Here is a 288,358-nt window from a genome sequence, read left to right as displayed (position 1 = left end):
TGGATAAGTAGGAGTGGTGAAATATTTTGTAGGAAGGAAGGAGACTGAGTGGCATGTGGATGATCAGAGACTGACAAAACACCTCTATGTAAAAATCCCCGCACCTGAGCTGAGGATGGTGCCGAAAGGGTGTCTCATCCTAATCAGACGCAGCCGTCACTGCACAGCTAGGCATTTCTCAGTACTTCAGGGTCTACCCTAAACCAAGTCTTGTAGCCTGTCAAGGGTCAGAAACATTGGGTAGGTGAAAAATTAGCTCTTGGGAAATCTATTCAACCAACTGTAAGTTTGAAAAGAGGGAAAGAAAAAAATCTTATATAGAAACTCTTTACAGGAGATGGAGGGCACAAGCTGTAGAGGTGAGATATTTTATTTTGCTGTACACTGTCTGTAAGGCAATCTCTTCTCTTAGAAAATGATGTTTCTATTGGACTCTGAGCTATTTGTCATTCTGGGCCCCAAACAAAACATTTTTTATAAGAACATCAGAAATGCCATGCTGGATCAAACCAATGGTCCCTCTAGTCCCATGTTTTGTCTTTGAAAGTGGTGCCAAGAGAGGGTTCATGAGAGGACACAGATGCTCTATTTTAGTGGCTTTAAAAAATTTTTGATTATGGCTCACAGTTAGAAATAGTTTGCATTATAATCCAATTCTCACACTCACATGCATGCACAGAAACACACCTATACATACTTATGTATATAAAACTAACACTTTGTATCCTATTGTATTCTTTTTTTTTTTCTAACTACTGGTCCCAACCCACTAAACTGATTTTATGATGCACTAATAGGATCTCAACTCACAGATTGAAAAACCTTGCTCTATTTGCTGTCGGCCTCAAAGGCTAGGGACATATCTCTAATACTCCTATTTATCTTTAACCCAGTGAGGATCTATTACCTATGAATTTACCTACAGCCACCTTGTGGGGAAGTAAGCTCTGCAACGGTAAATACTCGAAATGTGAAGCAAAACTGACTCTTGTGATTCTGTAGTATTTTAGATAAGATAAATGCAGTCAATGCCTAGGTGAAGGGCAGTAGGCTTGGGTGCTTTTCCTCAGATTCCATCTCTAGGGCAGAAAGGCTACAAAAATAAACTTGTGCTAGATTATACATTTTCACAGTGAGAGACATTGAACTTTTCTAGAGGATTAATTGACTTTTATGACTAGGACCTTTAGGCACTGATTTATTAAATATTATATCAAGCGTATCACAATTATGTTTCTCAAAAATGGCTATGGCATCATACATGCTTTTCTTCAAAGGATCTCACCACATCTCATTAAGAGGTGATGTCTACTTCTCCACCCCATAAAAGCTGGGTAGGCTTTGTTACTGCTCTGACCAATAATGTATGGAGGAATTTACTAGTGCCAGTCTCAGGGATAGCTCTTAACTGACCTTACAGCACTCGCCTTCTGCCTCTGCGAGGCCAGTCACCAGGTAAGAAGTGTAACTACTCAGAAACCATCACACGAGAAGTCCAAGCTATGTCAGGAGGCCCTGGAGGATAAGATGTCACATAGAGAGGTAGAGAGACCAAGAAGCCACAAAGCACCAAAATGCCCATGTGTAAAGCAACTGTCTTAAAGGAGATCCTACAGCCTTAACTATAGAGACCAACCATCTAGTCAAATTCTTCCGGAATTCTTGACCCACAGTATTTTGAAGAAAATAATAAATTTTATTTTAAGTTTCTAGGCTCTAGGGTGGCTTGTTATGAAGAAACAGATAATCAAAACCATTACCCATAGCATGTAAATCTAAAGTTCTATGGACTAACAAAAAAGAGTGGAGTTAGTGATTTACTTTTGAATTTCAATGGTTTATTTTCCAGTAACAAAACAAATATGACTAATGAAATTGTATAAGTTAAAATATGAATTGCATGTTTAAAATATTATGTAATTGTTAAAGTAGTTCCTTTTTCACCTATATTTGTGTTTCACTAATATCTATCCATTATTTTATCAATTTTTTTTTTCTTACTGGGTACTTAGTATGTGTTAAGTGCTCTGCTGGGTCCTGGGGAATAGGAGTTAATAGAACCATCTTTGACCATGAATGAGCCAGTTTATTAGAGAAGAGACAAGTAAGTGGATCATTTTATTACATCAGGATCAAGTGCTTAAGAGCACTTCACAGAGGTGGCTTTTAAGCTGGATCTTTGAGGATGAGTGGGTAAGGAAGAGAAGTTGGAGAGGAGATATGCTACGGAATTAAGCAGATTAGGCAGACTAGTCAAAGGCAAGAAGAAATGAAGGTGTGCTGGGCTGGATGCAGTTCTAGGGTTGAGTGATCAGTGAACAGAGAGAAACAGTAAGGCCTAGCATTATGAAGGACTTTGGATGCCATGCTGAGAAATCTAAACTTGAGCCAGCAAAGGATAAGAAACCAAGGTAATATTTTTCTAGTAGAGATGTGTCCTGAGCGCTCTCATGTTTAGGAATAACACCAACGGAGAGATGCACAAGAATGTGCAATGCAAGCATGAGCCCAAGGGTCCAAGTTCCCCTCCCCCACAAGCTCTGGACTAATCCACAGTAGATGAAAGCATGTCAATGGGAATCACTTCCTCTATTTGTTTCCCTTACCAAGATGGAGGGAGAGCAGCCTATAGAATCACAATTGACCTACTGGTATCATATAACAGGAAACACAGATTTTTTCAAAAATAAAAGAAAGAAAACAGTTAACCAAAATTACAGCAACTCAGAGTGGGAAAAGTTTGCACTGGGGATATATATTTCGAACACTAGGATATTACACTTTATCCTCATATCTAAGACCATATTTCTATCACAGCTTACAAAGCAGAAAACATAAATCACTAGCAGAGATAAAAGTTTCTGAGGTATGCTTAGGGATTTTTCCCCCTATAACACAGGATTTAGCTTCAGAATTTACACTTCCTTAACATTAGAGAACAAGTTTCAGCAAAGACAGGGGTTCAAGATTTGGGGTTTTTTGGAGTTAATCTTCTTATTACTTCAGTGGAGCATCTCAGCAAAGAAAAAGCAACTAGATTAGATTGCCTGTGGCTAACTATTTTAACACAAATGGACACCGTAGCCCAATAAATCCTGCTGCCAGAAACAAAGAGGCAGGAAAGAATTTTAACCTCTTACCATGCAAACCTCATGGGAGTGACACAGGAAAATAAAATTCTCCTTGGTGGTAGATAATGCTCTATTATCATGGCCCAATCTCCAGGGGTATTTAAAATTCTGAACCCAAGTTCCCTGAGTTCTGATTCCCTTCTCATCAAAATCACTATCCTAATTTTAACTGCACTTCCCTGGAGGCAGAAAACATCAACTCACCATATTTATAGCTGGTGCATAATTACTATATGCAATATTTATCTGGCTATTCATCTGTTTTTGTGTCTTCTGTCTCGCTGTTGGGATTGTCAATAGACAAGTTTCTCAGTGTCTTGTATGGGAATGTATCATTCAGTGGATATTTTATCCACTTTGTCCCCTTGGCTCCAACAGAGGAATGCTCATTACTTGAGTTTCTTAAAGTGGTAGTCCATATTTACAAGCCCTTCCTAAGGATTTTCTCTTGCTTCCTAGTGAGGTTTAGGCCCCGATTAGACCTTTAATTATATCTTAGTATTCGTATCACTGATGTAGACCAAGGTCCTAAGTTATATGTTCAGTCACTCTGGTACTTACTCAAAGCTCTTTACCGTATATAATTACAGTGCAATTTCAGGCTACTGGAATTGATAAATAGAAAGAATATTTTGCTATCCTTTAAAACACTCCACCAAATTCTATGCATTTCAGCACTTTTAACTACGAAAGTACCATCTCCACACTACTTGGAGATTCTGATCTTGGTGTGTATGAGGGTGCAGGAAGGAGGCAGACAAAATGTCCCTAGATTCCACCCTCTTCTACACTAAGCCAATTGGAATATCCAGCTTGTGAGCAAAACTCTAAGTTGTCCAGCATGATACAATCTCCTAACTCCCCAATTTTGCCACCTCTTGGGTATTGATAGGTAAAATCCACACTACACCTTAGAGCAAGTATTTGGCTCAAGACGGGAGAAGAAGGGTGATTGCTGAAGTTAACCTGGTTTACTCATTACCCTGTCAGAAATGTAAAACCTTTTCTTCAACTCCTTTATTCTCCAAAGTGTTTGGGCAGGGGACATTTTTACATCCAAGATTGGTACTGATTCAGCAGTAATCTACAATAACAAGAGTGGCTGCATTCTCAAGGACTGTTAGGCTTCACTTGAATTCTGACTTTCTATCAATTTCTGATTCAGCTGTAACTCTTTCTTCCCCAACATAAAAGACTTGTTGTGGTATTGGATGAATAAACTTTGACATTCAAGCTTTCTTTCACCCTTTGTAAATTTTTGAGGGAAGAAATTTTGACCTTTTTTTTCTCCCCACTGTGCCTAGCAGAATGCTGGAAAAATGGTAGGTAGGCAATCATTAATTTTTCATTAGTCAGTCTTACAAGATATTCCTTTGGTACTTACTGTTTATTTATTTTTTTCCTTGAACATAGTTTTGAATTTCTACCTATGTTTATGTCTATCATCTCCATTTCTATCTTTTCTCCCATCCTTCTTTCCTTTCCTTTTTAAATTTCTTATGAGTCTCATCCTTCCTTTACATTCTCCCTATTAATATAAATGTGAGCAACAGGGAATGGTATCTAAACACCTGGGCTATTCAGGAGCAGGGGATGGCAATGGAGTAAAAGATTCACCTATCTGAATGGAGGAAACCCTCTTCCTTTGAGCCATACTTCGTCCCTGGTGGTCCAGTTCCCCTGTTCTCTCTGCCTCACTCTATTTGTTGTAGGTGCTACTGGGGATGGTCCCCCTGCAGTGCCAGAGATTGCCCTTATGGGTTTCAGCCTCCTACTCTTGGCATTTGTCTGCTGTAGCTCTCAGCAACCATCTCTTTTCTGTTCTATCCACCCCCCCCTTACTGTCAGTGAAAATGACACAATCCCCAGCTCTTTCTCCCCTGCTGTTTGCAATCATTTTAGGAGTCAGTTTCCCTAGCTACCCAGAGACAGAGTAAGTACTAACAGCTGTGCGTGGGCCAGACACCAACTAATAGTCCATAGATTTCTTTGAGAATGTCCCCTTCTCCTTAGATTGGACACAACTTCCATTATAATATCTGAAGAGATAAGGACTGGAATATCTTCATCATCTCTTTTTTTATCACTGGCATCCAGGTCAAAAAAAAAAACAACAGTCTAGTATTCTTTGGTATTATCGTAAAACCTGATTTACAAAGTGGTAAGTAAATAGGTGGAAGATGGGACTCCCAAGCCCTCTTGCTATTTATAGTCCATCTCAGGGCTTTATTTTTTACTATTGCCTCTTCTCAGATCAGTATTTTTTACTATTTTTACAGTATTTTTTTATCTGATCAGTATCAGGACTTTATTTTTTACTACTGCCTCTTGCTCTCTTGAGCAACCTGTAAATTGTCAATGGTGTCCATGGAAACAAATTGGCAAAATGGACAGTGACAGCACACTTAAAAACAAAAAGAGAGAATGCAAAAGACAAAAAGGACCTTGTGAAAAATGTGGATTAATAAAATGTGGTATATGTATACCATGGAGTACTATTCAGCTATAAGAAACAATGGTGATCTAGCACCTCTTTTATTATCCTGGATAGAGCTGGAAGCCATTCTACTAAGTAAAGTATCCCAAGAATGGAAAAATAAGCACCACATGTACTCACCATCAAATTGGTTTTAACTGATCAACACCTAAGAGTACATATAGGAATAACATTCATCGGATGTCGGGCAGTTGGGAGGGAGGAGGAGGGGATGGGTGTATACATACATAATGAGTGCGATGCGCAGTGTCTGGGGGATGGACACACTTGAAGCTCTGACTTGGGGAGGGGAATGTGGGGGGGGCAAGGGTAATATATGTAACCTAAATATTTGTACCCCCATAATATGCTGAAATAAAAAAAAATAAAACCAGGTTTCTTTCTAAAATCACACAGATGTCACTGTCATTATACTAATGATTTCAAAAGGTGGAAATCAGGACCACTTTTTACCCCAGTGCGTACATTCTTCCTTCTCCAGGGAAGCTGGGCAGGCTGGCCAAGAGGAAGCGGGCAGGACATGTGGCCAAACCCACAAGATCTAGAATTTTTGTCCTGCGTGTTCCTTCTTTCTCTCCCCTCTGCCCCTTCCCCTTCTTTTTCTTTCTCTCTTACTCCGTCTCTGGTATCCATTGTTCACATTCTCCCCAGAGAGAAGTTTCCTAATAACCTACTTTTAGGCAAAGATTAAATGACTGACCATACATCATGGATGTTGAGGAGAGATGCTCTCACAAAAAAGGAAATTCAACTTGTTGAGCTTTAAGTTTTATTCTGGCAACATTTGATTTGTTATCAGTCACAATAAAGTATTAAAGATGTAAGGTACTACTCCTCGTGTTATTCTCGCAATTTTAGAAATATTTGGAGGACAGTATTTGTAGAAATCATTCAAATGGCTCTCTGTGCTTTATGTCCAAACCTATGCTAAGTTCAAAGGAGACACCAAGAAAACAGTCTTGGCATAAAACCAGCCGGGTAGGAGTAGGGAAACTCACTCATTTGTTCCTTCCGTACATCTTGATTGAGCTCCTTCATGTCATGTAAGAACAAGTTGGGTGGGTGTTGGGAAAGTGGCAGGATACAAAGAATAAATAAAAGTAAATAAGAGATATTTTTATCATCCTAGTGGAAAAACATGTAAATATCATAATAATAGCCAAGATTTTAGCAAGCATATTTTCACATGCCGGACACCACTCTAAGTGCTTTGCAATGTAAACTCATTTAATACCCACAGCAACCTGTGCCACTTCTCAGATCCACTTAAACAAGCTGTAAATTTTCAGCGGTTTCTATGGGAACACATTGGCAAAATGGACAGTGCATGTAAAAAAAAAAATAGAATGCAGAAGACAAAAAAGACCTGGTCAAAAATAAAATCAGTTTCATTTCTGGAATTACACATAATTCATAGGCAATGCAGTTATGTTTTCAAAGATAGAAACCAGGACCAATTTTTCCTCCAGCACATATATTCATCTCCCCTTTAGGAAAATGGTGCCAGCATGGTTAAGGGGAGCAGGACAGGTCTGCAAGCAAACCCACAAGGTCTGGAACTTTCACCTCAGGTGTTCCTTGTTTCTACATCCTCTGTGCCTTTCCCCCTTTTTTGTATCTTTCTCACTTCCACTCCAGTGAGTTAGTTTGCCCACATTTTAGAAAAAAGGAAACTAGGACATAGAGAGAGATTGAGGAACTTTCCCAAGGTGACACAACTGGTAAATGGCAGGACTATAATTTGAACCCAGGGAACCTGGCACCAGAGTCCACAAGTTTAATCATTGTAACTCCCTCCCTAAAAAGTCACAAATCAGCTCATGTCATCAAAAGCACTCATAAAGTACCACAGGAGCCCAGAGGCAAAAGCAATTTTTTTCTGCCTTGTAAAGTTAGAAAGAAAATTAGAGAATAAATGTCTTTTAAGATAAATTTTTAGAGAGATGTAGAAGTTCACCAGAAAGGAAAGAGAGTTTCAGAGAAAACCAACAGCACCTGCGTAATAAAATAGCATGACATGTTAGACAAATGACAGGCATTTTAATGCAGATGAAGCTTCACCTGTGCATGTTTGGAAGCAAGGATTTTGTGACAAGTGGTAAAGCTGGAAAGTTTAGCAGTAGTGAAGTTGTGATAGAACTTTTACTATTCCTCTCATACCCAGTTAGATTAGATGATGCATCCTTTGAATTCTTTGAGAAAATCTTCCCTCATTCCATTTCCAAGGCTGAGCTCTGTACTCCTGGGGTAATTCATGCATTGCTGTATTTTAACAGCACACTATGTTACAATTGTTAGTTTACTAATCTTTCTCCCCACTGCTCTGTGTTGTCTTTAAGGGCAGAAAATCAGTTTTTATCATATATACATTTAGTTCTTTGAATGATGTCTACCGCATAACAAATGCTCACTACACTCTGTATTCTCTTTTCCATGCAAGGGCCTTATCCCTGGAAGTATTTCAACTATCTTCTGCCATCATCATTTTCCTTCCATTGGATTATTCTCATAAACTAGAAATAGGTCCTGTTTCTTCTGTATTTAAAAAAAAATGTTTTTGACCTTATATCCCTCTGTAGCTACTAACTATTTATCTTTTCAGTTTTAGCAGCAAAATGTCTTAAAACTTTTAAATTCTTGATTTCTTGACTTCCTCACTTCCATTGTCTCTATGACCCAGTTAGGGCAGGCTTGTATTCTTACCTACTTTTTCACCAGAACTACTTTTGGTATAATTACTAATAACCTTCATCTTGTCAAAGCGAAAAGTTTGTCTTCCTCTTGCTCAACTAACCCTTCCTTCTTGAGACACTCTTTTCCGTTTGCTTCCATGACACCACATTCACCTGCATGCCCTAGGATTTGGTCCTGATCCCATTGTCTTCTCCCTACACACTCCAAAAATGAACTGATGATTCCTCCCTTGAAAGTTGTTCCTCCCTTGTTCTTCTTCTTAGTCAACAGCCCCATCATCTACATAGTTAATCCAAAAACCAAGATGCTACTCTTTATACCATTTTCTGGAGGGAATGGGGCTCAGTCTGCACGTACATTCTATTAACAAGTCTCGTTGATTCTGTCGCCAAACTGTGTCTGGAGTCCACCCACTTCTCTCTGTTTCCCTGCTACCCCTTGGGTCCATACCACCACCATCTGGTGCACAGACCATGGCAAATTTCTCCTGTCCCCCTGTTTCCATTATCTCTTCAAGTCTATTTTCCATATAGCAATCAGAGGAATCATTTTTTTCTTATTTTAAACTTTTCTTTTGTCCTAAAATAAACACATATATAGAAAGTACATAAAAAATAAATGTTCAGTTCAGTAAATTAATATAAAGCAAAAATCTATGTAACAACCCCCAGTTCAAGGTTTAGACTTTTACCAACACATATATTTTCTCCCCACTGCCCAACCATCTCCCTCTCTCCTACCAATAGCTACTATCTTGACAAATGAGGTAATAAATTACTAGTTTTTACTTATACTTTTAGCACTTAATTATGCATCTGTTAACTGAGTAAAAATATACAGCAAAATAAAATTATACAGTATGCATTCTTTTAACTCTGGCTTCTTTTATTCAATATTGTATTTAGAAGAATCATGAAAATTGTTGTCTGTAGTTGTAGGTAATTTATTTCCATTGCTTTATAATATTCTATATATTGCATTGTGTATTTATGTCACAATTTATCCACTGCATTGTTGATGGCAATTTGAGTGTTTCCAGTTTGGGATCATTGCAAATAATATTACTTCAAACATTCTTGTATGTATCTCTTAGTAGATGTGTACAAATATTTTTCTTGAATACATATCTAGCAGTGGAATTGTTGATTGTATGTGTCTTCATCTCTAATGAAAATGTTTACAAAACTATGTTCCAAAGTGATTTTTCCAAATTGCAAGAATAGTACACTGAACACTTGTCTCCTCACCTAGATTTACCAATTATAAACACTCTGCCACAGCCGCACATTCTCATTATAATATGTGATTCCTTATAATTTTCACTATATATGTTTGCTTATTGTCATTCTTCATTTTGATGAACCATTTCAGATTAAGTTGCAAACATTGTGATCCTTCAACTCTAAATATTAATATATCTCAGCATGCATCTCAAGAGAGCAAAGACATTTTCCAACATATCACATTTTATTTTCAAATTCAGGAAATTTAACATAAATAAAACATAACTAACTAAACAGTGCTACCCAAACTTTAATGTACATACAATCATTTGGGGATCTTGTTAAAATATGAACCTGATCTACTAGGTCTGGAATAGTGCCTGTGATTATGCTCATAGTTTAATAAACTTACAGGTGAGGCTGATGCAACTGATCCATAGATAGCACTATGAATGACAAGTATGTAATGTACATATTCACATATTTCCAGTAGTATCAATAATATCCTTCATAGTATTATTTTTTCCTTATCCAGAATTAGTCTAGGACCAAATGTTGCATTTAGTTGTCATGTTCATCTTTAATATTGAAGGATATTCACTGGGCTAAAATTTTAGGTTGCCAGTTATTTTCTTTCAGCATTCTAAACATATTCATTATTTTCTTCCAATTTTCAAAAGCTATTATGCTTTGTAGAGGTCAGCTTTCAGTCAAACTATTGCTTCTTTAAAGGGAATCTTTTCTCCCCTTCTGGTTATTTTTAAGATGACATCTCCTTTTGTTTTCTGTGATTTCATTGTGATTTGTCTAGGTATTGATTTTATTTTATTGTGCTATCAACTTCTTGAATCTATTGAGGTCTTTCATCAGTTTTCAAATATTTTTAGCCATTAACACTTCAGATATAGTATATGTTCCTTCCATCTTAAGCATATATTAGATCCAACTGAGTTATGTTTCTCTTACTCACTTTCCTAAAGTTTTCATTCTTTTGTCTCTTTGTGCTTTTTTGTAGATATTTCCTTTCAACCTATATCCCAGTTCACTAATCTTCTCTTTACCTATGTAAAATATACTGTTAAACAAATCCACTGAATTTTTAATTTTGCTTAGTGCATTTTCAGTTTGAGAATTTATATTGGTTCCTTTTCAAATATGCCGTGTCAGTTTTCAGAGTTCTGAGTTTTCTGCCAACATTTTGAACCTTATATTTTGTTTCTGTGTAGGTGATAAGAAAAATTGTTTTAAATACTAATATCTGGACTCCTTGTTGGTCTGTTTTCTGTTTTCTGTGTTTCTACTGTTTCTGATTTATATATTTTTTTATTCTGCATACATTTTATTCTTTGATTCTATACGAGACATTGTATTTCAAAAAATACTTATGGAAATGTTCGTATAATAATGTTAATTTTTTCGACATAGGACTTTATTAGTTTCATCCAGGTGCCTATGGGGACTACGATCAGGGATCACCTTAGTACAATTTTAGGGCCTAAAAGTTCCTGAGTCACTGAGAGGACTCTGAACTGATCTGCAGTTCATGCAACAGCTGATTTACCTCAAGGCTGCCCTTTCTCCTAGGGCAAAGTTCTCCAGGAGTTTTACAGAGAAACTCTCAGGCTTAAAATCTGTTCCATTAGCCCTTCTAAGCTATCAAAAGGCCTTCTCATCTTCCTAGATGTCTCTTTCAATCCTCACCTTGCTCTCCAAGGTGGTGTTGTGGTAATTTCTCACGAACTTGTTACTCCAAGGCCTTCCAGCATATTAAAAGGCACAAGTTGCTCTATGTTTTGTCCTCAGTGGAATGGCTAGTCTGGATTGCCTAGCCTACCAGTTCCAACAGTTGGAATCTAAATAATCTTTTAAAAATAATGTAATGAAATTGACATTCGAGGGCCAAACAATAGGTATCAAACACAAAAGTGAGGTGACAAACAAATTTTTCAAAGTTGGTTTTAGAAAGCCGGTTTGACAACTGACCCACCAGGAAGACAAAAACATGTTGAGAAAATGCAACCAAGCAGTGAATTTTTGAGGAGGGAGGCTTCATTTCAAGACTAGAGAAATGATTTATGAGACTAGTCTAAGAATTTGAGAAACATCCTCTGCAGTTAGAGAACACATAGGAACAGTGCTGACTCAATCTGAAAGAATCTAAAGATGAGAGGCCAGCTAAAGCATCCCGTGGTAGCAGAGTAAAATGCCTTGTCTAGCAGGTAACCATTCTGCCTCCAGTGATGGTCAAAGATGCATGAGTCCCGGGGACCAGACAGGGAACCTATCATAAGAATGTGGGCCTAGAATCATGTTTAAAATGATTCTGGGTTAAATGCTTTTCTTCCAGGGAAATGAAATTCCAACAGAGGGTATATATGAAGTGGACTGTCAAAAACCAAAAACTGAGCAGTATCTGGAGCAGCAAGTTAAAAAAGAGACATTTTCCAAATGAAGGTATCTGCAATCTCCCAGCCATGGAGTCTCTAAAGAACCCACAAATGCCATTAGAGAGTTGACTTTATACACCTTTCAGGCCTAGGGAAAACAAAGCTGTCATTGTCATCGCCGCCACCTCCTCCTCTTCCACCTCCTCCTCCTCCTCCTTCTCTTCCTCCTCCTCTTCTTCCTCCTCTTTCTCCTCCTCCTCCTCCTCCACTTCCACCACCACCACAACCACCACCACCAATACCAATTCATGGGAGTCACTAAGATGTTTATTCAGAGGGGGAGAAAGAACTTTTCAGTAAATTAATTTTAAAGAGTCAATGAAAGGTAAAAATACAGTTGAGTGTTTTGTGATATCCCACTTTTCTGAGTAAGAAAAAAATCACAGCAGAGTTTCAGTAAAATGATTCCAGAAGGGTGAAGTAGGGTGGACCAGATGGAGAGGAGGCTGGATGAGGAAGCGAGCAAAGCCCCTGCTACAATAATCCCTCATGAGACAGTGAGAGAAGGGAGGCCTTTCGGGCTCTGGGGTACCTGGAGGCAAGAGGTGCTCATGTCCTTCCCACAACAACTATGGGGATGTAAGAAGAGAAAAAGAAAATTAGTCAAAAGTCTTGCATGTTTATTTCACCTCTATAGCTTACTCTGAGTGTGGCTTTCAACTAATTGTTCACTTTGTTAACTAATTTTTAACTCACTTTCTTCTTCTATAAAATGGAAAAAGTAATGCTTGGGAAATTAATGTGATAAAATATATAATGACATATGAGCTCACCATAAGTGAAATGAATGATAATTAGGTTACGTAAAAGAATGAAAGAATGAATGAATGAAATGAAATGCCCAGCTCTGGAGTAGAGGAGATAAGTTCTACACCATCCAGCACCATCCAGCACCATCCAGATGCTTCATTGGAGCTGAACTTTCCCATGTAAACATTTCACTGTGTGTGTGTGTGTGTGTGTGTGTTAGTCTTTTAATAATCTAAGTGGTGTTTAAATATTGAATAGACGATTTTACTGCCTCAAGGACTAGTCTGGAGAATCCACCTTGACGGGCAGAAACCTGTTAGGGTGAGTGATCCTACTTGTTATTCAGTTTAGTGTTTACCAGCAAGCATTCAGATAGAGCCCTGCTAAAGGCTGTGCTGGCAAATCTTCCCATGATGGCTGAGTTGAAATGAATACCAAGGCAGTGTCAGCTTCTGGCTTTCATTAGATTCTCTTTGACTGAGTTGAATATTAAAACAAGGCCACCTGATAGAGTCATCTTGGATTCCTGCAGGAAGGAACCGAAGGTGCTGGAAGCAAAATGAGGTGCAGGTGGGACAGCATAATAAGTTCTGCAATTTACAAGTGTTAATATGAAAAATCAGAATGTGAGCCTCACTGGAAAGAATCTATAGGCTATTTATCTATTCAAAGTGACCTTGTAATCTATCAGTCATTAAAATGATAGCAAAGAACATGAATGCCACCCTGTGGCTACCAGCAGAAATTATGTTTAATATAACATAATTTTATATAAGATAATGGCAATGTGATTAAGAGAAAGCATGCAGATGCCAGGACAAAAACGGACAGCCCAGATAAACATCTATCACTGCTGACACGTGATTCAGGGAGGCATTACCCAAAATGTTAAGGAAAAATAGTCCCTAATCTGTCCTGTAAAAAGTAAGCAAAAAGAAATAAATTCTGGTTATAGACACACAAAGCATTAGACAGAGACATAAGTAGCTTATTGGTAATAACACCAGATTCAAGAACAGAGAAGAAAAGTTATATTTTACGGTAGTCTTGTCAGTAAGCACACCATGATTATGTGAGACCCTCACATGTACACAGAGATGTTTACTCTGCACCCACATGTACCTTCTTATGCACAAGTATGCACATTCCAATATACATACACATAAATATACCCATTTAATATTCACGTGAGATTTTTCTGCATCTGACTACTGGAAAACAATGTTAATTTCATTCATCTATTCAACAAAATTTTCCTGGAGTACAACTTTGAGCCATTTACTGTCCTAAGTTTTGGGGCTGCAACAGAAATGTGCAGAAAGTCTCTGCCCTCGTGGAGCTTACATTCTACGGGGTCAACAGGCTGTAAACAAGTCTGCAAATATGTGTTAGGTGGTAAACAGTGCTATGGAGAAAAAAATTATATAACTGGACTAGTGAGAGTTGGGTGTGGGAGATGGGAAGGCTTCCTCAATAAGACAACATTTGAAAAGCTAAAGGACATAGTGAGAGAGCAAGTCATGCACATATGGAGGAAAGAAACTTCTAGACAAAGAAGAGTGCAGTGCAGAGACTCTGAGGCAAAATATACTTAGTGTGTTTAAGGAACAATGAGCAGCCGAGCAGAGCACAGAGCAAGTGAATAGGGGAGTGATTGAGGATCCCCTTGGCCCTCTGAAGTTTTGCTGAAAGAAAAATCAACTTGCAAAAGGCAGATTAATTAGAGAAAAGGCATAAAAATTTATTTAGTGTGTATGCATAGGAGCCTTCAGAATGAAGACCTAAAGATACAGGGGAAATTGTCCATTTTTATGCTTAGGTTCAACAACAAATATGATTGTATGAAAGGGTATGATCTAATACTAACAGACTGAGTGAGGAAACCCAGCAAGTCCTGTCTGTCAAGATTCTTCCTGGCCTCTGAGCAAGCACTCTTTTCTTCTGAGTATGGGGCAGGCCCTCTCTAGAATGGGTGTCTTATGACCTACAGTTAAACAGCTTAGGTCAGATAATTTCTTTATGGCTAGTTTTTACACAGAATATTTTTAGGTTTTATGGCTGGCTTTGGGGAAAATGAGTTCTCATTTCTATGACCCACCTTGGGCAAGGGGAATTCTAGTTTCTTCAGGTAGCCTTGGGAAATAATGGGGCTGGGAGACAGAAGGGCAGGAAAAGATCAGAGCAAAACCTTTGCTTCTGAGGCTGCTTCTGAAGGCTTCATTTTGGGGCATTGTTTTCTGAGCCCCAACAAAGACAATCTCGAGGACTTCTGTTTTTCCTCAAAATCATCGCTTTCTGACATACTCTGACATATTTTTAAAGAATCAGTCTGACTTTAGCATGGAAAAAGGACAACAGCGGCAAAAGTAGGTAGGCTACTTCAACAGTCCAGCAGATGATGGTGGTGACTTGGCTCAAGGGGGGTAGCAACGAATGTGCTCAAATTAACCAGATTTTAGACAGATAATAAAGGTAGAGTCAAAACATTTACATGTGGATTCAACATAGTATGCAAAAAAGAGAAGAGTCAAGGGTTTTGGCCTGAGTAATCTGAAGAATGGAGTTGTCATTTACAGATTTGAGAAAGACCATGAGAGAAGCATGTTTAGGTAAGGAAATTTGGAAGTTCCACTTTGGACATGATAAGCTGGAGCATTTGTTACTTATCCAAATAGAGGTGTTGAGTCGAGGAGTAGGGTTACCAGATTTAGCAAATAAAATAAAGGATGCCCACTTAAATCTGAATTTCAGGGAAACAATGAATTGTCTTTTAGCATAAGTAAATACAACAGCTGGGACATACTTAAATAAAAAATAATTCATTGTTTATCTGAAATTCAAATTTAACTGGGCATCTTGTATTTTATCTGGCAACACTAGTCCAGGAGGCATCTGGGTTAAAAGTCTGAAGCTCAGGGGAGATTTCGGGATGGGGATATAAATTTAGAAGCCATCATTATATAGATGTATTTAAAAACTGATCACCTACGGATGAGTATGGATAGAAAAGAGGCAAGACCTGTGGATATGCTTTGGTCATCCAAAAATGAATAGCTCAGCACAGTTGTCAGGCTTCAAACCAGACTTCATTAGTCTTTGAACATGAGCTACAGAATATCTGTACCTGGACCTTTCAGAAGCAGATAGAGGCTAGTTCCAAAGCTGCCTTTCTCCCAGTGTGTCTGTAATAACACTTCTTCCCACATGTTGTCCCTTCTGTCACACCATGAGCTCCTGTAAAAGACGGGGACAAATGGGCAGACTTCTCAATATCAGGATCTGAAGGGAAGAAATCTCATACACTCCATCCTGGGTCACCATAGTAATATAGATTCTAAAATTATTTAATCTACTTTCAAATTCCATCTCTAAGGTGAGCAAAATCAATGTAACAGAAGAAATATTAGGCCCGTGAAGGCCAGTGGAAGATTTAAGTCTTAATGCCAATGTTTCATACTTTAAGAGAAAGAGCGTGAAGGTTTGTGTGGATCCCTATTTTATTTCATTTAGAAATAGTTCAAATTTGTAAAGAAAGAACAGAGGGTCACCTGGAGATTAACAGGCAGTTAATTTGGGATAAATGAAGCAGACTACCTGAGAATACGGCCATAGTGATGTACAGCTTTATTCCGATGTAGGAAAATATATGTAGATGTCAAGAGTGTGCTTGGCTGTTTCATCAGTCCTGCCTGTCCTATCTGCATTTATCTCTCATCCCTCTCTCCAAAGTCATTGAAATGTCCTGCTGAATTCTTCCTTTTGTCCTTTTATAAGCTCATCAGAGTGGTATAACCTATAGGTCATAGAGGGTCACTTTGAAGATCTGCCTTTGCTGTCAGACAGATCATGATATGAGTCAGTTCTGCCCTTTCCTAAGTGTGTGGTCTGGAGCTTGGTAATTAACCTCTCTAAATTTAGATTTTTTTCATCTGCAAAATGGGGATACTAACTAATGGTACCTCTCATGCAACAATTTTGCAGGATTAAAGGAGATATGTATGTTAATCTATTAGTAGAGAACCTGCCACATAAAATGTGCTCAGTAAATGTTTGATATCATTTTTATAATCATCAGTGCTATTCAGGCAGTGTTATGAGTGAAAAACAGTCCAATAGTATTCAAAGTGAAATCAATTGGGAGGGAAAAAAAAATGGATCACCAATCCCTTCCATCATCTAATTTCCTCCCAAGCTCCCTGCTTTGTAATATGTGGTGAATTCACCTCTCCGGAAATGACTGTGGCAAACCACTGCCACTTTTACAGAAGTTACAGCTGCCACTCTGGACCTCTGCCACAATTTCAGAGGCACTCCACTCTTCTTGGCATGGTTTCACTGACATAGCTAGAAATATCTACCCCACTGGGCATTCTATAATCTAACATGAATTTTGAGAACTAAATTATAGAAAGAAATACAATCCATGAAGAAAGCATATAATGTATAAACTTCAAATCTGGAGATTACAAATCAGTTAAAGAAATCACAAACTTCTGTTTTCATCATGAGAATATATGTAATACTTGCAGTACGTGGTAAAGTGGGGTTTAGGGGCAAATATTCTGTAATTTCTAGATTGGGCTTCCCTACTCTCAGTGGATATCTTCTCAACAGTCAGACCTTCATTTCTAAAACAAAGGGATTCCCTAGAGAAAAGGCTTTGGGATCCTTCCAGGACCCCTTCTCTCATTCCTACCTGGCAGAAGTCTCTTTCTCCTTCTTTCCCCATCCTTGTCTCTTTATTTGTAGGTGTGGCCTGCATAAATTCCCCTTTCCCAGAGCACTGAAATGCCACAAACATGTCCACCTGCAAACTGTGGTTACAGTGTTTACTTGGGACTATATGATCTATACCAAGCTTCCCAGTTGTGTCATCTGATGAATAATCACTCTGGATTGCAGAAGAAAAGGAAAACTTTATTACTCCACAATATCTATTAACAGAAAAACATAGTGATAATATTTCCCATTAGGGAAGCAGAACAGACATATCATTTGAGATACTAGGCTGAACTATATGAAATTGCTGATATTTGATCATTTTTGTGCTACAAACACATCGATAGCATGTGGTTCAACCTAATAGAAACATTACATTATTTGACTAAGTGAATATTGCTTCTGGAGGGAAAATAATGTTCCAAGTGCTGGAACATTGAACCAGTATTTGTCATCACAAAAAGACACTATAGGAAACCAGTGGCATTGAGAGGAACCCAAAGTTTTTTAAAATGCCTTTTTGATATTCAAAATGAAGAGACCTGAGCAAATGCCATATCCCCATTTTGCAGATAGGTAGTTTAAAGGATCATTCAAAATAAATGGACCAACCATAATACAAATCAATGACCAAAATGTTCCTCACCATTTAATGTCCAATTCTTTGCTCGAAAGTTGATATTTTAGAATCCACTCTTAGAAAATGAGAACATAGGAGGGAAATTGTTGCAGAGATGTAAGAGTTGTGGAAGAAAAGGGATAGTACCTAACAGTGCAGACTAGAGCAGGGGTCCCCAACCTATGGGGAGGATAATTATTTCATTACATATTACAACATAATAATAATAGAAATAAAGTGTACAATAAATGTAATGTGCTTGAATCATCTCAAAATCCTCCCCCATCCCCCGCCCCAACCCCCATCCATGGAAAAATTGTTTTCCATGAAAACAGTCCCTGGTACCAAAAAGGTTGGGGACGGCTGGACTAGAGGATAGTAGAAGGGATGTTAACTCACCAAACGTGCAGGCAGACATCAGTAATTGCAGTCACCTACTAAAAGAAATTTCTCATTCTAAGTTTAGAAATCATCCCATTCATCTCAGTTCTTTTCTCACCAGATAGACTCAAAATAATGTGTTTCTAAGGCACCAGTTCTATATGGCTGTCACTTCTCTTCCTTTCGAAACCTGTTCTTGATAAGTAGATCTCAGCCCTGTTACAATAATTTTTTAAAAAAAATCCCAAAGACTGCTTTGAATCAGGAAGAAAAGAGAATCCATGAGTCACCATGAAAAGGAGGAACAAGGGGCGTAGTTCAAAGGGACACTCTGAAGAGCCCTACTCTTAATCATAGGAATGGTCAAGATGCTTATAGACCATATGTGGATCTATATTATATTATTTAAATTCATTCAGAACCTGAGCCTTAAGGCAATATATTTCTATAAGATGTTTTAGTTTTTAAAACACACTCCCAACCACTATTATATCAACCCCATGAAATAGGTAGGAAAGATGATGTTATCCTTATGAATAGGAGAGAAAGTTGTTTTATCCCTAAATTGCTGATAAAGAAATTGAGTTCCATGTATTTGCTCAGAACTTCACAGAGATTGTAAGTACCATGACTAGAATCTCGGCCCTCTGATTGTTCGGGTCCAGAGAGGTCTGAGTGTCAGCTCTATAGCCAGTTTCCTCCTTAATGACCCAAATCTCAGTTTTGCTAGCTGTAAAATGTGATAATAGTGTCTATTTCAGGGGACTACCGGCTGTGCTTAATTAATTTTGGTCTTCTTTCCTCTTGACTCTTTCTTCCTACTCCTGGGCTTGCCCCCCAAAGAGAAGAGGATGACAATGTGGGGAAAGTGAAGTGAAATGAGCAGGCATTCAAAATGATTAACCATAACAAGCAGTGAATGAAGAGTTTTCTGGGCCGGGCGCGGTGGCTCACGCCTGTAATCCTAGCACTCTGGGAGGCCGAGGCAGGTGGATCGCTCAAGGTCAGGAGTTCGAGACCAGCCTGAGCGAGACAAAATAGAAATAAACTATCTGGACAACTAAAAATATATATAGAAAAAATTAGCCGGGCATGGTGGCACATGCCTGTAGTCCCAGCTACTCGGGAGGCTGAGGCAGTAGGATCGCTTAAGCCCAGGAGTTTGAGGTTGCTGTGAGCGAGGCTGACGCCACGGCACTCACTCTAGCCCGGGCAACAAAGTGACACTCTGTCTCAAAAAAAAAAAAAAAAAAAAAAAAAGAGTTTTCTGGGTCAAGGTATGATGCTTTTCCATTGGTGTGTTTTAACAACACTTAACATAAAAATTTTAAAAGTTAAATATTGTCTTGGTAGGTGTGTTATACTCCAGTATTCTAATACTTTTTAGAGCAATTTCATGATATGTATTAAAATGTAAAATGTTAAAAAAAATAATGTCTTTTGAAGTTTTGATACCTCCTAGATAGTGTTATCCAAATAGCTTTAAAACTGTGGCTTCAGTCTGAAGCTGACACCCTTAAGGTTGTTCATTTTCTCTATTAAATATGAGTAATATGCTTTAACCTAGGGATTAAATATGCTTTAAAACCTAATTTAAAGTAAAGATTACAATGTACTTCCTCTTATCAAAAAAAAAAAAAAAAGAGAGAGAGAAATACAAAAGAAGTTGCCCTAAAGGTTAATGGAAAAAAGAAATTGTTATCTTGATTCTTTTACCTTTTTAAGATATTTCAATTCAAACCTAAATTGAATATTGGATTAACTTTAATGGTGGATGGTAATTTATTGAAAAACACAACATGGCCATCTCTGAATTAGACTTATTTGCAGAGTGAACAAAAGAAACAAAAATCCTAAAATGGTAGATTGCCTCAAAGTATTTTCTTATCATAAATATCAGAATATGGGTAAATATAGTATGATTTGAGGAAACACAAACTATTTCTTCATGAATATACACATCTTTTGGTATAGTAAACAGAGTGGACCATCAATTTAGTACAAATTTATTCATCAGGTTAGCTAGTTATCATCTCCTCTAAGCAGGACATTCAGAGAATGGGACATGGGAATAAAAGGTTTTGGTGAATTCAACAACACTGGATTTGATGGAAATACTCATTTCTTAGTGTTTCTGGACAGAATGAAAATACAAGGTAGAGAAAGAAACTCTACCAATATCAAGCTGTCCCCATAACTTTTTGCCTCAATATGATACTGTATTAAAATGTGCAGGCCATTATTAAATGTTATTTTCCTAACTTGTTTCTAAAGCCTATTTATTCATTTTTTCATTCAATAAGTATTTTGAGCACTATTTGCCATGCACAGTTCAAGAGCTTAAGGGGGGAAGAAAGCTTATTTATTCATGGCTACTGTTCTCAAAGAGCTTAGACTGTAATGATCTATAAACTTATTTTAAAATAAGTTTACATTCCCTGAACCACACATAGTGGAAATGGCATTAGGGAGTCACCAATTGAACATTAAAAATTAATTTTATGCATGTCAAATAGTGAGACATTAGTCAAACGGTTTATGCCACATGTAGTAGAATATTATGAAATTATTTAAAAAATTAGGTCCCTGAATTATGTTTAAGAACACAAAAAATTATTCATAGTACACTAAATGAAAACTCAGGTTTAAAACACTGCATCAGTTACACTCTAACATTTAGTGTCTTAAAATAACAATATATCATATCTCATAATTTTTTTGTTGGCTAATGAGTCCTTCTATGAAGATTCTCCTGGGATCACTCATGTTTCGGTGCTATACCTTGCACCTAGAGGGTCACTCAGTGCCTGGCTCATCTGGGAAAACTGGGATGATTAGACTTCTTTATAAATCTGGTCTTTTATTCTCAATGAAGCTAGAACAGGAGCTTATCAAGTCTTCTGTTTGCATCATGTTTCCTGATGTCCCATTGGCTGAAGCAAGTCACATGGCTAATCAGAGTCAGTGTGGGAAGGGACCATACCAGGGCATCAGCATACATAGGGGAATGACTCACTGCAGCAATAGTATGTATAATCTGCCACAAATTCAAACACACAGTTTCATACCTACAGTCCAAACGAGATATACCAAAACATTAATTTATCTTTGGGAGAGGGGGTGATGAGGTTACAAATATTTTTTTCTTTATTTTTTCAATTTGAATTTTTTTTTAATTCTACAATGAGCATATATAGGATGCATTATTTCTATTAAAAATTTAAAATTAGTTCAAAATAAATTATGACTATATCCCATTCAAAATATAGAATTTGTTCAATTGTTAAAATGTTTAAACAATGCAGTTTCATAGCAAGAGTAACAAAAATTTGGAGATATTGGTCACTCCCTCCATTGTTCTGCAAGGAAATTTACAACACTGCCAATGCTATTTTTTCACAATTTTTGTAAAATTTTACCCATCCATTTAATATTGAAAGGTTGAAAATTAGATATGAGTCATATATTATTCATCAAACATTACAGTAATATCAGCATACTTTGAGACAGTAATTTAAATACACACACTTGTAGCCAAATCAAGTTATATTCATGAAGATCACCTCATTCTTCATTCTAATTTCTAATGCTTTGCTAACACAGTTTCTGTCTTCTGGATTGTCCTCATGTCTTTTGTGGTTGATCATTTCCTCAAGGCCCACTTGGTTCCAAAGCCTTAACTAGTTCAGCCCACACTGATATCTCCTCTTTGCACAGTTTGATCACCTGATTATGTTGTGTTTTGCATTGTCATTTACTGGCTCATCTTAAGCATGTGCAGGCCCTAAATGAACACAATGTTTACTCGAATATTTGAAATCTTTCAGTAGCTCCGAGCTTTGTGTGCTGCACTTGAGCAGAAAATTTTGATTATTCAATTCTTCCAATTTTAATTAATTGAGCATTTGAATTTTCAGAGGTAAAGAGAAATCTCAGCTTCCATCCTTTCCCTTGCAGCAGGAGAGAAAGGGGAATGTATTTCCTGATTATGAGCACTCATCATTCTGCCAAGCTGTAACACCACTTTTTTGGTAAGGGAAGCTCCTTCCAAGTGAAAGCTGCTGTTGTTTGAGGGAGTGTGCCCTCATTTCAAAGATTGTGAACAGCATGTGGCAAAAAGGCATTTCAGTAAATGAAGAAAGATCTCTGCAGTGGTAGCTTTTACTTGTTACAAATTGAATAAACTCATTTTGAAGACCCCCCTTTCCTTCCTCTCTACCTCCTTCCTGAGTGTCCTATCATCCGGAGATGAGAGAGGATGGTTTGGCAGGAAGAAGACTTTTGCATTAGTATTTCCTGGAGCCAGAAAGGACGCAGACTGCTCTTGTTGCATTATGGAGATATAAGGAAATGGGGTTGTTTCAAAAGCACTAAAAGTTTCCTTTATGGCCTTCTCTTTTTTATACTAGTTGTTTAAATCTGAATATTTCCTAGCATTTTGCAGATGATAAAATAGGTAGAAAGAAATATCTATCTAATAAACTGCATGCTATTAAACAAGCTGCATCATCACTTTCTTCCACCAGCATCTAAAATAGGATTTAGGAGCCTTTTCTTTTTTTTCTTTTGTTAAAGTCTCTGCTACTCCTTCAGGGTTCAGTGTTTTTCTCCTGATCCTACCACGGGAACATTATGGTGATATCAGCATCATGGTGATAATTCTGAACAGTTCTTCTTTTGCTGACATGATCCTTTTTCCCTGGGATTTGTATAGAGAAAAGACTCTTTACCCAGGCCAAAAGGACTTTGGCAGATTGAAGAGTAGAGCCTGCCCCAATACAGTTGTGAAGTAGGCAAAGTTTCAGGCACCAATGTCTGGAATACCTTTCATGATTTCCAGGCCAGCCTATCTCCACATTTTCCCTTTTCCCTCAGCACCAAACAGGGTATGATTTATGCATACACTGGATAACATTCTGAGAAAAGAAGTTGCCTGCACATCTGAATAGTCACTTCCAATTAAGGAGCAATGGGAGTCATTTTGTCACCCCTCTTATTGAGGCTCAGAAAAGGCTTCATACCCCACCTTCCTGCTGATTGAGGTCTGGGAGGAGTACATCTAGTCTGAGAGTCATTCTCCCCCTAGCTGTTTACTCCATGCATTAATCATACCCATGTAGTATAAAGCAGGGGTCAATAGCCCAGTCCCTGGAATCAAATGCCTGGGTTCAAGGCCTGGTTTTACCACACTCTAGCTGGGTGATCTTGGGCAAGTTGTTTTACTTCTTTATGTTTAAGATTTTTTTTTTTTTTTAACCTACAAAGTAGTAATGATAACCAAACCTACCTCATAAGTGTGTTGTGGGGATTAAATGAATTCATATATGAAAAGCACTTTAAATAGTGATTATCACATTGCTAGCACTGAATAAATGTTACTCTTTATAATGTTTGTATTCATTTCTTAAACTACTTGAGAGTAGACTCCTTATCTAATATCTCTCCTAGAGTACCTTAGAGCGTCTTACTCCCTCCACGACCAGGCATGGTTGGACCAGGCAAAGAAATAAAAATAGATCTATGCAAGGAAACTAAATATAAGAATTTAATTCATGTAGCAAAATCTTATGGAATCATAGGACTGAAGGTAAATCAGAGATGGTTTAATCTATGGTTACCACAAATCAAAATATCAATGAGAATAACATAGAGTTTAAATGTACATGCCATCACCCCTAATACACCCCCCCCTGCACCTCACCTCCCCACCTCCATCCCATCCAACATCTACCAAACTCCAACCAGAGATTCTGATAAGATTTGTTGAGGGCACAACTCTGTGTATTTTGAAAAGGGCTATAGGACAATTCTGATGTATCTTTACCTACCCCTTGCCCACAGGTGTCTATACATCCTGACTAATACAGTTTATGGAGGAGAGAGGTCATGAGAGGAGAAATGTCTCTGCCAAGGATATGTTGCTAATGATTGTGGACAAGTGCTCCTCTGCAATTTATCTCCACCCTGCTAGTTTAGGGCCTCTTGTGACATATGCTTGCCCCCAAATTAAATAATTTCTGGGACTTCTTAGAAGATATCATATTTATGCTCAACATCAAACTGTCCTATCAGTCATTGCGTGGCTTTTCTGTTCCTCTTCTCCCTCTCTTGATCAGCTCTTCGGATTTCTGGCTCATATTCCAGGTTCTGCTGGGCCCATGGCACCTCCAGGTCCTCTGGCAGCTTTTGGCTCCCATTGCAGCTTCTGCTAAGCATGCTGCTCATGTTGGGTCCTGCTACCCCTCCTCCCACTGGGCACCACTGTCTCCCACTAGGCACTGTACCCCCTCCAACGCCCTGGGATATTTAAGGTACCAAAGGTGTGTGCTATGTAGTACTTTCTTCTGTTACACAGGAAACCAAGGTAGTGCAACTTATATTGCAGCCTGCTACCAGGTTTTAACAAAATAGCTTTCTTTCGGTTTCTTATTTATGGCTCCTGTTTTCGTCTCCAAGTCTCTTCCTGGTGTTGTATCTGAAAATGAGTAGAAAAACAAGAGTAAAGCACAGTAATGAATTCATACAACTAAGGCTTTAGGCTTTTGATTCTCTCTTCCATAAGGACAGGTGCTCTGCTCTGAAACTAAATTCACAAGTGAAAAACCACAGCAGTAATAAAAACCAACACTTTTTGAGCACTTACTCTGTGCAGGCATGGCGGTAAGCACTTTACCTACATTAATTCATTTAATGTTCACCAGTACCCCACAACAAAGGTAACATTATTATCTTCATTTATGGATGAAACTGAAAGGTGTTTAGTCACTTGCCCACGGGCTCACAACTGGTAACGAGCACAGCAGATATTCCAGCCAAGTGTGCTGCCTCCAGAATCCGAGATCCTAATAACTTTATCTTACTGCCTATGGCTAGACTTCAGAGAGTTTGCAAATTCACTCTATGTAAAATGTTTCCTGTATACAAAGTTTTCTTTCTGGGGAGAAACGTCAGATGTTCACAGGGGGAAAAAAATATTATGTTGAGCTTTCCTATAGAAAGCTCTATAGTCTCCTATGAAAATAGATTCCTGCCATGTCTGTCCCACTGGGTCACCCAACCTGCCCAAATATGTCTGTACTTCATAAGTGGATCCACTCAGTTTCCCACTGTGATGAGTAGCGAGCCAGAACTGTGTGTTCAGCTGCGTTAAGCTGCTTTAAGCAATAAGATCATGTGCCTTTCATTTTCACACCTTCATAGACTTTGCACCCAAAGCTTTTGTAGGTTACTGAAGACCCCATGGAATCAGAGGATTGAGGAGATGGAAAAAGAAAGGATCCAGTCCAAGGGATGATGAAAGGACTAGAAGCCCAGTTTGTGGAACCCACCTCTCTGGGGGATGGGGCAAGGGCATCCCTCCACACCTGTGTCTGCTCAGGCAGCGCTCTGGGGTGACTTAGCACTCGGCAGCTGTGCAGATTTCCATCTCTGATAAAACTTCACCTGAGAGGTATTTGCTGATGATTGTCAACAATCAAATGAATTATAGATGATGTTGGTAAACAAAATGCTGCCTTGATGAATGATGAGTTGGCTCTACTCTGACATGACTGCTAAGTCATTCAAAGTGCTGATTAAACCCATTACTGTAAAATAATCACCATCCATTACCTTTAATGTCGTGAACTGACAACCTAGTTAAGGCAGCTGATGGTGTCAGCAAAGTGATTTGTTGTACTGCATGTCCATTGACAATAAATCACTTCGATAAATCAATGAACAGTAGCAATAAAACAATATATTTTCATATTTCTTGACATTCAATTATAGAGTATGTATACTGACTTATTCTTAAACACAAACACCGATATGGAAGGATTCAGCATTCACCAGCAACGAACACAGGATTAATTCTATTTTGGCCCAGACTGGAGGAGGTTTATATAATTATGTTTGTGTGAGTACGTGTGTGTGTGCACGCGCATGTATGCCTTCTTCAGCTACGGTACTTACCTAGCTGCTGCTGCCAGGGTAACACATTACACAAACACAACAATGATACTGAAGTTGTTTCTTGTCCAGAAGTTAGATAAGGAAAGGCAATAACATACAGAATAAAGAGCAGTGGACCAGGAATTAGGAGACCTGAGAACTCACTTTTTAACCAGCTGTTTGACCTTGCACAAATCACTGAACCTTTCTAGGATTTATTTTCATCTCTAATGTGGAGATAATACCTGTCTACTGAGGAGTATGATTATAACAATCAATTGAGAGAATATATATAAGAATGCTTTACAAAATTTAATAACTTCAAGATTTAGTTTTCATTTCTCTTATTCTGAAGCCACTATTACCTCTAAAACTCTCTAATTTTTTATGTTGAGGGCTCTTTCTAGCCCTAGAGGTCTTGTAAGCCAGGGGTCCCCAACTTATCATGAGTTATACAATTATTTCATTATATATTACAATGTAATAATAATACCATGTAATAATAATAGAAATAAAGTGCACAATAAATGTAATGCACTTGAATCAGCCCAAAACCATCCTAAATTGTCTTCCATGAAAAGGTCCCTGGTGCCAAAAATGTTGGGGACCACTATAAATGTAAGCAATTAAATCCTAGGTAACTCAGTTTTTAATAAAGTAGTGTTTTATGTTCTGAATCATTCCTATTCACTGACATGTTATCTAGCACTTAATTTTGTGCCAAGAAATGTGCTAGGTCCTGAGAAAACAATAGTGAAAAAAAAGTACACCATTTTGTGATAGAAATAGAAAAGAAACAAACAGTAAACTAACAGAATCTGTGTAAACAATCATCACATAAATAAATGTTAATCCCCCAAATACCCAAAACATGTTTTCTATTAGCTATTATGGTAGACATTTTGAAAGTTACATTGCATACTCTGTCTTCAACTTAGTTTCACAAATATTTTTCAGAATACTATTAAATACAAAGGCTTATCCAGGTTAGACATATAAATTTAATTCAGACCCTCTGAAGGGCCTGCTTTCTACTGGAAAGGAAAAATATCTATACCAATAACTATGAGATGAAACAATTTGTCAAGAACAATAAAGAGGGTAACTACCAAACTTCTTTATGTTTAGAAGAAAGAGAAATTACATCTGATGGGGCAAATAAGGTGAAGCACCTAGACAGGGTTAACATTAGAGATGGTTCTGGAAGGATAAGAAAAATGTCAGTAAGTACAGTGATGTGATGAGGGATGGAGGAATTGATTATTCAGAGAAGGATGTTCTTATGGAGAGATACACAAAGACAAAGGTAAGAATATGAGAAGGCACAATGTAGTATAGGAATTGGTGAATTCACCCTCTTTGGTTGATGTGTTAGTCTGGAGAGGCTAGGTTATGTGTGGTAACAGCAAACGAACTTCAAAATCTCAGTGGCTCAACATACCAACACATCAAAGGTTTATTTCTTGCACACACTGCAAATACAGCATAGACCAGAGAGATCTCAGATTCTACTGCTTTTGCAGCTACATGATCTGAAATGTGAGACTTTCCTTGTTGCTTCAGGAAGAGAGTCAAGAAGCATGGAGAACTCACACTTATTCTATTCTCTGCCATAGAAGTAACACATGTCTTTTCTGTTAACATCCAATTAACCAGAACTAGCTATATGTCCTGCCCAACAGCAAGGAGCTGGGTAAGGTAGGAAAAGTAGGTTAGTTGGTAAGCATTACCACCTCTTCATGGCTAGGTTATAAAATGTATACGATAGTGAATAAAAAATAAATGTCAGCCACTTCTAGCCACAAATGCTGGGATAATGAACAGGAACTGGGATGATACTGTGTGAATAAGATCAGGAGAATGACCTGATTAGGTTTGGATAGAATCCAGCTGTTAATCAGAAGTTCTGAAGGTGGTTTCCTGGATAAACTGTGAAAGCATAGAGAGATTGGTGTGGTGTCCATCAGAGAGAGAGAGAGAGAGAGAGAGAGAGAGAGAATTAAAGCTAAAATTGATCCCATGGCCATGACAATGGAAAGAAGAGGACACATGGGAGTAAATTATGAAGGTGAAAATCTATTAGATTTGGCCATTAATTGAACATGGGGCATGAGGAGTAGAGAACATAAAAAGGAGACATCCAGTAGCTTGAATAATAGTCGTGTCATTGTACAGGCAGCCCAGAGGAAAAGCCACTTTGGAGACTCCATACCTAGGAGATAAAGGTTACCATCATAAGAATCAGAACGTTGAACTGCACAGCAACTATAGCCGGAGCCAAAGAAGTGAGTCAGATCTTGTGTGTTTTAAAATTCATTCAAAAATTTTCTAACATTTCTAATAGGCCAACTCTTCTATTTCTTCACCAATATGATGGTCACACAAATGATTGCTAAAAAGACACTGTGTATCAGCAAACATGGTGGTTTTCCAAAACTAAGTGTCTCACCATCCATAAATAATTAATTATTAAGTAATATCCTTCTAAAGTTTTTATTTATAGCATAGTAGAGTCAGAGTTCCTGTGTTCTACCTTTTGTACTAACAAGGTGTCAGACCTCAGGAAAATTATTTCATGACTCTGAAATTTCAATTTCTTCTTGTGATCTGTGTTGTTTGCTAAAAAGTTGTCCTTTCTATGAGCTCTTTCCTGGCCATTCTCCATAAATTTTAATTGCCCCTACCAATGTTTATTTTTTTTCCTTTAGTCCGTTTTATCCTCTAATATGCATTTTCATTTTTATTCTTGTTTATAGTCTGTCTCTCCCACTAGAATGTAAGGTCCCCAGCAATGGAGATATTTGTTTTGTTCATAAATGCTCAGTACATTGAGGGCTCTATAAATGTTAGTAATAACAAGAGGAATATAATTACCATAAAAAGGGCTTGTAATTGGACTTGGCAACAAATTGAATATAGGAACTGTTTGTACCACGCTTATTGCACTTAAATAATATCTCCCTGACCATAAATATATTTCTATACTGCCATTTTTAATATCTGCATGGTATTCCTATAAAGTTCTTTAAATTTACGTCACCATTTCCTATTTCTTTGATATTTGGATTAAACATTTTTAAATGCATGTAAACATTTTTAACAACTTTTACAATTAAATCTTTATTTTACCAAATTGCCTCTCAGAAAGGCATTATCAATTTGTATTCCCCTTAAATGGAGATAGCCTCAGAGCTATGGCTAAGACTGTGGCCTCTTAGGTAGACTCTGGGTCCAAATCTTAGCTCAAGTTTGTCTGGGTGAAGGTCCTGGGCAAGTTATTGAACCCCTCTGGGTCTCTTTTTCCATATCTGAAAAATAGGTAAAATAACAGAAATTATTGTTCTGAAGATTAATTCGGAACATATACATAAAATGTAAAATAAGCTCTGACACATAGCATGTAGTAAATAAAATTCAACCATTGCTATTTCAGTATATGAGATTACATTTTCACCATACCTTTATCAACACTGGATATTTTTCTTTTATAATTTCAAAGCCAAAATATAATTTTTATTAAAATAACACTTATTTGATTACTAGTGAAAGTGAATATTATTCTAATGATTAATATTTCATTTTTTCCACTAGGGTTGTCATCTTTTATTGGCCTATAAGATTTCTTTAAATATTAAGGAAATAAATTCCTTATCTATCCCTTATATATATTAAGAAATACATTAACATTAAGGAAATCAATTCTTTATATGCATTATAAATGCTTTTGCAGACTATAACTTGCCTTTTAATTATATCTGTGAATTTATTTGCCTTACCAAATTTAAAATTTTTGTGTTAACAAATCTATTGGTATTTTCTCTTATAAGCTTTGTCTTTGGAGATATGCCTAGGCAATTCTCCTCTACCAAGTATAATTATTTACTTATTTCTTCTATTGCACTCAAGCTTCTGTTATTTATATTTAAAACTTTAGTCCATCTGGAATTTATTTTGGTTTAAGGCACGCAAAAAGGATCCAGATTTTTTTTTTCACATGCTAATTCAATCAATTGTGTTGTCTGCTCAAAACTTCTGTTCTTTGGTTTTTTTTTATTTCACTGGTAAGCTAAGACCAAACCAAAAGTCTCAAGAATAAAAGGATAACCAGATTAATTAAATCCAGATCATTATTTTATGCAACAGACTAATTTGTAGGCTCTGACCTGTCTTCTTTAAACTTGTTAAGAAAGTAAATGGGCTTTGTGACAGCTATTTTCCTAAACTGTGTTCTTTTATTCACTTCTGCCAAACCTGGTCTTCAGGTTGAAGTTGCTACAAGAATACTGTAGGCACTATAAAATCCTTGCAAAGGCATTGATAGACTCCACATTGCAATGCTGGTGTCTCTGGAGAAAGCTGCAGAGAGAATTTGTAAATCTGTATAAAACTACCCTACAGACATTTGTTTCAGGGGACTCTGCCTTGAAACTTCTGTTTTCCTCCCTGTTTCCCATTATCTCAAATGATAAGGGGTGAACATTATCCTCTAACTATTGGAAGTAAATATTTCAAAACATATTTTAATTATTTTTTCTTCCAGTCTATAGAGTTAATTTCCAGAGATTCCTCCAGACTTATTTGTATTTGAAATTTATCCGAAATAAAATAAGGCCAACTTGACCCTTTTTTCATGCTGTATAGCTCTTTGGACTTAGGGAGCATAAAAACTTTCTTTCTATGTCTAGGATCTTAAAGGAATAGCACTGCAATGGGAAATTTGATTACTGAGACCTATTATAGATCTAGTGATCTCCCTCCAGTCCCACCCTTAGGTCTTTGAGTCAGACCCTGGAATGTTTTCTTTTGGCTTAGAAATGTAAGTCCGAATGACTAGCTGGCCTTGGAGGCAGAGACTCAGGATCCCCTCTCTCTGAAGATTCTGCTCTTGTTTGATCTCATCTCAACTTTGGAACTCTCAATTCTCGATTCTCTAACTTGACTTTGGCAGCTGATATTTGCCCTTACTGAATTTGGTCCTTTTATTGTCATGTGTTCTTTTGCATTTAAAATAATTTCACCATTTTCAGGTTAGCCTTGTTCATCCAGGGTACCCGTTGTCTCTCAGGAAGAGTCAGACATTTATCAATTACATGAGTTACTTTTTGTTATAGGTATTAAATGGCTGTTGCCTTTTTGGTGGGAAACTTTGCCATATCTGCTTACATAGGAGCTATAAACAAGGTTATAAGTCACATTTTATTTGACATAGCTACCTCTGTTTTTATCTTCTTTATTCCCTTATCTATAGTTTTACTCATTATGTTTCCCTCTCCTGAAACATCTAACCTTGTACATATTTTCTATTTTCAAATCATAACTATCTTTTGATGTCCTATTCAAGTGCTATCTCTTCCATGAAGCCTTTTTAAACTGTTCTTTTCTTTTTTTTCTTCTCTTCAGGACTTCAACTTCTACTGCTCTTAAAATGTGTACTTGGTACATATTTTCTTGTCCAGTGACATGATATCTGGGTCTTATTTCTTCAACAAGATTATAATCTCCTTAAGAAAAGAGACTAGAATGTTCTATAATTCCCACAATGGCTAGCACAGTGTTAAGTGTACCATAAGTGCCCAATAGCTATCGTCAACTGGTGCATTAGCAGCTTTATTATACTCCACTGTAGCCTAATGGAAAAATAGGATTTGTCTATTCTACTTAGAATTAGCACAAAGAGGTAAAATTCCCAATGTGCTCTTTTTTTCACTTAAAGATTTTTTATTTTCCTTTTAATGGACAAATAATAATTGTATATATTTATGGGGTACAATGTGATGTTATGATACATGCATGCATTGTACAATAATTAAATCAGGCCAATGAACATATTCATCACCTCACATACTTTGTGATGATCACATTTAAAATCTATTCTTTTAGCAATTTTGAAACATGCAAATACATTATTATTGACTATAGTTGCCACACTGTGCAATAGATTGCTAAAAAATATTTCTCCTGCCTAACTGAAACTTTGTACCCTTTAACCAACCATCCCCTTATCCCCTAGTTTGAGGACCCTGGTAAACACCATTCTATTGTCTACTTCTATGAATCTGACTTTTGTAGATTCCACACATAAGTGAGATCATATAGTGTTTGTCTGTGTCTGGCTTACTTCAGTTAGCATAATGTCCTCCAGGTTTATATCTGTTGTAGCATATGTCAGAATTTCATTCCTTTTAAAGGCTGAACAGTATTCTATTATGCATATATACCACATTTTATTTTTTTAGACTGTATCAAACTTATTTGTATGATTTTTATTTTTAATTATGGGTACATAATAGCTTTATATCTTTACAGGTACATGTGACATTTTGATACAGGCTACAATGTGAATTGATCAAATCAGGGTAATTGGGGTATCCAACACCTCAGGCATTCATCATTTCTTTGTGCAGAAACATTCCAATCCCACTCTTTTAGTTATTTTAAAATATACCCTAAATTATTGTTCATTATCCTCACTTTGTCATGCTATCAAATATTGTTCATTCTATCTAACTAACTATATTTTGTACCCATTAACCATCCCCACTTTATCCCCCCTTCACAGCTTTAGGATTCATTATTCTACTCTCTGTCTTCATAAGATAGATTGTTTTTAATATTTAGCTCCTACATATGAGTGATAACATGTGCAATTTGTCTTTCTATGTTTGGGTTATTTCACTTAACATAATGTTTTCCAGTTCCATCCATGGTGTTATAAATGGCAGGATTTCACACTTTTTATGGCAATATAATATTCTGTTGTATATATGGGGCACAATTTTTTTAGCCATTTATCCACTAATGGACACTTAGGTTAATTCCAAATCTTGGCTATTGTGAATGGTGCTGCAATAAACGTGGAAATGCAGATCTTTTTGATATATTTATTTCCCATCCTTTGGATATATACCCAGCAGCAGGATTGCTGGGTCATATGGTAATTCTATTTTTAGTTTTTTGAGGAACCTCCATACTGTTCTCCATAGTGGATGCACTAATTTACATTTCCACCAGCAGTGTACAAGGGTTCCCTTTTCTCCACATCCTTGACAGCATTTGTTGCTGCCTGTCTTTTTGATAAAAGCTATTTAACTGGGATGTGATGATATTTCATTGTAGTTTTGATTTGCACTTCTCTAATGACTAATAATGTTGAGCGTTTTTCATATACCTGTTGGCCATTTGTATGTCTTCTTTTAAGAAATATCTATTCAGATCTTTTGCCCATTTTTAAATCATATTATTTTATTTTTTCCTATTGAGTTATTTGAGCTCCTTATATCTTCTAGTTATTAATTTCTTGTTAGATGGATAGTTTAGAAATATATTCTCCCAATATGTGGGTTGTCTCTTTGCTGATTGCATCCTTTGCTGTGCAGGAGCATTTTAGCTAGATGTGACCCCGTTGGTCCAATTTTACTTTGGTTGCCTGTGCTTTGAGGGTGTTACTCGAGAAGTCCTTGCCCAGACCAATGCCCTGAGGTATTTCTCCAATGTTTTCTGTTAGTAGTCTCATAGTTTCAGGTCTTAGATTTAAGTCTTTAATCCATTTTGATTTGATTTTTTATATGGCAAAAGGTAGGATCTAGTTTCATTCTTCTGCATACAGCTACCCAATTTTCCCAGCATCATTTATTGAAGAGACTATCTATTCCCCACTATATGTTCTTGGCACCTTTGTCAAAGATAAGTTCACTATAGATGTGTGGATTTATTTCTTCGTTTTCTTTTCTGTTCCACTGGTCTACGTGTCTCTTTTTATGCTATTAGCATGCTGTTGCGGTTACTACAGCTCTGTAGTGTAAAATGAAGTGAAGTAATGGTATTCCTCCAGTTTTGTTCTTTTTCCTCAGGATGGCTTTGGCTATTCTGGGTCTTTGTGGCTTCCTATAAATTTTAGGATTATTTCTTTTATTTATGTGAAGAATGTTACTGGTATTTTAATGAGGATTGCATTGAATCTGTAGATTGTTTAGGGTAGTATGGACATTTTAACATTATTGATTCTTCCAATCCATGGACATAGAATATATTTCCATTTTTTGTGTCTTATTCAATTTCTTTAATCAATGTTTTATAGTTTTCATTATAGAGATCTTTCATTTCTTTGGTTAAGTTTATTCCTAACTATTTTATTTTATTTATAGATATTACAAATGGGATTACTTTCTTGCTTTATTTTAGATTGTTTACCCTTGACATATAGAACTGCTACAGATTTTTGTATGTTGATTTTGTATCCTGCAAAATTACTAAAGTTGTTTATAAGTTCCAACAGGTTTTTTGTGGAATTGTTAGGTTTCTCTAGATACAAGATTATATCATCTGCAAACAAAGATAATTTGACTTCTTCCTTTCCAATTTGGATACACTTTATTTCTTTCTCTTGTCTGATTCCTCTGGCTAGAACTTCCAGTACTATGTTGAATAATAATGGGGAAAATTGGCATTCTTGTCTTGTCCCAGATCTTAAAGGAAAGGCTTTCAGTTTTTCCCCATTCAGTATGACACTAGCTGTGGTTCTGTCATATATGGCTTTTATCATGTTGAGGCAAGTTCCTGAGAGTTTTTATCATGAAGGAATGTTGAATTTTATCAAATGCTTTTTCAGCATGAATTGAAAGGATCATATGGTTTTTATTCTTTATTCTGTTGATATGATCTATCCCATTGATTAATTTTGTATACATTAAATCATCCTTGCATCTCTGGGAGGAATCCCACTTGATCATCATGAATAATCTTTTTAATGTGCTGTTGAATTCGGTTTGCTAGTATTTTGTTGAGAATTTTTGCATCTATGTTCATCAGAGATACCGGCCTATAGTTTTCTTTTTTTGTTGATTTGTCTAATATTTGCATCAGGGTGATACAGACCTCATAGAATGAAGTTTGGGAATATTTCCTCACCCGTGATTTTTTGGAATAATTTAAGTAGGATTGGTATTCTTCTTTGAATGCTTGGTAGAATTCAGCAGTGAAGCCATTAGGACCTGAGCTTTTCTTTGATGAGAGACGTTTTATTACTGTTTCTATCTCATTACTTGTTATTGGTTTACTGAGGTTTTGGATTTCTTCCTGGTTCAATCTTGGCAGGTTGTATGTGTCTAGGAATTTATCCATTTCTTCTAAGTTTTCCAATTTATTGGTATACAGTTACTCAGAGTAGTCACTAGCAATCCTTTGGATTCCTGCAGTATCAGTTTTAGTGTCTCCTTTTTCATCTCTGATTTTATTTATTTAGGTCTTCTCTCTTTTTTTCTTAGTCTGGCTAAAGGTGTGTCAGTTTTGTTTACTTTTCAAAAAGCAAACTTTTTGTTTTGTTGATCTTTTGTAATTTTTGTTTCAATTTCATTTATTTATGCTCTGATCTCCATCTTTTCTTCTACTAATTTTGGGTTTGGTTTGTTCTTGTTTTTCTAGTTCTTTGAAATGCATCATTAGGTTGTTTATATGAAGCTTTTCTACTTTTTTGATGTAGACACTTATTGCTATAATCTCTCCTCTTATAACTCAAGTAGTTAGTAAGTAGCACAGGTGAGACTAAAACACAGTTTATCAGGCTTAGACCCAGGGATCTCCAGAATGAAACCAGTGCACTTTCCACTATGTCCCACTGCCACTCAATTACCCTATGATCAAATCACATTTAAAATCCATTCTACCTAAAAATGCACATAAACTTTAAATAATAGAGAAGTCTCAAACCTTATAAACAATTCCTCTTTAGTGCTTTACTAAACATTTTAGAATTCAAGGCTATGATTTTTGTATTTTACCTCCTTATTCTTTTCCCCTCAGAACCAGCTATTTCCTTAATTAGACCAATCTTTAAACTAGACAACATTTTCATTTTTCTATCAGAGGTATTTTAGTTCCTTTTTACTGAATTGGATATGAGGATTATGTTTGAAATTAGTCGGGAAGATATAGTGGCAAGTGTACCACGGCTACTTGCAAAATGCAATTAAGCCCTGGGATGCTGGCCAAGAGTCCTGGCAGTCAGAAACTTGAAACCAGGGGAGAGATTATATTGGAGCCATATTAGTGCCATCTAATTGCTGTTTTAACTTTCTCCTTTCAGCCATACTGGTTGTCCTGGCAGGAACATGATGCTTCCAACACAAGAGCAAGAGCCAAAGAGAATTTATCATCAGTTTGAATGTGTGTTTGAATTAGTCTGAGCCTTGGCCATGAGAAATTGTTTCTTTTATACTTCTGATGTTCTTCCAGATGTTCCAGCTGCTAGTAAGTTGTTAGGCTGCTGATTCAGTCCTGGCTCTAGCACTGAGAAATGATAGCTGATCAATCTTTGTTACTGCATTCTCAAGTCAACTGTTAATAGATTTCTATGTATTCCAGAGATTGAGGCATTAGAAAAAACTGGTTAGATATTACACTGAGAGAAAGGACCATTTAAATTCCTTTTGATGATAAAGGGCAGTGGAAAACCAGGATATAAAATGTAGTTATTTGCAGGAGAAAATCCTCTTTCTCCAAAATGCCTTCTCCACTGTTACCTGCAATTCTGCATTAGTTATAGTAGAAAGTATAATTTCCTTCAGACTCCTTTTAAAAGCAAATTCCCTTGGAATGGGGAGCACATCAGCCCTAACATGTCAGTGTGGATAAATAAGAGACCTTGTGTTGGTGTGGATGAGGTAAACATCCAAAGGAGAGTCTCTATTGGCTGAGGCAGATCTTATGATGTATGTAGCTATAACTTTCTTCCAGAATGGAAAGTGTTAACGCATAGCATCTTGAGACTTAAACACATCTTGTTAAACCAACATACCTCAAGAAGTATTGTCTTGCCCAGTTCACCAAATGTGGATACCAAGATCTTAAATGCAATTATCAGATACCCAACACAAAGAATACCTCCTGTAGTTAAAATCAACTATTTTAAAATTCTCTAAGTAAAGACATTTATTTCCTTCAGGTTACTCTGCAAACGCTTGCCATTTATTTCTCTTACTATTTGCATCTCTATTTGCAGGATGCTAGAATTACATCTATCTCTGTTCTGAAAGCTTGATATAGTAGCCTCAAAAAAAATTCAGCATTCTGCATTTTGCTTGCACTTCAGAAATAGGAGGAAAAAAGTAACTTCAAGTTTAGAATCCAACTTTCAAAGGTATTAATCACATGGAAATTAGATACCATGATACATCCTGTATAACAACCTGAAACATTTTCTTTGGCTGGAACAGTTCTTTGATTCCTCCTCTGGCCATTTCACTGCTAAGTCACATGAACAATTCAAATAGGACTTGAGAGAAAAAACATTTGCTGTGTTCCTCCAATGACTCTGGCCTTTCCTGTCACAAGCACTCATACCACGGGCCACCTCCACAGACTCTGACATTTCTTTAAAGAGGAAAAAGGAACCAAGAGGAAATCATGGAAAATGGGGCTCTATTTAGAAGTGATGTACAGAAAGGAATCTGGTGTTCCACTAACACCCAATACAAGCCCCAGGCTTTTCTGCAGTTTGTGGAGTCTCTCTCTTAGCTGATACCTTTTTTCCCTCCATTGCCTTTCAAACATTTCTCAATTTCAGTGAGTCAGAATGGAAAGGAGCACTGGGAGGAAAGTCCAGCAACCGCAGATTTAGTTCCAACCTTTCAACCCCAGTGCAGTGAAAATTTTAATAAGTAGGTCAGTCACTTAGTTGCCATCTCTCCACCACTTAAAAAAATGGGAGTGCTCCTTTCAGCTGGAGAGACTGGAGGCAGACCCAGCCCTGCTATTTGGCCATGTCTCCATTCACAGTGCTCCAATGGGATTGAAGGGATTCACAAAGAGGATGTTTGATCACCACACTTTTATCCCTGGTAAGGAATTACTGAGAAATTTCTCCGGGTATTTTTCCTAGGTTGGTGTACTGTGTTAGCACAATGGGAAATTATTTACCGATTAAATTTTGAAAAATGCTGCAGGTAGCAGTGCCTAATATCTAACCATTAGAGCTTTTTTTCCTTTGGATTTATTCCCATTATTCACATTATTCTCTGTGTTTCCTTACAATAAAAATACCTGTAATATGTATCCAAACAATCAGTCCTCAACTCTGTCTCCCCAGCCCTTGGTAGCTGAATGTCCTGTACACCACTACCACTGTGGTGGGCTAAATAATGGCTCCCTCCACCCAGCACAAAGATATCCACATCCTAATCCCCAGACTATAAATGTGTTACATTATCTGGCAAAAGGAACTTTGCAAATGTGATTAGGAGATAGGGATATTATCCTAGACCATCCAGTCAGGCCTGAAGTAATAACAAAGTTCCTTTTAATAGAAAGGGATAAGGGTCGGAGACGGATAGAGATTAGAAGATGCTACACCACTGACTTTGAAGATGGAGGATGCAACCATAAGCCTAGGAATGCAGGAAGCCTCTAGAACCCAGGAAAGGCACATAAACAGATTCTCTCCCATTGTCTCCAGAAGGAATGCAGCCCTGCCAACACCTTGATTTTGGGACTTCTAACCTCCAGAACTGTAAGATAATAAATTTCTGTTGTCTTGAGCTACTAAGATTGTGGGAGTTACAACAGCAATAGGAAATTAATATAGCCACCCAATTTATCCTCCTTAATATTCATCTGTGGTGTTTCTGTTGGTCATTCTTTGTCATTATTTATAATCAGGATGACTTCATTTACATTATTCCAAACATTAATTAGTTAAATGGTAAACGTTATCCCTTAACCACCAGGCCTGGTGGAGCAGGTGGTATTCCTCTAGTGGGACATTATCACAAGTAGGTAAAAGCTCTAGGACAGATCTGGGTTTGAGCCCTTTCTCTGAACTATTATAGGTCTAGAACCTCAAACAGAATTATTTTATCACTCTGAAACTAGCTTCTTATCTGTTAAAATATTATACTAATCTCATAAGGTCAATGAGAATATTAAATAAGATGATTTATATATAAGAACTTAACAAAAGTCCTGGTACATGGTAGACACCTAGGGTAGCTTTTATTGTTTTTAAAAATGGATGATTCACTGAACTGGAGTGGGTAGCAATGACTTGATAGATGAAGTGTGACCCAAAGTGGGCCTCAGAGATTTAGGTAGACTTGGGTAGAGATTTTCAAAAGGGAAGACATTGTGTTGGGGAATACAGGCTTTGGGGTAGAGATTTGAGTTTGCCTCTTTCTAGCCATGTCATCATCTTGGGTGAGTTACTTCACTTCTCTGACCCACAATTTCTTGAGATAAAATTTGTATAATGTCCCCCTCATAGGATCATTATGAGCATTAAATAGAATTAATTATGTGAAGGCTGGGAAAAGCTCAGCACACAATGCAATCCCTGGGGTTAGAAAGGCAGCAGGGACAAAGTCGTAAGGTATGTTTTTGAAACAGATAAATGGCAGGCAGTCTTCAGTGTAGCCAGCAGACTGAAGGAGAACAGGTGAAAAAGCTAGAGGGTAGGTTGGAACCAGATTGTAGGGAGACCTGCATTCCTGGTTAGAATTTCCTAGCCCAAAGGACCCCAAAAACAATTTTTATAATACAAGCTATCAAATATAAGCCATGGAAGGTCTAATGTAACACTAGACATTCCTGTCAGTTTGCCCATAATACAAAGGATAGAGGACTTTATAGAGAGACACTCTTGTGTAATTCTATAGGCCAGTGTTTTCCAAGTTTCTTAGTAATGGAATGTATGTATTACAATACATGTAACAAGTGAAATATTAATGAAGAATCACAATATATAAATCACAAAATTTAATATAACTATATTCTTTGTCTAATATAAATTTATATTAAATTTAAAATTTAAACATATTCATTAGGCAGGTATGTATTGAGTACCTACCTGTAAATAGGTAGAGATAAAATAATAAGCAAAAGATGCAGTCACTGTGTTTATGGAGCCTAGTTTCATGGAAGAGACACCCTGTGTGAATCAGATAGCAATTTTAAGAGAATGGGTTAGATTTTTTAAGTTAAAGTTTAGACCCTTCAGGAAATTAAAATCTGTCTCTACTGGACCAAGTGAAGAGTTCTCCAAATACTGTGGCTGTCCCTGGTTTCCCTTCTCCTTGCAATCCTACCATACTAGGAGTCTGTGCACTACATCTAGCCTGTTTATTTTTTGTCTTTTTTTCTTCTTGTCCCACATGATTTTGTTCACTGCTTTATCTCTAGCTGCTAGACCTCTGCCCAGCAATCACTAGGTAGGTGCTAGACAAATATTTATTAAATGGACAAAAGTAGAAATCCTTGAGGACAAGAACCATGCCAAACACCTCTTAGACATTTTTTACAATTAAGCAACATGTCAAAGCATGAGTTGACATTAATGGATTTAAGCATCAATGCTTAGAAAAATAAACATATTAAAAATCTTTCTGAAATATAAGATGAATATTTTTGCCTTCTTATATATAGGCCAGTGAACACAATTTGACATTTTCTTGATGTCTCAGGGTTATTAATATGGACATCAATTATTGTTTGCTTCTGCCTCCAAGGATGTAGTTAGGTTTGACATTTGCAAGAAGGAAGGAAGGCACATAAGCAAATGTGGTCCCTCACAGTTCCCTCAGCCATCTATGCCAAATGGCCTAGAGCATGTGAGACAGAAATTCTAAGATAACCAAACAAACAGTTTTCCTGGGGAAAGAGAAATGGATCCAAATGCAAGTAGCTTTTCTTTTCTCTCTAAAGACAGTAACACAGACATCTCACTTCTAATGTGGGATGGCTCTCTCACTCTCACTTAAACTTACATACACTTAAGAAAATAAATTGCCAATTCTATCTTTGGGGCTTCCCACCTTCACTTGCAGAATTATTCTGAGAAAGTGTGATGAAAAGAACACTGCCTTTAGAGTCAGACGGAGCAGAACCTGAACCCCAGCTCTGACACCTGGTAGCCATGCCAGGGAGATGTGGGAACTGAATTAAACAATGTATTAATATATGTCATACTGCACACAGCATCTGACGCACAAATAAATGCCTGAATCATAAGGTTTTGCCATCCCCCTCTAGTGTGCCATCTTTCCGGCCCCCCCCCCCCCCCCGCCATGACCTAATTGCCCCGTGATCCTCACTCTCCATTGCCTGGGGAAGGTAACCAGCTTCCTTCCTTTCACCTTCTGCCATCTGTTGAGAACAGTCCTATGGCAAGAACTCGATTAATTTCCACAAAGGTACTGGGTCCTGAAAATTATTTACTTCCATGTTTGTCTTTCCAGAGGCATTTGCATTTGGAAAGGGGACAACGAACTCAACCAAAGGAGTGCCTCTTAAGTGATAGAATATCAGGCATCATAGTAAAACTGGAAGTACAGCAGTCCCCCTGTATCCACAGTTTTGTTTCCCACAGTTTCAGCTACCCATAGTCAACCATGGTCTGGAAATATTAAATGGAAATAAACGATTCATAAGTTTTATATTGTGTACCATGCTGAGGAGCATGATGAAATGTCACACAGTCCCACTCCATCCCTACTCCCCAATGTGAGTCATCCCTTTTGTCCAGCGTATCCACACTGTATAAGCCCCCTGTTGGTCACATAGTAGCTGTGTTAGTGATCAGATTGAAAATACTTACTATATACAAGGGTTGGTACTATCTGTGGTTGCAGGCATCCACTGGGGTCTTGGAACATATCCTATACAGTTCCTATACTTGGAACATACTATACAGTTTGCTTTGCATGTTTTTTTGCCCCTTGCTCTTTAAATTAAACTGCTTAGGTAATGTCTCTGCCTTCATGCAAGGCGAAGACTTACACCAAAATTTTTAATTTGTATAATTAAAATTTGTGTGCTGACATCTCTGATATCTCAAATTTATATAAAAACTTTCTTCTTCAATTGTAACATGGTAAGGCATAGCCAACATATTTCCTACCTGAAAAATCATGTAGCCGCTGTGTCTTTATATAGCTGCACATCTCATTCTGACTTATTGAAGGATTTTGGCTTTTCATAGAGAGGGTTAAAATGAAGCCAGTTTAAGCCCTTTTTAGATTTGAAATGATAAAAGCGTTGGCAGGACTTGTAAGAGACAGCACAGGGTTGCCATATGAACATCTTTAACAGTGGAAACCTGCCCCCATCCAAAGAGAGCACTTTGCTATTTATCAGGATTTAGGAAAGAAACTGAAGTACAAGGATGATTCAATTTTGAAAGATCTCTTTAAAAGCAGACATTTCCACACCCAATGGAGATTGGGATCGATTTATCTAAAAGTCTGCAGGTGGCACGTTTTCCATTTCTGTGTCCATTAGAGGACGATTCCCAGAGTGGAGGTTGACTTGACGATCCTGAAGTTTCCTTTGCAACTAAAGAAAGTCTCTCACATAAACTAGTAATAGCTAAGGTGATTTGTTTATGTGGTGATTTTTGTACAAAATATGCCAGTAATAACTAATAATATTTTAATTGCAACCTTAAGAAATAAATTTATATTTCAGGGTGAAAAGGGAGGTGGCTTAATTTGTTTGGCTGCCTGTTATTACTGCTTATAAGTTTATGTGCATTGTCGTTGAAACTAAGTAATTAGGCTGACTCTAGACCTCATACAAGCCTAACTTTAACCAATATTTTACTGAACACTGAAGCAGAAAACAAGAAGTATACTGTTTCTTTGGGAAAGTAATGCGGTTGGCACCTTCTGAAATGGCTCCAAATGATCCCCACCTTTTGGTATTCACAAGTTTGTGTGATCCTTCTCCTCTTGAATGTGAGCTGCATGCAGTGACTTGTTTCTACCAAATAGAATATGGCAAAAGTGATAGGTTGTCACTTCTAAGATTAGGGTATAAAAGACTGTGATACCCTCCTCTCTCTTTCTCTCTCTCCTCTCTTGCTTTCTATAATGAAGTCAGCCACTGTTTTGTGAGCTTCCCTATGGAGAAACCAACATGGCAAGAAGCTGTGGGCTGCTTCTGGGTAATAACCAATGAGGAAGTGAGACACTCAGTCCAACAACCAATGAGGAACTGAGTCCTGCCAGCAACCATGTGAAGGAGCTTAGAAGCAGATCTTCCACCAGCTGAGCCTTCAAATGAGACCATATTCCCAGCCAATACCTTGATTGTGGTCTTGAGGGAGATGCTGAGACAGAAAGACCCAACCCCACCAAACTGAATTCCTGACCCTCAGAAACTGTGAGATAATAAATGTTTTAAGCCACTAAGTTTGAGGGTAATTTATTATACTGCAATAAATAACTAAATCAAGAACATTTAAATATATAACATCTTACGTAGCAGGGGAGTATAAATAAATTATGATATATCTAATACAATATAAAAGAGTATAAGATTGAAGACTATTTGATTACATGGAAATAATATCTATGTCATTACAAATATGACCTCCAAATAAGATTAAACTAATTTCTTCAAAAGACCAAAAGGTAGAGAAACCAGAGCATCAGGCCAACACTCAGAAATCATAGAACACTTTACCAAAAGGTATGAAAAAACCCTGATTTTAGTTTTTAGGAATTCTGTTATTTATCAGCCAGTATTCAGGGAGATAAACAGAAAACATTCTTCCTAGCCTATGGAGAGGAAAATTTAATGCAAGAAATTAGTTATAAAGTTGTTGGAAGTTCTTGTAGGGCACAAGAGGGAGAGTGGTATTATCCAGAGATTAAGAAGTTTCTAGTGCCCTTGCAAGAGCCCAAGGGACTACAGTTGCTGCTCGTGCCACCAAAGGTACTGAACAGGAAGCATGACACTATGCTATCATTGGTGGTGGTTCTACCACCATCCTGTCTTTTAAGACTCCGTGGAGATCTCCCATGGGCAGGCCTTCCCTTGAGCCAACTAAAAAGAGAAGGTCTGGGAAACGTACTACCAGTAGAATGGTGCGTATATGTATGGCTAAGTGCCAATAAACAACATCTGTCACACATATTAAACCAGTTTAAATATTTCCATATGAGCAATGGCACACATTTTTCAAGACTGAAATTATTTCATACCAAGAGGATTCATGGTACAAAATTCCTTGAGCATTTTACATTAGTTTTACAAATTAAGCCCAAAATTACCCCTGTATTCACATGATAACAAGATAACTGGATGAATACATCAATTTATCATACATGAAATTAAAAGATTCAGGATTTTATTACACATGTCACTCAAACCTGTTATAGGACTGAGTTTTGGACTGAACAATTTAGTTAATCTAGTCAAAACACTTTATTCAGAATGCTTTATATACAATTGTTACAAGCCTGGTATGCCCAGATTTATATTCCTCATTTCATTGAGAAACAGAAGAAAAAATGCCGAAGTTAGACATGAGTGCTTTAAGATATAAATATCTACCTTGCCCTTGTTCATTAACGGAATTGTTTGGGATTGCAAATATACATCTCTGTCATCTCCAGCTACACCAGATGATATTCAGTGTCTTGAATATTTTACACAACATTTCCACAGGCAATTAATTTACTCCTCACTCAACTTAGTCAAGCATTTTAGGCATGCATGGGAAGGAAGTCAGGTTGGCAATTTTTATCTGATTATTACTCTAGTTTTCAGAACTATCTAACTCTGTTTCATCTATGCACTCTCACAAAAGGCCTTTGTTTTCCTGGCTAGAGCATATGCTATTTGAGAGCAATGCCCCTGTTTTTAATTTAATAAATGATTAGCAAGGGCCAAGATGTTCCAAGCACTGTGGTAGGTGCTTTCCCACATCTCTTTTTAGTTCTAACACCCTGAGACTCTCAGTTTGCCTGGCCTGAAGCTACTGCTTAGTGAGTAGTTATCAAATGACTGATCAGCTCAAGAAAAAGTACAGGTTCAAAGGAACTAAGGGTTTTCCATTAAATGACAATCTTCCACCTATTATAGTAACAAATTTATTTCCAATCTCCCTTCAGAATCCACAGTAACTTCTCAATGGCATGGTTCCAGCAGAGGAGAGAAAAACCTGGATGCCTTGCTTTAATGCTTGGATTTGTACAGGTAATTGGATTTCTTCCTTCTTGAAGAGACACAATTAGAAAGGCATGTCTCTGGTCCTGTTTCTTAAAGAGCCTAGAGAATACTTGACCACAATTTCCACACTCCTTGTATGAGCCTTTGCTAAGCTTAGGTGAGTGGTAGCATTATAGCTGCTTCTGAAGCCTGCTGTTGGTGAGGAAAGTGCAGGTGTTGACATTTGCATCTGAAAATCTGTACTCAACACCAGTGTATTCTATAAGGCCCTGGAGTAAGTAAGGGCCTTTCATATTGCCCTCACTCTTGATCCTTATTTGTTCATCAGAATGGACAATTCAGTCTGCCAGTGTCGACTGAGTAGGGCCTAAAAGGACAGGAGGCCTAGATCAATAATGCAATTGGCTCAGGTGCCGCTGGAGGATGGCAGAGTGAGCACAAGTGTTTACCTCTGCTCCCATTCTATCACCTACTGAAATGATAGGAAAGGAATTTTCAAAGACAAATTCATCAAGATAAGGAGAGGAGGTAACAGCAACAACACTGTGAAAATTGGAAAGCACAAAAGCAAACCCAAAACCTTGGATCTTACATGCAGGAGAGAATGCTGAGAAGCAACCAGATTCATGCTGCAGGATGCTTGTAACGTAAGGATTCTTGAATGTAAGGATTCTTGTTCCATGATAAATAAAAAGTTATTTTCAGGTTACTAATCATTCTTCTTATCCTAATAAGTTTTCCAGCCACCAAGAAATAAACATAGCAGCAATATTAGTGGTGGACAGAATGCTACTCCAAAAATGCCCATGCCCTGATCCCTGGAGTCTGAATATGTGCCACTACCTGGCAAAGGGAACTTTGCAAATATAATTAAAGTTACTAACTTTAAAATGGGGAGATTTGCCTGGATTATCTGGGTGGCCAAATTTAATCACATGAGCCCTTAAAAGCAGAGAACTTTCTCGGTCTGGAAGCAAGAGAGAAGTGGAATAAGGGGAAGTCACAGAGATTAGAATCAGGAGACGGACTCAACCTGCCATGTCTGGGGCCGCTGAGGTAGTGTGAGAAGGAACATGGGCAGCTTCTAGGAGTAAATACCAGCCCTGGGCTAATGGCCAGCAAGGAAACAAGGACCTCAGCTCCACAACTACAAGAAGCTGAATTCAGGCAATATTCTGAATGAGCTTGGAAGCAGATTCTTTTTCCAAGTTGCCAGTAAGGAATGCAGCCCTACCAACACCTTGAGTTTGGCCATGTTAGAATTTAGCATAAGATCTAATCATGCCCACCTGGACATCTGACCAACAGAAACTCTGGTACAATAGAATTCTGTTGTTTTAAATCTACTAAGTTTGCGGTGAATTGTTATGTCAGGAAAGAAAACTAATGTGATACTCAAACAGGTCTAGTAAAACCTCATCTGATTCAGAATGGATAGTCTGAACTATTGGATTCAGCATATTTGCAGAGATTTTACAACATAAAAACATAATATTGCAGCAGCTTATATTTTTTAAAAGGACTGTTGTGATATAAATGTTAAATACTTTCATCTTCAAGAAATCAATGAGGTTTGACAGAATCTACATGCTTCTGCATATAAGTTAGGTTCCAATGGCTGGATAAAAAGCCAGAAAACCCATGATATTTTTCAGCATCAACTGCCTTTCAAAGGCTATTTGGTCATTTATTAACTTCACAAATTGCTAAAGACACTAATATACACCATAAACTACAACTTGACAATTTTTTTCTGTCATTGCTATTAGGCTACATTTTAGCCTTCAATGAAAGGTAGCGAAATACATTATAGGAAATTACTTAGTTCATTCCTGAAAGAGAAGGTTTAAATACAAAATGAATAATAACACCAGGTGTTGAATTTCAGCAAATTAAGATGTTATCATTTATGGTATCTCATAGCACTCTATAAAATGTCCATATTCTGAGAAAAATGCCTGGGTTAGATACTAGATAATGGAACAAAAGAAAACAAGATATGTTTCAAACAAGGTCTTGGGGAGGCTGAGTGTAAACTTTAGACAATGAAAAATAACAGCGGGTCATATTGGATCAGATGAAAACAGTAAAAGAAGGAAATGACAGAGCTCTGGGGAAGAGGACTACAACAGCAGCATAACTGTTGAATCTCCTCAAATCCCCCCATAAAAACGGATCGACTATAAGACCAAAATCCCACAGGCAACTTCTACTGCAAAATGGGGTGACAAGATATTACGAGGAGCCCCAAAATACTAGCGAGTTCAAACTATTAATGATAGGACCTGTGTATTAGCAACTGTGCAGGAATAAGTAAAAGTAAGGAAAAGGAACTCCTGATGTATCTCAATTCACAAGAGCCTGAAAAAAATCCATAAACACTCACTAGAAATGTTATGAGGGTAGAAGAATAAAGCCTAAACTGAAGGAAGTTTTGTAAACTCCTAATCATAGATACATGTAAATATCATAAAATCTCAAACATTTACTGTTCTTGATAATTTGGGAGGTAATATATGGATGTTCACAGAGATATGGATTTCTGAAAGAGAAAGTACAAGGGCCCCAGGGGTTAGTTTCAAGAATGTGAGAAGATTCCCAGGATCCAGTATTGAATAGTCCTGCCCAAGTGACAGCCAGGGTTAAGAATCACAGGTATAGAGGTATAAAAGTCTATGGCATGTACAGGAATAGGCAATTAGTCTTTTATGACAGAACCAAAGGACTGGAGAGAAGATGAATGAGTGGAGAAAAGGAGACATCAGGAAGGTTAAGGAGAGTTCAGACTCTGTAAGCCAGTGGTCAACCTGTGGACTGAATCTGACCTGCCATTTGTTTTGTATAGTCTATGAGCCAAGAATGTTTTTACATTTTTAACTTTAAAAAAAGTCAAAAGAAGAGTAATATTTCATGACAAATATAAATTAGATGAAATTCAAATATCAATGCCCATAAATAAGATTTTTGGGTTTTAGAGACAGGGTCTCGCTATGTTGTCCAGGCTGGAGTACAGTGGCTATTCACACTCACAGTCTCATAGTGTGCTACAGCCTAAAATTCCTGGTCTCAAGCTGTGTTCTCCTGCATCAGCCTTTCGAGTAGCTGGGACTACAGCTGCATGCCACTGCACCTGGCTTCTGAAGTAAGATTTTATTGGAACACAGCCATGCCTATTTGTTTATGTGTTAACATAACAAATGTTCTCTATGCACTTAGAGAAGGGGGAGGGTAATGAAGAGAAGGAGGGGAATATGTTGTAAGACATTTTTTGTGTAGAATGGACAAAGTCTGGTTAGAAAGGGAAGATAAAAGAGAGGGAAGGAAAAGAATATTTTGGTCCTATAGGCTTGATTGACTTTATCTCAAAAAGACAAAAGAAGGAGCAAATTGGGGAGAGAGGGAATATAAAAGCAAAATGAACTTGGCATTGCACATTAAAAATTTCACATATATGCAAGACAGCCAGGTAATCCTTGCCTCTGAACATTTATAACACACTCTTAAGTCATTTATTGCATAGTACATTGTGTGGTGTTTTGTATAAAACTAATCTTACTATACTGTGATCCCTCAAGAATGCAGCCCACATCTTATTCATTTAATACCCTGACAAGGTATTGTATATAATACATAGCCCACACAGATCCTTGAATGGATGGATTTGATTGCAAACTTCTTCAGGGCAAGGATATGTTTTAAGTTGCTCTGAGCCCCCCAGCACTCAGGACGGAGAACACTAAATAAATGGTTTGTGACAGATGTCAAGGGACAAACCCTCCAACCTACAGGAAGAGAATGTATTGGCCATCAGACTACCCCATTGTCTTTAGTTAGCCGCAGTTCTGTAACATCACTTTAAATGAAGAAGTGGTCCGATCAAGAATTCCTCTCCCAGCAGCTGAATGCTATAGAAGCAGAAAATTTGCTTTTTACCTTTCTATCCTCAGGGGACAGAGAGAGACAATAGGTGCTATTTAAAAAGACAGGTTATTGGGAAAGTTGGTGGTTTAGATGAATGGGACAGCACTTTGGCAGTGAAAAGAAACAAGGCGAGGGCATTAGGGGAGCCATCAGGAGATGCCATCCCCAGAGGCTGAATAAACCCATCTGCCAGTGATATTATTCAAAACCATAGTCCAAACTGCAATTGTCTGGCAAATAGATTCTCATACCATTAGGTGAAAAAGATAGGTAGTGACAGGTAAAATTGAATGATGGCTACCCTGTTACATATATTGAACGCCTGAGGGTCGTTTCTGAATGTGTAGATTATCATTTGAGGTTAAATCACTCACCAGTAGTTGCCAGAGAGAGAATACAAGAATACTGAGCAGTGGCCAGATGAATGTGTGGCTGCTACTAATCAATGGCAGTGATTTCTAATGAGCAAATGACAGAGTGAGGCCAGAGCCACAAAGAGTGAGATCTGCAAAGATCAGACCATGACCCAAAATGACTTTGGTCTCATGGTGAACACCCCCTAATTTGGACCTTTTCTCCTTTTCTTTCCCAGCTCACAGCCATTATTACCTTATTAAAATTAGGGTGCATTTTCAATGCACAGTACTCATTGGATACTATGGTGAACCCAAAATGAATAAAAATGATAATCCATTTCCCCACTTAATATCTGTAGGGACTCAGCCAAGAACAGCCTTCTCACTAGCCTCCTATACCACCAAGAATCCTAAATTACACTAGCTCTTTAGAATTAAGGGCGTATGCCTCTGCTAGCCCTCTTAAAGAGGAGATTTGCACTAGTGGTATTTTAGGGCTGCCTCAGCGTAAGGTGTCCTGTGGGGCATCTCATCTCATGAAGCCCACTAGGCAGGCCCAGAGAAGAACTGGCCAGACTGAGTAAGAGGAAAGAAAAAAAGGGAAGTGACATTGGAAATCAGGGAGCTCCTTGAGCTGACCAAAGCCCACCATTCCCAGGTCATTGCTACCTGTTCACTAAGGGAAGTTGTCAGCGTCTATAATCTTGTGATGGAGCAGGGAGCAACTCATCTTCCCATCACTTTGGGTTGTAACAGGTTTCTGACTCCATTTTTGTGCTTGTCAATCATCACAGAGAATTCACCCATTATAAAATAAAATGAATACTCCTTTATGTTTTAAGAGTAACTTTTAACTAAAGAGTTCAAAGCACAAGCCAAATTCTCACATCTTTTTCTAGAGAGCCATAGCATATGAAGTTCTTTTTAACTTGATCATTATTTTTTTAATGACTGTGGACCATTAGAAAATGGAATTTGGGGGATGGATCATACTTGGAAATTGTTCATTGATAAAAGGTTCATAGAGACTTCCTGTGGAGGACTTAGTCATCAATGAAGCAGAATAGTATGACCCATCATGCACTGTGTGCACCATGGTCAAGGATGGGATAAATGTTGAGAGAAACAAAAGGAAAAAGAAACCATCTTGGCCTCAAGGAAAATGGCAAAGAAGAAAGAGAAAGGAGACATGAAGCTTTTGTTAGGCAGAATGCCTCCATAGATGTCTGTGTGACCTCGAGAAAATGTTTCAACCTCCCCAAGGTTTAGTGTCCTACTTTGTAACAATAAGGATGATCCATTATCTGACAGGGTATTTTAACACATGTGGCTGCTATATGGGAGGTGCCATAGATGCTTCTATCCAAACCCTCAGGCTGGACAGAGAAGGCTTACATAGGATGACAGCAACTTAACAGAGGCAGCTTAATATAATGAACAAAACGGAAAGGAGTCAGGGGATTTGGCTTCTATTAATAGTTATGGCTCTGCCACTATGAGAATAATAACCACTATATTTAGAGCAATTTTCAGTTTATAACCATGTTAACACATATTCCAAGTAAGTGATCTAAAGTGAATAAAGTCATGTCACTGAATCTCAGTTGCCTCACCCGACACATCGAAAGAAGATGGCTAGATATGGTCCGCAAGGGCCCCTCTAACTCTCCATCTTACAATTCTAAAGACTAAACTTAAACAATGAGTACTTAAAAAGGAGTACAATGAACACAGAAAAATCCTGGTGGACTCAGGAACATGAAAAGGTCTCACAGATCATTAGAACTTGCACTGCCTCTTGAAGCATGGGTAGGAAAGACGAGAGGATATTCCCAAGTGACAGTTACAGCCTGAGCCAAGGCAGGGAGTCATTGCTGAGGAAGACATGCAAAGATGAAAGAGAACAACCTAACGGAAGCAAATAAGAGTGTTGAAATAGAACAGGACGAAAGACCAGGAAGGCTGAGACTACAAGGCTGAGACATGAGATTAGCTACAGCAGGAAACAGTAGCTACCGAAGGTCTTAATGTGATTTAAGCCTTTCCCCCAACTCTTGTTGCACTGTGGTTACCACCAAAGTGGACACCCAACACTTACATAAAATTTTCCCATCATTTATTTTCCCTAATAGATTTCTCCAGGTCTCAGACTACAACTTATATTCTGCCTTATCTTGTAGAAGGAAGAGAATAAACTCCCAATGATTCACATGGATTGGCCAACTAGTTAAATATAATTCTTACAATGCTGTGATCCACGTGGCTCAGCACCAGAATGGTCCACACAACCAAAATAACACAAAAATAGTTCAGCTCCAATACTTATTTTTTTCCTCTAACACCCAACACAATGCCAAAGACTTTCATCAACAGCACAGTTCTTAAAATTTTTAAAATAAAAACTTTCCTCTCCACTGAATTTCACACATCACACCTGCCCTCGGGCCTCTCCTCAAAACGACCTGAAGCCAGCCCCAAAACTTTGTTATCTCCCTCTGGTTCTCCCTTCCCCTGTCCCCCAAATTCTTCATCCCCTCAGTTCTAAAAAAAAAAAATCCAGGAAGATAGCAGAGAGATACTGAGTAAATCAACACAGGATTTTTGAGAGTGAGAAGGAAGAGAGAGATTTTTGTAGATGTTCACATATTAACCATTTTTACACAAACTTCTAACGTCTACTCTATGTTGAGCCAAATGTGATAGGAGTATGTTCAATATTTTGCATCTCATCCAAATTATGCCAGAAATGAGCTCCAGGGAGCCCAATTCCACAGACTTAACAAGAGAGACAAAGCAACAACTCCATCCTGTTCAGTAGCTCATCTCCTGTGTTGGCAGCGTCAGTACCCCAGCAGAACTCCAGAGAAGAAAGCACACACGCTGCATCTAGACTGGCCCAGAGCCACAAAAGTGGCTGAAAGTAGGATTTGAATAGAAAGGAAGAGAAGAAAGGCATTTGGGTAGCCCCGATATAAACATGAATCACAAACTCCAAAATTCCTCAGTAGAATTTTGAGTTTCTGCTTATCTCATCTCAAGGGAACTAGTCTTCCCAGAGCTGAGCAAGCTAACCTTCTCCAGTCACTGCCTCTGCTACTCCTGAAACCCCTTTCTCAAGGGTCAAAACACCACTTTCCTTCTCAGTTCCTGCTGAAATGAGAGCTATTGTATTCCTGAGGAGCTAAAGAATCCCTTGCTCTTATGTCTTGGGGCAGAATTCCTGCAACTCTCATAGCCTAGAGAGAGCCAAGAACAGGTTTATTTCTCCAGGGCATGCAAGTGTATTCCTTCCAGTAAGGCTTTCCCTTTCTCCCCACTGGGCTCACTTGTCCCTTCCAATTAGTTGGGGCCAGCCTGAACCCAAGTTACCTATTCCCACATTAACAAGTCCTCATCTGCTTTTCCTGATGAGCCTGTACCCACCTACAAACCTCTCCCAAAGTATGTGATAAAAAAAATCCAATTCTTGGGAGCTGTGTTCCTGCAAGTCAGAAAGATGCCCTACATATTTTTTAACTGATCAGTCTAAAAACAGCTTTAGCCAATTTAAACCACTTTTTATAAAATATCATTTGCATCAGGTTTGACAGCCCGCCTGCCACTTTCCCACCGCATTGTGATATGAAACAGTTGAGCTACCAGCTCTGGGGAAAACTAACTTTCTACTGGAAACTGCAACTCAGCAGTAATGGTCATAGGCCTGGAAGTTGGCCTTAGCTCACATGATGGGGTTCAGCCTGGGAAATTAAATCAATCTGAACGAGGCAAGGAAAGAACTGATTTCTCTGTGTTACATAAATGGAGAAAAGATGCTGGTGATGTAGTGCTCTGTGGGGCCTTAGATAATGGCACCAAAGCTGCTCATGGCCTTGTTATGGGCTCTGTGGGGTACAGTCTCCTTCACCGGGAAACACTGCAGCCAGGGACCTAGCAAATGGTGGGCCTGCAGAATGGGCTCCCCAGCCCTGGTAAACAGTCACAAACTAGAAAACACAGTTTCAAAGTTCCCTGGAATTAAGAATTGCCTGCCTAGGTCTCAGACCTCTGCTTTTACTACTCACGCCTGCACTTTGTTTTGCTACACTACAAGTGCATATCCCAACTCTGAAGGAACATGGCGATCTCTGCATTCAGACAACTACACAAAGGCAAGTGGAATATACTCTCTACCTCTTCCCTCAATGGGTTTGGAAGATGCTTTCACTCAGAAGCTAGACCCAAATTTTGGGGTGGTAATGCATAATCCTAATTGTACTGTGCTGAAGGGTGTCATGTTCCTGGGCATGTCACTGTCTAATTGTAACAAGAGGTCTTTGTTCGTAGTCAGGTAGCTAATTTTTCTTACCTTTGGTAAATGAGCTGTTCTATGGAGAGGACAACATCCTTGAGAGACTCTCAGGCCCTTTCCTGAATTTGTTCAGAAGAACTGAGCCCTTGGCAAGGAGCAGTCCTAGATGTTTGGCAAAGGCCAAAGGTTCTGAGGGCTGCTCCACATTCACCACAAGTCCTGCAATTTAACTGCTCTTTCTCTCCTGGGTGCTTTTGGTCCTGGTTCTCCAAAGACCTTTCCCTCACCCACTCCCCCTGCTTTTGATATCCCTCATTTTGCTGGGACCCTGACCTCCCCATCCCCTCTACCGAATAGACTAAGATTGAGATTATTCTCCTACATCCTAACCACAATTTAGGGGTTGATAATCACTTCTTCCTGGAATGTGTGTCAGAACATTCTAGCCCTGCCTTACCTGGGGACCAATATAGGACAGCATCATTCATTCATTCATTCATTCATTCATTCGACAATGGGTCCTGAGCATTTGCTATGTGCTAGATACTGTCCTAGAGCTTGGAATATGGCCCTGAATAAAACGAATGAAAACCTCTCCCTTCTTGGAGTTGAAGTTCTAATAAGCAGAAGTTAGAAAATGATTTGAGACCTTTTAAGAATGTCACTTAAAATATTTTCCTTCATCTCTTACATTTTCCAGAAACTATGCCTACTCTTTACTATTTCTATTTCCCCAAAGGAAAAAGAAAATTCCTGTTTTTATGTAAGTATGATACTTGATACTTTTCTAGGTTTTCTTTTCTTTTTCTTTTTTATTTCAGCATATTATGGGGGTACAAATGTTTAGGTTACATACATTGCCCTTGCCCCACCCGAGTCAGAGCTTCAAAGGTGTCCATCCCCCAGACAGTGTACACCACACCCTTTAGGTATATATATATACCCATCCCCCCTCCATCTGCCTGACACCCGATGAATGTTATTACTATATGTGCACTTAAGTGTTGATCAGTTAAAACCAATTTGATAGTGAGTACATGTGGTGCTTGTTTTTCCATTCTTGTAATACTTCACTTAGTAGAATGGGTTCCAGCTCTATCCAGGATAATACAAGAGGTGCAGTTTCACCAATGTTTTTTGTGGCTGAATAGAACTCCATGATATACATATACCACATTCTATTAATCTAATCATGTATTAATGAGCACTTGGGTTGTTTCCACATCTTTGCACCTGTGAATTGTGCTGCTATAAACATTCTAGTGCAGATGTCTTTTTTATAGAATGTCTTTTGTTCTTTTGGGTAGATGCCCAGTGATGGGATTGCTGGATCAAATGGTAGTTCTACTTGTATCTCTTTGAGGTATCTCCATATTACTTTCCACAGAGGTTGTACTAGTTTGCAGTCCCACCAGCAGTGTAGGAGTGTTCCTATCTCTCTGCATCCATGCCAAGATTTATTGTTTTGGGACTTTTTGATAAAAACCATTCTCACTGGAAATAAATGATACCTCATTCTGATTTTGATTTGCATTTTCCTGAGAATTAGAGCAAATATTATTGAAGAGATTCTTTAAACAACTTTGTAAGATACAATACTTTTAAAACTTTATATTTTGACATAATTTTAGATTTACAGAAAAGTTGCAAAGATAGTTCAGAGAATTCATATAGACCCTTTACCCTGCTTCTCCCAATGTTAACATCTTGCATAACTAAGAAACATCCATCAAAACTAAGAAATTAATATTAATGCTATACTATTAATATTAACTAAACTACAGGCTTTATTCAGATTTTACAAAATTTCCTAACTTCCACTAATCCTTTTTTGGTTCTAGGATTCAGTCTAGGATTCCACATTGCATTTAGGTTTTTAATATTCTCTAATCTGTGACAGTTTCTTAGTTTTTACTTTTCCTGCCTGTGACACATTTGAAAAGAACTGATCCAGCATTTGCAGGATACCCACCAATTTGAGTTTGTCTGATGTTTTCTCATGATTCGACTAGGGTTATGGATTTTTGGGAAAAACATTACATGTGCCTGCCTTCTTTTCGCATCATATCAGGAGGTACATAATGTCAACATGACTTATTACTGGTGATGTTAACTGTGATCATTTGGCTAAAGTGGTGTCTGTCCACCTCAAAGTGATATCTTTTCCTTGCTTTGTTCCTTGTTAGGAGTCTAGAGTCCAGCCAATGTTTAAGGAGAGGGGAATTAAGCCCAACCTTCTGAGAGGAGGAATATCAAAAATTTGTAAACATGTTAAAAGCACAAATTTATTCAACAAATTTCAGAGGAAGATACTTTGAGGCTATGCAAATTTCCTGTTTTAAGTTATACCTAGTGGTTTTAGCATTTACTTATGGATCTTGCCTGCAGCAATTATCTAATGATGATTTTATTTATATTTATCCAATTCCTTCTACATTGATTATTTGAGATTCTTCAGATCTGCTTCATTCCCTATTTATTTGACAATTTATATCATTTTGAATGCATAGATGTTTATCTCATTTATGCTCCTGGCTCATTTTCTAATTGTGAGGTTCAGATTTTAGTCCCCATTCTAGAAGTAAAGAAATTGAGATTCAAAACATTTTCATGACTCACCCAGGATCACACAGTCACTCAGTTGCAAGCAGGATCTGTGATTCAAGTTTCTTCACTCTCAACTCGTGCTGTCTCTGGTTTCACCAGGCATACAACTTGCTATATAGCATGAGTTTAATAAATACTTGATAAACAAACAAATGAATGAAATAGTAAACTTACAAATTCATTTGGTGATTGAAGCTGATTCTTGGTAATCTTATATTAAGAACACAGAGAACCAAGAAAGGTGTAGTAGGGAGGTTTGAATACCAACCTACAAAGGAATTCTATTCAGCAGCAAAAAGGTTTCTTCCTGTTCACAAGGTGCTTTTGTAGCTTTGGCATTTGCCCAAATGTTCAGAATATTTCATCATTTCCTTAGCCTGATTTGATTTTAGTAAAGGTTGAAAATATAATCTCTGTGAAGGGAAATCTAGCAGCTGGTTTTCCTGAGAATTCACCAAGATCCCAGCATGTGACTGTAACAATGCTCCTAGGAATCTGTGGAGCTCCCCAAGGGCAGAAGTCATGTCAAATTTGCATAGCAGGCACTCAATTAATGTTGCTGAATGTGTATCTTGCTTTTTTGTGGTTCTTTTTGTAAGAATATCATCTGGCCAGAGCTCCTTCATTTAGCTTCCAAGGATTTATGGTTTCATTATATTTTTAAATGGCAACTTCAATAAATAACTGTATTATTAACATACCACATCCTAGGAACAGTAGAGGCAGTAGAAATGTCTGACCCTTTGCCCAATTTCTGACACACAGTAAGTGTAAATAGATATTTGCAGAATGAACCCCTGAAAAGATTAATGTATGGGCTGGGGTAGTTGGGAAAGATTTCCTGCAGGAGGTAGGGTTTGGACAGGAGCAAGAAGTATGCTGGTGACAGGTGGAAAGGGCTCGTCCTAACAATACCGAACACTGCTCCTTTTACAATTTTAGCCATGTTAGCTAGTAATAATAATTTTCCTTTTATTTGTATGCACTGATAACCATCAGAAGAAGCCAACACTCTCTAATAAACCTACAATCTTCTTTCGAGTTCTTAAAGGCCATGTCTTGGTATGTTTCACTGATCTATGACACCAAGAGATGGCAGACAAACACTCAGCCACCTGGTATGGGATCACATAATAATAATCCCATTTTCCCAGCCCAGATGAAGGCTATCTTATCAACCACACTCTACCTGAAATTAGCCAGTTCTGAATTCTAGAGCCTGATAACCCTCTACTTCTAATGACTAATTTCTATTTTTTCAGGAATCTGTATCTGCAACAGAAATTCAACACAAAGTCACTTATATTTAGCACTAAAAGGACCTCATTTTCCCATTTAACTAGGTGGACTCACAGAAACAAAGTACAGCTAAGGTAACAGGGCAGCTCTAGGACTAATGAGAACTAGAACAAGGGGTTGATGCTAACATGATCATTTCTTTGTGCATCTCTCTCTCTCAAAGCTACTTTGTCTTATTTTATTCCCTCCTTCCGTAGGCAGTGATTCCCCCCAATGCAGGAGAAACAAACCTTGGTTCACACTCTTCCTAGTTTATGAACTCAGAGGCAGGACCCTTCTTTCTCCAGTTCAATCAGGCACTATGGACACTATGAGGAAAGATATGGAAATTACTGGTCTTGGTCTCATGTCTATCCCAAAGGCCAGTGAGGCTGGGTGCTGTGACAGAAAGCCCTACCAGGATCACAGAATACAATGGGAAAGGAGCAGCTTCCCAAGAAAAGAGATCAGCAGGGCATCCTCAGACCCCATCAAAGGTCCACAACTCTGCTCTTAAATAAAAGAGAAAAATTAAACACTTTATGGCTTCTGCTATTTCTTCCTACTGGGACATTCTGGCACCAAATGACTGAGGAAAGAGCTGCATATGCACACAGAAAAGCAAGACAAGGAGGCCAACTTAGGAGAACACTCTCTCTTCTGTTCTTCAGTTCCCAGAAGCCAGGATATTCACTGCCAAAATATCAATTTGAACATTGAGATATTCTATGATTCAGTAAAACTTTGGCTCTTAACTCTCAGATAAATTATGAGTATTTTGCTTCCTTGAGTTTAAAAGCATCCCTGAATATGGAAACAGTCCTTCACTTATAGAGCTAGGTGGTAATTGTCTATACAACCTTGGCTACCTCCTTGTCCCTCAGAACCAAGACCTGGGAAATAATTCTCATATGAGTTCAATTTTTTCTGCGGATTGGGCAACAGCAGCAACCTCTGAGAAAGAAACACCCAAAGGCTGCAGTAATTTCTGCAATAGGTTGTCAACATATGGCTTGTTCATCATACAGCAATGTTTCTTTGCTTTGGTCAAGTGCAACCCTGCCACACAAAGAAACATCCAGTAGTCATGCTGAGAAGTGGGGAGGAGAAGAGCCCAAACAGGCAGTTTCCAAAAATATAACTGTTAACTTATGCAAATATTTTTAGTCATTTCACTTCACCTCCCCTTTTAGAATTGGTTTTAAGACCTCAAAGGGCTGCTGGGAAAGGCAAGCTCAACCATCTCTGTTGGTCTCCTGGAGTGTTGGCTGCTACAGCATTATAGTATAGCAAGCTTTTAAATCAACAAGAATGTTAAGGGCTATTGCTTAACTCCAGATGCTACATCAGACCCCATGGTGAGACACATGGGTCAGGTGGGAGCATTGTGCAGCAGTAGAAATTTATTGGGGTCTGTAGAAGTAAATAAGGCAGTGATTGAAGGTACAGTATTGACAAACCGAGAATAGTTTGAATAGTCTGAATAGTCTGATCTGGTCTCCATGAGTTCACAAACACAGATCCCATGGAGCTATTTATCCTGCTCTTCTCGTATCTTGATGCACGGCAATAAGTTTCCAGGAAAGAATATCAAGAAATATTGTTCTACAATTTGTGTTCCTCACAATAATAGATCAGAAATCCTGCAACATGATAGTTACAAAAAATCCAAACATGTTAGTTGAAATATTTTTAAAGAACCTTTATAAATTCATAAATAAGTCTACAATACAGTAAATGAATTCCTCTAAAGTCAGGAAAAAATGGAAATGTGAGTCTGGGGAGGTAAGTCAGAACCGTAGCTATGAAAAACCCAAGACACATCTAAGGATCCACTTGGGCTATAGCATCAGCAGATAAGGGGAAAGTGTAACCAAGCCTTGCGCATGTGCACAACAGAGCACCAAACCTCAGATTACTCTGCACAGAACAAGGGCTCAGGAAGGGGTATATATGATAAATCAAAAGAAAACCCACCAACAGCAGCAAGAAAACAAAACAAACAAACAAAAAAATCCACAAGGCTCCATCTTATCCTTCTCTCTGGATCCCCTGAGATTTACATTGGTTTGGATCTGAATTTACATTTTTTTCTCAACTGAAGAAAACAATCCAAGAATTTTGATTTAAAGTAAACCTGGTTCTGTAGTAGTGCCCCTGGATGCCTGCAGAATCAAGGCACATTTCTCAGGGAGAGCACACCTCAGCATGAGTCTCTTTATACTCTCACACAGAGGGAAAGGCAGTGGAAAAACAAATAAAAGAAATCAGACACATAAAAACTTCAGATTTAAGAAATAAAAGAGAAAAGAGTAAATAGCAAGAGATTATTAAAAATGAACAAATGGGTTTGATAAAGATTCAGGTAGAACTTTTAGAATTGAAAAATATGAACATTGAAATAAAAAATGCAATTGAAGCATTAAACAGTAGAAGAGACAACTATAGAGAAACTAAGTAACTGGAAGTAGGTATGATGAAACTGAACAGAATGAAGCACAAAGAGATGCAACATTGAAAACAGAAGGGAGAAATTAAGAACTTAGAGAATGGAGCAACATCCACTAAAATACTGTAGCATAAGAAAAGAGAAAATAGGGGATGAGTAATATTCCAAGAGATTGCCTGAGAGTTTCTCAGAAATGATGAAAGGCGTGAATACTCAGACCCAGAAAGTCAATGAATCCCCAAGAAGAGTAAGTACTAAAAAAATCCATTCTTAGATACAACGCAATCGAATTACAACAACAGTAAAGAGAGGGTCTTAAGAGCAGCTACAGAGAAAAGACAATGTACAAAGAGCAATATTTAGACTGATACCTAACTTTTCAATGGCGAAAGACAGAAAGTAAAAAAAAAAAAAAGTTCCTTCAAATATTTTCAAATTGTGAGAGAACTGTCAACCTACATTTGTATCCCATTAAATAGTATCTTTTAAGAACAAGAATGAAAGAAAAATACATTCATATAAACAAAAATGGAAGATTTTGCCATCTACATACCTATACTAAAGTTTCAAAAGGATGTTTTTCAAGAAAAAAGAAACATTACCCTAAGGATGAATAGGAGATAAAAAAATGTTAGATGTGGTTTAAACTAAACATTACTTGTACAAAATCATAAAAATAATGAAGTTAAGAACAAATGAGAGAGTTAAAATGGCTAAGCAACAATATTATGTAGGTTTGGAGTGTGTGTTTGCAATTGAAGCTTTCATACATTTAACAATATTTGGTGAGAACTTATTATAAACCAGAACTATTTGATGCACTGGGTAAATAAGAGTGAACAAAGAGTTAAAAAATTTTGCCCCTGTAAAATTTGCATGTTAGTAGAAAAAGGCAGGCAATAAACAAACAAATGACAAAATCAGATGATGATAAATTCTGTGGAGAAAAATATAAAACAGAAGTAGGAGTGTGAGCCCTTATTCCTTTATATTCTTATTCCTTTATATCTCTTTTACAGTCCATGTATTCTTTTTATAAATTTATCTTATAATAAATAGAAAATTACTCTATATGTTTCAAATTTTTGAGGGAAAAGAAAACTCTTAATTAAATTTAGACTTATGTATATGAAGTGTGGATGTTAAATTTTTAAAAATGAAAAATAGAAGTGGATTATATATCTTCCACATACACATGAGGAGGGGTGGATAATGGAATGAGAGAGAAGGAAAATCAATCATTTAAAAGGAAGCAAGAAAGGAAAATCTGAGATACAGAAAAGGAAACAAATAGAAAGCTTGAAAATAAGGTAGCAAAAAAAATAAGTCAAAATATTTTAGAAATTACAGTAAATGAGAATGGACTGAACTCTTCGGGTAAATGGCATGAACTGTCATACTTGATTACAAAAAAAATCAAGGAATATGTGCCCTTTATATGAAATAAGCCTCATAATAAAGACAGAGAAATGTTGAGGATAAAGAGATGAAATAAACATACTAGGCAAATATTAGTCAAAGACATCTAGTATATCTATATCATATCCGTCAAGATAGGCTTTACTTAAAATATACGTATAAAACCAGAGTTACAGAAGATTACACCATAATGAAAACAGGTTCACTTTTCTTGAGAAATGTAACATTTCTAAATTTGTATCAACCTAACATACCCCAAAATATATACAGCAAAAACTGAAAAATCTATGAGAAAAGACTGACAAATCTGTCCATTTGTGGGAGATATTAACATCCTCTCTTAGTGATTTATAGCTTAAATAGCCCCAAAATTAGTAAGTGTAAAGAAGATTTAAATATTAATAAGCTTAATGAATATGAAGATGAAGAATGTTGTGTCTAACACTTTATTTTCAAGCACACGGGGAATATTTACAAGTGTTAACAGAGACCCCCTACCTCATGGAAGACCTCATATTCTATAAGGCAGACAATAATTAAGTAAATAAAGTGTATAGTATATGAGATAATAACTAATAAGGAGAATAAACAAAACTGGCAATAAGGGAAGGAAGTAGGGGGGGAAAGAGTATCAATTTTAGTTGGGTAGGCCATGTCAAACCTCACTGAGAAAGAAACACTTGCATAAAAACCAGAAGGAGGTGATGGGGAGCAATGTGGCATTTGGAGGTCAAGCATTCCAGGCAGATTATGAAGGAAACGAGAAAAGCCTGAGGTTAATGCATGCCTAGATTGTTCTAGCAAGGTAGATCAGTGTGGCTGGAAGCTGGGGCAGAATGACTGTGGGGGAGAGTGGTAGGGGATGAAGTCTGGGAGATGTGGGATGCCAGCTCAGGTGGACCTCGGAGTTATTAATATTAATAAGAGATGTTAATTTTTCCTATGAGTGAGAAAGGACAATATTGGAAGAAGATTTGATCTGATTTGCATTTTCATAATACCAGTATGACTTTTAAGTTGTGAATAGACCAAAGCGGCAAAACAGATGCAAGGAATCATGTTAGAAAACTATTAAAACACTAAGTGAGAAATCACAGTGGCTTGGAACTCTGTGGTAACACTCAAAGTGATGAGAAATGACTGGATTCTGGATTTTTTATTGTGAAGTAGTCAATGGGATTTGCTGACAGATTGGATGTCAGGTATTAAAGTCAAGCAAGACTCCACGGTTCTTTGGTATGAACAGCTGGAAAGATGGCACTTCCATTTCCTAAAAAGGGAGGCTATGGGAGGAGCAGAAGCTCCATTTTAGACACATGAACTTTTGAATGTCAGTCATATATGCAGGAGACACATCATGTAGGCAGTTGGATATATTTAATATGAACCTGGCGTTCAGACAACCTTCCTAACTATTAGAGTTAGGAAGCTAAGGAGGAAGTAGCCATGCTGACTGTGGCATGATCAGTCATGCAAGAAAATCAGAGTGGCCAAATTCATCAAATGTATTTGATGGACTAAGAAGGATAAAGACTGGATAACTGGACATAGACACAGAAATCATAAACAAATTAATAGCAAATTACATTCAGCAGTGTTTGAAAATGAAATCATATAATGATCAAATTGGATTTATCACAGGGATGCAAGACTAATATAGCATTATAAAATCTATTATGGTATTTACCATATGAACATTAAAAGAGAAAAATCAAATAATCATATTAATGATACAGAAAAGTATTTGATAAAATTCAATATCCATTCATAATAAATATTTCCAGTAAACTAATAAAAGATTGGACACTCCTTAAACTGACAAAGTGTATTCACCACAAAAATCTACAGCCATGGTCCACTGGATATTCAAATAATGTAACTGTCTTTAAAATAAAATATAAGGCAAGAATGCTTACTATTCAACATATTCTATTAAACATTGTATTGAAGGTATTAGTGATCTTAGTAAATAAAAATAAAAAAGTAAAATGTACAAAGATTGGCATGGAAGACACAAAATCTTATAATTAAAGAACTGTGTCATTGTCTACAATGAAAATCGAAGAGTCTAAGGACAAAGTGTTAGCATTAGTAAGAGTTTTAAAATATAATTAGATAAAAGATTGACATAAAATTAATTGCATTTAGGTACACCAACAATAATTAGGAAATGCAATTTTAAAAAGATAGCCTTACATTAACAACAGTAAAAAAAAATATGTATTTTACCTAAGAACATAATTAACAAAAAATATGCAAATCATTTGTTGAGAAAATTATAAAACTTGATTTAAAGACATTAAATAAGAACTAAACAAATGATCTTGGAGGTCAGTGATATACGATGATCTTGGATTGGAAGACTAAATATCATGAAGACATAAATTTTCACTAAATTGATCCATAGTTTGAATGCAATTTCATCAAAATCCCAAGAAGTTTTCAAAAGAAATTCAACAAGTTGATTCTAACATTTATATGATAACCAAAGGTCAAGACAAGCCAATACTGTTAAGGAAAGGAGTCTTGCTTTACCAGAGAAAAAGATTTATCGTAAAGCTATAATAGATTAAAAATGAAAATTAATTGATAAATACAACACCAGAACAGAAGAAAGGTAGAAACAAAGTCTCACATATCTGTAATTTACTATACTGATGGATATAGCATTGCATGTGGAGAAATAAGAGACTGTTTAATAAATGAAGTAGAAAAATTGATTATCCATATGGAAAAATTGAAATTATACCTCTAAAGCCACAACACACCCACAAAGCAATTGCTAATGGATTATAGACTTAAATGTAGAAGGCAAAACTTTGAAAAATATGTCTCTGACTTTGGGGAAGAGAAACAAGGTTGACCATAAAAGGAACATATTTTACTAGATTAAAAAAATGTTAATGACTGCATTAAGAATTTTTGCTCATCAAAATATTCCAGGAAGAAAATGAAAATATAAGCCATAAACTGTGAGAAGGATTAGAACAAAGATTATGTTTTAAAATACCTTAAAAAGTTAAGTAAAAGGCAAAAATCCCACATTAAAATGGTCAAAATATATTAACCAGTGTTTCTCAGAAGAAAAACAAATGACTAATAAATAGGTGGGTAAATATTCACCCTAAATAGTAATCAGAGAATTGCAAAAAAAAAAAAAAAAGACAATGAAATACAATTTAGAATCACCAATATGACAAATTTTAAAAATCTGTTAATACCAAGTATGACAAGAATGTAGAACAATGAGAATTATACACAAATTCAAATTAGTACAACCAATTGGATGTACAATTGACATCATCTGGTAAAGCTGATGAACCTTTCCCTAGGACCCAGAAATTTCACTGCTAAGGATACATTAGCCATACCCTAAACCAGCCCAAAAGGAAGAAAACTAAACAATATATTGTTCAGGGATACGAACTCACATAGTAATACTATGAAAAAAATAAAGGGAATAAAAAACAAAGATAGTGGTTACCTCTGAGGGAAGACAGAAAAATGGAATCAGAAAAAATTACGAAAGTTTCAAGGGTTTATGTAACTTTTCATTTTTACAGGCGTTTTCATAGGTAATCTTTTTATTATTCTGATTCATAGCTAACACATTCATTATTTTGTGTATATTAAATTCTTCATAATAAAATGAGGGGAAAAATTAAAGAAGTTCTGGATGTCAACGGAAAAGAACCCAAACTCTGTAAAATAATTTAAAGAGGTTTATTCTGAGCCATGTGGGAGGACTATGGCCCAGAGCCATGCCCAGGAAGCCTTGAGCAAGTGGTCTCTCGCCATGGTTGGGTTACAGTTTGGTTTTATACATTTCAGCAAGACAGGAATTACACATAAAGTCTTAAATCAATACATGGAAGGTGTACTTTGGTTTGGCCCAAAAAAGCAGAACATCTCCAAGTGGGAGGCTTACAGGTTATAGGTAGATTTAAAGATTCTGTGACTTGTAATTGGTTAAAGAAATGAAGTTTTGTCTAAAGGCTTGAAATTTTTTAAGATTAGGAAGTCTGCTAATCAGAGACAAGCCACCAGACATATACCCATGATCTGTCAAGTAAATTGAGGACCTGCAGGTGTGGTTCAAACTTTGTCCTGCATAGCCTTAAGTCTGTTAAGTTACAAAGGACATCTGCAAGAAGGGAGGGGGGCAAAACGAGGCATGTCTGACCTCCCTTCTCATGGCCAGCAACTCAGCTTTAGGGTGTTTCTGGGGTCCCCTTGGCCAAGATGAGGTCCATTCAATCAGCTGGGGGAGAGCTTCATATTTCGTTTTAGTCCACATGGAAAACACCAGATCACTGTGCCTGTGGCCATTTTCTTCTTCTCTTTCACACGTTTTTAAACATTTTTCTGTATCTATGGAGAAAAGACAGAACGCCCAGACTTACTGTGTATAAGTTGCAGTTTAAAAACAAACATTTATCATGTGTCAAGCAATGGATTAAATTCTTTCTATCCAATCTCTTATTTAATCATTACAAGAAGCAACTGGGCAGGCACTTGCATGGTCCCCATTTTACACATGAGAGAGATGAAATGACTCACAGATGAATTAAATCACCCAAAATCACATGGTCAAGTAAGTGGCCAAGACAGGATTTGAACTGAAATCTGCTGAGTATCAGATTCTGAGCTCCTAACATCCGAGGTATAATGTGTCTATTCAAGTTGCTGCTCTTGGTCTTGTCTTTACTTATAGGGTACACTTGGCATGTGCTGAACACTGTGGCAAACACAAGAGGGTAACACCAAGGTTTTTTGTATGGAAGGGCTGCAATTGCTGGATCCAGAAGCTGAGATATCATTAACCTGGACTCAGGTTAATAAACAAACAACTGCAGCTGATTAAGTAAATTATTTACACCACTAATTAAATACTTTCTTTATGCCAGGTGCTGGGTAGGCATCTCTAACCTTCGCCATGCTGCTGGGTAGTTCAAAATGGAGGCTTAGTAAGCTTCTGGTGTTGGCTGAAGTCCCTGGTGTGGCGAATGGCAGGACTGACTGCAAACCTAAGCTGCGGTGCTTCCTGAATCCGAACAAACGCTGAAGGAGTACAGGTAGGTGGTCAATACCTGCTGTCAATAGAATTTGCAGTTGGGCTGACACTATATGAGAGAGATATTGTATCTTTTTATGTGTGGTCAAATGAAAACAATGACACTTACATGCAATATGACTGTATGTGTAAACCACACCTTTGTGCTCAACATTACCTGAGACAAGAGAGGATGAACCCATGTTACATTATTTCGTGGGGCGGCAGGGGTGAGGTGGGGGGGTGCTGGCTGGCTGGCAGGGGGTGGGGTGTTGAAGTTGTGGAGAGAATCAAACCAAGAAAAAGATGGCCAGAAAGGAAAGTGAGTAATGATTCCAAAGATGTTCAGTTAATGAAAATGAAGCAATATATAGGGTAGTTTAGGTAGTTTTACTTTATTGAAAAGTATACTGCGGTGCTTGATGCTATATATAGTGAATAATTCATGGTCTTTAGGATCACAGAAAGGCTTTGAGATGCTCTAGGAAAAAGAAGAGGGGAAAAAATCTGTCCAGAGAGGTTTGTGGTTTGGGGAAGAGAAGGGTACACGCACTACATATTAATGCAACTCTAACCAGGTGTCCAGATCAGCAAATCGCACCACAGACCATGTGATAAGGAATCAGGGTGGCTTTCTGTGGAAGCTGAATCAGGTTTGCAAATGATTTTTTTTTTCAAATCATCGTACATTCTGTGTGGTCTGCAAGGCTGAAACAGCCTACCCGTTTTTTCTCTCTCTCCTTATTGTTATAGGTTTCTGTCTCCTTTCTGCATAGCATAGACCAGCTTTACTCACTGATACTCACCCTACCCCATCCCCCACCGATTCACTAGGCAATAGCTCTGAAAAATCTGAAAAACGTGTGATAACAACTGCAGGATGAAGCTAGGGTTGAGGGAAGCCCACCGGATGATCTGATCAGGATTTCTGTTCTGTGAAATATACCTCAGAGATATATTTCAGCAACCCCCTAGGCATTCATTAAAGGAGAACAATGGTAGGAAGTAATTTACACTGTGCAGTCCTCCCACCAGCCATCTCATTCCCACTGACAGACTGTCTGCTTTCCCTTCCTGGGAGCTGGGGAAACCCACAGAGGACGGCAGCCACTGGGGTCCCAGGCGACACAACAGTGAGACTTGGGTGTCCCTGGAATGGCCACAACAAACATACCTTGAGGAAAATCCAGAGTCAAGACCTGAAAAACTATATAAAGTGCCAGATACAAGGGGGGACTGTGAGAGCACAGGGCAGGCAGCTGTGCTAAGTAGGTCAAGAAAGTTCTGGAAACAGCAGTCGAAGACACAACAAGGACTGAACAACTGCTTTCCTCCTCAAAGGTGACCCATGCTATAGCTATAGGGCAGTTAGGGCAGGACCTCCAGGCAATGAGACCTCACCAGACAGGCACCCTCAGTTTCTTCCAGACAGTGTGGTAGCTCCAGCCCAACAACCTGTAAAGGGAAAAATCTTTCCTGTTGAAAGCAACGGCTCCTAGCAGCTGCTCCTTCTGCTTCCATCTCCTTACCTGCCTCAGCCAGCTCTTGGGGCCCTCAGCCCAGAGTTTAAAAATAACAATGATAATGATAATGGCTCACTTTTACTAAGCACTTCCTATGTACCAGAGATCCTTATACTGTGAAGCTATTATTGTATTTATTTCTCACAATTACACCATGATGTAGGTTATTGTAATTATAATTATGATGATTATATTCATTTTAGCAGATCAGGAAAATGAAGTATAATTCAGCTAAATAACATGTTCGAGTTTACACAGATTTTAAGTGTGTAGAAACCCAGGTGTGATTTTTAACTCTATGCTCTCAACCCCTGTAGCAGTGCCTCCCAAATTTGAACAATGCACAGATACCTTAGAAAGAGAAAAAAGTTCTTGTCGACCTCCAGTACTGACTAAAACCAGCTATGAACTCCTTCTAAATTCAGTAAACCAAAGCCAAACATATACATTAAAAACACTTAAGGCCGGGCGCGGTGGCTCACGCCTGTAATCCTAGCTCTGGGAGGCCGAGGCGGGTGGATCGCTCGAGGTCAGGAGTTCGAGACCAGCCTGAGCAAGAGTGAGACCCCGTCTCTACTTAAAAAAAAAATAGAAAGAAATTATCTGGCCAACTAAAAATATATATACAAAAAAATTAGCCGGGCATGGTGGCTCATGCCTGTAGTCCCAGCTACTCGGGAGGCTGAGGCAGTAGGATCGCTTAAGCCCAGGAGTCTGAGGTTGCTGTGAGCTAGGCTGATGCCACGGCACTCACTCTAGCCCGGGCAACAAAGTGAGACTCTGTCTCAAAAAAAAAAAAAAAAAAAAAAAAAAAAAAAAAAAAAAAAAAAAAAAAAAAAACAACACTTAATAACTAAACTGTAAGACCAATAAAATTCAAATTAAAAACATTATTTCACTGTGATGAAAGATGCTGTTCTGCTTAAACTAGATCATCAGTATCAGTTTTAATAGGAGAAAGATAAGCCTCAGGTCAGGTTCTGTATTGAATAACTTTTTTGTGTGTACTTTGGCTTCAGAAGTAATTCAGATAATGCCTGTTAGTATAAATGTGTTGTTAATTATTTCAAGGCTTTGCATGCTGGTTCACAATAAATAGACCTCATATTTTTTCAAAACACTGCCAACAAACAATCTTCAAGTGTCAATTTTAATTAAGTGTCATTTGATAACTCTGTAATGCTGTCTTGTTTACTTGAAAAGAAGGTTATGATTGCAGCATTATTGAAATTTTCATTAAATAAATGCTGATTGTCAGAAGCAGGTCTCATTTCATGTGCCTGGCCATGCTTACCATGAATGAGTGGTGGTAGTTTGGCTTGTTCAAAGATGGGCTCTGTAGCGAGTGTCTGCAGTTTGGGAGTGTCTGCTCAGGAACATATGGCTGTGAGTTTGATTTGCATATATGCCTTTGTGCCCGATGATGGCTCAGATCTCCCATCACATTTCTTCCTGTGATACTTTCATTAATGCATCACTTCCTGACATCATTTGAGTTTCACTTAGTGAAAATAACATTTTTTAAGACAAATGTAGACGTCCCCATGGAAATCATATGGCAGTTCTTGGAATGAGTGATCTTTAGAATGATCAGACTCTGCCTGTAACTCATCAGATTATCACTGAAATGCAATATAATTTTTAAAAATTCTTTCATGAAACATTTGGACTGTTGAAAATTTGTATACGGGTTCCAGTTTGTGAATCATGGACCATGTCTGCTGATATCCTTGCATCCAGTAAGTCAGGAGGGGCACAGTTCTTCAGGATTCTCCAGTACTGAAAACCTTGGTCCTGGAGTCATCTCTCAAAATATATGCAGAGGCTCCTTTCTGGTGGAACCGAATCATAGGCCCCCTTTCCTAGTTCGATATGCCCCATCCACAGACATAGAAACTCTTGTTTCCCAGCACATGGATTTTTCCCAAGAGAATTCCATTATTAAGTAAAGTAATGGCTCTGAGCCCTGTGTGGACTTGTTTTACCTTGTAAGAACATAAGCCTCATCACCCTCTGTGAATAGATGAGAAAATTATAGCCCAAAGAATTGACTTCTCCAAAATCACTGAGAGGTTACAGATCTTCCAGTTCATGCTTTTCTCATTAAAACACACTGCTTCATCCGAGTAAGATGCATTGAAGCAGCAGATTCTTGCATTAATAATACAATTAAATATAAAGGGAAGAATGTGCACAAGAACAAGGAAAGAAGCAGAAGCCATTCTGTGTCTCTATTAAGATTTAACACTGGCACCTCCTATTTTCAAATAACCACAATAACGATAATACTGATGATGCAGAATTTTAGATTAAATTCTCTGGCCATTGTCATTTGCTCTATTTGCCATTGGTTTGAGAAGCAATAATTAAGGATACTTTTTTTTAAAAAATCACAGGACTCTAAAATCCATTTATTAATTCAACAAATACTTATGTAATGGGGTGCTGATAAAGACAAACTTTACATGTTTTTATTTTAATGAGAAAAGTATTTAGGAATCATTAGAATATTTTGACACAGACTGCCTTAGTTTGTGGGAAATCAACAGGATGGAACCCCTTTAGTTACATGGAGATAATGCAAATACCAATAATTGTTCTTAGAGAAAACTGGGATTTCCCCACAAATGTGATGTAGATTGAAGGTGATGTAGATTGAAGTTTTCATTTGTTTTCGTTGGGTAAATTGGGTACACCCATGGTAAGCCAAACTGGGCCCTTCAAGATTTTGATAACTGTTCTAAATAGTATGTTTAATAATTACTGCTCCTTAAATGGTGTTATTTAACTTAGAATATCTCAGACTTGGGAAAATATATTGTTGACTATTGCAACTGTCTTTTCTAGAGTTCCCCTGAAACAAATGGAAATTTGTATTAGAAAGGGGATACTACCTAATCTAGGCTCAGGGATTCATGCCTGTGGGTCCCACAAGTGATCACTGCTGTTGACAGTGCATGTTGAACTTGGGGCTGTTCTTCCATTATTCTATCAGCAATCAGTGAATGAGTCTATCCTTAGCTGTGTTTTTGAAGACTTAACAGAGGAAGCTGCACCCGTCCCTAGCACAGGGAGAGCCAGCAGCCTGGAGAAGCAAATTATGAGATAACATAATGATATGGCATTTGGGGGAAGCAATGGTTTACAGCTAGGTTGGTGGACCAGGTAACAAGTGACAAGGTAGCAAGTGAGAAACCTCTAAGAATTCATTGGAGGGGAAATCTGGGAGAAAGTTTGACTTTCAAAAAATTTCAGTCATAAAACATTTTGTATCACCCAGTCTGGGTAAGATGCCATCCCTTTCCAGTCTTTCTTTTGTGCCCCTTACTTGTCTTCATTATAACACCCTCTTGCAGTAGTGTGTATGGGATTCAGACAGGAAAATAAATTCACTGTAAGTATCATAGAAATAAAGGATTTATTGCAGGAATTAGACCTTATACAAATGTGGGAGGAGCTGAGAAAGAGAAAATTTGGAACGGGCAGTTAAAGGGTCAAAAAAAAAAAAATAGTCACTAGTCAGGCACCCTGCAGCAAAGGTGTAGGTGGACCAGTGGGAGCTTGAAAGGAAGTCCAAGAAGTCACCAAAGTTGGACCATACAGGGAAAACTCAGGAAGAAGTCTATGGAAACTGTCCCTTCTGGGGAAAAAGTCGCCTCTGCAGAGCTGCAGCTTTGCTGTGTCCCCCCCGTGGCGGACCTGGGGCACTGCTTGAAGACAAGCAGCACAGGGAGTGGAGACAGCTGGGCACTTCTGCATCTGTCTGTCACCGTAGTTGATGGTGACAATCTTCTGAGAGCAATGAATTCTGCTTGATTTGTCAGCCAAATCTCAAGCAAGTTCTTTAGGAAAACCATTCACAGAACGTCATACTTCCTAGCTTTGGCCAAGTTCACCTAGCACGGCCTGGTATCCCTTAGCTATCTGCCTGTACACTAGACTGTGATATCAGAGGACAGGTAATATGTCACCTCCATTTTAAACTATTCAGCATCAGGCACAGTGCCTGAGATACAGACTCAGTAGAGGTCCGGGCAGTGAATGAAGAGCATTGATATGGCTGATATGGCATTTCGGTTTCTGATCATTCTCAGAGCATATGTTGGAAATAGTGCTATGCATTCTTGGGATTAAAATCTCTTTCATCAAGACTGGATTCCAGTGAATGAATGGAGAAGGATTCCACTGTGGAAGATAAATTTAATTAGCTATTAATATATCAACATATTTACTTGAAATTTAAAGAATATAGGGAAATGTTATCTAAAATCAAACTTGCCTTTTCCCTTTACTGTTATCAACATCTTCAGTTTTACTATGTTTTGTTTTGGTTTAAGGGTGGCCATTCATTTTTTGTTTTCCATTTGTTGCTGCTGTCATTTTTAGGATGCTGACAGTAACATGTAATGAAGGATCATATTATGTCAACAAATTTTATTCTGAGATTGTTATCAGAAAATCAAAATGAGTTTGAAGGTACATCTGTTTTCTAAGTCTACTCCAAGAATGCTAAAGTTCATAGCACCTGTCTTCATCTCGGTGAACAAAAAACAAGTTTTCATCAATAAAAAAAGAAGAGCAAATTCAGAGATATTGAGTCCTCACGTAAAATTTTGTGACTTTATTTTAATTGTACTTATCCTGACATTTTAAGTTATAAATTACCTTTCTGATAAAAATCAGTGAAACATTTATGGATGATAGAGCATTTGGGGAGAAAAGGCTTTATAGTATTTGGTCAGTACAAAGACTTTAGTATGATATTTCTCTCTTCGTGTCCTCTCCCTGGCTTCCTTGCAGGCCAATATTGTGTGTAGTAACTTCATCAAAGTAACTTCCTTATCTGGTACTCTACTTCTGGCTCAATGAACTATTCAAAAAAAAAGTTTTGAAATAAAATTAATATTTCCAGATTCTCAGTTGACTTTTATAATCAAAAATCTATGTCTATAACTATAAAAATAATTAACTCTTCCCTTCTGTCAGCTGCTCTGGGGTGGTTTTATCCCCACATGCCCAAACTGGAGGATGTGGCATTGTGCCAGAGGGAAGCATGAAGCTGCAGGATAAAAAGGGCTCATCTTCTTTTCTCCTTTGCACGTATCTTTTACTAAAAATATGTCCAGAAATTTGACTGTAAAATAAACATTACTATATTGTAAAATAGATTGCAAAATTTGCATACATTAATAATATACAATGAAAGACTCCAAAGAAATTTTGACCTTATTGGGGATCCGTTTGGAGAGAAAACCCCTCCCCATTAGGGGTAGTTTGATGGAAATTGAGAGGAGCCCCATCTCGGGGTAAGCATTACCTTTGGCATTAGTAATGCAAAACTCTCAGCTTTTTAAACAACTGCAATTCGTTGTCATTCCCAGAGATTTAGGACTGGAAGTTATCATCTAAATTGATACTGTCAAGTTAATCCAAGAAGCATTTTTATGTTTCTTTATTACCAGACATAACACAAGACAACGTGTCATTTGATCGATGATGCTGTCATAAACCAACACCCATTTGTCAGCCTGAAAAGAACAAATGACAAGAGGGTCAGGGATTGAAAAGAGGAGAGGCTTATGTTAGAAGGCCACTGTCACATTGGAAGATGATTGTGGACTGTATTGGTTTAAAGCTGCCTAGCCTGTCCTCTCTTCCTCCCTTCCCACGCCTCACCTCCCTCACCTCCCTCACCTCCCTCTCTTCTTTTGGAGCCCAGATCACCAGTGTATGCTATTCTCCAGATTCTTGCCAGATTTTCTGTTGGGAGAAACTCTAGATTGCTGGTTGCAGTCCAATTTGTAAATTTTAAGCATGTAGGAGTTAAAAAGCCTTAATAAGTTCTTTAAATCCTATGAGTTAGAACAGTCCAAATTTATTAATACCATCTCTGGCAGTATAAGCAAGAGGTTTCCACATGGCAATGCTACCCTGACACAGTGAATCAGAGCTGCCTTGGCTTAGTAAGGGGTAGGGAAAGGTTGAGGAACTAAGTGGCCCAAATTTGTGCCCTGACATCAGGCAGGAGATAACCATTTCTGCTGAAGACTAAATTCACTTCCATATGGCTGCTCTTTGCCCCAAAGGTGTTCTTGCCTGAATAATGTGGGTCTCATTTCCATGTTAACTATATCCCTCGGTCCCATATTGGTGGAGAGATTGTAAATCCTGGGTGCCTGGGATAGTCCTGGTATAATTACTAGTAGAGTCCCCTTTCATTGTCAAAATTGTCCTGGTTTACATCATAAGTTAAACCGTTTCTTTGAAAATCTCACTCTATTGAAAACTGGTGTTAAAGCTGAGCTATTTCTAGCTAAGTCAGAGCCAGAGAAAGAAAAATACAGAATTAATGAAAGCAATGCGGCCACAGTGAAGTTGGAATGATTCAGCAGGACCGACCATCTGGCAGAAACAAAGGAGAGACTGGGGCTCTTCTGGGGTCACCACGGCAATGGAGGGAGGGGCTCTTCTCCCCAAGAAGGACGGCAGAGCACAGTCCCACAGCAGTCCGTGTCATTAGCCTGCTGCGTCCGGTTCCTTCTCTTGGGCTGTCCCTACGCAGTGGGGCTCTGACTTTAGAGCCATCACACTTCTGGGCTTCTCACTTAGCAACTGTGTGACTTAGCACAAATTCACTCAACTTCTCTAAGTCTCAGCCTTTCTCTCCACAAAATGAGGATAATCGGAGCTGCCTTGTAGGGTCGGTGTAAGGATCAGAGATTACATAAGTAAGGTGTTGAGCCTGATGTCTAGCATAAAGTTAGCACAAAATAAGTAGAAGATGTTTCATAGCCTAAATCTAAATTCTGAACAATTTGGGATGTGACTCTCCACAGCTTATAAATGAGTTCCTATTTTTATATGCCTTGCTCTCACCTCCCCTATGTGTCGGTAAATCCCTTGAGGACGAACTCTGCATTTTAGACCTCAGTTTCACCCACAGCACCTACTGCTGCATACTACCAGGCACAGAGCAGCCCTTTAATACATTCCTGATCAATAATCAATTGCCTCCCAACCCCGGTGAATACCCATGGCAAGGCCTGTCAGCGCTCTTTCCCCTGTCCCAGCAGGGGCCAACATGTCACAGCACCAGGGTTACCTGAGGTATCCTCAGGGAAGGGAAGATTGTTGTGAGGAAAGGCAAAAGGCCCTGTGTGAAGTCAAAATACATTAATCTTTTTTTTTTTAAGTTTTTTTATTTCAGCATATTATGGGAGTATAAATGTTTAGGTTACATATATTGCCTTTGCCCCACCCAAGTCAGAGCTTCAAGCGTGTCCATCCCCCCAGAGGGTGCACACTGCACCCATTAAGTGTGTATATACCCATCCCCTCCCCCCCCCCCCCCCGCTATCTGCTTGACACCTAATTAATGTTATTACTATATGTGCACTTAAGTGTTGATCAGTGAATACCAATTTGATGGTCAGTACATGCGGTGCTTGTTTTTCCATTCTTGGGATACTTCACTTAGATTAGTGACTTTGTTTTGTCTGCTTTTTGCTAGAAAGCATTTCAATATTTGGTTGCAGCATAGATCCATCCAGGATAATACAAGCGGTGCTATATCACCATTGTCTTTTGTGGCTGAGTAGAACTCCATGGTATACATATACCACATTTTATTAATCCACTCATGTATTGATGGGCACTGGGTTGCTTCCCCACCTTTGCAATTATGAATTGTGCTGCTGTAAACATTCTAGCACAGACGTTTTTTTCATAGAATGTCTTTTGTTCCTTTGGGTAGATGCCCAGTAATGGGATTGCTGGATGAAATGGTAGTTTTACTTGTAGCTCTTGGAAGTATCTCCATATTACTTTCCACAGAGGTTGTACTAGTTTGCAGTCCCACCAGCAGCATAGGAGGGTTCCTATCTCTCCATATCCACGCCAACATTTATTGTTTTGGGACTTTCTGATAAAGGCCATTTTCACTGGAGATAAGTAATAGATCATTGTGGTTTTGATTTGCATTTCCATGATGATTAGAGATGTTGAGCATTTTTTCATGTGTTTGTTGGCCATTAGTCTATCTGCATTTGAAAAGTTTCTGTTCATGTCCTTTGACCACTTTTTCATAGGGTTGTTTGATTTTTTTTCTTGCTGATTTTCCTGGATTCTATATAAATTCTAGTTATCAGCCCTATAAAGACTGATACTGGCCGGGCGCGGTGGCTCACGCCTGTAATCCTAGCTCTGGGAGGCTGAGGCGGGTGGATCGCTCGAGGTCAGGAGTTCGAGACCAGCCTGAGCAAGAGTGAGACCCCGTCTCTACTAAAAATAGAAAGAAATTATCTGGCCAACTAAAAATATATATACAAAAAAAAAAAATTAGCCGGGCATGGTGGCTCATGCCTGTAGTCCCAGCTACTCGGGAGGCTGAGGCAGTAGGATCGCTTAAGCCCAGGAGTCTGAGGTTGCTGTGAGCTAGGCTGATGCCACGGCACTCACTCTAGCCCGGGCAACAGAGTGAGACTCTGTCTCAAAAAAAAAAAAAAAAAAAAAAGACTGATACTTTCTGCCATTCCGTAGGTTGGTTGTTTGCTCTCATGATAGTTTCCTTGGCTGTGCAGAAGCTTTTTAATTTTATCAGGTCCCATTTATTTATTTTTGTTGTTTCTGTGATTGCCTTTGAGGTCTTCTTCATAAATTCTTTCTTTGAAAGCAGTGAAATTTCACTGCTTTTCTTTTTTTAAACATGATTATAAATAATGGAAACTTAGTACTATTTTGCTTCATTCCAAAGTATGAAAATAAAAAATGGGCCTTGGATTTTCAGCTTGCAGTTCTGTGGTGCTAACAACTGATACTCCTGCTTTCATAAATGACAATCCTACCCCAAAATGCTGTTATGTGTTGAATATGTATATATGGTGCATACATATATACATATTTAAAATATTTTATTTAACTAGAAGCTTGATAGGTTTAAGTGTGTACAAGAACCAGATAAACTAGGAAATTGTCAAATCTATTTATCTTCACTGTCAACTCAGCTTAAAATCAGTGTTTCTGCAAGTGCTACAGCATACATAGTTTGCTATAATGCTATATTTTAATTTGACTATATTCTTGTGAAATAAAAAAAATATGATTCAGGGGCCGGGCGCGGTGGCTCATGCCTGTAATCCTAGCACTCTGGGAGGCTGAGGTAGGAGGATCGCTCGAGGTCAGGAGTTCGAGACCAGCCTAAGAGTGAGACCCCATCTCTGCTAAAAAATAGAAAGAAATTAGCTGGACAACTAAAAATATTTAGGAAAAATTAGCCGGGCATGATGGCGCATGCCTGTAGTCCCAGCTACTCAGTAGGCTGAGGCAGGAGGATTACTTAAACCCAGGAGTTTGAGGTTGCTGTGAGCTACTCTGACACCACGGCACTCTAGCCAGGGCAAAAGAGCGAGACTCTGTCTCCAAAAAAAAAAAAAAAAAGGGAAGAGGCAGTGTACCAGACTGGTACACATCATCTCCTAGGGCTAGGCTTCTTTGGTAGATGTTGGGTATAGATTTATATTAATACTGGCCTCATTACAAGCATGGCTTGAGTTTTTAATGAAACTTTCCATGATCAAATCAGAGTCTACGGCTTCCCCTCCATCCCACTGGCTCCTAGTGTGAGAACACATGAAACACATGACTTTCATATCCGTGCATACCACTTCCCAAGCATGCTTTGCTTTCACTTCCGCTTACTCTGAAACCTAGAAATGTGAGGATCAAAACACTGACCCAAACAGAGTTTGCTACAATGAAACTGTGATTCAGATTCACTCCACTTTATTTTTAAAGGAGCCTGGGACTTTCTATGTCTCTCTATGAGAAATTAAACTAATGCAAGAAATTCAAAATCCACCTTGTTCACTCAGAAGCACCAAATTCCCCAACAAGCTTACAAAAACATTTTTCTTTCCCCTGTTATTAGTCTTCATAGTAACACTTTTGTTGATATAAATGTGCCCATACAGCTCATTTGTTCTCCGAAGTGGTCAAGGACGGGTCGGAGAAGGCATGTCTTCACTGAGCCCGCAGTAGGGTGACCTTGGATCTCCTCAAGTCCTGAGTGGGAGAATGGCTCCAAAAGGGGAAACGCAGGTCAGTGAGGATAAATATTGTCAATGCCATCATTGTGGTGACCAGCTCAGGTAGGGTCAGTGGCGTGTAGGTCCAAATACTCATGTGACCAAAGTTGTCTGCATACCCTTTCCCCACATAAGAAAATGGGAACTTGCCATCAACAAGACTCAGTTTTGCAGTAATGAAAAGTCTGTTTTTCCTTTTCATGACAACAGCTGTGAGGAGGGTATGATCCTACATTCACACCAGGCTCCCTCACTGCACTTTCACACATGCATCTCATTTTGTCTTCAGAGGAGCCCTGTAAGTTGTGTTCAAACCCCCGTTTTAGAGAAGAAACAGACTTCCAGATGATTACAGATGTCCCAGCATCCCACAGTAGTGACAAAGCTTTGACCAGAGCCCGGGTCTCCCAACTCCAGCATCCTGCTCCTTCCTTTGCTGGCCTTAAGAATAGGCAATGCAGACAATCAGCTAGCTGCATGGCATCCTAAAAGATGAGCCTTTTCATACCTCCTAACACTCTGAGTACTCTCCCAAGTGCCTCTTCTTAGCCTCCACTGCCAGTGTCCAATGAACTTATCCTGCACAGGTCCAGCAGTCATCACTGGCACCCATCCTGAGCCCCCATCCTGGGTGCAGTTGTATAGATTGTGCACTGCTCAACCCAAGAGGGCTAATTCACATTATGGCTCACATAGCTGTCCTGTCTCAGTATGCAAAAGGTGTGCCATGGCCCATCAGGCCAGGTGTGGCTGGTTGTGGACATGGTCTACTAGGCTCATGTATAATATCCTGCTACACTTACATAATCTTATCTTATCTTTACCATAAATTATGTGATAGAATAGAACAATAAAATATCAACAAATAAAGCCTAATATGTAAAAAAGAGTACATTAAGAACTATAATTAACATTCTATCAATAATGTGGATTCAAGGATGCTAACTTGAAAGATTTAGTGTTCAAATATCATCATGTTTTATTGAAAATTCATAAGCTATACCTTTATACTCTTGCCATATTACAAGGAGTTTTTATTCCTGCCATAAATCTCATCGTATACTTTACTAAAGCCTATAATATTATAGCAAGGCTACCTTAGACTCACATAACCAATTGAAACTACAGGATGATAATGTGTAAAAGAGAGAATTTGTTTTTTAAAATAAACATAAACCTACCAAATAAGAATTTCTGAAAGGAGAATAAATGTCTTTGATTATTTTATAATGTCATAATTTTAAAAACACCAGCGTACATTATTTTCCCTCTTGGGTTACCATTATGCTGAGCTAGTAACTGAATGAACTACTAACAGCTGATAATGGATCTTCAACATGATTGTTGTCAGCCTCTCAGTTGGAGTAACTTGTTCTTTGAAAATATGAAAAAAAGTAAAAATTACCTACCATGGACAATGATGTCCTTTAAATGCTTAGGTACCTATGGTAAATTGTTGGCAAAAGTGGCTGCAATTATTTCTATCTTCGCACACCACGTTTCAAAGTAACACTGTGTTTCTTCCATCAAGAAGTGGTGTCTGTTTCCCCAGTTCGTGAATCTGGTCTGGGCTTGTGTCTTGGAGTGGTCAATAGACCACAGCAGAAGTTATGGTTTCTGAGCCCCTTGGAATGCCCCTGTGTTGTAAATATCACCAAGGTAGCCTGCTGGGGATGTGGAGCAGAGCTAAGTCATCCCAGCCGATGCCATCTTTGACCAACCAGACCCCAACTGACCACAGACACATGAGCAAACCCAGCCAAGTCTAAAACTTCTCAACCAAGACCAAACTGCCAAACCCCAGAACCAAAAATAAAATAGTGGGGTTTTTCTCCAGACATGATGATTTGAGGTTGTTTGTTAAGTATCGAAATCTGTCTCAATATATGAGAGAGAAAAATATCATGTTCTATTCTTTAGATCTAGTTTCCTTTCTGCAGAAGAGTCCCTAGTACAAATGTTTCTACCTAAACTCACTTTATAGTCCTATTTGTAGGATTTTATTCTTTATGTAGCTACTTTCTTCACCATTAGGACAGTTTTTTTCTCAGCCAAAAATACACACACAGGTGTTTTTCCACTGACCCCAGAGACCTTATCTTCACAGGACTGCCTTATAAAGAAAAAAAATTGGCTTAGAAATCAATGTTTTAGATTTATTTATATGTCATTTTAAATTTCTAACCTGTGAAAAATTCTTGATTAAGAATTATATACAGTTCTGTGAAATCATTAAAGTCCAAGGAATAAAAGCTGCCTGAAAAAACTGTGTTTAGTCTCCCAGGCCAGCAATACAAAGGCATGCTACTGCTTCATTGTTGAGATTTGAGAAACTTTTAAGTTATGAAATCATGAAATTAAAACAGACCTTGATATTCTAGTAGAATTCTTAAGAAATAGATTTCTAAGATAAGAGTCATAATCATCACCACCTGATGGTTGCATAGTTCTTTTCTTTACAATTTATTTTTATTTTTTATTTTTTTATTTTTTTTGAGACAGAGTCTCACTCTCTTGCCCAGGCTAGAGTGCCGTGGCATCAACCTAGCTCACAGCAACCTCAAAAACTCCTGGGCTTAAGCAATCCTAGTAACTCAGCCTCCTGAGTAGCTGAGACTACAGGCATGCGCCACCATGCCTGGTTAATTTTTTCTATATATATTTTTAGTTGTCCATATAATTTCTTTCTGGTTTTAGTAAAGACGGGGGGTCTCGCTTTTGCTCAGAGCTGGTCTCGAACTCCTGACCTTGAGCGATCCACCCGCCTTGGCCTCCCAGAGTGCTAGGATTACAGGCGTGAGCCACCGTGCTCTGCCCCGTGGATCAATTCTTGAGTGAACTAATTTAACTGTTCATGTTAGCCAAAATTGTTAACAATATAAAGTCCATATAGATACTGCCCTTAATTTCCAGTTCCAGAATTAGAATGAATCAGTTGCTCCCAGCAAAAGCTAGGGAACAACTTCAGCTTCAAAATCATTTGCTTCTGTTTTTCTCTTGATGATTTAATCCATTCATTACATGTCATCTTTCCTTGTTGAGGCAGGGGAGAGGGGAAGGAAGAGTGGGATAGAGATATATTTTTAACATTTTCATGGAGCTCAATTTTATGCAACTGATTATCTAAAGATGGTGTGGAAACTAATTTAAGCAGGTAATAAGTTGTAGCCAGGATCTTAGAGAATATTCTGTCTTCTAATCTTCATAGAATCTAGAGTTGAAAGTAGAAAGCTACTTTACTAAAAGTGTTGCCAAACGTTCCTCAGATCCCTCACCATCAAGGAGATTGGGAATGCCAACAAAAGTGCCAGGGCTGTCACCTACAGAGGACATATAAAACTAAGTTAAAAGCATTGATTAAATAAATTCACTTGTGCCAACTGCCAAGAGGGTAAGGGCAGTCTTCAGAGCCTGGAAATGAGAGAAGCCAGAGGGGATATGCATGAGGGGGTGGACGTGCTGGCATTTACTAAACCTCCACTGGAAACATTGGCCATTCTTTAGGTCATCAGATCAGTCAATTAACTCTGCAGATAACCCTGTCAGAAGTGTCTCCCACCTACGGAGATCTGCCTGGGGCTTGCTAACCCACCTGCTTGTTTCTGAGTAATGTCATTTTTGGTTATTAATTACGGCAAGAAAAAGGATCAATGATTGCAACCCAGAAGGTCTAGTTTTATGTCAAATGGGTTGGAGGAAGAAGTGGATGCTAAAAATTGAAGATTAGGTCCCAGCCCTTCACTTATCAATATTCACTTAGATGTGTGTCATATTGTGGGTTGTCTTTTTTGGAGAAAGTCAATCATGTCACACTGTTGAGAAGAGACTGGTGACCAGCAGGGACACTTCTGCAGTGAAATAATACAAACTATTCCAGACGTGTATCAAGGTTCTTTTTGCTGTCTTATTTGGGTCAGGGTATAAGAAACCCAATGTCAAAGGATAAGGGAGTAGCTTATCTAGCCCCAGAAATCACTGCTGGCACACAGGGGTTTCATTATTGTGCTAGAAATGACCAAAATAAATAAATAAAAAGCATCCCCTGGTGGGTCATGTGACCTTACCAGTTCTCAAGGCGGATCCCTTCTCATAAGGGCACTGTGTGGAGCCTCTGAAATCTGCAGAGATTTTTCTCTGCAAATGCAGGAAGAAAGCAAGTGGATGGGTACATAAGCATGGCCTTGCTCCTGGTCTCTTTGTTAGCATTCCTGAGCATGGGCTCAGGATGTCATCATCGGATCTGTCACTGCTCTAACAGGGTTTTTCTCTGCCAAGAGAGCAAGGTGACAGAGATTCCCCCCGACCTCCCCAGGAATGCGGTTGAACTGTGAGTATCAGACGGAGCGGGAATAGCTGCGTGGCTGGCATTTGTGCATTGAGTGCTATTATTATTTTCACATTAGGGTGGTATCTGTTGAGCTGAAATATTTCTGCCTTGACCGAAGTCTTGAATAAAACAACAAACTCCCCCAGCGCAACACTCCTGCCTGTAGCTTTCCAAGTATCTTAAGGGTGAGAGTTTGTATCAGCATTTGTTGGGGAAGGGCAGTGTAGAAACCTAAGTCTACAGGCAAAGGAAAGAGTTTTTAATCATTTCAACACATGTCCTTTGGGGTTTCATAATCTCTTTACTGGAAGCAGAAGAGTAAAATGAAGGCAAAGTAGAAACTTACGATACGTAGAATTAGAGGTAGAAAGGTGGCTTTGATGTAACCAGAATACACGATTTGTGTCTCCTGAGGACACTGAGTTAAAGAATGTCAGAGTCTTTGTAGCTTTGAAGCCACCAACCAATAATTTCAGAGCTGAGATTCTGCTTTTGGGGGAAAAAGGGAGGTGGAGGAGAGGGGAAGGGGTATAAAGAAAAAAAAAAAGGAAGGAAGGAAGGAGAGAGAAATATAGGATAATCTTTGATATAGCTGGGAAAATGGGATTCCAACTTTAGATATTCTAACAGGAAGTAGATAGACTCCTAACATCGGACAAAGAACTTAGACACCATCTCACTCTCTCTTCATTTTACAAATTAGGAATACGGTGTTGGAAGAGGAAAGAGAATTGCCCAAACTCCCACAGTGATTGGAGGCTGAGCCAAAACTAGAAATCAGGTGTTTTGATTCACAGTCTACAGCTTCCCCCCAACACCCCTGTGTCTGACTGTGTTAGAACAACAGTGAGGCAGGGCTATTTAATTTTCCAGTTATGACTTCCCCTAAGAACTGGCAAGTTGTGACTCAGAAATTGTAGATACGCTTATTGCTTTTATTCCGAGGATTTTAAACAGAAGCCACTATTCTGGGTGGAGGCCTGTTTCAACTTTTGTCCCCTCAAGCTATTGATGACTTTTATTTTATTGCAAAAGGTGGTCATTTTTTCAGTTCAGTTGCCCCATTGACACTCGAACATGTTGGTGTTGCGTCTCAGATTTTCACTCACGGATGAGTTGCAGACTTGCAGGCTTGATTGGTTCTGCTTGCCCCATTTCCCCTTGACATCGCGAGTCTTCAGGTCTTATCCAGAGGCAGCTGCAGAGACAGGGAAAATAACTGGCCAGCTCTGTGTTTTGACTACACTGACTCAGATAAGACAGTTAGTCCTGATTATGCTGAAGACTGAGCCTGTGTACAAAGGCAGTCTGGTTTATTAGGTCAGTATAAGCACAGGAGAATACCAACGTGCCTGAGCTCCTTTAAAGAAGCCGTGTGCTCCTCAGTGACTTTGAACAATTAGTTAACCCCTTCTGAGCTTCAGGTTCCTCACTTCTGAAGTGATTTTAATGTAACCTGCTTGGTTGAATTGTCCTGAACATTAAAAGATGGAGAACTCCTTCCCCAATCCCCAACCCTGCCAATTTCTACCTCTCCTGGACCTACTCCACTTCTTTCAATGCTTCCCTGTAGGCCAGGAAGCAGTATGCACTTGCTAAAGCAGATAGCCCCAAACAGAGTCTAATTTTAGGGTGACACTCCTCTATCCCCAAAACTTTCTTCTACACTAAGCTGTGTGCTTTTTGAAATCTCCTTACCAGAAGAGTTTTTTCATGTTGCTTAGAAAATACAGGGAAAAAAGAAAAAGAGGAAGGTAGCGAGGGAAGAAGGAAAGAAAGAAAGAAAAGGAAGGAAGGAAGGAAGGAAAGAAGGAAGGGAGGGAGCCTCAGGAGAATAAGAAAAAAAGAACAAATGAATGAAAGAAAGTAAGTTCACCCTTACATCTCAAACCCCCAGAGAGTGTGTGTGTATGAAATAGTGCAGGAGGAGCCAGAGTATGATTTTATTTTAAATCATACTAAGGTATAAATGACTAAAACCATCTCTGGCCAAGAGTATTTTGGAACAGAGGAAAGAGAGTATATGATATTGAGATATTATGGAAAGAGATAGTGGGAGAGAATGTATTAGAGCACCAGAAACAAACTCTCACATTCTTGACAAAGGCCAGCTCTGGGTCAACTCTTTATTTAGGTGTGTGTAATGGAGGACAAAGTCATATAACACTAAGAGGAAAGAAAGTGCTTGCCCGTTTTTGGCAGTTTCTGCCACCGGAGGAAGAAGTATGGTTGTTGGAGAGCTTTGGGGACTAAAGAATCTTGAGAAGATTCTTTTCTTTGCACACTCACTGATAAAGCTTGAGTTGGAGCATCCTAGAGTTGACAATATTCCTGGCAACGGGTATTGAGGAAAAGAAGAGAAATGTTTATCTGGCTGTTAAATAAAAAAGGAAAATTATTTGAGGATCTTTTTTAGTTGAGGGTGCTAATCACTGATAAGCAGAGAAAATGTCAAGTGAACTAGAACCCAGACATTCTGTTAGAGTGAAAAAGCAATTTTCTTTATTTTTGCTTCCTTAAAAGGATTGAATCAGGGTTATCTGGATGGAACATTGGCAGAAAAGAGATGAAATAGCCTGTTCAACTAAGTATTTCTAATTCCCTTTGCAGTCTCCCAAGTTTGGGTATCAACTTTAATGATGATCACATCAGGTGTAGGTGGATGGAATAGCTGGGCTTCATTGACTGCAATTGTTTTATTAATAAAACATGTCAAAACTTCATTATTACTCAGGCACACCTGATGGGGGAGACTACATTTTTGGATTTTTATCCTATGATTTCATCCACCTTACAGCAGTTCCATATCATTTCATATATCTGCCAGCTGTCACCAGAGATTGCTAACTCCCTGTGATCTGCACATGCTGATCTGCACATGTGTCCACTAAAAGGAAACAGAAGCACCATCAGCGGGCAGGAGGATTCCTTTTACTAAAGGACTCCTACTATTTGCTTTATGCTTTATACGTACTACTTCATTAAAACTTCACAGTAAGACTGCAAGTTTGGTATTATTGCTCTGTTTTCCAAATGAGGCAAACTGAAGCACAGAGGGGTTGAACTACTTTAGGCAGAGTCGTTCCTGCAGCTGCTGGGTGGCAGAGCTGGGATCCAATTTGAGTCTTTTATATCTTCTCTGCATGTTGTGTACAATGAACATCTTCTGACTCCTTTCCTTGCCTCTTCTGGGGGGGAAAAAAAGGCCTTTAGATCTCTGGTCCAAACTCAGAGATCAGCTTTATGGGTCCAAACTCAGAGATCAGCTTTATGGATTCTATAGTCTCTTTTTGAAACTACTTATCTGTATCATAGTAGCGGTAAAGCAGTCACATAAAACAGAAATGAATAAACATGGATGTGTTCCAACAAAACTTTATTTATGGACACTGAAATTTGACTTTCATATATTTTCATGTCACAAAAAATATTATTTTGATTTTTTTTCAATCATGTAAAACAGTGAAAAAATTTTTAGTTCATGGGCCATGGAAAAAACATGGGGCAAGCCAGATTTGCCCCACAGCTTGTGCATTGTCCACTTCTGGTTTTGACTATAGCTGAGAGAGTGGGTTTAGTGTTACCAGCTTAAGTGGGGTTGAAGCAGCCTGAGACAACATGGCACCACGGAGAAAGTACTAAACTTGGTAAGCAGGTAAGGAACTGGGGCAGTTCTGAGGTAGTATTCACAGGTCAGCCTTTAACTGGTTCTGACAAGTCAGAGATGGTATAAGGTCTAGACTCTGAGAGACCTGAGTTTAAAACAAGGCTGTGCCCTTAAATTTTAGCTATGTTACCTGGGCCTTAGGCTGGATAATGGAAATTACAATGTGTACCTAACTGGAAGAGTTGCTATCGGGATTAAATGAAACAATTCAGGGAAAACCCTTAGCATAATGTCTCTCACATTTTTGTTGCTATTAATGATGATGATGTTGTTCTCGTCTGTAAAATACCAGGCAAAAACCACTCGTCACAGAGGGCCTTCAGGGGGATCAAATCAGTGAATAGTATGAGAATGATTTGGAAAATTGATTAAAAGATCTTTATAATTCTGAGATGGTTTATAGTCTCCTGCTTGTTTAAGAATAATCTTCTCCTTCCAGTGGCTGTAGCACTTAATCTTGATGCACTTACTTTCTAAGAAAATGTATTCCTTAAGGCTGTCACTATTTGCCAAGAACTCAGGGAGCAGGTTCATTCTGGCCATGGTCAAATGAATTTTGATTTCTAACTTATCTCAGAAACTCAGCTTCACCTGGAGGCAGTCAGTGAATCTAGGAAGGTCCCTTTGATCTTGCTTTATTCTTCCTAGAGTTAGAATTCCTAAGAAGAATACAAACACTCATTCTAAATCTGAAGTCTTAAGTCTAAGCAACAGTATGGATACCATGATCTTTTTCTTCAGCAGGGTCAGATGACCATAACAGTAAAGAAGAGAAAGATCACTGATGGTCGTCCTTGGCTTAGGAGACTTGCTCTGGGATTATATTGTAGACTGCCTGTGTCGAACCCCCTCCTCACAGCCAGTTCCCATATCTCCTTGCAATCTCATTTGACTAGCACTTTTAATTATCTAGTTATATCTTTTTTCTTTTAATTTGACTAGCCCTTTTCATTATCTAGTTGTATCTTTTTTCTTTTTATTTTCTTTCTTCCCCTTATCCTTATTTTGTTGTCTTGGTCTAGATCATTTTCCATAACTATCGGTTATTATTTAATTAGGAGTTTTAAAGTATGTCTAGTTTAGTCTGTCCTTAATGGGTCCTTGGTTTTGAGGGAGATATCGGTGTTGTATACAAAAAGGGATGCCTTGGCTATGCCAATTACTTCTGTGATCTCCAAGAATTGTTGTTTGCAAACATGTTTAATTGTGGAACCTTTTTTCTAAGAGCATCTCTGAGGATTAACATTCCACAGAACACATTTTGGGAAAGGCTGGTCAGAGGCTGGTCTGTCCAACCCCAGCTACCAGAACAAATGCCTTCTGAAGTCTGAACCACAGCCCAGACCTCTTGAATCACAAGTCAGTGTTCAATAACAGCTAGAGACAGACCCTTGGGTGGGGGAAGCAGTTTATTGCTTTGTGTCTGAGAAGTGGCCATTTAAGAATGTGCTGTGTTCTCATGAAGGAGATGGTTCTGAAGCATAGATTATAAGTAACCGTGAGGTAACTAGCCGTTACTTGCTCTGAGGTGAAGAAAGAAAAGATATAACGATGGGTAATAAAACTACTAAAACCACTCCTAACTTCCTCATTTGTTGAACGTTGATGTTGTAATTCTACTCATCATGTAGGTTTCAAACTTTCCCGATCACCCATGTCTGATCAGTTTATAATTACAACCCTTTCATACAGCTGCTAACAGTAATTCTTTCTTTTTATGGATGTCATCTTTGCTTGGGCCCTGACCATTTAAGGCCTAGATCATATTAAAATAATTACTTTCTAATTTATCTCCTTACCAATCCCTCTTTTCTCCAAACCAGCCTGCACACCATCATTCTACTTCCTCCGTAAAACGCCACTGCCGCCATGTTATGATTTCCCAGTTCCGAATCTTTCAAAAGCTCATCTTTCTGGCCTCAACTCTAGCTATTCTCCAGCAGCAGCCTTGTCCACAAGGCTCATATGGACGTGTTCTCAAGCACAGTTTGCACATCTCTACCTCTCTGTATCTTTGTCATGTCTCTTGCTTATACTATTCTCAGTTTCTTCTCTGTCTCTTGAAATCCAACCTACTTATCATAGTCTTGCTCAAAGGTTGCCTCTTTCATGAAGGCCTCCCTTAACCACTCCATCTTTATTCAATCCTGCCTTCATCCGAACCATTGTGCAGTTCATTTCATGCTTAATCTTGCTTTGCATTTAATTTTTCATGTGTGTCTTATTTCTTCAACTGCAGTGAGAATTTCCTTTGTACTCTTTATTGTGTCTGGTTCAATACAATGTGTGTTCTGGACCCTTGATTATGTGTAGAACAAATGATTCAATAAATCAGGAGGAATTACACCCTTTATTTGCTCTGTTCCTCTGTATTGAAGGAAAGATTCTTATAAAAGATGATTATTGTTTTCTCCTGCAGTGAACTACTATAGGATTTGATAGTTTTCTTATTTTCCTTGTTTTTTCATGTATTTGTTTTAAGAAAATGCCTGATTGTCATTCTAGAATCCATTCATTTATTCAGAAAGAAAGACACATAGACTAGAAACAAGGTCTCCCAAATTAAAAGTTCAATATTCTATATTCTAGGCACATCACTCAATTCTCTTGACCTCAGTAATAATACCTGCCTTTCTATACCTAACAAAAACATTGAAAAGATGAAAGAAATTGCCTAAACAAAATCACTTTAAACCAGACAGAAATGTACAATGAAATATTTTTTCCAGTTAGGGTCAGATTCCAAAACCTGAATGTTAGGTTTCCACATTCCCCAGAGGTACTCTGATTGTTGTAGTTCTATCTGGTTATCAAAACCAAACACCCCACTGTGCAAATTGCCCCGGGTGCCCCTGTTCGGAGACTCCTACTGCCTTGTTTAGATACTTCTTTGAAAGAAACAACATTGCATTGTTCATGCTAATGCATACATAATCCTTTTCTCTTGACACAAAATCCTGTACCTACTTTAGTGAGAAATGATATGTCTATGCTCAACATTTGGAATTTAATTGGACTGGGGGAAAGGGAGGTTTATAATTCCCTGCAGAGGAATCAGAAAAATGACTAAAGGAACAGCTGTAGAATGCAGTACCTTGAAGGAGAAAAAGTGGAAATTACATTTCAGAGAAAGAATCCTTTAAAGTAGAAGATGAACTCTACCCTGAGAATTGGCTAAGAGCTATAATTTACAGAGTCATTATCAGCAATTGAAGAGTAGGGGTTTGATGGTGCAGAATTGTACTTGCTTGGTGATGATAAAATCCCCTTGTTTACCCAAAGGTGCATGCTGCCCTTCCTCACCCATGTCTTCCAATAAAGAAGCCTAAGCTTCAGAAGCAGGACATCTTGGCAGCAAATGGGAAATTCATTTAACTTTTGATTATCCTTTTCCAAAGCCACTAATTGTGTTATCTAGTCACTGTAGTTGATTCAACTAACACTTTTTTTTAGGCTCTTAGATTTAGACTCTCCAATTTAGCTTATTTAGACTAGATTCTAGCTTATATATCCCACAAGGTCAGCTGGGAAAGAGAGTAATTATTTTTAATTGCCTAGGATCTGATTATAATGAGATTTGGTTGTTTGTTCTTAATCTGACCTCTCCTTGAAGTATCTCAGAGCATGTTTTGTATCTCTGACCTGAACATGCCACTACCTTGTTCTTTCATATGGAATATGCTGGCTGATCTGAAAATCTTCAAGAGATATGCAAAAAATGTTGACATAAAGGTGTCAAACCCTTGCCATGGACTTGAACTCAGTTATATTTTTAGTCTTTAGAGTGACTTGAGTCCACTCTCTTTCATCTCTTCTCCTAGACCTTTCTCATCAAGAGCCAACATAGAGTCATCGAAGAATCCTGTGTCAGAAATCAAGGAGAATGTACAGCATGACCCAATGTTTGTATCTCTCTAATGCCAACCTTAATGAAAACCTCTAAGAAATAGGGACCCCAAGTGTTTAAGTTTCAATGAAACAGATCAACAAATTGAGGATATCAGAGGGAAAATGCATCAGAAGATTGATGAAAGATTGAGGTAAAATAATTCTGAGGCTCTTTCAATTCTAAAATGCTTGATTTTACAAGCATCTCAAGGCACCAAACTTCCCAAAACCAATAGGCATTTTCTGAGTCTCAGACTCCAGCAGGTGCATAATTCTTAAACCATGCTGATCTCAGTTGCGGGACATAGGGAACGAGGCTGTTTCCCTAGGGCTTCATAGACAGGTGTGTTATTTTGAAATGTAGCATGGAAAACCCTCACACAAACACCTTTATCTAGTTGTTTTCAGTTGAGTGGGGGTTTAAATCTCACTCAAGGAGTTTGTGAGGGATCTCAGCTCCAACACTGATTTTTGTAACTAAATAAACAATGGTAAACTGTATCTAAAAAACAGGTCACTGAGCATTGCATTCCTCCTGAATCCTCTTGGAATCAGGACATGAGAAAGAAAGGCCCCTCATATGGAAGGTTCTGGAGTGGCCTCAATTTAAAATATTTAGTCCCCTCTAAGAAAGTCTTCTAAATTTTGGTTCATAAGATAGGATCACATCCCTAGAAGACAGAGTTACCTGTACGTGTGCTTTTCTCATGGCCTCACTGTAATAGCCTCCAAATTGGTCTCTGAGCCTTCATCTCCTTTCCTCCAAGTTTCCTGCTCTGAGTGTTTGCCTGGCTTAATACCTCTGTGGGTTCCAATGCTAAGATTCAGGACAAAAGTCCAAAGTTACAAGTTTGGCATTAAGGTCCTTTATGTTTTGGCCTGAAAGTAATTCTCAATCTCCTCTCTACTCTTCCATTCTCTCAAGCCTATGCTCTATGTACTATTTTCTATTCCCTTAACTATTATAGTATTAGTATTATTTTCTTCAACCTGAATATATTCTACCCCAATATTAAGATAACCTCTGCAACAAAGTAAAGAGGCTCATATTTCATGAAGTTTTCCTTTAACACCAAATATTTATCGATTGTAAATGTTCACGGCACTAAACCAGGCACTTGGGAGAAAACAATCAGTAGGAGAGGCAAGGTCCCTGTCCTCATGGAGTTGCTAAAAAAGAACAACATCAAACAGGTGATACAATAACGTTCTTCCTCACTCTTGCCCACAACAATCAAAATCCCCCTTGGAACCCAGAATTGTCATTGTCAAAACCACTAACTTGACAATTAATTGCATGTTGCTTAGTGCAATCTGAAACCACAGATTGTGAGAGCTAGAAGTAGATGACTACCTGCCTGATGCCAGGAGAAAGTTGATGTTAAGACGGGCATCTGCCTGTCCCATCTCCATCTGCCCTCTGACCACACTAGGGAGATTTCAGGAGCCTGTGCAGGGCCACTTCCAAAATACCCCCATTGTTTAAAAGCAAGCAAATACTTGCTTTATTTTATAAGGAGAAATAGACTTGAAATAAAATAGAATGACAAATGAATGCCAGCAAATTAATGATGGGGTTTAACTGCCAGGTGTCCAAATAATTGACTAGAAGTTTCAAATTGTAAAAATACAAGGGACTGGATCTGTTGAGTTTGGATAAGAGAGGTTGACACAGAAGGTGAAAAAGAGGACCAAAAGGGGAAATTTAGGCTGTGCTGTTCTCTTTGCTAACTTCAATTTTTCCTAAAGCTGCTTGTGTTCATAAATACTATTATATATAGGGTAAAACTTTCCCTATCAGTGGCTTGTGTATGCTAGCTTCCCCCCCAACCAGTAGGGCATAACCTCTGAAATCTGGTAATCACACAGAGCTACCCTTAACCAGAGATCTGTGAAAATGGCACACCTTAAAAATTTCTGCTTTGACATAAAGGAACACTAATAAGGAATTATTGAATGCTCTTAAACTTATGAGTAATTTCTCTTTGTTCTAAATTTCAAACAATTCCGCATGGTTGTGTTAGCTTTTGAATAAACAAACAAATGCAAGAGAATGCTCACTCTCCATCATCAGATCATAGCCTGAGCGGGTATCCGCAGTTAGCCCTACAGCCTTGTCACTGCCATGTGCCCACCAAGGCTAATTTCTGGTCAGGGCAGGAAGGGAAGAAACCTTTATTTGATTGGTGTGTGTTTTGTGGGCAAGCAATGTAGCATTTCTTTAAGTAAATACATTGGGGGCGGTGGGCAGCAGAAAATGCAACAAGAAACATTTTAAGTTAGAAAATGAAGTGAAAAGGTAACAAAGAAAATATGAGAATTATGATGAACAGCAAAGAAGTCATCTGGAATCCTGCATATACAGTAGCAAAATTGCTTATCATGCCCCTGATTATAAAAATCTGCTGAACTCCTTCAGTAAGAACACACAGTCTTAGAATGGCATCCAGTTCCCCCAAACAAATACTAGACACAAGTGGAAAGAGAACAAACAGTTATGATAGATAGGAAAATTACAAAGTAGTCTGGAAGCAGATCTCTAGGGTAAGACTGAGGAAGGAGGAAGAAGAGCAGCAACAGAAAGTATAGGAATTTCCATAAAATAAATAAGTGGGCCATTAAATTGGAAAATTGTGACATCAAAATCTTTAGGTCTTGACCCTTGGGCTGGGTGAATTCCAAACTCCTAGCTGGAGGGTGAAGCTCTAACTGCTGGCATTCTGGTGGTGGACAAAGGCTGGGGGTCTCAACATCCAGCAGTCTGAAGGGTATCTGACATTCTTGAGTCCAGAAACTCTATTTTAGTCTCTCTAAAGAATAAGTCTTCGGTATTTTGCTCAGGTAGGTAGGGACACTCACCTGACTGCTCTGAGTGGGAAGTCTGAATGCCTCTTAAATAAACTTTCCCCCAATATTTTATCCACCCCACCCTATTTCCACTCCCAGAGATACCCAATGCCTCCAATTCCTGAGTGTTTTAGGAATGGTGCTGTGTAAATCACTTTGGCTTAGGATTTCATTTTCTAGAGTCTGCCAAGTTACACTTCTCAAACTCCAGTGTGCATGCAGAGCAGAAGGACATATAGTGAAACAGATTCCTATTCAATAAGTTTGGGATGAGGCCTGAGATTCTACATTACTAACCAGCTCCCAGGAGATGCTGGTAATACTAGTTCCAGAACCACATTCATCCATCTTCTTTACAATCCTAAACTTTCCTTGTTCTTTCTCTTCTGTCCTTATTGCTCTCTGCCTTTAAAAAACAAATCTCCTTACTGTCTTCTCTGTGGGGTTTCAGGAAGAAACAAATAGTTGTGTGTTTAATATGCCATTTCTACCCAGGAATCCCCATTCATTATTCAACCCACTCTATCTGGCTCTGTCTCCATGGTTCCACTGAAAATTCTTCTTGTCAAAGGTACCAATAAATTTCTCTTTATTTTCAGTATGTTTTATACTATAGTTATATTGTTTTTAAATAAAAAACATAAAAGTTTGAATATAAGATGAATGACCTCAATTCAAGTGACAGATCCAATGATCACTTCTCTGTTTACATGTTATACACTTCTCGGGAGCACTCCACACAGCGGACCACCCGAGTGATTGAAACACTTTCCTCTTGTGTTCCAGCTTCGGTGACGCCACACTAGTTTTTCTTTCCAGGCTTCATCCTGAACTCCCTTCTCTCATGCATCTGTACTCTCCTGTGTAGTGAGCTCCTCCAGTCCCATGGCTGTAGAAATAACTAACATTCAGAATGTATGTTCCATGCCTGACCACTTTATGTAGCCCCAGACATGTAATACCTAACAAAAACCTTGACTTCTCTCCTTGGATCCATTGTAAGCATCTGAAAACCAATAAGTAGAAAATAGTACACTTAATTGCCCTCTCTCAAGCCTCACAGAATCTCTTCTCCCAGTCTTCACCATTTGTATAAATGCATATGTCTCCAAACCCTCACCTCCAGATCCAATCCATCAATAGGTTGACCCCTAAAATATATCTCCAAAGTCTCTACTTAACCATTATCTCCCCTACCACCACCCTAGCTCAAACCACCATCACCGCCAATCTGGGCTGCTGCAGACTGCCCCCTGCCCCTGTTTCCGTCCCCTGGTTTCACTTGAACCTACTACAGTCCATCCCCCATGCAGCAGCTAGAGGGTTTTCAAAAGAATATGGCAATAACATAGACTCACACTTGAGATAAAATTTATTCTACCCACATCTTGTGATTACCTACTATGACAGGCACTGCTCATGGTGCCAGAGGTCTAGTGAGCAAAACAAAATCACCATCCTCGTGGAGCTTTGCCATGACTATGAGGACACCAAGCTCTTTCCCACCTCATGTCTTTCCACTTACTTTTCTTCCTGTCCTGACTGTTTTTCTCTCTCCTCTTTACACGGCTTCTCATCTTTTCAGTCTCTACCCAAATACCATCTCCTTGGAGAGGTCTTTCTTGACCATTCCACTGTGGTAACATACCCCATTGCTCTCACATATGACCCTTTTATCATAAACTTACTACAATTTGAATGTGTTCATTAATGTACCTTCCTACCCGCCCCCCAACCCCACCTCTAGACAGTTACTAAGTATTGAGAAGGATGTGAAGAAACAGGAAACTTCATATACTGTTTATGGGAATATAAAATGGTTCAGCCACTTTAGAAAACAGTCTGGTGATCCCCTAAAGGATTAAGAAAAAAGTTAACATACAACCCAACTATTATACTCCTAGGTATATACCAAGAAAACTGAAAATGTATGTCAAGACTAAAACTTGTATACAGATTTTTAAAAACAGAATTATTCATAATAGTCTAAAGGTAGACACAACTCAAACATCCATCAACATATGAATGGATAAACAAAATGTGGTATATTCATAAAATGGAGTATTTTTTTCACCATAAAAAGAATGGGGTACTAATACATGTTACAACGTGGATGAACCTTGAAGGTTGATATTTTGGTCTAGTTTTTGTATCAAAGTAACACTGGCCTCATAGAATGGGGTCAAAGTGTCTCTCATCTTCTGTTTTTGGGAAGAGTTTGTGAATAATTGGTATTTATCTTTCAATAAGTGTTCGGTAAAATTCAGCAGTGAAGTCATCTAGGTCTGGAATTTTCTTTGTGAGTGGTATTTTGATTACTAATTCAGTATCTTCATCTGAAATAGAGATATATTTCTTCTTGTCATTTTTAGTAGTTTGTGTCTTTCTAGAAATTTCACCAATTTATCCAAGGTATCTAATTTGTTAGTATGCATTTATTCACAATGTCCCTTTAAAATATTTTTTATTTCTGTAGTCAGAGGTGTAACGTCTTCTCTTTCATTTCTGATTTTACTAATTTGAGTTTCCTATCTTCTTGGTCATTCTAGCTAAAGTTGGTCAAATTTTTTAATCTTTTCAAAGAACCAGCTTTTGGTTTCATTTTTTTTCCTTCTTTTTCTACTCTTTATTTCATTAATTTCTGCTATACTATTGAAACTAGAACAACACAAGTTTGAACTATGTGGGCCCACTTATATGTGAATTTTCTTCTGCCTATGCCACTCGAGACACCAAAACCAACCTCTCCTCTTCCTCTTGTTCCTCCTCCTCCTAAGCCTAATAAATGTGAAGATATGAGGATAAAGAACTTCATGATGATACATTAATGAACACTAAATATATTTTCTCTTCCTTAAGATTTTCTTAATAACATTTTCTTTTTCTCTAGCTTACTTTGTTATAAGAATACAGTATATAATACATATACAAAATGTGTTAATCAACTATGTTATCAGTAAGGCTTTTGATCAACAGGAGGCTATTAGCAGTTAACTTTTGGGAGAATCAAAAGTTACACATGAATTTTTTACTGCATGGGGGGTTGGTGACCTTAACCTTTATATTGTTCAAGGGTCAACTGTAATCTTTATTATTTCCTTCCTGCTGCTTGCATTACATTTAGTTTGCTCTTCTTTTTCCAGTGTCTTAGGTAGAAGGTTAGGTTATTGATTTGAGATCTTTCTTCTTTTTTAATATAGGTATTTACAGCTATAAATTTTTCTATAAGCATTGCCTTAGCTTATCCCATAAGTTTGGTAAGTTGTGCCTTGATTTTCATTCATCTCAAAGTATTTTCTGTTTTCCTTTTTATTTATTATATTTATTGTCCATTGGTTATTTAGTAGAGTGTGGGTTAATTTTGACATATTTGTGAGTTTTCAAAGTTTTTCCTACTGTTGATTTCTGATTTCATTCTATTGTAGCTGGCGAACATACTTTGTATTATTTCTATCTTTTCAAATTATGAGGGTTTTTTTTTTTTTTTTTTTTTTGGCCTAGCGTATGGTCTGTCCTGGAGAATGTTACATGTGAACTTAAGAAGAATGAGTATCAGTTATTGTCGGGTATTTTAAACATATTTGTTAGGTCTGGTTGATTTATAATGTTGTTCAAGTATTTTGTATCCTTGTTGATATTCTGTCCAGTTGTTCTATCCATTATTAAAAATGTTTATTGCAGTCTTCAAATTTTGTTATCTATTTCTCCCTTAATTTCTGTCAGTTGTTGCTTCGCTTATTTTGGTGCTTTGTTGCATATATAATTGTTTTATATTTCTGATGGATGGACCCTTTTACCATTATAAAATGTCCCTCTTTATTTCCATTAATATGTTTTTCCTTAAAGTCTTTTTTGTCTGCTGCTAGTATAACCATTCTAGCTTTCCTGTGGTTGTTATTTTCATGATATACCACTTTCAATTCTTTTACTTCCAATCTTATTTAGAGAATATATATTTGAATCATGTTTTTTATTGAGTTTTAAAATTTCTGCCTTATGACTGGATTGTTTAATCAATTCATATTTAATGTTTTATTGATGTAGTTGTATTTACATCTGCCATTTGATTTGTATATGCTTTCTTTATGTCTCATGTATTTTTGTTTCTTTATTTCTCCTTTATTACTTTCTTTTTCATTAAGTAAATATTTTCTAATGTTCCTTTTTAATTTTTTTAATGATTTTTCATTATGACGTTTAGGGGGTTTTTTAGGTGATTTCTCTAAAGTTTATCATATACACATTATCTCATGAGAATCAGCTTTGGTTTTTTATAGATTAATTAGAGAAAGAGAGAGAGAGAGAGAGAGGAGGAGAGAGATACTGTTACACCTGTATTGCTCTGTTTCCTAACAGGTAAGGGAAAAAAGAAGAAAAATATGCATTTATAGAGTCTTTAAGGTTACATAATAACCTTTACTGGTGCTCTTTCTTTGTGTAGATTCAAATTACCATTACAGGTCATCTGCTTCATCCTGAAGAATTTCCTCTAGTATTTCTTATAAGGCAAGTCTGTGAGCAACAAATTTTGTCAGTTTATGTTTATCTTGGAAAATCTTTATTTTGCCTTCATGTTTAAAAGATGGCTTTTCTGGATATAATTTTCTTGGTTGACAGGGCTTGGAGTTTTTTTGTTTTTATTTTGTGTTTTTTTTTTTCTTTCAACTTTTTAAATATGTTATCCCATTGCCTCTAACCTCCAATATTTCTGATAAGAAGTGAGCTGATAATGTTATTGGGTTTCCTTATAAGTAATGAGTCATTTTTCTTCTGTTACACTCAAGAGTTTCTTCTTGTCTTTGACTTTCAACGTTTTCACTAGGATGTGTCTGTCTATGGTTCTCTTGATGTATATCCTACTGGTGTTTATTGAGCTTCCTAGAGGTGTGGCATATTATTTTTCAATAATTTGGGGAAGTTTTCAGCCATTATTTCTTTATTTTTTTCCTTCTCTCTTTCTTTTTTATTACTCCCATTATACATATATTGGTGTACTTAATTTTTTCCTACATTTCTCTGAGCCTCTCTTCATTTTTCTTCATTTTTTTCCTCTCTTCTTTGGCTTCCATATCTCTATTGATCTACAAGTTTGCTAATTCTCTCTTCTGCAGTTTCAAATTTATGATGGATCTCCTCTAGTGATTCAGTGATTTTTTTAAAAGTGTCAGATATTGTATGGTACAACTCAAGAATTTCTATTTTTAATTCTTTATTGATATTCACTATCTGATGCAATATTGTCATACTACCTTCCTTTGTGTCTTTCATGCTTTCCTTTGCTTACAAAAACATACTTATAATGGTTATTTTGAAATATTTTTTGCTAAATATGACATCTGATCATACTTATAGGCACTTTCTGTTTCCTGCTTTCCCATATATGGAGCATGTTTTTCTGTCAAGCCTTGTAATTTTTTGCTGGAAACTTAACATTTTAGATAATATATTATAGTTTTCCTGAGTATTGGTTCCCCCCTTCATGGCTCATTAATTTTATTTATTTGTTTTATTGATTTAGTGACCTGCTGGGTTATTTTAGTGAAAGACTCTGATGTTGCTCCTCAAGGAGGCACAGCTTTGGCTATGCCCTGAGATGATGACAGTATGGGTGGGGCTCTCTTCCACTGTTTCCCTGACCACACCCAGCTGTTAAACATCACTAATTGCAGGCAGACAGTGCTACTGTCTAAACAATCCTCTGGGACATAAATCTCTCTGCAAATTAATTCAAACAAATTGTGCCCCCCCTAAAGAAATCATTTCTGATATTTGTGTTTAATATTTGTTGTGACCCCCAGAGGACTCCTTCCAGGTGTCTGGTTTCTCCAGCCCCATCTAACTGACCTACATTAGAACTTCATTAACTCCATGAGTCTCACATATGCCTTTCACCACACCCTCTACTTTTCTTCAGCGTACTCTTAAGGCCTAAACGTCTCCATGTTCTATTCAGTCCTATTAGGGAAAAGGGTCCACAGTCTGTTTTATAGCCTGTTTCTCCTCTGAGGCAGAATCTCTGAGCCAGGGCTCTGGAGCTGGAGATGGCAAGCTTCTCTCTGAAACCACCATTCTAGGAGCTAAGCACTCAGTGGAAAGGAGGTAGTAGCTTGACTCTCCTGACATGGAACCACTGCCTTATGAACTGGGGCAAGAGCTGTCAGTGACTCAGTATTCTTAGCAGGCCATGCTCAAGGTAGAGCCTTTCTTGCACAAGTGTAACTTGTACAGAAGGGAGCCCCTGCTTCTCAACTACAGTTGCCCAGGACTTAGCCTCAGCAATAGGCAGCTGGGGGTGGGATGAGAAATGCTGGAGTCCTCCTTTTGCTGGGAAGAAAGTTCTACAGTTAGGAGCTAGGGCAGAGGGAACTCTGGTTCTTTACTCCAGCAGTCTGGAGTGTGTAGGGGGGGGGGGTGAAGGGAGACTTGCTGGCCTTGGTTCAAATACCGTAGATTCTTTTCTCCTGGATTTTCATAAATTTTCTAGAATTGATGTTTGATTCTTTATTCTTTTGCCCTTAGAAACATTTTCAGAGGCTCTGAATGTTTGTTTTTTTGTAATTCTGATCAGTTTTACCATAGAACAAAACAGCAGAGCTACTTCCACGTCAAGCTGGAAGTCAACTCCACCACTGTGTTCTTGAGCAAGCAAAGCAGAGAGTGAGTGAGTTGTGGCTAAAAGCAGCAAAACAGTCAAGTACCCAGAATTATCATCTCTGAAGCTCTTGTTATGCCCTTGAACAAAAGAGAACAGTTGGGCAAGCCAGGAGGAAATATGTTATCACAATGAAGTTATTCATCCCATTTTTTACTTTAATGTTTTCATGTTCATTATTAGTTTTAAATAATTCAGTGCACATGTCCTAAATACTGGTCCTGGTGAATGGTAATGGCTCTGTCACCTTCAAAATGAGGCCACTAACTGGTATTTTTGGCAGGCATAACAGTATCTTAAACACTGTGATATGGTGAGCAAAACACGTGGAAATAGAATCACAACTGAAAGGATGCTTTTCAGGGCTGCTTTGGTTTGTTAGATTAAAGGAAAGGAACAAACTATTTTTTCCTGGGTAGGACAGAGATAAAATGACCTTCTCCCTGAGTATTTACAGTCCTGACCATTTGGTGGAAGTAAATTCAACAACAGAGAGCATGCAGTTATACCAAATGGAAAACAAGCCAAAAGTGATGTCAAAGTCCTGAGTTCAGCATCTTCACAGCAGATCATTGAGACTCTAAACAAAGCAGTATATCATCTGTGATGTATAACTACAGACAACACATCTTTATTGAACACTTAGAGTGTGTACAGCCATTTGTTGTGATATAAGAGCTAAGGATGAAGCCCTGACACTTAGACCCTTTTATCACAACTAAAGAGAATAGACATACATACATGCACAGACACAGAGAAAGAGAACAAGACTTTTCAAGTTATCATGTGTTAACATAAGGATAAAATGGGCAGAACAACACTTCAGTTCTGCATAAGTGCTTTAAAAGAAGAGGTAACTGCATCAGGATAAACATAGAATGAGGTACTTCCTCAAAAAAGTTAAACATGTGCTGGGTATAAAAAAGATTTAAATACACAATAGTGAGGAAAAATGCATAGTAGCTAGGAAGAATACCTGGAAAGCTAGTCAAAAAACATCAAATCCAAGAAATAGTTTTCGGTCCTGAAGGAAAGAGTATTACCTCTGAATTATCAATTTTATTTCTAGAAATGTGCCAAGTACAGCACTTGGGTGGAGGTGAGGGAAGTTGAAGCATTTCTGCTCCAGATCTTTAAATTCAAGATAATCCAGCAAAAAATAATGCAGTTCTCTTTTAATAATTTGTGGAGGTTTGGGTATAAAGAACCAAAGTGTGGTTCAGAGAAATTTAGTGTGGTACAATAAATGACTTTAAAAATCTCTATAACTGAATGTAGAACAAATTATTAGACCCTACTTTTGTTTTCAATTGAGAAATACAAATGCTTTTTAGCATAGAATTAATTTTTATTCATTTATTTGTTTCAGTTGCCTGCAGTAGGGACTGGCTAAGCTCACACTATGCCTAGAAGATCTTTGAGTCTGAAGGCACATGTTTCTGAAATAAAGAATTCTTTCAGAGAAACTTACTTACACATTGGGTTAATTTAGTCTTTTACACATAAAAGCAAATAGGCCTCAATTAGATATAGACAACTTTTCCCAGAATTAATTTAAGTTTACCATTTTGTTTGTGGGTCTTCAACTCACCTTTTTTAAAGAAAGGGAAAAAAGAGAGAATAAAAGAATGAGTATTAAAAAAAATAAGAAAATGTTTTAAATATCTTGCCTCCACATTTATTGAATTTTTTCTAACTCTGCCTTTAAGGCGAGCAGTCTATAGCTACTGATCTGCAGCCTATCTCATTTTATTTTTGCGTCACTCACTCTGTTAAGTTGTCTTCCTTCCAATAATCGTTATGATGTAAGTGACACTCCAGGGGAAATCAATTCCTTTGACTAAATAGAAAAGCCCATTTACTTCCCTGTAATTATAATTGGGACTTTGTTTATTTTGCTGTAGTTTGAACTCTGCAATGACAGCCACCCTCCTGTTTTCACCTCAGTTGAGTAGCTTGTCCTCCTGCAGCCTCGGGGAAGGTTTGCCAGCCTTTAAGAACTTCCCCCTGGAGTAGGGAATAATTAGAACCATTTAGACATCAAAAGTACATTTCCCAGCAACTGGCTAGATGTTGTTTTCCTCAAGATTGTTTAAAGGAAAGCCCCTTAAACCCCTAAGGGGATAGAATCTTTCCTACTTTCTCTCCACTAAGAAAGATGGGAAGCTACAGAAAGCATTCGGATTTGTAAGACCACAGGTCTGCAAGTGTTGTACATGTCTTAAACCTCAGGAGATATTTTTGAATAAATGAAATTAATGACTTTTACTTAATTGAATTGATGAGTTGAATTGAATTGGATTGGATTGAACTAAATTCAATTGAGCTTCTTTGGCCTAACAAGGTGGCTATTGTGGGAGCAGCAGGAAGGCCAGAGTGTTCTCTATTCACCAGATAATCGGGGCCAGAACTCGGAATAATCAGGGAGTCTGGGCCCTCCTGGCCATTGAGGAAACTAAGATTAAGTGACTTCCCCAAGGACAGATAGCAAAATGAGAGCAGAGCTGATACTCCAGTCATGATAACAACACAGACAAATGATTGGGCTGACATGTATCAAGTACATACTGTGCGGCAGGCACAGCTCTGAGCGCTCACAGTATCACCTCATTTACTCCTGCCAGCAACCCCTCAGGGCAGGCCCCTCTATATCCTCATTCTCAGATAAAACAACTGAGGCAGGAAGTGATTAAGTACCTTGCCTAAGTGGTACAGTCAGGATTTGAACCCAGAAAGCAAGACCTCAAGACATTTCTCATAACCATTTCAAGACATCATGGTCAGATGAGGAAGAGACTTTACAATATAGCTTTAAAAAGAGTTTAAAAGAAAATAATACGATTTTAAGGAAATGGAGAAATGGAAAAAAACATTTTCCCCTTGAAAACTTGAAATTATAAACTGTTCCAATCTCCCGAACTTAAACATTTAAAAATATCTAGGTTTTCTCTCTCTCTCTGTTTCCTGAAGTTTGGCCTTAGTACAGTCTGTCAGATCATATTATGGAGAATTTAAAGGTATTTATGGGAATACCATAAGGGCTTTCTGAAATACTGTTATCTCATGTTTAAATTTATGTATAATTTATATGTGAAAACATAGTCCCACAACATTGAAAATGTTCAGTTAGTGTCTGGAAACTCTGAGGTCCCAGTCAGTGCAAGATACCTTCAGAATGACCAGAATTCCTGACCTGGTGTCATTTCCCTGCCTTGTGCACAGAAAAGTCCACATCCATCTCTGGATTTGGAGCTCCCATCAGTGAGGATTGATTGCGTGCCTCCGCTGAATCCTACACATAGGGGGCTCTGATCATCCTATTGGAATCAGAAATACACAAGTGATTCTAGTTATTGACTATTCTAGTCCTGAAGAACAGAGTTTCTTAGAGTTCTGAGCACGCAGAAGTCATTCCAAAGGTAGATTACTTAGCAGTCCCTCCTGACTAGGAGCCAAATAGAAATCCGGCTACCTGGCCTGGCCATGGGGGCAGAGTGACGAGGGATGGATGGTTCAGGGTCATCATGTTAATAACAGATGGTGTGAGGCATGAGGAAGAGGCCAGTTGCAAAGCTAACACCTATTCTGCCATGATTAATCAAGGAAAGACAATGTCATTTGCTGGATTGTGTGAGGGGCAGATTGGCAGGAGAGAAGGGAGAATGAAAATGAAAGTACAGTTTAGGACATAAGTTTGAGATAAATTTGAAACAGAAAACTGAAAAGAATAAGGAAATAGATAAATGTTCTAGATGCTCCATATGCTTTAACCATCATCTGAGATGAGGATGTGAAATTAGGATTGTGAAGAAATTATTAATAGGATTGATGCTAAGTTTTCTGGTCTAAAGTTTCTAGAATCTGTTTTTCACCTTTCTGAAAAATTGGGTCATTATGTATTACTCTTAAGACTTTTGATCTCATTTCTATTCTACATAATTCTTCAAAGATTAAGGAGTTTCTATTCACTTAGCCAGGTTTTTCCAGAGCTTTGAGATACCACTCATCTGTGTCTGAAGTAGATTCTCATTTAAAGCAGCTAGCTGTTTCCATCCTCATTCCTCTCATATATCAAACTCATCTTCAATATGACAAAGATTATTCAACACTTTCCTTGACAATTTTCATTGGTTAAAATATACAAGTCAAATAGAAGGTAGGTACTCTAATGTTCTCTTGTCATCTGTGAGTGTTAAAGTAGCAGGAGGCTGATCATCCTGTGTTTTTCTTCTTGACCTGAATGTACATAAAAAATTTATGTAAGCCTTAACATTTTTCCCCAAGCCTCACATTACTCTAGGGTTTAGGTTCCTGTTACTCTTCTGTCTTTATCCTCAATATTGTGGTCCTTTATTTTTCTTAGGTAGTACAGTATTTTTCAAGCCATTTTCTCAGCATTGCTCTATTTGTGTGTGTGTGTGTGTGTGTGTGTGTGTGTGTGTGTAGTATCTATTAGAAATGCTCACAATTTTGTCGTTATTACCTTAAGAACATCTTCCATTCATTCAACAATTGTTTATTGAGAGCGCTGAGGTAATCACTGTGAAGCACAGAAAGACTAACTAGACACTGATCTGAGTTCAAGAATAAGTCACGTACAAATCAAAAGTTCCAAAAGAGATATACAAGTCTCTGGGAATTCAAAGGAGGCAGGTACCAGAGGCAGCATTGGAAAGATGACACTGTGCATCGGAGAAGGAAAGCTTCACAGTGTGGATGTCAGTAAATCTGTGCCTTGAGTAATTTAGATAAGAGAAGATGAAAAGGGGTGTGTGTGTGTATTGTGGTAGTGGTCACCGAGAAAGAAGCAGGGTATTTCAGAAGGAAGAAAGAAACGATGATATCAAATATCAGTTTTTAATGAATACAGCAAATTTCCATGTATATACTTGTGCCTTTCCATTTCCTATTCCTCCTTCTCCATAGTGCACTTTTCTTGCTATTTCTTATCTCTACTGTATTCTATGCTCAGATATTCCAATTATTTTGCCACTCAGGACTCTTGCATTCAGGATCATTATTCTCTGCCTTTCCCAAATGCTTCCCCTTCTTCTGCTAAGTTTTTTCTAAACTCATCCTTGGTTGCCCACCTTTCTCTACCAGCTTAATAGAAGTGGATAATCTTTCTGTTTGGTGATTCAGAGATATTGGAGGGATGCTTCCTTGGCAGGAAGCCTGCAGGCCATCTCTGCAACCTTCACTTCCACCTCCTGAGGATGTGCCCAAGGGCTAGGAGTGAGCCCAGGATTGGGAGTGAGAAGACCTGGGCTGTAGTTCTAGTACCAAGAGTCTATTATTGTACAACCCAAAATTAACATCTTTGAGCCTCAGCTTACTTCCCTATAAAGTAACAGAGTTGAATACAATGATCCTTGGTCATCTCCATCCCATGAGACAGAAGGAAAACTTGAGCCCTGGAAATGATTATGAGTTAGGTCATTCACCCATGCAATATTAGCACCAGCTCCCTGTCTTGTTCACTGTTCTTTTTCTTTATTTTTTTTTTTTATGTGTTGGAAACTGAATCCCCAATGCAATAGTGTTGGGAGATGAGCCTAATGGGAGATGTTTAGGTCACCAGGGCTTTGCCCTCATGAATAAATTAATGTTATAATGGGAATATGTTCATTATTGCAGGAGTAGAGTTTTTTGTCAAAGTGAGTTCGAAACCTGCATGTTCACACACTCATGCATGCTTGCTCTCTCTGTCTCTCTACCTCTCTCTGTTGCATGCATTCACCTTTTCACCTTCCCCCATGAGATGAGGAAGTATGAAAGCCCCCGCTAAATGTGGACCACTTAATTGTGGACTTCCTAGCCTCCGAAACTGTAAGAAATAAATCTCTGTTTTTTACATATTACTCAGTTCCAGGTATTCTGTTATAGCAACACAAAACAGACCTTCCCAGCTTACTGCTTCCCGAGACCGTTTACAGCTTTGTCATTTGTGATTCTAGGAATCCCATGTTAGTGGTGAAAATCCTGTTTCTCTTGCCAACCTCTGTCTTCTGGCTCATTATAATTAAGTGGCAGCAGGAATAAGTTAGAGGACCCAGTGTCTATTTATTGACGGTTGGCCCTGTAGACCCTGCCCCAGTAGGAAGAGCAGAGGTTAACTGAGCTCATTAGTCATCCACAGTTTCCTAGTCTTTAGGTCTGTTAGCAACTGACATTTCATCAGCACCACTACAGCTAGTGGCAAGACTATGGAGTTAAGGTGACTTCAAATGTAAGTGTATGATCAATCCTAGCTTTCCTTATCTAAGTCCAAATTTGGACTCTGAAAATCTGAGGCAGCAATGAACTTAAAATTCCTCAGGTTATTGAATGTCATTTCCTAAGGAAAGAAGACAACAAAGATTGGTTTTCAACAATTCATTCATTCATTCATTCATTCATTCAACAAATACTGATTGCCTACCACATGCCAGATACTGCTCTCTATGCTGGAAATACATCAGAGAACAAAACAGACTACAGGAAGAGATGATAAGCTCTCACAGAACTTATATTCTATAGCAGATGACTGAAAACGAACATGAAAAATAGGTAAGACATATGATATGCTAGATGGTAATGTATGGTACTAAAAAACAATAGAAGAGTGAAAGGGAATAGGGAGGGTTAGACACGGTAAATACATTGGCCAGAAAGCCCATCCGAGAAGGAATCAATTGAGTAAAGTCCCAAAGTTGGCGAAGGACTGAACCACGTGCACTTCTATTAGGGGAAGAGTGTTCCAGGAGATGGAAGAGTAAGGGCAATGATTCAGAGACAGGAACATATCTGCGTGTATGAGGAGTAGCAAAGAACTTAAACACTGGAATGAATGAGTGGAGAGGGCAGAGTGTAAGGTAAGGTCAGAGAGTAACAGAGAAGGTTGCGTGTAATAAAGGGCCAGTAGACCCTTATTACATAAGAATATCAGCTTTTCTTCAGGGTGAGATGTGACACTACTTGAGGGAAGTGATTTAAGCTTTAACAAAATTACTGTGCACTAAAGGAGGTCAAAACACAAACAGGAAGACCATTTAGGAGGCTATGAAAATGCTGCATTGGAGAGGAGATGACATAGCACATGTAGGTGATTAAGAGTGAAGGTGATGAGAAGGGGTCAGATTCTCGGCATATTTTGGAGGTAGAGACAACAAGATGGCTGACAAACTGAACATATGGTGTGAGGGAAAATAGTGCCAAAGATGGCTATAGGGTTATAAACTCAAATGACTAGAAAGATGGAGCTTCCATTTCCCAGGATAAGGAAGAATGCAAGAGAAACAAAGCAGGGAGGATAAAGGTCATGAAATAGACTTATTAATTCTATGGAAAACAGATCTTTATACTTTTAAAAATAATTCCACAGTCTAAAGATTATGATTTGGATATTTAACTACATTTCTGTTCTCTGATGCCACCCAGGCTAAACTTTTGCCCAACCCTTTTCCTTAGGAATGTTCCATTAAAAACTTAAAGAAAACTTCAAGAGCTCCTGAATAATTACATCATACCTTAGTGATACCTTTAAAAAATACCTCCAAATAGCTAAACAAGATCCCTACAGCTACAGACTTAAGCCACATACCCTAGCATGTGTAGTGGTGATGCAGGGAGGACCACCCTCTTCCCTGATGAACATGGCTTGTTTTATCTTCAACATTCTGCACCCTTCTGCTTTGCTTTGTCCCAGCCTTTAGCACAGTCCTGGTGCTTCTACTGAGTCCTCTCTCTTCCTCCACTGCGCAGCAATTCTAAATGGAAGTCTTTTATCTCTAAACCTTGCTTGGAGGGCATGATTCCTTTTTATTTCTAAATTTTAATTTCTTTTTAATTAACAAATGATAATTATATATGTTTATGGGGAATAATGTGATGTTTCCATACATGTCTACATTGTGGAATGAAGAAATTAGGCTAATTGACATATTCATCACCTCAAATAATTATCATGTCCTTGTGGTGAAAACGTTTAAAATCTTCTATTTTTGCTATTTTGAAATACACGCTACATGATTCCTTTTAAAACAGAGTTTATAGATATTAAGTGGGAAGATAGACTGTATGTGACTCAAGTTTATAAGTCACGTAAATTCTTTATGGCCTGGAAATATTTTATCAAATAAAAATGTAGAGAAAAGGAAGGAATGGGGGAGGAAATCAAGAAGGAAATGGAGAAGAGGAGGGGAGTGAGAAGAAAGGAATACTACAGTTTTGGGAGAAGAAGATCATCATGGACTAGGTAGATAGACGCCAATATATCTAGTACACCCTTAATTTTGTAAACGTATTATAAATTTGTGTTTCAAAGAGGTATAGTGAAATTCCCAAAGACACAGAGACAGGATTTGGTAAGGTTAAGAATGGAGCCTGAGATTTGGGACCTTAATCTTGAGCTGAAGTGGTGAGCCTTCTTTACCAGGAAAAACTTTAAAAGCAAGGCAGAGGATTCAATATGATAGATAGTGGAAGGCCATTGCATACCCTGGAGCAGGAGTGGGAAGTCACATTTTTGGAGCATGCTCTTGAAATGAACTGTCCAAGATGAATTAGAAAAGGGAAACAGACAGACTTTTCTAATTTGGTAAAATGGAGACAGAGGGAAGCCATTCTAGTTATACAGTCATGAGGTGACCAAGACTCTTGACCAGAATAAAACTTAGAAGTGCAGAAAAAGGACTGGAGCTAAGACACATTTCCAAGGAAGCAGTGATCAGACATTGAGGTAATGAGGATTGAGAGCAAGAGACAAGTCAGAGAAGGCCTTGTCCATTGTGACCATGGAAACGGACTGGACTCACTATTTCACAAGCTTGTTCTAACCTTGTGGATCCATTCCTAGTGGAAGCTAGAGCCTTCCCCAACCCAGGTGTTAGAAGAATGACAGTTCTGTCAGCAATATCAATAAGGCACCAGCTCGCTCCCATGTAAGCCAGGAACATGCCCATGTGGGTCTGTCAGTCTGTTTTCAGCTCACTCTTTCCATCTTGAAGGTACAAAGAAAAACGCTCAGAGAGTGCTGTAGGCAAAGCATATTTTATCCCAAAGCTGACAAAGAAAAAGTTCACCTCTCTCGCCATCAACGCCAGGATTTTAAAAGCACTAGAAAGTGGATAAAAGAAAATAACCTACAGTAAGGGCTCTGATTCTTCAGTTATGAGCAATTTACAGTGCCATGTGTGTCACCTGACTGAGCAGGCATCAGGGAGGGTAAATACAAAGGAGATTTAATTGAAGTGCTTTGGATGACAATTTTCTCAAACAAATAAATAAATAAGTAGGGAAACATCATGTTCAAGAGAAAGGGTGTTTATTTTTGTCCTGAAGACACAGATCACAAAAGGATGTGGTAGAGAAGACATGCTACCTATATGGATTTTTTTCTTAAGAAAAAAATCTTTACTATTAATAATGAAAGACTTGGGGACTTTGATGTGGTGGCCACCAGTCTTTCTATGACAGGCTCCAAGGTTGGAGTTAAGACTGCTATGCATGTAGCTTAGCTCTTCCCTGAGTTGCTGTTTTCATGTGTACCACGACATCTACAACAACAAGTAATGTGCAAAGGAACTTAACAAGTTATATAGAAGTCTTTCATGGAAACCCAGGACCTCAGGCAGTATGGCAAAGCCCTCACAGGACATCGGGAATGTATTATAATAGATACCAATAAATAACCAGCCCCCTTCCCGTGCTGCTTTCAACTATAGAGATGCACCAGATTAGAGGCTTACAGGGACATCAATGCAAGCCAGATTTCTGTTCCTGAGAGTTCTTTTAATTCACAACAATAGCTAACATTTATAGAGCACTTTACAGTTTACAAAGTACTTTGGTATTAACCTTATTTGGTTCTCACGTCAGGAACATAGATGTTACTATTCTGCACTAATAAGAGCACTGAAGGTCAGAGAGGTTAAACAATTTGCCCAAAGGTATACACTTTATAACTGATGAAACAGACTGTGAATCCAAAGTTGTTGTGGATGGTCTCAAAGGTGAGTTATGGAGATCACTCAGTAGTGTCTGGCACATAAGAGCTTGTCAATAAATAGTATAGCACCTTATTCCCCAACACACAAGAACTTCACTGACCACATATTATCCAAAACAACTTGTCAAATACTTTAGCAATTCTCCCTTTAGAGGATGACCATGTTAAGGAGATAATTTGGTTCATTATCACTTACTGTCTGGCAGTCTCCAAAGAACTTCTAATTCCTGACAATTTATTAGGCTATGAAGAAAAATTCAAATTCACCAATGTCCTTCTAGCACATTACAATGTGTCTGGCTCTTATATTCTAATACCTGATTGATTTACACTGGCAATATGTTGCTTTATAACTTGAAATATGGAAGCAAAATGGAAAGGAAACCAAGACATATGCAGCACCTACGATAGTCAGCAACTGTGATAAGCCTTTTTAAAACAACTTTGAAAAGCAGCCTCTTTGTATGGAAGAGAGTAAGGCTCAGAGAGGTTGTGTAATATGTCTAAGGTATAACTGGTATGTCATCAAGGCAGGATTTGACCCCAGAAAATGTGTCTGGCTCCAAGTACATCCTATTTCATGTATAGCACAGTATCTCTTGATTATAGAGATTGCTAGAATGCTATGGAGTGAAATTTATGCCAACAAATTCTAGCTTGTTCAAGGACACAATATTACAACACTACATTGATACAATTGAAAGTGCTAGATCTTCCTCTGACTTATTTTAAAGTATCAGCTAAACTATAAAAAGCCATCCTGTCCAACAACAGAAACCAGAACTCATCAGTATCATCCAAAGGGGAACATAATGCATTTCCATCCAAATTTTGACTCATAATGAATGTTACTACCATCCTGACTTAGGTGATGAAATTCTGTACCTAAAGCACAGGGTTGTAACTGTTTCCTTCCCCATTAAAGAGCCATCATAGAGCCTCACTATGTGCTTGCCACTGTCACTTGCTATAATTGCATTATCTCATTTAATCTTTGCAGAGACCCTACAATGTAGAGACTATTATTAGCCCCAGTTTGTAAATGATCAAACTGAAACTCAGAGAGGTTGTGCAACATGCTGGCTCACACAGCTCTAAGTGTGAAATGGGATACACACCCTGAGTCTGGGTTCTTTTGTTTTTGTACTTCTGTCCACTTGTTTTATGTTGAAAATTGCAGTCAACAAAGGCAGAGTGTCCAAGGGCGATATATGTTACCTGGCATTTCAGTGGCAATCTATTATAAATGTTTATATAATATTTGCACAAGACTCCTGTAAGATAATTCAGTGCTAACGTATTTTGTCAGAGCAAAACAGCAGTGATTTAAAATGTGCCATTAAAAAAAGAATGAAATTGTGCAGGTGTAGGGAAAATTGAATTGATGGGTTTGAAAGGAAACTTAAGGGAATATTTAATATTTTAGGTTTCCAGCATGTAAGTTTCTAGAAAAGAGAAGATAATTGGGATGACAAAAGAAAAATGCTGCTTGTCTCAACGTTTGGCCAGACTCTGTGTTGTTTGTTTATGGAATACTACTTACCAATACATGTAACCTAAATTTCCTCACACTCCACAAGCACAGCAGTGACAAATCACTTGAAGTAATGGTAAATTATAAAGTCTCTGGCTTCTTGCCCCACCTCCTCCTTCCCCGGTAATGTCAGCCTTCAGTTCACCCATAAAGGGTCCCTGAGTTGCACTGGAAGTTCCTGGGGGTGGATCACCTGTGTTTGCAAGTAATCCTATTCTACTCACTGATGTCCACTGCCCATGAAGCCATTTCATGTGACACTTCTTCAGCCCTGCTGCTGCCATATGAGAGCCATGGGGGTGTAGGGGCCACTGTCTCTCAAGGCACAACTAGTGCTGCATCCCCTTGGTGACTGAGGTCACTACTGTGTTGAGGAGTGGGACAGAAAGCACCTTTTCCCCCACTTGGCCCCATTCAGCCAGCCACTCCAGAAGCCTCCTGCCTGGGCTGTGTCACAGAAACCTCCTCTCTGCCCTCCTCTCCCTCACTCCCTGTGTCCCTACTCCCCCTCCCCATTTCCCTAACCCTCTGTCTCCATGGAAATAGCTTCCTCAACTTCTTTTTGGGGTCCCTCTCTGCAGGGTACTCAGACACAACCCCACAGCCTGGAAGCAGATAGACACAGTTCTAGCTTTTTCCTTTGCCAAGGAGTTTCCAGGCATCACCCCCACCCCCCATTCTCCCCACACACATGCAAATTTTGTTCCTTAAAGGCATTCTCTCTCCACCCAACCATCCATCAAATTTCACAGAGAAACCCGGGGGCTTCTGGCCCCACCTACTCATCAGCTGTGCCCGGACACTTGTAAATCTCTAAATGTTAAAGTCATCTGAATCTCATACATTTGTTCATCACCCTAGCGCCTAGTCCAGTGCTCAGCAATATTAAATGAAGTTGTGGTGTCACTTCATAGTTCCCTAAAATAATTACAAACTCTTCTCTGCATTGCATTTTATACCTGTTTGCTACAATGGGTGAGCGTCACTGTGATGCAAATGGAGGTACATAGAAATGATAACATGACATCAGGTGAAAAAATTGAGATAAAATAATTTACTTTCAAGAACAATCAAGCAAAATAAACAGCAATAGTAGAGATAGGGGCATGTGTGGAAAGAAATCTGAAAAACAAAAAGTCAGGAGTGAGAAGCTTATAATACTTCTCTTTGGTGCTTATGCTCAATCTAACTAATTGGTCCACAATTCTTGGCCTTTTAACATCATTGAACCTTTTTTCTTCCCCTTTAGCTTCATTGCTCAGCATTTCCAATAAGGACACTCCATTTATCTGGAATAAAACCCACTCTTTGGAACTCTTACAGGCCCTCAGCATAGATAAACAGGAGTGTTAGGTCTGTCTGCATTTTCCCTGGTCCCCCGGTTCCCAGTGTCAAAAATGAGTACTGGTACCAAGTTGAGCCAAGGATGGAGTGATCACAAGCACAAAGCAATTTGATACAGTTTATCACATAAAAGAAAGAATGAAAGAAACGAAGGAAGCTACACAAAGTTAAAATACATTCCAGAGAGAGAGAACAGGCCAGTGTCCACGAGTGGAGAAAGACTCCGAAGTCTGAGCACATGCTGCCTTTTATAAGCTCACTAGCTTGTCCTGGATTTCTCCTGGTTGGATTGTTTGCCGCCTTTTGGGGTGATCAACAGGTTGTGGTTATATAACAGATCACATGACAGGTTATATAACAGGTTGGTTATGTAACTGTTTCACTTTCTGAGCAGGCATCGTTCCCAGAATCCTTCACAAAAACTCCACCCATGTTATGCTAATTAGATGGTAATGAGACCCAGGTCAGTTAAAGGTCACTAGGAACTCCTTACTGTGTATGTTCCCACTACGGAACAGTTCCTAGCCGCAATTTGGCTCCTAGCTATTATTTAATTCCTAGCCGCAGTTTGGTTCCTAGCTATAATCCAGTTCCCGCTCTCCACCCTCAGCCACTTCCTTGCCTACCTTGCCACCCATTTGCCCTCCTCCAGACCTAAAAGGAGCAGCTTCTAGTGTTTATGAGTCAGACTGAATTCCAGAGAAGGAAAAGGCAAAATGACTATCCACTTTAAGCTAACTCTCTCACCTTGTCATCAATAAACTATTATTATGCAGAAAGTAGAGCCAGAGCAAGCCCTGTCAGATTAAATATGTACGGTGTGTCCCATTCACAAGAGAGGTTTCTCCTAACGTCACTACTTACACACAAGAGATGCAAAGGTGTGTGTGCTGGGTGGCGAAGGGGTTGCTTTCATTTGGAAAGAGCATCCTGGAAGCCTAAAAGGGTGAATATGGATATTCCATAGTTGCCCTCAGTGATTTTCTTTTTTTCAAATCTAAAACAGAAGTAGATTTCTCCTGTGAACTATTTTTGTTGGCCTGCTTTTGGGCTGGCAGCCCACAGACTCTAACCACGCCAGTCACAATTCCAGCTAACATTGATTGGTGCTCTCAAAGTGCGAGGGCCATGTTTTACACAACCCTTGCCCCTCCCAAGCCCTCCTTTCTCATGTTCTGCTTCCTTTTAGAGCTTGCTGCATTGAAAATGTTTCCACTCTTATCAAAGTCTCAAATAGAAATAGAATAGGGTGGGAGGTGACTGCTCCCTTGTTTTCTTTTTGCCTTCTATTTGAGCCAACAGAGCAGATATTGGGAAAGGAGGCCAGAAACTTGAAATAAGTAAGTTCCTCTAAGAACTCTGATTTGATCACTCCACAATGTATAGATGTATCAAAACATCACATTGTAACCCACAAATATATACAATTATTATTGTCAAAAATAAAATAAACATTTTTTCAATTTAAAAAAGAAATATAGTAGCAAAATGTGGGTGTATAAAAAGCTCTTGATGATATAATTGGAGGTCATGAAAAATTCCAGCTGACTTTTTCAACTATCATTTCTCAAGTACTTAACTATGTGTTAGGCACTGTGCTGAGAACTTTACATGTATTTACGTTATCTCATTTAATCTTCACAGCAGCCTTATTAGGAAGTACTATCTTTATCCTCATTTTACAGAGGAGAAAACTCAGGTTCAGAAGACACATAGCTTATAAGTAACATAACAAAGACAGAAACTCTGATCTACCTAAGGCTAAAGCCCACATTCTCTACCTGACCATATTGCTTCCAGGTAACATGAGTGTCAGAGCCTTCGCACTACTTGAATGCCGCTGTCTCATCACTTGATAAGGCACCCCATCTCCGTAAGGGAGCAGAACAAACTTCCAAAACTCAAGTTTGATCATTTCACCCCCCTGTTTAAAACCACTCATGATTCCCTACTGTCCTCTGGGACAAAGTCCAGATTCCCCCATGTGGCTTACTGAGAGCCTTCCTAACTTAACTAGTGCTCATATTATCAGACTGAGCTCTAGCAAACTCCTCATGCATCTGTTCTACCCATGATGATTCCGCTATAATTACTGGAAAATGCCAAGATTCCTCGTACTTGCAGCTTTTGGTATGAGATGCCCCCCTTACCAAAAAGTCTCCTTTGTCCCTTCCTAGCCTTCATGGCCTGTTTTCTTCTAATACAAATTCACTTCCTCCTATAAGTCTTCAAAGCCCCAATAGGCTGAGCTAGCTGCCCTTTTTCTGGGCTCCTATAGCCACACCTTCACTTGTGTCATTGTATATATCACACCACATTGAAATTTCCTCTCTTACCCCGAGATTGAGGTCTTTGAGAGCAGTGATTGTATCGTAACCATGGTTTTAGCCCTGAATGGCCCTCCATAAATCAGTAAAGTGAATGAAGATAGCTTGGCACTACAGCTGATTCTTACTAATGATGCAACAAGGCCAGTAGATCATGAGGGCATGATTTCTTTACCCTTATCATGATATAGCACAGCATGATTTAAGGGTAATGTGTCTCTAGCAGCATATAGGCCCTAGGTTCAAATCCCAGCTCTGTCACTAAAAATTCTCTAAAATAAGCCACCTTCAGGAGAAGCTTTTCCTCGCCATTCTCTTATCTTCTCATCAACAGCCCCATATTTGTTTTCACCTTAGTGCTTAATCCAAATTACAATTATGGTTCTACCAGATTGCCCAGTCCATAAAAATCAGGGCTATGCTGGGCCTGTTCTTCCCTCTTTCTACAAAGCTATAATAGTGTCTGGTACATGGAAGGTGTTCAATCAATATGTAGTGAGAGACCTTGACCTTGGTGTGAGATAATAATAAATATCACATGGAATTGTCATATTTCACATGTGTAAGATGCTAGGTTCAGAGTTGGTGTTCATTTCTGGAGGGATTAAGGAAGTGTGTCCAGTTGCAGTGATCTCTCTCCGCTCTCCTCCCTCCAGGTGGGATGGCTGGACCCTGTGAAGGGTCATGCAGTGGCGCAGTCTTTCCATCTACCCTTCTTCCTGTAAGCCAGGTTTTCCCCACACGCCACTCGAGGGTTTGAGGGAAACAGGTGCTTTCCATGCACAGCTTGTCCCCCAGAACTGGGCTTTCATTGGATCATCTTCTAAGGTCAGGAATGGTACAAGAGAAAACTTTTCAACCAAATTCTAGCCCTCTGTTTTAGCATTAGACAGTGATACTTTTTCTGTATATCTTCTTACTTTCAGAGGATCCTCATTCCCTCATGTGACCTTGATTCTACCACAAAGACTTGTATGATCATTGTAACAATGTCCACATAATAAACCTATTATGTTTTAAACACCCCAGCCCCCCAACAATTTTTGCTTTTATTTGATTTCTGGGTGCCTCATTTTCCCCAAGGCAGAGTGAGAAAGAAACCATCCCAACTTCTGACTTCTTCCATGGTATGCAACTATTATGACTGTTGCTATTGTCTTTATTACACTTTCCAAGTGTATTTTAATACGTGGTATTCTTTTTGAGTGCCAAGTAACTGTATGAGGGTTCTTACTCTTCTTTTTATTTGTTACAGTTGAGGCAACTGAGACTCGCAAAGAGTAACTCACTCATCCGAGGTCATGCAGCTGTTAAGTATTAGAGCCAAAGTCTGAATTTGGGACTCTAAGTTAATGTGCAAAGCTTCTCATTCATTCTTTTTTTCTCTGAAGCACTTCCTCAAAGGCAAGACTATGGTTTATGAAGAAAGCAAAACATAGCAGACTGCAGGTACTGACATGTTATATTAAAGGGACACCTTAGAGGAATATTGTCTTGGACTAGAATGAATGTATGAGTGCACAGAGGTCCCCCAGGATGCATAGTTGATTGTTCCTCCATTACCATGGTTAGCATTTAGATAATACCCAGCCCTGTAATGTGAAAACCAGCAAAGCTTCCATAAGTGCAAGTGGCTGTGCTGGAGATGTGGTAATGCGGGGGTTCCAAAGTTATGCATTTGCACAGTGGTCTCCATGTTATCCTCTGGTAATCAAGAAGGGTGAGTGAGAAGATGGATTTGTTGGGGAGCAAGTCTGTTGTGAGAGAGGCACAAGGTTATAACCATCCTGCCAGTGGGAATAGCAGCATGCCCTGCTGGTGTGACCTGGCTGGAGAAATGAGCTCTTGACAGACTGCCATCTCTCTAAGCCTTAAGTATTCCATCTTCTTAATGGGGGGTGATAAGGATCACTGGAGACAACTCTGGGGTCACTTGAGGGTGATAGGAGATAATGGGCATGAAAGCATTTAAGGCTCTGTCCTTGTGATCAACAGAGAAGCAGAGTTTACTGTCAACACACACGTCTGGTATCTGTTGGGGACTATGTACCTTGGTGCCAAGGCCGCCTTCAGAATGCCCTAAGGCTTTTCCTGCCCAATCTTAGTTCAGAAACTACCTCCTACAAAATGCGACTGTCAAAACAGGAAACCAGAAGCTATGTCTTGAATGGGACTATTCAACTCAATTAAAGGAAATTATTTTTTGAGGGGGGGGTACCAAACAAATGAATAAAATCATGTTCTCACAGGTTAAAGGGAACAAATTGCATTTGGACAAAAAAAAAAACTCCCAGAAGGCTTGAATGATTTTTGACTTACATCTCAGCTCCTCGCCTGCTGAGCTAACATCAGCTCTTTCCTTATCTGTGTAAATCCACAGCTTCCCAGAACGGAAGGTGGGGAAGTTGCTGGGCTAGATGAACTGTTTTCATAAATAATCATCCTTTTAAATTCCAGCACCAAAGAGACAAGAACTAATAGGAGCTTAGAATTTAGTTGTTTTGGGCTCAGCCTCTCACTCCTGGTGCCTGCCAGACTCGCACGGAGCCACATGTGGCCACCTGCACAGAGGTCTCCAGCCTGGGTTTTGCCAGCAGGATAAGCAATGTGTTAAAATGGCTTAGTCCTGCCTGGCAGAGCTGGCTCGGGGAGCTTGGAGCCTCACACCTCTGGAGGCACTGGCATCTGCTTGAGGTCACTGGTAGTCAAGGATGATGATGAAGGACACCCTTCCCACAGTGTCCCCGTCCTCACCTCTTTGGTCTCATAACCCCCACAGCCCTGCCCTGGATCCCAGCCTGCTGTTCAAACACAGTCCACTAACTGGCCCCTTTTCTTTTCCTTTCATGTTCCCAGAGGCTGTTCTTTTCCCTCTGATTGCATTCTTCCAACTTTGAGACTTGTCATTTGAAAATAAAAGCTCTCAGGGTTGGATCCCTAATGGTCCATTTTGCACTAATGTACTTTTCAAATATGTGGCATGACCAGTGCATCAAAATATCTTGGTGCAACTTACAAATTTAAGTAAGCATTGTTTGCAACAACAAAACTTACGGGCATAAGAAGGTCTTACCATCCGCTTCACTTAGTTAGGTATTGGGAAGTTTCTCTCCCTAAAATAAAAATAAAATGGCAGTCAGCATTTGGTTCTAGTGGTTGCAAAGATCCTCTCGTTGGGTGCTCTCTTTAATATTGTGGTCTCCAACTCCTAGAAACTAGGCCACACAGTAGGAGGTGAGTGGCAGGTGAGTGAGCGGCAGGTGAGCAAGCGAAGCTTCATCTGTATTTACAGCCACTCCCCATCACTTGCATCACTGCCTGTGCTCCACCTCCTGTCAGATCAGCAGCGACATTGGATTCTCATAGGAGCACAAACCCTACTGCAAACTATGACAGAGCTAAGTTTCGAGCTCCTTATGAGAATCAGATGCCTGATGATCTGAGGTGGAGCTGAGGCAGTGATGCTAGCACTGGGGAGTGGCTGCAAATACAGATTATCATTAGCAGAGAGGTCTGACTGCACAGAGACTATGATAAATCAATGCTTGCAAACTCATATCAAAACACTATCAGTGAGAGGCAAGTGATAATTAAGCTGCATTTGGTGGCAGATGTTATAGTGGCAAGTGAGCATCGTACTTCAGTTGTAAAGCTGCATCTGGTGGCAGGCTTTAAGTCAGAACCCAATACTTACTTTAGTACATGCATTGCCTGCCTATTATTTTATTTACCACTTCTCTCTGCTCATCTTTTCCACACTGCACACTTGTCTCAGTCACAGTTTTGGTGAGCCCACAAGCTAACCCTAGCAAAAAATGAATAAAAAACAAACATTTTTGGAAAGTGTCTTCAAAAAGGGGGAAAGACCTAATGATGAGAAACCAGAAGACTCTAAGACTGCCAACAAAATGAAAGCTGCATTTAAAAGAAAAAGCCACGAGTCCTCTTAAATTATGTGTTCATTTTAACAGGTGATTCACATTCTCCCAGCCCACTTTGTATCATATGTGGTGACCAGCTATCCAACAAAGCCATGAAACCTTCAAAACTGCTTCGCCACATGGACACCAAGCACCAGGCATTAAAAGCCAAGCCTTTGGAGTTTTTCAAAAGAAAAAAACATGAGCACAAAGACTAGGAGCAATTATTAAAGGCTACCACTTCATCAAATGTGTCTGCACTGACAGCATCATTCTTAGTGGCTTAACTGCGTTGCTAAAGCTAAGGAGCCCTTTACTGTTGGTGAAGAGTTGATCCTGCTAAGGACGTTTTCCATGATCTTTTAGGAGAGGCTACAGTTCAACAGGTGGCAGGTGTTCCTCTTTCGGCTAGCACCGTAGCTAGATGAATTGATGAAATATCAGAAGATATTGAGGCACAATTGTTAGAGAGGATTAATGAGTCACCGTGGTATACAATGTTGGCAACAATGCTTGTCTTTGTGCAATATGTTTTTCAAGAGGATGTGCATGAGGACATGTTATGTGTCTTTTTGTTGCTAACCAGCACCACAGCTGCAGAACTATTCAAGTCTTTGAATGATTACGGATCAGGTAAACTGAATTGGTCATTTTGTGTTGGTATGTGCACGGACAGAGCGGCTGCCATGCCTGGAGGGCTTTCTGGTTTCACTACTCAGGTCAAGGAGGTCGCTTCTGAACGTGAGTCTATGCACTGTGTCATCCATAGAGAAATACTGGCTAGCTGAAAAATGTCAACTGAACCAAACAACATTTTGTAGGATTTGATTAAAATTATCAACCACATTAAAGTACATGCCCTTAACTCACGTCTGTTCACTCAGCTCTGTGAGGAGATGGATGCAGAGCACACATGTCTTCTCTTGTATACAGAAGCGAGCTGGCTTTCTAAAGGTAGATCACTGGCCAGAGTTTTTGAGTTATGAGAGCCACTCCAGAGATTTCTTTTAGAAAAACAGTCACCACTGGCAACACATTTCAGTCACAGAATGGGTCAAAAAACTTGCTTACCTTGTGTGATATATTCAACCTGCTGAACAAACTCAATCTGTCACTTCAGGGAAGAATCACAACTGTGTTTAAGTCAGCAGATAAAGTGGCTGCATTCAAAGCCAAACTGGAATTATGGGGGCGATGAGTGAGCATTGGGATTTTTGACATGTTTTAAACATTAGCAAAGATTTCGAAAGAGACTGAGCCAGGGCCTTCTTTCTCCCAGCTGGTGCATGATCACCTATCTCAGCTTTCAAGAGTTTGAGCATTACCTCCCCAACCACAAAAGACCCCCGAACTGGGAAGGAATGGATCTGTGACCCATCTGTGAATAAGCCAGGTGAATGGACTTTGTGCTATTATAGAAGAGGAACAACTTTGAGATCACAAATGACAGTAGCCTTAAAAGTATGTTTGAGATAACTTCAAATCTCCATACATTCTGTATTAAAGTCAAGGCAGAATATCCTGAGATTGCCACAAAAGCACTGAAAAGCCTGCTTCCATTTCCAACATCCTATCTTTGTGAAGCAGGGTTTTCTGCAGGGACAACAACCAAAATGACATTATGGAGTAGACTGGACATAAACAACACACTTAGGGAGTCTGGGTCTCCCATCAGCCCCAGATGGGACCATTTAGTTGCAGGAAAACAAGTTCAAGGCTCCCACTGATTCTGTATTATGGAGAGTTGTATAAATATTTTATTATATATTACAGTGTAATACTGTTAATAATAGAAATAAAGTACACAATAAATGTAATGCACTTGAATCATTCCAAAACTATCCCCCCTCCCTGCCCTGGTCCATGGAAAAATTGCCTTCCATGAAACCAATCCCTTGTGCCACAAATGTTGAGGACTATTGCTTTTATAATAGCAGACCAAGTGGTCTGATATTTCTGCTTGAAGATCAAAGACAGGGGCTTCTCCACCTATCAGTGCATCTCTACATGTTTAGCCTTTTGTTTTGAAAATTTTAGAATATTTAATGCAGACAGTAACATAATAATTCCAGTGTAAGACTTGACTTCAGCAATTATCAATAAATGGCCAATGTTGTTTCATCTATGTCTATCTCCTTCCCCCAAATCCTTCTCTACTGTATTATTTTAGAGCAAGTCCCAGACATTGTTATTTCACCCATAAATATTTGTGTATGTATTCTATTGGGGAAAAAAATGGCATTTCCCTTACCCACCTCTACCTTCTCATCATAACATATATAGGTTACCCTGAAGCACTTTGAACCTACCTAGTTGCAGTTTTGTGACTGGAAATGGAACGATTAGAATGGAATTTCTATCTTTGCTGAACTTGAGGACTCCAATTAAAGGCAGCTCACACTCATAACCAAAGCGTTTATCTCATTTTCTATTCTAAGTGATATCATGGAGTGAAAAGGATCTATAAGAGATTCCAGTTGCTGCCCTGTCACTTGGAAGCTGTGTTACCTTGAGTAAAAGACTTTATCCAGCCAGGTGCAGTGGTGGCTCACACTTGTAATCCTAGCACTCTGGGAGGCTGAGATGGGAGGATTGCTTGAGGTCAGGAGTTTGAGACCAACCTGAGCAAGAGTGAGATCCCGTCTCTACTAAAAATAGAAATTAGCTGGAAAACTAAAAATACATAGAAAAAAAGGACCTTATCTTTCCTCAGTTTCCTCTTTTACAAATCAGGGGCAATACTGTCTACCCCACTTGTTTCACCAAGATTTTGTGAAGAATCCCACGGGGACAATCCATGTGGAATCACTTTGTAAAGACAGTATACTGTTTGAATGTAAGAAATAAGTACTGAGTTGAGGAAAAGAACAAAAAAAAAAAAAACACATAACAGAAGCAGAGCTCAGCAGGAGTGTATAAAGAATATGGAGATTTTCCCTGCCAACTATGTGGTAATGGCTCCTGGAACCTTCTGTGAGAGCTGACAATGGACACTTGCTGAGGAGCCGTGGAGAGCCCCAGCTGCAGGGCTGTGTCAGGAAAGGCCTCCTCATCTGTGATCTCAATCAGTAAACCAGCCATCCTGGGCAACGACCGCTTCTTCCTCCACGGCGCAGGGTGTTCAGACACAAAAGCCAACAGAAAAAGTATATTTTTCACCTGCTTTTGAGACCTGAACAGAGGAACAAATCACTGCTCTTTCCCCTTAGAGATAAGAAAAACTGTCTAATAATAATACTTTCCTCAGCCAGCCAGAGAAATGAAGTGACCAGCTGAGCTGCAAGGAGGTGATTATTCTTTCAGCAAAAACTATGATAGGTCTGAATTCAAAGACCAAAAGCATTTAAAGGCAAAAACACCTGGGGAGAAGAATGGACGGTGGATTAAAACAAAAATTTCCCCCCTCTGTTTCCCTCACAGGGCTAGCCAAAAAAGAACAGGAGACAGAATGGGCACCGGGAAGGAAGAGAATAATGGCTGGTTACACAATGGCCCTTTGTCAGAGAAGAGTTCTGGGGCTGCCATTCTCTCCAACGTTTAGAACATGGGCTCTCACGTGTCCTAATGGCTTGATGAGATTGGATGGCGACAACTGAACTAATCAGGACAAAGACAAGTCCCCTGGGGGGTTTCTGCCTCCAGTCAAGCTACATGGCCGCAGGCCATATGGGAAGCAACTCTGATTTTTACTTAAAGTCACTGTGTATTTATAAGGGTAGGCTAACTGCTGGAACAAGAAACCTTCCCAGATCACAGTGGGTTCATACAACAAAAGTTTATTTTCTTTCTAGCCAAGTCTCCATTTGTGTGTGTGGCTTTCCACTCAATTCCATTGCCAGAATTTCAGACAGCACCCCCAGGATGCGAGGGGGCTGGAAATGTAGTCCTTGGCGGGGCAGCCACTTCCCAGCAACAACTCCATGTCACACAAGGAGAGTCGCACAAGGAGCAGTTTGCTGACTCTGACAAGCCCCGGGTGTGTTTGGAAACTGTGCATAGAGTTGTTAAATTGAGGGGACAGATATTGTGAGGAATTGACCGATAGGCATTTATGAGCACCTGCTTTATGCAAAGACCTATGCTAACTGTTATAAGGGAGACAGAAGAAATAGAAGGCTTGATCTTTAGGAGGATGAAAAACCAGTGAGGATGACAAATATGCAATCAACTACCAACTAACTAGATGTTGACCCTCCTCCATCCATTCCATTTTCCCTGAATTGTGCCAGCTAATTTACTTTTATGGAATATCGATGAATGTTTTGTCCCTACCTAGAAATAAGTGATTTACAATACAACTACTCTTCACAGAAAGTTTGATTGAGGAATTGAATGTGCAGGGGCAGTATATTGAGTGGTTAACAGAGTCAACCTTAGGGCCAGGCTGCCTGTGTTCAAATCTTGAGACTGCCACTTCCCAGGAGAGATCTGCTCTGGGCCTCAATTCTCTCACCTATGCTATGAGGATGGGGGTTGTTCCTACCCTCATGGGTTATTGACAGGACTAAATAAGCTAATAAAGGTAAAGAAGGCACTGAGAACCATGTGTGGCATAAAGCACTATGTTAATGTTGGCTCTTAATACTGGGTAACAACATATTACAAGTAAAGGTCATAAACAACATGTAAATGTGAGAATCCTTGCATGACCTGGTTTGCAAAATATCAACATGCAAACCTTGCCCTCTCTTGCAACTGTTCTGACCCTGCCTCTCAGGTGCTCTCACCTGATCTGCCACCTACGTGGCCCAGGCCCTCATCCTTGATGGTTTCTTTTTTATTTACTCCTTTCTCTGGTCACACCTAAATGGATTTGCCTTGATTTCCTAGGATAAGTGGAAAGAAATTTTACTGAAGGATGTCTTATCCTTTTTCTGATTTGAAAATTTGTTTTCATTTTCCTAATGTGGCCAAGTTGCTTCCCATCTTCCCGGCATGGTGGTGTGAAGGAGAAAGCAATTTCCGAGGGATTGAAGAGGGTTCTTAGAGGAAGTGATAACCGAACTGTGCAGGATTGTGACAGGTGCAGGAGGCTTTTCATGGCAGATGGCTGTCTCTTTATTTGACCAGCTCTCGGTATGTCTGGTCCACATAGCTAAAACAGGGATGTGCCCTATTTTACACAACTGTCACCCCAGTTCCCCCTTTGTATGAAGAGAACAACTCCTAGGTCCGCCATGTGCTTGCCCTCTGGAAATGCTCTCTCATCATCCAGCTTCTGCCTACTGCAGTCTGTTCCTACACTGTGATCAGTGTTATCTCTCTGAAAAAGCATAAATCTGGCCATGGCACCTTCCCTGCCCTCTGAATAAAACCCTTAAATGAAACCTCATCTCTCACATTTTCAGATGGGCACGAAGGCCCCTTCATACCATCTCTCCTTTCTGACCTCTCTCCAAGTCTGTCCCCCACCCACTCTATTCCTGCAGCACCAGGCTGTTTACTCTCCCTGGCCTTGTCAAAACTCTCAACTCTGCCCTTTGGCCTAGAACACACTACCCATCTTTTTAGATAGGGGATTTCTACTTAGTTGGCTACAGTAGGCTGGAGCAAGAGAGGCAAAGACACATAAGGACTCAGAGGGAAAATATGCCCAGGTATAGATATGCATTTGTATTACAGTTCTCCAGAGGAACAGAACCAAGAGAATATATGTAGGAAGAGGTCTATTATGAGGAATTGGCTCACATGATCCCATGTGAGCCTGAGAAGTCCCACAGTTTGCTGTCTGCAAACTGGAGACCCAAGAAAGCCAGTGGTGTAATTTTGGTCTAAATCCAAAGACCTGAGAACCAGCAGAGCCAACGGTGTAAATCCCTGTCCAAGATTAAGAGAAGACCAATGTCCAGCATAAGCAGGCAGACAGGAAGCAAAAGGGGTGAATTTTTAATTCCTCTACATTTTTGTTCTATTCAGGCCCTCAGTGGATTGTATGATGCCCATTCACATTAGGAAGGGCGGTCTACTTTACTGAGTCCACTGTTTCAAATGTTAACCATATCCAGAAACACCCTTACAGATGTACCCAGAAATAATGTTTAAACTGGGAAACTCCTGGTACAGTCAAGTTGATATATAAAATTCACCATCACAGTATTGACATGTTCAGGTAAGAAATGTGTACTCAAAATATATCTCAATGTGCATTTGAAGGCCATGGTGGGGGACAAGAAAGAGCTCCACACTAGAGTCAGAAATACCTTGGCTGAAACTCATTTCTGCTGTTCAGAAATTGTGTGAACTTGGGAAAGCCACTGGGCTCTCTCAATCTCATTTTCCTCACCTGTATAACTGGGGAGATTAGTTCTTACTTTGTGTAGGGTTATCAAAAGAACAAAAAGTAGGCACATAGAGCCTCCCAATAGCTCTTGCCACACAGTAATTCCCAATAAAAGGTAGCGATTATTACCAATGTGATTAACAATTGCCAATCAGTTTTCACTTTATAACCAAATAGCTTCTCTTTTACCATCATAGATGGATCAGTTATTCTCTAATAAGTACTTATTAAACACCTATAATTTTCAAGACACAAGATGAATGAAATACAGAGCCTGCTTCCCTAATTGTAATAGGCTAAAAGAGCCAGGTCAGCAAATATTCACAGCAGTAAGATAAAGTGCGTAAGCTGGATTTGTGCAAGCCTGCAAGGTGCTCCAAGAGACAAAAGGTTGAGCAGAGTCAAAGAAGGCCACAGGCATTTGCCCAGAGGAAATGATATTGAAGATGAATTTTAAAGGAAGGGAGGAAATCCCTATGATGTTATAACTAGGATGGAAGGCCACTTCAAGTAGAGGGAACAGCATATGCAAAAAGCAGAGATAAGAATAACATAGCACATTCAAGAAACAACAAACCATTTGGGGTGACCAGAAGACAGGACCAAGGAGTAAAATAAAGCGAGAGCCAAATTATATAGGAATTGTTCCTAACTGAGGAGTGTGAACTTTCTTCTATGAGTAATAAGGTGTCATTGAAAGGCAATGGTGCGATAGGATTTTCATTTAGAAAATTTTCTTTAGATATTGTAGAAAATGGATTGGAGACCAGGCACCGTGCCTCACACCTGTTATTCCAGCACTTTGGAAGGCCAAAGTTTGGGAATCCCAGCACTTTGGAAGGCCAAAGTTTGGGAATCGCTTGAGGCCAGGAGTTTGAGATCAGCCTGGGCAACATAGCAAGACCCCATCTCTACAAAAAATTAGAGAAATTAGCCTGGGATGGTAGTATACACCTATAGTCCTAGCTACTCAGGAGGCTGAGGTAGGAGGATCACTTCAGCTCAGGAGTTTGAGGCTGCAGTGAGCTATGATAATGCCACTCCACTCCAGCTTGAGCAACAGAGTGAGACCTTGTCTCATTAAAAATGGATTGGAATAATGCTTTCCAACTTTTTTTAACACTATGGCACATGCAGACTAGGATAGTAAAAATATGGCTCACTGTGGTCAGTGATAGGACTCCATAAAATGAGAGGCTGCTCCAAGCCCCACAGAGTTGCCAGAGCTGAGAGTGTCACCGTTTTGTACATATGTAGCCTCCTCATAGCCCACCAGGGTGAGGGGTTAGGAAGCTCTGGACTAGAGGAAGGCAAGGTCATCCGGCAAGAAATGCCTTTGAGAATTAACTACACTGAGGCTATTTTTCTGGGTGAGTTCTAATGAGAAAAATGTCAGCCGGTGACATAGATTTAGTGTCTAGAATGTTCCTCCATGCCCATGGGCCTGGGTTTATCAGAATTTAATAAAATATCTCTTTATATGGCATAAAACCAGCTAAAGAGAAGAATAGGGTAAAAATGTGTCTTTCTTCTTCCTTAAATGATTTCGATGTGTACCTCTGAAGAAAAGCCCTACATGACAGGATCAGTCCCCAAACTCTAAAGTTAGTGAAGTTTATCCTGGCAATCCTGTCTTTCCCATTGTCACTCTGCCCTGTGCACCCACAAACCCTATCTGTGGGCCAGCTTCATGAGCTCTGTCTCTCTCTCCCTCTCCCTATCAAACCTGGCTCTGGGAGACATCTTTGAACGGTCACTCACCCCTAGGTGTAAATCTGTCCTTGTGCATCTTCTCCCTGGAGTGCACTTCAGACGGCATCTCATCGTTCAGTATTAAGGCCTGCCTCCTTTGAAAGGTACTTCAGGCCTGAGGGCTCAGGCAGGAGAGGTGGGCAGGTAGAGGGCACTATCTTTATACTCCTGGCTTCACACAAGGAAGATGTCTCCAATAGCCACCAGATACTGCCTCCCTTGGACATCCTACTGACCTGACAAGAAGGTAGAGCAGATAATCATACAACCATTTTGCAGAAGAGAAAACAGATCCAGGGGGATTAAGTGACTTGATTAGGGAAACACAGTTCGCTTTTGGAGTAAGGTCTAGCTTGCTGATTGGGAGGAAGTGGGAGAACCCTCAGCTTGCCATGAAACTCTTCTGAGTCAGTGTTCGTCAACTTCCATCTCACTTGCAAGATACAGTCACCCCCACGTGGCGAAGAAAGATCAACACATCCAGTACCTCTTCCCATGCTTTGTTTGTCAGACTGGTGGCCTTGAGTCGGGCAGCTCCCAGCTGGCTGGCAGGGAGCAGCTCACAAGGACAGCAGTGCTTTGTCGTGAGAGACTGAATGTATCAGTGTTCAGACTGGTATGTGCCGTTTGGGAAATGGGAACCAAAGGGCACATTGATGAGAGTCAGCCCGCAGAGCCTGGTCTTTCTAAGAAAGCAGAAACTTCAGCTGTTTTTCTCATTTAAATCTTTTTCATTTATTTTCTTCTCTACCTCCTGGTTCTTGAAGTTTAATTACCAATTGCTGTTTGTTGAGCACAAAAGAGGAGGTGCTTGGCTTTCTGCTGTATGAAGTCACTTGCAGTGAGCTTTCTTGGAACCTTCACCTTTTCCTTGAACTTAAGAAATTGGGCTTCTAGTTCCAAGAGTAACTAGGGAGGCAGCAGGTGGTAGAGAAAGCTAAGGAGGGGACTTTGCCAAAACACCATAATTGAGACATACCAATCAATACAAGCAGCACTCCCCTGAACAACAAAGCAAACAGGAGGAAACTGCCCTTGCTTTCAATATAGCCTGTCTTTTTTGCCTTTCAAGGCTGTCCCTGATATTCAGATAAACTAGGTTACAATGGTGAAAACATACTCGATGTCTGTGCTTTTGTTATGTTTCTTTGAAAAGTACGAAGTGTGATTGCTCCCAGTACTCACCCGCTGCCTTCACCCTGTCCAGGACTGATAGCTTGAGCCCCTTTCCCCAGAGTTTTTGCATCTATGAATTTACCAACTCAAAACATATTTCTGTTATCCGGATTTTCTTACATTCTTGAATCTCTGCTGCCAAGCCCTTCTCACTGTCTACATGGCCCAAGTAGTTTTTAGAAAGTTGGTTGCCTCTTTGCCCACAGGTGTGTTCTGTCCACCCACCACCCCACACCCAGAGGGGGCATTTCAGGGCTCAGCAGAGCAGAACTACCCAGCTGGGGTGGGCTTGACTGATCCCTTCTTTATATACCCCATTCTATTGAGGGCGTCAGTCAGAAGTAGACAGGAAAAGCAAAAAAAGACCCAAATGAAGCAACTTTGGTCCTCCTTACACTCCTGGCATCTTCTAATCTCTTTCTCGTGCCATACTGCATGCCCTTTGCACCACAACATCTTTCTACAAACCATTTTTCCTTATTAACTTCACAAATCAACCTGCTTCTGTTAAGATTACAGCTTGACTAGAATGCAAAGAAAAGAACAGAAACATGTTCTCTTTCTTTAACTTTTCCTTTTTTCTATTTAAAAGAAAAGCCTTGATGGATATGAAAGAGAAAGGAAGCAGAATGGCTCTCAGAACAACTTTCACTAGTTGTTTTAAACTCTGACCAAACAAAGGAAACTTTCCCTGCTTCACAAAGAGTTCTGGCTCAGGTGGCATCTTTAGCACCACCTGTTTCTGCCCAACACATAGTAATTCTCTGCCTGTGCCGGAAGGAAATGGCAGTGGCTGACCAGAAAGTCTAGATGTCCCTGTTAATCTGATCAGCCTGCTGGGACGCTGGAGAAAAAGCAACTTGCCAGCTTTCAGGACCACTCCTTTCTTCCGAGGGGTCGTTGGGCCCAGGGTCAGCATTTTGCAAAGGTTAAATCTAGTCTTCTTCCAGGTAAGAGTTTGTTAGATAATAACCTTTTCTCTTCTCTAGCATGATTACTGATACTATCATCTCCCCAAGCTTTTACAAACTGAAATTGCAATGATAATGGTGAGTTCTTTCAATGTCTTTTTAGAGGATTAAAAAAAAAAAAAACCATAGTCCACCCAGTCACAATAATCTATGGCATTTGGGCTTTGGAGGAAACCAGTGGGCACTAAGTCACACTAAAAGAAAGCAAGGCATCTCCTGTGCCCTACTTACTGTGCAATAAACTGACCTGTCTTTATTCCAAATTTCATCCTAGGCATAGAGTCATGATTGTGGGCTGTCTTATGACTGGTCTGTAACATCACAAGACGAAAACTCTGACCCTTATGTAGGTTATTGTATCAGTAAGTGCAGGAGAGTCAGATATACTCCTTAGAAGTGTTGTCCCCCTCCCCCACCACTTTCACACTCATTTAAAAAGATAGGGGGCAGGGCCTCACTCTACTGATGAGCCAGCCATTAGAGGCAGGCCATGGGTTCTCGGGGGATGCCATTTCAGGATGTACCCTTTGTTCTGAGATGTTGGGGACTGGCTGGCCGCTGCCTCCAGATCTGTGCTGAGGCTCACTTTACTCACAAGGGGCACTGCAAAGCAAATTGAGTTGTTGGCTTTGGAGAAAACAGACTAGCAGAGGGGAGCCAGTGTGCTTCTACCTGCAGCAGGCTTTACCTTTGTTTCTACATCTTGTCTTGTAACCCTGTTGTGAGAGATTTGCCAGTGCTTCTTCTTGATTTGAGCCTGAGTTTATTTATGATTCTTTAATTTCTTTAGTAGATTAGAGAAGCCACACCAACATTTCTCTATCCTTTCCTAGATATCCTCAGGGACTCCTATTTCCTTCCAAGTAAAGTCCAAACGTATTTACCTAGAATATCTCTTCTCAATGTAGTAGTATTAACTCTAAGGAGGCAAAAATTGTTTTGGGGAGGGAAGGGGAGATGAGACAGTTCTCCTTTCTTGAATAAAGAACAGATTTGCAGTATATAAACAGATACATGTTATATCTGTGGTATTAAAATTTCATGAGGGCAGGGAGGGGGAAAATTAGAGGAAAAATGTCTATTTAAAAAGACTCCTTAGGAAAGCAATAATGGGGGGGAAAAGTTGAGAAACACTGACATATAATAAAAGCTTTTACAATCTGATTTCAATGTGCCTTTTCATCCTCTCTCTCACTAATCTTTATGTCAGAGACTAACTGTGTAGGTGACAGAGATCCTGATAAGCATTATGGTTTTTGTAGAAATATTTACATGTTGGAATTAAAGTAATAAATCTATAATATTTTATTCACATACAACTCAGCATAAGATTATGCGCTATACTAGATTATACATCATCCTTGGTTACAAGGCCCACATAGCTAATCCATTCAGCAACTGACTTCCTATTTACTGGAGTATGATAATTATATTAAAGACTTGCACTTTACTGAACTTTACCACCCACTGTCAGGGCACATCTTCATTCTATTTGCTGGCGGGTACTGGTCTACCACAGTGAGCATTTAACCCCACTTGTCCATTCTGTGACCCACACCTCCTATCCTACCAGAGCTCACATCTGTTGTTACAGTCATACTTCTTGATTTTTGACCTCCTGGCCAAACTCTCACCCCATAGTCCCTTAATTTTCTTCCAGGTGGTCACATGTCTCTTGGCCTCCCTTCCCTTTACAGACTTAGATTCCCTGTTGAACTTCTGCTTTATTGTCTCACCAGCATTCTTGCTTCTTTGCACCCATATGCTGCCCCACAGCTTCCCAGCAAAGGACAAAAGGAAGAAGTTACCATGGAGAAAGATGACTATAAATCATTGCCACAACTCAACTTCTTTTCCCTTGTGCCCAAGTGACTATGCACTGCTGGTAGAAATGCACACACATGGGCAAATAGCCAGTAATACAAAAAAAATACCGTCCTAAACTATAAGTGCCCCACTGCACTGCCCATTATGCTTAGATGTCCTTGATTAGCTTCTTTGTCCTTTCCCTTTGCTATGGTTTGAATGTTTGTCCCATCTAAAACCCATATTAAAATTTAGTCCCAAATATATGGCAGTACTGAGAGGTGGTACCTTTAAGAGATGATTGGGCAATAAGGGCTCTGCCCTCATGAATGATTTAATCTCATGCATTAATGGATTAATAAGCTAATAGATTAATGAGTTATCATAGGAGTGGGACAGGTGGCTTTAGAGGAAGAGGAAGAGACATATGAGCTAGAATGCTCAGCCCTCTCACCATGTGATGTCTTACGCTACCTTAAGATTCTGCGGGGTCCCCAACAGCAAGAAGACCCTGGCCAGATGCAGCCCCCTGACCTTAAGTCTCTATAACTGTAAGAAACAAATTCCCTTTCTTTATAAATTACCCAGCTTCAGATACTGTTATAAGCAACAGAAAATAGACTAAGGCAGAATATTGGTGCCAGGAGTAGGGTGTTACTGATAATGAATACCTAAAAATATGGAAGCAGCTTTAGAACTGGGTAGTAGGCAGAGGGTGGAAGAATTTGGGGAAGCAGGCTAGAAAAAGCCTAGGTTCTGTTGAGAGCTTAGAACTCAAAGACTATGGAAAGTTTTGAACTTCTTAGACATTGTTTTTTAAGTGGTTATGACCAGAATGCTGATAAAATATGACCTGTAAAGCCCATTTTGATGACTTTTTCAGCTGGAACTGAGGAATAAGGTATTCGAAACTGTAGACAAGGCCATCCTTATTATAAATTGGCAAGGAACTTGGCTGAACTGTGTCTATTCCTGAGGGCTGTGGAAGGCTGAACTTGAGAGTGATGAACTAAGGTATCTGGCAGGAGAAATTCCTAAATAAAACATAGAAGGAGCCACATGGTTACTTTTGGCCATTTACTCCTAACAGGCCCAGAGGCCTAGGAGGGCAGAATGGTTTCAGAGGGCAGACCCGGGTGCTCTCCACAGGCTTGCTGCCCAGGGCTGCCTGGGAACTCTGCTCCCTGCACCCTGGCACAGTGCTCCACAGCTGCCCCAGCTGTGGCTCAACCATCCCCAGGTGTGTCTTGTGCTGAAGCTCCAGAAGGTATAAGTCATAAACTTTGGCAGCATCCATGTGGTGCTAATTCTGCAGGCTTACAGAAAGCCAGAGCTGTGGAGGCTTAGCAGTCTCCACTCAGATTTCAGAGGATGTTGTCAAAAGCCTGGGGGCCCAGGCAGAGACTTGAGGAGGAGCTGCGGGGCAGGAACTACAACAGGCAGCGTCCACTAGAGCAATGCCAAGTGGAAATCTAGAGTCAGAGCTGCTGCAGAGAATCCCCACCAGGGCAATGCCTAGTGGAGCCATGGGAGTGGGACTGTCACTGAGACCCCAGAAGTGTAGAGTCACAGCAGCATGCAATGCTGGCCTGGGAAAGCTTCAGGCACCAGACTCCAACCCATAGGAGGAAACACGTGGGCTGTACCCAGGAAAGCCATTGGGGCAGGGCTGCCAGAGGCCTTGGGGGCCCAATGCCCCCATCCCCAGTGTATGCAGGAGTTTGCATATGGAGTCAAAAGAGATTATTCTCCAAAAGCTTTAACGTCTGCCCTGCTGGGTTGCAGAGTTGCTTGGGGCCTATTACTCCTTTTGTTTTTGCCTTTATAAGAAGAGGAAAATACACTAGAATGCTCAGCCACCTCACCATGTCATGCCCTGTGTCACCTCAGGAGTCTGCAGAGAGTCCCCACCAGCAAGAAGGCCTCTCTAGATATGGTCCCTTGACCTTGGACTTCTCAGTCTCCGTAAGTGTAAGAAATTTTTTGAAAATAAATTACCCAGTTTCAGGCATATATTATAAGCAACAGAAAATAGACTAAGACACCCTTCGAGGGTCCAAATCCCTACTACTCTCTTCATATGCCCTTCTTAACTCCACCTCCACACTTGAAGTAAATGGCCTCACCTCCTATGTAATTCAGAAAATTGAGTGCATCTGATATCTTTCTCTCTTAATTTCCTGCTTTCTTAGAATTAACTACAATCTCTCTCTTCTCCATTTAATATTGTCTATTCTCAGTAGACAAGAGTCCTTCAGTCTTGTTCATGATCAGAATCTCTTCTAATGTCCTTCACCCTGTCTCCTCCCAGTCCTGGAAGAACTCACTGCATCCTACTGCCTGCTCTTCTAACTTGCTCTTTCTCCTCTAGCCTATAAACATGTTTGAGTCGCTCACACTGAGAAGGGAAAAAAGCCCTTCTTTGACTTTCCCTCTAGCTACCCTCCAACATCTCTTCCCCTGATTCATCCGAAAATTTGAGGAGATTATTTCACTCTTGCTGTATTTATTGCCTTAACTTTTCTACATCTTGCCTCAATTCAGTGCAATCTAAGTGTTTTTCCTAACAGTTCACAGAAATTCTTCTTAATAATCTCCCAATGATTACATCCAATGTATACTTCTCAATTCTTATCTTACCACATCTCTTTGATGTACTTGCCATTTTTTATTACTCTTCTAAAAACAGTCTATTCCCTTTTCCTTCTTAACACTTTACCTTCCAGTTCTCCCTGAAACTCCCTGATCATTCTTTCTCAATCTCCTTCCCCAATTTCTTTCCCTGGTCCCCTCCTTCAGAGGTGGTTCTCCTCGGTGCTTCTCTATAAACACTCTGCCAATTTATCGGTTGGCACTGCATTCAGGCACAAGTGACAGAGCCTGCCACAGAGTAAGCTCTATGAAAGTTAGCTATTAGTTTATGATTAGTAGTGCTTACAAATATGCATTTTTAAGATACTACTCTCCCCAAGCTTTGGAGTGTCTCATTAGACATCATATTAGTTGTCTAGAACTTACATAACAAAGTACCACAAACTGGGTGGATTAAACCAACCAATTTATTCTTCACAGTTCTTGGAGGTTAGAACTTGACAATTAGGCTGTCAGTAGTATAGATTCCTCCTGAAGCCTCTCCTTCAGTTCTGTGCCTCTTTCCTAGCTTTTCATGATGGCCAGCAATCATTTGTAGATAAAGATCAGCTGATTCTAAAAATTACATGGGAAGGCAAAGAGATTAAAACAGTCAAAACAATTTTGACAAGGACAAAATCAGAAAACTCACATTAGCCAGTTTTAATACTTACTATTAAATACAGTAATACTTACTATTAAATACAATAATATAAAATACAATAATCAATATGTGGCATTGGCAAAGGGATAGACTCATAGATCAATGTAATTAGTTAAGGAGGTCAGAAATAGACCCATACAATTATAGCTAATTGACTTTTGACAAAAGTGCAATGTAATTCAACGGCAAAAGGATAGTCTTTTTAAACAAATAGTATTGGAGCATAAGTTTACCAAAAAAAAAAAAAAAAAAAAAACCTCTTACCTAAACGTCATATACCTTATATAAAAATTAACCCAAAATAAATCATAAATCTAAATGTAAAACATAAAACTGTAAAACTTTTAGAAGACAACATTAGAGAAATTTTCCATGACCTGGAGTTAGGCAGAGTTTTTAGACATGACATCAAAAGCACAATTTATAAAATAAAAAACTGATACATGGGACTTCATCAAAATTAAAATTTTTCTGTATAAACTAATCTTCAGAGAGTTAAAGACAAACTACAAATTGGGAGAAAATATTTGTAAACTCCACATCTAAGAAAGGACTTGTATCAAGTATACATAAAGACCTCTCAAAACTTAACAGAAAACAAGGAAATTAAAAAAAAAAAAATCAGGGAAAACACTTGAACAAACACTCCACAAAAAAGATGTGATAATGACAAACACATAATAAGATGCCCCACTTTAGTAGCTATTAAGGAACTAATTAAAACCACAATGTGATAAAACCGCACAGGCATTAGGATGCCCAAACCAAACCAGAACAAGACTGAGACTACCCCTCACTGGCAAGGATGTAGAGCACCTGGAGTTCTCATAAATAGCTAGTGAGAACTCAATATGGTATAGCTGCTCCGGAAAACAATTTAGCAGCTTCTTACACACTTAAACTTACATTTACTATATGAGCTAGTAATTTCATCCCTGGATATTTATCTTGAAAAATGTAAAGTTATATTCACACAAAAACCTGCATGTGGGTATTTATAGCAGATCTATTTATAGTCACTCCAAAACAGGAACAACCCAAATGTCCTTCAGTAGGTGAATCAGTAAAGAAACTGGTGTATCCATACAATGGAATACTACTCAGCAACAAAAAGGAACGAACTATCTATTCACCTATACAACAAAATAGATGCATCTCAAATGAACTGTACTACCTGAAAGAAGTCTGTCTCAAATGTTATATACTGCATAATACCATTTATATAACATTTTAGAAAAGACAAAAGTATAGAGAATATATTGGTGGTGGCCAGTGGGAAAGGGGGGACAAAAGGGGACGGTATTTCTTCAAAAAGGCAGCACAAGGGAGTTCTATGGTGATGGAGCTGTTCTGCATTCTGATTATGGTGGTTACATGAATCTATAAATGTGTTCAAATTCATAGGATTGTACACATTACACTCTACTGCATGTCATTTAAAAAAAAAATTGTTGCACTGCAGTGAGAACTAAAAGCAAGATTATGTGGTTTATGGCCCTGAACAATGACTGTCCATAGTAGGTCCTTAATAAATGTTAGTTCATGTCTCCTGCTCTTTTCTTCCTCTTAGACAAGGCTAATCCCCTTTCAGGCAGCCAGGTCAGTGTCTCCACTAGCTAGAATCTATGTGCTTTGCACAATTTAGAATTAGAAAAGCCTGGTGGAGACTACACAGGTTTGCTTCCCCACTGGTGGTGACTCAGCTCTTCACCCCCACGTTTCAGACTAACGTTAGTGCAAAGACCTCTTTTAATAAGAACATTTATTTCTTAGCTCAAGGGCTGCTCTCAAATTTGGAAATGTCAAAAATCAAGATACAGGTCTCATTTTTAGATTAACATGAAATATATCCCTGTTTTCTGGAAACTGGAGACATGCTCTCTGTTAAATGCAAAGTATGGATACTCTCATATCATCATTGCACTGGATGGGCTGTTGCTTTGTCACACACAGTTATTGTAGGGATGACCACGTGTAGATTTCAGCATTTTTAAATGAAGAATCCTCGTGTTTCTGTTGACTGTTACTATTTTCCTTTTACCAGTTAAGTGTTATAAAAGACAAACATTGCTTTTCCTCTACCTTAATATATGTGCTATTTATGCAGGACCTGCTCTGTGCTAGTAGTAAATATCTACAGAAGCAGAATGTGTGTTTGATGTTATTTTATGTTGCTCTGATGCAAAGAAGTGATTTATCATAATTTCTTCTATAATCTCTGGTCCATATTAGAAAGACACAGCACTAAAAAAAAATACTTTCTTTCTATCCCCACAGAGGAAATTAAAATTTTCAGGGAATCTTTTCCTCTGTCAAAATACATGTTGCTCTTGAGGATTAGGTGTAGATAGCATCAGTTATCATCACAAAGATTAAATAATTGAATTAGTTACCCCTCAAAATCCTATAATAAATAACATATAGTCTTAGAAGTGAATTTGGATACAGGGTTGTATTCTGAGCACTGTCTTGTTCACTTTTCTCTGAATCTATTTTAAATAGTTTTATGCATTTGTTCTTGTCTCTAACAGAGTTCATTTGAACGTTCAACATTTGCATTTTACACAGTCAGTAAAAGATAATTATTCAATGCATATGCTTTCTGATTAAATGTGTGAAACTTTTAAATAGAAAACGGAAATTAGTTTTAAGTGCATTATGAAAGACCTAAATTTATCTTTGGTTCATGAAGCAGTGAGCAGCTTTCCTTGTGGTTTCACTTTCAGTGATTGTCAGTCAGCCAGGGTTCATAGATTCTAGAAGGAAGTTTATCCTAGGTTAATCCTCCTGTATCTGAGCACAAGGAGCCCCCAACTAATCTTTATGTGACTGTCGCCTTTCATTATTACATCTTGAGCTAAATATTGTCAATAAAAATCACAGTTAAATCAGGTTGACATTAACTGAGGGAACCAAAGAACTGCTTTAGTGGCATAATATATTTGCCATTTTATCATGTGCTGTCTGAGACTATGGAGAGTCATTAAAGTGGAATTCTGTTTATTCACTCTGACAGAGTAAAAGGAAGGGCAGCTCTGAATTCCATCCAGATCAAGGCACAGAATCTAGAGTAATAAAATGCAATTCTGAATTAATTTGATAACAGACTGTTGCTCAGAGGAATTTCTGGTAAAATTCTTCCTTTCACCTTCTCGGGACATCTTTGTGTATCCTCAAATTCCCGGCACAACCTCAGATGACTGCTCTCTACCTTTTGAACTAGCTTACCTGTTCCTGCTTCTTAAAGAAACATCTAATCTCCAGACCTATTTTGTTACCATCCATCGCATTTGCCTTCATTAAAACTTAACCAGCCTTGGGTTCCATTCTCCTATCCCTTTGTACCGTGTGTGTGTGTGTGTGTGTGTGTGTCAGGAGCATGGGCTTTCAGACCAGACTTGAGTTTGAGAACTCAGTCTGCCGCTTTCTAGCTGTGTCCTCGATCAAGTTACTAAGCCATTCTTAACTCAACGCCCTCATCTGTAAGTGGACACAAGTACAGTTACCTACTTCACAAGGTGATTTCAAGGATTTTATTAGATGATGCAAGTGAAATATTTTACACAGTGCCTGACACAGCAAGCACTAAATACCACCATTGTCATCATCACCACACTATAATTATAAGATTGCATATATATCTCTGACAGTAGAATTAGAATTGGTAAGGAAGGAAATGTGTCTTGCTCACCACTGTCTTCTCTAGAACCTTAGATAACGTGTGTCATGAAGTTAATGTTCAATAAATAATAGGTAAGTGAGTAACTACCCGTTAGTCCTCCCACCTTCAGTCCCCTCCTTTCTCCCTCTCTCTCCATCCATCCATTCATCTATATGCATGTACATATGTAATTTTTAAAGGGCCGTTTCTTCTTTATCCCTGTTACTTTATGCATGATTGATCCTCTTTTCATCCCAAGTAATTGCCCCATGACTGTACATGGTTTTTTTCCCCAAACTATTTCTTACTGTTTATTTCCCTGGCTAGAACATAAACTCATTAGGGAAGATATTTTGTCTTTTGTGCCATTGTGTCCTCAGGGCCTAGAACAGTGTCAGACTTATGAGTAAGAACGCAATGAATATTTGTCAAAAAAACAAGTGGATGCTCCCTGACTCTTTTAACATCTGATTCAATTCTTTATCTTGTACTCCCGTCTCTGGCTTACTTGTCTCACTTCCATCCAAAGTTCTCCTTCTTTACTATTATACACACTACTCTTACTGCACTACACACCTGAGGTAGAAGAGACCTCTTTGAGGTCCCTGATCCAGCCCCAGGAACCCCAAAACCTAAGCTCCACTGATCAAAGAAGGAGGTCTCCAAGAGAATGTGTACATGTCCTATTTATTTCGGTTGTTATTCCAATGAATCATGGCCATGTGTTTATCTAGGGTTCCCCTTACCCCCAGGATATAAAGAACTGCTTAGATTGTTCTTACCCACATACAGCTTTGTAAAAACCTTTTCTGTCATGCCCACAGATGGCTTCCAAGTCCATAACTACTGATCAGACCAGCTTGCTGCTGGTTCTTTTTCCCTTCCCTCTGAAGCAGGTGTTCTCAACCTTGACTATTCATGAAAATCACCTGGGGAGCCTTAAAAATAAGGATGTCTCATGGCATACCCACTTCCAGGTGAGAAGTTCAGGCATTTATAGTATATAAAAACTCCTCCAGATGATTATAAAATGCAGCCACAGTTGAGAATCACTGGGTTTTAAAGGATTCAATCCAATTCAGACCATAGCTTTTCAGGTACCAGAAATCCCAAACTTAAGATCTGAAGGGGCCGGGTGTGGTGGCTCACGCCTGTAATGCTAGCACTCTGGGAGGCCAAGGCCAGTGGATGGCTCAAGGTCAGGAGTTCAAGACCAGCCTGAGCAAGAGTGAGACCCTGTCTCTACTAAAAATAGAAAGAAATGATCTGGCTAACTAAAATATATATATAGAAAAAAAAATTAGCCGGGCATGGTGGTGCATGCCTGTAGTCCCAGCTACTCGGGAGGCTGAGGCAGCAGGATCGCTTAAGCCCAGGAGTTTGAGGTTGCTATGAGCTAGGCTGATGCCATGGCACTCACTCTAGCCCGGGCAACAAAGCAAGACTCTGTCTCAAAAAAAAAAAAAAAAAATGATCTGAAGGCACAAGACAGAAAAGCAGACCAGCAAGGACTCTGCCAACTGGCAGCTTAGCCAGTTTGAGGTGCCACCCGTCACTCAATGGCAGCCGATTGTGACTATGTGAGAATGCAGCCCAGTTGGTAGGTCTTCCATGTCTTCAAGAGAAAGAAACCATACATCTGTGATTTTAGATGAACTGTCACAATTTGAAATGCTGGCAACCAATTCAAATTTCTTTAAAAAAACTGTATTGGCTTGGAAAAAAAAATATGTCTTGGCCTGGATTACATTCATGGGCCAATATTTTGAAATTTTTACCTTATACCAACTGCTCTCCCATACATATTCGAAGAAATCCTTTCTTTTTTTTCACCAAGTCTGTATTAAATTGCTAGCTAGATTCATTTTTCATAATTCATATATGCTCTAGGCAGGTGTTATTTTGAACAAAACTGATTAGTATGGTTGAAATAATTTTAAAGGGCCTAAAAATTTGTGTGGTTTAGAGTATAAGATGCTCAAATGCCTTAAGCTTAGAGCAATTGCCAATGTAAAGATCATCCCCCTTCTAATATTTATTAATACCTGAAATATGAAAAGCACTAACTAGGTCCTTTGGAGTCCAGACAAGTTCCTACTCTAAGGAACCATCCCATATACTTAGGGAGATAGGATCTAGACCCATTGGATTTTAGGACAAATATAACACCAGTCATTAAATAGTGGAAGGCTGGCTAGAGTTGAGTTTATATGCAGAAAGTAGTAGAATTTTTAGCTAAAAAAAAAAAAGTAGAAGCATATTGTAGAGTATCTCCAGTAATGGACAAATGAGTTAAGATTTTTCAAGACAGTGGTGAGCAATTGAAGGGGCTTTGTTTGCTTTTAATTTCTGTTGGCTTTTGTTTTGTCTCGGTTTTGAGTGGGAGAGCATCAGACCAAATAGCATCTAGGAGAAGCACTCTCCCCATGATAGATGAGACAGATCAGACACTGGAGACCAGAGGAGGAGGACCCTTATGCAGGTCACAGCAAAGGCTACAGACATGAGGGGTGAAGGTCTGTCCTGGGTGGTGGCAGATGGATGAGAAGGAAGGAGCAGGCTCAAGAGATGTTGACTTTGACTGGAGAAGAAGAAGGGCTAGCTATTATTCAGTAATTCCCTGGGATGGGCTTCCTTCTGTGTTGAGCACTTAACATAAAATTATCTCTTTAAACAGAATAATACTGAAATGGGAGAGCACTTGAGGATTCCACTATATAACCACATTGTAATATTTATCTTTTAGGGCCTTAGAGATCTAGTCCAACCTCCACAGTTTACAGATGGGACTTGACTTTGCCCAGTCACTTACATACCTAGTAGCAGAGCCAGAAAAGAGCTCAGGTTTCTAAAATTTGACCCTAGGGATCTTTTCACCATGTGGCTTCTTCATCCAGAACATTCATCTGTAAATATAGGTTATAAATCAGGTATCAGATTCAGGGAAGAAGACAAAAATGAACAGGTGATAAAACGTGGTGAAGACAGCAATTCCATAACCAGTCAGTGCAAAAAAGGGAGGGAGGGAGTCAGGAAGAAAAGTCTCTACAACCTTGATGTAAAGGTTGTACAAAGGAGAAGATAAAGTCAGGAGTGATATACAGCAAGCAGTCGTGCCTACGTCCCTTTCATCAGCCTAGCACAGATGTTGAGATAAGGGGACATAAATGGAAATAAAAGGTAAGCAGATTCAAAACAGCCATTAGAAAGCACTTGTTCAACAGGAGACGATAAAAGTGAAGAATCGCTGCTCCGGAAAGGTTGTTGAGGGGAAGTCATGGAGACTTAGGGGACAACGAGTGTGATTGGAGCTGGGTTTGGGACAGTGGCTGCCTCGTGAGTTTCCATCTTGTACCCATAAACTTTCTCTCCTGATCAAAACATCCTGCATTGTGAGTTGAGTACACAAAGGACTATGGCAGCGTCTACTTAAGACAGATTATCTGGAAGTTTGGCTAAATAAATGGTCTATTGGAGGCTGAACATCTCCACATTTGGATCTCCCCTTCTTCAGTCACATTTATAAACAATCCTTATGGCTGGAACCCTGGCCTGCAAATGTTCCTTGTTTACCATGTCAGGGGGCAAAGCCAAATTGCCTTCTCTGTCCTAAGTTGCTCATCAACAGCCCATGGAATAAGAGCTAAATAAGAGGGATGGGAATAAGGAATAAGAATTCCGTGTCTCTCCATTCCTTCTCTTATTTAAGTTCACAGTACTTTTTTCCCACAGATTAAAGGTTTACAAAGGATGACTTGGAAAAAGCTTTCACCAACTCAGAAATCATAACATATTGACAAATATAGAGGCAAACCCACTCTATTGACTCATTTTTTTAAGACCCCAGATGAAACTGTGGGCAGGTACCATAGGTGTTCCAGTATTACAAATGTAATAAAAGTCCAGTGCCCTCTAATATTAAAGCCCCACTCTTGCATCCTGTTTTAAACATCTCTATTCCACTGCATGGCTTATCCCAGGCTTGGAACCCCACAACTGGTGAAGAAGGAGGAGTTTCTTCTCCCTTCCCTATTCTACCACCTCCTCCAGTTACTGTCGTTTCTGAGCCCAGCTGAGTTGAGCCCAGGAGAGACAAAGACTGGAGGGAAAGCTCTATTTAACAATAGTGGCACAGAGGCCATTGGGCTTTGAGACCCTTGGGAAGTGGCAGGTATCCAAAAGCTAATTCTTATTCTCATGGGGGTGTACACACAGGAGACCTCCCTCCATTGGTAATTCCTGGTAAGAGCAATACCTCCTTACACTGGCTTCAGCAGTCCACTCCACACAGCCTCTTTTTTGAGGTCAGTTTACTAGACAAGCAAGTCTAATTTTTCTCAGGATCAGCAGTATCCTTTTGCTGGGTGCAAGGATGGCTCATGGGGAAATGAGGAAATCCCCAAACAGCTGGCTACTTCTTACTTTTAGAGTTCAGCACTGAGTCATGTTCCAGTACTGACTCTCCCAAATTGCTGGAAATGCATGTCAACCCTTTTAATTAGTGGTCCCAATACCTTCCACACTTTCTCAAGGTGAAGGACAAGCTCACCTTCCACGCCATGCAAGAGGGACACAGAGAACACTGACAGTTCTCTTAAGAAATCCTCCTGGGGAGACTTTGCATGTATTTACACAACCGGAAGGTGGGTGATGGGCTAATGCTAGCTGAACCCATTTCTCCGTCTTTTGCAGTGACCCAACACTTCACATTAAGGTATGGGACACTTGTATCTATTTTATTGTTTTAGGCTCTTAGGACTTATGCCAAAATGTGAAAAAGTGGGTTTTTTTAATGTTTAAAGTCAAGTTACATATGAAAGCTACCTTTTCCTACCTAAAAACTGCTCTTCCTTACCCCAGCTGGCTTTAAGACCCACATATAACAACATGAGACATCCAACCAACTAGATACCCAAATGATTTTGAGAGTGAAGTAGTCATCCTCAGGGTCATGGTAAATAGCAAATCCTAGTTATTTAGATTTTTTTTTTCTGGGTGATTTGCTTATTCAGTTCAATCCACCTCTTTGGATAGTTCTCCTAAACATATTCCCAGAAAGTTAATCAGGGTAAGAGTTTGACCTAAAGAGTGTGAAGCACAAAAACTCTTGGCATTTTGAGGTCAGGAAGATGATCAATTTCTTTCCTGTATATCCTTTGCCAAGCTGTTCTCACTTTAATTTTTAAACTTGTGTAAAATTCAAAGAACACAGAACCCAGTGTCATTTACACTTGGGCCATCACGAAAAGGCAGCTTTCTCAAAAAGAATATTGGCTGTTTTCCAGGCTGCTGGAAAGCTTTTTATGGAATCTTTTAAACCATTCTCCTTTAAGCCAGAAAGGGAAATTAAATTTGGCCAAGGGTGAATGGACTACCCAAGATATGAATTGCTTCTAATGGGGACAGAGTTCAAGGGAATCCTAAAGCTTCCCAATTGCAGCAAAGAAAAAAGTAAATCCCACCCACCCAATTTATCATGGAAGAGACTTTAAGTAACTTGCCATATAGTGATGAAAAATTTCTTTTTAGACCCACGTTAGTGAATTGTGTCTTTACAGAAATCATTCAGGCACTTAATGCCCCTTACAGAGCAGGGTAAAGGTGTCATCTGACAAGAATGGTGTGATGATACTTTTCAACATCTCTATTTAAAAACAAATAATTTAATAAATGATGCTTGATATATGGCCTGGTGAGGATTTCAGTCTTTAAGAATTAATTATGAAATATTTCAAGCATGAAGTGTAGAGAATAATAAACACCCAATAAGACACCACTATGCTTTGCCAAATATTAACATTTGCTCACAGTTATTCAGTTTTTAAAATATAGGATATTTTAGATAGATGTGCACTCTTTCTCCTCTTATTACAGAGGTGACTATGCTGATTTTGGTGTTGGTCATTCCAAAAATTTATTTTCCTTTAAATAAAAATATGTCTCGAAGCATGTTTTAAAACATAGGCTTTATTATTATTCAGGTACATTGAAGCCAATAGATCAGGAGACAACTGCCATTAAAAAGATAGTTTGTCATATTCACAGATCCCAAGAGAAGGGGTTCACACCATGGGTTGGAGGTGGGGGAGAGGGGGCACAGGGAAGCACCAGAGACAATTAGAAGGCAGAGGAAGCAAGGGAGAAATGTGAGCAAGAACCCTGATTGTCATTTCCATAGAAACAGGCAGGAGACAAGGTAAACACATTAAGACTGGCTAGTTTGAATAATTTGCGGAGTATAGGGGCTGTTTCCAGTTATCTGATACCTGGCCCTGGGGTGATCAGGGCTCCATAAAGGAGGTGGCTCTGGGTATGGACTCTGGATTGGTTGGTTTGCACTGAAAGCCTCACTCACAGGCCGGGAGTTTGCTGTCTCTAGGAATTAGCCAGCCCTGGAAGGAGCAGTCCCTGTAAAATCAGCAAAGCCCCAAAATGTCAGAACATCAAAAATACAGGAAAAAAAGACATGATTAATACAAAACAATATACTGTATTATTTTGCATATTGTTAACCTTTATAAAAATCATATACTGTTCATGTTATACATATATATATATATATCACCACCTTTTTTTTTCTCTCTCAACATTATGCTTTGGAGATTTTTTCCAGATGGCTGCATGCAGCTGTACTTAGTTCACTCATTTTCACTCTTTTATAATTTTGCATTGTGTCAATGTGCCACAGTGTATTAATATTTATTCATGTTCTTGTTTAGGGGCATTTAAGGTATTTCTAGTTTTTTGCTATCAGTAATAATGCTGCAGTGATTAATCTTTTACCTGTCTCCAAGTTCACAGAGAGACTTGGAATAACTGAGTCTAAGGGCATTTGTACCTTTGACTTTAGTACATACTGTCAAGTGACTCTTGAAAGCATCTATAGCAAATCACCCTTCCATCAAGAGTGCAGAAAATGTTACACTGCCTCACCAGCACTGATATTATGAGAGTTTTCTTTTAATGTTTGACAACAGTCTAGTGTATGATGGTATCTTCTTATTGTTCAAATTTGCACTTTCTTGATTGCTAGTGAAGTAGAGTATCTTTTTGTATGTTTATAGACCATTTGCAGTCTTCTATAAATTGCCTGTTCATATCTCTTGCCAATTTTTCTGCTGAGTTGTTTGCATTTTCTTATTATCTTACAAAGTTCTTTATACATTTCATTTGTATGTTTTGCAAATATCTTTCCCTAGTCTATAGTTTATCTTCTCAGCTTATGTATCTCTGTTTTACATAAATTTTAAGTTCCGTGTCTTCTGAACAGCATGTTATATTTTATTTAAAAGTTTTAAAGTCTTGACTTTTTCCACTAGATCTTTAGTAAACTCAGAATTGAGATTTTAATATAGTTACAAGCAAAGGTCGTATGTGATTTTTCCCACAAAGATAACCAATAGTTTCAGTATCCCTTATTGATTAGTCCATATCTCCCTCCATTGATTTTTGATGATACGCTGTCATTTGTCATTTTGTTTTGTTTGTGGTCTATTTCTGTGCTCTTTACTCACTTCCACTAGTCTGTATTTTTAATCCCTGTCAGTACCACAGCATTTTAATCTCTATAACTTTATAAAAGTCATATTCCCTGGTATACCACCTCCCCCAGTCTTATTCTACCTCTTTAAAATTACTTGGGCTATTCTTTGAAAGTGCTCTTCCAAATGAATATTAATCATCCCAAACACAAACCGTTGTGCCTCAGATGGGTCTTACACTGAATTTATACATTAATGTGGATTAAAACTGATATCTTCACAATATTGAAACTTCCCATTTATAAATGTGCTATTTCTGTTTGTCCAAGGTTGTTTTAATTTTTTCAATTATGTATTTGATTATTCTCCCTAAATCTTTGAGTGTTTTTAGTCTTAGATTAATTTCTCAGTATTATAAAAGTTCTGTGGCCATCATAATTGATATACGTTAAAATAATATGAGGAGTATTATTTTTGTTCACTAATCATATACCAGCTACCTGACTAGAATCTCTTATTAGTTGTAATAGTGATCTCTTAAATTGGGTACAGATTCATAGAGGTGAGGAACTTGTGGCCTTCTGGATCCCTAAGTGCAGACTTTTGACTGAATCCAAATTTTACAAAACTGTTCTGTGAAGTTTGGATTCAGTTAAGGGACCACACTTAGGGATCTGGAGGGACACGTGGCCTTAAGGTTGCAGGTTCCTCACCCCTGCAGGGTTTTCTGTGGATAATGATAATTTTTCATTAGTAATATGGACATAGGATTTTCTAATTCGTCTCTTACTGTGCAGGCTAGGGCATCCAGCACAGTATCAAACACAAGAGGTAATGGCAGGCCTTCTTGCTTCATTCCAATTTTAAATGGAATGTGTCTAACATTTTACCATTGAGTATATTTATTTTAGTGTTGATGATTTTACCTCTTATCAGATTATTTCTCTTTTTTCTTATTTGTCAAAAGGCTTTATCATGAATGGGTTTCAGTTTTGATCATATATGTTTTCTATGCCTAAGAAAATCATGGGGTTTTTCTCTTTTGATTTCTTTACAGGGAAATTTTCTCTGATAGAGTTTTCTAATATTTAGCAACCCTTGAATTCTGGGACAAACCCAAATAATAATGATGTATTATTTGTTTAGGCTCTACTGGATACACATTATCACTGTATTATTTTCATTCTTTTATTGTCTAAATGTTTCAATTCTTTTCTTGTCCCTGTCTGGTTTTGTTACATACGTTACACTGGCCACATAAAATCCATTGGAGAGCATTCTCTCTTTTACTAGTCTCTGGAATAGTTTGTATAAGATTGAGATTTTTTACTCCTTTAAAGAGGTATAATTTACTTCTAAAATCATGTGATGCTGACCTTGTTTTTTGGTGGATAGCTTTTAAATTACCAACCCCATTTGTTTATAGCTATAGATATATTCAGTTCTCTATATCTTCATAGGTCAGTTTTTTTGTAATTATACATTTCTATGAAAATTATGCATATTATCTGATTTTTCAAATCTGATTTTATAAAATTATTCTTAGAGTTCTCTAGTTTAACACCTGTTATATCAGTAGGTAGGTTCCATTTCTCATGCCTCTTATTGCTTGAGGGTTTTTTCCTCTCTCACTTTTTTTTTTCCTTGCTCAGTATGGACATATTTTCTTTCTATTCTATGAATCTTTCCAAAGAATTAGCTTTTGGTCTTGTTGATCCTCTTGCCATTTTTAATTCATTTCTTCTCTTCTCTTAACTTTATTTCTTTCTCTCTACTTTCTTTAGGTTTCCTCTCTCAAGGCAAATTTAAATTTTGCAATGTGTTTTAAAGTTCATCTTTTAGATTCCCATTTACTTTAATTCTAAAATGAAAATTGATCAAGAATAATGCCTTTACCTATGTTCCTTATTTGAAGGAAATCTGCACATACCTTTTGAATTCATTAATTAGAACTAGATCAGCAGGGTTATAATGAATTATCAGAAGGTTACTGGTTAAAATAAACCTTATATAATAAGTGGAATTTACAACTTTAAGCAGTAAATTCAGTGTTCTTCAAAAAAAATTTAAATAAGTGTAGGTTTCTGTAACAATCATTTTTAATGTTACAGTTATAAGTCAAGAGCCTTTGAAATCAGTACACTGAAACTTTTGCTATTATAAGAAAGTCCTTACTGATCTTAGTAATAAACTTACTACAAAACTTAACCTTATAATTGCAAAATAGCAAGTTAGTGTATATTAAACTTAAACTTTAAATACCAAATTGTAATCTTTACCTGAGTGTTTATCTTCTCAGAACAGCTCCATAAAATCTCTCATTTTACCAATGCTTCTTATTAAACTGCTCTTGAGTTTTAAGTTCTAGCCAGAAAAAAAATAAATACTAGCTTTATAATTTCCTGTTTCCACAATTCCATTGTTCTTTTACTAGTTTCTTGTATTTGAAGCTTAGCTCATTAATTTTCCTTCTTTTTTCCATCTGGTGTAATAATTTAAAGCTATACATTTGTGCTATAATTAGTAGAGTAGCTATATCCTATAAGTTTGATATGTTGTATTTGCATTATAGTTCAATCCAAATAAATCCTAATTTTAATTGTGATTTCTTCTTTGACCCATGTAGGACTTAAAAGGGTGTTTGGTTGATTTGTTGGTTTGCTTTGTTTGCTTAGCTTTTGGTTTTCAAGATGGGTATATGTATGTTAGGGATGGGGAGTTAATTATCTTTATTATGGATTTCTAGGTAATTTAATTGCATCATTGACAAAGAACTGATTTTTTATATATACTATTTGCCTCGTGACTTTATTCTTGGTCAATTTTTTTTTTTTTTTTTGTATTCCTTATTGACTTGGTTGGTTTTCCAGCCATCATGAAAACCCACCTATTCAATAAGGAACACTAACTTCTTCATTCACTATTCCTTTCGTGTATGTGTGCCTTCCTACTGAATTAAATTTTCTTATTCTCTAAAGGAATTCTTTTGCTAAAAGTTTACTAGAGGCTAATTAAATTTATCCAGAAGTATCTTTATTTTACCCTCACATGTGAATGATAATTTTCTAAGTTATAGCATTCTAAATTGCAAGTTTTCTTTAATAATTTTGAAGATTTTTTACAATGTTTTCTAATTATTTTTTCTTTGAAGATAGTCCACCTTTTTCTCTCTTCTTACATTTAAAATATTTTCTCTTATGGGTCTACAGTTTTAATTCACAGGTTTCTGGAAGCGGAATTATTTTTGTTTCCTTCCCTGGAAGTTGTTGAGATATCTGAATCTGAGGATTTGTATCTTTCATAAGTTAGGAAAAATGTCTTGATATTATTTTATTGAAAATTGTCTGTCCTCTGTTTTCTGTACCTTTCTTTCTAGAATGCATGTGATTTATAGAAAGAAAGAGAAAGAGAAAAAGAAAAAGAAGAGAAGGAAGGAATGAAAAAAGGAAGGAAAGAAAGAGAGAAAGAAGGAATCTTTGCATTCCATCCTCCGTGTCTCATCTTACATATCAATTGGGCATCATAACACAAATCTCTTGGTTACCAAGTTCAGAACTCCACCAGGTTACCTTAGCTTCAGTTTACTCTCTTAGAATTTTGGTTTGCATCTACCATTCAGGTTCCAGCTGGTACTCGGTTGCTTTTACTCTGGGCCCCTGAAGATTTATTGCATTTCCTTGCAAGTTCAGCTATGCATTTAAAATAATATTTGTTATGTTTTATAGAAAACTTCTATGCACTTTTGAATGAAAATATCTTCAAACTATCTAGTTTATAACATCCCTGGAAATTGAAATAAATGATTTTTTTTTTATCTTCAAAAGGGATTTAATTATGTTAATAAGTTTGAACCACTTAATACAGGCATGGTCCTTGAAAATTTTAGAAAATGTGCATGTTACTAGGTCTGAATCAAAAAATACTACCTAGCTGACTTGTTATTAAATAGAAGCCAACTATTCTAGACTCTACTCTCTGTATATATCATTAATTAACATCTCTAATTTTTCAATTTCCTTGAAACTTGTAGACTATTTTAAAGCAATTTGATTATCTTCTTTTTAAAGTTTCATTACCTGCTTTTTTCAGTTTTTTATCATTCTTCTGTCTTATAATAGGAAAAAAAGAAACCTATGTATGTTAACAAAGGTTAAGTGGGTGAAGATAGTGTAAACTAACCTCGATTCTTTTCAGATGAACATTCTAGAAGTAGATACTCTTCTTTGATCCTAAATTAGATCATCTTTTATTTAAATGCATCTTTTATAGACTATGCTTTTAGTATGACCTGATAGTTTTGAGGCCCAGACTCAAAATTCACCTGCTCCTACCAACTTTTCTGTTATATATTTATGTACTTTGGGATCTTTCTCATTTTAATCCTTGTATAACATTTATAGTTATTACATCAACTACAGCCCACAATGGTTTTCTGGCAGTTCCAAGCTTTCTGGTTTTGCTTTCCCAACAAGTATAGAACCCCTCCAAAGCAAGAACAGCACACAGGATTCTCTCTTATGATTCCTCACCATGGAGTTGGTGCATCTGGTAGCCCAACACAAACAAGGTGAACAAAAGACCTGATTGCCTAAGTTAACAGTTCCATCTGAAACAGGCATCTCACTAACGTGAATAAATGATAAGATACTAAAGCAATAAAATGTTTGTGAAATAATCCAAATCCACAGTGTTTCATTATAATTCCTACTCACAGATGGCCTTATGAAAGGAAGGCGTTGAAGTGGAAAGAAAACCAAATCCCTATTAATGAGTTACAAAGCAAGAAAAAGCCAGAGGGAGAAAAGCCAGAGGAAAGAATGATATTTCTGTTGCAGAGATTCCCAAAAGATCACTTGTAATTTCATCCCCAAGCCCGGAATTTTCGGATTGTGCAGTAGCCATTCAGTCATTCCAACAAATGTTTATTGAGTAACTGTCATGCACCAGGCACTGTTCTGGGCATTTGGAATACAGCAGTAACAAATTAGACAAAACTTTTTGCCCTCATGAAGCTTTCGTTCTAGTTATGAGGAAGAGATAAAATAAACATATGAATATACAAATATATAAATAAATGGAATGTATAAGATGTCAGAAGTACTGCAAAGAAAAATTTAAGCAGCAGAAAAAGTGACCAGGGCCCAAGTTGGATAGATTGTCATTTTAAATAAGGTGGTTAGGGAAAATCTTGCAGAAAGTGACATTTGGGCAAATAGAGGGCTGTGAGGGATCAAGTCATAAAGATATCTGAGAGAGGAGTGTTCCAGACAGACAGAACTGCAAATGCAGAAACATTAGGTGAGAAGAAACCTGGCATGCCCAGGGAATAGCAAGAGGGTGCTATGACAAGATCAGGATGAGCAAAGGGGAGTTGTCAAAAGAAAGGAGAGAGGAACTATGGGGATAGAGAGCAGATAGCTCCTGTCGGGTATTGAAGGCCACTGTAAACAATTTGGAGTTTTCCTTATTGAGTTGAAGAGCCATTGGAAGGAATTCCAAGGTAGGTGTGAGACACCTGCTGAGACACCTGCTGCAGTGGTTACTGGGATTAGAAGAGAAGAGGAAGAGATCTAGTGCACATCGGAGAGGCTGTTCCTAGACAGGACCCTGGATAGTTCACCCATGGTGACAGAGGGAAGGCAGTGAGTATAAAGCACAGGTACAGATGGATTAATCAGGCAGTGAGCCACCTGAGAGCAGGAGGAAGTTTTCCTCTATTGGTTTTATTTTCCCTTGGAATAGGAAGCAAGGTCAGCTGAGAATGACAATAAAGGAAAGAGGTGTTTGGGGTTGGAGTAGAAAAAGAGAAGAGGCCTCACACAGGGCTACAGAAGACAATAGAGTTGTGGGGACAAGCAAGGTTCATGTCCCAGCTCTGCCATGTATCAGCCATGTGACCCTGTGTAAGTTTTTTATTCTCTCTAAACTCCAGTTTCCTCATGCAAAATGCAGAGAATAGTAGTGCCAATATCACTGCTTCTTGGAGAGGATGAAGAAAGAGAATGCAAGAGCAATTTCGACCATTACTTTTGTAGTAGGCACTTAGTATATGTTAGCTGTTAGCTGATATTATACGTTAGGTACTCAATTCCTTATTTTACGTGATATTTTATGTCTACTCTCTTTTCAGGAGGTTTGTCCTCACCAAGCTTCGAGTCATCCCAAAAGGCGCATTTTCAGGATTTGAGGACCTGGAGAAAATGTACGTACCCGACATTTCTGTGAGTGAATGCCTCCAGTGGGCTATTGGCAGCAACCTCAGATCACATCTAGCACGTGCTCTGTACGTAGAAGCCAGACTGACATGGCCAAGCCAACTTTTTTCGTCTCCTCCCATATTGTTTTCTTAACCATGGTTCCTAAGTGACAGCGTGGAATCTTTCAGTGTGGCCATTGAAATGAGCAAAAGCCAATTCAAGCAATCCTCTTTTTCTGGTACAAAGCATTGCTCTGTAAGTACCTGTCAGTGGAATTTTCATAAACCAAAGCCTGTTTTTTTTTTTTTCTGCTGACATCCATTCTCTTTCAGAGATACTTTCGACTACTTCTGATTAATTTTTTTAATTGACAGCAGAGTCTAACATTTGTGCTTTAGAGATTCTCTAGACTTCTTGTTCCCAAGCTATGTGTACAGACAAGTGGTAATTGATATATAAACACTGAAAGTATTAGGAAAGTTTACAGTACTGACAGACAAGCCTCCTTTGTTACTGCAGACATTGACTCCTTAATGAGCTGGTTTAATTTAGGGTTTTTCCCAAATACACTTTTCTCTAAGTGGGATTCAGTAATAAAAAAAATAGAACAAATCCTCCCACACTTAAAGTTAACTGCCCTTCTTTGAAGGTTCTTGATCCCACCTCCTGGGCCTTTAGGGCCAGGGAGATGTGTTCTTCTCTATGGTGACTCAGCCAGGAGTTAGGACTTAAATGCCAGTAAGCAAAGCAATGGGTAGATAAAGTATACAAAAGGGAATAATTTGTTGTTGTTGTTGTTGTAAGAAGAAAGCAACTCTCCAGTTCACATGTTTCTCCTTCTTGCAGTCATTCAATTTTTCTTGTAGTTTCTTTAAATCTTCCCCTTTAAAAATATTAGGTGCTGAGGTTGGAGGAAATGGGAAAGGAATCCATTAACAAAAGGAATACAAAGTAAAAGAGTAGCAATGTTTTTCAGCAACTAAGCCACTTGCTTAAAGGAGGGTGGTCAGAATGCTGGTTTGGGGTGTTAGTTTTAATATAAACTTACTTTGAAACCTTAATTAAAACACCTTATCTTCCAGGGGCTTCATTTCCTCATCTGTATTAACAGGGGCTTTAAAAGGGGACTTAAGTGATCTCTAATTTCTATCCCTATGTTGGGTGAGAGCTCAGTTTAAGACGTGCAGTCTTCCAGGAATAGAGTTGGAGAATGTTGCCCATTGCCCTGCCTGGAGCTAACATAGACTAGCTGACTATTGGATATAACTGTGCCTCCCAAAAATGCCTATAATTACATAGAAATATATCCTAAAGACAGGAATATCAGATTTCACAAATATCCACTTTAATCAAATTTAATCCAGCAGGTGTGACTGATCCCGCTTTGGGGGCGCAGCATCAGATGCGACCCTCCTGCGGTGGTATGATGGTTGAGCCGAGCTGACATAGCAGTAATCCAAGGGGCAGAGCAGCTGGCTCAGGAACTCAGCTTGCTCAGACACAGCTTGTCCATTTCTACCTCATGCCTTCATTAATCAGCCTGTACTGACACAGTGAGATGCCAAAGATGATATTAAATTGATCTCATCTTTTTAAGACTTTTTATACCCTAAGGCTTCAAAAGCAATCCCTGGCAGAGGGCCTGACACTAAATTGAACTCTGGGGAGACTTTTATACCTCGCAGTCTATATGCTTACCTCCATCCATTGCCTCACCTTCTATTCTTGGTCACTGACAAGTTCTCATCTCCTTTCCCCTTCACTTATCATCTTGTAGTTGTTAGCCACTTTCCTGAACTTAATAAGTATTGGCTTTTTCTTCAGTCTCTCCCTCTCCACAAATCACAGAGCTCCTTTCTTCATTCTGCACACATGACCAAGTTTCACCCATCTATTTTCAAAAGAGGGAAAAGAAAAGCTTTCTGTGTAACTTCCACCTTCCTTCCTGCTATGATACCTTTTTCTCTTTTCCATCACAACCACTCTTTTGAAAGAGCAGCCTGCATGTCCTGCCTTTCTATCCTCTTTTTAATCACTCCCCATCCTGCCCACTTGCTATTTAGCCCCAAATTCTTCAACATTATCACATTATTCTATCCAAGGTCCCAACAATGCTATATCTGCCAGATCAAATGACATATACTCTGTCTTCTTAGTACTGACTCTGTATGTAGCTTTTGATTTCATCGACCACTAGTGTCATTCTTCTCAATGCCCTTTCCCCTTTTAACCTTGGGACACCACCTTCTCCTGCCTCCTCGTTAACTTCCCAGACTGCTCCATATCCACTTCTCATCATCTTTCATGTCCCCAACTACCCCTTAAAAGTTTAGATATTCCAGGGCCCCACTTTGGGCCATTTTCTTTTTTTAAGAGGCATACCCCCGCCAAACCATTATTCATCAAAGGATGTTTTACTACAAGGGCTCCTAAGCATTCATCTGCAACCTCTCTTCTTAATCCATAATTCTTGTTTTCAAATGGAAAGATCCCTAAACATCTACACCTGACTGAACTGAAAATACCTGAAATTTAACATATACAGAACTAGCTCATTATCCTTACCCTTAAATGTCTCATCTTTTCATATTGCCCAATAAATAACATCCTCATCTTCCCAGATTCCTGAATGAGAAAATCTCAAGCCTCTCTTGACTCACGTGACTTCTCTATCCCTTATACCCAGGTATTCATTCCCCTAGTCCTATTGCCCCCTGCCCCTCAAATGTACTCTGAAATTCAGCCCCCTACTCACTCCTGCTGCTGTGAGGTCCAAAGTTTCATCAGCATTTACATAGCCTACTGCATGAAGGTGCCATGCCTATCCCAGCTCCAATCTTCCTGCTACTCAGCTACCAGAACAGTTCCCTTGCAGAAGGACTTCTGGGGACCCTCTTTATTATAGACTAAGGTCTTAAGTACCTGGCACAGAAATCAAAACCCTTTATCTCCCACACTTTCACCAAGTGGAACAATTTTCCATTCCCCAAGCACTATCATTACCAGGCATCATATTGCTTATTTAGAATGTGACAGCTGATTCTTGGGACAATGCCTACTGCATAGATTGATCAAAAAATATTAATAGTTGCAGGGGAAGGAATGAAAGAGTAAACAGATCAACAAAATATACTTTCACACTGCTCTTCTATAGATGCTATCCCTCTGCCTAAAATTCTACTTTGTAAAATCCTGCTTGTCATCCAGGGGCCAGATGATATGTTAATTCCTCTATAGGGCCTTTTCAGAACCTTCCCAGTGCTTCCAGATGATAACGTTGTGTTCCTAGAATTTCCAACATATTTCTCAGATTGTTTTCAGAATTTATGGGTTTTCCCAGATTCCTTGATTGTTCTTTAAGGGCAAGGTCAGAATGTAATGTAATTTTGTTACAGTACAACCATCAAGTCCTGTTGTCTTTACCTCCTTATTGTGCCTCCAACCTGTCAGCTTATCTACTCCAGCTACCATAATCTTTCCTTGATATCTTAGTCTGTTTGTGCTGCTATAACAGAATATCATGGACTGGGTAGTTTATGAAGAACAGAAATTTATTTTCTTACAGTTCTGGAGGCTGGGAAGTCCAAGATCAAGGCGCTGGCATCTGGTGAGGGCCTTGATATTGAGTGCTCCCATACAGAAGGCAGTAGGTCAAAAGGGGACAAATGTTGTGTCCTCGATGACAGAAAAGCAGGAAAGCATGAACCAACCCTCAAAGCCTTTCTTATAAAGACAATAATCCATTCATGAGAGCAGAGCCCTCATGACCTAAACACCTCCCAGAGGCCATACTTCCCAATATTGTTGCATTGTGAATTGAGTTTCAACATGAAATTTGGAGAGGACAAAAATATTCAAACCATAGTGCTTGGATAATAGCAACAGCCTTCTACTAGTCCTGTCCCCATCCACCTGCAGCATGCTGTCCCCTACCCCTATTCATTTCTATCCATTTTCAATATGAAAACCAGAGTGGTATTTTCAAATTCATATCAGATTATGTCATCTTCCACATCTGCCCCACCATAGAAACGTACACACATACACTCCATACATTATCACTGCTTTTTTTCTTCTGTATTTTACTTATTCTATGTGTTAAATAGATTTTTTCTTTATTCTTTTGCTTTTGTTATTATTTTTGACACATAATGATATATATTTATGGGTTACCCTGTGATATTTCAATACATATACACATTATGTAATGGTCAAATCAGGGTAGTTAACATGTCCATCATCTCAAACATGTATAATTTATTTGTCTTGGGAACATTAAGCATTTGCTTTTCTAGCTATCTGAAAATATACAATATATTTGTTAATTCTAGTCACCCTATAGTGCTATGGAATAGCAGGACTGATTCTTCCTATCTAGCTATACTTTTGTATCTGTTAACCAACTTTTGGCTGTCCCCTCTCCCTCACACACTTCCCTGCCTCCAATAACTATTATTATATTCTCTCCTTCTTTGAGATCAACTATTTTAGCTCCCACATATGAGTGAGAATATGTGTTATGAACCTATCTGAGCCTGGCTTATTTCACTTAACATAATATCCTCCAAGCTCATCCATGTTGCTATGAATGACAGGATTTTGTTTGTTTTTATGGCTAAATAGTATTCCATTGTGTGTATATAAATATATGTTATATATATGCCACATTTTCTTTATTTCTCTGTTGATGGACACTTAGGTTGATTTCATATCTAGCTGTTGTGAATAGCATTACAATAAACAAGGGAGTGCAGATAACTCTGTGACATGCTGATTTCTTTTCCTTTGGTTATATATCCACCAGTGGGACTGCTGGATTATATGGTAATTCCATTTTTAGTTTTTTGAGGAACTTCCATACTCTTTTCCATAATGGCTGTACTATTTTACATTCCTACCAACAGTATAAGACTATCTTTCTTTCTTCACATCCCCCCTGGCATTTATTTATTTATTTTGTCTTTGATAATGGCCATTCTAAATGGGGTGAGATGATATCTCATTGTGGTTTTGATTTACATTTCTCTGCTGATTACTGACGTTGAGCATTTTTTCATATGCTTGTTGGCCATTTGTATATCTTTTGAGAGATGTCTATTGAGACTTTTTGCCCATTTTTAAATCTGATTATTTTTTGCTATTGAATTGGTTTTCTTTTATATTCTGGATGTTAATCCCTTGTCAAATGAATAGTTTGCAAATGTTTTTTCCCATTCTGTGGGCTGTCTCTTCACTCCACTGATTGTTTCCATTGCCGTACAAACAATTTTCAGTTTAATATTATTCCATTTTTCTATTATTGGTTTAGTTGCCTGTGCTTTTGAGGTCTTCTCCCTAAGATCTTTGACCAGAACAATTTCCTTAAGCATTTTCCCTATGTTTTCTTCTAGTAGTTTCATGGTTTCAGGTGTTACATTTTAGTCTTTAATCTATTTTGAGTTGATTTTTGTATATGGTGAGAGATGGGATCTAGTTTCATTTTTCTGTATATGGATATTTAGTTTTCTCAGCACCATTTATTAAACAGACTGTTCTTTCCCCAGTGAAAGTCCTTGGCACCTTTGTCAAAAATCAGTTGGCTATAAATACATGGATTTATTTCTGGGTTCTCTATTCTATCCCATTGATCTATGGGTTGGTTTTCATGCCAGTAGCATGATGTTTTGATTAACATAGCTTTGTAGTACACTACGAAGGTAGTGTGATACCTCCAGCTTTATTCTTCTTTAACAGTATTGCATTGGCTAATTGGGGCCTTTTGTGATTTCATATGAACTTTAAGATTATCTTTTTCTATTTCTATGAAGAAAGTCATTGGTATTTTGATAGAGATTGCATTGAATCTGTAGGTCACTTTTAGCAGGATGGTCATTTTCACAATATTTTTCAATCCATAAACATAGAATGTGTTTCCATTTTTTGTGTCCCCTTCAATTTTTTTATCAGTGTTTTATAGTTTTCCCTATAGAGATTTTTCATCCTCGTCCAAGGTAACACAGTGGGTAAACAATAGAAAAAGATATTCCAGAATGGAATGTACCTGATCTGTGTGGAACTAGACTAACTTACAGAGATTCTGAGTTCACACATCTTTATTTCCTTCTCCCTTTAGATCTGCCCCCATGTTGTACAAGCGTTTAAACCTTGCTGATTTTCAACTCCCTTGCTGTAAAATGTTAATAATAAGGCATATTTCATAAGGTTGTCAGGGCCCTTAATACCCAGTCTCAGTGTCTGGCACAACATGGGCATTTAATGAGTTTAGTTCTTCCCCCTTCCATTAGAGTGATTGAAAGTGCACAACCCAATTCTTGCTTGATTCTTCCTCATTCATTAACTCAGATTAACCCAGCCACCTCTGCTTCTAAGGAAAAGGAGCTTCTCCATGAGAAATGAAATAGCCACTATTCACACCTTAGCTTTTATCAGCATCACTACCTCAAATATCCCTATTCTTCCTTGCTTTAGGACTTGCTGTGGGGGGGAAAGGAAATCATTAAACTCTCTGCAATGTGAAGTGGCTTTGCAAAGTGCACTGTAAACTGTTTACATTGTCTTTAATTACTTTGAAGCCATATGTCAGCTTGGTATAAAGTGTGAAGATTACACTGAATAGGGTGGGGGGGAGTAAGTGACAATGTGGTGATTTATGGTAACCAGAAAAATTATGTATGGAAATGAGTGCAATTTAAAAACACATCTATGTGTTATTATAACACTGGAGGGGGAAAAAAGCCAGTTTATAACAAAATATCTTTGAAAATAGGAACATGATGAATATGTAAATGAGACCAATCAACATCAGCTGAGATATGGTATATGCAGATGAGGCGGCAATGAGCCAAAATGTGAAATAGCTCCCAACCCATAAATATGAGCCATATAAAATTCATTTGAAATATTCATGATAACATAAGGACAAAAAATATAATTAAGTGATTTACTTGCATATAAAAAGGATAACACTGGTCTGACACTAAAGCCTCCACTCCCAGATCACTGGGGAAAGAAAAGTTAACACAAGCACTTTTAGAAGAAGAAATATATTGAATGATAATGATTGCAAGCCATTAAAAAATTTAAGGATCCTACTAATTCTCAGTTCTTTTTTTTTTTTGAAATTTTTAATTATTATGGATACATAAGAGTTATATATCTGTATAGGGTACATGTGAAGTTTTGATACAGGCATACAACGTGAATTAATCAAATCAGGGTAATTGAGGTATCCATCACCTCAGGCATTTAACATTTCTTTGTGTTAGGAACATTACAGTTCCACTATTTTAATTATTTTAAGTGTACCCTAACTTATTGTTGATTATAGTTACTTTGTTGTGCCATCAAATATTGTTCATTCTATTTAACTATCTCACTGTGTTTTTGCACCCATTAACCATCCCTACTTTATCTCCCAATCCCCACTACATTTCCCAGCCTATGGTAACCATCATTCTACTCTCTGTCTTCATGAGATCAGTTGTTTTAAAATTTAGCTCCACGTATAAGTGAGAACATGTACTATTTTTCTTTCTATGCTTGGCTTATTTCACTTAACATAATGTTTTCTAGTTCTATGCATGTTGTTGCAAATGGCAGGAGTTTATTCTTTTTTGTGGCCATATAATATTTCATTATGTATATGTACCACAATTTCCTTATCCATTGATAGACACTTAGGTTGATTCCATATCTTGGCTATTGTGAATACGGCTGCAATAAACAGCAGTGCATTTATCTTTTCAATATACTGAATTTCCAACCTTTGGATGTATACACTGCAGTAGGATGAATGGATCATATGGTAGTTCTATGTTTGGTCTTTTGAGGAACCTCCGTACAATTTCCATAGAGGTTGCACTAATTTACATTCACAACAGTGTATGAGGGTGTTCCTCTTTCTCCACATTCTCAACAGCATTTGTTATTCCCTGTCTTTTTGATAAAAGCCACTTTACATGAGGTGAGAGGATATCTCATTGTGGTTTTGATTTGCATTTCTCTGATGACTAATGATATTGAACATTTTTTCGTATACCTGTTAACTTGTACATCTTCTTCTGAAATGTCTATTCAGCTCCTTTGCCCATTTTTAAATGGGATTATTTGATTTTTTACTATTGAATTGTTAGAGCTCCTTATAATTCTAGTTATTAATCACTTGTCAGGTGGGTAGTTGGCAAATATTTTCTCCCATTCTGTGGTTTTTTTCTTCCCTTTGTTGATTGGTTCTTTTGCTGTGCAGAATCTTTATAGGTTGATGTGATCTCATCTTTCCAGTTTTGCTCTGATTCCCTGTGTTTGGAGTATTACTCAAAAAGTCCCTGCCCATACGAATATACTGAAGCATTTCCCTAATGTTTTCTTTAAGTAATTTCATAGTTTCAGATCTTAAATTTAAGTCTTTAATCCATTTTGATTCGATTTTTTATAGGGTGAGAGATAAGAGTCTAGTTTCATTCTTCCTTATATGGTTATCCAGTTTTACCAGCACCATCGGTTGAAGAAACTGTCTTTTCCACACTGTATGTTGTTGGCACCTTTGTTGAAGATAAATTCACTATAGATGTGTGGATTTATTTTGGGGATCTCTGTTGTGTTCCAACGGTCTATGTGTCTGTTTTATGCTAGTACCATGCCGTTTCATTTATTACAGCTCTGCAGTGTTATTTGAAGTCAGGTAATGGGATCCCTCCAGTTTTGTTCTTTATTCTCAGGATGAGGATTTTGCACGTATATTCCTAAGGGATATTGGTCTATAGTTTTCATTTTTTGTTGGGTCCCCTTTGTGTCTTTAGTAACAAGATGGTACTGACTTTACAGAATGATTTGGGGAGGATTCCTTCCTTTTCTATGTTATGGAATAATTTCTGCAGTATGGGTGCCAATTTTTCTTTGTAAGTTTGATAAAATTTGGCTGTGAGACCATCTGGTCTGGGACTATTTTTTTTTGGAAGATTTTTTATTGCTGCTTCAATTTCATTGCTCATAATTGGTTTGTTCAGGGGTTCTGTTTTTTTCTGATTGAACCTTGGGAGGCTGTGCGTTTGCAGGACTTTGTCCTTTTCCTTTGTCCTTTATTGTTTTCAAGTTTAGGTCATAGAGATTTTTGTAGTATTTACAGATGATATTTTGTATTTCTGTGGTATCAGTTGTAATATCTCCTTTTCCATTTTCAATTGAGCTTATTTGGGTCCTTTTCCATTTCTGGTAAATACTATTGAAAATTCTACCAATTTTGTTTATCTTTTCAAAGAATCAACTTTTTGTTTCATTGATCTTTTGTATTATTTTTTTATTTTTGATTTCATTTAGTTCTGCTCTGATTTATTTTCTTCTGCTGGGTTTGGCCTTGGTTTGCGCTTCCTATTATGTTTCCTTGAGATGATTCATTAGATTTCTGATTTGTGATCTTTCTGTATTTCTGATATAGGCATTTAAGGCCATGAACTTTCCTCTTAGGACTTCTTTTCTTAATCCCACAGATTTTGCTAACTTGTGTTCGCTTTGTCATTCAGTCTGAGGACTCTTTTGATTTCTACCTTAATTTCCTCCTTGATCCAATAATCGTTCAGCAGTATGTTGTTTAATTTCCATGACTGTGTAGTATTGTTTCTGTTGGAGTTGATTTCTAATTTTATTTCAATATGATATGAAAAGATACATATTATAATATCTACTTTTTGAATTTCATGAGACATGTTTTGTGGCCTAAGATGTGATCAATCTTAGAGAATGTTCCATGTGCTTGATGAGAAAAGTTTATATTTAGTAGTTTTTGGATAGAATGTTCTGTAAATGTCTGTTAGGGTCATTTGCTCTAGAGTCCCATTTAAGTCCAGTGTTTATTTATTTTCTGCTTGGAGGATCTGTCCAGCAGCTCAGGAACCTGCCACTGTCAGAGATGTGAGGGAGGGAGAAAGAAACTTCTCTACCTACCCTTCTCACTGGACTCCAAGCCTCTAGGGTTGATCTCTGCCAATACCTTGCTCCTTCCTGTTGTACTCCGCAACTTTTTCCCATGGACTATCCTGAAAATTCTGGCACCCTTCTCTCAGATTCCCACCTGATATCTGTTTGTATCCTTGTTCATTTTTTCTCTTTCATCTAAAACTTCTCTTTCTTACTGAGACACTCTGGCAGCTGGTGTCTCTGGTCTTCCCTCTTTCTCCCATTCTGTGTCTTTTGATTGAAGAGTTCAGCACATTCACATTCAATGTTCTTATTTATAGATAAGGACTTACTACTGTCATGGTGTTACTTGATTTCTAATTGTTTTGTGGTCCTCTCTTTTTTTCTTTCTTCCTTCCTTCCTTTCTTCCTTTGTTAAAAGAGATTTTCTGTGGTAGTGTGTTTTAATTTCTCACTTTTTAGTTTTTGTGTATCTGTTGTAGGTTTTTTGATTTGAGTTTACCATAAGGCTTGCAAAAAACATTTTGTAACAAATTATTTTAAACATATAACTCTGCTTACAAACAAATAGGAGAAATTTAACAGTTCTAACAGAAATTCTACCCTTTAACTCCATCCCCCACCACTTGTTAATTTTTTATTTTTTCTCTCCATATCTTTTTATATTATCTGTCTCTTAAGAAGTTATTTTTGATAGGTTGGTGTTTGTCTTACTACTCAAGATATAAGTGGTTTATACATCACAATTACAGCAATAGAGTATTTGTGTCCCTACCATTACCAGTGAGTTTTATAACTTCAGACGATTTCTTCTTGTTCATTAATGTCCTTTTCTTTCAGATTGAAAAACTCCCTTTAGCATTTCTTGAAGGGCAGGTCTGGTGGTGATGAAATCCCTCAGTGTGTGTTTGTCTGGGAAAGTCTTTGGTTCTCCTTCATGTTTGATGGATATTTTTGTAGGACATAATATTCCAGAGTGAAGGTGCTTTTCCTTCAGCACTTTGAATATATCATGCCACTCTCTCCTGGCCTATTCTGTTTCCACTAAGAAGTCTGCTGCCAGACTTACAGGAGCTTCTTTACATTTTTTTCTTTGCTTCCCTTAGGACGTTCTCTTTATCTGTGACCTGTGGGAGCTTGATTATTAAATGCTTTGATGTATCCCTTTGGGGTTAAATCTGTTTGATGTTCTATGACCTTCTTGTACCTGAATACTGATATCTTTCTGGAAAATTTGGAGAGTTTCTATTGTTATTTCTTTGAATAAACTTTCCATCACAATCTCTCTCTCTACCTCCACTTTAAGTCTAATAACTCTTAGATTGGTTCTTTGGAGGCTATTTTCTAGATCTTGTATGTATGCTTCATTCTTATTTTTTCTTTTTCCTCTTCTGACTGCATTTTCAAATAGCCTGTCTTTAAGCACACTAACTCTTTCTTCTGCTTGGTCAATTCTGCCATTGAAAGACTCTGATTTATGTCTCAGTTTTTCAATTGAATTCTTAAGGTCTAGAATTTCTGCTTGATTTTTTAAATTATTTTAATCTATTTATTAAATTTCTCTGATAGGCTTCCAAATTCCTTCTCTGTGTTGTCTTGAAGTTCATTGAGCTTCTTCAGGATAGCTATTTTGAATTCTTTTTCTAAAATCTCACCTATCTCCATCACTCTAGGATTGGTCATTGGTACCTTATTTGGTTCCTTTTATGAGGTTGTCTTCCTGGGTGTTCTTGGTGCTTATGGATGTTCACTGATGTCTGGGTATTCAAGAGTTAGGTATTTATTTTAGTCTTCACAGTCTGGGCTTGTTCGTAACTATCCTTCTTGAGAAGAGTTTCCAGATACTCAAAGGGAATTGAGTGTTGTGATCTAATTCTTTGGTCACTGCAGACATATCAACACTAGTGGTGCCCAAAGCCCACTAATGCTGTGACTCTTGCAGACTCCTGGTGGGTACCACCTTGATGAGCTTGAGTGAGATACAAGAGAATTCCCTGGATTTCCAGGCAAAGTCTTTCACTGTCTTTCATGACTCTCTGTGCTAGGCTGCTGAAGTTTGGGGAGAAGCGATATGGGTACTCCCTTACCACCAGCACTAGGTCATACCTGAAGCCAGCCCAGTCTCACCCAAAGCCAGTGGTTACCATTGCCTGGCTGCCTCTGATGTTTATTCAGAGCCCAAGGGCTCTTTAGTCACTGTGTGGTGAATCCTGCCAGGAATGGTCCTTCCCTTCAAGGCAGCATGTTTCCTTCTAGCCCACTGTGGGTCCAGAAATGCTGTCCAGGAACTAAGGCCTGGAATCAGGGGCTTCAGGAGTCTGCTAGACTCTTCCCTTTCCTTTCTTCAAGTGGAAAAAGCCTTTCTCTGAGCTGTGGTGCCTATAGTTGGGGAGGGGTGACATAATCACTGCCGTGGCCATAGATGCTGGCGTCTTACTGAGTTATGTGTACCTCAAGTTCACTGGCTCTGAGCCAGCACAGCAGGAGGAATTGCTCAAGGACTGCAGCCCTTGTGGCCCAACTGCCTCACAAATTTAGTCCAGGCCCTAAGCTACTCTTTGTCTGCCAGTGGTGGGGCTAGTGGTAACTCAGACTTCTGGGCAGAGAATTTCCCTCTGGCCAAGCTGGTCAAAATGCTTCCCCCATGAGCGTTGGTAGAATTTTTCCCTGTGCTGTGTTCCCCTTTACCAAGGTGGCCCTCAGTTTCAATCCAAAGCCCCAGAGTCACTTCACTCTCCCTCCCCTGGGCACACAGACTCTTTCTCCATTTGGCATGCTGGTGTGGCACTGCCGGAGGGGTGGTACAGGCAATGTAAGACTGTATTTTTTGCCCTTTTCAGTACCTCTTTTAAAACAGGCAATACAATCACTCACCTGATTTTTGGTTCTTCTGAAGGTGTTTGTTTGCATGGATAGTTGCTGAATTAAGTGTTCTTGTGGAGGGAGGATCATTGGAGGTTTCTATTGTGCCATCTTGTTCCCCCCACACCCCAAAATTCTCAGTTCTTTAGGCACACTCAGCACAGATGAAAGGCAAGAAAGTAAGTTGGGTAACTAAAACTGTAATGGTACTAGAAAATTTGGGTTCCACTCAGCTTTGCCTCTCTGAGCACTTCCTTGTTAGATGACTTAAGTCCCTTTCTATTCCATCCTTCTGTGATTCTGAGAGTTAATGGGCCAAGGAGCCTTGAGTCCAATTGCTCAAATAAAGCAAGAAGGAGAGGATGATGATTCTATTGGCTCCTGGTAAAAAATGGGAGGCCGATGTTAGACTGGTTAGATCTCTGAATGGAGCAAGGGGATTTGAGTCCCTGGGAATAATGACGAAATGAGGGTGAGTGGTTCTCATCTCAGGTTGCATTTTAGAATCCATTAGAGAGCTTTTAAAATAATCTACAGGCCTAAATACTATTTCCAGAGATTTTTATTCCATTTGTCTAGGGGAGAGTCTAAGCATTAATTATTTTTTAATACTCCCTTGATGATTCTAATGTATTAATACATCTAGAGTTGAAAGCCAGTGAAGTAGATGATAGTTAAGTTTAAATCCAGTTTGTAAAAAGAATATACATGAACATGTACAGCATGTCTACATGGTGTGGCTAGAGCAGAATAAACAAAGAGAAAGTTAGTAAGACATGAAGTCAAAAAGGAAGCTGTGGGTAAGGTCATATAATACCTTATAGGCCATGGGAACAAGTTTAGATGTCATAGTTAGCATGATGGGAATTAAATGGGATGTTTTGAGAAACCAAGCGAAAATATCTGATTTACATTTGTTAAATATTGCTCACACACAAATTTGGATTTGCTAATATTTTTGTTAAAAATTTTGTTATTTATAGGAATATTTGTCTTTTTTTTTTTGGTCATTTCTTTGGTTTTGTTCTACTTGTGTTATAAAGTGAATTGGGAAATGTTCCCTCATCTTTTGTATCCTGAAAGAGTTTGTTCTATAGAATTCAATAGGGGAAGAATAGGTCTTTTTCCACAAATGATACTGAATCAACTTCATATCCATATGGGAAAAATAGTAAACCTCAGCCTTACCTCATGTTATATACAAAATTTAACTAAATGGATCATAGACTTAAATGCAAAAGCTAAAACTTTAAAACTTTTAAAAGAAAACATAGGAAAAAATTTTTGAAATCTTGGTATAGGCAAGATTTCTTAAAGAGGACATGATAAGCATAAAATAAAAATGTTATTTTGGAGTTTATCAAAATAAAAAACTTCTGCTCTTCAAATGATACCATCCAAAAAAATTAAAAACATACCACCAAAAAAATGAAAAACCAAGCCACAGTTTAAGATAAAATATTTATAATACATATATCTGGAAAAGGACCTATATGAAAAATATATGAAGAACTCTTAGAAAAAAAAATTAAGTAGACAATCTAAAAATGTGTGAAAGATCTGAACAGATACTTCACAAAAGAAGATAATACAAATGGGCAATAACCACATGAACATATGCTAATCATTACTCATTAGGGAAATGCAATTTAAAACCGTAATGAAATACTATTACATACCCACTAGAATGGCCAAAATTAAAAACTGATATTACTAAGTATTGGTAAGGCTATGGAGCCACTGGAACTCTCATACATTTTTGATGAGAATGTAAAATGGTACAATCCCTTTGGAAAACTGTCTGTCAGTTTTTTATAAAGTATTAATATTTACCCAAGAAAAATAAAAACATATGTTCACACAGACTTTTCAAGACTGTTTTACTCATTGTATTCATAATACCCCCAAACTGAAAATTATTCATAGTCATCAGCAAGTCAATAGGTAAACCAATTGTGTTATATCCATATAATACATTAACAAATAACAATTTTAAAAGAATAAACTGCTAACAAAACAGCATGGAAACATTTCTCAAAAAATTATACTAAGCAAAGAAGCCAGATACCAAAAAATATATACCATATTATTCTATTTATATGAAACTCAAAAAAAGAAAACCTAATCTGTGATGGAAGAAAGGAGATTGGTAGTTGCCTGGACCCCAGGGTGATGATGGGGATGGTCTGGGAAGGAGCAAAAGGAAACTTATCAGGGTGGTGGAGACATTTATATCTTGATTGTGTGGTAGTTACAGAATGTATCAATATGTAAAAACTTGTGGAACAGTTAAAATGAAAGCATTTTATTATTTATCAAATTACACTTCAACAAAGTTAATTTTTTAAAACCAATAATTATTTCACACTTATTAAGGGCCAGGTGTTCTAAATACTACATCTGAGACAGAGATACTGATGTTCAGAAAGGTAAGCAACCAGCCGACATCCGAGGGTCTTTATGTGATGAAGCGAGGATTTGAACCCAAGTCTGGTTCTTTCTGCTACATAAGGCCTCCCTTTGGTTAGCATCTACCATTTTCCAGAATTACCCTACTAGAGTAAAAGAGGGACTAACAGGAAAATTAATGTTGTTAAAACTTCCTTTGTTGTCATCTATAATTAGAGGAAAGGATTACTGAGCCTAAGCACTTGGAACTGTCATAAACCAGAACCTACAGTTTCTCTACTGAGACAGTCACAGAGGGAAGGAAACCTCTTCTTGGAGCTGTTTTGCCTTCAAGTTCCAGTGTGCCAACTCATTCCTGGGTAAAGCTCCAACTGAGAGTAGCTTCAGCCCAAGGGTTTGCAAACAACTGCCTGTTAAGTTGCAAATTAACTTAGTCAGCAGTTGGGAAATGGAAGAATTGGGCCAATTAAGTTGTCATTATTGACCAAGGTCAAACATGAGTTAGTGTCTAGAAGGTGAAAGTCCTTATCTAATTTCCTATTCTCCATAAATACTCTGCAAATAAGTATCCTTGTTGTATTTATTGCTTCTACTAAGAACACAGAAGCTCTTGTCACTCTTGGGGGTGATGTGGTTTTAGTGTTCCCATTAAGTCTCTTTATTTTTATCTGTTTGTAGGTGGATCCTTCAAATAAACCCTGTAATATTTAAGAGCTGCCCAGATCAGAAAGAGAATATAGCTTTGTATCTATATGCTTGGGTTTTTTGCTTGTTTGTTTTGATTTGGTTTTGCTTTTATTTCTTTTTAATGTATTGGAGTAGCGGCTGTGTGAGTCTGACAAAAGAAGCAGAGTTCCTGAAATCCATAATTTTATAGATGCCCCTGACCCTGTACTCATTGTAACTCTCCACACTTCACTCCTTTATGCTGTATCCATGAGGGTACAGGGCAATTTCCTTGGCTGGAAGGGAATATAGGAAGAAGACAGGTGAGAGCCTCACTGTGAACTAGCAAGCTTAGAGTAACAAAGATGCTTCCTTGCTTGGGAAAGCACAGGCATTCTCTTATTTACATCTTCCCTCTCTTAGATCCTCCACCCTCTTGGCTATTTGATGCTCCAAGGCTTCAGGGCCCTGTTGACCTGCTTGGTGCCTTTTATTCAGCAGCTAATACTTCCAGGTGGCAGGACTTGACAGAGGTCACTCAAGGTCTTTCTGGCTTGCCATCAAACACAATCTCCTTCTAATCAACAGCCAGGGGAGGTCACCATCTCCATATTTTAAGACTTCTGCTTCGGCCATGCTTGTCCTGCTGACCTTTCTTGACAAGGCAAGCTGTGAGCAAGATCTCCCAATGTGTTATGTTTGTAGGCGCTCACAGATATGCCAGAAATGAACTGGCGTTTTTCCTTCCTTGCCGGTAACTCAATGTTTGTGTCTACCCAGAGAAGATACAATTAAGAAAGAATAATACTCAAGTTAAAAATATCCTCATGGCTTTGCTCTAGGAAATCTTGCTAGTTTTTTTTTTTTAATAGAATGGTATTAAAATGAAAAGATGCAGTCTAAAGGCAAGCTCCAATCGATGCACAAACTATTTATTTTTATTTCCCCATTTAGCCCATGCCCATCACAATCACATCCATCTGGGCTGTTTATGGCTTAATAAGATGTTTTAAACAGTAAAAGACTCAAATAGAATATGGACCCGTTCGCCTGCCCATCCCCCAGCAAATAAATTACCTGAATCTTACACTTCATAAATCTCCCCTGCAGTGTTGAGATCCACCCTCTCCCGCCCACACAGAACCGCATTTTTACGCTTCAGACCATTCCAGAAGTTAAACAGGCAGAAAGGAAAAGTATAAAAATGAGGGATAAATGCCAGAGAAGCCTAAATGAATCAAGAGGAAGTTAACCATTCCAGTGGGTCTGAGATTCTGAGAGAGTCTGGACATAGAGATAGTAATTGTTGATGCCAAATGTTTTATAAACATGTAATTTGCACTTGGATGTGAGCGTGCTTTGAAAAGTTAAAAGTGCATAGAAATGTAAGATATGAATAATAAGAAAGCGTGTTACTCTGTTTCCCATTCATAGTGTCTCAGCTTAACCACACACTCACCACTGATCTTGCCTCTCCCTCTTCTCACTTGCCTCCAAAGCACGTAGCACAGGCCTGGGCACACGGAAATGATCGTGGCAGGTAAAATTTGTGAATTTGTCATCTCTACCTCTTGGTTCCTTTTCCAAGCTTTTAAAACTCCCTCCCCTTTTTTCTATAAGAAAACCACTTTTTTTCCCTATTATTATTTTCCCAAACTTTTTCTTTCCAATCTTATTGAGGTATGATTGACATATAAAAATCACGTATATTGTATACAACCAGATGTTTTGGTATATGTGCACATTTGTTAAATGATTACCATAATCAAGCTAATTAAAATATCCATCACCTCACCTTTCTTAAATCAGGCTCTCAGTCTTCTAAAATCTTATGCTTAATTCTTCTTTCCCAGTAAGGATAGCAGCATCTGAAGAACTTATTGACACTGAAAGTCTATGGAGTTCATGAACTGGCTCCTCCAAGACAATCTGCCTTTTTAATAAAAAGATGAAATGGGTAATTCCCAGTCTAAAGGATTAATTACTAATGGTGGGATTTCAGTCAGTGTGGAACAGGTGCTTAAAGAGATCTGCTTTAATACACGAAAAACCACATCTTGACTAACTTACTTGTTTGGACTGCAAAGTCTATGTGAACAGGAACTTAAATGTGAGAGGAGGATGATCTTCCTGTAATCACACTGACATTTGTACTTCCAAGATCCTATCTATTGAGGGTGGCTCCTCGCTGCCTGACTGACCAGGTGAAGAACCCCAGCTGTTTTTTTTTTTCTTTACTGAATGTTAAAAATGGAAATGCCAACCTTCACATACTTGTTTAAAAGCCCCCGTATACCTTCCCTTAAATTTCCTGCTTCTCTTCACTTGTACATATAACTTTTCACTCAGTCCAATCAAGTTAAGATAGTTAAGAGGCAACTTTTCATTTAGTAAGGCAGATATTTGCTTTGGGGGGGAAAGGATGGTGGTTCACTGAAGCATCAAGTCCCACAACAACAACAACAACATCCTGCATAGAGAGTAAGTTTCACGCTAACTTTAAGAGAGTGAGGCCAAATCTGAGATCACTGACGATTTTTAAGAGGAGGAGATTTATAGACGTCAGTCAAATACTCAAGACAACTGCAGGCTGATGGATGACGCCTGCTAATCCATCAGGTGATTTATCAGGGTTCACAGAGTAAACGATTGCAGCTGCCATCACTCCCTGTGCATCTGGGAGGATGAGGCTTAGAACTAATGAGCTTCCTCAAGCTGGGTCCACCTCCTTCTCAATAGCATATCTGCTGTTGTGTTCATTCCACTCTACTGTGAGCAACTGTAAGGGAAACCAAGCAAACCAAGAGAAGCATAATCCATCCATCAATCAATAATTCAACAAATTCTTCTTAAGCCACAAAATGTGTTAATTAGAAGAAGGAATTATTTGGTGAAGTGTATGTTTCACTCACTGCTAGATCTTATGAGCAATAAAGATAAAGATACACAGTCCCTGCCCTCAAGCAGTTCCCATATTGCTAAACAACAACAATCACAGCTGTCATTTGTTGAGCTGTTATGTTGCCAGAAACTGAGATATGCCATTTTACATGCATTATCTTACTTAATGATCATAACAATCTTATTATCACCCCAATTTTACAGTGAGGAATTTGAAGCTAAAGTGGTTATGTAACTTGCCCAACATTACACAGTTGTTAAGCGGCGGAGCCAGCATTTGAACCAGGCATTTTTACTCCAAAGCTCGTCCAGTGATCTATTCTGTGATATCTATGAATGCAACAACTGTAGCCCAGATAATATATAGGAGGGTGATAACCTTGCTCTCTAATGGAGAGAGGTAGGGCATACATACACACAAAGTTCTCATCCATTTTATTTGCAGTGGTAGCTTGAATATCTTTGCATTGCTATTCTATTTCATGATTTCAAAATGCCTCATATACATATTAGCTCATTAATCTCCCACAGCAAGCTTTTAGTGGCTGCTGGGATAAGTATTTATGCCCGTCTCACAGGTGAGAAAATGAAGCTCGGAGAAGTTTGATTAACTGGCCTGAAATCAACAGTTAGGAAGTCATGGAAGTGGGTTTCCTCAGACACCACATCCTCTGCAATTTTTCATATAATGCTTTCTTTTTGCCATGTTACCTCTCATCTATTAAGGAGAAATTAGATCTTGTGAGTCTTACAGTCATGTTAGTACAGGATAGTAAGAGCATGTCCAAGTCAGAAGAAAAAAGTAACCCTTATATTTCTGCCAAGTACGTAACTTTCACATGCAGGTCTTTTTGTTCAGCATTTCTCATACTTCCCACTCAGCCTTAAGCACTTGGCAGTGGGGAAAAAAGGATGCCTTAGAAGTGGATGGGCGTCTGATCCAAGCAGTAAAAACCTGAGTGCAAAGCTAGCTTTTTCCATGCCAAAGGGGAAATGCTCCAATAGGTTGTATCCATTAATAAAAATTGGCCCAAGCTGTCTCAGCAAAACATTTTTAAAGGAAATTTTCTATCTAAGTCAACTAGATTTATTGGCTTTCTTTGTTCCTGTTTTTGCCTACTTTTCTCTGCCTTCCCTTGAAATTAACATTCTAGGGACATGTAGATTCAACCAGAATCTCTTAACGAAGATACAGGATTTCATCTCTGCAAAAGGGGAGGATTTTTCTTACAGTTAAACTCAGCATTTCATGGGTTCCTGCTTAGTGTCTCCTACATCAAGCCATATAAAATTTTAATGTGCATACAAATCACCTGGGGACCTCACTACCATTAAGGGTCTGATTGAGTGTGTCTGGGTGGGACCACTAACCTGCCCCCAGGTGAAGCCAACACTGCTGCTCCAGGATCCATACTGAATAATAAGGTCTATAAAATACTAGTCCTGTGTTAGGAGCTGTGCAATAGAGGATGCAAGATACATGGCACACAATCTCTGCTCCAGTTGAGTTGTTGATAAAATACACATGAAACAATCAGAAAAGGGAAGAACAAACACACACTTCGTTGATATTAGCCAAATTATAGGTCATGGGAAAAAGTTTCCGTATTCTCTTTGTCTTTGTCAGATCACATTTAATAGTTAAAATGGTCCTCAGTTTTTAGTAAAACTAGTCACTTAAAAAAGTGCTCTTGCAGTTTCTGAAAGCCCCTCTGTTGATGTTCAGGAAAAACAGCTAGACACTGAAAAAGGCAATCCACATAGAACTGTTTTAAGAGCATACCCATTGGACGGTTCATCTGGGCAAATTGGCCGGAGCACGCCCTCTTGTGGCAGGAAATCTGAATCTTAGGAGAGAAGCAGGAGACTTGAGGTGCACAGAGGGAAGGAAAACTCAGCAGAAATCAACTAGGGGGGAAGGAGGGGGCAAAAACCTACCTAATGGGTATGATGAACACTATTTGGGTGATAGGCACACCTATAGCCAGGACTCAAGCATTACCAAAGAGACCCACATAAACCAAAACATTTGTATCCCCTTAATATTTTAAAATAGTAATAATTTTCAAAAAGATGGAGAAAAGAAAAAAAAGAAGCAGGAGACTAAATATGAGCATTCATGTCCTGGCAGTCTGAGGTGGGCAAAGGTCAGAGGGCAAGTGCAGAAGTGCAGGTCGTTGTAACACATAAGGTTCCTTCTGGACCAAACACAGCTAGAATTGTGAGTGAGGTGGGTTGGGGGAGGTGAGATGGACCCAGGCAGTAGGAATGCTGGAAAAAGAAACAGAAGACCTTCTTTGCTCCTTCCCTTCCAGCCAAGCCCCAGTAACACTCCTGTACACCTGCTGGAGCCCACAGGAAACTTAGAGCAAAATGAAATCTATGCTGGTGTGCATGAGTTCCAAGGGAGGAATGCCACAGAGCTAATCACTGGACTGAGACTGCCATTTAATGCCCTTCCTCCACAAGTCATTCATCAAATTTATAGCAGCAACAAGAGTTCATTACCATGTTCCTGTTTTGCACATTCTCAAACAAGGTTATGCCTCCAATTTTCAGTGCGGTATATAAAAGAAATGAGGGAGGGAGAAAGTGTTCCTGCAAGGAACAGTAATAAACAGAATAGGTGCTCCTCACCAACTGAAAATGTGAGTCTCCCCTAGCTGTTTATGACTTTGTATGATCAGGAAAAAAACAGCCCATCACTTACATTCTCATGTTTATTCTCATTAGTAGCTCCTAAGCTGTTTTTATCAGTCTATCCATTCGTCTCTGCCAGTCTTCTATAGGAGGAGCTAAAAGAAAAGATAGGATTTGGTTCTAACTTTATAACGTGGTTACAGAAAAAGGAATTCATGTGAAACTGGGTACTAAACCAGAATATAATTAACTTCCAAGTGCTGCTGTCCAGACCTTGGGTGCTAAAACAGTTTGAAGAGGTGAGAGATCAGTGTGAGGCAGAGAAGCAAGAGGTTTTCTGGAGACTATAGGATTTCCATTATCAAAGGAGAGAGGGGAAAGTATTCTGAGTGGCAAATAGTAATGAAAGAGATTCAAGGTCATCATGGGGATCTGAGGTCTTCCTAAAGAGGTTGCAGGCTCCCACGATCCTTGTCATTTGATCACCCTATGCACAATGGGCTCCCACTGAGCTCTGAAAGTTCAAACAGAAATAGAAGAAAAGAAGCTCCTTGCACTGGGATAACTGTGTCTGAATTTATCAGAATATTGACTCCTTTTATGCCCCACCCGTGATTCTCAAGATGCTAGGAGCGTGTCCATCGATGTCCTGATAGTGTGGTGGTCTATGTAGAATAGACAGACTCAGATTACATCTAAGACTGCTTAATGTCATTGACTTAGGGGAGCTGGCATTAAAGAAGGTGGCTCTTCATACAGCATAGATGTCCCTTAGGCTAGGGTCATACAAGGGAAATGTTAGATATGTATGTGCCCATTTATCTCAGCCTAATTACATAGTCAAATCAGGGCACATGTAAAAGTCACTTCAGGGCCTTAATTGTCCAATATCTCTGTTTTTGTGGATTGCAGTCATTGAGTAAATAATAAACAGGCATGCCACTACCCCAACCCCAAACCCAACCCTGCCCACCCAAGTCAGGAGCACACATAGGAGAGTTGGCAAACCTGAGGTAGTTTGGTGCAGCCGGAGCTCTTGGCTCTAAGAGGTACTTCTCCTTACTGGGGATAAAGTAAAATTCCTCAATCTTCTCCTAAACTTGGACAGGAATGAAGCCAGAAAGGGAAATATTCTGCTTCTAATTGAAAGAGCAATAGTGGTTTACTGATCTCCTCTGGAGAAAGTCAGGTGAATGCTGGCTATTCTCAAGCCTAGTTTTCTCAGTTGTAGAAATCTTGGAAGGTCTTGGCATGATTCTTCAAATGCTCTAGGTTATGCTATATTCTTTCTTTTTTCATAAACTGTTGTCAGTGTCAGGCACAAAAACCAGGCTGACTGGTCAGTAAGTTTATGGGTGACATAACACTATAGCTGGTATCTGACTCTTAGTAATCCTTTAAACAATGAAAATGACAAGGTTTGTCTAAATATGCCACATCTTCAGGTTTTCCCCATTAACTATGTCTCTTTGGCACTAACCTGCTCCTGTCCCTGGAGTCTAGGAATAACCAGTCTTACAGATACATTTGGTTCTTTAGAGATTATTACACCTCATTTGAAGCCATGAAAAAATTAAATTGCTGCTCCAATGTTCACTAATGACTGATTAAAAGCAAAACCATGTCCTGTGAAAGAATTCAAAAGATACGATAATATGAACACATGCGACAGTTCTGTGGCTGTCATATATACCGGAGAAAATTTTACTGGCAATGAGTTTTTTAGCTTTTTATTGAGGGCATTGATGAACTTTGGTTCTCACCTTTGCCAGATTTTCCCTGCCCCTTGTGACACTTATCTCATTGCTCTGATGATCCCATTTTTAGGCTGTTGTGTTTCTCTGCTCTAGTTCCACCATTCCTTCTTCAGCATCCAAAATCTCCTCATTCCCCCATTGACATCTACGCTGGTTTGGTTCTCATTCCAAATAAATCTTAAAGATACGGATGACTGACCAGCTTTGAGCCACAAGTTAAACGCCCCAGTACCAAGCCACTGGAAAAATTTGGAAAGGTAAAGTTTCAAAAGCACCAGTTCTGGATTCTGTAGTATAAAATATGGCATGGAAGACTTGCTTTGCCTATGCCCTTAAAAATATTTCCAAAATGAATGGCTGTGTACATAGTAAGAGGGTGGTTAAGGTACTTTAAGCCACTATCACTGCACCATCTCTCCAGTGTGTTTTCCTCCTCTTCACTTTCTAAAAGTAAATGTCCCAGGCTGAGACAGGAAGGAAGCTCCCTCTGAGACTGAGATAGTCTATCCTTTTCCCTTCAGAGGGATAACCTCAAGGAAATAATGCATTCCTTGTCTAGACTTCCTCAGACTCCCTTTCAGTTCTAGAATATTCCATTGTAATGTTTCCCAGTGACACCCATTTTGGGTCTTCCTCAGAATAATCTGGAAATAGAAAATTCTCCAGGGCCATCAATCAAACTACATGAGGACTGAAATAATTCTTCATGCAGCTTGGAAATCACACAGCAGATAAGCACGTATCTGGAAAGAAGACAAGGTCTCAGTTCTGCCCATCCTAATTACGATTTCCATTTTCTAGTGTAATTCATGATTTCTGCATGGCAGGAGGAGCTCCCTGACATGTCACCCTCAGAAGCTGGGCTAAGCAAAAAGGCGTGCTGTCTCTTTTCAGAAACAGCAAAAGTGTGCTCATTGTAGCATGTAAACATTTTATACTGAGTGAGTTCCATTTCTATCCATACTCATCACAAATGAGCACTACCAAAATACTCAAATACATATTCACGGTTTGCCTCCCAAATGCACTGTATGGAAAAAAATCAGAGCTAAGCACGAGGCACAGATCCATTTCATTTAATTAGAGTTTCAAAGAAGCCTAAAGAAAAAAGGTCTGTGTCTCCTTAAGTGTTCTGTTTCTGCATGAGTATAGCTGTCTTGCATTGTCAGGTGGTTTGAATTGAAAATAATTCCAAATGCAAAACCTTTAAGCTCTGAATGTTTAAATCAGGTAATATTATCACAGACAGACAATGAAAGTAACCAGCCAGCCCATTCCTATTTCAAATCTTATACCAGTGTCCACTTTTCCTTTAAAGTAAGTCAGGTGAGAGATTCTCTCCTCTGTTTCAAAGCTTGAGTCCTGACCTAAGGCCATGTCAGGAAATCCTGCATTGCTCTCAGCACATCCTCTGAGTGTGCTCACATTTTATTTTCATTCTCCTCTGTTTTATTTTCCATTCCTTTTTATCATCTTTTCCCAATCTAATCATCCAACTTCGTTTGTTACTACTCATCTTCAAGGATCCTCCCTGCCACGAGGTCAGACTCCTCATGGCCCCATACCCATGCAGACATAGCTATTTCACATTTATTCCTTCCTTCAGCTCATATTTACTGAGCACTTACTATGTGCTGGAATCTGCAGAGACAATAATGACCGAAACAGACGAGGGTTAGATTCTTGGAGCAGGAGACAGAAAGTGAATAATAAACTTTTTAAAAGATCAAGTAATTTATATAGAGAGTAAGATGATAACTTCTGGGTTTGGTGGGGGAGAAAAATTAGAACAGAGTAAGAAGGATAAGGAGAGCCTCTTGTAAGAAGGCTTGCTCCCTTGGCCTGAGGTACACAGTCCATAAGATTCTCAAATTCCATGCTGGTCTTACCATGTCATAATATCTCCATGGCCACTTCTGCAGCACTTCACTGGGCCTTTCTCTAAAATAAACCTAACTGCAATTGAATAGTAGGCAGCAGCTTTGTTTTTCAAGTAGTTCACCAAAGTGCAGTGTACATATTCCTTCACGAAACAGTCTCCATACTTACTGTATGCCTGCCTTTGACAATCTATAGACTCTCCAGAGTGTGGGGTCAGAAATGATGTACCTGATAGAAACGCTTTAAGTTTTGTTACAAAAAAGGATAGGATTTTTTTATGATTATAACAGTGATACATGCTTGCTATAGAAAAAAACAGTTATAAAAGTTATTTAAAAAAACAATAATTTTATATAATTCCATAGTAAGATATCCATGGTTAACATTTTGATGAACAACCTTCTACAACCCACATTTTTTTCAAAAAAAGAAAAATAAAAATGAGATTATATTATGCATGCCCTTTTGTAATCTACTTTTTTCACTTAACTGTATGCTGACAAAATATTTTAGAGTAACATGATGGCTGTTAAGATATTAAAGGAGACAGGCAAGAATCCCTAGTTCAAGAAAACAGAACTCACCGATGACTGTGATAAGTAGAAGGGATCAGATACCAGTTGGGGAAAAACTAGGATCCTGCAAAGAATACATCACCTCTAGTCTGAACCAAAAGCCTTGCAGAATAATGCAAAAAAACAAAACAAAAAAAAACCCAACAGGGAGACACTTTTATGAGGAAAGTAAATTTTGGTTAATCATTTTGGAAAGACAATGAGAAAGTAGAGCATTGTTTTTCTTTTTGTACTGCTCCATGTCCTCCTGCACAAAGGCTGAGTGTGGACTGTGCTATGGCTGGAGGCCTCTCTGAAAGGGGCTCTGTGATACATCTTTATAGACTATGGATGTTGAATATCACTAGAGGGAGGGAAATCAATATAAAAGACATCATATCTCCAGAATACAAGCCTGGCAACACAAGAAAAAAGACCTTGGGTTCCTTCAAAAACTGACCAAAGATGTAAAAAGTCCCCTGCAGCCTGGTTTCCCAGAGATAAAGAATCTGTTGACTGAAGCAACATGTACAATTGTATTTGCTACAACAGAATAACCTGAAAAAAAATTGCCATTCTGGGTCTGTGGATGTGTTAAAACTTTGCTTTAGGTTCATAGTTAGGACAGGTACAGGACCTCATGGAAATAGAGTGGATTTGTGTGCTTTCAGAAGACATCTGGCATCCAGCACATACACACACACATGTATTCACACATACGATAATAAAACCTTTCCTTTTTTAGTGCTTGAAACATTATCATTATAATTTCTTTAGCTCCCTTTTTCCCCTCTCTACTGTTCTAGAAGTTATATGTTCTATTCATATTATATTTACTTTATTTTTTTTTATATATTTACTTTAAGTTCTTAAAAATGTCTTAACCAAACCCCAAAATTAATCAGCATCACTTTGCTCTATCTGAACAACACCAGCATCTTAGACTATTTTAACCCGTTCTTCCCCCTGTAATTGTCCATGCCATTTTTGTCCAGTACTTTAGTTCTATCTTGTTTTTAAATTCCTGCAAATTAGTATTATATTTAATTGAATAATTATTTATTACTGTCATTTGCCAGAGATTTGCTTCTTAAACTCACTTCATCTAGTTCTAATTTTCTTATTGAAGAAAATTGTTTAATTGTCCTTTTAAGTAAAATTTATGAGTGGTAAGCTCTCTTCAGTCTTTGTATATCTGAAATGCCATCTTTGTCTCTTCTGACCTATTAATAATAGACTAGGTGACTTTATAAACCTGGGTTGAACATAATTTCTATTTCGCAGATAACTCCATTATCTTCTGGTAACTGTAGTTGCTTATGTAAAATTGGCTGTCCATCTAATTTTTGGTAATCTGTCTTTCCTCTCTAATAGGTTTTCAGATATTTTTCTTCATATGTAGTTTCATAATTAAGTTTTTTGTTAGTTTGCTGTTTTGTTTAGTTTTATTTTTAATGCTTATGTCTTCCTTAAAGGCAGTCTTTCCTCAATTCTGTAAAAGTTTTATTATCTCTATCCTCTTCTTCATTCTTCTCTCCCTCTGGATCTCTAGTTAGACCTATGTTGGAATTTCTCATACTATCTTCTATGTCTCTTCACTTGTCTTTTCTATTTTCCATCTTTTAGTCTGCAAGTTGTATTATGAGTGCCACATTTATTTTCCAATTCATTCATTTCATTTTTTATTACACCTATTCCATCTATTTATTGGGTTTTTAATTACCTTGACTTCATATTCCTGTATCAACATTCCCTATTCTTTTTTCAAATCTGTCCTTTTTTATATTTTCTTGTTTTTCTTATATTTTATATATCTTTATCTCTTTGAGCACTTAAAAATAATTTTTAAAATCTCCCACAGTCTTATTTTAATCCTCAGTTATTGAGGGTATAAATACTCTGTCTAGTATGGTATTTCCTTGTACAATCTGTAACATTTACTCTCATTCCATCTCAGGAGAGAGGAAGTGTGTTCAGTAGGAGTCCCATGTTCTAAGTATAGAAACATCAGTGGCCGGGTATGGTGGCTCATGCCTGTAATCCTAGCACTGTGGCAGGCTGAGGCAGGAGGGTTGCTTGAGCTCAGGAGTTTAAGACCAGCCTGAGCAAGTGTGAGACTCTATCTCTACTAAAAACAGAAAAAAATTAGCCAGGCATGGTGGCACATGCCTGTAGTCCCAGCTACTCAGGAGGCTGAGGCAGGAAGATGTCTTGAGCCCAGGAGTTTGAGATTGGTGTGAGCTAGGCTAACGCCACAGCACTCTACCCCAGACAACAGAGCAAGACTCTGTCCCCGCCACCAAAAAAAAAAAAAAAAAAAAAAAAAATCCTAAGTTTTTCATTTGCTATCAAGCATTTTCATTTTCCACAGTTCTTTGGTGATCTTTTTATTAATTTCTTGGCTTGAGGTTACTGTACCCAGTGGATGCTGTGAATCCTCACCCAACATAATCACACATCACTGGTCTGATGTTATAAATACTTGCAGATGACTATTTCCGGTAGGTGACTATTTCCAGCAAGGTGACTGTTCCTTTGAGGTTTTCCCTGGTGTAGAGTCCCCCTATTTCACTAATGGGAAGCCTTTCCTGACTCCTGACTTATGCAGGAACTTAAGTTCTAGCTCCTCTCAGACAAAGGGGTCTGCAACTTGGGCTCATCTTCTCATGGGTTTTGGAGCTCCAAGACCTAGCCATTGTGCTCATTTAAATTTTTCCTTGATCCTTTGACTTAGGTGTACACTCACTATTCTGACCATATTGGGGATGGAGTAACTTTTATGGTTTCTAAATTGACTACATGATTTTTAAATGTTTGACATATTTTATTCAGCATTTCCATGTGTCTGGAGGCAGACAGACCTTCATCTCAGACTTCCATATTGGCCAGAACTCCCAACGTGACTGTTTGATTCTTTGTGATAGTGTGTCACCTCCCCTCTCTCCTTTGAAGATAGGAAGATGCCAGAGAGAGGTAGCCAATGCCTTAATAGAAGAGATAGTTTAGATTACCTTCTACCTTGACAAACTGGGGCTGCCTGATGGTACTGAGCATATAGACATAGAAGGAATGACAGAAAGAGGGAGGAAGTTATAGAAATTGGATGCTGAGGACACCAAAGGCCCAATTTTCCAAAGTTCTAGCCATGACTGTGCCATGTGTATTTAGATATATATAAAAATAGAAATAGATATGAGCTATATAATTAATATAAATATATTTATATTCATATATAAATGTAAATATAGTTATATAGAAGTATATATAAAAATGTATAGGTATCTCATATACTATATATCTCTATATACTAATATGTATCTATATATCTATATATAATATATACAGTAACATATGTCCATATACAATAATATATATCTATATATTCATGAAGACAGAGTTCCCATATAAATATCTTAACATCAAAGGATGTCCCATAACAGAAACTGAACAAGCTAAATCCTGTCATTCATATGTGAGACTAGCTGGGACTCTAAACTACAGGATAGAAAAATATCTTCAAGCTATGGCGTGAGAAAATGGGGTTCTGATAACACATCTACAAATGAGAACTGAGTCAGTCTCATTGCAAATCGAGCAGTTCACCCCACCACAGCAGCTCCACAGCCAGGTAATAGCATTATGCCTGCATTAGTTGCACAGTTAACTTTGCAAAGACCTTTGCTACTACTGTTCATTTACCTGTTCAGCACATGTTGCTAAGTTGATCCTTGCATCATCCTAGAAGGGTGATGAGATAGGTGTTATCATCTCTATGTAAATCATGAGACTACTTGGACTCCATTTAATGTAGTATCCGATGGGCCAACAGCTAGTGTATAGAAAAGGTAGGACTAGAATCTGATTCTCCTAACTCCTGACCCCTTTCTCTTTCTAGAATGTTGTGTTAAACTGTCTTTACCAGTGTACAGATGGGCACCATTGACGAGAAGTTGATTCAAATATTGGACAGAGTTGTGCCTGGCATATGGTTACTCCCTTGCTAAGCTTGACCTGCAGGGTGGTGCCATCCTTCTCTACATCAGTCCAGTTCCAGATTTCCCCTCCCACTCGCTCCAAGTGTGTCATATGTATGAGGCTTTTGTGTTTGGAGAAGACAAAGCAGCAAGAATCATATTTTGGTCTCCAAGAATGATAATAGAATACGAAATTCCAGTGTTCAATAAGCTTTTGAGAAACTGAGGTTTCAAAGTAAGCTAATGTTGAAATGATAGCCAGCAGCAAGAATCCTTAGGAAGAGAGTCTATGCAAGCTTTTTTTTTTATTCATTTAAAATTTTATTTTGAGAAGTTTGTCAAAAATGTCAAAAGTTTAAGATACTTGATTAAAATAAAATCACAGGTCACTGTTAAATAACAGTCATTCATTTACCAAGAGTGATAATTAAAAGAATTCAAAAGCAAATGTAGAAAGTTACATAGTTTTAGAAAAATCTTAACTCTTCAGTAGGTCTGGCAGGGAAGATACCATGATCATGAAGATGGTTTTCCCAAAGTGAGGCTTTTCCATTGCATGCCAAGCTTTTTTGAGTAAAGCTTTGAGGGACATTCAAAGCTTCAACATAACACAATATTTATGTGGAGAGTGGAGAGTAAATAAACAAAATAAACATAAACAAGGATGACTAGAGATGATGAAACAGAGATCACAGACAGCAAGTCTAACCCTTCCTTGATGGTAATAAATTAATAAATTTCAGACCCCTAAAGAGAGAGAAAATAATTTCCTTGAGCAGCAAAATATCAGCCACTGTTCCTCTCATCACAATTTCTAAACATAGCTCTGGTGGAAGTGTTCATGTAGTATAAATAATCTTGGCTATAGATGTTGGTTAATGTCTATAGCAAAGAACCTAAAATATATGGTACATATATCTACCTTTCTTTTTGTTAGATCTAGCATATATAGTATCTGTATCTACCTATCCACATATTGATCATGGGATGGGGAGAGAGGGAGGGGAAAAAAAAAAGTGTTGCTCAACTTTTCAAATGAAATCTATGTGCTTGAACTTGCTAGTGACGTTCACCTTAAGTGAAAGTTATCAAGTTCTACATCTTGTGATCTAAGAAATACATACCTAAAGGCCTCTTTGCTCAAAGATTTTTCTTCCTACTGGCCTGCCGGAGTGCTTGAAATTCTCATCTTACTCATGGTTTAAGGATTGCAGCCCCTTATTAAACTGCAAAGCTGTTGTCTGGAAATGGTTACTTAGAAACCACATGTACCTGTGAATGTCTTGAGCAGCTAGAGACCAGTCACCTCCTTGTGGCCTTAGATTCCTGCAAGAGTTGAGATAAATGATCTCTTGGTCTCTCCTCTCACTAGGTATTATTCTGTAGCTCTGTAATTCTGTATCACGATGATCTCACAGGCAGATAAGTTTTGATAGAGCACTAGGAATCAGGGTGGATCCAGACCCTTAAATGCTACTTGGGGTAGGTGGGGTGGAGGGGTGGTTAGAGCCAAGATAGGCATAGCCACAAAGGCCTCTGGATCCAAAACACTTCCCTGGTGGGAAGCAGAGAAGAGGATGCCCGCAAGAAGCTGTACTCCACAGGTTTGTTCCTTGGATGGGCATGATGTTAATGTATATAAAATGCTCATTTTCCTTGGTCTCTTCTGTCACTGGCAAAGACCCTTTGAGAATGAAAGCCAGTGTGAAATCAAATAAAGCACTTGACAAAACCATGCCCACGGGGAGCAAGTTGCATAAAAGGACCCCCTTAGGACATTGTTAGCATTTCTGTTCCCCTCTCTCTCCTATAATTCCCAGTGATTTGTCTTTTCAGCGGCATTAAAGAATACAGTTTATCTTTAACACAGTCATCCCAAGTTCTAAAAGAGCAATGCTTTGTGTAAAGTATAAAGACTGGCCTTGATGCTTAAAGACATTGGAACACATCCAATGTGGCAGTGCGCAGCCACCTGGGTGAGCAGAGGAGGCAGCCCCAGCTGCAGCGCAGCGTCAGGGGCACTGGAAGGGCTCCTTGCCACAAAACAGAATTTTAAAACAAAACGCCTTCCCTGGCTTATCCCGCACACCTAGTCTCCACCTCCCGACACCATCTCCTGTGGTCAACGTCACCCTCTAACCCTTCCATCCATTTCTTCAGGGGTGAGAAATGCTGGGTCTACAGTAATAGCTCTGGGGGTGACTCTGTCAAATTAGTTATGGGTTTCTTCTCAGACATGGGTGTCCGGAGGAAAAGCATAATGGAAAGGGGAAAGGTGGAGCAGGATGGGGCAGGGGTGGAGGTGTCACCAAAGAAAACTAACTAACGGCAGTGATAATAATAAGCATTCCAGTCATTCCACAAAGGTGTTTATGTGTTTAGTGTTTTTCAGTTATCCAAACGCTTTCGCAGGCATCGTGTAATTTTCACGTTGATCATATGAAGTACACATTCACTTTACACATGAGATTCGGAGAACTAAAGTGTCTTGTTCTAGGCCACCACTGACAGGCAAGTGAAAAACTAAAACTAGATGCCAGCTGTTAACTCCTGCACATACTGCTTTGTTCTAAAGGTATCTGAAGGGCTGCAGAGAATTTCGATAGAGGAGAGAGATTTGGAGAAGTTAACCACAAGCTTAGCAGGTCAGACTTTTCTTAACTACTCGAGATCTTGTTAGGGGGTCAGTTGATACTTTTGTAACCCAAGGCCTTAACTCACCAGTTGCATGAGCTCTAGCCCTCATCTTTCCTGTGTTAGAACCAGCTTCCTCCCACTCAGTCCTCAGGTGGAGAATAACTGGGGAAGGGGAGGGGAGGGAGCGCCAGGCAGAATGTCAATCACTCTAAGTTCTTCTACTGCACAGTAACTACCCGAGCCTTCCAGACTCTGGGTCTTATCTGCTCAATACAAATGTTCCCAGACAGTGTGGCTTTGTGTTTGCTTTCCACAGTGTCGCATTGTGCCCAAGAGGTGCCTACAAATTGGGCATTAGAACAGTTAACCTCACTTCATTTTTTCCTTCAATGGGTGAAGACCTGAATCTCATTTATATCCAGCCTGCTATGAAATCACAGGTGGTCACAGATGTGATATAAGGGGCTCCAGAAAGATCAAATAGCACCAAAAATACCTCCACAACCTGGTCCTTGTGCCCAATATTCATGATGATTATTTTATTAAAGCTTTGCTGCTTATTAAAATGTAATCTCCCTCTCCTCTAATCAGATTTTAATCAGTCATCAGACACTGACACCTTGGGGTGAATGAGTTTTTCTTTTTGCATGTAGACTAGTAGATGGCAAGAGGAGGAGAGGAGGACTCTGAAAGGGTCCCAGGCGATACGGGGTGTGAGGCCAGCTGCACCTGCCATGGCACCTGAGCCAGGCTCCGGCTTGCACACGGCCCCCAGGGCAGATGAGCCTGGTTGTGATCCAACCTTTTCCACTCAAGTATCCTCATTCCCTGTCTGAGCTGAAAACAGCCCTCCTGTGCTTGCCTCGCCATCAACCCCCCTTCAGCTATTATTTATTCTCACTTTCAAATTGGTGATTTTCCATCTTTAGTTTTGCAAAGTGTTTGGGGACTAGGAGAAAGAAAAAACAACCGTACCCAAACATCTTTTAGCCCCCATTCCCAGGTTCTTGTTGGCAGGTTATAAACTGTTGCTACTGTAAGAAATATCTTTAGGTTACATAAGCAGCAAGCAATGAAGGAGTCACACTGAATTCTGGGGAGAGATTGCCGATGGTTTTCTCTTTCCTCATTGTCCCTGCACATCCCTAGCTCTCTCTAAATACCACGGGGCTCCCTCAGTCACTGACCTTGTCTAATCATATTGATTGTCAGCAATTGCAGTCTAATTGGAAAGCAAGTTGCTATGGTAATTCCTGTGTCTTATGTCTTACATTTAAAGACACAATGATCCTCAAAGGGGGAAAATTGCTTGTGGTTGGTGACAGAGGAAAACATAATTAGATATGCAAATTGTAAAACTAATGTATTCAAACGAATTCTGAAATCTAAATCAGGATTTGATGTAATAAGTTGGTACTGGAATTTCTACCAAAGGCACATTTGGTCAGAATACATTTTTTCCCCCTCCAAATACTTATATTTTTAGGAAAACAAAAATAAAAGAAAGAAAACGTTATCATGGACAAGCAAGAAGTAGGTGGTTATTTATAGCTCAAAATTAGGTACGGGATCTATAACACGGGGATGCTGCATTATGTGCTTGAAAGAACACAAGCATGGGAGGTGGCAGACCCAGCTGCTGCTCCTCCTTCTCTCTTTAACTTGCTGTGTAGCCTTGGGTAAATCCCCTAACCTTTCTGTGCTTTACCATTCTTCATGAGTAAATGAGATGACAGCTTAGGCTTTTTTCATTCACTTAGTCTATCAATAGTCACTTACTGAGCACCTACTATGTTCCAGGCCAATAGTAGGCAGCCTTGAAAATCAGTCTCTGTTCTCTATGTATTGAAGAAGAAGACAGTGCAGTTTTCTGTGAATACTAGATCAGAAGCTCCTTGAAGGCAAAAACTATGTTCTCTTGAATATGTCTGAAGAAAAGGACTACAAAGGAATTTGAGATTTGGTGCCAAAAATACTAGAGTACTGTTAATACCTGTTCCCTCCAACTCAATAAAAATTGAGAGCTTGCCAAGTGTGATTCGAGGGGCCTGGTACTATGGAGAAGGTGACAACTGCTGTAGCTCCAGCACTCGGGGGCCTACAGACAGATGCACATACAGCTGGCGTGACTGTCAGTCTGACTGTGATAAAATACTCTGGTAAAGGCACAAGCAATGTGCTAGGCAAGCCCAGAGGAGGAAAAATGTCTTAATTCTAGAGGATTAGAGAGGGCTTCCTCGGAGAGAATTTTAAAGGTTGGGCCTTGAAATTTGAATGGGTTTTCCTTCCTGCTCCAGTGCTCAGAAGTGAGTGTAAAGTATATGTTTACTGAGTATCAGGCAAAGACTGTAAGCCCTGTAGATGCCATCTGTCCATTCGACACGCATTTATGACATGTCTGCTGGGCGCACAGGTACAAACAATGAATATAACAAAGTCCTTGACCCTTTGGGATTTGTAGCCACTAGAAAATAACATAATAATAAATACCACTTCTTTAGCACTTACTAAACTTCAGATATTTAACATGTAACTATACATAATCCTCACAAAGTTTATAAAGGCAAATGCCACTATACCCATTTCAAAGATGAGAAACCGAGAGTCGGAGAGGCCAAGTAACTTTGTCAGCTTCACTCAGCTAGTAAGTACTTCTATGGGTCTGCAATGCTACCTTTGCCGCCTGGCTCACAACCTAGGTGACGCGTTCCCAGGAAGTAATAGCCTTGACCCATTGGTTCTACAGCCCCAGCAAGGAGACCCCTGCAATGGAACCTGAGTGGATTAGTGAAAATGCACTCCTGTCATCATAGGTAAAGACCGTCTTAACCTAGACCAGCTGTTATTAACTAGCCACGTAACAATTGCTTCTTGTGCCTTTGTTACTTTATCTGTTTGAAAAAAAAAGGGAGCAGGACATTGTAAGAAAATAAATCTAGAAGATAGCTGATAAACTCCCTTCCCTCCTTTGCTGATTACTCGGAAATTCTAATTTCAGGGGCATTGAAAAACAACAACAACAACAAGTTTCCTAAAAGGTGTCTTTCTAACAGATCCCCATTACCTGAAATTATTTTAGTAAAGGCCAATGTGTATTTCACAATTAAATTACACAAATCCATGGGACTAGGAAAGAGCCCCTGAGAAGCTGCTAACAGGAGGAAGGGGTCTGGGCTCTCTTCTCCCCCCCACACAGCCAGCCTCTCTGTCCTCAGCAGGAACAATTCCATTGTTTGTGTTGCTACTCTTTAAGCTTTCATTTAAACAAAGGGTTCCAAGGCACAAACAAGGCCTGAACTTGTACTGAACTGGGTTGGGGATTCCCAACATCTTGGGTGGCCTTACCCAGCTGAATCTAAAGACTGGCATTTACAGAGAATCCACTCCCCTCATTCCTCCCTGGCATGATGGCATTTTTCTCCAGGCAGTGGCAAAGTCTCATAAAATAGGAAGCTTGTAAAAACCTTCATTCCTTTCTCCTGACCATGTGGTCCTTTGTTGTAAAAATGTGGACACTCTTGGGACCTTCACAAGGCAAAGGAGATGCAAGAGTAGTACTTTTGACCACCGTTTGGGTGTGGCATGGGGAAAAACTGCTCAGAAATGTATTCAAACATCAATTAAATATGAAGTTAGAGAATGTAGTACCCTCAAGTGTCTGAATGGCCGCAAAGGGCAAGATGGCTAACAGCTCTGCAGGCCGGGCGCTTATAAGGGTGCTACACTGAAGCTTTCCAAAAAAAGAAAATAAGATCATCAGTGTGGCTCAAATTCAGAAGCGGCCAAATGTGAGGTCCTTGTTGTTCCTTCACTGCAGCTCATAAAGGAAGCTCTTTCATGCCAAGAATAAGAGTTAATGAGGTAGAAAATGGAGAGGCATAAAAAATAGAGTAATTATGAATTACAGAGTGAAAACAGAGGCTGGAAGGAGGAGGAAAGCCAGTGGGGGAAGGAGGGACTATGTTATAGGTGTGGCAAGGGTAGCAAAAAGGCGCAGTGGAACCCAGAGAGAATTATTGAGGAAGATTTTGGGGTACTGTGGGGTGAAAGCAATGGACAGGAGAGCCTGCAATAACTCCCTCTCCCCCTCCCCCTCCCCCTCCCTCCCTCCCTCCCTCCCTCTCTCTCTCTCTCTCTCTCTCTCTCTCTCTCTCTCTCTCTCTCTCTCTCTCTCTCTCTTGCTATTTCTTCAGTAAAGAGGCTCCAGAGGAAATCAATACTGGCTTACAGGGAGTATCAATGGAGCCGTCTTTCAGCTGACAATAAAACATACACTATCTTGAAGAGAATAATGGCTCAGGCTAGGGTTCTTTCTCACCTTGTCCGGGACTTAGAAAGAATGGCTGTTGCTGCCCCTCCTGCTGCTGCTCCCTCCCAGGTATCCCCCAGAGCCACTCCCAGGGGGACACAGGCAGCACCTGAGGAGGACGCTTCAGGGAGCCCTGCCTTGCCCTCACCTGTTCGGAATGAAAGCCAGCTGTCATGGAGGACTGCCAGTGATGTGGCTGACTGCCTTTTAATAACAGAATCACAGAAAAAATTAAAAACACAGAATTCCAGGGCTAGAAGGGACCCTGGAGAGCATTTGGATCAAGAGTGTTGTTTTATAGACGAGGAACAAAGGCCCAAAGAAGGTAATTGATTTGACTCAAGGAGAATGGTTAATTAGTGGCAGCGTCAGGACTAGAACCTACGTCTCCTGACTCCATTGAAATAATAAAAATAATAGTAAGCGGCATGACCTTTGCATAACACGATGTGCCTGTTTCCTAGTGCATGGCATGCATTATTCATATGATCTTCAACAGCCCAGCCAACTTCAAAGGATTGAGTATGAAGTATACTGAGGGAGAGAGGACCTCAGCAACATCTCACAGAGGAAAATGGACCTCAGAGAGCTCCAGTGATTTGCCAAAGTGGCGAAGGGCTTCCTCTTGCCCACTCCAGAGACCTTGCCTCATGTAGCTCTGCATTTCTGGAGTTTAGAAAGCTGGGGATTCAAATTTCTTAACCTTAATACCCTCCCAGGTTATGTGTGCTAATGAATTTAATAGTCCCCATTGTTTAAAAATTGTTCTTCCTGGCATGCTGAGATTTTTTTTTCCACAAAATAATTGGAAAAGGGAGAAAAGAAGTGAAGGGCTCATAATTCAATAAGCAGCAAGCCACTTGTGTGCTCACCACAAGAAGCCAGGCAATTCAATTCCAGGTAGTACATACTGTGTCACTAAGGGAGAGTAGTCTCTGATAAAAGAGGCCAAGTATAGATTTAGTTTTGAGGAGGGTATTTTTGGTTATTTCTTTTCTTCTTATTGGCCAAGAAATACTCCTGCATAACTAAAATTAATCAGCCAGTAAGAATTTACTGAACATCTACTATATGTTTCACTTCTCACCAGATAGTAGATGCCAAATTCTTACCCTGCTCTGATGGGAGGAGCGTTCATTGAGCAAGTACTAGGTACCATGCAGGGTGCTAGACTCTCACTTTAGTTATTAGAGTAGGATGGATGAAAACAACAAACTCCAAAATGTCAGGGACTTTTGGAACAAGTTTCTTTCTTTCTTATCTAGTAGTCTGGGTGGTGCTTCTCACACATGGGAGTTTATAGGCCAGGCCTGGAGCAACATACATCATTTCTGCTCACATTCCACGGGAAGAGCTTTCTTCTCAGAATGCTGCAACTAACAGCAAGATTAACTGGGAAATGTAGTCTAGTTGTACACACAGGGATAAGAGGGGGAAAATAGATTTTGGAGGACAGCTAGAAATCTATTCCATGCCACATATTACCTCCATAATTCTCACAAAACTTCTAAAAGGTAGTTTTAACTGTCCCCCATTGAAATAAACAAATGTCACGATGTTAAAGGCCTTGCCCAAAGTCACACAACTAGGCAATGATAAAGCCAGAATTTGAATTCAGGCCAGTCTGGCTTCCAGGTTCGTGCTGCCACTCACATATGTACGTGAACTAAGACAAATACAAGCCAGCAAGGCCCTGACAAGACAAGGCCATTAGTGAGATTACCCATGTAAGGCATTTACTGCTATGCCTGCCACACAGCAAATGTCTAATAAAGGTTAATTATTATTACCATCATCATTATTCCTGCAGCTGTGAGCTATACAGCTCAAACTTGCAAGTGTCCTGAACTTATGAACAGTTTACCATTCCTGTCCCTTGTGTGTCAGAGGATGCTCTAACTTCCCAACTCCCTTTTTTTGGCCTATGCCAAAGATGGCAGCTCACACCAAAACCAAATGACCCAATCAACATGCCTTTCCTTTCTGCTCCATACACAATGTCCACTTCCTTACTACCTTCCAAATCAGCTGTCTTTCATCACTAAGAACTCCCGTTTAAGCAATTTGTGACAAATATACACAGAGTAAGAAAGGAATTGACTACCTTTTCTAGCTCCCAACTTTAATCTGGTTCTACCTCCAGAAAATCTGTGTCCCTCCTTCACTTTCTATCATTGTCTTTTAATTCCATGTGCTTTCTCAAACCATACCCTATGTTGGCTCCCAAGCACAAGTACTTGTGCACGCCTGTACTCCTGTGTCCAGGCAGAGATGGATGACTCATAGGCCACCAGCTTCTGTTCCCTCTTTTTTTCACTTGCTGCTGCATTCTTACTGTCTTGAACATTGTACACATAACCTTGAATCCACTCCAGAATTTTAAGTGACTCACTGGGACACATAATTTATTTGAAAACAGATGACCCATGACCAACATCAAACTGCTTCTGAGTGATATGCCATAACCGTCAAGAACTGCTGGTCTGGCCCAGGTATGGTGGCTCATGCCTGTAATCCCAGCACATTGGGAGGCCAGGTTGGGAGGATCACCTGAAGCCAGGAGTTTGAGACCAGCCTGAGCAACACAGCAAGACCCCATTTCTACAAAAGTAGCCAGGCATGGTGGCACACTCCAGGCCTGTAGTTCCAGATACTCAAGAGGCTGAGGCAGGAGGATCACTTGAGCCCAGGAGTTCAAGGCTACAGTGAGCTATGATCACAACACTGCACTCCAGCCTAGGTGACAGAGTGAGACCCATCTCTAAAAACCAAAAAAGAACTTCTGGTTTGGCAGAAATTGCAAAGAGCCATAATTATGACAAAAATTGTAGGAAATGAAAGGAGGTTCGCAAGAAATACTGAAAAAAGTAATTGAGAGAATTTAGGATCTGTTTGGACAGAAAATGATGAGAAGGATTCAGAGATGATCCTCCCCGCCCAGGATCCACTGGGGCAGTGGGGGGTGTCAGACAGAACCGTTGGCTGGGGTTGTGATTAGGGAGGGAAAGAGAGTTGGAAGAGGAAAATAATTGGCCTGCTCTAGACAAGTCTGTGATGGGTTCACAGAATATGCCTCAGGTAGTTGCAGACGTGGGACACTGGCCCAAGAGGGGAGCTTATGTTGATAACGTGTGATTATCAGCAGAGAGGTCCTAACTGAGGGGGAGTGGGGATGAGGTGGTCCAAGGGGGCTTCAGCAGGGAAAGCTTGAGGGATGCCAAGACAAGCTTGAGAAATGCTGACATCTAAAGAGGGTGTGATGGAGGGAAATATGGTAGATAAGGAAAAATAATAAAACATATTGAAGCCCCACTGTTTACTTACCCAGCTCCATGTTGGGCACTTGGCATCCTTCCTACACTGCCTTCCACTTCTGTTCAGTTGACTTCGCATTCCCAATTTGTCACGCGTGTGACTTTTATCCAACCACAAAGCAGATTTTTGTAAGTCAAGGGCAGTACTTTTTATTGTTGTATATGTTTTATACTTGCATAGAAAATGTGCTAAAAAGGCACATATTATATGAGTTGCTGCTTGGAACTTTGATTTCTTTGTGCCTCTGTTTCCTCTTCTGTAAAAGGGGCTAAGGATGGTATTTAACTCACAGGGTTGCTGAGAGGATTGAGCAACATAATAAATGAGAAGCACAAAAAAACTTGCCTGACACCTGGTGCTTAATAAATGTCAGCTCTTGTGACTGTGATTTTTAGTCCTTTTCCTCATCTGCTAAGGGAAGCAAAAGAAACATAATATACCAAAATGTAGATTACCTAATATTTAAATTAAGATAAAACTAAAAAGGAACACAACAGTTTGTCATTAATTTATTTGAAAGTGAATGAGTTGACTTCAGATTTCTGCATTAGGCCAAGACATTGAAAGTACTTTTATCTCTGTCTCATTTGGGGCAGATCTTCAGGACATCTTATGCAAAGACTGTCCTTGCCATGAGAAAAGGAAGCAGATCTTGGAAGGTAGGATCACCTCAGACCTGTCAGGAAAGAACAGCATCTACCTGCTGCTGCCATGTGAGGAGCTGAAAGGAGCCCTTTGGCAATGTCCTTACCACACCTGACAACATGTCCTGCCCTGAGTTGACCCTTTCCCCAAGGGAGCAGCATGCTTTCTAGGTTATGATTTCGGTGGTGGAGACAATTTGTGTTGAGATGCCTACGTGCTCTGCCTGATTTCCTTTGTGTGGCCAAGGGATCAGATGGTGGTCTCAACATAAGTAAGAATCAGAATGGTGCTAGAGTTTGGGACAGTGCGATCGCCTGGTTTAAAGAATTTAAATGATTCTGTAGATGAGGTTAACAGAATAACCTAGATTTCTCTATTTAAAGCTTAAAGAAGCATTGCTAGGATCTGTGCTGGGAGAGTTTTCCCTCACCATGGTGGTTGACTAGCCCAGGGTCTCCAGCTGCAGGTGAACTCAGTCCTAAACTCCACAGAGACAGGAAGGCAGACTGCCAGGCAGGCATGGTGATGCTGGAGTTGAGCATGTGACGGGCACTGTGCTTTCAACTGACCATCTTATCTTGTTTAATCCCTTTGACAACCCCACAGGGGAGTTATTATTCCCATCTTACAGACAAGAACTGATGCTCAGAGAGACTCTGTAAGTTCCCCACAGTTATAGAGCTAATAAGAAATGAAGGCAGGATTCAAACTCAGCTGTCTACTTTTTTGTAAAGTCTTTGGATCTAACCTTAAGTGAATTCTAAGTGAGGGTGAGAGTGTGTATTTGGAGAGCTTTATGAACTTTTCCGGAATGCATTTTCATGGGAATTTTCACTTGTCCTCTTCTATAATATATATATAAGAATTACATGTATATTATGATTATTGCACTGTATGTATATTGCATTTCAATATAACAAGATATACAACATATCTAATTATATGTAATTCATATATTATACATATATATATCTTGTTATATTGAAAAGCATATGAAAAATTTGTTTTATTATTTCTGGTAACTCAATGTAGCCTTCAAATAAAGACAGCACCCAGGTAAGGAAAGCCTAGAACACTAGACTCTCTGACTTAGAGATGACTGATGAAACCCAGGACCCAGTTTTTTCACCTCTAGATTCCCAGCAATGATCCCAGTACCCGAAACACAGCAGCTGCTTAATCAAAATTTGTTAAACATTTGTTGAATTAGCTCTCCACTCTTTTAAAGATTCACTCCAAGGTTCTGCTAAACAAGAAGCTCCCTCCTGTGCAAATACACGATTTGATTTGCAAATACTCTGTTTGCTGCAAGTTTTCAGGAATACAGCTTTATTGTGCAAAAGCAGACATGGAAAATCTTTTATAATCTTTCTAATTCATTCATTCAGCAAACAATTCACTGGGAGCAGGAATACTAAGATAAAAGGCAATGTCACTGTCCTCCAGGAGTTCGTTGCCTAGGAAGGAAGACAAAGCAGAATGCAAAGCCAATGAAGTGTGTGAGGGGTAATAACAGAGGGTCTGTGGGAACCTGAGACTATGGGGGACTCAGGGAAGGAAAATAGTCAACTCAATTTAGTTTGAGGTTACTAAAAACAAGGGAGAAAATTGATTCAGTGAGTATTACAAATATCTTAATGCAATTGAATCCTCTAATTTATCCAGTTAGGGAGAAATTTATATTGGATATATTGAAGGAAAATGCTCTGTGACAAGAGACAAGAGGAAGAAAAGATAGGAAAGACCCAGTTGGAGACTATCTCCCTCTATCAGAAAGAAAGCAAAGAAGAGATTTCTGTATTTGATTTCTTCTTATATCCTGTTCTCCAATTCATGTCACTGAAATGCTAGTGAGGTCATTAATCATTGGTCACAGCTCTTCATCTCTTCATCCTACAAACCATTAGCAACTCTGTTCAGAATGAAATAGTTCAAGCATCTGGCAAATGAGTGTCAGCTGTAGTGGTGAACACAGTCCTATTACTCTATAATACTTTGAAACTTAATGGCGGACCTCACTGAATTCTAATCGCTCATTCCCTCCCTAAAGTCTCACCCCACCCCTCCGTCAAATGTACTTCTATGTGAATATCAGTCCATTGACCAGAAGAATGCAAATCTGAAGGAGGAAAATTTTATAATGGCTCTGAAACCCACTCCAGAGAGAATGCACTGATAACCCCCAGCATCTCATGCAAGCACATTTCCCCTTCTCTCATACAAACATGGGCTCTCTTGCACAGAAGGAGCCTTAGAAGTCCTCTTCTCTAATCCCCAGACAACTTATGAACCCCTACAGATACCAGTCCTCTCCCTTGTTGTCTCTTCTATGGGTGTTTTGTCCATTCAGGGACCTTATCTGGTAGCCAGAGAAAGGCTGGGGAGAGCTGTGATCCAGAGAGGCAGAGAAAAAGGCATTCAGATGCTATTAGTATGGCAGAACTATTACTTCATGCTATTAGTATGGCACATGCCATTAGTATGGAATGTGTGTGTTCCTTGCATGTTGTATATTGCATTAGTGAAAATCTCTGAAACAAAAGCCTAAGTCATGGACAAGCTAGGCTAGGCTGTCATTTGCTGGATTTGGGCATGTTGGCTACAGAAAAGGAGGTGAAAGAATACCACAGACACACTTTATCTCCTTTGCAGCGTAGCAGATGCCATTCTAGGCCTGAAGACTTTTTTTCCTTCCTCTATTCATCCGTCCATTCATCCACCTACTAATCATTTACTGAGCACTAACTACGTACCAACTCACCATTAGATGCTGGAGATACAAAGACAGATGAATAAAAATACCATCCAGAAACCCCAAGTCAGGCTTGGAAATTAGACAATTACCAAAAAAAAAAAAAGATAAAGATAAAACGTGGCGGTGATTGCTTTAACCGAGAAATTTAAAAAGTCTTGTGAGTACCTAGAGAATAGAAAAACTTCCATGAAAATTTCAGTGATGATAGAGTAAAGGGCAGCTTTCCAGGGGGATGTACATTTTTTAAAATCAGGTACTTCACTCCCCTTGAACTGATGTAGTTGAACTCCTCCATCACGCTTTTCATACCATGCATGTGTATATGCATTGGAAGGAAAAGTCTGGTAGAGTATTAATTATTACTACTTCCCTAGAGAACGTTGCAATCCCAAGCATGGTCTTGTGACCAGCACCAGCACCTGAGCTATTAGCAATGCAGAACCTCAGGTCCCACGCAAGACCTTTCCAGTGAGAATCTGCATTTTAACATGTCCCCAGGTGATTTGTATATGTGTTAGCCTTTGAGAAGTGCTGTCCTACAAGATGAGGAGAGCCTTATCTCTGGAAATAAGCCTTCTACAGAGCTGCTGTGCTTGAGGATGAAGGCCTGTTGCATTGTTCAGGAAAGGACTTGACAAATCATCTGATCTACCCCCTCTTTTTACAATGAAGAACCCAAGGTCCAGAGAGGGGCTTGCTGTGGCCTGGGAGACAGGGAGTGTTGAAGAAAGCACATGAGCCCTGCTGTCAGCCAGAGTTGGTTCTGCACACAGGCAGGGCTACTTATTAAAGTGGAGACCAGGGCACATCAGAAGGATTAGAGAGAAGGTATGTAATGTGGCTGGTAAATAGTAAACACCCAACAAATGATAACAGAAATAACTAGAGGCAGAACTTGGTTAGGCTGGAATAAGATGTCTGAATTTCCCAGTGAAGTACTTTTCCACTGCTGCACCCTGTTAACTTTCCCCCACCCTCCTTCCAACCCCAATACTCTCTTCTGTCTTTGAAGTTGAGATCGTAAAATATGAGGTACCTTCTGAAATAATTTAGAAGTATTTCTTGGCTTGTATGTTCTAATAATTTCTTGACCAAGAAAAATCCAGATAAGGGAGCTCTCAAGCATGAATTCTAGTAAGGAGCCATGTCTCCATCATTAGGCTGAGATAGTACCTTGAGTGGTGACCAAATCTATTGCTAGCTATTAGTGAACCTGGAAATAGCATCTGGGGGATCTGGCCTCAGTTTGCAGTTAAGCCCTCCCTGTAACCCACCCTGTTCCTCCATGTCTCATTCTCCACCCTTTCAGCTCTTTTAAGTGTTCAAATAAATGCCTTATTTTTCCATCCCTTTCCCCCCTTCCTCATTCCTGTACTTCCCAGAACTCCCTTCACTTGCAAGAGGGCAAAATAAATGGCCAGTAGCCAGCATGTTCTATTAAAAAACAAAATTCGCACACTCCACCCTTATCCATATTCCACTGTAAAAACCGTGAAGATCTGAATTTACTAAATTAATAATGAAAGACGTTGTTATGGAATAAGAGGAGCTATTCTCTCACAAAATGTCTCCTCATTCGTGGGGGCTTGTGAGAAAAGGCCCTGCCACCTCTGGGTTGACAAGCTTAGACGTCCGCCAGCCCCCCCTCACTGGAACAGCCGCTGCTCATGATTATGCATCTCCTCCCCCACCCAGGCCTTTCCCTTGATCAAGAGCCTTTCTCGAACTCTTCTCTAAATCCCAGGCCAGCAGACAATGCTTCTGCCTAAGCCAATTTGAATGCATGCCGCCTGTGAGATTTCCTAAGACACTCCCAGCTGCCGCATTAAAACTGCATAAGAGTCTTCCTCAGGAGGCCTAGTAATAACACGTTTCATCTGTGAGCCACTTTATAAATATTAACCGATTAAGCCACCCTCTCTCTTCACAAGCTCTGGGTTTTGCATAATGGGCTTCATTCTCTACTGCCCTCAAATTACTCCAGGAGAAAAAAGCCTGAGACATGAAGGATCTTTTCTGGGTATTTTAGGCCAAGACATCATTAATGCCAAAGGCCTTGCAATAGCAACTTCCACTTGGGTAATGGCATGGAGGGGAGGGGATTTAAATCCATGTTTATTATAAAAGAGACTGGATTGGGGTTCTCATCTTCCAGAGCCAGGTTAGCAGAAAGTCCAGGACAGTGTCATAGAACTAAAGCCCCTGGGCCAAATAGAGCCTGCCATCTGTTGTTATAAAGTTTTGTTGGAACACAGTCAGGGTCATTCGTTTATGTGTCATCTATGGCTACTTTGGCACAACAACCTCAGCCGAGTAGTTTTGACAGAGACCAAATTGCCAGCGAAGCCAAAATGCATTCACTATCTGGAGCTGTAGAAAACGTGCCCTGACCCCCTGCTCTGAGGAACTCAAATTTTTTTTCTCATCCTTTGTATTCCCCAAATATCTTCAAAGCAAGTCTCTTTCCCTCTCTGGGCCTCAGTTTCTATATCTATGGACTGGATAATCTCTAAATTCAACCATTGCCTTGGGCTTATTCTCCCACGTTCTATAAATATTAGCATCTAATACATTAATTTTGTCTCATTACTACAGCCGACTTTTTTGAGGAAAGAAAAGGAGTTTTGTATGTCTCATGAATCCTCCTAGGCACAAGGCTCTGTGTTGAGTGCTAAATGTGTTTATGGAGTATAACTGAACTGGCTTGAATGATGTTTCTTTCTCTGCAGAGAGATCTCTCAGAATGACGTCTTGGAAGTGATAGAGGCAGATGTGTTCTCCAACCTTCCCAAGCTACATGAAATGTAAGCAAGACACCTGGGGTGGGAGGGGTGTGGTTGGTGGTTTATGGATGTTCTTGGCAAAAGCATTAAAATGCTCTTATATTCCTGAGAGGCCCTGGTTCTGCTCTGCTCTCAGATCCCTAGACTGTCATTCTAAGATGTCAAAGTAAGCCTGAAATGCACTGTTACATGTCTGTGGCTGGTGATCCAGGCACCATCCCAGAGCCTAGTCTCACCCTATTCCCTGCCTCCCAGAGTTTTTAGCATCATAGACCTGAGAACTTTGTCCAGTGACTGTGAGCAAGTATCTCTATGCCATCCTCCCATTCAAAGTTATTCCACAGTAAGGCCCCAGATAAGTCCCACATGACGTAGTTGAAGTTGGGTAGTCCTACTCTGAATACTAGCCTATGCCATATACTCACCGTGAAACCTTGGCCCAGATACAGACATCTGAGACTTAGTTTTTCTCATTTGTAAAACTGTAATAATAAAATTACATCCCTCTTAGAATTACCATGATGAATAAAGGCGATGATAAATATAAATTAGATCTAGCATATCCACTGGCCTAGAGTAAGTATGTCATAACAATCTTTGGTTCCTCTACTTCTTCAACTAAATTTTCATGTTGATGTTCCAGTTTTATATTTGTCAGTGCTCACACAGATCCACATCTGTTTCATACCAGTCTATAATTACCATAAATTAATTCAGAGAATCATAGAATGTCAAAGCCAAGAGAGATTTTAGAGACTGGTTGAAAATTTTCCAAAGTATATTCTGTGTATCACTAAGAACACAGGAAATTATTAGGTGTTTAAAGAAAAAAAAAAAAAAAGGAAAGATTCTATGGTCAAATAAGATTAGGAAACACTGGGCAAATATAGTTAGGTTTGCTTCCCACTGGAAAACTTCTCAGAGCCTATAGTATGCTAATATAAGAGGGTTTCTCAAATAATGCCACTGGAAAATTTTCTTTCATGGATCATTTATTAATATCTATAAAATTCCCATAGAGCACACTTGGAAAGCTAACCACCTCCTAATTTTACAGACAAGGAATAAAAGATATGGAGAAGTTGTGAGGCTTTTCTGAAGTCATTCAGCCTAATCCACAACAGGATAAGAACTTGAACATAAATCTCTTGACTCTTATGTATCTTTTTAAAAAGTAAGACTTTTGCTTTTAGCATTTGCCAAATATCAATAGGGGACTTATATTAGGGAATATATATTAATATTATGGAATGTGTTTAGGAATGGCACTCAGTCTGTCCATTTTAGCAAATGCCCTCCTTTTTCCTTCCTTCCACCCACTCTGCCTCCCACCCTCATTCTTCCTCATTTTCTCTGCCTCCTAGATGCTTTCTCTGCCTCTACCCATTACCCTCATGCTCCTTCCCTTCTTCTGTCTCTCGTTGGTCTCTTCAAACCCAAGTTGGGAAAAGAAATCTAACCAGGGTTCTCAGAACCCACGGGGAATATCAGAGAAATCAACCAAAGGGGAGCCAGCCCTCTGGGCAGGGTCAAGCAGGCAACCCTGGATGCAGTTCAATGGACAGTGGAGCTGATGGAATGGGTCTTTCATCTTCTCCTTGCTTGAAGAGGTGCTCACCCCCCCAGTTTAATCAATACTTAAAATGATTAATTGCCTGGTGCTTGGATCTGGGTAGCTACAGGTTACTGCAACATAAAAACTAATGAAACGGAGAGGAAGTAATTAACAGAGCATCTCTGCAAATATACATTGATCCAACAAGACAAGGAAAGGGCAGGCTCTCTGTGGGAATCCAAATGTGAACATGCTCACCTCTAGACTATTGATCAGGACCCAGCACAGGCCAACACAGGGCAGAAGTCACCCCCTCGCATGAGCTGTGAGGGAGCAGCCTCAGTCTTCAGCACTAAGGGAACCACTGGCCATTCCCAGCTACTGTTTGCTGAGATTTCACAGCTAAAACCAAAGATGTTGATGGGTTTTCTCCCAATATTCATATTTCTTTGTTATTTCACTCTCTTTTTCCCCAATATCCTTTTGCCCCCTCACCCCTTTTCCTTCCTTCTCATCTTTTCACCTTCTTTTGCTGTTTTTCATCTCTTCCTCTATTATCTTCAGAGCAGACAAAAGCTCATTTTCCCAGATTAGTCTCACCCCTGCCTCTTAGCCTTCTCAAACCCTGGCAGATCCTTACTGGTTAAGACCCAGCTCTGTTCAGGGTGAAAACGACTCACCCAGCCAATGCTGTGTTTGCCTCTGATGGACAGGCCCCAGGTAATGAGGGTTAAATGGGACAGGGTTAATATTTAGTTTGTACAGTTAGTTAATTTAGTTTTCACATTGCATGCATCCTCTATACTTGTTGAAATTGTGGATGGATGGATGAATAGTGGGCAGATGGGATGAATGATTTATTAATGTATCCTGTGTACATGAAAGGTACTACAGCATTCCTTACTGTTGAAATCACTTTTGCATGTTTTTTCTTCTTTTACAGTAGAATTGAAAAGGCCAACAACCTGCTCTACATCAACACAGAGGCCTTCCAGAACCTTCCCAACCTCCGATATCTGTAAGAACTTATGTATTCTGGAACCGTCTCTATAATCAATTCGTGCATGCCTATTTTAGTAAAATGCCCACTTGCTACTTTGAGGAGCAATTGCTTTTTATCAAGGTTGACGAGAGGGAGGCAGAAGCAGAGGTAGGAGACACCTGGCGGTGGAAATTAGTTTAGTTTAATGAGCAAATTCTACTAATATAATTGCATTTTGTTTCCATTTGCAAAAACAGGTATAAGGAATGTCATTTGCATTAATGGGACTATCACACAGACCTCTTGTAGAACTCGGTCATAATTTAGTGTTAATAAGATGCAGCCAAAATGTTTGCTAACATTTAGCTTGTGACTTTGACCTTGAAGGCATTGTCTCTTTTTCTGCAATATGCATTTTTCCTTTGATAGATTACAGCACTTTGTTTTGTAAGTTTTGGTTAGTAACAGACACTGTATTTTATCAGCAGCAAGATTCCTGGTGTATGAGCTCTATTCCTTTGGGCCTGCTCCTATCAGCAGAAACACTGCTTCCTCCAATCAAATTAATGGCTTTCAACTTTGCTGAGGGCTGTTGACAGAGCCCTGAGTGTTCCGATGGGTCCCCAACAAAATAACATAAGAATTTGGACCCTGGAGTTAAACTTTCTGGGTCCATTTACTAGTTATGGATCCCAGGCAAGGCCTTGACATCTTATAGTTTGTGTCCTTGTCAAGAGAATGGAAATAATAATAATGCATGTGTATATTATGGTAGCATCATAATGCCACATAACCAACCACCACCCAAAGATAGAGACTTAAAGCAATAGCCATTTGTCATTTTTTACCTGTCTGTGTGTTGGTCAGTGGAATGGTTCTGCTGAGCTCAGCTATGTTTGACTGACCTCAGCTAAGCTCACTCATGCATCTATAATTAGTTGGCAGGTCAGCTGGTGATTGGCTGCTCTGGGTGGTCTCATTTGGGATGGCTCAGCTCTCTTGATTTTGTTTGTTTTCCAAATACTAACTTTTTGTTTTGTTGATCCTTTGTATTGGTTTTTTTATTTTCCATTTCATTTAGTTCTGCTCCAACCTTTGTTATTTCTTTTCTTCTGCTGGGTTTGGGTTTGGATTGCTCTTCCTTTTCTAGTTCCTTGAGATGTCATATTAGGTTGTTAATTGTGATCTTTCTGTCCTTTGATATAGGCATTTAAGGCTATGAATTTCCCCCTTAGGACCACTTTTGCTGAAGCCCATAGATTTTGATAGCTTGTGGCCCCTTTCTTGTTCAGTTTGAGGAATCTTTTTTGCGATCTTAATTTCACTATTGACCCAATAATCATTCAGCAGCAAGTTGTTGAATTTCCGTGAATATCTGTAGATTTGAGTGTTTCTCTTGGAATCAATTTCTGGTTTTACTCCACCGTGGTTTGAGAAGATACATGGTCTGATTTCTATTTTTTGAATTTGTCAAGACATGTTTTTTGGTCTAAGGTATGATCAGCCTTAGAGAATGTCCCACGTGCTGATGAGAAGAATGTATATTAAGTAGCCTTGGGGTAGAATGTTCTGTAAATGTCTGTTCCACTTGTAGAGTCCTGTTTAAATCCAGTGTTTTTCTGCTTTTATGATCTGTACAGCATTGTCAATGTGATGTTGAAATCCCCAGCAATTATGTTACTATTTATCTCTTTGCTTAGATCTAGTGGAATTTGCTTTATGAATCTGGAAGTTCCTGTGTTAGGTGCATGTATATTTAGGACTGTTACATTTTCTTGTTGAATTGCTACCTTTACCATTATATAATGACCATCTTTGTCTTTCTTTACCATTGCTGATTTAAAACCAATTTTATCTGATATGACTATGGCTACACTTGCTCTCTTTTGGTGTCTGTTCACATGGAATATTTTTTTCCATCCCTTCACTTTGAGTCCTTGTGGGTTAGATGTGTTTCCGGGAGACAGTAGATACTTGGGTTGTGTTTTTTCATCTGTTTAGCCAGACGATGTCATTTGAGTTGGGTATTCAGACCATTAATGTTGAATGATTGATAGAATTGATATATGGGATACTGTGGTGTTCATAATGTTGAATAGTACCTTAGTGCTTTGTCTTCCCTCTTATGCAATTGTTTTATACAAGCTGTGAGCTTTACCTTTTGAGTGATTTTATACTGGTGGGTATCTATTGTGCTGTGATTACCACAGTTCAAGCTGGTGCTGGATGATCTTTGTGGGAAGTGGTAGGTTGTCCCCCAGGTTATTGTAGGAAGTTTGAGTTGGGGGCTTAGTGAGACCCTTTCCACAGAGGCTGGTATGATGGGGGATTGTTCTGCCTGGGGTCTCCCTGTAGAGGTGACAATGGCAACTGGGTGAGGCCATGTAGGCAGTGGTTGAGGTTGACCAGGCTGTGGGTATTTGCTCAACCAGGTCTAGGTATAATTGTGGCTTGAGGCTGGTAGATTATTGGACCTTGGTGCAGTTCTGCCAGCCCAGCAGCAGTGGTGGAGACTCGGGGGGGGGGTGCTTAGGGACCACAGAGGCAGGACCACCTGACAGAGGGCTGCTTCGCCAGGATGGGGATTGTGGATGCCAAGTTGTGTGAGCAGAGATCAGTTCTGGTGGACCCCACGGCTTCCTAGATGGTGACTGTAGTGCCTAAGGCACCTCCACTGCTCAGCTCAGCTCCCAGTCACAGGGCACAGCATAGGGGAGTGTCTGTGATGCCAAGTCCTGAGCAGACCTGGCCCTGTGTACACTTGGGAGCTCAGGATGGCTTCAGCTGCAGAAACCTGGGATTGGTACTCATTAGATCCCTGCTGTGTCTGCTCTCAGTGCAATGTCTCTGCACAGACTCTAAGCAGCTCCCTGATCATTCCAGAGGTCTACAGTAGTAGAGGGACCCCCTCCCAACTCGGGCCACAGTGTCTGCAGGCTGAGTATAGTGCCCCTGGGCTCTATGTTCCTGACCTTCCCCATGTGTGGATGCCCCCCACAGATCCCTTTGCTCTGATCTTGCCAAATGAATTGCCCCATCACCTTTTCTCTTTCATTCTGAATGTCCCACCCTTGCTTCTTCAGGGTTTCACAATGTTTTTTCCAGGAAGAACCATCTGTAGGTAGGCATCTGCCATTGGTCCTCTCCTTGAGAGTGGCACATGCATGTGCTTCTTGTAGTCTGGCCTCTTCACTCTTATTAATAAGGATCCTTGGCCCCACCATTCAGGGATAAGGGCAAGGGAAAAACAGTAAGAACGTATAAGCACAGTCCCAGACAGAGAAAGGCAAAGTGGGAGATCTTTGGCAGAACAGGGGAAAAGAGCTATGCCTTTGACTGTGGAAGAGGCTGAAATCTGTGTTATCTATCATCTAGTCCAGCCTCCTCTTTGTGTCATTGTCCCACTCTAGGTGTTGAGTAGTCCTGAGTCCCACCTGGCTCCTGTATCAAGTTCACACAATGCCGGAGGTGTGGGCAGATTGCAGCCCTATCCTTTTCTGAGAGAAAGTTATTGTTCTCAGAGCATTTTAAACTGGCTCTCCAACTGGGGAAAGAAACAAAGAAGTAAGGAGTTGGGAGGGATTGTCATTGTCAAGAGATTCTTCTTGATTGCTCTGAAAAGTAACATGTTATAGTTTTCTCTAACAGAATACTACAGCTTGGGTGACTCAAACAATAAACATTTCTCATGGTTCTGGACGCTGAAGTCTAAGATCAGGGTGCCAGCACGGTCAGTTCTTAGCACTGTGCCCCCTTGCAGACAACCATCTTCCCACTGTCTCCTCACATGGCCTCACCCTGGTGCATATACATGGAGAGAAAGAGATCCTGAGTCTCCTCCTCTTTTTATAAGGGCATTCATCCTAACATGAAGGTCCCACCCTACTTACCTCCCAAAGGCTCCACTTCTAAATACCATCACGCTGGGAGTTAGGGTTTCAACATATAAATTTTGGGGGTACACAAACTTTTTACATCTACTTCCATGTAGATCCCCCATTAGGAATTAAGACTAAGAGTTGTCTGCCTTTTGACTTCTTGGGCAGAGTGTACATTTCCCAGCTGTACATACCTCTTCAGCATGAGGCACATGGTGATCCCCCTCCAAAGACACTTCTACCAGCAATAGATCTATTCAGGGAAAAAACTGCAGCCCTTTGAAATATTTTCCAAACTGCTAAGAGGGATCACCTAAATGCACAGTTGGTCCTTGAATCTGAAAGATTTTTATCAGGGAAGCAAAGCCCAGTTAAGCTTCCATCTTATATTAGTTAGCTTGGGCTGTCATTTTATATATATATATATATATATATATATATATATATATATATATGTGTGTGTGTGTGTGTGTGTATATATATATGTATATATACATACATATATGTATATATATATATGTATATATATATATGTGTGTGTGTATATATATATACACACACACACACACACACACACACACACACAGCATAGACTAGATGGCTAAAACAACATAAAGTTATTTCTGACCATTCTGAAAACAGGAAAGTCCAAGATCAAAGTACTGGCTTATTTGGTTCCTGGCGAGGGCTCTCTCCCTGCTTTACAGACAGCCATCTTCCTGTGTCATCAATTGGCAGAGAGAGAGAGAGCAAAAGAGAGCGTGTACTTGAGTGAGCAAGAGCATATCTCTGATGTCTTCTCTTATAAAGACACTAATCTTATCAGATTGGGGCCCATACTATGACCTAATTAAAACTTAATTACTTCTTAAATGTCCTATCTCCAAATACAGTTACAGTGGGGATTAGGTCTTCAACATATGAATTTAGTGTTCCCACAGTTCAGTCCACAGCATATCTCCTTCCGTGCTTATTTGTGTCCAAGCAGCAGTCATAACAGCTTTATGATCTAGCAACCAGGTAGAGGTCGACAGCAATGATTTCAGATATTCTTTGGGTTGATGAACTACTTGCTTCAAGGCAAAGAAAAAACACAAAACAGATGAAGGAATCCAGTGGAGACCAGTAGGATTGAGTTGTTCGATTTTTTTTTCTTAAGCCTGGATAAATGTTTATCATCACAGCCATTAAAGCAGGAATGAGCTGCTGTTTGATTTGAGCACACTAATTGCTACACACACATACTTATAAATGTTGTTTTGAAGTTCTCCCTGTTGATGTCATTTCGTGCTGCTCCTTTGATGGCACAGAATTCAAGACAACTAGAAATCAGTACTCTTCATCAATGCTTTCATGCTTCACTGAGGAACCTGAAATGGTTAGGAAAAAAATTCATGAATAAAGAAATGTTCTTTAACTAGAAGAATATGCATCAAAAGATTCGTCTGGGTGGATTTTTTTAAGTCAAGATTGTATTTACAGGCAGTAATTCTTTCTTTACTTCTCTGCCTTCCTGGAGCTGACCTTTTGTGTATGAAAGATTATCTTCTCATCAGTAAATAAGGTTTACACAATATTCTCTTGCCTTTGCATCCTGTCAATATAATTCTCAGGCAGCTGCATGTTGCTCTTTACTACTCAATAAACCATAATTCCATTTTAGCAAAGCTTTCACACAGTTGTGTGGGGCCCTCCCCTACCCACCACTGACACCCATCTTCCACTCAGATGTGGGCCTGTTAATGGCTGTCACGCCATTTGCTTTCTCTAGGAGATTCTTCACTGGGACTCCCCTCAGCAGTCCAAGCTGTCTCTTTCCCAGCCCTCTGCTAAGTCTCCTCTCTTTGGTTTGGGGGAAGTGATAAAAGTAGCTTTTCTTATTATAAAAGCCGAACCCTGCACTGGAGGTGGGACAGAGAGCAGGGAGTCAAGAGGCAGTCAGGGTTGCGAGAAAGCACACAGACTCCACTGCTGCCTGTGTGGGCTCAGGTCTCAACTCCTTCCCTTGCTAGCTGTGTGACCTTGCGTAATTGGCTTAGCCTCTCCAAGTCTCAATTTTCCTTTCTATAAAATAGGAACATTAACATTGCCTGCATCATTGAATTTTACTAAATTAGAAAAAATGAATGAAGTGCTTTTGAGGAATGACTGACACTTAGCAAATTCTCAATAAATGTTAGCGATTCTTATTAAATTCCTGACCCTGTCATTTACTAATTAAGGGTGCTCACGCAGACTTCATCTCTTTGTACCTCAGTTCACTCCTCTGCTTAAAAAAAGAAAAAGAAAATTACAATAATACCTACCTTTTTAGACTGGTGTAAGGGTTAAATGAGATACTGATTGTAAAGTCTCTGGTATATCATTCAGGCACAATAAGTGTTTCTGATTTGATGATGACAATTGTGGTGGTAGTGGTAGTGGCCTCTTTCCCCTTCCCATATTTCTAAGGAGGCATCTTTAACTGCTTCTTTTGGACAGAATCCACTGAATGTATTCAAACATGGAAACGCATCATTTATGTTTCTAAGAGGACAAAGGAATCTTACAGAACCCCTGACATATCCAGAAAGGTCTTTCCATGAACAAAGGTACATTATCCTGCAGAGTTCTAACAGTGAATTCTTAACCCTACCTTTTTAATGTTTATTTTCAACACTAGCAGTCCACAAGTTCCTGCCATCTCCATTCGAATTAGTAACAGTTCTTCACAGAGACAGCTGGTTGGATAATGCTTCCCATTCTTATATTGATTTATAATGTAATGTTTTTTATCATACTTCATTGTACTTGAACCTCACAGCAATCCATAGGGCAGGCAGGGCACTAAAAGTGCATCCAATTTTTAGAAGTATCCTCCCTTGCCTGTAGTCCTTGGTTGTAGGGCTCTTCTGAAAGGAAAGTACAATGTCCCTACATAACAGACCACTGTGATGCTTTTGGTTCTCATCCATGTTCACCTCTCTATGATGTCTAGAAAAAGAGTCATACTAGGGTTCATTTTTAGAAGTTGTGGTAGCCACGTGCATGGTAGAAAGGACAGGTGCCTCCCCATTTCTCCATTATTTTGGAAGTGATTTGGCCAATTAGTAAGAACTCATTCAGTCAGTCATTAATCACTTGACAATAATTATTGAGGACATACTACGTCCCAGGCTTTGTTGGGCTGTTGAGTGTGCAAAATATGACAGGACAGATGAAGCTTCTGCCCTCGTAGAGCTTTCATTCTAGTTGGGAAGATAAATAATGAAACGATGTTGGATAATGTCAGGTGGTAATAGTGCTAGGAAGAAAAATAAAGCAGCGAAAGTAGGGAGGGGAACACATGTGTGACATTGGTGTGATATCACACACAGAGATGTCAATGGACAGCTCTAACCTCAAGGATCTCAGCCCTCTGGGAGAGAAAACTAACCCCTGAAAGTAACAATATGTCTGTAGAGTTGTGTGGCACTCGTCACAAATCAGAGGACTGACCCTTCTCCCTGGGCCACGGGAGTCAGGGAAAGCTTCTTGGGGGGAACATAGCTGTAACTTGAGGGATAAATGTGATTTGGAGAGACCAAAAAGAAACAGTTCCTGTGAAAGAAAGAGGTTAGCAGTGTAAATGTACAGAATGTGAAAGGACCATGGAGTAGGCAGAGGATGGGGAGGGACTGAGTCCCAACTAAAAAGAGGGTGTACACTAGGAAGAACTATGACTAGATTTGGGTGGATTGGGTTGGGTAAGATTGGGAGAAAAATTAAGACAGGAGATTTTAGGCCTAACATAGTAGGAAAGAATAAGCTGTAAGAGATTCTTATGCAGCAGAGTGACACGGTAAGAATGATCAGGGACACAATAATGATGACACCTGGAGGAACAGAAAGGCATGGCTCAATGGGGGACACATTTCCAAAAAAGAATCTCATAATTTACCTCTGGGTCAGATAGGGAGCCAAGTGACTGCAATGAATTTTTGCCCACTCACCTCTTGACCCCCCAAGGGGTCCCTTCCCCCAGTTCCCCCCACAAGCACCTGCCACACACAGTCACCCTGCAGGCAGCACTCATCAAGAATCCAGTCATCTTACATGGGGCTGTGATTACTGGGAAGAAATTATTAGCCATCTCCCTGGATGTCAGTGTTGTATGTATCTAAGGATGTTGTCATGACTACGAGGTATTTGGGCACAATGTAGATTCGCAATTGCTTCTTTTATCAGTAAGCTGTCTGGCAGAGCCAATTCAACTTTGCCTACTATTGTCCACTCTAGGAAAACGGGGCCAGATTTTCCTTCTGGAACACTGATGTTCAAGCTGAGAGTTCAGCCTAAGCATGTCATCTCCAGGAGGGCGAAGGCCTCCTCTTTATCATAAAGATGGTGACTTTTTCATGCTGCTAATCTTTCCTCCCTGTTTTCTTCTTTTAACGTGTTTCAGTCTGCTTTCCCCTGCAAGAAGCCCAAGTCAGTTCTGTCAGCAAGGAAATCACTTGATCCAATTTATGTCAATATTTCTGGGTCCTAATAGTCCTCTTTCCAGGGGAATGTGTGTTTTTAAAAGAGGAACTTGGAAAAGATAATGCTAAACCCAAGAGCTGATAATGATGGACTCCCAGACACACGGACTTCCAAGAGGGAAAAATAAGTTCTACAAGACCCACTCAAATAGCACATGGGTAACCATCTACTCTCCCCACTTGCAGAGTCTGTGCAGTTTTATTTTCACAGGATATACCTTCTTATGGTAAGTGTACCCTCACCTCATTAACTTTGAAATAAGAACTGTTTCTCAACACCAGAAATCAGATGTAAATACAAATCTAGAGAGGGTTCAATGTGAGATTAGCCAAGTAAAGCTCAGCCCCTATTTCTTCCTCACCACCCACCCCACCCCAACAGACAATGATGTACTAATCCCTTCAGGTCTCAGTTTCTTCATCTGAAAAACTGACATAACAAAATATGCTGCAAGAGGCTTGTCGAATGAGGAAAATGGACTCTAAGATCTCTTCTGGACCTCAAGTGTTTGATTTCTGAACAGGGACCTTCATGAACCTGAGGCTTCCCATGTCCTGCCTGTCCTGACTTCAGCACATTCAGGCCCTCCATGAAAGGCCTTATGTGAAAGGAGGAAGCTGCTCAGCAAGATAAGAAGATCCAGCATCCTTCCCCAGGATTCAAGCAGACCCTTTAAATGCTGAGATCCTGTAGGCTCAGTAAGAAATTTAAACCAGCTGCAAATTACTCATAAACCAAGTACAGCTGAAACTCAGCTAGCACTAAAAGACAGTCATAGGCTGTGTCCCTGGCACTTCAGTGCCTCATGACCACCTCAGCAGAGCCTGAGAGGCAATGGCTGTGAAGATAATATTTCAGAGGCAAACAGTACCTAGCAGTCCTTGCAGCTCGCCTGTCAGGGGGACAGATCCTTGGCAGGGCGTGCCTGGGGCACAAGAAGGATGACAGCCAGCTTGGACAGTGACGTTGGAAGGGACAGCAGGCAAAGCCCATGGACAATAAACTGGTATCTCTTATCCCACCACTGCAGACTCGTGTTGGGAGGTTTCAAGGGCATTTTTTTTCCTTACAGACACCTTTGTATTTGCAATGAAACCTGGGAAAGGTCACACATTGAGAGCTACCATCGCCATGGGGTTGGGCCATAGGAAGCAGGGCAGGGCAGTGGGCAGTGAGGGTAGGCAGGACATGGAGCAGAGGGAGACTGCCCCTCAGGTGAGCCCAACTGAATTTTATACAACTCCAGGGTGGGGATCAGGTTTTCTCATTCCCAGCGCATGGCCCAGGAAGGGAGGAAGGAAGGAAAATTATTATTTTTTTTTTTTTTAAGAGGAACCTGACTCTGGCCCAGACCTCTTACACCTCATTCCCACTTCACTCTGCAATACTTGATGAGGGAAACTCATTTTCCTTACATTCGTTCATCTCATGTATTTTTTCTTTTGTAACATGTGTTCTTAGGCTTTAAGCTCCTGGTGCAGGTTTGTTCTAGCAGAATGTCCCAGCTTCTCCCAAACTCTTGACTTGCCCTTCTGGGAAGGATGGTGTCTTCCCCGAGGGCATGGCTGCAGGGAGAATGCATCCAGAGAACTCACCAGCCAGCCAGATCAGGACCGGGAAACAATGAAGTGGTGAGAAATGTCCCCAGAAGATTCCACTGCCCTCCAATCCAGAGCAAGGGTTGTGTTCACTTTAGGTCTCTAGAGAGTGCAGGGTCTGTACGCAGTAGGCCCGTAATGAGAATATGGGCCTGAGTTGGAGCCTTTCTGTTTGGGTAGTGAGAGGGGAGCAGCTGCTGTTTTCAGAGAAATATCTTGGGGTGTCACAGAGTGTGAACACTGAAGTGACAAATGCTCTAAAGAATATTTTCATCTTCAGCAGACATCAAAAAAATGTTCTGCTGTGGTTTAATCACGAGCTCACCCACAGCAAAGAACCCACAAATAACGTCTAGTTCAAGAGGCAGTGAGCTTCTCCCTCCTCCATTTGGAATGCAATGATAGCAGTGCTAGGAAGAGAGAGGGTGCGGGAAGTTTGGGGGACTTGTGAGGGAAGCAACTAGCCGACCTCCCTTCCCAATGTTCATCCAGCACAGTCTCTCTAGACAAGGACCAAACTATAAGGGACACAGACTAACTCAGCAAGACACGAAGGAAAAGCTGTTTTCTTTACAGGAGACCCAAAGACCTAGGTTCCAGCCCTGGCCCTGCTTATGAGAACTTGTAAGCAAGTAAGAAGACCTCCCTAGGCCTCAAGAGCAATAACTTCCCCATCTCCTACAATGTTGTAAAGAAGGGAAGGGAAGGGAAGGTGCAAAATGAGACCAGGTATGAGAGCACTTTGAAAGTTGAAGGAACAAACAAGTGCAAGCACTGTTAGTTGTACAAGGCATTGCTGGATGGTATGAGGGTGGCTAACAGAAGTCATAATTCAAAAAGTACTTTCACCTTGTAATTCACTTACCCTCACAAAAGCCCTGCACAGTATTTACTGGTGGCTCCGTTTTACAGATGAGAAGCTTGAATTTCAGAGATGCTGACCAAATCACCCAAGCTCACAAAATGGGATTAAGAAATTATCTTGTGGAAGAAAGCTCAGGGAAACTGATACTTATTGAGTATCTACTATGTGGCAGACTCTGAATTAAGCATTTTGTTTATATAACTTATCTTCCAATATTCCAAAACAGTGAGGTAGGCATTTTCCCCAATCTACAGATGAGGATTTTGAAACTCAGAGATCATACAGTTGATAGAATCGAGAACTGAAGCCAGGAATGTCTGACTCCAACCCACTTCAACCCACTTTCCATCACACGATAGCTAGAGAGGTACAGGATGTGGGTGAAGCCAATGTGAATCTGCCCAGTGTTCTGAGCACAACATTGACATCTTATTAATATGTTTGCCAGTTGGAATTTGTTAACTACTTGAGCTAAGTTGAAGTGTACCTAAGAAATAGCTTTCTAAATAATTAATATTAGAAATGAGTTGTGGAGAAGGGTGTGCAAACCGTTTAAAATTACATATGGGAGTCACAAAAGAGTTGATATTTTAAAGTATATGCTTGCAACAAATTGGTAGCTTGATGATAGTTATTCTTACATCGGCATCCAAGAAGTTCCCAAAAGGTTGTCACTTGGCAACACTGTTAGCTCTAAATCTAACCTAGAGAGATCTTCAGGTTTTTAAAGTTCTTATATAGCCATTGTAGTATAATAGAACCAATATCACCAAGAGGCATGGAAATTAGAGTACCTGGGTTCAGGTTCCATTTCTTTCACTTTTTATCAGACAAGTTAACTTAAACTCTCTAAGCCTCCATTTCTGTATCTATAAAATGGAGCTAATAATATACCTTCCTCATGGGGTTGTGGGCAGGATGAAGTGACTTTAGCACAGGTAAAGCATTTACAGTGGTACCTAGCTTGTGGCAAGGTAACAGACAAGTAACAACTGTCATCCTTTCTGGTTCAAGTCTAGAAATTTGGACAAGTAATTTACCCCCTGTGAGTCTTGCCTCTCTTGTCAGTAAAATGGTAGTCATAATTATGCTCACCTTAGAAGTTCACTGTAAAGTCAGACGAGATAATACAAAATAACTTTGTCAGTCATATGTCCTACACAAATAATAAGGCGAGGTTATTTCCAAGTCTTTTCTTCTTAGGAGAGAAACCCGGGTCAGAACTGTGGTGTGCCTAACCAGTTCCTAGGAGTCCAGTTACTTCCCAATTAGCAATCTCTGATCTATTGTCACTGTAGCCAGCCTAAGTCAGACACTGGTTACTGTGTCCCCCAAACTGGAGGGGGCAGGTATGAAGCTTGCTACATGGTCTTTTTAAAGTCCCTCTTTCAACCTAAATGAAGCACCAAGAAATCCCCATCTTCTCCATGCTGGGGGAATAAGAAGGGAAAATTCATAGCTATCTCCAGAAACCCTTCTTGCAAGGTCTCTCCCCAAATTTAACTCTCCATGCCATTTTAATGCCCAATGTATATGAGAGGTTAAGAATTGTGTAACTAGTTTCCAGAAACCTGGAATGTAGCATCTCACATATCTTAGCATCACAGGGAAAACTGACCATGACATCCTGTTACACTGAGTTCTGCCCTAGCCCCAGAAGTATCCTATAGCATGCTCCAAAATAGAAGGACAAATAACTTTTTTTTTTACATTCAGGTCAGGCCCATTTTGTCAAAGACTTCTTCTCTGTTCCCTTTTGATTCAGTTTGCCGTGATTTCTTTTTACCCCAACCCAGTTATATCAACTCTAATTGTTGGACTAAGGTAGGAATTTGATCCTCTGATTGATATCCTATAAAATTCTAGGTGAATTATGCAGTCTCTTGCCTTATTGCTCCTGGTCAAAATCTAAAGAAGTCCATTTTAAAATGTCCAAAGTGCTAGTAAAATGTAACCCAAGCATCACATGACACAGTCTGCCCATTCACAAATACAGTTCTTATTTTCTGTACTGCGAACTTTGATGTGCATCATGGCAGAGGAATAGAAGATGTTGACTAATAGAATACCCTGCTTAAGAGAGAGTTTGCCAACCATGTCTTAATAGTGTAATAATAGCATTTGTAGAGAATTAATCGATGGTTAAAAAAAAAAAAAAAAACTTGACATAAATGCTTTAGCTTCTACCAGGGTTGAACTAGGAAACACCAAACTCAGAAAATATTCTACAGTAAAGAGAGAGTCCTAGGTCATTATGTTTGGGAAAAGCCAGTATGCTATTTCCTTCTCTTGGACATTTATCATGAATAGTATCATCGTAAAGGCTCTGAAAATCCTGCAGGAAAGAAACTGCTTAACCTTACTAACCCAGAACCTCCCAAAATTATTAGACCATTGTAGCCTTTAATTTGTAAACAAAGAATTCATATCCTCTGGAAATAGGATTTCTAGAGAAACGCTCAGTTTCTAAGTTGGAAGGCATTTTAGAGGTCACAGAGTCCAAGTCCTTCCTTAGGAATAAACTCTTCTATATGGTTTCTTGGATAGATTTTCCAGAGGTAGGGAACCAAGTGTTTAGCAGTACAATACACTCTTCGGTTGGGCAACTCTTACACTCTGTCATTAAGGTAAGCCAGATAATGGTAAGAGCATAAGCTTTAGATTCAGAAAGATCTGGATTCGACCTCTAGCTTTGCCTCTCTTTATGTGACTTTGACAAAGTTACTGGACCTCTCTCCGCTGAGCATCCTCAACTCTAATATGAGTATGGTAATGATACCTGTCTCCTAAGGTAGTGGAGAGGAATAAATAAAATAATCAATGGTAAGTGCTTGGCGTGGTACCTGGTACATAGGAAGTGTTCAATAAATGTTGGCCATTATTATTATGAATCCTATATCTACTTTCCAGAACAGAACAGCACAAATCTATTACCATTTCCACCTGGCAGCACTTCAAAATCACAAGCTTCTCTTCCAAGCCAAATATCCTATGCATTAAATAGTATGGTCTTAATTCCGCACTCCATCAACCAAAAAAATATTTGAGCATATATCCCAATTTATAAAGTAGATACATATATGACTATAGCATTTTGTGCACTGTAAAACATACACAAAAATATTTTAAAACATGAGATACAGATAAATAATGTGCTTGTATATTTTCATCTTCTCTATCATTTACATGGCACAAAAAGCCTATTTTGCTCTCATTAAATATAATAACAATATTTTAGAGACATAAATATCATAGGATGTGCTTTATTTTTTTTAATCCTTAGTTAACTCACAGGTCATACCAATACTAGATTTTAATGGTTGTGAAAGCTGTCAAAACTTCACTAAAATAGGCAGATCCAATGGAACAAAAGCTCCATAAATACATACCCTGGGTTATCATTCTTACTGTTCAATTCTATACTCCTTTTATGCAAATATTTGTGTGAAATTCAGCCAGTAAATTTCCTTCCCTAATGTCAGTCAGATGTTCTTACAAACTACTTAGAAGATGTTGAATTTTTACATTTTTAATGAAAGCATTCTAAACCCCACGAAAAACTGGTCAGAAAATTGTATTTTCTTATTTTTTAAATATGTGAATGAGTTTTCATACGTGATGACATACATCATTTTCAGCAATAAATTAACCATTTACACACATTTTTGCCAAATGCTCTCTCCATTGCATAGATTTATTTCAAATGCTGTTGACTTCTTCATTGTTAAAATATCACCTTTCCCTTTAAGGGACAAATCAAATGTGTCTAATTTGAAAATATCTGCTTTGTAGCATTATTTCTGACAGCCATTTGTCGTCATAGGAAAAGTCAACAAATTTGGATCACTTGTCTTTTTGTAAAAAATGTGTAAGTCATCTTTGTCAACTCTGTAGTAATTTACCCTACTTCAGCAAATCTCTAAGTGACAGTATGATCCTGACCAGAAAAAAACCAGGGCCTACCCTAGAGACTAAGAATCAGACAGGGGAGAGGGTTAATCCAGGCAAGTTTATCAGGAAGAGGCAGGGAGCAATTAGTGAACAGGGTCAAGAGGAATCCGGGAACCTCCCCTGTGGCTTCCAGTGTTTGCAGCAGAGCTCTGGGAGCCTCAGGCAGCAGATAACAGACCAGCTCACTCAGGTGTGATGGAGGTCCCACAGGGACTCAGACACGGAAACAGCATTTCGGCACCCAAGAGAACTGGGGAAATGCCAGACGTGACCAAGGTCCTAGTAGAACCAAGCAATCAGACAGGATCTCAGCTATGGCAATCGAATAGAGGCTGGAGGATGGCCACAGCAGTAACAGTGCCTGGCCATCATGCTAAGTTTTCCCAGAAAGTAAATCTTTTCATCTCCCTGTGTAAAAGATGAAGGATCTGAGTCCTAGAGATTTCAACTCACCCCTAAGGCCACACATCTTAAAAAAGTGATAAAGCCAGAGTTTGAACCCAGATCATCTGGCACCAGAGGCACTGCCTTTGAAGCTATGCTACATGCCCCGCTCAAAAACGGAGGCTGATTGCCGAACTGAGACAGTAGATCCAAACAGAGTCTGCAGCCAGGCCTATAGGACTGACCTCTTGGAAATACTGCTCTTGTGCTCCTTCAGTTTCCCCTGATTACTAAGGAGTCTGGTTTCCATGGAGCTTGAGACTAATAGTCCCAGTTAAATGAGAGATCCAGTTTTGAAAACATGAGATTGTGAAGGCAGAAACCAGCATCTCCTACCATCACACATAACTCCTTACACAAAATCATTTTACAGAGAGAGAAACTGAGACTGAAAAGGAAAGTGAACTGCTCAGTGTCATCCAGCTAGCTAGGGGGACAGCACTCAAATCCATTCTCTAACCTTAAGCCTAAGGTCCTTCTCGTTGTACCACAGCTTCTTACACTCTCTGCCATCTAACCCCAAGATTCTGTGGTACTAAGCTAGATTTTTATTTAATGATTCAGAAAGCATATGTTAGTATCTTTTATCATGTTGTATACAGATATGCAAATTCCCAGTTAATAAGGATCGGTAATAGAAATCTCAACATCATTAAGCCTCATAAAGGAGTCTTTTCATATATGTTTGATCCTCAAGTATTCCGTATTTGTTAATTCACCTACTTGCTAAATTTATACTCCAAACACTTTTGCATTATTCTTGGACATGCACATGTGCAGAGAGGCAAAAAATTTATCTGACACACGTTCCCAACTGAGGTTGAACAAGTCAACAGTCTGCCTTCTTGTTTAAGCTCTCATACTATAAACAAGTGTCCTTTGCATAGTCTACTTAGCACCAGATTTTTTCATGTTTGTCATTTTTGTTGGTGATTTCACTATTTAAAATGCCCCCCAAGAGTAGGACTGAAGTGCTGTCTAGTGTTCTTAACCTCAAGAAGGATTGATGTGCCTTATGGAGAAAATAATGTGTGTTAGATTAGCTTCCTTCAGACATGAGTTATAGTGCTGCAGGCCATAAGTTCAATGTTAATAAATCAATCTATATTAAATAAGGTATCTTTAAACAGAAACACCATGAAAAAGGTTACATATTGATCAACCATGACAAGAATGTTGTGACCAAAGGCTCATAGGAATCTAACCTTGCACTTCCCTAGGAGCAATGATTCACTAATTCAGTGTCTGAGGTGACTTCATAGAACATAACTGCTGTGGATAACGAGAATCAACTGTTCTTACTCATCACTGGCCTAACTTCTTCCAGAATGGTCAGGAGCAAGGAGTCAACTTCAATTTTATGTAGGGGACATTAAAAATGTAAAAAAATAAAAAAAAATAAAAGATTCAAATGGCTTAAAAGCAAACAAATTCTATTATAGGAAACCAATTAGAAGGTAGAGAAAGGAGTTCAGCTTTAAACCCTCAGCCTTGGCTACTGGGAAACGTTCTTTGGCAAAAATGATAAGCTGAGCACATATACCCTGCTGACAGCATCCCCTCCCTAAATCAAATTTGCCTAAAGCATCAGTGGTCTGTTCAAGCCACAGCATGAACTCTGGCTGCCTCAGGTCCTGGATTAAGAGAGAACTGGGTCAGATTGATCATTCCATGGCCTGGTGGATTTTGGGTGGAATAAAGAATTGTATTTTTGTTTGGCATATGTGATAAGGTATATCTTGTCTTTTATTCTGACTGACTTTTCTCAGTCCAGTAGGCTAAGTATTTGCCTCCGCAGGAGGTTCTTGATAACCACAGATTGGTTTGGCTTATTGCTACTGTGAAGTTCGGAGGTGATAGGCTGGTGAGAATATGGGCCACCTCTGCTCAGGGAACCCCCCCCCAAGTCTTCTTGATTCCCCTTTCAGCACCCTAAAGCGCCTTCCAAAGCTGGCCCATCAAGCCCACACTTCTCTACCTAGCTTTAAAGTGTCCTGAGATCATGCCTCCTCCCTCCCTTTTATTTTCCTCTGTTTCCTATCCTCCCTCCCGCCTCTTGTGGTCCAGTTGTGCACATTTACTACTCTTAGTTTAGGCCAGAAGGCTCTGTACTCTGTTTTTTTTTCTTCCTCCTGTAAGCAGTCCTTCTCAGCTACTCCAGCCCACATTGCTCTCCCCTTCTCTGAATTCTTAAGGCACTCACAATCAGTAGCATACAGTTTAGTACTAGACCATTCTGAGTGTCTCTTCTGTGCTAGGCTTCTCAATTCACTTGCAAACTTCCTAAAACCAGCAACACAAGGAAACACAGAACCTGTTAAGAAAAAACAAGAACCCACCAACATCACTGATGATTAATGAAAGTATTAATACTGTTTAGGGTAATGAGCATCAGAGCCACAGGGTCATCTGTTCATGAAAGGCAAGTATATTAGCCTGGGGTAGGATAGGTGAGAATGAGGTTCCCAGCAATCACGGGGACCCCAAAAAGTTTATCCTGACAGGAGAGATGCTCATTTTCATTATTGCAACCTAAACATTAAGGACAATGAGGCAGGCATGGAAAGTGCTAACACCAGCTTAGAATGTGAAACTGGCTGTTGAGAGGGAAAACTCTGAGCCAGTTAGTTACCTTTCTTTAAAAGACCCATTTTCAGATCTTAAATTTGCTGACATTTTACCCTCAGGCCTTTAACTGTTTTTTGAAGATAAACCATGGTTGAGTGAATCAAAATAATTTTGCAGCGAACAGTCATTTGACCAAAGCAAACCCATTGAAACATAGAGTTCATAGCTGATTACTCACTTCCAGTCTCCATCAGACATGAATTTATTGATCAGAGGGGAAAAATGAATTGAAAAGTTAAGTGTTCATCCCAACTCTATTTCCTGTGTTATCTTGGGGTTATAGAGAGTCTCAGCTACAGAGTTATCACCAATAATCCATCTCACTAGATAGTCACTAGATCTTTTTAAGTGTCTTAAACTCAGCACTAGAGGAATAATTTTAGCCATTTTTGCAATGTGTTTTCTTTCCTATAAAGACCAACAATTTTAATGTGTATCTACAGATATATATATATTCCATAAGTATAGTGGCTATGGAAGCTTATGCTATTGATGTTAAATGATGTATCTGTACCATTCTTATTGGGCAATCATGAATTTTTCATTTCTTCAATTACATAAAACTCTTATTCAGTAAGAAAGATGAGCAAGTTGTTACCCATATAATGTCAAATCAGTTAGGTGTAATGAACACAGGTAATGAATAATTCCTTGTGAGCTCATCTCTTGACAACACAGAGCACATTACCTGGCATAAAGAACTTGGTAAACATCAAGTACGTTATATGTGCCAACCACTGTGCCAACAGTGGATTTTCAGGGAAAACATGAATCCTACCCTCATACGATTCACAATCTGGTTGAGGAGACAGATATTGGAAAAATAAATACAAAATAGTATGTATCTCAGAATTCTGATGAATGCTAAAAAGCCCTAAAAAGGATACGGCTATACTAGGAATAAATCAGGGGCCTAATTTCGATTAGCAGACAGGGAGTTCCTCTCTGAAGAAGTGACATTTGTAACTGAACTCTGAAAAATAAGTTAAATTTGGCCAGGTGGGAGCCTTCCAGATAATCACATGCACTTACCTAGAGACATGGAAGAACTTAAGAAACTGAGAGAAAGGCACTGGGGCCTAAGTGCATTGGGGAAATGGCATGAGATAAAGGTGCAAGAGTAGGCAGTAAGGAATATAAATTGTATGCTAATTATTATGGAAAAGAACTAAAGCCTTAGCAGCAAATGAGTACAGCAATCCGATTTACATTTTTTAAAAGCATGCTCTGTGTGCTGAATGGAGAATGGGTTGGAAAGGACAGGATTAAATGTGTAGAAAGCATGAGACTATTGCAAAAATCCAGAGGCAGGAGAATGGTAGCTTATTTTTGAGTGCTGTCAATGGACATGGAATCAAGATATATTTTGGAATTTAAAGGACTTTGAGATGGATTAGATATTAGAGAGTGAGGAAGAAGAAGCTGACTTTAGCTGTCATACTTCTAACAAATAATTGATGGATGCCAACACTATCTATGGAGAAGAACTGAAGAAGTTTAGTGGAAGTGACAGTAGGGGGGAAGATTATTTGGCTGCATCAATGAGACATTCAGGGGGATATGTGAAGTATCTTTAATTAGCAATAGACTATGGAGATCAGATGGCACATTTGAATCTAGGAGTCCCAACATTGATACTACTTAAAACCTTGGGAAATGAGATCTACCTAGTCAGACTATAGAGAAGGAAAGCAAAAAGCCCAGAGTACAAATAAAGGAAGGCAAATAAACAAAGAATGCTAAAAAGGAGTAACAGAAGAAAAGGAGGAATAACAGAAGAGTGCAAAATGACAGAAACCAATAGAAGAGAGAGACTGGCAAAGAGTACTGAATGATCTAGAAAGGTCTAATAAAATGAGAAGTTAAAGTGTTCAATAGATTTGGTAGTTAGTGGGTTGGTGGATTTTTGGCATGACAATCATAGTTTCAGTGAAGTGGGACCAGGTGGAAAATGAATGGAATATGAGAAAATGAAGACAGAGTTTATAAGACAACTTTCTAGAAACTGCAGTGAAAGAAGGAAGAGAAATAGGGCATTGTGCTAAGTGAAAGAAGCCAGACTCAAAGATTGCATTCTAGACAATTCCCCTGATATGACATTTTAGAAAAGGCAAAATTACAGGAACAGAAAACTGGTCAGTGGTTGCTAGGGACAGGAAGTACATGGAGAGGTTAATTACAAAGGAAAACACGGGAATTTGGAGAGTGATGGTACCATTCTATATCTGGATTGTGCTAGTGGTTACACAGCTATATGCTTTTGTCTTAACTCATAGACCTCTACACCAAGGAGAGTTCATTTTTCTGTATGTAAAGTTTTTAAAGTGAAAGAGCAACATAAAACATCCTCCAAAAAGTATATTAATAATCCCTTTCTCCAAATAAAAAGCAAAGGGAGATCATCCGAAGGGCTGTTGAAGTAATCAAAAGAAGAGTTGACCAAGAGGGGTTCTATGTGGATCGCTGGGAACCGAGAGGGAACAAAACATCTGGGAACCTTTACAGAGAACCCATAGGCAGGATCCACCAACTCTCTCAATATAGAGGCAGAGAATAAGATACCAAATCTACTTTAAAGTGATAAACTCGAAAAGACTTTTGGTCCTTCACAATGATGAGTGTATTAGTGAAAGTTCTTTATGTTGCAAGCAAGCAAGACCAACTCCAGCTTAGGTAAACCACACAGAAAAGGGAAATGGGAGTGGAGAGGTTTTAGAAGGATTTCAAATAACTCACAGGGCTGAGGGAAATGCTAAAGAACAATGTGTCAGACAATTCTCATGTGCCACTTAAAAATCTTCACTGATGAGGCAGTCAGTTCCACCCAAATTTCATCCAGCTTAATGAAAGTATAACTGGACATCACTCAGCCCTTCCTTGGATACCTCCCTCTTCCTGCCCCAGGACTTCTTGGGCACCACTGTAAGAGATGCTCATCAGGAACTTGCCGGCTACTCACAAATGTGCAAGCCAGAAGTGGGGAGTTAACACCATGGGGTCACCTTTGACCAAAAATAAAAGTCTCTGGATAAATACTTCCCCACACTACTCTCCCCTACTTACATCAATAGTTCTGAGATCCATTTGAAAAATCTCCTAAGTCAAGTTCTTGGGATTTAGGACTAATCACCAGTAGTGATGGCCAACTCAATAATTCATCCTTGTATTGATTAGCTTTCTTCCTTCCCTGTTTTACTGCCCTGCCCTGAATGCTCTGAACTCATATTATTAAATATATTACCCACAGTCAGATTTCATTGCAGGCCCTGCTTCCTGGGGAAAGCAGACTAAGACAACCAGGGAAGGATCCAGGGTAGGTCTGGAATTTTCAGCAACAGGAATTTATGACCATCCATCCCTTAAGTGTGGCAGCAGCAGAAAACTCACCTCTAATCTACCTCCAACCACTTTCCAGGAGAGAGTCTGATTGGCCCCACTCAGGTCACATGCATACCCTGGGGTCAAAGGACATGGAATCTCATGCTCTACTCCCAAGAGAATCACTTGGTGTGGGGAAGGGGCAGTTCTCCAATGAGTATGATAAGGTTGGATGTAAGGGACAGTTTAGGAAAGTTTTGTTATCTAGTTGGAAGTTCCTTTGGGATCATATTAATTTATCAATCTTTTTTTAATGATGTATTAAACATTGTAGCATCCTAGTCCCCTTGTGCCTGAAGTGTAAGTTTCTTTTCTCTAAGAAATCAGTGGCTTACTAGACCTGGAGAGAATCTTAAAACAGAAAACATAAGCATAATTCAGGTATATTATGGGCTTTTTTTTTGGTCGATTTTTCTGATGGTTCAAAATTGATATCTTGATTTTGAAAAGTTCATACTCTAAAAATTGTTTCAATAGCCAGCTCTCTTTTTACTTACTCTCATCTTGTCTCTCTCTAGGTTAATATCCAACACAGGTATTAAGCACTTGCCAGCTGTTCACAAGATTCAATCTCTCCAAAAGGTTTTACTGTAAGTTTTCCCATGAGCACTTACCAACACTTTACTCAGTAGCTATCTTTCCCTGCAGCCTCCTGGGCCTCTAACATGCATTGTGTAGTCTACATCCTCCAAAAGCATTACTCTGGGTAAGCAGAGATAGGAAGGCAAGCAATAAGGTTCTTGGTTTTACCTGCAGGCCAGTGAGTTCCAGTTTAGAGGAAGTCACAGACTCCTCAGTAAGAGTATTATCAACAGAGCTAGGTTATAGTAAAATCTGCAAGTCAAGCCTTTTTTCACTTTAAAAAAAAACTGCCTGACAAACAAATCCATACCAATATATTAGTGACTGGCTGTGTTTGCCTTTTCCCAAAGTATCTTGGTCATGTTGAAAGATGAGGAGAAAAGGCAATGTAGAATGGCGACTATTTCCAGTAGTGAAATTACAAGAATATGGACAGACCCAAAAGGAAGAAGCTGGGAAGGGGTGTAAGGAACTAGGGAGGGAGGAGGGAGGAGAGAGAGAAAGATAGAGAATCTTTCAGAATTTCTCAAATTGTTCCAAGCTGTTACTACATTACTTTTACAGCCGTTCCTTCTACATTTATATATTAGATCAGACCTAACAGGAAGTATGATAGGAACATGAGAAATACAAATAGAAAAATGACAATTTCCCCATCCTTTCATCCAGAAAAAGAAAAATCAATGATAAAATTGTTCTGTGACCCAAGGAGAATAGAAAGAAAGAACCTAGCTGTAAGAAGGGGGATTGAGATGGGAGGAAGAAGGTGGCTCAACTTTGGTATGGATGCAAAAGGTCAGTTTAAATGTTCTACATTGATCCAAGACCAACTATGGAGGCAACGCTAATAAATGAGTATGTTAGAGAGAACTTTAACACAATGAAATTAGCTAAGAAAATCTTCAAAGAGAAAAGACATTGTATGTCTATAAATCCATTTTTAAGAAGAATGGACATACTAAAGATAAATTAGAGGCCATCTATTTCCCAAACTTTACCTTATTATCCTATGAACAATTACTAATTGTATTAAATCATGACCTCAGCTAAAGACCAATCATGTCAAGTAAACTAAATGTGGGAAGGTTACACAAGTAGAATTGATATAAGTATCTTATTTGTTTTTTCTTCTAGAGACATTCAAGATAACATAAACATCCATACAGTTGAAAGAAATTCTTTCATGGGACTGAGTTCTGAAAGTGTGATTCTGTAAGTAAGGAAAACATCCAACGGAATAACATTTTGATTTTTCACTTAATGATCTCTTATAATGGGATGCTCCTTTTTTGTTTGGGTAACTTTGGCATTTTCACCATTTAAATCTGTGTTTTTCTCTTATATTTACATTTCAGATTCACAACATGAAGTCATGTTAATAATTTATGATTCTGTGGTGCAATTCGAGTATTTAAAATTGCTCTTTGAATGATGGTCTCCTGCAATGCAACATCTGTTCCAAAGGACAGAATAACTCATGCATCAATAAAGCTAGTTATTGCCTGACAAGTCTTTTGTTGTCCCAAAAAAAAAAAAAAAGATCAGGAAGGAGGCAGAATAGGAAAGATATGACTATTTCCTCATAACCATGTTAAACAGCTCAGCTCCTGTTCAGGCCCACACTGAGCATGAGATGACTTCTCATTTTCTTGGAACAATCATATTTTTTAATGAGCTTGAGTTATTCTGTCTTTTGAGAAAGTTTTTAAATGCACTCTGTGTCGTTAATGAACAACCTTCCAATATTGTGTGCCAATGGCCAGGGTGGCAGTTTACTGACTCCCAGATGGCAAAGAAATGTGGCACTGTGGGCTACCATGTATTCATGGGATCCATGCAAGTGATACACACAGAATGACATTTTGGGAACCAGTAATTGCAAATTACATCTGTAAGATAAGAAAACTATTTTATCTTTCTAATTTAAAAAATTATTGCATTTTAAAAAAAAATACCAGTACGAGTTTTTAAAACATGTACAAAAGGTAAGTTCAAAAAGAATTTTAGTCCTTTTCAAAGTAAGTATTTAATTCAGAGTTCCAGCTGTTGAGAGAGAGAGAGAGAGAGAAATAGTAGGCAGAGATGATACATCGATGAGTAAAGCCAAGCACTATATTTGACATTAATTATTTACAGAGAACAATGGAAAAGGTTTGAAAACAGGTTAGCATAGAAATGGAATGTGTGAAGGGAAAAATAAAATTAAACCATGTATTCAGAGTGCCTAGTATTAGGACAAAAAAAAAAAAACATAGGTGAGTAATATGAAATCCTTTCACTTAAGCACATGGTATTTGGAGTGGGGGTGGGGTATGTGTGTTGAGATGAGGTGACGGAGGCCTGGGAAGAGTGAGAAAGAGAAACAAAAAGAAACAAACTAATTAAAATACAAGCAAAATGAATAGTGTGCAATATAAAAAGAATAAGCAATCACCCTAAGAGTAAAGAAGGCATAATTTATTCTGACTAGCCTCTGATATGAGGGTTAAAGGAAGAGTTAAATAGGGAAAGAAAGCTGGGGGAAAGAGGTTGTGTTTGAAATGGGCTTTAAAAAATGAGGGGTAGTTCGCTTGTGAGTTGGCAAAGGGCAAACAAGGGAAATAGAATAATCAAGGACATGAAGGTTAGAAACAAAAATAACAACACAAAGAGCTTTTGGAAAATGATGAATACGTGAGTGAGGAATGCTGGCCTGCTGGATTGTAAAGCAAACAACAGTAAAAGGATTCCTGAGCTACAGCACAGACAGATTAGTGATAAATGTCATCAGTTGTACCTGGATGTTTGTTCCTTTGATTCTTACTCAAAACATGTCACTTTTAAATAGTGACTTAAAATTAATGTTATAATGTGGCAAATTAATATTTATTTTCATATAAAATATACAATTAGTAGGAGTCTCACAGTTCTGTACATTGACCTGCATCTTTTTTCTTCAAACCATAAGACATTTTAAGCTACTTAGTCTCAACTCTCCCCAACTGGAGGAAAAAGAAACTGAGGAAATAACCTCTGATGTAGCCTTGCAAACCCAATGCTACAAAAGAAACATAGATCCTGTACACTCTTCACTAAGTCCTATTTGTGGATACTGTGATTCCCCAGAATTTAGGAATACACTTTTCAAGAGAGGATAATTTTCTTTTAACAGCCAATGCTTCTCAGACATGTCTCTAAAGGATAAATTCCCATTTGTGAGAACAACATCTATTTTTCCTACCTTGGCTGCCCCTTAATCCATAGACAACAGAATCGGAAGATTCCTACTCAACATAGCTTACGTCTCCAACTGATCTTAGTTTGGGTGCTTTATCTGATGCAGGGGTACTTTTCATCCAGCAGGATCATCCAAGCACACTCGAGGGAAAAAGCATGGCTAAAATGGCACTGATGGTTGACAAAGCTTTCTATCAATAGCATTTTTCAAAATTCTGAGGCTCTCTTCTAAAACTAAATATATTTTTTAAGCATCACAGCAATGAGGGATTATCAGACACTTGGTTACTGAGGCAGGGGAATTAGCAGGGGGGGAAAAAAAAAAGCCCACCATGTGGAGGCCTCAGAGACCTTCCCCACTCCCACTCTGCCCTGGCAAGCAAATTGCCTGAATGGGGGAAGCACCTGGCTATGGCCAGCCAGGAGAATGGCCTAATTCAGAAGACATGAAATGAGGGGAGCTCCCAGCACACTCTGAGGCTTGTTTCACATGTCACCTTCCACCTCCCTTGCCTGCCCCTCAGTGAGTTTTAATTGGCCGGGTCCCCCAGCACCTTCACTCTTTAGGATGAGGGCAGACTGCTTCTGTAGCCTCCTGAGCCTCTGTTGAGTGAGCACATTGGTCAGGAAAGAAAAGGATTAAGGTAAGCTCCTGCTGCACTTACTTCTTAGCTGATGCTTTGCCCAGGTTGATGTTGTCGTCGTCATTATCATCTGGTTTTAAAATAGGTACTATGTTTCTTAAGAGACTAGGAGTGCACTTAATAAATGTTAGCTTCCCTTTGTTAGCAGTCTGAGATTCCTACAGCCTAACAAACCCAAGGGCATCAGTTCTGGAAATGGTTTGTTTTTTATCTTTTTTTTTTTTTATTGTTTCAAAATAAGTGGGTACGAATGTTTTTGGTTACATGAATCACTTTTGTGATGCTTGAGTCAGGGCTATAATTGTGGCCATCACCAAGATAGCATTCACTATTCACTGTACCCATTAAGTAGGTTTTTGCCAATCCCGTCCCCCTCCCCCCTACTTGATTTCCAGTGAAGTTTACTTCCATCTGTGCACATGTGTGCTCATCAGTTAGTTCCAATTTAACAGTGAATACATGTGGTCTTCATTTTTCCATTCTTTGGATGCTTTACTTAGGATAATAGTCTCCAGTTCGATCCAAATTGTTGCAAAAGGCATTAATTCATCCTTTTTATGGCTGAGTAGTATTCCATAGTATATACATACTACATTTTGTTAATCCACTAATGAACTGATAGACTCGGGTTGATTACACATCTTTGCAATTGTGAATTGTGCTACTATAAACATTTGAGTGCAGGTGTCTTTTGGATAAAATAACTTTTTTTCCTTTGGGTAAATATCCAGTAGTGGGATTGCTGGATCAAGTGGAAGTTATGCTTTTAGTTCTTTGAGGAATCTCCATACTGCTTTCCATAGAGGTTACACTAGAGTTTGCAGTCCCATCAATAGTGTAAAAGTGTTCCTTTCTCTCTGCATCCACACCAGTATCTACTGTTTTGGGACGTTTTTTATTTTTATTTCAGGATATTATGAGGGTACAAGCATTTTGGTTACATTTTATGTCTTTGCCTCACCCAAGAAAGATTTAGAGGCTTGCCATTCCCCTCTAAAATGCTCACCACATCCATTAGTTGTGAGTTCACTGCCCCCCAACCTCCTAATCCCTGGAGAATATTACTACTGTGTGAGTACCATAGTGATCAGGCAGTGCCAATTTGATGGCAAGTACATGTAGAACCTATTCTTCCCATCTTGTGATACCTCACTTCAGATAATGGGCTCAAGCTCTATCCAGGAAAATATAAGAGGTGCTAGGTCACTGTCATTTCTTATAATTGAGTAATATTCCATTGTATACCTATACCAAATTTTAATAATCCACTCATGAATCGACAAGCACTTGGGTTGTTTCCATATCCTTGCAATAGTGAATTGCACTGCCATAAACATTAAGGTGTAGATGTCTTTATTATAGAATGTCTTTTGCTCTTTGGGGTAGATGCCTAATAGTACTATTGCTGGGTTGAATGATATTTCTGTTTTTAGCTCTTTGAGGTATCTCCAAATTTTTTTTCACAGAGATTGCACTAATTTGCAGTCCCACCAGCAATGTAAGAGTGTTCCCATCTCTCCACATCCTCGCCAGCATTTGTTGTTTTGGGATTTTTTAATAGAGGCCAATCTCACTGGGGTTAGGTGATATCTCATTGTGGTTTTGATTTGCCTTTCTCTAATGATTAGAGATGTTGAGCATTCTTTTATGTGTTTGGTGGCCATTATTCTGTCTTCTTTTGAAAAGTTTCTGTTCATTTCCTTTGCCAATTTATTGATGGGGTTGTTTGATTTTTCCTTCTTGATTTTTTTAAGTTCTAGATAGATTCTTGTTATCAGCCCTTTATAGGATGTGTACAGAGCAAATATTTTCTCCCATTCTATAGGCTGTCTATTCGCTCCAGTGGTAGTTTCCTTGGCTGAGCAAAAAGTTTTTAATTTGATCAGATCCCACTTGTTTATTTTTGTTGCTGCTGTGATTGCCATTGCAGCCTTCTTCGTAAATTCTTTGCTTAGGCTTATACCTAGAAGAGCTTTTCCTACATTTTCTTCTACAGTTCTTACAGTTTTATGCCTTACATTTAAGTCTTTTATTCATCTTGAAATAATTTTTGTGAGTGGTGAGAAATATGAATCTTGTCTCATTCTTCTGCATGTGCCTATCCAATTTTCCCAGAACCATATGTTGAACATGGCTTCTTTTTCTCAGTGTATATTGTCTGCTTTGTCAAATATCAGTTGGCTGTATGTGGAAATTTTATATCTGGATTGTCTGTTCTGTTCCATTGGTCTATGTCTCTATTTTTGTGCCAATACCATGCTGTTTGGGTTACTATAGCCTCGTAGTATAGTTTGAAGTCTGGTAATATGATACCTCCAGATTTGTTCTTTTTGCTTAAGATTGTTTTGGCTATTCAGGCTCTTCTCTGGTTCCAAATGAAGTGTAGAATTTTTTCTAGATCTGTGAAATATAAAATTGGTATTTTGATAGGGATTGCTTTGAATCTGTACATCACTTTGGGTAGTATGGACATTTTAACTATGTTGATTCTACTGATCCATGAGCATGATGTGTTTTTCCACTTGTTTGTGTCTTCTGTGATTTCTTCCCTCAGTGTTTTATAGTTCTCCTTGTAGAGATCTTTCACCTCCTTGTTTAAATATATTCCTAAGTATTTTCTTTGTTGCTATTGTGAAAGCTATTGGGTCTTTGATTTAATTATCAGCTTCACTATTGTTGGTATATAGGAATGCTGCTGATTTGTGTGCCCTGATTTTGTAACCCGAGAATTTGCTGATTTATCAATTCCAGGAGTCTCTTGGCAGAATCTTTAGTGTTTTCGAGACATAAAATCATATCATCAGCAAAGATTTATAGTTTGACTTCCTTTTTCCCCATTTGCATACCCTTGATTTTCTTCTCTTGCCTGATTGCTCAGGCTGGGACTTTCAGCACTATGTTGAATAGAAGTGGTGACAGTGGGCATCCTTGTCTTGTTTCAGTTCTGAGTGGGAATGCTTTCATCTTTTCCCCATTGAGTATGATGTTGGCTGTGGGTTTGTCATATATGGCTTTTACAATTTTGAGATATGTTCCTTCCATGCCTTATTTGTTGAGGGTTTTTATCATGAAAACATGCTAGACTTTATTGAATGCTTTTTCTGCATCTATTGAGATGATCATACGGTCTTTGTTTTTGCTTCTGTTTATGTGGTTAATCACATTTTTTGATTTAGGTCTCTGGGATGAAGCCAAGTTTGTCATGGTGGATTATTTTTTTGATGTGCTGTTAAATTTGGATTGCAATAATTTTATTGAGGATTTTTTCATCTGTAGTCATAAGAAATATTGGTCTGTAATTTTCTTTTCTTTGTTGTGTGCTTTGCTGGCTTTGGTATCAAGTTGATACTGGCTTTGTAGAATGCATTGAGGAGGATTCCCTCCTTCTTTCTCAATGTTATGAAATAAATTCTGCAGTATGGGTACCAGCTCTTCTTTGTAGGTCTGGTAAAATTCAGCTGTGAATATGTCTGGGCAGGGGCTTTTTTTGGTTGGAAGATTTTTTATTAATGTGTTAATCTCACTGCTTATTATTTGTCTGTTCAGGAGTTCTAGTTCTTCCTGTTTGAGCCTTGGGACATTGTGTGTTTCCAGGAATTTGTCCCTTTCCTGAACATTTTTGAGTTTATGTGCATAGAGATTTTCATAGTATTGAGAGATGATATTTTCTATTTCTGTGGTATCAGTTATAATATCTCCTTTTTAATTTCTGATTGAGCTTATTTGGATCCTTTCTCTTCTATTCCTGGTTAATCTAGCAAGAGGTCTATCAATTTTATCTTCTCAAAGAACCAACTTTTTGTTTCATTAATCCTTTGTATTTTTTTGTTATTGCTTTCCATTTTATTTTGTTCTGCTCTGATCTTATTTCTTTTCTTTTGCTGTCTTCAGGTTTGGTTTGCTCTGCCTTTTCTAGTTCCTTGAGCTATATGATTAGATTGTTTATTTGCGATCTTTCTTTTTGATGTAGGTGTTCAAGGCTATGAATTTTCCCCTTAGATTTTGGTAGCTTTTGTCCCCTTTGTCATTCAATTTGAAGAATCTTTTGATTTCCATCTTAATTTTATTATTGACGCAATAATTGCTCAGCAGCAGGTTGTTTAATTTCGATGACTTTGTGCAGAATTGAATATTTCTCTTGGAGTTGATTTCCAGTTTTATTCCACTGTGGTCTGAGAAGATACATAGTATGATTTCTATTTTTTTGAATTTGTTGAGGTATGTTTTTTTGGCCTAAGATATGATCAATCTTTGAGAATGTTCCATGTGCTGATGAAAAGAATGTATATTTAGTGGTTTTTGGATAAAATCTTCTGTAAATGTCTGTTAGGTCCATTTTTTCTAGCATCCTGTTGAAGTCCAGTGTTTCTTTATTCATTTTCTGCTTGGATGATCTGTCTAGTTCTGTCAGTGGGGTGTTGAAATATCTGGAATTATGATGCTGCTGTTTATCTCTTAGATCTAGCAGAATTTGCTTTATGAATCTGGGTGCTTCTGTGTTAGGTATCTAAATATTTAGGATTGTTATATTTTCTTCTGGACATTATTTGGTTTTTGTGTCCTGATCTATTGTTGATATCAAAAAAAAAAAACCCCTCCCCATATGACAGTATGTGTTCAGAAAATCTAGCAAGAGAAAGAGCTACTTTGAACACAATAATTATTTTAAATTAGTCTATATTTTATTTAATCATAGAAACATCTATTTGCAGGACATATATGTGCAGGAAATACCAATTATCTAGCCTATAGAAAAATAGGTAGAACACATCTAGATTTGCACACCCCTTCTGTCAAATTAAGGGTCAGCCAGCTATATACAACCCACAGGCCAGATCCAGCTCATGAGCTAAAATAGGAAATAACAACATTGAACCTAAATTAAAGAAAATATAATTTTGTCATTTTTAATATTTGACCTATGTTACCAAAAAGTTATACTCAATTAGTATATTTTAAATTTGGTCAATAAAAAAATTGTGGAAATTATTTCCTAAGTACCTAGATAATATCCTTGATTTTGCCTCTTAGCCCATAAACCCTAACTTTACTATCTGGCCCTTTACAGAGAAAGTCTGCTGAACCCTGTGTTTGACCCAAAGCCCCCAGGGATCCTCATCCCACAGGTTAGGGGCAGCTGCCCCAGAAACTCTCACTAATCTGGGACAAGTTGACAAAATAAGTCAGGAGCCTGGAGGTTCCTGGGAGAGGGTTTCTCATGGGTAGGAGGAAGTGGGCATGTTGGGAGTACATAGCCACTTCCTTCCATCAGAACCTACCAATTGTTTGCAAATGTTTTAAGAGATTTACCTTGCTCCTTTCTGAATTTTTGAGCTAACTAGCTTTCAAGAGGAGGAAACAGACATACACTTGTTCTCCTGTGATTTTAAGTGTTTTCTAGCTACCCATTGCAGCCTAAGAAATAGAGTCCTGAACACATAGGAGCTTCTCTGGGTCCGCTTTTTGAACAGTGTTATTTATAAACCCACTAATCCTGACACGGAAAAGAACTCGACAGCAAAACAAGAGCAGGTGGTCAGAGGCTCTTCGGGCTAAGCACTCCTGACCTTGGATATCTGTTTTTGTTTTCAGACCTACTCAGCAGTAGAGCAAGGTAGAACTGTGGGCCCAAGGTGTCCTTGGGGTCCCCTGTCCAGGCAACCCTGCTCACTGACCTACTTAGCACAATCAGGGTGACTGTTCTATTCCCACCCCCCACCTCCCTCAGAGCTTCCTCCCATGCCCATCCACACCACCTTGCCCTGCCACAGCCCACAGTCTCTGTAATTGATTTCTCTTCCTTTCTGGCTTAACCCAGAGCCACCTCCACAAACCTCCAATAACCAGGTCCCCACGGGTCACAGGAGATGTTCAGGTTGTCTGACAACTTAATTAGATCACTTTTTGATGACAGCCAGGCCTGCTGCTATGGGTAAGCATGGGTGAAAGGCTTAAAGCCTTAGAGAAAGGTGACACAAAATGTTCTTTCTCTGTCTTATAAACACTTGTTCAATAATTGTGTGATTTCTGTTCCTTCAGGATGGGTGAGATCTGTCTCCTCCCTCCATGACATCTACTCATGTGTGCAAAAACCTTACAGTTACAGGATTCAGGCTACTCTGCCTAAGTGGGCCTTTTCAAAATTAAATTTCATCTATTCCTTTGAATAGATAATACAAACTTTAAAAGTTACAAAAGGTTATATGGTGATAAATCAGTCTCCCTCACAACGCTGTCCATGAGCTTTAAGGGTGGCACTTTCTTTATGCCACTAACTTGCACTGTCTGGCCTGGCCCTGTGCTTCCAGTTATGAAATCCATGTAGTGTTTGCATCTGACATTATTGTTTTTTTAATGGGCCTTTTATTTCAGATGGCTGAGTAAGAATGGGATTCAAGAAATACACAACTGTGCATTCAATGGAACCCAACTAGATGAGCTGTAAGTAGCCCTGACTATTCTTCCAGGCCATTTAGAGGGAAATGGCTCTTACAGCAGCAATATTTATATGGCTTTGTGTTTTTCTTCTTCTTTCCTCATCTCCATCCCCAGGAATCTAAGTGATAACAATAATTTGGAAGAATTGCCTAATGATGTTTTCCAGGGAGCCTCTGGACCAGTCATTCTGTGAGTAGCATCCCCCGTTTCTGTGTGTAAGAGCTCAGTTTGTGTAAGTTAGAAGTCGACTCTCTCCACTCAAAGAAGCTTCCCAGATAGGGCTGGCAATCAAGGTAGATTTTTATTCATGTCATCTACAAAGATTTATAGGGATAATTTAGGGCCAATCCACAGTCTAACTTTCAATAAAATAGTAACAGTAATAATAGCATGTAATGAGCACTTACCGAGTGGGCAGTGTTTTAAGACGTTAAGATGCATTTTCTCATTTAATCCTTATAATAACCCTCTGTGGTAGGAGCTATTATTCCCATTTTAGAGAAGAGAAAACTACTTTCTCTGGAGGGGTTGATTAACTCTAGGTCATGCAAGTGTTATGGCAGAGATTCAAAGCTGGACTGGTTTGACCCATGGTACACCACTCTGCACTATGTCTCTTTCCTGGAAGGGAAAGCACAGTTCTCCTTCCTCACCCTCAACATCCAGGAATTTCCTTCAACCCAGCAAGACCCACAGGCACATTATTTTGGGATCCTCTTTCCAGCTACCATGGGATGCATCCAGTGCCTCATAGCCCTGCATCCATACCTCTCCTATTGTCATTTCTTCACCCCCGTATTTCCCTCAACAAGTGACTTTGTCCCTCTTCTTTCCTTATCTACTCTGCCCCTTCCCATCAAGGATCATTCTAAGTCCCACCTCCTCGGGCCTCTCTGACAACCTCAGCCACCAGTGACTTCTTCCTGTGGCTCCAGTAGCCTTTGTGGCTTCTTGGAGGGAGAGGGTAGTCTGCATCACAGTTGCCAAAACACTTTTTAAACATGTGTTCTTCTGGGTTCTGAGCAAGACCTTCTAAGTTTGCTGGAGAATGTACTTCAGGAAGAAGAAAGGAACCCAGAAGGCAGGCATGAGATGCAAGAAGGAATGGTGAGCAAAGAAATGGATAAACTTGTGAATAAATCTAAAACTTTACTGGAAGAACCTTAGGTAACCTGCCTAAAGTCAATTCAGGCATTTGGAGCCACTCATCTGAACCTCTTATTGAGCAATCAGCATAGGTATATGTGGTTACCTAACTACCTACCTACTAAACATCTGTCAACATCACTTTTCTTTTCACCAAATAGCTTATATTCTCCTTCAGGCTGGAACCTATGTATCTCTAGAATTAGACCCTGTATGGTAGAATGAGAACTACAAAAATGTTTATTATTGATGATAAAGGGTGTATTATGACCCATACCTGGGACTCTGCCCCTTTGAAGAAAGAAATGTATGCTTTAAGACAGATTTATCATCCTGACCAAATTTAAAGATTATTCCAGAATGCCTGGCTTGACATAGGCAACCTCTGCAAAAGGAGGGAGCATTGGCACGATTAAAGCAGAAGTGCCAGAGCCAGATTGCCCTGGTTTAAAACTAGTGCCTTTGCCTCTCTAAGACCTCTGTTTCCTTGCCTAAGAAATGGCAAAAACAGTAATGCCTATTTCCTAATATTGTTTGAAGTTAAAAAATACATATGTAAATGTTTTTTTTTTTTTCACTCAGTGAATAGATTTTAAGCACCAGCTCTATATCATACCCTATGTATAGTGCAGGGAACAAAAGAAAGTTCTTCCACCCAGAAAGCTTATGTTCTCATGGTGGGGGAGGGCAGAGGGGAGCCAGACAGTAATCCACAACTTAATACATGAGGTCATGATAGGTGCTATGAAGTACAAAGCAGGACACAGTCCTAACAGATGAAGGGTGCTGGGCCTACAGTCTATGTGCTAGTAGTATACAAAGTACCTAGAACTTCCGATGCTTAGTTAATGGTCCCTGTTCTTTGACTATGGGGAAGACAAATGACCTTTACAAAGTACCTTTGACCCCCACAATAGCAGTTTGTCAATTTTACTTAGCTAAAAGCCCTAAGAGTTTTGAATGTTCTTAAATAGGCACCTCTATCTGCTCATGGCAGAATGTATCAGTGAAAGGGTATGTTTCCATATGTGACCTGTAACAGGTACAGTATTGAATCCATAGCACATTAACCCACTGTCTGCTCCTGAGAATGTTTAAGATGGAAAAGATCGCCAAGTCCTTCATCATCCAGCTGAGGAACCAGGGCCAGAGGAGGAAAGTGACCTGTTAAAGCTCACACTACAGCTGGAGGTGGCAGAGCCTGGGCCAGAAACTAGGCTTCTGCCTCACATTCCACGTGTTCTCACCATATCATGTTGCTATAAGCAAGTTTAATCAAACATATAAAAGTTATTCAAGAAGGCCCCTGCAACGGGCTGTGAACTGCAATAGAGGGGAAATTAATTATTAACATCAGCTTCTCAGCCTAGGAGCACAAGTCAACGATATATCAACATGGCACAGAAGAACATCATCTCCTGAGGTTGCATAAGCAGGTTCCAGGCCAAGGCACTGCACAACGTATCGCATAGAATGTTTAACAGAGAGCACAAAACTCAAATCCCCAGCCAGCCCTGCTGGGCACGTGGGCAAGAAGAGAGCCTGTGTGAAAGCACCAGAAGCAGTTCTGCAGTGTCCTCGAGCTATAGGCCTGTTGTTTTATTCCTTTTACCATAAGAACATCTCTGGCCAGAATTAAGTGAATAAAATTTACAGAAAATCCAATGGAATTATGAAGCACTTCCATGACTTAAAAGAGAAGAGAGCAATAATACAGTTCCACATCTTTTCATCTCCACGCCAAATACTGGCTGAACGCCCAGCCTATAAATACTAGTTTCCTTCCCCTCCCATTAGCGGCATAAGAATTGATCACCTTAACATCAAGCCTCCCTTTCTGGGGCTTTCAGGTTAGTCCACAGATGTCCTTCATGCCTCTCCACCTGCTAATTTAAGATGCAAGAAGATGAATGGCCTATCTTGTTTCCCACTTCTGCACCCTGAAACACCAAGCACGTTGGTGCTAAGCTCTGGCCTGAGAGGTGCTTCTGCAGAAGACTGGCCCACCTCAGGCTATGAGTTAGGAGTGGGAATGTTTGCAGACTGCTCACCCTACAGCATGTGCTGTTCGTGCCAAGGATATGACTCTGCCTTGGGTCAGATTGTGATATATTTGCATGCAGGAGGCTTACTGGAGAGTGCTCTCAGCGCGCATGGAGAATGCTTGATGGAAGCAGAATCAGGCTCAGAGGGAAGTTGAACTGCAATGCACTTGCAACAGAAGGCTCAGAGGATCTCACAGGGAGCTCTGGAGGGAGGATGGTCCTTCAAAGTTGTACTGAATTAAGGCAAGGGGCCAGTCCTCTGCGACAACAGTCATTAGGTGCAGACTGTCTCTTGGGAGAAGCCAAATCTTCCTTATATCAGCCAAAGGAAATTCCCAGAGTAGACCCTGGCTATGAATTACCCCTGCTCTAAGTGGTTCTCAACTGCCCTGGAGAAGTGGTTTTAAATTTGTGCATCAAAATCACCCAGAGGGATTACAAAACCTCAGAATGCTGATCCCCACCTTCAGAGTTGACTCATAAAGCCAGAGTTGAGACCTGAGAACTTGTATCCCTAATAACTTCCCCAGTAAAGCTGCTGGTCCAGAGAGCATTCTGGAAATCACTTCCCAGCCTCCAAAATATTTCCTCCCTGAGCTAACTGCGGTGGATCTTCTTCCCCCACAGGCTTAGTCCTTTGCCCCAAGTAGATATGTGAAAAGGATTCTAAGGGAATGCACCCAAGCTCCTTTCTAGTTGAGTGAAGAATGGGGAGCCTCTGATCAGCTGATGGTGCGAGGGCAAGCAGCTCCACTGCAAAGAGAAATAGATGCAGAGAAAGCTGGGCCACACTAACAAGCCTCATCAGGCTTCAGAGTAGCAGCCCAGAATCCTCATTTCCCTTCGTGAGTCTTGACCTTGAACATCAGCAGTCACCTGAGTTTTCACCTGATATTCTGAACTCACTCACTCAAGGTTTTTTTTGTTCTTGTTGTCTTTTTTTAAGCAATCGAGCAATTGCTGTCTTCTTGGGAAACAGTTTCCTGTGGGGAAAATTTAATGCATTGCCTTTGCAGGCTGGAGCCAGTACAATCATATTCTGATGGTTTATCAAATTGATTTGGCTATAGCTCAGATTCATTTGATAGTTCAGATTCAAACACTGAGTTATTTGTATAAGAATGATTCTTTTCTATTACCAGTGTACCCACAGTCCTATAGATAGTAAATTGCCTTTTTATCCCGCCTGGGATCATGAAAGAGAGGTCTTCTAGCCATCTGTCAGTGTAGTATACACCAGAAATGTGCTCTCACTTATGGAAATGATTGACCTGTAATAACATCTTTGCTGGGAAAAATAGAAATTGTTCAAATCAAATTTGTGGCACCGGCTATAACACACTTTATTAAATGGGGCACAGAGCGTTACTTAACTCCTGCCTCTCCTGACTCAGCGTCCTATTACCAACTGCTATCTCTCTTGCCACTCTGTCTCTCAAATCCAAAAATCCTAGCAATGTTGAAACAATTTAGGATTACTAAATCTCTTCAGTGCTAGCCATCATCCCATGGTGTCTCTGTTGATACTTTTGGGTATTTGAATTCTCAAAACCACTCACTGCCAGACTATGACATGTGTTGAAATGTTAACCACAGTGATAATTTAAAAAGAAAGACCACAGACATCAGACCCGACAACCCAGAAAGAAAAGGATTAAAGATACTGCCCCTTCCCCCTTGCCCAGCCCACCAGCAACAAGGGCAAGAACAAAAGAAAACATTCTCAACTACTTATGGAGAGTATCAAGTCTTAGGAGACACATTTTGTAGATGTTGACTGAATACCTACTATGTATCTAGCATCAACTAAGTAGAGAGATATGAAAACCAAAAACAGTAGCTGCCCTAATGAATCTCTGGTAGAGGGATAAATTTGACTTCCCAAGACAATAAGCACTGCAGAAATTTTCACAGAAGACTATAGTAACACAGAGCAGATGCCCAATAAATCCTTGTCATCATGTGACATGACATGTGACACAATGACTTTTAACAGGCAAAGTAACTATGTGGGAGGAGATGGTCTCTATCATCCTAGGCCTGAATTTCTGCAATGGCCTGTTTGTCCCCTTCCTACCTTCAATCCTCTCTCCAATTCATTAACAAGTATTTTTTATTGAGCACCTACTGCATGCCAGTCTCAGGGTTCTCAAGACTAGCCTTACAAAAATATAGTTTTCAGTAAGTCATTCTTCTGCTCATGTAAATTCTAAACTCTTCTGCCTGGATTTCAAGGCTCAAAGACTTAATCCTTCCTGTGTTTACCTTCATTCCTCAAAATAAAGTTGCCCAGAATAACTATTCTAAATATCCTTCACTGTGCAATGATTTGTGTTCTGGTCTCTCTCTTAGCCCATTTTTGGACAATAGTCATTGTATTAGGGTTCTCCAGAGACACAACCAATAGGATATATATAGAGAGAGAGAGATGAAAGGGGATTTGGCTCATGGAAGGAGGGAGGTTGAGAAGTCCCATGACAGGTTGTCTGCAAGCTGGAAAACCAGGGGAGCCATAGCATGTTTCAGTCCAAGTGCAAAGGCCTCAGAACCTGGAAACTACTGATGTAACTCTCAGTCCATAACTAAAGGCCTAAGAATCAGGGGAGTCGATGGTGTAACTCTTGGTCTGAGGTTGAAGGCCTGAGAGTCTGGGGGGGGAGCACTGCAAGCCCCTAAGCCCAAGGCCAGAAGACACAGTTCTGCTGCCTAAAGGCAGGAGAAGAGAGCTGTCCTAGCCTTAGAAGAGTCTGCCTTTTTATTGTGTCCAGGCCTCAGCCAACTACATGATACACATAGGGCGAAGGCAGATCTTCGTTACTCAGTCCACTGACTCAGATGCCAGTCTCTTCTGGAAATACTCTTAGATGCCCCAGAATAATACTTAACCAGGTATCTGGATATCCCTTAATCCAGTCAAGTTGACACCCAAAATTAACCATCACATTCATAATAACCTACTTCCATGAAGATGTGAATAACTGATAATGTCTTTTTTTTGTTATTTCCCCCTATGGATATTTGCATCCTAAAAGTGGAGAGTGTTTTAATAAAGGAATTAAAATCAAACATCAGATTTTCAGGCCATGTGGAAAAATCATAGCCAGGGAATAGACTGTGTGTGTGTGTGTGCATGCATGTTTTAGGGGAACAAAGCAAAAATCAGAATACTAATGTAGTTAAATCTCAAATCACACTGAATAAGATCTACTTATTTTTGTCCCTGCTTACATAAATTTCTGTGGATTTTTCTTAATCCATGGAGATAACAAACATTTTTTTCTCAGTCCAAAATTTGGAAGTCTTGACAAGTTCTATATTTGGTCACTCTAGCCAGTAAGCTTTTAGTAAACACATTTACAAAGATTTTTATTTCCCTATCATCCAGGACCCACTTTTGCTAAAGAATTTGCTTTACTGAAATTTAAGTGACTTTTCCTCTTTCTCCTACTAGCCACTTCCTCATTCAACATCCACCAACATAAGATCTGGATCCCAGGACACTGTCAAGATGCTTTAGTCTCACAGCAGCAAAGCCACCTTGTGCAAATGGCAGCAGCACAAATATTTTGTAGCTGTGATAAGAAGGAATCCAAGATAACAAGCTTGCTCCAGAACACTGGACAGACAGAAAGGCACTGAAGTCTCCCAAGGAGGCTTCCCAATCTAACATCTAAACACTGAATTGCATTCAGGACAATCCACACAACATATTCTGCTTATTCCCTAATGCATGTCTATCTCCTTGTAAACTTGGCACAAGGTTGCTCCCTTCCTTGGTAACTCTGATACTCTCACAGTCACATAATTTCCTGCTGCACAAGCATCATTTTGCTGAGCCCACTTTAAACCAGATTTCTGGATTTCTCAGTCTGCCTTACATCCCTCTCCTGTTAGAATCAGCTCTCCTGTAATATTTCTCCAGCTTCTCATTTTTTAACAATACTAAGCATCTCTGCTAATGAGACAACTACTGACTGAATAGATTTGAGCCCAGCCCTGTGCCAGATATGATATAGAACACAAAAGTGTCTTAATAATCCCTGATCTCAGGGCATCTGAAATCTGGCTAAGGAGACAAACATACCTACATGAAAATAACAATATGAAACAATAGAAGAGCCAACACAAGGTACAGGACTCTGGAGGTCAGAGGTTGTCACAGTTGGCTGGGGTGATCTCTCTATTCCCTTTCCCGATCCTTCTCCAATGTCATTCCCCAGTATGTCTTCAAACAAAGCAATAATTTTCTGGGTCCTTACAACAATAAAGTCAGTGCTACCTTCAAGGAGAGATAAAATAGAATTACAAATAGCTAGTACATAAAGCAAAACATAGTAAGTGTTAAGAGGCAGAAAGTATGCAGAATATAATGCTATTGCATTCTTACTGGCTTTCAAGGAAAAAATTACATCTATAACTATTAAAAATTATGGAAGTGATGAAGTCATAGAGACCTCAGTGGAGTCTGTGTTGGTTCTCTATTGCTGCATTAAAACTTAGGGGCTTAAAACAACCATTCCATTTGCTCACAATTTTGTATGACAGAAATTTGGATGGCTTGTCTCTCTCATCCCTGCGATGTCTGCTCAGGTGGCTGGGTGTGAGGGATCCACTTCCAAGCTGTTCCCTTCACTCACATGCCTGCTGCATCTGTGGCCAGATTCCAGGGTAGAGCAAATAGACTATTGATGAGTAGAGTGTCAAAGAAATTGTAGTCACCTTTAATCCACCACAGAGTATATGAGATAATACGATGGATATTCCATGGAATATAAAAATTTGTTTCTTTGGAAATTTTCAATTAATGTGATTTTTTGAAATATTCTAAACTCAAGGAGGCATAATTGAGAAAAAAATAGTGTTCTGTTGTGTATTGCTTGCTTTGAAAAATATGAAAAGCGTTCATAATAGGTAAAGGTTTAACTGTTTAAATTGCTCCTAGAAGGACTTTTTAAATTCTTTTATCTCATTCCTTGGAGGGAGCCTTGAACTGTTTAGAAAAACAGAGAATTGGGTCTCATTTTTTGCTTTCTTCTACATTTGAGAAAAAAAAGAGAAGCCCAAATGCCAGATGAAATGAGAACTTGATCTCAGAGAACAGAGCAAGTGTTGCTAACAGAACTGGTCATAAGAGGGATTGCCTAAAGAGAGAAACCAGAAACATCTCCTGTGGCAGAAAAGAAAGTTGGGAAGCTCTGGAACAATGGCAAGTATAAATGGAGAGCAGGCTGGGACAGCTGGGTCATTTGGCAGTAGAGAGCGAAGTCTCATCACAAAGACAAGGGTTCATGGACCAGACTCTTATCTCCAGGGACCCCAAATCTAAAGAATTATAATACAAGAGCAGGAACTAGAAGATACCTTGGAACACCAGAATCTTTACTCTGTGGTGACAGCAATGGATATTGTAAGAAGTAGTCAGAGTCCAGATAAAGTGGTATGTAAAGCCAAGAAGTTTTTCTGAGAGGGGTGTGAGAGAAAGAGAGGAATCAAGGATGACTTCAAAATCTTTGGATAAACAACTGGAAAGAATGCAGGTTTTCAGAAAAGATCAGGAACTCAATTTTTAACATCCAAAGCTTGACCTGTCTATTAGACATCTAAGTGGAGATTACTAGGAGGTGGTTGAATATGAGTCTGGAGTTCAAGTGAAAGAACCTACCTAGAAATAAAAATTTTAGATCCATCAGTATATAAATGGTGTTTAAATCATAAGGCTGAATGAGCTCACCTACACAAGTAAGTGAAGGTAGAGAAAAGAAGTCTAGGCACCGAGTTCATGGGTATTCTTAACGGTTGGCGATCAGGGAGGGACCAGAAAATAAGAAGAAACTTCTGAAGAGTTAGGAGACAAGTATTACATAAAGAAAGTTACCAGGAAGTTCAAAAATTCTAAATTCGTATGGACCTAAAAGAAGTCATAAAAAATATATGAGGCAAAAATTGACAAAACTAGAAGTGTACAAATTTAAAAATCATAGTGATTTTAATACACTTGTCTCAGTGATAGAACAAGCAAAACATTGATAAGTATACAAAAAAATTGAATAGTCTTAACAAATTTGATCAAATTGGCATCTAACAAAGAAGAGAGTAACTGTAATATACATATATGTACTATATAAAGGTAATCATTAGTTCTGAAAATGTAAATGTTCCTAAATATCAAACAGGTGATCAACCATCCGGTAATAACCACTAACCCTAAGACTTGAGCAGCAAGTGAGGAAGTGAGTCTTACTGATGCCCAGGAACTGGGCCAACTGGTAGAAGCTGGATCCTCAGCAGATCTGTTCAATGACAGCTGAAGGTTCAGCTGCGGCCTGAGACAGAGGAGGGATGAGACACACCTTAATTTTTACCTACCTTCAAATCTCCCAGCAGTGTCATTTGCTAAACCCGAGTGGAAGCTGATTGACGAGGTGGTACCTGGTAAATGAAACCCACAGGGATCGTGCCTCCTGCAATACAGAGCTGAGTACAGAGAAGGGCACGAGATGGATGCAACAGACACCGAGTAAATCACCACGACACTCTATCCAGTGATCTGTCCTTCATCCTAAGAGCAATGGTGAATCACTGAAGAGTTTTAAGCAGGAAATCATGATCTGATTGGCATTTTTAAAATCTGCAGTGTAGAAATTGCATTAAAGAAAAAAATAGATGGTTATAGGAAGAACAGTTATGAGACTATTGCATTTGTCTCGGCAGAGATTATGGTGACTGAGACCAAAGTAACAGGAGAAGAAGGAAGTAGACTGATTTGAAATAGATTTAAAAGGTAGGCTTGAGAGGACAGGAAACTGATGTCTGAGCGAGAGAGCGAAGGGAGTCAAGGATGGTGCCCAGATTTCTGTTTTGGATGACAGGGGGAAAGGAGATGGGAAAAACAAGGATGAATATAAGAAATATGGTAAGTTCAGTTTTGATGCCCACAAGTCATCAAAATAGTGAGGTCCAGTGGACAAGTGATTATCTGGGCCTGAGGTTCAGGAGTAGGATCTGAATGGGGATATACATTTGGAAGCCCAGCATATGCCTAGTATCTGAAACTAAGGGAGTAGGTAAGATCAACAAAAGATTATGTACAGGCAGAATGGACCTAATTTTGGAGAAATACCAATATTTAAAAAACAGATAGAAGAGAAGTAAAACCAAAAAAATCAGAAGTCAAAGGAGATGTCAGAAGAAATCAAAGAGTATGTGATGCCAAGAAAAAGCATCTCAGAAAGGAGTGTTTTCCCTATTCAACATAAGTGAGAAATCAAGAAGATTAGAACCAAGACATGTTGCCTTAGTATTATATCTCTAGAGGTTGGGGAGAAACTCTGGATGGTGAGAGGAGGAAATAGTGACATCAAGTATGAACCACTAGTATCAGTTTGGTTGGGAAAGGGAAGTGACAAACAGGGCAGCAGTTGAGGTGGGTTTCACTGGACAATAGGAAGCCCTTATAAATTTTTAAGTAACAGAATGACACAATAAAAACAAGACTTTGAGAATGTGATTTTCACCAGATTGTGAGAACATATGGGGTAGCAAATATATATTCACACCCCCAAGTTTTATTGCTGTGAGTGATTACTGCTCTGACTTACAGGGAATGCCAGCACTAAAAGATCCTTCTTCCTCAAGTATATCAAGGGTCCCCAATGGTGCTAAAATGAGCTCATCCTGATCATCACTTGCTACCAACCCCATCGGAAGCACCCACTCATGACCACACTGCTGGCCCCAACAGGTCCAAGCTGGTACCATTTAAATCTCCTCATTCTCACCAGCTGGTCTTGGTTTTGAGGGTTTTAGCTGCCAGTGGTGCTGCCAGAAAAGCACCCACATCCCTGGTGTTGCTGCCAGAAAGGACGGAACTTGGAGCCCTCCAGGGACAGGGACTTGGTTAAACTGGCTGTTGTGCTGGCTCCCATGAGTCCTCTGCTGGTTCACCTGGGCAGCGACTTTCCTACAAAGCAAAAACGACTGCCTCTATGTTTGTAATGTTTAGCAATAATAGTTGCCAACAATTACGTGCTGTCTGTTGGCCATGAAATTCTTTATGTACTTTAATTCACTTAATTTTCACAGCCACTGCTTGAGGTAAGTATGATTTTTATCTTCCTACTTAATAGCCAAAGAAACTGCACAGACCAGTGATGTACTTGACCGAAGTCATAATTCTAATAGTAGGGCCAGGACACATAGGCAGACAAGTCTGCTGTAGATGCCAAGTTCATAACCACCACTCTATATTGACACTTGGGCTTTGTGCTGAGGCTGCCTCTACTACCTGCCAGATACTTCTTCCCCTTATGGTGTGTTTTCTTCTCACCCTTTTCTGAAATTTGGCCACAGATTCCACCTGAGCCCATTAGAAATATTTCTGTAGCCAGCTTTATGGTAAGGCCAAATAGTCTCAACTCCTTAACTCCTATGCAAATGCATTAGTACAAATAGATAGGCTGTAAATGGGGGAGATGGCTAATTCTACTCACCAGTAACAATTAAGCCCCAGATCAGCCAGAATGTAAGTATATCTAGGAATCAAGATGACCTGTTACCTAACTTCTCCTACCAGGAACACAAGGGCCAGGACTCCTACCAAACTAAATGTTCTGTTAGCTGAATACTCATCTAACCAAGGTGTGTTGGATGAACTGTAGTTTCCCTCCTCATCCGTGTAAGAATATCACTAGAATGTCTGCTGTTTTGGCTGTTAACTGAAAGCAGAAAATTTTAGGCCCATAGTAATCATGTTATATTTACCTTTTCTCTTTATAGAGATATTTCAGGAACAAGGATCCATTCCCTGCCTAGCTATGGCTTAGAAAATCTTAAGAAGCTGAGGGCCAGGTCAACTTACAACTTAAAAAAGCTTCCTAGTCTGGAAAAGCTTGTTGCCCTCATGGAGGCCAGCCTCACCTATCCCAGCCACTGCTGTGCCTTTGCAAACTGGAGACGGCAAATGTGAGTCTTCCTATGTGTTGAGCCCTGCCTGGGCAATTCCCCAATGTAGACTGAGTCCACAACTTCTACTTATCTGTGACATGAAGAGAATCTACTTGTAGAGAGATCTCCCTGACCAAAGTCCTTAGGTACATTCTGAGTCAAAAATTCAGTTTCGTGGAGGTTGAGGGATGGTTAGGCCGTTTAATTTCTTTGAAAATGGGCTCACAAGAGAGAGCTACCCATATGATGAAACATCTACCAAATATTAAATGAGAAAACAGGAAAAACACCAAGCATAGTGCTTGACTCATAGTTGGTGCTTAATATCTCTTCCCTCTCTCCCTCATACCAATATGGGTTTATCCTTCAAGTCCCAAAGTCTGCCCTAGCCCACTACCATCCATATCAGCTTTGGAGGGGAGAAGCAGAAATGTCATGCCAGAGACTGATGTGCATATCCACAGCACGTCCCAACCACACGAGGCCTCTCTAATCCACCTTCAGATCTTCCCACCTCACAGGGAGGATAAAGATGGAGGCAATGCTTTACTTTGGCTTTCAAGGAAGGCCAGGTTCGAGGAGGCCCTGACTTAAAGAGGACAATGTAAACAGACCTAGGTCCCAGTAGGTAACTGGTTAACAAGTTGAGGTAATCAGACAGGATCTGGAGAGAATGAAGAGGGAGTGGCCATGGAGATAACACATGTTGCAGACATTTAAAGGATCCACTGGAGGTAAGAACTTACATATCAGGAGTTCTCAAAGCTCTCACTCTCCCTTGAGCTCACCTATACAATCCATACCATGTAGTCGCACTCAACCCAATGATGCCTTTTCACTACTCTTGTGTGCTAGCCTAGAACCAATATAGCTTTCCTATGGTACTATTTCACCATTTAACAGTCTCCTCTATTATTCCACCTGCCCATACATATCTCTTGCTCAAAAGCAAAAAAAGAAAAGCAATAAAACAGTACACACCCTAAAATGTTTTCAAAGTAATTGGGAATCTATACTAAGACCCATTTGAAGGATTTGTAGGAAAAAAAGGCTGCTTTTCAGAATTAGCATGCATCATTGGGAAACTATCCAGAATTGGGCACTCTTCACAGATTAGCTTGAAAGCCAGGAAATTTCTTCCTAACAACCAGAATTTCTTAAGGTCCTGGCTGAAACAAAGGTTTACCTCTTTTGTATTCCAGACAAGAATTATTCTAGAGTAAAAAAGATACCAATGCACTGCCAAGTCCCAGGAACTGAATACCCCTAAGGAGAAATCTCAAAGGATGTTAAGATCACTGTAAGAGCAGCTTGCATGTGCTGTTGGGCCCAATGCCAACACGCTGCAGGAATTTATTATCTCACTGTGTTGCTCAGACTCCTCTGGGTCTTGTCACCTCCTGGTAGTATAGACATAGTCTCAGGGTTCTCCCAACCAGAAATCTCCAGCTCTGCCTTACGTGGTACCATGACATGAGGCCCTCCCTGACCCCTGCAGACCACCAAGCCCTCATCCCCTCTATGTCCCTGTTGTATAGTAACCTACAATCTGGGCCTTTCAGGGTACAGCAAAGGAGAGGCACATGCTTCTTCCACGACATGCTACAATGGAGTAACAAAAATTGCAATGGGTGTTGTGTTTTCTTTTGAAGTGGGTGCTTGATTTTTACATGTAACAAATTCACACAAACAATACAAAATAATTATGCTATTCATAAGATAATCTCAGAATTTATTCCTTATTTAGTGTCTTTTGATTGTATATCACAGTAGGTGTAGTCTGATAATAGTTGTATGATGAAATTGTTCTGGTCTTCACTGGGAAATAATGCCCAAATTGTAAATGTGAGCCCCTGTGCCTGACGTTTTGGCCAATGGGCCTCCTGGATTTTTGCCAAAGGCTGTGTAAATCATACTCCTCATTTGTCATTGAACCAGATACGGATATTTCCTAGTCATAGTTCTGTTCTCAGTGTATGTTGTTTGCTCTCATTTTATTCTTTAATATTTATTGCATTTAGGCCATTTCCTCACAACTAGATTTTCAATTGATGCACTGTGGCATATACTTCTAAATACCCACACAGGCCTGGGCCCCAGCAAGAACTCAATAAGTAGTCACCATCATTTGTCATCGTATTGCTGACATTTGCTGAGTACTCACTGCTAAGCATTGTAATACTTTGCACCTTTATCTAATTCTCACAAAGGTAACTTACTATTCCCTTCTCACAGAGGCAGAAGCTGAGACTCAGAGATACTACACAAACTGACCAACACTCACCATAGTCAAATCCAAACCCTCTGGCCTGCCTGTCTCCAAAGTTCAGGCTCTGGGACACTCTGCTATGTCATCTCCTAAGCATCTGTTCATTGATTGATCAGAGTCCAAGAATGTCACTTTTTAAACTGACCCTAATCTGAATTCGCAGCTCCTTATGATACTCGGGATTTGCCAAGGTACTGCAGGGACAAGGCTGTATTTCCCTCAGTTTCCACTTCTGTGTCTGTTCTTATCTCAGAGGCATATATTATTTACCTTTCTCGCCACCTCATGTCATTGGGTCACTTCTGTTTCAGAAAGGGGAAGCACAACATTTGAAATATGTTGGTAGCAGTATCAACAATAGGAATCTTCACAGAAGCCAACCATAAGCCCGAGGAAGTGAAAACTCTAGATGGTTAAGTCAGATCTCAGTTAAATGGATCAAACTGCAGTCAGCAAGTACCATATTACTTTCTGTTCCTAGACTTGAGCTGCAGCTAATTCAATGATAGGATTTATTAATAGAAGTCAGGAGTTAGACTAAAGACCACAGAATGACCTTCGTGTCCCCTCTATGCCCATTAAAGAGCTTGCCTCACATTTCTTGAAATATTGCTGACCAAACCAAAAGATTTTCTAGGCTCTGGTTCCATTCCCTTTCGATTACACACGTGTATCATTTAGCCCCCTTAGTGCAACCTGTGACCAACTTGAAAAGTTCTAATAGTCTCTAAAACAAAAGGTGACACATTCTCCAACAACAACAAAAGAATCCCTTGGGCCAAGGGAAAATGACTTCCTGGCAACTCAGTTTACTTCCGAGAGGTAAGAAAAGGGAGGAGAGGGTTCTCCCCCAAAAGCTGCTTCTCAATGAGGTTGATGGGAAAGGTTCAGTCTGTGTATGTTGGAACATTTGGCAAGACACATCCTTTAACATCAAACAGAGTCTTTACCTTCCCCCTCTCTTTTTAGGAGGGCTTTTGAAAGGTTTGATACTTACCTCCCCACTCTCATCTGAGATAATGTTAAGGTTTGAGAAAGATAGTCACTTAATATTGCTGTGAATTTGCCCCCTGGGGAGGGAGGGAGAGGTAGAGGTGTGTATGTGTGATTTTTTTTTTTCCATCCAAAAAGAGTCCCAGTGTAAACCATTTCCATTCTGTAAGCCTTTGCTTCAAAACCGAAGTGCTACCTTCTGTGTCTCTATATGCAGAGTATTAGTAGAATACTCTGAGGTAGAATATTTATAAGTATACTCATGGATTGAATATTTATCATCTGGATTTCATTCAAATCCCTCCGTAAGTGCCTCTATCCTGTCAACAAGGCCTCTTGTACATTTGGGTTTAAAGGGAAAAGCAAGACAGGAAAGTGAGCCCAAGAAGAACCAGGCTTCCCAGGGGATAAGTTGCAATCTTGGAATAAATTAGGCCCTTTTGCAACCTGCATTTGCTCTTTTGGGGCATGCACTAGGAAACTATGTAATATGAGAGAGCCAGGCTTACCTTGCAGACAAACACATGCCCAAAGACTATTGTGGCTCCTGGGGAGTGAGATAATAAAGAACAGGACCCTGGTAACATTTCACGCAAATTAGCTGGCCTCCCGCTAGCCCGAGTACCAAAGAGCCAGGGAACAGGGGCTGGCTGGGAACTAACTATACAGATTCTGATCCTCTAGTTTATGTAGCTAGAAGCAGCAAATAACTTCCCATTTGAGTCAGAGAACAGTCCAAATCTTCCAGTGACGGGAGTATAGAGTAGAGGAATAGGGGCATGTCCTACTCGGGCATAGTCAGAGATGGACGAATGGGGACGGGGGAAGGAAAAGGGTAGAGCTGATGCCAGGTCTGTAAATTATTTGCACTTAACAGCAAGGCTTCGCTAGTCCCAGGCGCCTTCCTCCCCACATTCAGGTTGTGGCCAGATGGGTTCCCCAGTGGGCCATCCAACTCTAGGAATATATACACAAGTTGTTATGCACATTTACAGTAAGCAGCATTAACCCTTGAGCTTAGCCACAAGGGCAGGCAAGATGTTAAAGAAAAAATAATCATCTCAGGAAGAAACCCCATCATTTCTACCATGCACAAAGAGTGATATATTTGCCCTTTTGGATCCAGGCTATTGATTCTTTTCTTTTTTTATATTTTTCTAGCTCTGAGTTTCATCCAGTTTGCAACAAATCTATTTTAAGGCAAGAATTTGATGATATGACTCAGGCTAGGGGTCAGAGAGTCTCTCTGGCAGAAGATGATGAATCCAGTTATGGCAGAGGATTTGACATAATGTACAATGAATTTGACTATGACTTATGCAATGAAGTGGTTGACGTGACCTGCTCCCCTAAGCCAGATGCATTCAACCCATGTGAAGATATCATGGGGTACAACATCCTCAGAGTCTTGATATGGTTTATCAGCATCCTGGCCATCATTGGGAACATCATAGTGCTGGTGATCCTGATTACCAGCCAATACAAACTCACGGTTCCCCGGTTTCTCATGTGCAACCTGGCCTTTGCTGACCTCTGCATCGGAATCTACCTGCTGCTCATAGCATCGGTTGATATCCACACCAAGAGCCAATACCACAACTATGCCATTGACTGGAAAACTGGAGCAGGCTGTGGTGCTGCTGGCTTTTTCACTGTCTTTGCCAGTGAGCTTTCAGTCTACACTCTGACAGCCATCACCCTAGAGAGATGGCACACCATCACCCATGCCATGCAGCTGGACTGCAAAGTGCAGCTCCGTCATGCTGCCAGCGTCATGGTGATGGGCTGGATCTTTGCTTTTGTGGCTGCCCTCTTTCCCATCTTTGGCATCAGCAGCTACATGAAGGTGAGCATCTGCCTGCCCATGGATATTGACAGCCCTTTGTCACAGCTGTATGTCATGTCCCTCCTTGTGCTCAATGTCCTGGCGTTTGTGGTCATCTGTGGCTGCTACGCCCACATCTACCTCACAGTGAGGAACCCCAACATCGTATCCTCCTCTAGCGACACCAAGATTGCCAAGCGCATGGCCATGCTCATCTTCACCGACTTCCTCTGCATGGCACCCATTTCTTTCTTTGCCATTTCTGCCTCCCTCAAGGTGCCCCTCATCACTGTGTCCAAGGCAAAGATCCTCCTGGTCCTGTTCTACCCCATCAATTCCTGTGCCAACCCCTTCCTCTATGCCATCTTTACCAAAAACTTCCGCAGAGATTTCTTCATTCTGCTGAGCAAGTTTGGCTGCTATGAAATGCAAGCCCAAATTTATAGGACAGAAACCTCATCTACTGCCCACAACTCCCATCCAAGGAATGGCCACTGCTATTCAGCTCCTAGAGTCACCAATGGCTCCAGTTACATACTTGTTCCTCTAAGCCATTTAGCCCAGAACTAAAAACACAATGTGAAAATGTATCTGAGTACTGAATGATAATTAACTCTTACCTTTGAAGAGTATGCCACTGGAGAGCTGATAGAGTGCTTCTACATATTTTATCTAGTTTAATCTTCCTGGCATACCTATAAGGTAAATTGGTCAGGAACTATTAATTCCATGTGATACATTAGGAAGCTGAATTATTAATAACAATAATTAAAATAATACTATGTCATATTTTATGCTTTTGTATGTTGATTTTGAACCCTTATAATGTTTACAGTGGTTTTAGTCAGATCATCTAAACTGATCCCAACAAAATTCCATTAAATATAGGACAGGGATTATTCTTGGCGTTTTACAAATGAGGAAACCAAGACTCAAAGAGTTAAGTGACTTGTGCAAAATTGCTTTATTTGTAAGAGGCAGAGCCAGGATTAGGTGTTCTGACTTCCAGAAAATTTCCAAGAGAAGCACCGCAGTATTCATTCATTCATTCAACAAATATTTTGTAAGCACCCGTGTCACTACTTTGTAATGTGTCAACTTGGATAGGCTGAACTACATTTCCCAGAATTCCCTTTCTCATGTTTCCAGTTAGGGTGGGCCACAAGGAAGATCCCTCCAAAGGCGGAGGGAAACAGCGGCCATTTTGTAGCTCAACACACTTTGTTACTGATGCTCATTCAGCTCATCACTGTGAAGCAGCAGCTGAGTCTACAATTGCTCCACTTTCCCTGGATCCTCCCTCCAGGTTCTCTGACTCCTGAGCCAGGTGTATGTGTTTAGCTCCATGATGAAGGTCCCAACTTCTGCAGGATACTTTCATCACCAAGGTCAGAGGCAACAAGAACAAGAATGTAAACGGAATTCAGTTTGTGCTTGTGGAGTTCTACCGCGAGCAATTGCTTCCAGCATGCTCATAATCTTTCCATTATGAACACCTGCCCTGAGGACTTGAGGCTTCAGCATCAGATATGAAAACATCCTTACGAAGACTTTAACCAGCCCCCCCAATTTTGTAAGCCTACTCCCTGCAACACATATTTACCACCTACATATATTTACATACATACATACATATGATTGGTTCTGCTTCTCTGGTTGAACCCTAATAGAAGATACACCTATTATATGATATGTGTATGGATTATAATGTTAACAACACAGCAGCTTTGCTATCAACACTGAGTTCTTTAAAAAAAAAAAAAAAAAACACAAGGTCTTGCTCTGTCACCCAGGCTGAAGTGCAGTGGCACAATCATAGCTCACTGTAGCCTTGAACCCCTGGGCTCCAGTAATCCTCCTCCCTCAGCCTGCTGAGTAGCTAGGACTACAGGTACATGCCATCATGCCCAGCTGACTTTTTAAAAATGTTTTTTGTAGAAGCAGAATCTCACTATGTTGCCCACACTGGTCTTGAACTCCTGGCCTCAAGCAATCCTCCCTCCTCAGCCTCGCAAAGTGCTGGGATTACAGGCATTAGCCACCACGCCCATCCAGTATTGAGATTTTATTTGTGCTCCATGATAAACCAGGACTCAAACTCTTTAGGCTCAAATTCTTCTGTAAACTAGAGTTGGTTATATACGTATCTAACTTTTGAACTTATTATAAGGAATAGATAAGAAAGTGGTTGTAAAGTGCCTAGTGTTGTAACTGGCTCGGTAAATGTTAGTTTATTTCTCTCCTCCCAGGCCAGTGCTTGGACTAGTGCCCTCTCCTGACTAAGTCTAGAACTCATTCCATTACAGCATATTGCTCTTGATAAATAATCATACTAACCACATCTATTTTTATAAATGACCCCATCTGGATAATCTGGGTGGTAAGTATCAACCATAAATTCCACCAAGCTCTGTGCCTTGGCCTAGCTCTCCTCCCAGAGTCTCAGTGTTGAAGCCAATTCTTCCTCTTCTTGCACCTTGGCAAACATTTCAAAAGTTGATCCCAAAATGCATTAACGAGGAAGTCCTTATAGAACCAGAAGAAAAAGCAATCATTCCTGCCCATCTGACCTGGCACCATCTCAATATATTGTGAGCATGCAATGAAAAGTAATTATCCCTATAAGTAGTCTAGAGCTTCGCTGTTTAGTATAGTAGCCACTAGCCATATGTGGCTACTGAGCACTAAATGTCGCTGGCCTGAATTGAGATGTGCTATACATAAAATACATGCTGGATTTCAAATACTTAGCACAAGGAAAACAATGTAAAATAGCTCAATAATTCTTTCATTGATTACATATTCAGAACAATACTATTTTGAACATATGGGACAAATATAATACACTTAAAAATCAGTTTCACCTATTCCTTTACATTTTTTAATGTGGTTGTTAGAAAATTTAAGATTACCTATATGGCTCGTATTTGTGGCTTGCATTATATTTCTGTTGGAGAGCACTGATCCACAGCTATACAAAAATAAAGCTTTCTCTGGTGGCATTTTCCTTACCAGCCCCCACGCACCTGTTTGCTGCACTATTGGGCTGTCCCAGCTCCATCTGCAGTCATTTATCTTTCTTATTTGTGGCCAGAGGCAATGTATCTCTGAATTTAGATTCAAAAGCAAGTAGCAGCTAAATTAAAAATTGATAGAGTATTAATTATCTCACAACATGGCTTCTGATGACACACTGCTTTAAGAAATTATGGCTCTGAGAGGCAACAGTATGTTCAGAGACAAATACACACCAAGAGATGCTCAGAAGGTATTCCTTCCATCACTCTGTCATTACATCCTGGGAAGAGATGAGACTTTTCTCAAATAAGCAAGCAGATTTATGGGTAGCTAAGTTCAGTGCTTCTAAACCCTTTAGACAAGGGAAGGAAACATTTCCTACACTTCCTGTATTGGAATAAAAGCAATTGAAATCTAGTATATCAATCACTCTTCTCCCTAAATAGTGATTTTAGAGGTAACACATCTGAAGTTGTGCCTCCTGCAGTGGAGGTTCAGTCCAAGTGGTGACCCAAATGGAAAACACGTACATACACACTCAAAAGAGGTTTCAAAATAATACAAGTTTTTTTTTCCTTTTTTTAAAGCTTTCATTTCAAGTCTCAAAAACCATGAAGAGGACTAATAGCTCCCAGAGATTTCTTAAAGTGCCCACATCTCCAAGGGTGCTATTCAAAATATTAACACCTGGCACAGCCCAAGTACTGATCTCCAAGAATGGATGCTGGCTGTGAACACTTCGTTTGGCTATCCTGGTATAAACTGGGTGAATTCCAACCCTGCATGGTTCCCTCCTAACCCTCACCTCACCCAAGAGCTGTTTCCCATGTCTCTTTCTTCAAATGTTCACCCATCATAAACTCCTTCAGCCCCATCCTGGCTAGCCTCTCATATATTGCCTTCTTCCCTCCAAAGAAACAGTCCAACAAGGTAGGATCCTCCCTGAAGGGGTCAGAGCAAAGAGACTGAATGGGTAAATCCACAAGCTTTTAAGGGGTAGAGTGAAGAGATGAACTGCGTAAACACACTGATAAACAATTTTTGTCTTGCCATATACAGAAGCAGTAATTTTGGTGAAGGGGATTGGGTGGGGCACTAGAAAGTATCATTTCACTGCAGGGCTCCATGTGCTAAACATGGGAACCCTTCAGACCTTATTTCTGGGAGGGATAAATGGAGGGAGGGAGAAAGTAAGAAGCAAAGGCTCCTCTTCACTCCTATCACCAAGATGCTGCAACTCTCACCACAAGTGGCACTATGTATTATTTAAAGATCACTGAAATTGATGGCCACAACCTTTGGGTTCATAAAGTGTTTTATTTTATTAGGAAAGGCACAAGCAAGGAAGAAACAAACTTTTGGCTACTACATAGTAAGGGACATCAGAGAAAGAAGACATATATAGGATGTTTTGTTTGTTTAAAATAAAATTGATTCCATTATTGGAACAAAATAAAAGTCAGGACAAAATAAAGCTCAACCATAAGGTTTGTCCTTGCTGGTTTTCATCAAAATGCTTTCATCTGCAGGAAGCAGAAACTCTAAAAATGGAATAAACAATAAGACCTGTTACATAAGACACTCCAGGCTTTGACTGGCAGCTTGATGACCCCAAGAACCCAGGACTGTTCCATCTTTTTGCTATGCCATCCTTGGAGTATTCAACCACATTGTAGCTAGGTTGCTACATGGTTCCAGATGCCACATGCAGGCAATGACCAAATCCAGAAACAAACAAGAGAAGTTTCTCCCCTTCATGCATCTCTCACTTCAAAGGGAAGACAATTTCTCCCCAAAGACCCTGCTGCCCTGGCTACAAAAGAGGTAGCAAAATGAGCCTCTACTATTTTCAGCCTCTGTAGTGGAAGACAGGCTCTGCCAGTCAGGAAAGTGGAAGAAGGTGCTAGAATAGGGGGAGTGATTGGATAGGCAAACTTGTCCTCCAACCTGAGTCAACCCAATTCCTCTCCCATGGGATGAAGCCAATGGGGTTCAAGGTACATGTGGCACCTTCACACCTCACGTTCATATCATCACTCCCTCCACCTGTAACCTGCAGTGCAGCTCCTCCACTCAATGTTGGTCTGCTCCATCCCTCCCTGAAAAAAACCCCAGAGGCTACTCAGATCTGAAGCAACCACTAGAGTCAGACATTGTCCAAGAAATCCCCTGTTCAAGGCAAGGTGTAGAAAAAGAGAAGGAGAAAGAAAAGACACAAAAGAAGAAGTAGTAACAAATAAAAAATGGACTAGGATAGGAAGGAGGAGACATGAGGAAAAAAGAGAGAAGGTCAAGACAAACCGAAGAAAGAGGCAATGTGGAAGAAAGCCAGCCCATTACTGTGTCCCTTTGGGCAGATAACTGCTCGTCTTAAGAAAACTTTTCAAATTTGTTACAAAGACTTCAACTCAAAACACTGAATGAGCTCAGTCTTAGGTCCTAGTAGAAAGGCTCAATGGTCATATGATGTTCTAGGTTTCCCAGGGCTCCCCATACCATGATCTGGGGGACCCCAGATCTAGTTCAAAGGATGAGTAATGGAAAATATTTCTGAAGATCTCAAAGCCTCCTCAGCTCAAACATCAGACAACGTAAATACAGCTGGATCCATTTCATGACCCAGGGTCTTCGTCATATTTCTCCAACAGCATCGCCCACAGCCCCTGAGCATTCTGATCTGGGATAGATGAGCTTCGAAAATGCACTGAATCCCAAAGTTTGTAAGAGCGAACTATTCCTTATGCTCTTGCTCCCTTTTCTTCTACTTATAACAGATTTCCTGAATCCTGAGACACTCCTTATAAACACATACACAAGGAGAATATAAAAAAATCATCTTATTTTAAGCAATATTCTCCACGTGATAAAAATGCAAAGAATATTTTTGGCTCTGCATTTAGAGACCTTTCAGGCAATTTTCCCCATGTGTCATTAGCTAGGGTCACTCACACTGTCAGGTATTAACGAGTTGCATAAAGATGTAGTTGGGCCAGGGAAGGTTTTAAGTTGTTGTTTCACAAATAGCAAAAGCTGTACCATAGGGTTCCTGCCTCTGAAGTATGAATCTAACAGCTTTTTGTTCCCATTATATTATGGATATCAGGCAGCCAGTGGAGGGTGAAGGTGAAGGATACCCAGGGCACCTGGTGAGACTTGGCCGCCCAAATAACTTCTTGCTTCCTGCAGTTGGCCAAGTTAGAAGGCATTGTGGCCCAGCAGTTGAAAGAGTTATTCCCATCTGTCCTTGCAAGTCAGGTTGGAGGACGAGCCTAGAAGGATGAGAACTGTGCCCAGCACCATCCAATACCCAGGACAGTCTGGCTTAACTCTCCATTGCACAGAGTCAAGGAATTTCAAGACTGAAGGAAACCAGTGTCTTATTTATCCAAGGCCCTCATTCAAAGATGAGTAAATGAGGGAAGAGAAGAAATGACTTTCTCAAGGTAATATGACTAAATAGTGATCAAGCAAGGACTGGAATTCAATTATGACTTGCAGCCAGAGCTCTTCTTTATAATTCCCTCCTTAAATCAAGGGGCTTAGCAGCACACACACGTGCATGCACAGACACATGCATGGACAGACATACGTACACCCTACACTTAAACAGAGCCAGCCTCCCTGAATTGAAGACTCAGCCTAAAAAAACCACCTATTCTGGGTAATTAAATATCAGGGGTGGTTTGTTTTTTAAGACTTTAAAAAGAGCTGTGAGAATTCACATTCTTACCCTTCAGTTTATGTTAATTTCTAATCTCTGTTCTCTCAAAATGTTCCACCGGGAGAGAAAAAGCTGGGCGCACTGACTCCTGGTGACCACCATAGGAGGCACAGAGCCCCTGGCCTTTATCTCCACCCTTGGATGCTTCCCTAAGTCTCCTTGACACAACTGCAAATGCTCTATCTCCAAAACAGATTTAGGTCAACCCTGCTGCACAGAAAGAAAAGGGACTGCCTCTGCCTATGAAGTGATGGGAACCCTTCATAGACCACCCCCACAGACACCCTGAAAAACTCTCCTCCCCATCTGTTCCCTATGCAGTAGGAGCTGCTTCCAGCCCAGGCTCCCCAATGCCACAAGCCCAGGCAACGCCTCTTCAGGAAATGGCCCGGGAAGACCTCCATCCACCTTAAGCTGCTGGAGCCTTGGCGCGGATCCATCAGGCTGGTGTGCCAAGCCTCCTTCCCAGGAAGTCTGGAATGCTTAAGGCAGACTTTTTTTGGTTTTCTATGTACTTCAGCAAAATTCAAGGAAATTATTTGTGAGAGGGAGTCTAATTAAAAGACATAATAGCTGGCATTTGGAATTGTGCAAATATTTGGTGTTGGGATAAATTATATCCACTGGTGGTCACCTAGAGACATCAAAAACTAACTGTGAACAAGCCCACACAGTTCTGTTTTTCATTCATTCATTCACTCATTCAACAAATATATATATATATACACACACATATATATATTTTTTTTATGGAATGCTTCACAAATTTGCATGTCATCCTTGCGCTGGGGCCATGCTAATCTTCTCTGTATCATTCCAATTTTAGTATATGTGCTGCCAAAGTGAGCACAACAAATATATGTTGAGTGCCTACTTTAAGCACTATTCCAGTCATGAGAAATACAGCAATAAACATATTTCAATGACATACAAGCTAAATTAGAAAAATGCATTGATGCTAGACAGTGACAAGTGCTGATGACAAAAAAATAGATCAGGGAAGAGGGATGAGATATAAATCATTGGGGGGTGGGGAAGGCGTAATTAAAGACCTCCCTGAGAAGGTGACTTTTGAATAGACCAGAAGGAAGTGGAAAGTGAGACATGAGGATATTGAGGGAAGGGGGTTCCAGGCAAAGGGAACAGCAAGTGCAGAAGCCTCAGGGTGGAGTGAGCCGGGTATGTATGTTCCAGAAAAACAAGATTAGTGTGGCTGGAGCAGAGAAAAGGAGGGGAGGGAGAGTAGGAAGAGATGAAGACAGAAAAGTACAGGAAGCCAGAACATTTCAATTTTCCTATTTCTAAAAAGGTAGAAGCAGAGTAGTAAAGAAGAAATGCCTGAAAGATTGTAGTAAATATTAATTGAGCTTGTGTGCATAGATTGCCTAGCCTAGCATTTAGCACTAGGAGGTCCTGAATTCCAGTCACTTTTCATTTCCTTTAACAGCTTGTTCTGCCTCATCCTCCCTTGCTCCATCCTCCCCGTTTCCCAGCCCGTACACTAATCCTCTCCCACCGTCATCTCTCCACCCTCCCCACAGCAAAGCCACACTCCTGTGGGGCTGTCACTTCGGAAAGGATATGATAAATGGTTCATACCACAGTGATAATAATCTCTTACATTTCAATGAGCCTTACACATTCCAGAAGACTTTGGCTTGCACTGGCTCATTAGTCCTCAAAACATTCCTGTGAGTTAGGAAGCAAGACAGGGTTCTCTTGTTATAAAAGAAGAAATCGCCATTCAGAGGTTAAGTGATCTATCTAGGCCATGCAGCTAACTAATGGCAGAATAAAAGGATTCAAGTCCCTTGGTTCTAGTCCCTTTAATAACTGTCACAACTAAATGTGTCCACTTCCTAGAGTTACATAAAAGTAGATCTATTGGAAACACTGGTCTTGGCATGAATAAAGGGCAGTGACCTAGATCAGACACCTCTGGCAGCAAGACTGAGCCAGCAGCTGGCCAGGTATTGCATTCTCACGCAGCTCACAGCCACTGGTCACCCTGAAATCTTGGTGGTACAAATTTAATTAGGTGAACAAGGAAAATGGAGTTACAAAGCAAAGCCCAGCACTCCAGTGAGCAGAATTTTTCCTAATTCCCTGTAACATCATTTTTTTCTCCTGAACCTAAGCACAGGACTGGCACACAGCTGAGCTCAGCAAAAGCCAGAGAGAGAGAAAAACCGAGCCCATGAAATGTACTCTGGCCCAGGAGAGCCCTAACTCATGGGCCAAATTTGGCTGTGGTCTGATATGGTTAATAAGGAGTTTGAAAACTCTAAGGTGTTTCCTTAAGAGGAGAATAACCTTTAAGTGTATCTTTGTTCATCCCTAAAAGAGCCCATTTGCTGGAAGAAAATAAGACCATCGCATGGCCTTGGCTATTTTCTCTGCTACAGTCAGTCATTTCACAATTGGGTGCTAGTTGATAATGGAGCAAAATAACAGCAGAAGTGTGGCCCCTTCCCTGGACACCATGCTTTAGAGGACCCCACTCTGGCCATGCTCCACCCATAGGAAAGGAGTCTGGGTGTTCACAGCCCAAAAGGACATGACCACCCAAGTCCACACTAAACATACTCTGATACTTGGGACCCCAAAATTTGCCACCTAAATACTTGGGGCCTGGCTTGTCCTCCCCAGGGTGGATTGAACCCCCAAGTGTACACACACACCCTGAAGATGGCTGTTACAGAGTACTGATGGAGCTCACAGGTGCAGGCTGGGGTGGCCCAATGCATGCTGGATGGAATTGGGGTACAGAGAGAAAGGGGGCTCTGCAGGCCAGGACTTCTGTTTGCACCCTTGCCTGAGTCCTGCAGATGCTAGTTTGGCTGGCTTCATGATGGAGTAGAGAGGAAATAATGCACTCTCATCCTCACTGCTGAGAAAACCACGCAAGGCACAGCTGGCAGGCCAGTGTTGTCACCTTCACTTGGGATACATGCATGTTGACCCTGCTCTGCCCTTCAGATCATTCCATCATATTTATCAGAACCCTTGACCCCCAACTCAGTCTCCGTCTCCTTTCTCACTCATGCACCTTCCTGGAGATTTCAGCATCCTCATAGGCCTGGATCTATGCCTCACGATGCTTTGATTTACACAATCCCAGTGCCTTACACTTTCATGGAGTTTGGCAACTTAAAGCCACAATCCTGATCTTCAAATTTCCAGAAATAACCCCCCCTCTCCCCAATGAAACCCACTCCCTGATTCTCTCACTATTCTACCAACTTTCTCAAGCCTTTCCTCCTGGAGCATGCCTTGTCTTTCAGGCTGCCGTGCCTTTGCACATGCCACGCCCCCTGCCTAGAAACTCTCGCTGCACCTGTCTGCAAGATATGCATCCCCTCATCTATAAAAACTCAGCTCAAACATCACTTTTCACTCAATGTACATTGATTAAGCACCTACTCCTAGGAAGCAGGCACTGTGCTAGGCAGATTATAAAAATTAGTAAATGTCTTCCTTCCCCCACAGAGGCTAGTTCAGAAAATAGACAAGTAAACATATAATTCCATCCATGTGGTCATTTAAACAAGTTACCACGAGAGCAGAGAGGATTTTACCAAATTCAATTTTACCAGGCAGGGCATGGTGAAAAGTGAGAAAGAAGGATGTCCTGCCTGGAGTTTTACACATTCATGTATCTTCTTGGAAAAAATATATATATATTGTAGGCAAAATGGAAACATCCCATCTGATTTCTTCTACTGGCTTGTTATCTACTTGAACAGAGTTCATCTTAGGAAATGAAGCAGCTAATATTAGTTCAGCTCTTACGACATTCCTGTAGAGGAGAAAAAGTTTCCTCAACCCTCCTAGGGTTCCTGGCTAGGTCTGAAATAAAACTGACAAAGATAGATTAACAGAAAATAATATACAAATGTATTTAATTAAAGTTTTACATGACACAGGAGCCTTGAGAAATGAAGACCCAAAGACCCAGGAAAAGCTGTTCATTTGTATGCTTAGATTTGGTGAAGAATGGGCAGCTGCATAGAGAAAGGTCTAACAGTAACAGACTTTGGGAGGAAACCAGCAAGGCCTGTCTGCTCAGACTCTTTTTGACCCCTCTGTGTGACATTTCTTCTTCCCAGGTATAGGGTGGGACTCTTTCTGGAATGAGGGTCTTATGACCTACTATCAGACAAGGTATTAATAGATCAGAGAATTTCTTTATGGCCAGCTCCTCACAGAAAGGAGGGAGAAGGACAGAGTAATATTTCTAGGTTTTATGGCTTGCTTCCTAAAGAGGAGTTCTAGTTTCTATGACTCACTTTGGGGAAGAGGCATTCCAGTTTTTTAGCCTGCCTTGGAGGAGGAAGGAGAGAAGGAGAAAGGAGGGTGGGAGAGGGTCAGAAAGACCTTGCTTCTGAGGCCCCTTTGGTCTCCTTCAGTTCCAAATGGTCAGCATTTCAAGGAACCACACTGTGGGGTATCATGTTATGAGTTCCAACATGCCCAATGTCATGCTACAACTTTATACCATGATTCCAAGTACTTATTCCAACAATGCTGCAAGGTATTTACATGCTATGCAATTTTACAAACACAAAAACTAAAGTTAAATTATCCAGCATTACATGGCCGGTAAGTGGCCAAACAGGATGCTCTCATTCATTCATTCAGTGGGGTTTTTGTTGTTGTTGTTGTTGTTGTTCAGTCTCCATAAAGACTGTCAAAAATTGCCACTCCTGTGGCTCACGCCTATAATCCTAGCACTCTGGGAAGCCAAGGCTGGAGGATTACCCGAGGTCAGGAGTTCAAGACCAGCCTGAGCAAGAGTGAGATCCCATCTCTACTAAAAAAGTAGAAAGAAATTATATGGACAGCTAAAATATATATATAGAAAAAAATTAGCCAGGCATGGTGGTGCATGCCTGTAGTCCCAGGTACTCGGGAGGCTGAGGCAGGAGGATCGCTTGACCCCAGGAGTTTGAGGTTGCTGTGAGCTAGGCTGATGCCACGGCACTCTAGCCCAGGAAACAGAGCGAGACTCTGTCTAAAAAAAAATAATAATAATTGCCACTACTGATTGTATTTCAAGTCATCATGGCAGGGTATTGGGAAAAGATTTCAATTAGCAATAATCGCGCCTCGGATAAACTTCATTGACTACGATACTGCCACTGCGTAAAGCTACATTCAGTGGTTATTGATTTCATATTATATGCTAAGTGTTATGCCTGACTTCATGGATATAGACTTGTACAGAATAGACAAGGTGGTCACTACCCAGATGGAGCTTGCATTCTGGTGGGGAAGACAGATAATAAATAAGTCAAGAAACAAGCAATATAACAGATTGGGACAATGCTATAAATAAATGAAAGGATGTAATGAGGAGGATTTGGGAAGGAGTGGATGCTTTCTGTGACAGGATGGTCAAGGATCTATCTAGTTGAAAAGCACAGTTCTTTTCACAATCCCTTTTGTCCCTCCAATGTGCCTCTGCAGTATATATTTCTGGTTCCATATATTCTGCCACTTATTCCAAGTCTAGCAAACATTTGCAAAGCTTTCCATTGCCTACTGCTCTCAGATTCTTTCCCTAAGATGCTGCAGAATTCATATAATGCTTCTCTCCCTCAACAGAATAAAAAGGAGATCTATCAATGCATGACCAAAGAGCAAGGATCATAAGGAAATTCATGATTAATGTACACTTTGCAGACTGTGGATGAATTAGTTAGGTCACTGTGAAATGCAGACTGCATGTATGTTCATGAGCATCTCCCACTTGATGTGATTTGACGGAGGTTGAAGCTCATTACCTTCCCAACCACCACCACCACCACCCACCTCCTCTTTCCCTCACCCCCTTTCTCACACCCAATTCAGAATATCCTCCCTATCGGTGTCCTACAACACCCAAAATCCTCATCCTATCAATCAAATGTATTATGGTAAAAAGAACATGAAACAACATATTCAAAGACCTAATTTGAAAGTTTGAACTTCACCTTTCACTGGTCTTGTGACCTTGAAGAAATCACAATTATCTAGGATTCTCAATTTTTGCAACTGTAAATTCAGGGAAAGACTCTGTTTTAGAAAGGATATGTGAGTTAAAATATATGAAAGAATGTCAAAAACTGACTAAATATCATGAATATTGGTCCAGCTGAAATACAAAGGCTGCTTGGGAAAGGTACCCAGCTCATGTGATTTATCAGCTGAGCTCCTCCTCCTGCCCCCAGCGTTTTACCCTTAGGCATGGTGTGCACAGGGCTTGTGTGATGGAAGAAAGAGTCAGGGTGCTGGGCAGCCAAGGGTGGACCACGTGGCATTAGAGCTTCCTGGGCAGCTAGATGGGCAGCGCTAGAGCTCTGGGGACATGAGTACTTGAGAAGAAGAAACGGCCAAAAGGAAATGAAGGAACACTGAAGAGTAACCCAGCCATGTCACAGGACTCGGACTCTTCCTCCAGGGCCAGAGCCCAGTGAGGGCCCCTGATCAATAGTCAGTGACAGAGGACCCAGCAGCAAGGCATGATTATCAGCAGAAATCAAATCAGCAAGACTCAGCTGTAACCACAGAATGCGCAACTGTGAACACTTTCTGCCAACGCTGTGCAAGAACAGAGTGGACTTTCCAGAATACAGTGACTATGGAAAGCTGTCCAGCCCAGACCCAGGAAGAGAAGTAAATCCACAGGGAAATGGGGGAAGTAAGAGACAATGGTGAACACGGAAGCAACAGCATGGATGAGTAAATGTAATCAATGGTAAACTCTTTTAGAAATAACTATTTTTTATTGCTTAAGAACAATACCAAGATGGTAAAACTGTATAGAGTATTAAGTCCTTGTGATGTTTTAGATAAGAAAAGAGATAAAAATACCTTTACATGTAGAAAAAAATGTTTAATTAGGATCGTATGCTAAAAATTAAAGGGCAATCACTGAATGGAAATACAACAAAATAAAGATAGAAATATGACTTTTAGCTTCTAAAAGCTAAAACTATAGAACTATTAGTAAAAACTAATAGAAAATTATCTTCATGATTTTATAATACACCAAGCTTCCCTAGTCAGGACCCAAAAAACACTAATCATAAAAAGATAATAAGTCGGACTTAATCAAAATTAAACATTTCTGCTCAAAAGACACATTTAAAAAATCAAAAGGCAAGGCAAAGCCTGAGAAAAAATATTCTCAAGACATAGATCTAAAAAAGAACTCATATCCAGGACACATAAAGAACTCCTGCAAATGAATAAAAAGATAATGCAAAAAATAAAAAAGGGAAGGGCAAACACATCTACCATATGACCCAGCAACTCCACTTCTAGTCATTTACATGAGAGAAATTTTTAAGATATATCACAAAAAGATATGTATATAGCAGCCTTATTAATAAAGAGCAAAATCTAGAAACCACTCAAATGTCCATCGACAGCTAAACAGAGTTGATGGGCACACTTTTAACCCTGACTCAAGCATTACAAAGACAATCCATGTAATCAGAAACATTTGTACCTCCATAATACTTTAAGTTTTACAAATAAGGTAAATAGGTAAATAAATTGTGGTATATTTATACCATGGAATAGTACTCAGTCATAAAAGTGAATAAATTACTGATATACCTCGTACAGCACAACAATGATGGATGAATCTCAAAAACACTACATTAAGCGAATGAAGCCAGACACAAACAGTAAATACTGTATGATTCCATTTATATAAAATTCACGAACTGAAGAAACAAATGTGTAGAGATATATGTCCAAAAGCGGTTGTCTCACGGATAGAGCATTGACTGAGAAGGGGAACCTTCTATAGTAATTGAAATAGTCTGTTTTGTGAAGCAGTTATGCAGATGTAAACAACTACCAAACCTATCAAACACTGAAGATCTATGCATTTTATTGCATATACATTATACTTCAATTTTTCTTAAATCCACAAAAGAAGTCTAATTGTTCCTTTAGTAGCAATTATAAAATATAATAGAGGAGGGGGGAAAATACCCTCACAATAGTAATGAAAACCATACGGTACACAGGAGTAAATATAACAAAAGCAGCACATACAAAACTTAGTAAGAGAAGATCTAAGTAAATGAAGAGAAATTATGTTCATCAATGGGAAATTTCAATGTTATAAAGATATCAGTTCCCTCCCTAAATGAATGTATAAATTCAATGCAATACTAACGAAATTCCCAACTTTAATTCAAGGGTAGGGATTCATGGAACTTAAAAGATCAATTTGACTATATCAAGTAAAGATGCACATACTATACATATCATAAGGCTTAGAATTTTCACTTCTATGAATGTGCCCCCAGGAAAAGTCTTATTCTTATGCACAAGACGTGTACAAGAATGACCATTGCACCTATTCTTTAAGAAACACCAATAAATACATATGGTGCTTTAATTATTTCTAATTGCTAAACTATTTCTTTGTAATTGGAAAACTGGTCTGTATAGAGTTGATTCTTTAGAATTTAATAATAAATCCTTTGTGGGGGGCTAATTTCATTGCCAATTTTTAAGAAGTATTTTTGTGTACTCAGAATAAGTATTCTGTATTTGTTATTTATTCACCTTCCTCCTGGAGTCATTGCATCCTCTTGGATTTAATTCCTTTCTCCCAAATTCATTTTACTTTTGAGCTGGAATACATCCTCCAGGAGTTCTTTCAAAATGAATCCACAATAATAATTACTCTGAGACACGGTATGCCCAAAATTATATGTATTTCAACCTCAAATTTATGTAATAATTTTGTCCATTATAAAATTCTAGTAGTACTGTCTTTTCTTCTTCAGCACTTGGAGGATATTAATTCATTGCCTTCCCATATCTATTGTGGCTGTTGAAAGTATGATTATAATCTAATTTTCATGTTCCTTTGGGGTAATATGCTTTTTATCTTTGAAGGCTTTTAAAATTTTCTATTTTTCTTTGATATCCTTTAATGTTAACTATGGAATGTCTCTGTGTGGTCACCTCTCTTATTCAACACTCTGCGTCCTTTCCATTTGAAGTCTTTGTTCTTCTTTCATGATCCTCTTAGAGGGATATTTACACTTCACCTTCAATCCTCCATCTCTGTTAATTTGCATTCTTTGTATCTCTTTATCCTTTTCTAATGCCTTCTGAGAAAGTTCCTTATTCTAATATTTTAGTCTAATAATATGCTCTTTGACTATATTCATTCTTATATGTGGCCCATCCATTGAGTTATTTATTTCAGCAATTATATTTAGATACCCAACATCTGGTTGGTTCTTCATATTTGCTTCTCCCTGCTTTGTTTCAATATTCTCCTTTATCTCTCTAAGCATAATTACTATAGTTTTTAAATTATTGTTCATTCTGTTCCCTTTGTTTTAGCTTATTTAATATTTTGTTAAATTTCTTTCATGGAATTTTTACTACTCACTTGTCTTACCATTTTTTCTTGTAAGCTCATCTTTCATTCCCTTAGGACTATCAACTCCTTTTGCAAATTATGCCTACTTAGGAAAGGGATAAAAACTTAGGTCTTGCTTGTTATCCAGGTGAGTTACAGGAGGGTAGTCTTTAAGGTAGAAAGCCTCAAAGGCTGCAATCTGAATTCAACCGTTACCCAACCCCCACCACCATCACTGCCACCAAGCATCACCCTGGCCTCTTATTACCTCATCCCCAGGCATGTTCTCAGAAGAACAGAAAGGCTCTATTATAAGTGCTGAGCCCACTGGACAGAAGGAGAAGGCAGGAGAAGAGAATGCTCAGTGGGCATTGAGGTGTTGTCACTACCGAATTCTCACCTTGGTTTCAGAGCTGCCCTGACACTACACCACCACTTCTGCCATTCACTGTTGCTTTCCTGCCCACAGATCACAGGCAACAATCACCCACAGTAACAGGGGGAAAAGAAAGAACACGCTAGAAAGCTCTCTGCCAACCAGTCCCTTGTATGTCCCTGGCTTTCTTCCTCTCCGGGCTGTCATTCCTCCTAGCCTGGCAGCCAAACACATTCATCTTCCTACGAGCTCTCATATTTTTTTGTTAGCTGATGAAAATCACTTAGATCCGCCAATCTGACTTTCCCCCATTGTTCTCTATTGTTGGGTTCAGAGAAGAAAACCAACGACAGGCAAAGACTGAGCCATACAGGACTCTAGAAATACTAAGACTACGGAATAAAAACTTTGTCAATTTTTTAAAATAGGCTGTAAGAGAGCAGGTATCGATGACTGAGTGCCAGAGCTAGATCATGTGCTAGCTGAACTCAGGCTACCCAGCTTTCCGGACCAGCCTCAAACCAGAGAGAGAATTTTAGAATCATTTTAATTTGATCAAAGTTCACCAGGGGTACTAGACAGAGAATATTTGACTACTTTTAACAATTTCTCAATACTCCTAAGAGGTATGAACTCACAGTCACAGAAATATATCCCATAGGGCACAATCTCTTCCTTCATCCAATCCATCTTTTCTCTTAGCATATCTTTTTAAACTTCCATAACTATATGTTCCTTTCCTTCCCAGAAATATCAAATCTTCATCTATTCTAATTTTATTTATTCTGTTCTAGTAAGAAAATATAGATAACAGGATAGAGTCTTGCATGAGTTCTCACATCAGAAAGATTACTATCTAGTTCCTTCAGTGAATTCTGGATAACCTCCAATCACTCTGAGATTGAGCAAGACACTCCTATTGATATTCTGGATTACAGAGGACAGAATCAAAATCCTTTTCTCTGCCAAAGGTAACTTAGCGTTTGCATAGCATCCTGTGGAAAACTGAGAAAAAGGGCCATGACTTGAGCCTCCTGGAAATTTACCTTACTAGAGACATTATTTTCTCCTAGGGAAATAGTATCAATTTATAAGTCAAATTATTTCTGGATAAATGGCTAAGGATCCCTCATACAAGGCTTTTTGATTAAGCATGAAATAAAAGCACTGCCATTAATAATCGTATTGATCATGAGGGTGAAAATAAGGCCTCAACATTGAATAAAGATACATCACAAGACCACCTCAAGTCCCTCAGCTGTAGACTTGGACCACAAGACCATCATCGTGGGTTGTTACAAGGATTCAGTGACAACTAAGGGGTTGTAACCAATCATTATCAGTAATAATAATGTAATTCCCAATAATAATGAGTATTCCCTATTTCTCCACCTTTCTTATGGTTCTAGACCTAAACAGACACACACGCAGACATACACATATACCATAATACCTTCATAGAACTTTTCCCTCTCAGCTGTCACCTCTATCCCCTTCCTTCTCTACTCTTGGTCTGTAGCGCAGACTCATACTATCTAAATGACAGAAATACCTTCTAAGACTCCATCCACCTGACTAGGGAAGAAAGTCAAAATTAGAAAAAAGTAGACTATGACCAACCAAGATTCTTTAGTGTCTTCCCTCTTATCCTTCCAAAGAAACACTAAACCTTCAACTCTTCTTCCCCCAACACTAGTAGAACAGGAAAAGGTCTTGGGGAAATCCGGCCCAGCCCTTGACAAGTTAGATATTATCATCTCCCATTTTACAGATGAAGTAACCGAAGCCCTTAGAAGTTAAATGACTTGCCAAGTATCCCACAAGCATGTGGCAGTAGGTGAACTAGAACACAGGTTTTGTACTTCTTAAAACAGGATTCTCCCTGTTTCCCACAATGTACGTTTTTAACCAGATGCTCAAGTATTCTCAACTCATCATAGTCTGTGCTAACGAGTCAGAAGGACACTGATATTCCTCAATTTTTATTGCTTCAAATCTCATCAGCCATTTTATTTCACAACATCAGAAAAGCTTCTCTATTTCATTGTAGTAGGTTCCAACCACCTATGGTTGACTTTATGCCCCCTTTTGTTAGTGGGTAGCTCACCAGGCCAGTACAAGCTCACCATCTAGTGGTTGAAGCAAATAACTGCAGGCTACACAGCACATCTTAATTTCTTCTCAGCACCCCCCGGTTTTTACCCCAAGCCCACAACCCTCCATCAAGTTATTTTCAGCAAACTTCCAGAAATAATTTGCAAAGGAAGTCATTAATTTCCCATTATAAAAACAAAGTAATTTTAAAATTATTTTGAGATTTAGGCATCTACTAAGCCAATACACTTAGACTCATATATATGTAATTTTCTACCTGCCAGCAGACTGCTCTGAGCAGCCTAAAGTTTGACATCCAAAGAGGCTCCAAGTGAACACTAGATACAAATCACATTGCAGATAATTGTAGATAATCACAACTGGAGTTAAGTGCTAGACTCTACTTTCATTACAGTTGCTCTAGAGTCAATCTCAGCAACTTTCTGGGAACCAAGCAAGTACCTCGCAAGCAAAAACAGCTGCTTCTAAGAATGTGAATTCTGACTCTGCTTTCAAACAAGCAGCATGTATTGAACACCTGTACCCTCATGGTTGTACGTCTATGTCTCTGATCCCTTCTCTCCACCCCATACCTCCAAAGGTATGTATCCCCCAAAGATCTAGCTTGGTTGGAGCTCCTTTTCTTTCCACTCTTTTTCTTTATTTTGACAATCTGTCACGTTTGTAGTTTCAACTGTTATAATATACAGGTGCTATGTCTGTATCTCCATCCATGACTCCTAAGCTCTAGTTTCACATTGTTAACCACCTACTGGCTATCTCCCACTGGAACTTCACACTCCGCATACCTGTATCAGAGACCAGCAACTTTGCTGCCCGCTCCATTTCTCTTTGTTCATCATTTCCTTCCATCAGGCTCCATACTTTGCTGCTACTTTAACTCCTTCCTTTCTCAATGGCTTCTATCTAAACAAGTTCCAAGGGCAGTCAGCTCTGCATCTGCAATGATCTCTTATCATCCCCATTTTCCATCTCTCTCAAGGGTCATTACCCTGATTCAGGTTCTCATTTTTCTCCTACTCTTACCACATCTGTCAGCAAATACTTGTTTTACGTATATGTTTTGGAGAACCTGTCATGTACCAAGCACTAACTAGGCACTAGGAACATAGCAGGGACCAAACAAGACAGCAGCCTTGCTCTGACAGGGCATATGTGTTATTGCAGGGAAAGAAAAAAACAAACAAATATGAGTGAAGAAAGGCATAAAGAAAAGCTTCTCAGCATTCTCACCCTTGTCTCCTTTATTCAACAGAACAAGATGCTCTATCACCATCTCACACCTCATTCCAGGCTACCCATTAAGTGAACTGTAATGAAACTCAGGATTTGAGAGATATTTTACATAGTTGACAGTAAAAAGAAGAAAAGAAAATGACTAGATTGTATTCTTAAACCTCAACTCTTGCTTAACTTTATAAAATCATTTTCATAAATTAAGAAACAACTTCTAAACTTTTGAGGGTAGATGGAGTTAATTAGGCAAAAATTGTACACGTGCTTTGCCATAGCTAAAACTATGAAACCACCAGCTTTTGTTATTAGGAGGCAAATTAGTAGTGTGTGCCTATTTTGATCATTTTGTTGGAAACCTAAAAATCTAAATTATGCTTATTACACTTGGAAAGATTAGCTCAAATTGATGCTTATTGAAACTAAAAAGCAAGACTTGTGTTTGTTCATAGTCCCAATATTAATTTCTGATTTTTACAGACTTACATACCTGAGTGATTGATTTATCCATTCTTTCATTCATTCACTGAATAAACATTTATCGAATGTCTACTATGTGCCAGGCAAGGAGCTGGTTTCTGGGTAAAGAAATATGACTATGACATTGTAATTATCCTTAAGAAAATTGCTTTCTAGCATAACAGGGAATTATAAAACAGTAAGAGAGATAAGAGCTATAAATACAAAGTCATACAAGGTTCTGCATGGAAGGTTCTGTGGAAGAGAGCAGGTAAGAGTCTGGCAAAGCTTCACCAGAAAGACACTTAGGTTGGGTCTTGAAGGATGAGAATTTTTGCGGTCAAGATGAAGAAGGATATTGCAGACAAAAAACATGTGCTCAGAGTATGACACCACAGGACATTATCCACTGGGACAACTGCCAATACATGACATGATAAGAGCCTCTACTTCAGATAACACAGGGAGAATGAACCAGTTATCAAACTTAAACAGAAATATCAATACAGTGTCATACTTGCACAAAATGTGTAAATATTGGCAAGTTTCTCATGTTAGCTTGTTTGACATGTACTCAACTGACCAATGATCACACAATATGGTCAGACATATGCGTGAATCTACTCCAAAAGCATAACTCACTGGTAAACTCTCAGACTGACTCTGCCTTTGACCATCGCACACCTCCTCCAAGACCTTAATTTCACATACCACAAATGTGCACAGTGTTTCTAAGGCAGCCTTGAATTTATCAAAAGGAATTTTTGTTCTGCCTGCCAGTTTGTGTTAACTAGTATTTGGCGGTTTGTGTTGTTGCCACAGCAACATTTGGACAGATAAATTTGGCACAGAACATGTGGTACTGCTAAAATATTGCTTTATGAAGTACTTTCTGGTACTATTTCCACCAGAACAGTTAAAGATAATGTAATGGAGCCACTGTCTGAGCAGAAAACAAGATGAAAGAAGGGGTAAAATAAGGGGCTGGGTTAGATAAGGGCTTCACAGAGGATGTCCTGTGGCAAGTAATCAATAGCTCTTACTGCAAAAGTCTCTGAGTCAAACAGTAGGTTAAATGCTGCTGATAATGCCAGTGTGAACTTGACCCTCCCAAAGGAGGACAGGGTAGTCAGGTTTCCCAACCTAATAGACCATGGATCACTTTTTCACCTAGAGGCACAGAGACCTTCCATGAAACATACATTTAAGAAATGCTGGGTTAATCTTATAGCCTAAAAATATTATATTAACAGAAGAAACTTAAATGCATATTACTAAGTGAAAGAAGCTAATCTTAAAAGGCTACATACTACACGATTTCAACTGTATGACATTCTGGAAAAGGCAAAACTGTAGAGACAGTAAAAAGATCAGTGTTTGCTAGGGGTTGGGGGAGCGTGGGATGAATAAGCAGAGCACAGAGGAATTTTAGGGCAGTGAAACTATTCTACATGTTAGTACAGTGGTGGACACGTGTCATTGTACATTTGTCCAAAACCACCAAATGTACAACACTAAGAGTGAGCCCTAATGTGAACTGTGGACTTAGGGTGATGATATGTCAATGTAGGCTCACCTATTCTAACAAATACGCAACTCTGGTGGAGGATGTTGGTGGTGGAGGAGGCTGTGGTTGTGTAGGGGTAGGGGGTTTACGGGAACACACTGGTTCTTTCTGCTCAATTTTGCTGTGAACCTAAAACTGCTCTAGAAAGTATATATTTTTTAAACTATTATATTCTGCATAGGAAAACTACAAAATTAGAGGAACATCTTCACGCTGAGCCGCGATCCCCAAGATCCCTTCTCTATATAGTGAAAACAGTACTCCAGGTGAACAATTATTAAATAAGCCCTGTTCTGAGCACTGTAATAGAAACATAAGCAGCAGAAATCCTGGTCCCAGCCGGGCATGGTGGCTCACACCTATAATCCCAGCACTTTGGGAAGCTGAGGCAGGAGGATGGTTTGACCCTAGGCATTTGAGGTTACAGTGAGCTATGATGACATCACTGCACTCTAGCCTGGCCAACAGGGCAAGACCCTGGCTAGAGAGAGAAGGGGAGGAGAGGACAGGGGAGGGGAGAAGAGATGAGGAAAGGGGGAAAGAGATAAAGGAAGAGAGAAAGAGAAAAGAGAGAAAGAGGGAGAGAAAAAAAATAAAGAAATCCTGGTCCCTAAATGCAAAAAGTTTGCAAACTGATTAGGAAAGAGAAAAGAGGGAGGGAAGGAGGGAGGAAGGAAGGCAGAGGGTGGAGGGAGGCATGAGATAATTAGAAAAATATATCTAGCTAATATTTATTGCATATGTCCATATGCCAGGCATAACAGTAGGCTTAGGTATTTAATAATTGTGGTCCTTCTCTTCATGAAGCTGACAATCTAGGAAGGGAGAAAAATGTTAAATCAGCAAAAACACAAATAGAAGTGATAAGTGCCACAAAAGAGAACATGTGTTAAGTATCCTAACTAAAGCAGCTCAATTTTAGATATGGTATAGAAGGCTTTTCTGAGGAAGTGGCATTAGTTCATTGAAAAGTCAGGGAATAGTATTCTAGGCAGAGGAACAGCATGTACAAAGTCCCCGAGGCAGGAAATTGCTTTCAGTTCCTGGAAAGATGCATTGCAAATGGGAGCAAGTATGAGAGGAAAATGGAAAAGTGTGCAGGGCCCTGAGGACAGGTGAAGGAGTTTGCCTTTTATTCTAGTGGAAATGCGAAGTCTTTGAAGGGTTTTAAGACAAGAAGTATCATGATCTACCTAATGTTTTAACAGCATAGGACAGTGGGAATCACTCACTCACCAAATTTGCTGATTTGGTCACAGATCCATTCTCTGATGAAATGGAAATCCAGTGGAAGAGGAAGCCCCTTGAGATTCAGTTTAAATGTGACAACAGCCATTCAAATCTGACTCCAGCTATTGGACATTCATTAGGAAACTGAGCTTATCCTACAGTTACAAGCAGCTTTTCCAATCTATCCTTGGGGCAGAATCTGTGCTTATATATGGTGGGAGAGAAGAGCATAGGGTTTTTCTATTCAAAGAGTTTGGTTTGAGCCAGCAGGGGATAAAGATACTGCAAAAAGGAAGGACAAACTGAAAGGCCCACTCATTGCTTAGCGTCAATGTATCGTTCTTGTGCCCAAGCCTCTGCAATCATAACACGATCTTCCCTAAGAGATGTAACTCCATCAGCTCTGTTTGAGTTGGTGACTTGCGCTAGCCAGGGATTAGTTAGTTTATAGCCAATTGAAAGCAAGATAGGTCATCAGGGCCCAAGCGAGTGGAACCCAGACAGTAAAGAAATAGCTGGTAATTTGGTACATGACTCCTCTCCTCCTCATCATTTTTCTTGCCAATGCTGAGCTACGAATCAGGAGACTCAGTCCCAGACCCAGCTCTGTCACAATCTAACTATGTGGCCTTGAGTAAATCACTCACTTCTGAGCTCTTTTCTTCATTGCTTGTAAATTTTGACAGTTGAACTTATATGCTCCTGAAAGCCCTTTTCCATTCTAACTTTCTTTAATTCTGATTCAAGAAAGCTGGTCCTTAAAGACCTCTCACAGCAAAAGCAGGAGGAGGTATGTGCAAAGGAAAGGAGAACGGGGGGGGGGGGGGGGGGCGGCTGTGCTTTTGAGCAGCAGCCGAGTTCACAGCAGCCTTGTCATCTGCCTGTGTCACTCCCTGGAGACAAGGTTGGGCTTGTTAAAGAATAGCCCAGGGGCTGTGGGAACACAAAGCAGCAGAGGCTTTCTGGTGCATGCTGCACACAGCCCATTTCATTTTTAATACTAAAGCAAATCCATGATGTGCAGTTCTCCCTCACACTACCCAAGTGAGGACAGCCACCAGCCTTGGGAAGCAGAGAGGCTTTTAGAATGTGAGTTTGGAATGCTTGGCTCCCAGTAGTCACAGATGATAATTAAATAGTAGAAGATAAGTCTCCTTTTGAAAATATCCAGAGTTTGGCTTGCATAGATTAAGTGATCTCCTATTTTGTTAAATGATTTTTGAGTTTTTGATTGCATTTTAACACATAATGTTCTCATACATTAAAAAAATGTATAATGGTGGGGAGTCAAAATAAGATTCATCTTGTATTGATAACTGCTGAAACTGGGTGATAGGTATGTGTCAATTCACTGTACTATTTACCTTCATGTCTGTTTGAAATTTTGCACATTGAAGTTTTAAAAATAGAATGAATTTACTCACTCTAAAATGTACTCAAGTTTAGATTTTCCAAATATATTTCTAAGTTCCAAAAATTGGATGGCTGTATAGGTCAGGGATTGGCAAACTATGGCCCATGGGGCAAATCTGGTCTATGACCTGTTTTCGTAAACAAAGTTTCATTGAAACACAGAAATGCTCATTCTTATATGTATTATCTGTGGATGTTTCTGTGCTATGCCAGCAGAGCTGAATAGTTGCAACACAGACCGAATGGCCCCCATAGCCAAAAATGTACTATCTGGCCTTTACAGAAAAGGTTTGCCTACCCTTAATCTACAGATTGTAGTTTAAGCTTCCTATGGCATGTGTGTATTGTGGGGACTACAAATACCTAATTCTAACCCTAATGTCTCAGCCGGACCATGATACCAAATGTACAACAGAAAAAAAAAAAAAAAAAAAAACAGGGCTGGCCAACAGAACCATCTGTGATAACTGAAGCATTCTATGTCTGCGCCTACACAGTAGCCCCCGGCCACATGTGATTATGAGGCATTTAAAATGTGGGAAACTGAAGAACTCAATCGTAATTAATTTGAATACAAATAGCCACTTATAGCTAGTGACTACCATATTGAATAGCACACAGCTAGAACGTTGATGCCTCAGCCAGCGGTGTACTGGTAGGTGTTTAACAAAGTGGGCATATGCACACAAATGCACACACCTCTTGATTTGTAGCGTTTGCCAAGTTTGCTAATGCCCGTGGTATAAATACTCCACTATGGTAGATTTCAAATCACTAAAGTGCTGTCACCAAATGCAAAGTGCAGAGATCCACAGGATTGGCTCTAGTGGGCCAGTGCCAGGTGGCTCCAGCACACTGATGTGTGGCCTTCAGTTTCTGGATGACAGACTGCCCAGCAGCCACACATGACAAAGTACACGAGGTAGCAGAGGAGCTCAGATAAGCCAGAAGAGAACAGTGATACAGGGTTCATTTTTAGCTCTGAATAAGGGCAGGAAAAGAGAGCAAATACCAAGGACAAAACTGCCCAAAATGTAGGGAGGACTATTAAGGAAGAAGGTGGAGTCCAAAGGGGCAGCACAGGGAAAAAAAAAAAAAAAAGCTCAATTTCTGCAGAATAGCCCCCTTCCACCTGGGCCTCATTTTGGGGGGGATTATCTTTGTCAAGCAAGATACCTTTCTCTAGGTTAGGATTATTGGTGCCCAAGAAGATCAAGAACAATGTTACCTACTTCTCAAACCTGGAATGCTTGAGAATTCAAAAGAAATTCAGTATTAATAATAGAAGGCATCCCAGCAGCCATCCTGCTTCAAACCTACAGCCATGAAAAGGACCAAACTGCAAAGGGAGAATAGCAGAGATAAAGACTTACAAACATGCACACCTGCCAAAAGGAATTTGTCACCAACTCAAAATAGAAGCAGAGATCTTGTAGGCTGGCAAGCCCTGGACTCCCATTTTTCTTATTTCAAAGCCTTGTAGCACAGACGCTTTTACTCTTGGGGTATGTTTTCACAGAAGAAGCCAGCCACTTACCTTAGGCACTGTTTTATTAATAAGATGGGGAAAGAGTGGGAAGAGAATTTGAGCTGTCTAGCACAGGACACAGTGGAAGCAGAGAGGAGAAAAGAGAAGGATGAGCTTGATGGAAGCAAAAAGTGTGAGGAGGAAAACCAAAGCACAGAGAAACCAGAAGAAGCCAAAACTAAACTAAATACAGGCAAATGCCACAGAAGACACTAAAAACTTAAGGCACAAGAAAGGAGGGAGGGAAGGAAATCAGTGTAGCATTCAATGAATATTTACTGAGCTGCAATCACCCAGCTAGGTGCTGTGCTGCAGAGACAAGGTAAATAGTGCCTAGTCCCTGGGCCCTACTTGCACACTCATGAGAGAATGAGCCATAAACAGGAAATGCAATACAGTGTGGTGGCCTTGAGGGGAAAGGGAAGTTTTGGAAGCAGAGCATCCAACCCAGCCTTAGGGAGTCACGAAAGTCTTCCTAGAAGATATTTCATCATCTAAACCAAAACCTAAAGAATGAGTGAATGGGAACTAGCTAGGGTGAGAGAGAGGAATAACGTTCCAGACAGCCAGAACAGCATATATAAAGGCCTAGGGCCAAAGAACACCTAGTCCACTGGTGTGGGGGCCGTATGTTCCTGTTCACCAGGGATGGTCCTCGCTTGCTTCTTGTTGTCCGTGCGTAATTGCCAATACCTAACTATCAATAGACACTCAAAGAATGTACCCATTTTGGATAAGCTATGTAGGCTCTCCATTCTCTGGCAAGCTTGAAAGAAAAAGGAACCTAAAAAGATCAAGACAGTGACCACCTCCCCCAACTACCTGTTTTCTGGGGCAAAATGAACTGAGCTGAGTCCCTGGAGCCTGGTAACAGTGCAATGTGTTCTGGAAGGGTAGACTGGCCAGAAGGAAGAGTGGCAAGTCGAATTAAGGGCTGGTCCTGCCAGAATGGGGACACAAACAGGAAAAGAAAGAGGGGGCCCAGTGTTTCTGAAAGCCTGAACCAAGTGGAACAGCTAAACCCCAATTCTCCCAGAAAGTGGTTTAAAAGTGCCTCCAGGCAAAACCAGAGAGAAACTTTACTACTATCGACCAGTTAGCACATGATTTTAACCCTTTATCTAGGTTATTTGGAGCAAACTTACAGGGGAATTTAATTTTAGAAAACAGAAAAAGAGTCAGATCCAGAAAATCCCTCCCCCAACAAACATATTGCAAGAGGAGAGGCCAGAGGGGAGCTGAAATTCCTAAAATGTTCTGTTGCCATCACAACGGAAGAGAATATCACCTCTTTATTACTGGAGCAGGCAATTATGCGAGTGCTCTTCAAAACCTAAGCCGTTTTATGAGTTGGAGTTGATGGAACAGTAATGAAAGAAAGGCAATTCTTTCATCACCAGAAAATAAGTGTTAGTTTTCAAGCAACATGTACACATTCCAATGCCTGGGTGATATTTGTCAGTGGCCACCACAGGGCTTAGGAAGAGAGCTTGTGTCAGTCTACTCAAGGTGACCAAGAGCTTGTCTTGTCCCGGGTTTCATGTGGGAGCAGCTGACCTGAAGAGACTGCGATAGTATCCGTGAGGTAACCAGCATTGTCCTGGACCATTGTTGAGGCTCATGCTGTCCCTCAGTGAGACAGGAAGCCAGAGATGCCTGCCTTTAGCACCTCTGTTTGCTTTCTTGATGAACTTCCTGTGGCATCTCCTCTCCCATCCCAGTGCCAAAGTGTTCTAATTATTTTTGGTTCTGTGAAGTTTCCAAATAAACCCCAGAATCACTGGGAAAGTGACCAGTGTTAACCTGCACCAACGGCTGCCACCAGTTGGCATCATTTGACTCGATTCTACCAGTTTTGACCTGTTCTGCCTATGTGAGCGCTCACATTTCCATTCAGGCCCAGGGAGTGATTTGGCAGTTGAGTGTCCTTACAGAGAAATCTTAATTAGACAAAATATTCAAGGAGGGAGAACCGTTCACTCCAGTTAATTTGATTCTGTATTAATCAGTAGATTCAACACCAAGGCCAGAATTGCAGCAGGCTGTGGCACAGTAGAAAAATGAGAGGAAGACCTTCTTCGCCTATTGTTCATGCTTGAAATCCATGGACTTTTAGAAAATTAAGCTCAAAAATGATTTGGAAGTCATTTAGTCTAGTGCTTTCATTTTACAGATAAAGAAACAGTCTAAGGAGATTAAGTAATACGAATTACATATTTTATTACACCAAAAGGATGTTTATTACAATAGGAATGCCAAATATGACAGGCAGAGATAGGTCCCACCTTGAGCTGCTTCCGATAACGGTCTTGCCTTTGATGCAGTTATTTATCTAAAGTCTAACCTGTGGTCCCCAATATGCAGTCAAGAAGGAAGGCACAACGGCTCAGATGGAAAGGTGACCTGTAGATATTGGGTCACTCATCCCAGCATCTCCTAGACATTTTTCTATTTGGGTCAAGGTCATATTTTCTTCAGGGCTAGAAGACTTGTAGGGGGAAAAAATTGGCTCTAGTCACTTATTCTTGATCAGTCTAAGAAAAGGACAAAATTGTTCCTTATATCCATAGCAGATAATATATGGCCAGCAAATCAGCAATTTGAGGAACTTTAAGCAGCAGCAAACATTTATTATCTGCTACTGCATTGTAACATCAACTAGCAACACTATTAGAAACAAGAGGAAAATGGGAAATGAGGACTAGAAAACTAAAAGAAAAAACAACAGGGCCTATTTTCGGGATTTTGCTGAGACTTCACACCCATAACTCGCTTTCCTGGTTTAAAATGCCTGCTCATACCAAAGTGTCTGTGGACATATCCTTAAGTGTTATCATGGCCAATAACAAGTTTGTTGGTATAAAAACTGTAAAACCATAACCAACCCAGCAGACACCTCAGAGAAAAGTCACAGTTAAAGAGACAGACCAGAAAACCAAAATGTGTTTTCAAAATAACTTTGCTTGTACTTATCAGACACTGAATGGGAACATAACTAATGAAGTTCCCTTTCCTTCCCCATCTACTTTCCTCATACCTGCAGTTCACAGAGTACCTCTTTAAACCAAACCTTCCAAAAACTGCTCTCCTAGCTCCATCACAAGCATCTTATTTCTCTTATCACTTTATGATGGTCTTGACAATACACTTCACCCAGTCTTTACTTTTAGGTATCATCCTGTGCAATAATCCTATGATTCCTAACATCCACATATCATCCACGGGGACTGAACCAGAGGATGGCTTGAGTGTCTGCCACTAGCTATACTCAAATCAGTCCCTCATTTCAGCTGGAAGACTGAGTCTGGCAAATAGGGCTTAATTATCTCCCTTTCACTGAGAAGTTGTTCATTCCCAGATGCTCTCCAGTCCCCATGCACATAGATTACTGCAAGCACAACCCACCATTCCTTGGGTCTCCTCTGACCCTAAGGTAAGAACAGTTTCACCTCAAGCCAAGATCCTTCTACTTAGAATGTCTCCCTAGGGAAGCAGTGCCATGCTGTGGAGAGATCTGCCTTCAGCCTCAGGAAGACCAGGATTTTACAAGACCAGTGCTCTAACCCCTGAGCTATGGAGCCAACTTCAAGACCAGGATTTTAATCACAGATCTGTCATTATCTATAAAATCAGAATAATAATATCGAACTTTCAGAGTTGTTGTGAGGATAAAAATGAAATGGTGTTATGTGAAATACTCAGCAAGGGTATCTGTTACTTTTCATTATCTGGTAGCTACCCTGGCCTTGCTCCCATCAATGTCATTTGTCAGTTGCATTCTGCATCTCATCTCCATAAATGGCTTCTCATCCCCCTCCCGAGTGGTTCATGTATGTGTTTGCCATCTCCCCTTGTCCCAGGGCTCAGTGCCTCCCATTTCTATTGCTGATGAATATGGTACATGGTCATGATGGTCTGCCTGCTGTACCTGCACTGACACTAACCCCTGGCACTTACACATGCATAAAAAGAAAGCTGGCCCCATCTCTTTTGCCTGCTGTCTAAGCCATTGGTTTAGAATGGAAGTTTGTCAAAATCCTCATGAAGGGCTCTTGTGCAATCCCATTATCAAGAGGCTTGTCTAGAAACGACAATGGTAATGAAAAATATTGACTAGAATATCAAACCTTGATTTTTTTTACCAGTCAAAATTATACCTTTTCATTAAATTGAGGCCCCAGAGAACAACAAAAAAGATAATTAAACAGACTTATAATGAAAAACTACAGATAACATGTTCCTGTTCAAAGTAACTAGAAGTGCAGATACTCAGAAAAAAAAAATTGTGCAGGAATCTCAGGGAGCTGCCCTCATGGGGCACTTAAATTGTCATCTCTTCCCACAACAGCAGCCTCCTCCTCACCACTCCTTAGACTCAACCTCTGAATCAGCATCAGGCAGCAGGCGATGTCTCTGACCTCCAAGGGAGGTGCAGGCAGTTCAACAGCAACAAATAGAGCCCCATGAAAGAAACTCCAGAAGGCAACGTCATGGCTTGCAGGGCATGTCACTCATTCCTCTGCTCAGAACCTGCCACAGGTTGCTGCCACCTATTGTATCAAGGCCTAACCACTCAAGCTTGGCATCCAAACCCTCCCCAGCCTAGCACAGGCCTGCCTTCCCCATCTATGCTTCCCTGCTCTCCACCTCCCGCCTCCCTGAGGACTAAGCCAACTTCTTCCCCTCACCATGCTCCTTCCCACAGCCTCCTCTTTGTCCGTGCTGTGCCCACAACCACTTTTCCCAGACCTCATTGATGCCTCCTTTCTCCAAACTCTTAATGTACTGATGTCTTCACATGTTCCAGGTCACTTACCAGCCTCTCCTTAATTAGACTATGCATCTGCTGAAATCAGGAAATGTGTATATTTCTGTATACCTCAAAGTTCCTTCCACAAGGCTGGATTCATAATAAATGCTCAATAAATGCCATTGAGCAGCTAACTCTCTTCTGGGTAAATAGAGTGGAATGTCAATGAGTGTGTTTCTTGGCAAAAAGGAAAAGAGCTAATATTTGATAAATACTGACTAGGAACTATGCTGTGCTTTTCATATCATCTTCTGGAATTCTTTGCAACAATGCTGAGATTGTGCTATCCCATTTAACAGATTAAAAAAAAAGGTACAAGGTGGTTAAGCAACTCTACCAAGGGTCCACAATTTATTAACAAGAGAGCATAATTCAAACTTAAGTCAATCTGACTCCAAAGCCTGTGCTCATTCAAGTATTTTTATCATCACCATCATTGTCACCACAGCCATGCTCATTTGCAGTAGCACTGAGCCATTTAGCTGCAAAGATGCTCTCTGTATCTTTGTAGGTCACAGACCTAACGTTGACAACAGGACATAAAAATCTATGACAAGGCACAAGCCTTCATATTTTTGTTCACCCCTCTCCCAAAGTGTCCAAACAGGCAAAGAGTACCAGTTCCAACAGGCCCCCTTCCACATGTCAATTCTTCTCTTACATTTGACCAACTCACTGCTTGGGGTAATGGTGGAAGAAGACTTGGGACATTCAAATACACAAATAACTAAAAAGTAGTATGAAAAATGGAAAGAGTCCTTGCTCTACCCTGTCCTAGCCAAGATTTATCCCTGGATAAGTCTCTTCACTTCCTTGAGGTTTAATTGTCACATCAGCAATTTGGAATCCTTTGAGACTCCACAAGATGATGTGACACTGTTATATAAATGTTGAAAATCAACATTCTAAGTTTTCACATTAAAGAGCAGATTCAATTTTACCTCTTTCAGAGAAGATATTTAACCAATACACAAAGTTCTTTTTAAAGGACATTTTTTTTAAAAGGGAGCAAAATTGTAACTTGCTCAAGTATAAGAAATAAAAGGTACCTGTGTCAGCTATTTTATATAACCTGTTAATGAGAGAACCAGTATGATGTTACAATCAGTTCCAAGAAAAATTCAAAGAACACATATACATATAGACAACCAAGAATGCTAAAATGAATTTACAAATGGAGGTGGCCAATATCCACATGGCAACAATCAGTTGCATTTCATCAAACAAGAATCATTTGCATTATACTTAGAGTTCTACAACTCAAAGAGATGAAGAAACAGCTCATAGACAATGAGAGGAACAGACCACCATAGCATCAGATAATCCAGATAGGTATGCTATACAGCACCTAGAATTCCATAGGATACCCAGTAATATATATATTTTTGGCCATTGCAAAGTCTTCCATAAGTATTTTACATTATTAACATGTCACTTGTCTTACCAAGATAGTGTCCCACAGAAGCAGGGAAACAGTAACAAAGTCAACAATTTAAGAGAAAAAGATTACCTGAACAGTCAGAGCCTTTTATACCAGACCTAGCTTCTCTGACCTTACAAACTCTCCTTTGTCGAGTGAGCACACCTCAGCACTCCCAGCGAGAACCCACACTGGGTGAGGGCCTCTAAGCATTCTTTTTGAACCTTAACACAGAATCCTCCCTGAAGGAGGTTCTCAGGGATGGTTTAGATGAGGTGATTGCTACCTAGTTTAAAAAATAATAAATCACAGTGTTTGCTGCCCAGGGAACAGAAGCATCAATATCACACGGGAGCACGTGAGAAATGCAGACTCTCAGGCCATGTCTCTAACCTCCTAAATTAGAATCTGCATCTTTAACATGGTCATCATGTGACTTGTACAAAAATAAATATTTGAGAAGCAGCATTTTAAGTAACCATATTACAGCTCTCTCACTAATCAAGTAACTATCACCTTCAACAAGTTAGTTCATTTCCCTGGGACTCAGTTTCCTCAGCTATGAAATACACATGCTGGGTCACTGGCCTTGGAGGTCCTCTGCTGGTCTCTGAATCCATTTCATAAAGGTTCTCTCTCTGATGTGAAGCTCAAAGCCAATGTCATGCCACCAACTTCTGAAGCTTGGGTCATGTAGAGGGTAAACTAAACCTTATTTTCCTCGTGTCCTTCTCTGCGAAAAATAAATTGACACAGCGACACTAATGATATTATCCCTCTTTCTGGAGTGCCAGCATTCCCTGAGAGCCAAATGAGTACAAAATCTCACTATCTGCTTTGAAATTACGAATTTTCACAGTTTTACTCTGATTGAGTGTATTGCCTTTAAAATCCCAAAGTAAATCAGTTCTGACAAGAAAGAGTCAGATATGCTTTTCAAATTATGAAAACACACACAAAACTCATAAATTTCCTGACAACCTGATAAAATGAGAAAGTGAATTACCAGCTTGTTATTTTTAACTTACTTGTTTTCTTCAAGCAAGCCTGCTTGTTCTGCAGCGAACCTATGACTCCAGTGCTACAAAGAAGAGCAAAGAACTTTCCAAAGCCCTGTCCTCACCATGGCAACCTAGACCCCGCTCTATGGTAGCTAGAGCTACACTCAGTCCATGTTTGGGGGCAGGCACGGGGACGGGGCAAAAGAATCATATAAGAAGGCTTCTACATTTGGATGAAAATAGTGTTACCCACATGCAGATGTGTTCTCACCATTGTCCTTTATTACATGCCCATTGCTGCTATCCCAGAGAATTTGTTCCCAATTGAACTCAACATCTACTTGAAATCTAGGTAGGGCACAAAGATTCTGGACCAATGGGTTCCACAGCAACATTCAAGGCCTCACTGCACCTATAAGCATCACTGCACCTACAAGCATCACTGCACTAATTAAGAGAAACTAGTGGGCTGCCATTTCCCATCTTTGTTCATTCAGCCTCCCAACTCTGAACCAGAACCCTCCTGCTGCCAGACTGATCTCTTCTCTCTTAGATTATTCAACCATTTAATGAGAATTTGTGGAACACCTGTCTCTGCCAAATCCTATGCTTAGAGCTCAGCCTTTGGTGGTAAGCAAGACAGTCCCAGATGTCTCACGAAGCTCAGAGTTTGGTGGGACACAGGGGCCTTACACTGAGACATAAGTCACTTCACATAATTTCAGACTGAAACAGTGGAACTTGATCTGGTCCTGACATTGAAGAAGTCTTCTGTGGTGGATTTATTTCCTGAACAATCAAAGTACTTCTCTCTATATCCCATAATCTTCTTGTTGTGACTCTTCTCTACACTGTCAGAGGCATTCCATGCTCTAAAAAAGGAATAGAATTTTTATAGCAAGAATACAAAGGAACAGTCCATTCGCAGCTTTTGAATTTCAAAATAGACTTTTAAATATGCTATAAGAGCAAACTGGCTTGAAAGCCAAAGCTTTCATCGGCAAGAGCTGGGCTTCTTGAGAAATAAGAGCTTTTTGAGTTCTCAAAGCCTATGCTTCAGTGTCAATCACACAATGTTGAAAGAATTAGAGTAGCAGGTTATTCCCATAATGCTTCAAAACGAGAATAAGTAAAGAGTGAATTTATGTATTTACATGACCCCCAGGGTTAGCTGTAAAGAGAAAGTCATCATGCCCTATGGATGTCTTATGACTTGGAAAAGTAGCATGTTAGCAGAGGCTGGGTGGTAGACTGCCCTGCCATGGATGGTACGAGTACATACTTAGTTCTTTCTTGAAAACAACCACCCCCCCCCCATGGCTGGACAAGATGGCACACCTTGACAGAAGCCAGGACATCATGACCAGAGATGAGCCAAAAAGCAGTAATAGAAACAGACGTTGTGTGGCTAGACATCAAGGACTTGATATCCTCCCAAATACCTTGACAATTTGCAAGCATCCCCCAAAATTAGATACAGCCTCTTGGAGACCCAAAGGTGGGATAAATATTCAAATTGAATAAATTGATTTCTAGAATTACAGAGGAAATCCAAGAAGTGATTGGATTTATTGGATTAACAAAATTGTAGGGGTTTTTCCTGCCATTAGACAAAACAGGACTTAAAGATAGTTGATATACAGAATGTCTGATACACCCCTGAGTTTTGTGGGTTAAATAGAGGACACCTGCTGTACTTCTCTAAAGAGTTTAAGTGGGGACATATTGGAGAAGCAGGTATTTGCCAGGTGAGTCAAACATGCTGAGAGGGAACAGCACCTATGATGTAGAGGCTCTGAATCAATGTGGGATTTGCTCAGCCTAAGAAATTAACGGTCAGTGTGCCTGGGACAGGGTGAGGTATGACATGACGTGAGACAAGATCCACATCAGGCAGCAGTTTCCTGTTAAAGAGTTTGGACTTCATCCTCAGAGGAAGCAGTGGGGAAGCACTAGGATTGCAACCAAGATAGTTGCACAATCAGATTTCTGTTTTATAAGATCATTCACTAATTTTAAAAACTCCAGTATCTGCAGCCACCAACTCCCCCACCCACACCCTCACTCACATTCCCCTGCCCCAAAGGCTCTCCCAGTCGACTGTTTCAGAACTTCTTCCTCTCTCAGCTGGTGGGCTTTCTCCCCACTCTTGTGGCGTATTTCTTGCTCCTGGTCTTTACAACATCTCAGTGAGCTTACTTTAGAAGATTAGATAAGGAAATGTACTCACCTTAAAATAAATAAAAATAAATAAATAAAAATAAAGATAAAGAAAAAATATGAAAAGAAAAAGAAGATTAGAGTATCAGGTGCTATTATGATAGTATTTTGGTCAAGAACCAGAGAATGACCTAATCTTGACCAGTTAATTACCCCATCCATCCCCTCCCAGAAAAGTTCTAGGGAGGTATTCACAGAGAACAGATTCAGAATGGAAATCAGAATACTATTTTTATACCAACTTCACAAGCATGCTTTCCACCTATACACACTTTAGATTAAAAGCTGAGGTGGATAAAGGTTCAAGGTCAGAGTAGGGTCCCCTATTTATTCCCTCTCTCTTCTAAATGTTGCAGCAAAGATAGTCATGACTGTCAACTGGGAATGAGAGAAATCACTGAGCCCATAAAAGAGAAGGTAAAGACTGGGTACTGCTCTTTTTAGGCATAATTAACCCCATCCAACACCCCCTCTGAGACTAACCAAAGAATCAGGCTTTGACCAGTCACCTTACCAGCTGGGGAATATGCTTGAAATCCCAGGCCTCACAAAGAGGGAGAGGCAGAAGAATCCAACCCCATCCTTCATTGCCATATTTTGCATTATAGAATAATCCATTGGCTTGATGACCTAGTCTATTATCAATCACAAATGTAACTGTCACCATTGGGGGAAGAGCTAGAAAATCCTCAGGGAGGTCAAGTTCAAAAACTGCTGTGAGAATCAAATAAGAAGGATAGCTCATACCTCAGTAGTGGTTAAAGTATGTCCTTGGTATACTGGCTCACCTGTAGAAATTGGCATTTTGGAAGAGGACTTCAGGAGCAGGTTCAAAGGAGTTCATTTCTCTCCTTGCAAAGTCAAGCAGGAAGAAAAGCCCATGGAGGACACTTTTTTGGCCAAGGGGGCTTCCCAAAACCTCTGAAAAAAAATCACATTCCAGAGATTACTTTCATCTTTGTCTTCATCTCTTCATCTTTCTGGTAATGCTAGATCTGAGATGATTTCATAAGAAAAGTTGATTCAAGACAAAAAATTATAAAATGTAGAAATTCATTTTAAAATAACAGTAAATAAATAAAAAGCAATGGAACTATCTTCATTAAGTGAAGTCTAAATGAACTTATACAAAATCTTGGACCATAGAAAAATATTCAATCTGATTAGCCTTGGCTCCTCTCTTACACATTTCGTGGGTCAAGAAATATTTGCCTCTTTTAAAGTTGAGTATTTGTCTTACTCCATTTGTGTTGCTATAAAGGAATATCCGAGGTTGAGTAATTTATAAAGAAAAGAGGTTTATTTGGTTCATTGTTCTGCATGCTGCACAAAAAGCATAGCACCAACATCTGTTTCTGGTGAAAGCTTCAGGAAGCTTCCAATCATGGTGGAAGGTGAAGGAGAGCAGGAGTGTGCAGATCACTTGGTGAGAGAGGAAGCAAGGGGGGGGGAGGTACCAGGTTCTTTTTAACAAACAGTTCTTGCAGGAAATAAGAGTGAGAACTCCCTCACTCCTTCAAAAATGGCACCAAGCTATTCATGAGTTATCTGCCTCCATAATCCAAACACCTCCCACCAGACCCCACCTAAAACATTTGAGATCAAATTGCAATATGAGACTTGGTGAACCCAAACCATATCCAAAATATAGCAATAATTTAGAAAAATAAAGGCATAGGATTTACACAAAGATAATGTAATGAGAGAAAGATCAAAAAAAGTAGATGGCAATGAAGAACATAGAACATTGTTCCCATGGAGAAAGTGAAAATTATTATGGAATTTTAAAATACCTACTAAAAAAATTTCCTCTAATTAAACACAAGGGCAAAACACATATATAGGAGCTTAAAGAAGAAACAGCAAAACAAGAAAAGATTAAATATGGACTGGAAGCACTCAAAACAAAACAAAACAAAAAGAAAGTCATCACAGAAATAAAGGCAAAATCATAAGGAACAAAAATAAACACCAGTGAACACAGTATGAGATGTAAAAAGAGAGAAATGAAGGAAAAAAGTGGAAAAAAAATTCTTTCAACTTGAAAGACTTAAGGTAATTGATATAGAAGAAAGTTAAACAATAGCCAGAACAAACATAATTAGAATGTCCCAGGAAGAAAACTTAAGGGAAAAATAAAAATTAGGAAACTGAATATCCAACGGACAATATTCAGACCATATATAAAAAACACAACTATTACCCACACTGTGCAGTGACCAGTCCAGGAAACCAAATAACCATCACTGTAGAAACCATCCCCAAACAAACAAGACTTGATCAATAACTGCCAGCTTTCATAATTTTTGCCCCAACTACCACTTAGTAACAACCTGAGAAAGCCAAAAATGCTCCCTAAACCAATCACATAAGGTGCCCCACTGCTAGTTAGCCTACTGTCTTAATCTATTCAGGTTGCCATAATAAAGACATCATAAACTGAATGTATTATAAACAACAGAAATTTATTTATTATAGTTCTAGAAGCTGGGAAGTCTAAGATCAAGACACCAGCAGCTTTGGTGTCTAGGAAGAGTTTAGGCTCTGCTTCATCGATGGTGCTTTCCTGCTGTGTCCCCACATGGTAGAAGGGGCCAACAAGCTCCCTCAGGCCTGTTTTTATAAGGGCACTAATCCCATTCATGAGGGTTCTGCCCTTGTGATCTAAGGACCTCCCAAAGGCCCCACTATCACTCTGGGGATTAGGTTTCAACATATGAATTTTGGGAAGACACAAACCTTCAGACCATAGCACCCACCTACAGCCTCCCCCCATGCCTGAAGATTCTTCCATTCAGAGCTTACTCGAAGCCTTGCTTTTTCCCCACACTTTAAAACTTTCCCACTCCTCTGCCTGCCTTTGAGTCTCTGCCAAACACAAATGATGGTTGCTGATTCCCCTGTATAGCAAGCTCTGAATAAATAGCCCTTGCTTATTCTCACTTGGGTAGTCTTAGATTATTTCCACAGTATCATAAAATGTAATTCAAAATAACCTGAATCTACCTATTGAAAGGGGTCATCATATATTACAGATAAGAGACTCTGAAGAGCCAATGCTAAGACATATACTAATAAAAATTCCAGACTTCAAAGATGAAGAAGGAACTCTTTAAGCAGGTAGCTAAAAAATTATAGTCACAAATTCAAGAGGTAAAATGGCCTGGCCTCACAGTTCTTCATAGCAATGTTTAGTGGTAGAAGAGTGTAACACAACCCTTATTAAATCCTCAAAAAAAAAAAAAAAAAAAAAAGTGGGACCCAAGAATTTTTAAATTCATCAAAACTGTGATTAAAGTTTAAATAAAACAAACTGGATCATTTGAATAAGCCATCTTGAGGAACTTACTAGAAGCGAAACTTTATCCAACCAAGAGATTACTAGAAAAATTGTGACAAAAAGTAGAACACAGCCTCCTCTGCTTAACTGGATTACTAAAACCAAAACAAATGGGAGTCTATGGTGCCAGATAAAATGAAAATGTCGTATGTCCTGACAATGTGGAATTACTATAACTAATAAAAAAGTGACAGGAAGGAAGAAAGAAGATGAAAGGTAGG

The 288,358-nt window shown here is 39.5% G+C and overlaps 1 protein-coding gene and 2 non-coding genes across 5 annotated transcripts; 1 reads left to right on the top strand and 2 right to left on the bottom strand.

Moving 5' to 3' along the window:
* Nucleotides 1-82,386: 82,386 nt before the first annotated feature.
* On the top strand, nucleotides 82,387-250,447 carry FSHR (follicle stimulating hormone receptor). Of its 3 annotated transcripts, XM_045548867.1 has the most exons (10): nucleotides 82,387-82,635; nucleotides 151,355-151,426; nucleotides 197,368-197,442; nucleotides 199,920-199,994; nucleotides 221,722-221,793; nucleotides 222,920-222,997; nucleotides 232,018-232,086; nucleotides 232,198-232,272; nucleotides 244,050-244,235; nucleotides 248,641-250,447. In XM_045548867.1, exons 1-10 carry the CDS (start codon nucleotides 82,484-82,486, stop codon nucleotides 249,872-249,874), a joined length of 2,088 nt encoding a protein of 695 aa, XP_045404823.1. In that variant the 5' UTR covers nucleotides 82,387-82,483; the 3' UTR covers nucleotides 249,875-250,447. The 3 variants fall into 3 exon arrangements, with proteins under 3 accessions (XP_045404823.1, XP_045404826.1, XP_045404827.1); XM_045548870.1 differs by lacking the exon at nucleotides 222,920-222,997; XM_045548871.1 differs by lacking the exon at nucleotides 244,050-244,235 and having other exon boundaries at nucleotides 82,474-82,635; nucleotides 248,641-249,961.
* Nucleotides 250,448-256,786: 6,339 nt separating this feature from the next.
* LOC123637556 lies at nucleotides 256,787-256,893 on the bottom strand. Its single transcript, XR_006734925.1, has one exon. It is a non-coding gene; the product is annotated as a U6 spliceosomal RNA (small nuclear RNA).
* A 4,162-nt stretch (nucleotides 256,894-261,055) lies between these two features.
* LOC123637528 lies at nucleotides 261,056-261,196 on the bottom strand. The gene has a single exon (XR_006734901.1). It is a non-coding gene; the product is annotated as a U4 spliceosomal RNA (small nuclear RNA).
* Nucleotides 261,197-288,358: the final 27,162 nt, after the last annotated feature.

Source organism: Lemur catta, chromosome 4 (assembly GCF_020740605.2).
Source record: "Lemur catta isolate mLemCat1 chromosome 4, mLemCat1.pri, whole genome shotgun sequence".
In the NCBI taxonomy this organism is placed as follows: domain Eukaryota; kingdom Metazoa; phylum Chordata; class Mammalia; order Primates; family Lemuridae; genus Lemur; species Lemur catta.
Note: the sequence above shows the minus strand (reverse complement) of the source record. Positions and strands in the feature narration are given on the sequence as shown.

What these genes read in the sequence shown, in the direction of transcription:
- FSHR (XM_045548867.1), top strand. Translation starts at nt 82,484, where the DNA reads ATGGCCTTGCTCCTGGTCTCTTTGTTAGCATTCCTGAGCATGGGCTCA. An exon ending in GCCTCTGGACCAGTCATTCT is followed by an intron (nt 232,273 to 244,049) that starts GTGAGTAGCATC and finishes TTCTCTTTATAG; the next exon opens with AGATATTTCAGGAACAAGGA. An exon ending in GCAAACTGGAGACGGCAAAT is followed by an intron (nt 244,236 to 248,640) that starts GTGAGTCTTCCT and finishes ATATTTTTCTAG; the next exon opens with CTCTGAGTTTCATCCAGTTT.